The 288,358-nt window shown below is 41.9% G+C and overlaps 1 protein-coding gene and 2 long non-coding RNA genes across 4 annotated transcripts; 1 reads left to right on the top strand and 2 right to left on the bottom strand.

Annotated features, from left to right (window-relative positions):
- Positions 1 to 16,076: 16,076 nt before the first annotated feature.
- Positions 16,077 to 16,480, bottom strand: LOC105729724 (transcription initiation factor TFIID subunit 13-like). Its single transcript, XM_064375306.1, has one exon. The coding sequence runs from the start codon at positions 16,477 to 16,479 to the stop codon at positions 16,105 to 16,107; it is 375 nt and encodes a 124-aa protein (XP_064231376.1). The 5' UTR covers position 16,480; the 3' UTR covers positions 16,077 to 16,104.
- Positions 16,481 to 121,563: 105,083 nt separating this feature from the next.
- On the top strand, positions 121,564 to 241,345 carry LOC105729588 (uncharacterized). 2 transcript variants are annotated; one of them, XR_001110277.2, is made up of 5 exons: positions 121,564 to 121,770; positions 131,267 to 131,360; positions 132,470 to 132,658; positions 133,572 to 133,759; positions 241,094 to 241,345. It is a non-coding gene; the product is annotated as an uncharacterized LOC105729588 (long non-coding RNA). The 2 variants fall into 2 exon arrangements; XR_001110278.2 differs by lacking the exon at positions 131,267 to 131,360.
- Positions 202,764 to 285,665, bottom strand: LOC105729589 (uncharacterized). The gene is made up of 4 exons (XR_001110279.2): positions 285,613 to 285,665; positions 241,082 to 241,215; positions 206,893 to 207,056; positions 202,764 to 202,866 (listed from the first exon to the last, which is right to left on the bottom strand). It is a non-coding gene; the product is annotated as an uncharacterized LOC105729589 (long non-coding RNA).
- Positions 285,666 to 288,358: the final 2,693 nt, after the last annotated feature.

Raw genomic sequence — 288,358 nt, 5'->3', positions numbered from 1 at the left:
CTGATGCATAATAGATGTACATATTTTATTGGTACATAGGATATTTGGATACTTTCATATAATGTGTAAAGACTGAATCAGAGTTATTGGGATATCCAGGTGACTTATTTGTTATTGTCAAATAAATGACTTCCAAACTCAGTGGCTTAAAATAATAATTTATCATTATCTCTCAGGGCTCTCTAAGTTTTCTAGGTTGTTCTCACTCGGGGTGTCTCGTGTAGTTACAGTCAGATGGCAGGGAAGTGGAGTCATATGAAGCTCATTTGGATGGATGCCCAATGCGGCTTCTTACTCACCAGCCTGGTATTGTGCTCCTCCTTAGCCTTTCTCTCTCTCTATGTGGCTTGGTCTTCTCATAGCATGGTTGACTCGGGCTAATTGTACAAATCTTCAAAACTTTCATTAGTATCTCTCAGGGAAATTCAAGATAAAATTATATCCAGAGGAAAAAAAGGAATTGGGTGGTACAAGAAAGGAATGATTCAGAAATAGGAAGGAACTTTTGAAATTTAAAAAGTGAGCACTGAGATAAAAGAAATGGTAATAAAGGATTGGCTCAACTCTATTTAATTGTGTACACTAAAACTCAACAGAGATGGGTGGAAATAAGTCATTCGTTTTTTTCTTCTTGATAATTTTGTCTACTCTGGTGAGAAAGGAACAAATTTACATTTTGGTGTTTATGTTAGGAGGTTAGTGTGAAAATTCTGAGTTAAATGACCCTGCAGTTCCAATCTACTCGTCTTAGTGTTCAGGGACCTTATAGATTGGAGTTCTGAGCAGCTGGTAGCTTGGCTGGTCCAACCCTTACTGGATATTGCTTTCATTCCTTTCATTCCCAGAGCCTGTTGGATTAAGGAAGCCCAGTCAATAATCTTTTCACTGCCATACCCTCCCAAGATGTGTATCCCTATAAAATCATGTTAAAGTAATAGCAGTATCAAACAGGCCTGAGCAGACTAAAGTCATAGGATGATAGCAGGCAATCTTTGAAGTGTCAGGAAAAGGGTAGGGGCAGGCTAACATTATGACCCAGCTGGTAACAGGGAGGACAGCTATAGGCTGATTGTGAGACATGCACTTTTTGGTGCACATATTGGAGGTAACAGCAAATTTTCCCTGTTGACACTCCCCTAAATATTAATTGATTTTAGAGAGTACATTTGTTTCCTATAACTATGGTAGCAAATTATTATAAACTTTGTAGTTAAAACCAGAGAAATGTATTGTCTCATAATTCCAGAGGCCAGGAGACAGCAATCAAGTGTTGACAGGGCTGCACTCCCTTTGGAAGCATTAGGAGAAAATCCTTCCTTGTCTCTTCCAGTTTCTGGTGGTTGCTGGTATTCCTTGGCTTATGGCCACATCACTTCAATCTCTACATTCATCTTCACTCACCTTTTCCTCTTTTCTCTGTGTGATCTCTCCATCTTTCTTTTATAAGGACATCTGTCTTTGGAATTAGGACCCACTTAGATAATCCAGGATGATCTTTTCATCACAAGAATCTGCAAAGACCCTTATTTTCCAAGTAAGACAACAGTCAATCTTTTAATATGTAAGGTAATAAGGTAGGTTCCCGTAAGGACACAAACATATGTTTTAGGGCAGAGAAGGCTCTTGAAGCATAAAGACTGACATATTCATATGAGTTCCTTACCAATTTCTGCTGGTGTGTTCTCCTGGGTTAGTTTGACTGTAACTATTAGGCTTCTTGTGTGCAATCTTGTGCCTACATGTTTGATCTTTTCTTGAATTCCAGAGAACCAGGGAGGGCAACCTAATGAGGATTTTAGATATTTCTGATTAGGCCAGAAGGGCAAAATTTTGACATCACAAAATGAGCTATCCTCTCCAAAGGATGGTGTCTTCTCTTCATTCTGCCAGTACAAGATTGCTAAAGTTTGGTTCCCAAGGCTCTCCTTAGCAGGCTAAATCTGAGATGGGAATTACTCTGCTTAGCAAAGAAGATTAATGTTTCATAACAAAAGGTAATATATTCAATTGTATGCAAAAGAGGTAGTGGTAATGGCATGTATAAAGCATGCTTATTTTTGTCTATTGTATCATATGTTTAATTCCTATAAAAACACCAGCAGCTCTATTGAGTACCTTTTGGAGAACCTGACCACTTCCAGAATGAATTGGATTGTGTTAATTAAATACACTTGACTTTGATGAAACTGAAACCTGATAGGCTTTCAAGGAAATGAGGCTTAGCAAGCTTTAGTGAATTTTAATAGATAGTGGATAGGATTAAATACAAGATCAGGCAGCTCTGGTTTTCATCAATTGGAATGGTAAAAAGACACCAGTCACCCTTGCCCACCTGGCAGAGAGATTTACCTTTTAAGGGCTCATATGGCCAAGCAGAGAGTATGTCCACAGATCCCCAAAAGTTCTGTTTATTGTCCTGGCCGTGAAGAAAGCCCGATTGTCTCATGTTTAGAACTGATAACCAATATTACATAGAGATGAAAGAATCATTTTTAATTATCATAATAGAATGGGGCATGGGGTTAAGAAAATGAGATGAAACTGAACATGAAAAAATGTGAAGTCTTTCATTCAAATAGTTAATCATAAACTATAGAGTTGAGATATCTGACTTTGCAGTAATTCATGCAGAATTGGGAGATTTAGAATAATCACCATCTCAAATTACCCAAGAATAATGGAGCTGCCTAAAATACTGACCTTATTTTGGGTTGTAGAGATAGAAGAATTTGTGCCCAGAGTATGTCCAGGCACTGATAAATAAGACCAAGTTGGGAGCAACTTGCCTATTGGGTCCACATATTTCAGGAAAGTCACAGACAACTAGAGAACACTCCAGGTAAAGTGATGGGGATCTGGAAGCCATGGCCCATTAGGAATAGTTGAAAGAACTGGGCATTTTTCCTGGAAAAGAGTAGATGATGTCTAGGAAGGACATAACATCTACTTTCAAATACAGGTTGAATATTTCTTATGCAAAATGCTTGGAACAAGAAGTGTTACAGATTTTGATTTTTTTTTTTAATTTTGAAATATTTGCATTATACTTACTGGTTCAGCATTCCTAATCTAAAAGTCTGAAATCTGAAATGTCCAATAAGCATTTCCTTTGAGGGTCATATCAATGCTCAAATAGTTTTGGATTTTGGGACATTAGAATTTTGGATTTTCAAATTCAGGATACTTGAGCTGTATCTAAAGGAGTGCCATGTGAGCAAGAAATAAATGTATTCTCTCTTACTCCAGAGAACAGATACAAGAAAACACAGTGTCTTCCTCAGCTCTTCTTTTGAGGTAGATGAAAGAAAACCAGCTTGAGTGAGTTTTGGCATCCAGCACAAAAAGCTCTTTCCCTGAGGATATTGCTACCAGCAGTTTCCACACTCCCACTGTACTAGATTTACCACCATAGAGGAAGGAAGTCTTACCCTCAGCTCTTTTGTAAAAGCAAAATTCCGAAGGAAGAGTTCTTATTGGCCTGGCTCAGACCATGTGTCTGCCTCCTGATGAGTTGCAGTGGACAAGGGGCTAGCCCAGCAAGTTAGATAGGCCTAGTGTCCACTCTGTGGGCTCACGGAAGAACATGCCCACTCCCATTGGAGCTCTGGGTTGTAGGAGGATGGGGATGCCATGCAGTTGGCCAGAAGAAAGAAAGGTACCCTTTCTGGAACAGAGAGGTGCTGGGAGACAAAGCAATAATTCTCTCCTACACAAGTTGTTTTTTGTAAGACTGATTTGTATAAATGGATGACCATTTTAAGACTTTCTGAGTATTTATCTCAGGGTAACCCTTTAAGCAGCCATTTATGCACCTACAAAAGAGCACAGCAACAGAATGCCTGGAACCTTGGGGGAAGATGCCCTGCTATGCACCATCCACTGCCCTGCCCCTTAAGCATTACATCTTTCATCTCTCCCAGTTCTAACCCATGGTCTCCTGACTATGATTCTGCCTCCCTGTTCTGGTAGGATTCACAGATAGCCTTGTTTATTAGCCTTTCACACGAGACCCACTTGACAGCCCCTGTTCTCACCCCTCCTCAAACTCCTCACTACCCTGAAACTCTTCCAGCTCCATGAGTGGGTTCTTGGGTGGTTTCTTCACCTGGAGGTCCTGATCAGTGCTCAGCCGGGGACTCGACAAGGATGCTCTGCAGATCTCTGGAATGCTCCTTGTGCAGTCCCTCCTCTGTGGTACTCTGCCCTTCAACTCTCGCTGCCTTGACCTCCCCAAAGTCTAAACTTTGTCTTCTCCACTCAGAAAGTACTCTGGGCCCTGTCTGGGTTCCCCTTCCCTGTATGTGGAATTATCTCTCTCTTCAGGCAGTAATCTGGGGTAATTATAGAGCTCACTTTGTTTTCTTCCCATCTCTCAGGGATCACTGTCCTGATGTCTATTGCCCTAGAAACTGTTTCATTTTTGTTTTGTTTTTAACATTATTTTTTCAGGTGAAAGGGTAAATCAGTCTTTGTTACTCCATCTTGGCTGGAAATTCCATAACCAAAGGTTAACTGATTAACAAGAAACCTTAGAATGTTAGTGTGTTTTCCCTCAAGTCTCCTCCACTCCTAGATCTTGAGCTCTCTATTAAAAGCCAGAACAGGGCTGGGCACACTGGCTCATGCCTGTAATCCCAGCACTTTAGGAGGCTGATGTAGGAGGATAACCTGAGGCCAGGAGTTTGAGACCAGCCTGGGCAACATAGCGCACCCCATTTTTACAAAATATCTGAAAAACAATTATCTGGATATGGTGGTGCACCTGTAGTCCTAGCTACTCAGGAGGCTGAAACAAGAGGATTACTTGAGCCCGGAAGCTCTAGGTTACAGAGAGCGATGTTGCACCACAGCACTCCAGCCTGGGTGACAGAGCGAGACCCTGTCTTTAAAAAAGAAATTTTAAAAGCCAGAAGCAATTAGAAAAAAAATTATCTTTCATTGCCAGTTAGTTCAAGCCCTGAGATTGCATTTTCTTTAAATGGAAGCAAGTTTCGTTCCAACTGACCACTTCTTCATCTTTTCCTTGCTCTGACTTCCCTCATTCCAAATCAGTACTTTTAAATGAGCAGTGTTTGCATGTGTTCATTGCCTACTTTAATCATAACAACTCTCGCTCCAAAGATGAACTCTAGATTGTTTTCTTAAAAAAGACTAGAGTTACAAAAAATGTCAGCTTTCATCAGAATAAAAATAAAACATGTTATAGAGGCCCAAGCAGGAGGAAAATGGTCATTATTTGCTATGAAAATTGTACGTGTGAGGATCAGTGTTACTTTAATGGCAAAGAAAAAGTAACACTTGAAATGGGAGGGAGTGTGGAGGGAAAGGCTCTGTCCCTTCTTGAATTCTTCCTCCCTTTCTCCTTTCATATGTGCTTCAACAGAACTGGGCTAAAACTGTCTCTTAAACCAATGTTTGAATATGCAGTAAAACTATATTAAAAATTGGCGAGTACCTTAATTACTTATTTGTAATAAAATCCATTTCTTAAAAGCATCAACTAAACTAAAATTTTAAACAACTTTTAAATGTTCAATAATTTGAACTATGCTTTGAATTAAGGGCTTGCTTTCCTGTGTAGATAAGAATCGTTTGTAATTAGCACATCAATTATTTGTATGTAAGTGACTATTTCTAAAATAACAATGAATGGTTCATTAACTTAGTCTCCTCATAAATTTGTTTTAACCTCCCTGTTATTTATTTTTTTATAGCACTGATAAAAGTAAATTTCAGCTTAGGTCACTGATGAATTATCATAAACTCTAAGTGAGTAAGTTTCAAATTAATGAGGCTTTACTATAAATTCATCTAGGGGCATAGTGGGCTGACTGTCCCAAGAGAGAGCAGATGTGCGGTTGGCAGGAGGGCCCCTGAGACATCATATTTATTGAGGGTTTACATGTGCCAGGCACTTAGCTAAGTGCTTTACATGCATGATCTCATTTAAGGCTCCCAACAACACAGTGATTTAGGTGATGTTACCCATTTTAAACGATAACACAGAGTCTCAAAATGGTTTACTAATCCAACCAAGGCACAGTTATAAGGAGTAGCCATGCAGAGATTTCAGCCTGGGTCTGCCTGGTGACAAAGCTCCTGTTCTTCAGCATGGGGCACATGGCATGTCTGGCCCTCATGTGCTGCCCTTCCTGTCTCTCCCCGGGCAGTGCTTTCTGCTCTCTCTGCCTTCTCCCTCTTCTCAGCAGCCCTCCCAGACTCCCCATCTGCCCCTAGGCTTTTGGGCCTTAGTCTCTTGGGGCTCATTCAAGCCTATTGCCAAAATGGAGAGTCTAAATCAGCCAGGGTTATTGGCTGTCGAAGGCCACAGAAAGTGTTACGTCTTTTGTGAAAATGGCAGTTAAGTTTCTAAATAACAGCAATGGAGGATATTGGAGACGGTTTGAAAAGGAAATTTGTTGGCTGATTTACAACCAACTTTTGAAATGAAATTTAATAAATCTAGGAAGATGTATGAGCCTTTCAGTGCTTGTTATATGAATTGTTTGTAACTGATTTTTTTCCAAGAGTCTCATATCAATGTTTTCTATATATTTCGTGTATTCTTGGAAAATGAGCTCTAGGAGTGAGAGCTCCTGTCTAGCCTCCTTTGTCTGTCTTGTTTCTGGACAAATACAGATCATGTCATGTGAGACAGGATTTTCTGTTGTAAGGAAGGAGAGAGGGGCAATGGGGTTTGGAAGGCTGAGGCTCTAGTCTTTTCTGCTTTGATGTTTGACTGTGAGCACATCATGTACTTCTTTGAAATGCAATCATCATCTGTATCTGACACCTTCTTTTCCATCCCATACACCTCTGCCCCTTATCAACACACTTCAGCAGTAGCAAGGATGAACCTCTGGCTCAGCATAACCAACAACCTCTCATGGAATCTGTTCTGTTACTTATTCATTCACTCTTCAGATATTTATTAAGCGGCTTCTAAGTGCCAGACACTATCATAGATTCTGGAAATACAGTGGTGAATAAGGCAAAGCTGCTGACCTCATGAAGCTTTCACTGAAATGGGGTAAATAAACAGATAACTTACACATAAACAAATTAGTAAGATAATTTCAATTCATGACAGATGCCATGAAGAAAATAAAAGAAGAGAATGGAATGATTGGTTAAGTGGGTGGGCATGATTTTATACTTAATGGTCAGGAGAAACTTCTCTACCTTTCTGTTGGAAGAACCCTTGGGACCTAGGAAATAGCCAGTGCAAAGGTCCTGAAGTAGAACTAGAGATGGTACCCCCTCCCAAAAAAGGTAATCGAATTTAGAATATAGTAAAAAGTTGTCCACTTTATGTAAACTTTTGTAGGCCATTGTTGTTTTGAATTTTATTCTAAATGCAGTGGATATTTTAGATATTGATTTTAAAAAAATACTCTGCCTGCCTGGTGATGAATGGATGAAGTGTCAAAGTGGCTCTTGTTTTGCCTTACGTGAGAGAGGGCAGTGGCTGGGATTAAGGTAAACAGGGACCATGATGGTGATTGGGCAGAACAGAATCAGGGATTATTATTATTATTATTATTTTCTGAGACAGTGTTTCACTCTGTCACCCAGGTTGGAGTGCAGTGGCAAAATCTGGCTCACTACAACCTCTGCCTCTCAGCCTCAAGTGATACTCCCACCTCGGCCTCCTAAGTAGCTGGGATTACAGGAACATACCACTATGCTGAGCTAGTATTTTATTGTTTTTGTAGAGATGAAAACTCACTGTATTTCCCAGGCTGGTCTCCAACTCCTGGGATCAAGTGGTCCTGCTGCCTCGGGTCACCCAAGGTGTTGGAATTACAGACATGAGCCACTGCCCAGCCTGGAAATGTTTTCAAAGTATTGCTGATAGGTCTTACTGATGCATGAAGTATGGGGGAGTTGTGGAAAAGAGAAGAATCATCTGTGATTCCCCACTAAAATATACATGTATATGCCAGTCCAACCACCAAACAAGGCCCCCCAAAACACTAACCACACTCAGATGTTTTTTAGGCTATCCATCCCTTCCCCAAGCTAACTTTATCTTCACCTCTAGGGGAAGGTGATTCTGTGCCTATATCATAGCGATGGTTTTGAGAGACGTAAGTCAAGCAGTACATGGATTGACCTTGGTCAGAGGTGGGCCAGAGTGAAGCTCAGGGTTTTTGCCTAATGATTGTAGGAGGCGATGCTCTTTCTGTATGGATGCATAGGATTAGTATGCAGCTCTGGCTGACAGTCATCCTGGGGAGCCTGCCCAATGAAGAAACTGACATGTGAGGAGGGCGGAACAAGAGAATCACTGAGATCTGGAGCTGTGCTTTGTTCAAAATGTTCTGAACTGCTTTGTGACAGTCTAAGTTGGTTTAATATTGTTTACAACCCAAAGCATACCAAATATTACAAGCCGCTCACTGTTTTCATTGGGATGCAAGAACACAGTGTCCTTGAAATAGGACCAGAAAGCCATGGGGAAAGAACAAATTTAGGTGAGATGATTACATAAGGATATGTGCCAAAAAGAAAAATAGGCTGAGTTAAGGAAAGATTCCAAGGATACTAGAATTTCAATGGAAGAATTAAAATCACATTGGAAGCAATGAAGAACAGAATTGACTTTGTGGAAAATTAAAACAGCAATGCTCAGGGGGAAAAAAAAAACCTTTAAAATATCTTCTATTGCAGAGCAAGCTTAAAGAGAGTAATATGGATGTTGAAGACAGAGAGCAGAGCTCTGCCAGGGTCTTCAAGGTACAATCAACATCAAGTGTAACAGAAGCAATGCACAACATGGTATTGAACAAAACTTTCCAGCAATGAAGAACAAACTGAATATGCACATCCCAAGGTCTTAGTCTTTTCTAGGAAATGGAAAGTACATCATGCTATGGCCTTAGCAGCTTCCTGGGAAAGCAAAGCAAAATAAACCACTACCAACACCACCAATACCAACCACCACCACCACCACCACCAATGAAACAGGCTGCTGCCAAAGGAATGAAAATCCTGCTGACCTTTGATTTCTTCTCAGGAACACTAAATACTAAAATTTTCTAAATAGATTTCCCACAGAAAATGTTACTGACACAATAATATTTACCCCAGCCTGTTGTTGTGTATGTGTAAAGAAAATAGAAAATTCTTAGACATTCAAGGGCTTGTAAATTGCATAAACTGGGGGCATTGATAATAGCTACCTTACATAGAACTTCAATATCATGTAGTTATTTTGAATTTTAAAGGATATAATCACATAAAGCATTTAGAAGACTGTCATATATCTATAGGCTCTAAAAATGTTAGCTAATATTAATAATAATTTCTCCTTGGAAAAAATTACTTAAAGATGTACCTCATTTGATTAAAATGAAACAAAGTGCAATTTGGGAATATGGACTTTATTATACAAAAGAACTCTATAAATATCAAAACTATTTGAACGTGTAAATAAAGACTATATCCTAAGTAACTTGAATCCATGAGCAAATTTAAATAAGTAATTTAATATAATTAATAAATTGTTTATTATTAATTGATATATATTTAATTTGTTCTAGATTTAATTTGTTAAAAGCTTTTTATCATGAAGGGATGAAATAATTATAATTTACTGATTTTCATAATTATTTCAGAATAATATGGATACGTTTATTTTATTTTCCCCCCCGATTGGTTGAGATATAAATGACAAATAAATTATATATATTTAAAATATTAATCACCACAATCAAGTTAGTTGGCACATCTACTACCACCTCAGTTACCTCTTTCTTTTTTTTTTGTAGTGAGAACACTTAAGATCTATTCTCTTGGCAAATCTCAGATATTGTCACCATGCTACACATTAGATCCCCAGAACTTATTCATCTTATAACTGAAAGTTTGGGCCCTTTAACCAACATCTCTTCATTTCCCTCACTCCCAGTCCCTGGCAACCACCATCCTATTCTCTTTCTCTATGAGTTAAACGTTTTTTATATTTCCCATGTAAATAAGATTATACAGTATTTGTCTTTCTCTGTCTGGCTTATTTCATTAGCATAATACCTTCCAGACTTATCCATGTTGTTGCAAATGGCAGGATTTCATTCTTTTTAAAAACTGAAGAGTATTTCACTGTGTATGTGTGTGTATATACATAACACATCTTGATCCATTCATCCCTTCACAGACACATAGACTGTCTCCATGTCTTGGTTGTTGTGAATAATGCTGCAACAAACATGGGTGCAGATGTGTCTTCGACATAGTGATTTCATTTCCTTTGCATATATACCTAGAAGTGGGATTGCTGGATCACATGGTAGTGCTATTTTAATTTTTGAGGAACCACCATACTGTTTTTCACAATGAATGACTGTACTAATTTACATTCCCATGATGTACAAGGGCTCACTTTTTCCCAGTCTTCATCAACACTCTTAATCTCTTGCCTTTTTGATGATAGACATTGTAATTGGTGTAGGTAACATCTCCTTGTGGTTTTGATTTGCATTTCCCTGCTGATTAGTGATATTGAGTACTTTTAATGTATCTGTTGGTCATTTGTATGTCTTCTTTGGAAAAATACCCATTCAGGTTCTTTGCCCATTTTAAAAACAGAATCATTTTTGCTGTTGAGTTAAATGAGTTGTTAAATGAGTTTTTGTTTGTTTGTTCATTTTTAAGATGGAGTCACTCTGTCGCCAGGGCTGGAGTACAGTGGCGCGATCTCGGTTCACTGCAACCTCTGCCTCCGAGGTCCAAGCAATTCTCCTGCTTCCGCCTCCTGAATAGCTGGAATTACAGGTGCCTGCCACTACATCCACCTAATTTCTAAAATTTTTAGTAGAGACAGGGTTTCATCATGTTGGCCAGGCTGGTCTTGAACTCCTGACCTCATGATTCATCTACTTTGGCCTCCCAAAGTTCTGGGATTACAGGCATGAACCACTGTGCCTGGCCTAAATGAGTTTCTTATATATTTTGGCTATTAACTCCTGATCAGACATATGGTTTCCAAATATGTTCTCACATTCTATAGGTCGCCTTTTCATTTTGTTGTTTCCTAAGTTTTTAGTTTGATATGGTCAATTTGTTTGTTTTTGCTCCTGTTGCTTATAGTTTTGTTGCTTGTTGCCTGTAGCTTTTGTGTCATATCCAAAAAATTATTGCCAAAGCCAATATCATGGAGATTTTTCCTCTATGTTTTCTTTGAGAAGTTTAACAGTTTCAAGTATTATATTTAAATCTTTAATCCATTTTGAGTTAATTTTTGTGAGTGAAACAAGATAAGGATCTAATTATATTCTTTTGCATGTGGCTATCCAGTTCTCTCATTAATTTTTGTGAGCAATACAAGATAGGGGTCCAATTTTATTCTTTTGCATGTGGCTATCCAGTTTTCTTATCTTATTGAGAGACTGTCCTTTCCCCATTGTGTATTGTTAGTGCTCTTGTCAAATATTAATCGGCCATATATACATGGGTTTATTTCTGGGCTGTCTTGCCTATTTCATTGGCCCATATATGCCAGCATCATGCTGCTTTGATTACTATAGCTTTGTAATATAGTTTGAAGTGAGGAACTATGATGCCTCCAGCTTTGTTCTTCTTTTTCAAGATTGCTTTGGCTATTTGGAGTCTTTTGTTGTTTCATATGATTTTAGAATTATTTTTAATATTTCTTCTAAAAATGCCATTGAAGTTTTGATTGGGATTGCATTGAATCTATAGATCATTTTGGATACTGTAGATATTTTAACCATATTAACTTTTTCAACCCATGAACACAGAATATATTTCCATTCATTTGTCTCTTCTATTTATTTTACCAATGTTTCATAGTTTTCAGTGTACAGATTTTTCACATCCTTGATTAAATTTATTCATAAGTATTTTATTCCATTTGATGCTATTATAAATGAGATTATTTTCTTAATATTTTCTATGGCCAGTTCATTGTTAGTGTATAAAAACACAAATCATTTTTATATGTTGATTTTGTATCCAGCAACTAGACTGAATTTGTTTATTAGTTCTGACAGGTTTTCTTTTCTTTGTAGAGTCTTTAAGGTTTTCTATGTATAGGATCAAGTAATCTGCAAACAGAGGTAATTTTGCTTCTTTTTTTTCTAATATGGATACCTTTTGTTTCCTTTTCTTGCCTAACTGCTCTGTCTAAAAGTTCTAGCAGTATGTTGAATACAAGTAGTAACTTGGGCACCTTTGTCTTGTTCCTAATCTTAGATAAGAGATTTCAGCTTTTCATCACTGAGTGTAATGTTAGCTGTGGGGTACTTATATATAGACTTTATTTTGTTGAGATATCATCTTCTATATTTAATTTGCTAAAAGCTTTTATCATGAAGGGATGAATTTTGTCAAATGTTTTTTCTGCATCTACTGAGACAATTATATAATTTTTGTTTTTTATTTTGTTCATGCAGTGATTTACATATGTTGAATCATTCTTGCATTCCAGGGGTAAATCTCACTTGATCATGGTGAATTATCCTTTTAATGTGCTGTTGAATTTGTGGTTAGGTAATATTCTGTTGAGAATTTTTGCATCTGTGTTCATCAGGAATATTGGCCGATAATTTTCTTTATTTGCAGTGTTCTTATCTTTGTATCAGGGTAACACTAACTTTGTAAAATGATTTTAGAAGTATTCCCTCTACTTCAATTTTAAGAAGAGTTTGAGAAGAGTTGGTGTAGAATTAACTAGTGAAGTAATCTGGTCCTGGGCTTTTCTTTGTTGGGAATTTTTTGATTATTGATTCAGTCTTCTTACTTATTATTGATCTGTTCAGATTGCTCATTTCTTCATGATTCAGACTTGGTAGTTTGTATGTTTCTAAGAATTTATCTATTTCATCTAAGTTGTCCTGTTTGATGGCATATAAATTTTTCAAGTTGACCAGTTAGTTTTCTCAGAAATAAAGGTTGTTAAACTGGGGAGTACTTTCAACTTTCAAGAAATGCAGAATCTTTGTGCTATATAAACTGTCCCAAAACACCAAAATTGATCAATAGCTCTACCTGATTTGGTTTATGAGGCTATTGAGGGGCAACTGTACACTGACTGTGGCAGTGCCTTTAGGGTGTATGGATAGAAATTGAATTGCTGGACCAAATTTTTGTCATCTCAATTTTCTGCCAACCATTTACTTTTATCACCTCAAAACAACATAGCTATGACTAATGACTTATTTGATAATGATGTTTCTTTTTTAATTCTTAGATAATTGCTTTAGAATACCTGTAACACCTCACATTCATTCAATAGAAACTCAGAAACAGGTCTATATAAACTTTTGATAAGTTGGGGTCTTCATAGGGCACTTTCAATTATGACATATAAAAGAATAAATCAAACACATGAGATAAGAACATACGCCACATCTTACAGGAGAAAGTGGATGGAAATGGAAGGAGATTAAAGAAGCTACTGGAATATTCATGCTTACAAAAGGATGGGAGGTTGCAGTTTCCCCCTTCTGAGTCAAACCTAGCCTTAGTTGTTGTCCAATTTTACCAGTATGGTGAATGCCTCATGATCTATAACATTTGTAAAGATTCATAGAAATAGTTCTCCCCATTGTTATATTTTAGTGCAGCATTTCAAGGACTAATTCTACTAGAGGGATGGATCCTGGTTGCCATAACAGCCTAATAGTGGTGGAGTGAGTAGAGGAGGGAGTGACAGATGCTGGTTCTGAAGGATGACCCTGTAACAAGGAGGCTACAAGCTGTCTTGTATCCACACCTACTCAGAGCCTTATTTCTAGTTCCTTACTTTCTTTTAGCACAATAAACTGTAGTCATGGAGGCAGCCTAAATATCATGTTTTTGAAAACTGAAAGATCCTAAGAAATGCCAAATATTACTTTCTGTAAGTCGAATGCGTGCCTTATAGAAAAGTTTCATCAATAGCAGTGAAAATGCTATTGGAAAAAGATGATCTTGCACTCTCTTTGACATAAGATATTAACACTTAAACTAGTACAAGTCTATTAAACATTTTTAGTAGACTAGGCTTGGTATTTTGTTTTTGTTAACATGTTTAAAAAAAGGTTTTTTTCTAAACAGGGTCTTGTTCTGCTGCCCAGGCTGGAATGCAGTGGCATGTTCGTAGCTCACTGTAACCTTGAACTCCTGTACTCAAGTGCTCCTCCAATCTCAGCCTCCTGAGTAGCTAGGAATACTGGCACATGCTACCATGCCTGGCTAATTCTTTTTTTTTTTTTTTTAATTGTTCATACTTTATTCTTGTATCAGTAGGTTAAGAAAGCAAACTTTTCCCAAACACCGATTTATAGATCATGTTTATAAGCGGCACACAAAAGTAAGTTTCATAAACAATAACATTCAATGATCTACTTAAATGCAACTGTAATCCTTACTTTAAGCTAAGGGCAATAATTTAATACAATAGACTAAATACACACAGAACCTGTATATCCAGAACTACAAACATGGTTTCCATAGCCACATATGGTTTAGCCACAAAGGACACATTTCCACAATGAACAGGTACTTACAAATATGTAAATAAAACACTAACCCAAATGCTTATCCTGCCATCAGCTTTTTAAGCAATGCCATTCCTGCTACTGAAAGCATTTATTTCTAGAAGCTTGAATCTGATCTGGGAAAACGAGTTCTCCTAAAACTTAACAGGATGTTATAAGTCTGAAAAGATTTTAACTCAGAAAGCCTTCCAACACAGCATTATTTACGTGAAACTTAGTTTCTTAAATAAAAATAATAACATTATCTGAAGAAAATTAAATTATCTTTTAAGAGAGATAAACGGGGCCAGGCACGGTGGCTCACACCTATAATCCCAGCACTTTGGGAGGCCAAGGCGGGTGGATCACGAGGTCAAGAGATCAAGACCATCCTGGTCAACAAGGTGAAACCCTGTCTCTACTAAAAAATACAAAAATCAGCCAGGCATGGTGACGCATGCCTGTAGTCCCAGCTACTCGGGAGGCTGAGGCAGAAGAATTGCTTGAACCCAGGAGGCGGAGGTTGCAGCGAGCCGAGATCATCATGCCATTGCACTCCAGCCAGGGTAACAAGAACGAAACTCCATCTGAAAAAAAAAAAAAAAAAAAGAGAGAGAAAGATAAACATTCTTACAAAAAAACTGTATTTTGTCTATCATCTCTTTAAAAGAAATGCAAACCAGCGCATTATCTGTATTTATTTGTTTGAGACAGTCATTCACGTTCTATTGCCCAGGCTGAAGTGCAGTGACGTCATCTTAGCTCGCTGCAATCTCCACCTTCTGGGTTCAAGAAATTCTGCCTCAGCCTCCAAAATGGCTGGGATCACAGGTGTGCGCCACCATGTCCAGCTAATTTTTGAATTTTTAGTAGAGGCAGAGTTTTGCTGTATTGGCCAGGCTGGTCTAGAACTCCTGGCCTCAAGTGATCCACCTGCCTCGGCCTCTCAAAGTGCTGGGACTACAGGCGTGAGCCACCGTGGCCGGCCCAGTTCATTATCTTTAGTAATAATTATATTTAATAATGTTTAATAATAAACTAGACAGTAAACTAATTGTTGTCTAAAACTTCCAAATACATAAAGTACATGTCTGAGCTGTCAAGTCAAAAATGCCATTTAGATTTCGCATATTAAACAGCTACAGTATAGCTTACAAGGGCATAAACATACCTAACACATAAATACTGCTTTGTCCTTTAGATAGTCAAAAGTCAGAAGGAACTGCATGTTTTGCAAGGTACTGTGACTTATGAGTGGTCGTTAAAACCCAGTAAGTAATTCAAGTATGGTAATACAAAGGCAGGTAATTAAACGCACCAATATCACTCTAAAATCAAAGGCATAAAAATAAAGGCTGAGGCTGGGCTCAGTGGCTCATGCCTATAATCCCAGCACTTTGGGAGGCTGAGGTGGGTGGATCACCTGAGGTCAGGAGTTCGAGACCAGCCTGGCCAACATGGTGAAACCGGTCTCTAAAAAATAAAAATAAATAAAGGCTGAAAACTTTGTGTTTCTCCATCTTTCATTTACATGGCTAGATATCAGAATCTTACTTTAGAAGATATACAGTTATTATACATGATACCCCCAGATGGTAATTTTCAGAAACTACAAAAAGTGTCAAGATCCATAGTTTGCTTCATCAAATGCTTTTCTAGCTCGTTTCAATTCTTCATTCATAGTAAGCAAGTCTTTAACCCTGGCAAACTTCCTTGGGTCCTTTCGAATCAAGAAGACAATATCTTCAACTTGTATTCGACCTTGTCTTCCAATTGACATTGCCTTGTGAGCCATTTCAGTGATAAACTCTATGACAAGATCTTCAAGAATATCCACTGACTCAGTATAAGGATTCTGGTCATCCCCAAAGCCATACATCATACATCGCAATTTTTTAGAAAAAAGTCTCTTTCTTTTACCCTGTCCACCTTCTGCACCTCCTCCAATTTCTTCATTTTCTTCCTCAAAGGTAGGGTCCTCTTCCTCATCTGCCATCCCACTAGCCCGCCAACCCAATGCTGCCTGGCTAATTCTTTAAAAAAATTTTTGGAGAGGGGTCTTGCTATGTTGACCAGGCTGGTCATGAACTTCTGGCCTCAAAGGATCCTCCTACCTCAGTCTCCTAAAGCACTGGGGTCACAAGTGTGAGTTACTGTACCTGGCCTTATTTCCATGCTTTAAAAATATATTAAAAACAAATTTAATATTCAGAAAATAAGACTAACAACATCAGTGTGCCCACCATCCAGAGTTTAAAAATAATATATTCTTGTTTCAATTTTCTTTTCTTTTTTTTTTTTTTGAGACAAAGTCTCACTTTGTTGCCCAGGGTAGAGTGCCATGGCATGAGCTCACTGCAACGTCTGCCTCCCTGGTTCAAGCAATTCTCCTGCCTCAGCCTCTTGAGTAGCCAGATTACAGAGGCATGTTCCACCATGCCCGGCTAATTTTTACTTTCGAGACAGAGTCTTACTCTGTCGCCCATACTGGAGTGCAGTGGAATGATCTCAGCTCACCGCAACCTCTGCCTCCCAGGTTCAAGTGATTCTCCAGCCTCAGCCTCCATAGTAGCTGGTATTATAGGCACACACCACCATGCCTGGCTAATATTTGTGTTTTTAGCAGAGACAGGGTTTCACCATGTTGGCCAGGCTGGTCTTAAACTCCTGACCTAAACTGATCCACCCACCTCGGCACCCCAAAGTGTTGGGATTACAGACGTGAGCCACTGTGCCCAACAGTCTACCTCATTTTAAGTAAAAGAAATATAACAACACAGATACAACTAAAGTTTCCTTTTTTCCTCATTTTCGGTTCAATTCCTCACCCTCCTTTTCAGAGAAAACCTTTATTATGAAACTTCTCCATATTCTTCCATTTCTTGTTTTTACACCTTTCTACCTAAAATTATATTAATAGAAATGAATACAGTATTGTTTTGGGCTTCAAATATTTGTATAAATATTTTAACTTCATATCTGTTACACTTTTTATATTTTCATGTCAATACCTATAACAGATCTAGCTCATTCTCTTAATGATTATATTATATTCCATTGTGTGTGACTATGGAATATAATTTATTCACTACTCTTTTGATGAATATTTAGGTTTCTTCTCTAATTTTTTACTATACCAAGCACTGCTACAATGAACCTCCTTGTGTGTGGATATGTGTGATAGTCTTCAGAGTTTATGAGAGAAAATCAATTGCTGTACTATAAAGTATGTACTTTTCAGCTTTATTATACATGGCCAAATTGTTTTCCAAAGTGGTGGCATCAACAAACACTGTCACCATCAGTAATCTCGAGAGCTGTCCCCGCCTCTGCCTCCTCAGCTTCTCTGGCCTTTTTCCTCCTGGCTCTGCGTCTCTGTCTCCCATGGCTTCCATTAACCGGGGATTCTGCTATCTCATAGATTCTGATTATACTGCCTTTTTCCTGATTTCATCTTCAGTGCTGCTCTTTCAGAAAATTCTGAGTGATTAGGTCCATCTGCACTTTTTAATAATTCTTATCATAATTGTAATTCATAAATGATTGTATATTCATTTGATATTTGTCTTTCCTATTAGACTCTAAGCCCTACAAAAGGACTTTTCTGCCTGATTTCTCTATTCCAACACCTACTGTGGTACTTGATCAAGAGTTTCTAAAGAAATGAATGCATTTAAAACCCATAAGACAAACTCAAACTGTTGTGCCCAGTCAATATGAGGTGTTTCTGTTGGGCAGAGTGCAGTGAGAGACAGTACAGTGTAGTGATTATGAACAGGAGTTTGAGAGCCAGAGAGACTTGGGTTTGAGTCATGGATCTGCAACTAATTAAATATATGTAATGTTGGGAGAATTATTAAAACTTTCTAAGTCACAGTTTTAGTCTTGGAAGCAAGGGGGCTAATTGTATTACTTGAATCATAAGGTTGTTATGAGAATCGAATAATGTGGCACATACAAAGCACTTAATATGATACCAAACACATATTACACATGAAAAAAATGTTAGCATTAAAGATATAAACTGCCAATTTACAGAGAAAGAAACCCTAGAGGTTAATAAGCATATAAAGAGATGCAGAAATTAATTGGCGATCAAAGTAATGTAAATTAAAACAACAATGGCACATTATATTAAACGTATTAGACTGGCACAATTAGGATAATGCCAAGTGTTGGTGGGAAGGTGGGATGATTAGAGCCCTTGTGCATGGCTTCAGGGCCCTAGAACGGCACAGCCATTCTGGAAAACAGTGTGGACATCCTTGGACAAATTACATGAAAGCATACACTATGTCCAGCAACGCCACCTCTGGAAGATTTCCAAGACATATTCTCACACTGATCCATAAGAAGACAAGTGAAGATATCTAGTGCAATGCTCTTTGTGGTGGAGAGAGTTGTAGGAAATCAGGGTGTTTGTTGCTGGGAGTGTAGGCAGATACGATGGGGCAGATTCACACCACAGAATACCAGGCAGCATTTAAAACAGCAAGCTGGATAGATTCATGAAGAGATCTTAAAAAACTGCTAAGTGAAAAAAAGAAAAGGAAGTTAAGATGTAATGAAATACACATTTAAAATGACACAAAGAACAAAAAGTTACTCAGTAAACACAGGAATCTGGCTGCTTGTGAGGTTGGAACTAGAATGGAAGTGAGTAATTAAAAGGAGATTTTTTTAAAGGACACAATAGAGGGGTCTGCACAGATGATAGTATGATGATATGCCATACACTGAAGACTTAATCCTATCTACCCTAAGTATTAAAAAAAGATAGCAAGGGGATAGCCTAGCAATATCATGGGATAAAAGCAAGATGACCTATGTGGAATACAGGCTTCACTTCCAGCATGACAGTGTAAGAGATGCACTTACCCCACCCACCCCCTTAACAACTGGTGAAAATTATTTTATAAAGCAACCATGTAAAAATATCTGGAAATGGCCCTAATGGTGCAAAGCAAATGAAGAAATAGTGATTCAAGAAAATATATTAAAACTCAATGAGAAAAGTGAGAGTCTTGGTATTTGAACCAAAATCTACTTGCTCCCCCTGCCCAGCTCAGTGAAACAGAAACTTCACTCCAGATGGGTGCAGTAACAGAGGGCTCCCTCTCTCCAAAGCTCCCAGTGGAGGACTATTTCTTCTGAGGGTCTGAACGTCAACAGCTCTCACCTTGCTTCCAACTACCTGTTGCTAAACCTAAGTTCAGTCTACATGGTTCTTGGTTTAAAGAATAAAAGGAATAAGGAATATTCTTGGGGCCTCCATTCTCAGGTACTATTCTGGGTCCAAGGCATAAGTGGGAGGGTAGGAGGACAAAGTCCCTGCTTTTGTGGAACTTATAATTTCAATGGAGAAGTATACAATAAACAAGAAGTGAATATGTAAATAGTATAGTATTGTATTAGTCTGTCCTCACACTGCTAATAAAGACATACCCAAGACTAGGTAAATGATAAAGGAAAGAGCTCTAATTGACTCACAGTTCCACATGGCTGGGGAGGTTTCACAATCGTGGCAGAAGGTCCAGGAGGGGCACAGTCACATCTTACATGGCAGCAGGCAAGAGAGAGTTTGTGCAAGAGAACTCCTATTTATAAAACCATCAGATCTTGTGAGACTTATTCGCTACCATGAGAACAGTATGAGGGAAACCGCCCCCCATGGCTTAATGATCTCCACCTGGCCCAACTCTTGACACATGGAGATTATTACAGTTCAAGGTGAGATTTGGGTGGGGACAGAGCCAAACCGTATCAAGTATCAAGCAGTGGTAAATGTTATAAAGAAAAGTAAAACAGTGTAAGAGACATAAAATGATGGAGGAGAAGGGCTGCTAATTTGGATAGGATGGGCAGAGAAAGTCCCTCTCACAAGGTGCCTTTTAGCAGATACCTGATGAAATGAGGGAGGGAAACGTGAATAACTGAGAGAAGAGCATTTCAGACAACAAGAACCACACTCTCAGAGGATCCAAGGCAGGAGCATGCTCAGCGTGTTGGAGGGCCAGCAGGGAGGAGTGTGGCTGAGGCAGAGTGGGAGACTGGCCGACTGGTCACAGGTGTCATAGATGAGACCAGAGAGGTAGCTAAAAAAGATTCATTATGGAGCCCTTGCAGTTGTTTCAACAAGAGTTAATAATGGCTTGGACACTGATTGTAGCAGTGGAGGCAGGAAAGTAGTTTCTGGCCTCATTCTTAAGGTAGAGTTGATAGCATTTGCTGACAGTTTAGATGACAGTGGAGCTGGGTGAAGGGTGAGGGCAGGAAGGCAGGGGTCATCAACAAAAGAGTCAAGAATGAAAAAAGGGAGAGAGAAAAAGAAGTCAAAAATGACTCTAAGGGTTTTTGAACTGGGTATCTAGGTGAATGGAGGAAACATTTGCTAGGATGGTCCAACCTGGGAAAGAGTACTCAGTGTCAGTGTGTGCACATCCATCTGAGGCCAGTCTGATTTTTCCTGCTTGCATGAGTCTAGCATTTTCAGAAATTTGACTTTGGCTGTGTTGAGCTTGAAGTGCTTATTAGTCATCCGGTTGGAGATGCTGAATAGACAGTTGGGTATGCATTTGGAGTTCAGGGAAGAGGTCAGGCCTACAAATATGAAGTGAGGAGTGATCAGCATACAGATGACAATTAAAGCCACAAGACTGGATGAAATTAGAAGAGGTCTACAGCCTGAGTTCAAGGGCACACAATCACTTAAAGGTCAGGGAAATTAGGAAGAATCAGTACAGAGTGAGAAAGAGCAAACCTGTGAAGAAAAAAACCCAAAAAAGATTGTTGTCACAGAAACCAAATGAAGACAATTGCTGCATAGATATCAGGTGACGTGGAGTCTGAGAATTAGCTCTTGGATTTGGGAAGGCGAAGGTCATGGTGACTTTGATCAAAGTATTTTTTTGATGCTGCAGAGATGAAAGCCTGATGGAATTGTGTTCAAGAAATAATGGGAGAAGAGAAAATGGAGAGTTTGAGAACAGACACCTGTTAAGCAAGGGGGTTTGCTGTTAGGCAATAGAAAAAAATGTTATAGGAGTTAGAGAACAATGGAGTCTTGTGTTTCTGTCTTTTAAAATATGAGAGACAGTGAAGTATTTGTATATCATTTGGAGTGATCCTTTGGAACAAGAAATGATGGTGCAAGAGAGGGAGAACTAACTGCAGGAACAAAGCCCTTGAGTCGGCAAGAGAGGTAGGCTGCAGTGCACAGGTGAGGAAAAGAAATGGGTTAGTTCATCCACTGTCAAGAAAGTAATGGCAGAGGATGTACGCACAGATGAGGATAGTCTGATAGATTTGGTGGTGGGTGGATGTGGAAATTCTGTTTTGATAGCTTATTGTTCCTCAGTGAAATAAGATTATCTGTTGAGAGTAGGGATTAGGAAAGGGGTGTTGGAGATTTAAGGAAAGAGTATCTATTGATTAAGATATTATTCTTCTATGTGTAACAGACACTCAAAATATTAGTAGCTAAATAAGTCAGAAGTTTGGATGTAGGTTACCAAGAACTGGTGTGGGAGCCCTACTCCATGAAGTTCTTGGGAGTCAAGACTCTTAACAGCAACAAGAGAATGGAAAAAAGGAAGAGAGAAAGAGGAGTCAAGAATGACTCCAAGGGTTTCTGAACTTGACAGCTAGGTGAATGGAGGAACCATGTGTTAGGATAATCCTGCCTGGGGAAGAGTATACAATGTCAGTGTGGACATGTCCCTGTGAGGCCTCCGCTTCATCATTCCTGGGACATAGCCCTCATCTTCATGGTGCGAAATGAAGCTCCAGCTGTAAAGTATGTGTTCCAAGCAGCAGAATGAAGAAAAGAGAAGGGGAGAACTGCTTGTGTGTCCACAATCTTTTAAAGAAAGTTTCCAAAAGTTGCCACATAAAAATTTCATACAAACTTTATTGGCCAAAATTTGGCCACAGGCCCACACCTAGCTGCAAGGTAAGCTGGGAAATGTAGTCTTAATTCTGAGCAGCCATATGTCCAACTTAAAATTCTATTACTATGGAAGAAGTACAGATGTTGTGGGATGACTATCAGTCCATGCCATGGCATGAAATAGTTACCTTGTAGAATGGGGTAAGGAATTAAGAAAATGTAGTAAAAGTTGTAAGTAACCATGTCTTACTGCTTCAGTACAAGTGAGTAGAAAAAAAATGTTTTTTTTCCAGGTAAATTTAACAGAAAAAGAGAGCAAGGGAGCTGAGAGTGCATGCAAGGGAGAGATTATACTGATGACATTTGTAGTCTGAGCTGGGTAATAAAAAAGGAGAGGACAAGAAAAAGTGGAGAGAAGTTTTAGAGAGCAAGAAAATAAGAAGTCAAGCATAGAAGTTATTGATGGGGCTCAAATAAGCTTAGAGTGGTGGTGCTGGGGTAAGTGAGTGGAAAGATAGTAGTAGACAGCAGAAGAGTGAAAAAGTGATCTAGTTACTGGGAATGACCAAGTGTAGAGCATGGGTAAAATTGGAGGAAAACCCCTCAGTTTATTGAAAGTGAGGAGTTCAAGGATATGAAAGGGTTAGGTGTTATCTGTGTGAACAATGAGGTGACCAAGAACAATGACAGTAACAGTAAAGTAAAGAGAATAACTCCAGTGAGAAGACAGGATGGCTGATAGGTAACGGCATCAGGGAATAACAGAAAACACGTGGTTCAGAGAAGTGGGAGCTTTAGAGGAACGATGGAGGAGAAATGACCTGGAAGCATCAATGAAGAACAAGAAGGACACCTACCATACTACAGACTGTGAGTTGTGGAAGCACAAACAGCCACCCTTTGAAGAGGCTCCTAGGGAAGCAGTATCTCAGGGGAGAATCTGGATTCTGAGCAAGATAGTGATGGAGACTTTTAGTGAAGAGCTCATGCATCCTCTCTAGGGGATTTTGCATATGGTGGCATAAGGTCCAGAGGCTACAGGGGAAGGGTCCTGTGGCTATGGAGAGCTGGGAGATGGAGCTGCATTTGTACTGGAACATTTTCATGTGGGGATATGGGTAAGGTAGAAAGGGAGGGAAAAAGGGCTGTGGAGCCTGATGAGTTTAGTCCTGAAAGCCTTTAGGGGAAGATGTGTCAGGAGTTTTACATGCACAAAGTCCTTCCTTTGGGGATTAGCCTCCTAGGCATTGCCATCATGACAGTGGTGAGTGTCTTACCACGGACAGATGGAGCTGTAGGGGCTTCCCTTAACTCTTCACAGCCATTGGAGAGTTGTTCAACAGCGAGTAGACCTAGCTTCAGGGACCTGGAACTCAGAGGCACTCACTTCTTATAGAGTCCATGGGGTGGTCTCACAGCAGGGGTGAAGTCAAGCCTGAATGGTCTTTCTTGAGATCATCTCAGTAGATATTGAATAAAAACACATTTGACAAATTTCAGTACAAATTTCTGATTTAAATTCAGAATAGATGGCTGCTTCCTTCACATAAAATTAGAACCAACGTCATGTTTAAAATTTAAAAAAGCATTCTGGTTAAAGTCATGAATAAGATAAAGATGCCCACTATAACCACAATTATTCTACATCGTCTTGGAGACAATGATACACATATTGGAAAAGAGGCATACATGTTGGAAAGGAAGTTACAAAATAACTAGTTTTTATATACGAGTGCAAATCTGGAAAAACTAAGAGAAGCATTTAGAAACAACAACTAGAGAGGAATTTAACAAAATGATTGGCTAAAATATTTTAGTATATAAAAATCAGCAGTTATCTTCTATACGAAACTGGTTATTCACAAAAACAGCAGATGAAACAACCATGAGTAAATATGGCAAGAGATGCGGTAGGGTTTATTTGAACAAAACCCTGACATTGTAATGAAATTCATTAAGTGAAAGTTGGATAAGTAACAAGATATGCTGATCTTGAATAAGATGATTAAACTTTGTAATTATACCAATTTCCCAAATTTAGCCTATGAATTCACTATGATCCCACTCAAAACACAAACAAGATTTTTTAGGAAGGATTTGACAAAATAATGCTGAAGTTCCTCTAATGAACAAATCTTATGAAGCAGCTAGGAAAAATGTGAAAGGAAAAGAAGCATTATAAATAGGGAGTTGGATATTGAGATACTGTTAGAAATTAAAATGCTCTATGAAACCAAAGTAATTTAAACATGTTGGGACCAGAGTAGAAATAGGAAAATAGAGTCCAGACATAAACCCAAATAAATATGGGAGTTTGGAAAATGCTGAAGATGGCATTTCAATTAAGCATTTCAATTAAGCAGTGGTGAATTATTTAAAAACTAGGGTTCAGGACACTGGCTAGTCATTTTGGCCTTATGAAAACTTAGAATCTACCTGCTCAGTATGCATATTGGCTACAAACGGGTGGCCCGACCCAGTGCTGTTTAGCCTGATAATCTGACAGTAAAAGAGTTGGATTCATTTTTGACCTTTTGACAGTGGGAGATTTTGTATCAATGTCCATCTTTTATTTGGGTGCTCGGGAAGGCCTCTGTGGGAAAGGGAGTTTTGAGCTGCCATGCTGGGGAGTGGAGGTAGGACGCACAGGGAACTTGAGATGGGCACAGACTTGATGGCTGGAGGAGAAGAGGGCAGGTGGCAGGGTTGAAGCACGGGGGGTGAGCAGAAGAGGGACGTGAGGGTTTCTAGATCTTAGAGGCAGGTGGCTGCCAGATCACGTGGAGCCTGTAGGCCACAGCAAAGACTTCAGATTTTATTCTTAAGGGCAACAAGAAGACATTCGTGGGCATGAAGCTGCTGGTGGTGAGATGATATCTGATGTGTATTTTAAGAAAGATCACTGTGAAATGGTTAAGATGGTAAACTTTGTGTGTATTTTGCCATAATCTTTAAAAATGCTAATAATAAAAAATATCACTCTGCTTGTTATATAAACAAGTGCTTGAGCTGAATAATAATGACTCCTTTTAAGGGACCCATTTCTATTGTCCTCTGAACTCAACCCCACTTAGATATTTTTATTCATATATGCAGCAAGTCTGGCTCATGTCTGCAATCCGCTTGTGCATTTGCGTTTGCAATTCTTGTCTTATAACAAAATTTTAGAGGATAAAAGATTCAAACATAAAATTTACAGAAGAAAACATAGGTAATTGTTTTAATCTCAAAGTCAGAAAGGCCTTTCTAAGTTTGACAATGATCTGACAGCAGAAAACATTGTTTGCTATTACTATAGATGCTGTAAAAATCCTGTAAAGGGGGAATAAAGGAAAAGCTAGAGAAGATTTAATAGCAGATGGAAATTAGCTAGGATTTGAGTAAGACTAAAAATACCTGATGGCTATTATTTATTGAGCATGAACCATGCGCCGGCACTGTGAAAAGCACTTCGTATTTATTACTTAGTTTATTCTCACAACGGTGTACTTATTAGAAAAGTCTTCTTCCACTTTTTATTAAACAGATAAAGAATCTGGGGCTCAGAGTAGTCAAGTTACTTGTCCAAAGTCACACAGCTGGTAAACAGAATTGGGATTTGATCAAATGCTTTAAGCCTTTTGTGTGTTCACCCTTCCTTATCCTTTTACCCCAGAGAGGTGGAATTTACGAATTTCATCAGTGAACTCCCTTGCCTTGGCATCCTTTTGGATTTTGCCAATGGGAGGCACTGGAAGTGACTGGTGTAGAGTGAGGTTAGCATATTTATCTCCCCAACTCCCTTCCCACCGGTTGCCATGGGCTGGCTTTGTGCCTTTTCTGAAAGCCATAGTGCTTGTCTCTAGTTTGCCTTCTCTCATCCCTCCTGGCTTAGGAGTGGTGCTGATCTCTCCGCTGCTGCTGGCCTACTCTGCGCCATCCTGTCAGTTTCCTTAAGGCTGTCCACAGTCTTGTAAATAGTCCCTGTATTAAATTCTCTACCAGTTACCTGGTTTTCAGTGTGCCTTCCCTTCCCTGCTGTGCCCCAGCTGATCCAGATCTGATTCTAAGGCCTAGGCATGTTCTTAGCAGGGGCTACCACTTGAGCATGGGGGTGGGCATGAGTCCGAGGGCAGGGAGGGTCTGATGGAGGGGGAGCTTGTGTGGCAAATAAGAGGAGAGAGTCGTAGAGACATTTGGGGATCAGAGGAGGAGAGTGTCAGTTGTGAGGCTGAGCAGTTTCAACACTTTCCTGGCTTTCAGAGGGCCCAAACCAGCTATGTACTCATGAGCAACTGTGGCGGAACCCCAAGGGCCACACTGGCCTAGGTGAAATGGAGTCACCCTTGCCAGTGTGAAAATGTAGCATGTGTATGTTTTGGGATGGGGGATAGAGGGCTTTCCTGGGTTCAAGAGGATGAGAGTAGAAAAATGTTTCCAACAATTCCAGTTTTCCATGCACCCTATTTCTTCCTGTGCACTCCCTGGACAACTCAGCAAGGTCTCTCCCACCCCTGCCCCCTGGCCCCTGCAACCTTTCCTCTCTGGCTCTAGCATTCCAGAAAAGCTCAGCTCAAGATTGATGGCTTCATAACCAGCCCTGAGTCCTTGTGCTCCTGCCGCTGTGTCGTGAATCATCGGTGCTACATCACCCCACTCAGCAAAGAGGACCCCAAGGACGCTCCTGAGAGTGGGCGGGTGCTGGGACTGCTCCTGCTTGCTGGATACGGGGTCTGAGGCTATGAGGAAGCAGGGTCAGGGTATGAGGAGCTGCAGGCGGGTGAAACTGCTTTCTGGGTTGTGAGGACCAAACGTCTTTGAATCAGAGAGCTATGGCAAGGCCTCATTCAAGTGCTCCAGTGTGCCTGTCTTTTCTGCACACTTCTCTGGTATTAATTTAATCTTGTTGCAATCACAATAACAATAACAGTTTCAGATGATTGAATCAGATGCTTACGTTATATCAGGCTTTGCATACATCTTCTGGCTTAGTCGTCTTGGCAGAAATCCAAACTCAGTCTTCTATCCCCATTGTACAGTCGGGGAAACTGAAGCATAGTGACTAATGAACCAGAGATTCAAACACAGTTCTCATTCCAAAGCCTGAGCTCTTTCTAATGCACCTTGGTAGCCATGAAAGTGGACTTCAAGTTGTAGGGAAGTCTTTTTCCTGCCCAGCAGTGCTCTGTGGGCTTCTTGCTGAGATACTTGGGTCTTCTGTGAGGTCTCCAGCCACAGGAACGTGGGGGTGTAGGGAAGGGAGGGAAGGAGAGGATCTTTTTGGGAAGTGGGGATAGAAAATGCAGAAAAGAGAAGAAAAGCAGCAAATCCATTTGCCCTTTGCTGCCCTTGAGGATAGTTAGTGCGGTAAGAGGCTTTGGGGCCTCGCTAACTCCCCGGCATCTCCATTTTATGAAATGAGGGTTTGCAGCAGCAGTTCATCGAAGCACACAGATTACTATTAGAGATAGCACTTCACAAGCACTGTACCTATTGTCCCGGCTCACCGAGTGCCAGACAGCCCTCCCGCGGGGGAATCTCACAGCGAACAGGCCCAGCTCCACCAGCAGACTCAGTATCTCTTCCTGCCTGAGAACACGAGCCACTCAATATCCCGGAAGATAGAGATCAATCCCAGCGCACCAGAGAGGAAACCGATCAGTCGAGGAAGAGAGGGCCCCACTTAGAGATTAGCAGATCTAAGGGGAAAAAAAAATTAACAGCAGCTAATTCAGTCACACTTAATTTAAAGTCTTCCCAATAAGAGGTTTAATCTAGATTGAATAAAGCAGGATCTGTACACTTGCGGGTAACTGGAAAACTCTCGATGAAATTTTACAGGAGTTGTTGATCATCCAGTTTTCTTATTTCCTGCATATCTCTAGCCCTATTTGATGAATATTGCTGGAGTGCCAGAGTCTGTACAAGGTTTTGCATTCGATAACAACATCGATAAGACACGAAGCATCAAATTTGAATACAAATTACAGATTCAAGTATATATACTGCTTATTTACTCCTCATTCATTATTCATTTAACATACATTTCATAAGCAACTATTATGTGCCAGGCTTTGTGGTTGGCCAGTGTGGGGATCACAGTTATGAATACATTATATTCTTCTGCCCCTTCAGGGCCCTTGGTCTGGAAAATAGAACTATAAATGATGAAACCACCACTCAGAGTGATAAATGGTTACTCAAATAGCAGATACTTGAGTAACGTGTTTTGGAAAATGTAGAAGAGGGACAGTTAATTCAGGGACAGCACAAGATGCTGGTTGGGAAGGGAGTCACAGAGGAGGTGATATGTGAGCTAGGTTCTGAAGGATAAATAGAAATTTCCAGTAAGCCATCACTTGTTTTTGATCTCTTTGCAATGGAGGGGCAGCAATGCTGAGTGAGGTTTTCAAGGCTCCGGGTTGTAAATAGCAGAGCCATACTTGAACCCTGGGTGCCTGACTTTAGAGGCAAGATTCCCTTTATGATTTCATTCTTACCATTTCTAGTTCCCTTAGCCCTGAGATTAAGGACCCTTTACGTGGGAAGGCGGGAGCAGAAAGCAGGCTGAGGCCTGGTCCCAGAGCAGCTGCCGTGTTGAATGCCCTGTGGTGCCAGGAGAGGTTGCCGGCACAGGATGCTGGGCGGGCCACAGGCTCACCCCTACAGTCCCTCTGGGCATGTGGCAGTGATGAACAGCCATTCTCAGGCCCAGGCCCGGCTGCGTGGCTTCCTCTAACAACTGAACTGATTAGAAGGAGACTTCGACTTGATTAGTGATTATTGTCTCAGTGCAGCCGTGGCTCTAAGCCTGCTCATTCTGGGAAGGGGTGGGATGTTTTGAAAAAGCACCAGCAGGCATCTCAGTGTGGCTCATCACAGCCTCTCTCCACATCTGGTATTTCTCTGCTTTGCTTCCAAACTGGTGCTGGCCTTTCCTGGGAGAGGGCTGGGCAGGCAGGGCAGAACCCAACTCCGACCTTGTACCAGTCCTCCATGCAAAGAGGCTCTGAAGGCACGTGCATCCTGAGTCATGGAAAACCACTCTCTGTGCCCATCTACAGAATCCAGAATCACAGAAGCCAGGCGGCCCTCAGCCTGCACTAAACCCCCCTGCAAGAAATGTCTGCAGAGGTGATGTATGCTATGTCCAAGCCATCAGAATGTGGTTAGACGCACCTGTGTTGTTCAAGGTCCAAACCACTTACTATCCATGGGACCTTGGAAAAGTTGCCTTGGCTTCTCTGTGCCTCAGTTCTTTCATTTGCAAAATGAAAATAATCATGGTATCTACCTCATAAGGCTATCAAGAGACATGAATGAGATACCGTAGCACAGTACTTGGCACATAAATGGTGCTGTGTGTTCATAATTGTTAATTCTAGAAATCCCAGTGTAGCTATTGAGGATCTGTGTGGCCTTGGACAAAGCCCTCACACCTCTGGACCTCAGTTCCCTCGTGGGATTGGAGTAAAGATTAAACAAGCCAATGAGTATGAAATGTCTTGAACAGGCGGGATGCAGAGCAGTGCAGGGGCTCCATACACATTAGACGGATCTGTCTTCGAGTTGTGGTGGACGCGGTCACTCAGTCCACACCCAGGCATAGGCTCCCCAGGGCCAGGCTCCTGGGGTGGTGTTTACCGTGGAGGTCTCAGGAATGGGAGGTACAGTCTCTACCCTTGGGAAATTTGGACCAAAGGAACAGAAATACAGTACTTAAAGACTCAAGGGTGGCTAAACCCCAGTGCAGAAGGGAAGGCTGAGGCCAGTGCTCAAATGCTGGCAGGATGCAGAGTGCAGGCTTGAGCAGCATAAGGAAGGGTCCAACAGGGACTTAGCAGGGAGAAGTAAAAGGTGCCTGACTGGGCCTACCCCTGGGTGGTTGAGCGGGGAGAGAGTGAGCATTTGCAGAGTGCCTGTGAGGCAGATGAGTGCTGGGGGCTTCTCAACCATCACCTCATCACACCCCCAACAAGTCTTGAAAGGAACAGCACTAGCCCTGAGTGGTAGTTGCAGACCTTGGGCTAAGACAGGTTCCAGAACAGCTTCAGGTCATACTGTCCGGAGCATGGAGCTAGGATTCAGCCTGCCTCCCATGCCTGGGTCCATGCCATGGTGCTGGGCTGCAGTGTTTCATTTTGAGTATCATACATTGCTTATTGATCTGTTTTCTTTCAGGCCTTGGGTCTGTAAGCTGCTAATTTGAAATCCGGCTTCATCTTCATGTCTTATCATCATTGTTTGCACCAGCATTTTGTTCTTCTAGTACTCAGCCATGCCTGGCACTGAGTAGGTGCTCACTAAATACATATATGCTGCATGGGGACCACCACACACATGAGTTGCTGCTCTTTGTCGGCCCCCTCTGAGGAGAGGACATTTGTGGCATTTTTCAGAGCACATAGAGGTGATGTCTTTTCTCTCTGGCTCCACTGTGCATGTTCCAAGGATGGGCTGACCCTGGCCCAGCACCACTGTCATTCCTCAGGCTGCTGTGTACACCAGTCTACACTTCCTGCCCTCCTGGGCGCCTTTCTTCTTCTCTTGTTCTCTTGACTCTCATTTCTTGCCCCTTAATTTTTCCCTTTCTTCCAACTCTTTTGCTTTTTCCTCCAGCTCTTTTTGCTTTTTCCTCTTACCGCCTCTCTGCTGTGCCTGTCCCCAGCAGGTATGGTCGTTGCCCTGTGTCTTTGGACACTCACTGTTGTCCCAGGGCAGAAGCAGAGTGTAGGCTGGCCTGTCTCTGGTGCACCAGCCTGGCCTGCAGCCTGGGGAGGTGGAGACAGCAGCAGATGGGGTGCTCCTCCAGCCCAGCTGCATAACCACCTTATGATCTCAGGCAGGCATGTCAATCCTAAGTTTCATTTTCATTTTTTGTCCACCTTCCTCCCAGAGCTGTGGTGAGAGTCAAATAAGGCCAAACTAGATCCTGTGATGTGAATGACAGAGCTCCAGAGTCATGACCCTTGATTCAAGTTCTGCCTCTGCTGCATGACTTTGCCAAGTCATACTCCCCGAGACTTAGTTTCCCTATTTGCAAAAATAAGTATTAATATCTCACAGGGTTGTGATGAGCATTCCGAGTGTTGACAACGGAAAGTGTCTTAGAGATGCTAGAGCTCTGCTCTCAGCTACAATTTTGTGGACAGTGCCCCAAGGTGTCCTCTACCCATGTTCTCCCTCTTGGGAAGGGGCTGGCTGCTTTCCCAAGGCTGCCTGTGAAGGTGCCCTTTCTCTCTTACCCTCCCCAAGGGACTCTGCTCTGCCTTCTCCTGCCAGCCACCCTGTCTGCCAGCCTGGCTGTCTCACCCTGGGGGTGCCCCTGCTGAGCCGTCCCTATGGCCAGGAGGCCAGAGGCTGGCCATGTTGTATTTGTCCGCAAACTCCTGGCAGCCAGGCCACTGATTTATCTCCCGATGCACTCTTTGCCATCTGTTTTTATATTGCTTTCAGCACAAGATAAGTGGCTCCCATACAGCGCTGAGCTTCAGAGATTGCAAAGTTCATGAGTTTGCAGAATTTATGATAAGGCAGAGAATTGTCTTAGTGCATCATTCATGTGTGCAGGGTCCAGAACGAAATGCCACTGCTTCCAGATGTTTTCTTCCTTTCTCCTGTCCCCTCCTTGGGAGGTGGTGATGGCCAGTCAGCATCCTCCACTCTTGAGCCTGGACCTCGGGAGGGCCTCGGTTGCTTACTAGTTTCTGCAATGACACAGTAGGGAGCATCTCTGCACAGAAAGATGGAGGAGCAGGGGGCAGCAGGAGGTGGCTGACCATAGTACTTGTGTCTTCCAAGGGTGGGTGGCTGACCATTGCTTGGGCAGTTGGTCTATGAGCTGGGTGATAGCAAAAATCATTGTCCAGTATTTTCTTCCTCAAACTTGAGTTTTTACAAAATTATTTCACCATCTACCATGATGATATGTATCATAAATTATAAATATGCAATTAAAAGACTAAAAATGATTGATTAAAGAGTATGCTTCTCTATTCCACTACTCTCTACTTTCTAGAACTTGATTACAATTATATCATTTCCACTTTTTTATTCACTGCTCCTTGAATGGGATGACCAAGTGTCCAGACTTTGGAGTGAGATTGCTCCAAGTTGGAATCTCAGCCCCTTCACTTACCCATTCATTTGTTTTATTACGACAAGTTATTTAGTGCATATAAGCCTCAAGTTCTCCCCTTGAAAAACAGAGCTAATAATAGTGTCTCTCTCATAGGTTATTGAAGATTAAATTAGATAATATATGTAAAGGGCATAGAGTTTTCCCTGGAAACAGAGTAAGCACTTACTACACATTTACTCTTATTATTAATTATTGGTTTTCTGTGTAAGGCCCCTGGGTACAGAAATGAGAATGACATGGCCCTGTGCTCAAGGAGTTTTGGCTGGTGGTTATGGCACAGAGAACAGAAATATGGTTGAGGGATCCGTGAGGTGACTTAGGCTCTACAGAAGGGGAGTTTGCACTTCAGGCGGAGAGTTAGGGATGGCTTTGGAGGATATATATTTGGGGCTGATTTGCAGGTGGCCCAGGCTGCCCACCTGAGCTCCATCTCTGTCCTCTTCCAATGCCTCTCCCTTTCCCTCTTCTTCTTCAAATGTCCATTGTGCTTATTCAAGGTGCAAGATTATCTAAGCAATGAAGAAGACATTTATACACATGTTATTTTTAGCTAAATTGCCAAAGCAAACTCTAGGACTTCAAGAATCCTACTGATAAAGACAAACCACTGCATCATCATTACACCGCGAAAGTGGGAGCTAGCCAGGTAAATAGGGTGGGGATGAGTATCCTAAGGAGAGACAGCAGCAGAGTGTGTGGCGGACTCCAGAGTTCTGTGGTTGAGTATGGCTAGGGTTCCAGAGTCATGACCCTTGATTCCAGTTCTGGCTCTGCTGCATGACTTTGCCAAGTCACACTCCCTGAGACTCAATTTCCCTATTTGCAAAAATAAGTATTAACATCTCATAGGATTGTGATGAGCATTCAGTGTGGTGACAATGGAAAGTGTCTTAGAAGTGCTAGAGTTCTGCTCTCAGCTACAAGATAGCTTGCAGAAATGATGCAAAATGAGGCAGAGACGATGCAGAGACTGCTTGCACAGAGTTCATGTGCCAGGCTAGGGATTTTGCACTCACTCCATGGTGAGCCACTGGAGAAATCACTTCTTTATTTAAGATAAGCTACTATAGATTGAGGGCTTCCTATATGCTAGGTATTGAAATTTACTTTACATATATTATTCTCTCATTTATATGTCATAGCAACTCCATAAAATAGATCTTATTATGCCCATTTTACAGATAAGAATATTGATATCGGACCACTTGATTAAAATCCGACAAGTGGTAGAGCTGGAATTTCGATATAGATCTTTCTGATGCTAAAGCCCTTCACCACTATTTTATGTCAGCCCCTAGGTGTGTCAAGCTGCCCTTTGAGACAGTAAGCATCCTAATGTTACATCTTAAGATTAGGTGGGCATGGCTAATAAATTATAAGGAGACTGGTGAGGTCATGACCTGTGATGACCAGGATGGAAAAGCCACTGTGTCCAGGATGGCAGGCAGAGCATGCTAGTGTAGCAGGGCATAGCTCAGTAAGTAATTGACACTGATGGAGACAAGCCCAAGCCCAAGCTGAAATGTTAGGCATTTCAACATGCAGGTGGAGATATTTGCAAGGAATCTGAGGTGTTTGCAAGCCATGGAAACAAGCAAGGAGGCCTTAGGAGCTCCCGTGCCCAAGAACCTATGTGGGTGTTGAGGGAAAGGGTTGTTCTGGAACACACCTCATTTGCAGGCTTAGCCTCCTGGACAGCCCGACTCATTCATGGATTGTTTCCTTGTTTCTCGTGGCACCCCCGGACTTCAGCTCATGCTGTTCCTTATGCCATTAGGTCCTCAACTGGTCGTCTTGGCTCAAAGTTGTCAGCCCTTATTTTGAGGCTTTTCCTCTTGGCTATTAGTTTTCCCCTCTGTGGCACAAATGTATCCGTGGCCCCTTGGGTGGCATCTTGGCATGTATAACTGAGCCCCTGGGACTCTTCTACTTGTGTGCACCTCCTGGGGTGGCCCCTCACACAACTTGCCTTTGTCTTACAGGCCAAACAAGACAAAGTCAAGTGGCAGGCTGTGACAAAGCAGCTGCAACAAGTCATATAAAAAAGGGGAAAAGAGGCAAATAATAGAAGAGGCATTTATAGAGAGGGCCAGAGGCAAAGTCCACTTCCTACAACTGGGGCCTTACATCTGCATCTGATGGTAGCAGTCAAGGGCCCAGGGGCTTCTTCCCTTATGCAGGAACAAGAAGCTCCAGGCAGGGGTAGAGGAGAAGCACAGCAGCTGAGACCAAATTCCAAGGGAAAGTCCAAGTCAGAGTGGATGTGAAACTCCTCAGATCAGCATGAAGGATGGGAACAATACACTTTTTGGTGCATTTTTCAAATGCACATGAAGTTTTTTGTGCAAAACTTCATGAGGCACATTTTTGGGATCCCTCTCAGTGCCGCTGTGTTCTAGGAAGGTAGACACTCAATGAATCCCTGGGAGAAATAATCAGGCAGAGCTCCCCAAATGGTGATTCATCCAGCAAAAGCCTTCATAGTGTGTCTGTATAATAGGGAGGGGATAGGGAAAGAGATAGCTCTGGTGACACAGAAGTTGAGGGGAGCAGGAAGTGAACTGACCCCTGTGTTGACCCCTGCATGCCTCATCTCTCTCCATCCTGATAGAGTACTCCTTTCCCAGATGAGGAAACTGGCACAGCCATGGGAAAGGACGCAGCCAAGGTCCCATGAATGGGAAGAGGCAGAGCTGTGATTTGAACACAAGTGTGCCCAACTCTAAGATTCACACTTTTCACCCTGAATGTGGTTTCTGAATGCCCCAGCTGGTCTGAGTGGCAACATCAACCTCAGCATCAGCATTCATTGGTATTTCCTAGAGGTATTTACGTTTTAATAATGAGCTCTTGAAGAAAGAAAATTTATCATATCTCAAATGGCAGAAGTTTGGCTTCCTGACTGGATTTTCAGATAGGGTTTTTTCCTTAAACCTATTGGATCTATGCTCTAATGTGGTAGCTGCTAGCCACATATGGCTCTTGAATACTTGAAATGTAGGTAGCCTGACATGCCACTGGTGTAAAATGCAAGACAGATTCTGAAGACTTAGTGTAAAGAAATAGAGTAAAATATCTCATAATTTTTATAATGAGTACATGTTGAAATAATAAAATTTTGAATATATTAGGTTAAATAAAATATCTCATTAAAATTAATTGTATCTATTTGTTTCCTTATTACTGTGACTACTAGAGAAACTTAGATTATATATGTGGCTGGCATTTATGGCTTGTGTTATATTTCTATTGGAAATATTGCTCTTGATAACATTTCTATATTCCCTATTTTTTTCATTCAAAACATGTTTATTAATAGACACTATTTTTTATTGAGGATTTATTAGGTTTCAAGAATCTACAGAGCTAATATCTACATTTGTGCCTCACTTAACAATAGGAATACATTCTTAAAAATGTATTCTTAAGTGATTTCATCGCTGTGCAAACATCATAGAGTGCGCAAACCCAGATGGCCTAGCCTACCACACACCTAGGTCATATGGTAGAGCTTATTGCTCCTAGGCTACAAGCCTGAACAGCACTTACTGTACAGAATACTGTAGGCAATTGGAACACAATGGTAAGTATTTGTATATTTAAACACATGTAAATATAGAAAAGATGCAATAAAAATATAGTATAAAAGATAAAAAATTGTATAGATCTAGGCAACTTATATAGGCCACTTATGAATGGAGATTTCAGGACTGGAACTTGCTCTGGGAGAGGCAGTGAGTGAGTGCTGAGTGAATTGTGAAGGCCTAGGACATTATGGTACATCAGTGCAGACTTTGCCAACCCTGTACGGTGGAGCTGCACTACGTTTATACAAATGTAATTTTCTTTCTTCAAGAATAAATTATCCTCGGCCCACAGTAACTGTTTTACTTTATAAACATGTTAATGTTTTTTAAAAAACTTTTTGACTTTTTTGTAATAACAATTTAAAACATAAGCATATTGTACAGCTGTACAAAAAATATGTTTTCTTTTTGTTCTCATTCTATAAACTTTCTTCTATTTTTAAAACTTTTAATTAAAATAACTTTTTGTTGTTAAAAGCTAAGGCACAACCACACATGTTAGCCTAGGCCTACACAGGGTCAGGGTCATCAATACCTCCATCTTCCACCTCCACGTCTTGTCCCACTAGAAGGTCTTCAAGGGCAGTAACACACATGGAGCTGTTACCTTCTGTGATGACGGTGCCTTCTGGAATTCCTCTTGATGGGCCTGCCTGGGGCTGTTTTACAGTTAGCTCTTTTTTTTTTTTTTTTAATATGAGTAAGAGTACACTCTAAAATAACAATTAAAAAAGTATAGTATAGTAAATACACAAACCGATAACGTAATCATTTACTATCATTATCAAGTATTATGCCCTATCCATAATTTTATGTGCTATACTTTTATGTGACTGGCAGCCAGCATCCCCACAGACATGTGAATAAGGTGTTGCACCAGGATGTTATAATAGCTACAATGACATGATGACTACAGCACTAGGTGATAGGAAGTTTTTAGCTCCATCCATTACAGTCTTATGGGACCACCATTGTTTATACAGTCCGTTAGTGACTAAAATGTCATTATGCTCAAGACTGTAATTGATATATATGCATATGTAATATATAATTATCATGATCCCCACTATACAGATAAAGAAGGTAAAAATCAGGTGGATTAAATCCAAGCTCCACCAACATTGGGAAAGGAGAGTGCATGGTTACAAGCGTGGACTCTGAGCCAGCTGATTTGAGTTCAAATGCCACTTCTGCTACTTACTATTGGTGATCTGGGACAGGATACGTAACCTTTCTGGGTCTCAGTTTCCTGTTCTGCACTTGGAGACAAAAACAGAGCTTACCTAGACTAGTTAGGAGAATTTAGTAACTTCCTACGTATTAAGCATTTTCAACAGTGCCTGACACATGTGAGAATAAGTGACTAGCTATTATTGTCTTCAAGTGACAAGAGCTGGTATCTTAACCTGCTTTGCCTAACACTCTTTCCACAAGACTGCCTATTGACCACCTTTTATGTGCCGGGTGCCATGCTTACTGCTATGGGACATGTAACATGAATAAGATACAGGACTTGCCCTCAGGGGACTCGCAGTCTGTAGAGAAAATAAGACATGCATGTAGAAGCTACAGTACAGGGTAGAAAGAGGTAAATAATGACCCAAAAATGATAAGATGAGGGATGTAGAGATGAGATGCTGCAAGAGCTCAGATTGGGGTGAGGTCACTTTGATGTGAAGACAACCAGAGGTGAATTCTTGGAGGAGGTGGTAGTTGGGCAGGACCTTGAAACACACGGGATAAGGTTAGGGTGTTGTGGCTAAAGGGAACAGCAGGAACAAAAGTCTAAACGTGAGAAAGTCAAGGCAAGCCTGGGGAATGGTTAGGAATGCTCTTCTGCTGGGGTGTGGGTTGGCAGCAAGTGTCGTGTGAGACTAGGCTGAATGGTCATGTTGGAGCTGGCTCACCGAGGGCCAGGAATTCCAGGTGAAGGAGTTTGTTTATCAAAGGCTAGGCTTTCTGGCTGCTGCTTGAGGTGGGCAGATCGTACCCTGCACAAGGCTGCCTAGTCAGAGGAACAAGTGAAGGCTGAATCCATCCCGCTCTCCTTTCCATCCAGCCATGCATCCTCCACCCATAGGGGAGACACCTTTTACTAAGTTACATGCAGGCCACCTGAGTCCTGTCATCCTTGTCACCAGTTTGTCCCTTTATTGGGCTCACTGATCACTGGCACCTCATGGTGTTACCTTCTACATTATTGGGGTGATGGTTTATTTCCTTAACTCTTGAAGCAGTTAAAAGGCTTCTCCTATAAAAATATGTCCCATTCATGTACAGAGCCTCTTAAGGAACAGCATTCTCCCTCCCCTCCTATAGCCATAAATGACAGCTCTGTCCCCAGCTGCTTGTGATCATTTCCGTACAGGTTGGCATTGCTGATGAGCCCCAGTATGTCACAGTGTCACAGCAGGAGGAGCTGCAGGGTCACCTCCCAGAGGCCCTGGCTTATGTTCGTTTGTTCCCAATGCCAGTGTCTGCCATGACCCCAACACCAACCCTGCCCCCCGTGGGGCCAAACAGAAAAATACTGCCTTGGCTGTCATCTCCCGGGGAGCTTGACTCTCTGAAATTGAGTTACTCACTGCTCCTAACTTTGCCGTCATCATTTCCTTCTGCAGCCTATTAAAACTCTATCCCTGACTAATGTAGCTGAACACGCTGCTCCCACCCTGTTCTTCTGCCAGCAGCATCTGTACAAAAAAAAAATCAGCTTTGTCAGGCAGACTTCTAGCTCCCTCTCCCTCTCCTCTCCCCTCCAAGAGTCTACCCAGTAATCATCCTCCCCAAATATTCCAGAAAGCTCTCTGTGCCCTTGAGCTGTCCTCAACTTGGATTCCAGGACTCCAGGGCAGGCCGCTTGTCTCTTGGCCTGGCAGGTGGCAAGGTCCTCCCCTCACCCAGCTGCCATCTCCATCAGCCCATATGGGCAAACAATATGCTTTCTATAGAAGCCCTTGTAGGTTCCATCCAACACAGCACACCTGATTTTCAGCCCTGCCTGACAGTGTTTATGTGTAAGGTAGGAACAAATCAGACAGTTTGTTGACACGTTCAACACATGTGGTTTGGCACTGGTTTAGATCGAATGTATTTGTGTGTGTGTTAAACATGTTTTCAATTTGCAGCCTTGCCTTCATGCCTCTATATATATAGCATGCCTACACACACACACACACACACACACACACACAATATTGGAGGGCTGCATAGAAACACAGAGCCACAGCATTTCAAAGCCAGCCGTCAGTCGGCTTCTTTGTATATGCTGCTGCTTCTATCGCTTGCCTAGTTTTCTTTTATTTTCATGGAATTCTGTGCTAGTGAATTCTGGAGGTGTTGGCCACAGACCCTGGGAGGAAAGATAAGAGGCATGTCAAGTATGACCCAAGTTGGATGGGATGAAGGCATTTGCAAATGTTGGAGAGTAGAGAACATGAAAACATTGCTTGCTTCCTTCTGAAGAGTATTTTTTAAAAATATGTCTCCTCTAAAGATAGACACTGACTAATGTCCACAGCAGGAAATAAGAACAAGCAAATTTGTCAATTAGAATCCTGTTTTTGCTTCTGTTGCCCGGGTCAATCATTTCACTAATTAGTTAATTCATTCATTCACTGATTTATGCACTTATTCATTCATTCAACATCAAATTATTTTTTAAAAAGAACATTTTTTTCTGATTATGATAGTAATGCATATTCATTGCAGAAATTTGGAAAATCCATTAAAGTACAAAGAAGGAAATGAGAATCACCTTCTTTTCCCTCTACCCAAAGCTAACGATGGTCTACTATTTCGGTGCCTTTTCTTTCATCGTAATCTCCCAGATGTGGCTGGGCCCCTCACACAGCCTTGCTTTCTGCCCCTGATCAAGAGTCAGCCCTTGGTCATCTCCCTCAAAGCAAATCTACCTGCGCAAAGTAGAAGGGAAAAATGAAGCTTTTGTTGAAAGCTTCAGGGGGAGGCAAAGGAGAAAGATACAATACATACTACACAGCAAGACCGAATACAAAATCTCCATTAGACATCTGGGGTCTTTGCTGTGCCTCTAATTCCCATCAATGTCAACTGCCTTAACTCCCTGCCTATCATTAGACCTGCCACCCAGAGCCTGTCTTGTCCCAGCTCCAGCTTCCCTTCTCTCTGCACCCTCCCATGTCTCTCTCCATTGGGTGAACAAAGAATCCATCTTAGCATCCCCTACCTTAAAACCCAGGAGGAGCTTGCAAGGAACATACATTTTTTTTCTCTTTGTAACAGATAACTTTTTTCTGTCTCATTCAGATATGCATGTATGTACATATGTATGTATATTATATGTGCATGCATATTATGAACATATTTTATAAAAATGAGATTTCTATGTACCAGTTTTTTTTTTACCCTGTAACATTTTCTCCCATATAATTTATTTCCCTTACAATTTAGTGTTCTTTGAAAGCACAGCTTTTCATAGTTGTATGATATTTTATTATAATATACTATAACATATTTGACTAGCTTTAATTGTTAATAGTTTCTGATATATATAGGGCTGTGATAAACATATACATTTCCAATTATTTTCTTTGTGCACATCTCCAATTATTTTCTTAGGGTAAATCTTTAAACTTAGAATTCAGGGTCAACCTGAATGAGCATTTTGAAATTTGAAATAAATTGCCCTCCAGAAAAATGTTAGCATGAAGCAGTTATTGAGCACTTACTGGGTACCAGGCACTACAGTAGCTGCTGGGGATTTGAAAACACGTACGACACACGCTCTGTTATTGAGGAGCTTGTACTTGAGTATTTGCTTTAATTAAATGGTAGGCTCCTTCTCCTCCCTCTAAAACGTCTGTTTGAATTTGCACTTAATGATATGGTTGAGAAGCTGCTGGCTCTGACCCTAAATTTATTTTTTTTAAACTATGTCTATCACAGACAAAGAAAAGCTTTCTAATTCTTGAAGCCAACCAAAAACTTCTGTATGTATTTGCCAGCTTGAACAACATGTAGGCATATAAAATGCTTCTATTTTTGTCCAGAAATTACATATTTTGAAGAAAAAAACCAAATACTTCTTATTTATGGATTGAAATTTATATTAATTTGGTCTTGGAAGAAGAAAGGGCTGTTTTTCTCCTATGGATGTTATATACTGAAAACCTCAGGAAATCCTAAATTCGGACCCTGCAAAGCTAGTCTACCAATAGGACATGAAGTTTGTGTCTTTGCTTTGCTATTTTCCGCTGCCTTATTCCATCAGTAGCATCAGCTATCGTCTTATGTCTAGGTACATTTCCTATTTAGATCATATACAAGTGTTTCTTAGCATTCTTACAGCTATGAAATAGTGTAAACAACAAACTTGGATTATATAGGCTGTGGTAGATTATATTTTTATCACAAAATACTTGCAGGGATTTTAGACCCCTGATTCCATGATGCCAGTCTTGGCTATGTGATCCACTTTAGCCAATGAAACACTAATGACATTAGTTACCTCCAGGCATAAGCTTTAAGAGCCATCACTTGGTTCTATGCTTTCCTTCTCCCTTTCTGTCTCCAGACCACCATGTCGCTGATAGGAGCTGCTGCTTCAGCCTAGGTCAGGGAATAAAGATAAACTCAACACTCAGGTATATGTAAGTGAGACATAAACCTGCTGTGGAAACCACTAAGATTTTGGTCTCACTTGCTACCACAGCCTGAGATGACTATCATATATATGCCAACAAGAAAGTGTAGTGATGTGGCATGATCCTTGTTCTGTCCTTAATCCAATTCATTGAGTTACATCTGCAGCATATGACTTTCCATTCATAATATTGGCACATTGGACTAAGTGTAATTTTTGGGCACTCATTATGGAGGGTGAGGTAGAAGAAATGCATTTTACATAGCAGCAAATTAACTATCTACAAATACTGAGACTGTATTTTTATATTGGGACCTGAAATTTCCAGCTCTTGTCTCCAGCATCAGGTGATTACCTGAGTTAACTTGAAGCTAAAATGCAAACATAAATTTCAATTTAATCAGCCAAAAAATGTCTACAAAATCTGTATCTTATACTCTGCCCACTCCATCTATTTGTTAACTTTCTGTGAAGTCTTCCAACCCCTCTTCCCCTGCTAGGCTGGGTTTACCTCTGTCTGTATTTCTATACTATTTTTTACCATGCCTTTCACAGAAGAAATAGCTCTATTATAATTATGAGCACTGGGTGATTCATCCCTCGAGAGCAAGGGGACTGTGTCTTACCCAACATTTTATGCATATTATAAATGCATTCATTTTTCCAACCATTCATTCAATAAATATTTACTGAGGAATTCCTGTGTGCCACCTAATGTTTTTTGTGCTGGGAATCCAGTGGTGAACAAAACAGACACGGTCCCTCTCCTCATGGATGAGATCAGCAGTAAACAAGCAAGAAAAAAAAAATCCAGAAAATGGTTAAATGCTATGAAAGGTCCAGGGCAAAGTGATGACATAATGGTGGATTAGTGGATACAAACAAAGAAGTGTTAGGAAAGGCTTTTATTAGGAAGGCAAATTTAAGCTGAGGCCTAAAGTTCAAGAAGTAGCCAACCTTGAAAAAAGCATCATAGCCAGAAGAAGGGAGCACAGAGTCTCCAAGGCTAGAAAGAGCTTGGCTTGTTTCTTATTTGAGGATCTGAAAGAAATCTAGTCATTACAGATAGAACTGGGGAAGAGTACAAAGAATGTCAGAGCGACGCCAAAGGCTTATAGGACATGGTAAAAGCCGTGGAGACCACTGACAGGTTTAAACTACGAAAATAACATGATCCTGTTTATGTTTTTAAAGATTTTCCTTGTGTAGGGCACAGATGAATTTGGAGGGGAGTAAGCTACTCTAGTCATCCGCAGAAAACATGATTATAGCCTAGATCATAAGAGTGGCAATGAAAGTGGGGAGAAAATGATGGATTTTGAATGTATTTTAGAACAAGGAGTCATGAGCATTCCTAATAGGTGGAATTGCATGAGTGGGGGAGGAAACGGAATCAAGGTGATGTTTGTGGTTTTGGCTTAAATAATTGCATGGTTGGAGGTGCTATTGAGCAATATGGGTTCATTTGGGAAAGGAACGGTATTACGGTGGGGAGAAAGTAGGAGTCTTATTTTGTATATATTGAGTTAGGTATCTGGGAGATAGGTCAGAGGAGGAGCTGTTGAGTGTGCAACAGAATGTGCAAGTCTAGCTAGGGGGAGAGCTCCTAGCCTTGGACTGAGGTATCAATTTTGGAGTTGTCAGCATGTCAATGCTATTTAAAGTCATGAGAATAAATGCGATTACTTGGGGAGGATGGTCCCATACATGTTTACTGAATGCATCAGTAGATGCCAAGAGAGGGTTGAAGGGCTCATGACTCCCTAATGGAATGTGGTAATGCCAGAGAAGCACACTTAGCAGAGGGGGCAGAAGAGACAATGACATGGTTTAGATTTGTGAGTTGGAGGTGCCTGCTCCTTATTCAGTTAGAGTTTTCCAGGAGGGGCTGACAAATGGGAGTGAGAGCTTGGTGTAGAATTACCACTGAAGAGCAACATGTCTGTCTCATCAGACTCTTGGAAGGGGTTGAACTGTTGGAATGGATAAGATGGCTGGGAAGCCCGCATACAGAGAGAAGACAGGAGAGTTACTGATGGGAACGCAAAGTACACAATGTCCAAGGTGGGTGGGGAGAAGCATCCCAAGAACAGACTGAAAAGGGTTGGTCAGAGATGCTTAGAGAAGTGCGGATGACAGCATTGGGGAGACCCGGGGGGAGAGCATTTTTGGGAGGGGTCAGTGGTCAACAGTCAATTGCTACAGAAATGTGGGAAGTCATTGGATTTGGCAAATTAAAGTTGACTTTCCTGAGAGTAGTCTCAGAGTGGTGGTGGGAGCAGCTTGCTGAGAAGGGAGTAGGGGTGAGCAGGAGGAGAGGATGGCTTCTTCTCTCATGAGGCTTATAGAGATGGGAGAAAGAAAATGGGGGAAGGTGGTCTGAGAGAAGACTTTTTTAGTATGAAGAAGAGAGGCTCCTGACATTTATTAATTGAGGATATGTGTAGTTGGGAGACCATAACCATAATTGTTGCATTAACAGCTGGCACCAGAACTCCTCCCAGGGAGAGGACCAACTTTGTTCAGGAAAATGCTTTGACAGGGTGTTTTAAATATGAAAGATGAAGCCCCAAGCCTGATATGAGAAGACACAGCAAGATAAAGAAATAACCAAACTCCTCTTTATAAGAAATAAACAGGAATTTGGGGATTGAGATGGGCAGAAAGAGAGAAGAAGGACATGAAAGAGGAAGGGAAGGAGTGGGGAAGCAAGGTGGCAGGAGGCTGGAATGTGCAGAGAGAGACAGCGAGGAAGTCCTGTCCTTTAAATAAAGGACATTTAAAAGTGGAGAGAGATGTTACAATCAGTTGAGATTGTTGGCATACCACAATGCAAACTTTTTCTGTTCCCCCACATTTCAGCCTGCTGTACCCACAGTCTGATAGCAAGAATATTTTGGAGGAATAAAGGAATCAGAGTGGTGCCTAGTGTGAGTGTGTGGAGTAGAAAGGGGGTAATTATCTTTACTTAATAAAATAAATCCCAAACTGAACTAACTCAGAGGTAACCAGAAGCAGCATAAATGCCCCCTCCAAGAGCCTTGGAAGAGACTGGGTTTTCTCCTACACGTGGGGTTGAGGTGCGGGCCGATTTCATTTGAACATTTGAATCTCAGAGGACAGGCTGACTTCACGTGACATCAGAGTTTATGAGTACTCTGGGCAAGTCATAGCATGCTAAAGGCTTTAACAGTTGTCATCTTATTTATTTTTCAGAATAAAAGTAAAAAGTAAGTATTAGAGTATTTGCCTTTATTTTCATATGGCCCAAATGTGACTCAGAGAGGTTAAGTAACTTGTTCAACATTGAATAGCACGTATTAGGGAGAGAATAATTTAAACTCACATCTCTCTGACTCTGATGCTCTTTTTATTTCACCAGACTAGCCCTACTTATAGATTGGGCTCAGAGGAGAAAGTAGTAGTAGACAGACTTGAAACATTAACAGACTGAACAAAAGGAGCCAGGAGACACACACACACACACACACACACACACACACACACACAGAGAGAGAGAGAGAGAGAGAGGAGAGAGAGAGAGATACAGAGAGAGAGAGAAAGATACAGAGTGGGAGGAGGAATTTGATGAAGTGAAGTGATTTCCCTATCCCTTCTCTACCCCTACCTTCCTTCCATCTGCTTAGGAGATTCTGAGACTGGCACCACGCTGCTGGGCAAAAAAAAAATGAGAGCAATTAGCAGGCTCTCCCTCCCCTGTTTAATTTTGGATGCTTAGCCCCTTTATAGAGTAGTTGCTTTCTATTTGGCTCAGCAGATATGAGCAATGTTAATTCTATAATTGGGCCTACCACCCTCGGTGCTTGATAAGCATTAGGTGCCAAACAAAGTTGTTCCAACTAAAATAGCCTCTCCTTAAAGCTATCAGTGCCCATGTGCAGGCCCTTAGGCCTTTACATGCTTCAAATAGGCTTAAACTGCACACTTAGTATTTCACAGCAGGAACCCCGGCTCCCCGAGCATTTTGTTTTTGCCCAGGATTACTCTAGGTTATGCTCTGGCTTATTTATGCTAAATGATGATTCCCCCTTGCCTGGATGTGGAAACACGGCCTCGATTCATGAATCTGCTGCTTCTTGGTCTTCGCTACAGGTTTTAGGTCCTTAGTAGTCATTGATGTAATGCCTGGAAATGGTGCCATGGTGTGCCAGGCAGAACTTGGGCAAGTTGGAAAATTTGGCTCATTGTCCAAGTTTGCCACTGAAGAGCTGGCCGAGGCATTTCCTTCATCTGGGCCTCAGTTTCTCATATGTTGCAGCTAGATTCGGGACCGTAAATGTGCCCGCACTGAGCACAGGGCAGATATGACTGATTGATCTCCTGCCTTGGAAATTATTCCCACTGCAGTACTCTAGGCAGCCATTACTAGTAGACTGGATTTAACATTGTGAGATGTCATTGCTTTTTCCATTTAGAGAAAAAAATGACCCATCCTGTTGATTGGGGGTTATTCCTTGCTTCAAGGAAGGGCTACATCAAATCCATTCCAGACACACAGGAATGTGTTCAGATCCTAATTTCATCCAGGATTCTATCATCTCTTTCAATAGCCTTCAATGGTATCTTCCAGCCTTTCCGATTGGAAAACTTGGGGTGGGGGGTTAATCTTAAACTCTCTGTAAAGGTATTAACCTGTGTCTCTGTTTTCCTTCTTTAGTAGAATCGCATAGTAGAGCAGAATAAGGAGGATATTAGATTTTATAATTTAACATAGGGAATGATCTTGGAAATCACCAACTGATTGGTATTACCAATAGGCGACATTTACTGAGGGCTGACTCCATGCCAGTCACTGCACCACATGCCTCATGTGCACTGGCTCCTTTAATATGCACACAGACATGATGGTGGCTTGGTTCACCAGTTAAGGTTGAATTATGTGTGTGTGTGTGTGTGTGTGTGTGTGTGTGTGTATATATATATATATATATAGGGATTGATGTATCTCATGGACTCTATTTTATACTCCACTCTACTGGCAAACTCCTGCAATGAGTCTACTGTCTTTGCCTCTAGGCCTGAATTGTTGAGAATTCCAAGGTGCAGTCCTATAATCAGGTGGCAACCTTAGCTCGTAGTGCAGCTGGCCAGTTATTTTGTTATTGGGTAGCTCCCTTCTCTTCCCCCGCCCCACCTCTCATCCCTTTCTCTCTTCTCAAGCTTCCTTCCAATCTTCTTCCTTCACTACCTAAGCAGATGTTTTCATCCATTGTTTTATTTAAAAAAATAAAGAAGATTGAAGTGACCGAACCCTGTCTCCCAGATGCCCTCCCCTTTAGGACTTACGTACCTCTTCCCCGGTTCACGTATCAGAGGAAGGATCCCTCTTTTTGCTCAAGGCCCACTTCCCACCATGCTCTGTCCTCTTTCATCAGCCTAGGACCCCATTTCCTTGTTATTCTTTCTCCCACATTACCAACTTCTTTCTGCTTGTTTCTTCTCTTCATCTTTTAAAGAAGCTCAGATTTCTCCAATCCTAAACAACTCTCCCTTGATCCTGGGTCCCTTGTCTTTTTTCTTTCCTATCTAAACAAGTTGCTTGGAAGATTATTCTACTGTATCTGTTTCTATCCCTCTCATTCACTCCATTCACTGGGACCTGGCTTACTTCCTCTTCCATCCCCTACTCCATGACCTCACCGAATGGTTCTGTCACAGGCCACTGAAGGACTACATATTTTAAAACCCAGAGGACATTTTTCAGTCCTTTTTCTGGACTTCTCTGTATCATTAGATGTAATCATCACTCTCTCCCTGAAACTCTCTGCTGTCTTATCTTTCATGGCTCCATTTTTTTCTGGATTCTTCTCCTAACTCTTAGATATTTTTTTTCTTGGATCACTTTCTAACTTCTCTTTTTCTGCTTGCCCTTTAAATGTAGTTGTTTTCTAGGCCTTCTGTTCTTCCCGTACACCCTTCCTTCCCTAGTAATCTCATCAGCTTCCTTGGTTTAATTTTTTTGTTGTTATTTATATTTATTTATTTACTTTAATAGATTTAGAGGTACAAATGGATGAATTGCATAGTGAGGAAGTCTGGGCTTTTAATGTACTCATCACCCAAATAGTGTACATTCTACCCAATAGGCAACTTTTCATCACTCAGCTCCCTCCCACTCTTACCCCTTCTGAGTCTCCAATGTCAATTATACCACTTCTGTATGCCCCATGTCCCCATAGCTTAGTTCCTTCTTGTAAGTGAGAACATGCGATATTTGATTTCCCATTTCTGAGTTATTTCACTTAGAATAATGGACACCAGTTTTATTCAAGTTGCTGCAAAACACATTATTTCATTCTCTCTCTCTCTCTTTTTTTTTTTTTTTTTTTGGCTGAGCAGTATTCTGTGGTGTGTATATATTCTCTATATATACAATAGCTTCTTTTCCTTTGGGTAGATACCTGGTAGTGGGAATACACACACACACACACATTACATTTCCTTTTTTCACTCATCAGTTGATGGACACATAGGTTGATTTCATATATTTTCAATTATGAACTGAGCTGTGATAAATATAGGAGTACAGTTGTCTTTTTTAGACAGCAATTACTTTTCTTAGGGTAGATACCCAGTAGTGGGATTTGTGGGTTGAATGGTAGCTCTATTTACAATAGCTTTGAGAGAAATAAATAGCTAGTAATATACTTAACCAGGGAGTTGAAAGATCTCTGCAAGAAGAACTACAAAACACTGATGAAAGAAATCATAGATGACACAAACAAATGGAAAAACGTCCCATGCTCATGGATTGGAATAATCAAAATGGTGAAAATGACCATACTTACCAAAGCAATCTACAGATTCTGTGCAATTTTTATCAAAATACCAATGTTGTTTTTCACAAAATTAGAAAAGATAATTCTAAAATTCATAAGGAACAAAAAAAAGAGTCCAGATAGCCAAAACAATTCTAAACAAAAAGAACAAATCTAGAGGTATCACATTACCAGACTTCAAATTATACTACGTAGCTGTAGTAATCCAAACAGCATGGTACTGGTATAAAAGTAGATCCATGAACTGATGGAACAGAATAGGGAACCCAGAAGTAAAGGCAAATATGCACAGCTAAATGATCATTGATAAAGCAGACAAAAACATACACTGAGGAAAGAATATCCTATTCAATAAATGATGCTGGGGAAATTGGATAGCCACATGCAGAAGAATAAAAGTGAATCCCTATTTCTCACCATATAGGAAAAAATAACTTAAGGTGGATTAAAGGCTTAAATCTAAGACCTAAAACCATAACCATTCTAGAAGAAAACCTAGGAAAAACTCTTGTGGACATTGGCCTAAACAAAGAATTTATGACTAAGTCCCCCAAAACAAATGCAAGAAAAACAAAAATAAATAAATGCGACTTTATTAAACTAAAAAGCTTCTGCACAGTAAAAGAAATAATCAATAGTGTAAACAGACAACCTACAGAATGGGAGAAAATATTTGCAAAGCATGCTATGTATTTGATGAAAGGCTAATATTCAGAATCTGCAAGAACTCAAAGAAATAGGCAAGAAGAAAGTCCCAAATAATTCCATTAAGAAATGGGCAAATGCATCAATGATAGACTGGGTAAAGAAAATGTGGCATATATGCATTATGAAATACTATGTAGCCATAAAAAGAATGAGTTCCTATCCTTTGCAGGGACATGAATGAAGCTGGAAACCATCATTCTCAGCAAACTAACACAGGAACAGAAAACCAAACACCACATGTTCTCACTCATAAGTGTGAGTTGAACAATGAGAACACATGGACACAGGGAGGGGAACATCACACACCAGGGCCTGTCATTGGGTAGGGGGATTGGGGAGGATAGCATTAGGAGAAATACCTAATGTAGATGATAGGTTGATAGGCGCAGCAAACCACCATGGCATGTGTATACCTATGTAACAAACCTGCACGTTCTGCACATGTATCCCAGAACTTAAAAGTATAATTTTTAAAAAAGTAGGCAAATGACATAGATATTCTTCAAAAGAAGATATACAAATGGCCAATGAACATGTGAAAAAATGAGCAATCTCACTAATCTTCAGGGAAATGTAAACTGAACCCACAATGAGATATAACACCTTACCCCAGTCAGAATGGCTGTTATTCAAAAGTCAGAAAAGAACAGGTGCAGATGCAGTGCAAAGGGAAGGCTGTACACTGTTGATGGGAATGTAAATTAGAACAACCTCTATGGAAAACAGCACAGAGATTTCTTTCTTGGATTTAGCCACCAACTTCATGTGAGTAACATATTCAGCTCTGATCTGTTAGTTCAACTGCTGATTCACCCACAAGATTTCTACTCATCTGTGGATGTCCCACAGTACTTCGGCATCAGCAAGCCCAGAGTCGAGGGGATACCTTTCTCTCCATGTCTCCCTCACCTTCTGATCCACAGGTCTACCTTGTCTCCAGTGTTTTCCAGGTGGTTGATGGTGTTTCCAGCCATTCTGTCCATATGTCTGGGCATCATCTAGATCCTTCTCATCCGCCCCTCCCTTTCAAACAGTCATAGATACTCTTCAAGATTTTATCTCAAACATTTCTCAAATTAGACCCTTCCTTCTCATCTCAACCTCCAGCTCAGGCACTTATATTCTCTCACTTTGAACTCAAAACCCTTCTAATAAGTTAACTTGCCTTCACTGTTACCACTCTGCAGCCAGACTGGCCTTTAAAAGACAACTCTATGTTGTTTTTTTGCTTAAAATTCCTCACTACCTATAATTGTTTACAGTTTCAAGTACAAAAGTTGCCTTAGAGGGGCTGGCAGGAGAGTACAGACACTAAGAATATGAAGACTGGAGCCCAATTATCTTTTTGGGTTTAAATTTGAAGTTCATCACCTGTGACTTTGGGAAAATTCTTTAATCTCAGACCAGGCATGGTGGCTAATGCCTGTAATCCCAGCACTTTGGGAGGCCAAGGCAGGGAGATCACCTGAGGTCAGGAGTTCGAGACCAGCCAGACCAACATGGAGAAACCCCATTTCTACTAAAAATACGAAAAATTAGCCAGGCGTGGTGGCGCATGCCTGTAGTCCCAGCCACTTGGGAGGCTGAGCCAGGAGAATCACTTGAACCTGAGAGACAGAGGTTGTGATGAGCTGAGATAGCACCATTGTACTCTAGCCTGGGCGGCAAGAGCAAAACTCCATCTCAAAAAAAAAAAAAAATCCTTAATCTCAATGTGACTTAGTTACATTTTGTATGTAATAAAGATAATTTAGATTTGTTTTTAGCGTTAAGTGCAATAATCCACATAAAGCTCTTTTTTTTCTTTTTTTCCTCAACAAATTAGATGGAAGAAAGCTCTTAATACTATGCTAGATGTATATGGTAGTAGTGCCATTACTACTACTTCTACTATTGCTATTTTTATGCATTTGTTTACAGTTACTTCTCCAGGATGTCATGTACTGCTGCCATCCCCCAACACATCCTCTATTCCCGTTTCTTCCCACTCTCTCCACTGCCCCAAACCCACAATCAGCTCACTCAGAGCTTAGCCCTCACCAACCTCCAGAAGCCTGCCTTAGACCCTGAAACTAGCTATGCACCATCATAGCTCCACTGTCCCTAACTCCACTGTAGCATTGTCATTCAGTAATCAACTCTTCCGTTTATTTATGTCACCTGCCAAACTGTAAGTAACAAGAGGAAAAAGACAGTACTGTTCCTGGTGTAGCGACACTGCCAATAAGTGGTGTTAAATCAACAAATAAATGAATGCATTTCAAATGTGTCTGCACTTCCTCAACATTGAGAAAGCTTGTTTTTTTCCATGCATTTACTCCCTCTTGATGTGTTCTATCTCCATCACTGTCCTCCAGGCCTCAATGCTAGACAAACAATTGCCAATGGCATTTCTTTTGTACCAGCTGGAGAATGAGTGGCAGCCAAGAATACTATTCTTTTTCTAGTTTTCTGAGCTACCCTGTAGTCTCTTGGCTATGAGCTTGAGCAAACACAAACATTTTCCCATGAATGAGGAGTCCTATTAACTCTGAATACAAGCTGGATACTGATGGGTTAATTATTATTACAAAGGACAGATTCAGGGGTAGAGGTAAAAAAATATATATAAATGGCCATTTGGAAGGTTTTCTAATTTGCTACTAATCATTCAAAAATATTAACCTATTCTTGCCGCTAAAGCCAATCTGCTTCTCTCTTCATTAAATGTACAAGGCCAGCATCAAAATAAGAACTGGTCTTTGGTTTTACAAGAAAAAAGGCTAGATTCAGAGGCTGAGAGGAGCTAATCGTTTTCGATTAGTTAGTTTCAGACTTCACTGAGTTTTGTTTGGTCTAGATTATCTGAATCTGTATTAAGTGAACTGAAATTGGCAGTAACAACTACAGGAGCAGTAACATTTATGTAAGAATGCATTTACACAGCGGTAGCTCCACGCGCATGTTGACGAGTTCATGGATGCCTGTGCACATGTGTACTCTCTTGTGCCCCACAGGGGGAGATGAGGCGCAGGCATGTGAGTTGTGGGTATGTTGGTGAAAGAGAGATGAAGTTTTCTGAGGCACTGGCTTTCCCAGAAGACCTAGGGCAGCTTCTCGGGTGCTCTACTCTTCTTCTAGCCTGGCCCCTGTGAGGTTTGCCTGCCTGGAGGTAATTTTACTTAATCTTGGCAATCTTCCGGGATAGACTTAAGTAAACAAGGATCAAGCCACTCACAACCTTAATTAGGCTACACATAAATAATGGATTGCTGGATTAGCTGAGAACATACAGGAAGGAGGTGAGAGCAGTAACATCAACTTTCCTTAAGTGGTCCCTTCCTTAACTAGCTCTGGTTTCTCCAGGCACATATGTGTGTCAGGTGCCGTGGAGACGTTTCAGCAATCTGTTTCTCACTCATTTGTTTATTCATTCATCCCCTACATTCTTACTAAACCCGTCTGAGAACAAGATAGGATGCTAGATGTTGTGGGGGAAGGCAAAGGTGAAACCAACAAGAACTCTTTCTTAGTTGTTCACAGTTGGTAAGATGGCTTTTTAAACTGTCGCTGAAAATTGACAAAGGAGTTTCTTGGTAGAGCATTGTGGCAGATTGTCTTCTCCAAGGATGGTCACACAAAAGCCTCCCATTCCTCATGCTGTTCTTAGAATGTGACCTTAGCACTCCTCCCATCCAGTGATGGAGTCTACTGAACCTAAGCAGACCTTTATGACAGCCTTGGCCCACAGAGCACAGTAGAAGTAATGCTCTGTGCCTTCTGAAGCTACGTAAAAATGCCATGCATGTTGGTCCCTGAGATGCTAGCTCTTGTAGCCCAACCACTGTGCTGGGACGAAGCCCAAACCAGCCCAGGCCACGTGGCTCCAGTCCACAGCTCAGCTGAGGTCTGGGTTGACAGGAAGCACCAGCCACCAGACATAGGAGTGAAGGAGACTTCAGGTGGTCCTGCCCCAGTTGTGGAATCACTCCAGTCTTCGAACCTTCCCAACTGAAGCTCAGACATCAAGTAGCAGAGACAAGCCATCTCTGCTGTGCCCTTCTAGATTCCTAACTTACAGAATCTGTGAGTTTAATAAAATAGTTGTTTGAAATTGCCAAGTTTAGAGATCACTTGTTACACAGCAACAGTGAGTACAGCAAGCATATGGGAGAAAACGTCTCTGGGACTGTTATTGCTCCCACTGAATGACCAACACTGAGCAAGTTCAGTCAACTCTATATCGCAACCTCCCTTGTATCTATTCTCTTCCTATTACTGTTGTCCTCCTTAGCCAACGTCCTCCTTAGCCAACGTCCTCCTTAGCCAACCTTTTGCCTGGTCTTCCTGCCTTCAGCTTTATCCCCTTCCAGCCCATTCTTGCCACTGCTTCCTTTCTAGTGAGCATGGCACCCCTTGGCCCTCATATCTTGCCTCTCAACATGGAGCAGCAATACCCCAAGAGGGACCTGCCAGTGCATGGGGGTAGGAGAAACCACAGGTGATCACAGCAAGTCCTCCTGTTACTGGAGGAAGTGACTGCAAATGTTATTTTTACATTGGGAGAAACATGGATAAATTCTAGTACAAAATCAAAATTGGCAAGAATTTTAAAGACACAACCAAGACTTCTAGGACATTCTCTTGCAGAAGGTACTTCCTAAGACTGTTAACAGTATAGTTTCATTCATTTCTTTCTGCTGTTTGTGGTATGTCTGGGGAGAAGTTGGAGAGGAGCTGCCCTTAACTGTAGGATGGGATTGGCTTGAAATGAAGCTGAAACTCTCATCACAGCATATGAGGACTTCTGCATTCATCCCTATCCAATGACTGAAGTCTGCCTTCTTACTAGAATGCCTCTTACACAAGACCAACGGGGTGAATGGCAATGGTACCGGCACAGGTATCTGCCTGGAGAAGGAGAGGAACTTGGAAGGGGGCGCCCTTTGGGAAATCGCTCTAGTTTGGCAAATTATTTTTTGGTGGTCCCCCAATGTGCCGTTCTCTTTATGCCTCCGTGTGTTTTGTGCTTGCAGCTCTCTCTCCCGCTCAGCCGACCGCTCATTCCCTCCCTCTCCTTCATTCTTCAGTCTGCAGTTCAGATGCCTCTTTGTGGGCTTCTCTGGACATTTTGGTGGATTAATTGCTCTCCTTTCTGCCCTCCCACGGCACTCCCTTCACATAATTTTTAACATGTGGTATTATGGTATGCTGTGCATGTGGTGATCTTGGCCACTAGGCTTTGAGCTTTTTGCTTTTGAAAACTATCCTCTCCATCCCTTGCTTCCCACCTGACTTTCCACACAGTGTCTCTTAAACAGTTGGGTGTCAATTATTATTTGTTGAAGCAAATTACCCTATTAACTTTTGTTTATATTTATGCAAGTTAATACCCCCCAAGAGGTTAACCCTAAGACCAGGCCCCTCCTCTACCCTCTCCTTATCTAGATGGATCTGCAGATTCTTACCGAGAATCGAGGAAGAAACCTTCACTGGCACTAGGATACATTTTTTTCCTACTCAGGACATGCTCCAGGTATAACACAGGTCTTTCTCATTGCCATGTGAGAGATCTATAGCATAGTGTACAGCGAGACACTGTCTTTACTGAGTGAGAAGGGATTCTGTCTGTACCAAGTCCTGCAGGGGGGCCTCTACAAGGAGTAGATTGAGAAGATACCATCTGGGCAGTTCACTGCAGCCAGAGCTCTGTCCTAGTGCCTCTTCCAATGTCTGAAAGTCATTCCTTGACCTTTGAAGGTTTTCAACCTTTAGGAGTTTTCTATTGACTGGGTACCATAGCTCACACTTGTAATCCCAACACTTTGGGAGGCTGAGGTGGGCAGATCACCTGAGGTTAGCCTGGCCAACATGGTGAAACCCGGTACTACCAAAAATACAAAAAAAAAATTAGCCAGGTGTGGTGGCCCATGCCTGTAGTCCCAGCTACTCGAGAGGCTGAGGCAGGAGAATGCTTGAACCTGGGAGGCAGAGGTTGCAGTGAGCAGAGATCTCGCCACTGCACTCCAGCCTGGGTGACAGAGCAAGACTCCATCTCAAAAAAAAAAAAAAAAAAAAAAGAAAAGAAAAGAAAAAGAAAAAGAAAAAGAGTTCTCTGTTAAAATGCAGATTTTCCTGGGAGTAGGAAGAACTTGAGTCTTTTTTAAACTACCACCTCAGTGAAGATTCAGTGATAGCTGGGTTGAGAGCAGTGGCCCTTAAAGAAATGGGACAAAAGGTAAGAGCAATTCTGTTGAAAAGAAAGAGGAAAAAAAAATGAATGCCATGTTCACCAAATTGTATCAGTGCATCAAAAAGCCCTTTGCTTGCATTGTAAGTACTCCTGGCTGGCTGCTATGCAACATAATGGGGGTTAATTCCAGGGCTGAGAGCACTGCCTGAGAATTGGAAGCTTCTACTGGGAGGGAAATGGGGTGATGGTGGGTTTGATTCTCTCCTATAATCTTCTCTTTTTCCTGGAAGATGGAGGTTTCCCTCTCTCAGGATTCCAGACCTACAAAAACATGAAAAAGGGGTTAAAAGATGTCTTTTGTCTTTGAAGAAAATAAGATCTTCTTGTAAAATTTCAAAAATTGAAAAACACCAAATGAAATTTCAGTTTCTGGGCTCAGAGAGAAACAATTGGGGAAGGGAGCAGAGGGCTGCATTAATATGAGGTGATTTTCCACTCCAGTTGCTCACCTTATTAGTTTAAAGAATTGCTTTAATACCTATATGTTTAGTGAAGAGAAGCCTGAGACATTACTCTTAGAAACAGATGTTACCTTGGAGGTCAACCACTTTAACCCTCACCTCAGAGAAGTAAGTCCAGGTGTCCCCAGTCACACAGTGAATATGTGGCCCACACTGTCCCGGGTCACACAGCCAGCACGTGGCCCATGCTGGCTCAGATCACACGGCAAGTGCATGGCCCACGCTGTCTCTGATCACGCAGTGAGTGCGTGGCCCACACTATTCCCGATCACCCAGCGAGTGTGTGGCCCACACTGTCCCTGGTCACATAGCCAGTGCATGGCCCATGCTGTCCCCGGTCACACAGCAAATGCGTGGCCCACGCTGTCCTGGATCACATAGCTAGTGAGTGGCCCACGCTGTCCCCAGTCACACAGCCAGTGCATGGCCCACACTGTCCCCAGTCACACAGCCAGTGCGTGGCCCACACTGTCCCCAGTCACACAGCGAGTGCACCATCCATACTTTCCCCAGTCACACAGCTAGTACATGCCCACACTGTCCCTGATCACACAGCAAGTGCTTGGCCCACGCTGCCCCCGATCATACAGCCAGTATGCAGCCCACACTGTCCCCAATCACACAGCAAGTGCATGGCCCACATTGTCCCCAGTCACACAGCAAGTGCACCACCCATACTGTCCCCAGTCATACAGCGAGTGCATGCCCACACTGTCCCTGATCACACAGAGTGCATGGTCCACCCTGTCCCTGATCACACAGCGAGTGCGTGGCTCACGCTGGCACAAGCACCCACCCCCATCTCCCAAATAACCTCTTCTGGCTTTTAGTGAGGAGCCATGGTTCTTACTTTGGTCCTCTCTCTGTTGCGGCTGAGACACAGGTAGCTTCTCCTTTTCTCAATGGCTTTGATGCTATGGGAATGGTGGCCCCTCCCCTCAATAAGAGTCCTTGATGTGCTGAAATATGGGAGGGTCAGGTCAAGTCCCCAGGATAAATTGAGTGAGGCAGGTGCTCAGCAGCCATTTAATGGCTGCTTTTACATTACAGACCCAGGGAATTCAGGTCCTGACTAACCTCGACCTTTGTTTCTGATGTGTTAGCAAAGAGTCCCCCTTATAGGCACTTCCTAGGCTAGGGCTGGCAGAGCATGACCTGAGGATGCTGCGAGCCTCTGGGTCAGGGGTCCTGGGGGGAGGACCCGCCAACTGCCTAGGGCCAAGTCTACTGCTTTGTCCACAGAGGAGCTGGTGCCAAGCGCCTCCCTCCTCCATCCCTTCCTCTCTGTGATCCAGGGGCTGGGCTCAGTCACATATAATTCTTTTGGTAGTGGCAGTTCACCCTGGTTCAGCAGCCCGTGTGGTCACGATCGATCAATGGGTGTCCCTCTCCTAATGACGAGAGAGCTGTGAGAAGTTGAGCTGTTTACACAAGGTCACTTTATTAACAGGGAAATCACTCTTATGATAAATGAGCGTTCCAATGTTGCTGTCGCTGCTCTTCTCTCTCTCTCTCTCTTTTCTTTGTGCTCCAAGAGATTTGCGGAGCCACGGCTTCGTCATCCTCAGCTGCCAGAAGACTGCAGTGCCTCCAGTGAGTCTCAGCTTTCCCCTTTGAGCCTGAATCGGTTGAGGCCGATGTCCTGGGATAAGGAGGGTCATTGTGACCCTCTCCACACAGCTTCCTCCAGGCAAGCTCAGCAGAGGCTCTCAGAGAACCATGTTTTTTTTTTTGTTTTTGTTTTTGTTTTTTTTTGAGACGGAGTTTCGCTCTTGTTACCCAGGCTGGAGTGCAATGGCGCGATCTCGGCTCACCGCAACCTCCGCCTCCTGGGTTCAGGCAATTCTCCTGCCTCAGCCTCCTGAGTAGCTGGGATTACAGGCACGCGCCACCGTCCCCGGCTAATTTTTTGTATTTTTAGTACAGACAGGGTTTCACCATGTTGACCAGGATGGTCTCGATCTCTTGACCTCGTGATCCACCCACCTCGGCCTCCCAAGAGAACCATGTTCTTTTTAAGGACCAGTAGGCAGGATTTCAGGTCAATGATTGTCATTTCTTGAATGTGCATAGCACTTTACAGTTTACAATTATTTTTTTAATCCTTTATGGTAAACCTTTTTGTTGGCATTTTCTGAGCAAGGTGCTCAAGAGAGGGATTAATTGTTTTTGTTCCCGTTTTAGGAATGAGAAAACTGGAACTCAGACACAGGGTTGAAATGAAACATTGTTGAGTCTTTTGACTTAAAATATCAGAGCATGGGCTTTGCAACCAGAAAAGTCTTAGTTTAAAACTTGGTTGCCTACCTACTGGCCAAGTGGTTCTAGAAAATTATTCTGTCATTGTTGCTTCTTTTCTTTTTAGATGATAGACTTTCTCTTTTTTTAAGAGTTTGAGTTTACAGAAAAATTGAGCAGAAAGTACAGAGCTCACATACACCTCTATCCCTTGCCACAATGCACAGTTTCCCCTAATTTAGCATCTTGCATGAGTCATTTGGTACACTGGTTAGAACTGATGAACCCATATTGGCAGATTACTGTTAACTACAGTCCACAATTTACATTAGGGTTCATTCATTGTCTTGTACATTCTATGGGGTTTGACAGCCTATAATGCCATGTATTGTATCCACCATTACAGTACCATAAAGAATAGCTTCAATGCCCCCCAAATCCTCTGTGCCCCATCTATTCATCCTTCCCTCTCCCCCAACCCCACCCCATGGCAACCACACAGTATGTGGCCTTTTCAGACTACTTCTTTCACTTAGCAATACGCATTTAAGTTTCTACCATGTCTTTTTGTGGTTTGATAGCTTATTTATTTTCCTTTTCCTTCTTTCTCCCCTTCTCCCCTTCCTTTCCTTTTAACAGGTTACAAGATCTTTATTTAACTTTTTGAATCTCTCTTATTGCTAAAATAAAGAATAGATTTATTTTTTTTTTAGCAGTTTTGGATTCATAGTAAAAGTTAGCAGGATGTACAGAGAGTTCCTCTACACCCCTTTCCCCCACTACATGCACAGCGTTCCCCGCTATCAGCGTCCTGTGCCAGAGTGGTACAATCGTTATAACTGATGAACCTCCACTGATGCCTCATTATCACCCGAAGTCCACAGTTTGCATTAAGGCTCACTCTTGGGGTTGTACATTTTATGGTTTGGGCAAATGTATAATGACATGTATCCACAATGGCAGTGTCATACAGAATAGCTTCGCTGCTAAAAATCCTGTGCCCTGTGTAGGGTCCAGCCCTACAGGGTCCTGTGAGCCCCTCTCTACCAGTGTGGAGACGAGAAATTGTGGAAATAAAAGATATAAGACACTAAGATAGAGAAAACAGCCCCGAGTGCCTGGATGCTCTGACTTTTTTTGAGCACAATGCAGGGGGTAGGGTAGGTAGGGCGAGTCATTGGTGGTTAGTGATAGGGTCAGGTATATCACATGTCTTGGAGATAGGGGGCAGGACTTCCAAGTAGCCGAGACGAGGAGAAAACCTAATGCGTCAGCACTTTTTCCATACTTGTCAAGAAATAACAAGGACATTAAGATTTATGTTACTATTACTAATTTTTAACTTCTAAGAAAAAGAGGAACCAGGTGTAGAAGCGGAACATGAAAGTAGACATGGAACATCACCACTGAAACAGAGCACCACATAGAGACAATTAAGTCCCGGGATGCCTGCGGGCCTCCCTGACAGCTGTCAGGCCTGCCGCAAGAGCTTGGAGGAGCGGAGTTTTCTCCTAACTCCTCTGAGATAGGAGATGTCTTGGCCATTTTGGACGTCTCCTTCCCTAGCTGGCTAAACAGCGGGGGCTTTCCCAGCGCTGGTGCTGCCACACAGCCGAGGCGCCCTCCAGCAGCCCTTATGCGGGCGTGACAGAGGGCTTAGAGCATCTCGCCTTAGGATCACTTTGTTCACAATATCACCTTAGTTCCATGCTTCATTACCCAATAATCATTAGTAAAATTAATTATGTTAATTTTAAGGTTATGTTAAGTATATATATCTTTATGATTATGTGTGAATAACTGTGTGATTATATATGATTATATATAGGAATAACTATGTGCTTATATTTCTAATTCTTTTCTAATTCAATATTTATATAATAACAGGCTCAGGCTTCAGACCCTTGCCTCAGCACTTGTGAGGTTTCACCCTCCACATCCTGCTTATTCATCCCTCTCTCCCCACTAACTTCTGGTAGCCGTTGATCTTTTTATCGTTTCCATAGTTTTGCTTTTCCCAGAACGTCATATAGTCGGAATCACACAGTATGTAGCCTTTTCAGATTGGCTTCTTTCACTTAGCAATATACATTTAAAGTCCCTGTGTCTTTTCATGGCTTGATAGCTCATTTCTTTGTATCACTAAATAATATTCAGTACATCAGTGCTCCATAGGGAAGTTATTTTTTGAGTCTCTATACTTTTTTCCAATGGTAAAAATGGGGATAATAGGTTGTTATCGCCTCATAAGGTTGCTGTAGGAATTAAACAAACTGATACATATCAAGTATCAAACATGGGGCCTGACACAGAACAAACTCTCAATCCATGTCCTTTATTATCATTGTTGTTGTTATTACTCCTGCTACCATCGTTATTATTGCCTGTTGACTCCCAGGACTGTTAGTTGCTGTTGTAGAGAATTGTTCAGGGCTGGGATGGAGAGGTTTCATGGTACAGTGGAGAGAATGTGAGACCAGGATCTCTGAGCTCAGGGACTAACTGAGAGGCTAATACCAACTTGTGGATGCCTAGGTCACTTTAACCCTGCAGGTCACTTTAACTTTGCAGATTTTTAAGAGGAAAATGTAAACCTAGGTGATGTATGAGTGCCCCTCAAAAGACCTTTGGCAGAGATAGCGTGTCTGCCTGATGCCTCTACCACTGCTGGAGCCCCACAGTTTGGAGTGTTCCTGGGGCTCCTCTTCTTTTTTCTCTGGGCAGAGAAGGACTAGCTTTGTCTAACATCTAGTGAAGATCATTGGGTGGGGCAGAGGATAGGTCTCAATATTGTACCTTCCAGTACAAATGGAGTAAACCGGGGTCAGCTGAGTAGAAGGATGATTGGCAGAGAAAGGCAGATATTGACTTTAGCTGCTTGACCTGAAGGAGTCAAAGACTCCACAGACCCACAGAATGCCTGAACCAAAGGGCTATTGAAGTGAGTAAGGAAAGCCACAAGATCCAGGCAAGATGGTGGTATGGGCAGGTGGACCTGTTCTCTCAGAATAATTCTCCTGACTTGCTTTGATATACATCAAATACTTTGTAAACAGAAACTGAGCAAAGTATTTTTTTCTAAATATCTGACCATTTAAAGAAATTGTTACATGTCTCAAGCTGCATATTCATGTGTAAAACGAGGAGCACAACAGTACCAAGTTCATGGAGTTGCAGTCAGAGTTAATGAGCTAATTCAATCCATCTCAAGTGCTTGCCCAGTACCTGGCATTCGTGTATATATGTACATACATGTGATGCATATAGTAAGTTCATGGTAAATGCTCACCATGATTTATTACTTCCACCTAAGTGGAAACTCTCTAAATTCTGTTTGGCTGGCCATTATTATTATTATCCCCATATTATGGATGAGAAAAAACTGAGGATTGGAGAGATTTAAAAACTTGCTCAAGAGTACCCAGCTAGTAAGAGGAAGAGCTGGGATTTCAATACATGCTTTTGTCCTTCATCCCAAAACTTATGATTTTCACACCAAACCCCTGGCTATAAAGTGCTACATAAACACATAAGTTTGTTTTTCTATTGGAAAATTGCCATACAGCATGATTCCCACTGAGGTTAATTTAGTTCTCTCATCCTTAGAGGTGAAGAATAGTGAAGTTGTGCTAATAATGGCAAGAGAAATGGCTCCAGTCGAGCTGATTCCAGTTGGAGCTCCGCTTTTGTGCCTGGGAGAATGTGGATGTGCGTGCCACCAAGGGCCTCCATCTGTGTTAAGGAGAGAAAGTCACATTAGTTAGGAAAGGGAATGACTTAAGAGGAGTCGCCGAGACACTGGAACTCAACCTCGTGTTGATGTATGATAACCAGGGCACGTTACTGAAAGGCATAAAATAATACAAAAAGTTATTTTTCAGCCAATTTGCTGACACAGCACCATTTTGGGTCCCTCACTGAAAATGATATATGAATTATCTCAACCTAAAGTCAGAAGTATAAATTATAGAATATATCTTTTGCTGTTTTATTTGGGCTGTAAAGCGACACCTTATTATTTCTCCCTCCTGGGCTTCCTTTAATGAATCGGGACTTGAAAGTGAAATATTTATTATATTGCAGGGGAGAGATTACATAGTGTTTCAGGAAAGAGGAGAAAGGGTTATGGAAATCAGGCGGCATCTTGAAAATTGGTGTCTTTCTTGTTTATGAGAAATGGCTGATGCAGGTGTTTTTCCTGAGCTGTGAGAGACTTACTGAAGAGGAATCCCTCCAGTGTAGTGAACACAGGGGCATGGGTTGGTGAGTCAGGGATCCAGGCTCCCAGCCTGCTCTCACCCATAACCTCTACTCATAAGACTGGGAATGTCCGGTGGATGAGAGACACCTGATTTTGATATTTTTTGTATGTTGCATAAAGAGTTGGAGTGTCATGAGCCCTCTTATTAAATCTGGCAAGGGATGGAGGTAAGAGAGGGAGACAGGGAGGGAGGAAATGCTTCATTTTGATGGGTTATTTGATGTTGGGTAATGGCAATTGGTTATTCACATAGGGCAGTTACTGAGACTCAGCACTGGCTTAATGGATATATTTCTTCTTCTAGCTCTCATAATCAGTCCTGATGGATGATTATGGGAGTTTAGCATGTCATATAACTGCTCAGGGCCAGGCAACCAGATTGTCCTACTGCTGAGAATGAGAGCAGTTGTTCCTAGGGATGCTAGAGGATCCCCACTATACATGATGGGGGAAGAAATGGGTTAAAAGGTTGGCATCACAGACAGTGTTACTGAGCAGCTTTGCCATATCCCACACGACTGTGACCATAGCCCAGAGATGAGAATCCATTAAAAAGTTCAGTGTTTACTCCTCATTCATTCATTCACTTACTGATTCATTCATGTTTTTATTGATTCCATAAATAGTTTCCAGTGCTTCTGTATGCTATGCACTATGCTAAGTACTGTGGAAGGGAAAAAAATAACACACAGTCCCTGAGCTCAGTGCAGGATGGACCAGCAGGGAAGACAAACCACGAACAAAAATCAAAAATGTGTGAGTTATATCATAAGAACATGCAAGGATATAGTGATGGTACCAAAGGAGGTGATTGACTTTGCTTGAGGGGAGAAGGTACATGGAAGGTCTCAAGCCCTCCACAAGTTGATTCATAGGCAAATATATATTGAATGGATTCTTTCCTCATTAATGAGGCAAAAGTACTTAAACAGAAAGAGAAGGGCATTCTAGGGCACATGCAAAGGCAAAGAGCTGGGAGACGTGATGACTGGAACAGAGTGCTGCCAACAGGGTGTCAAAGCTCTCAGCGTGGGGAGTTTGTTATGGGCCTCCATTGTGAGTACGAATCATGTACTTCTATGATGAATTCTTTTTTTCCTACCATACTGATCTCCTCATTATGATTATTCTGAACTTTACATTGTCTCCATGACTCCAAAATAAAAATTTTCTCCTCGGTCTCTGCCATAGTCTGAATATGTCCCCACAAATTTATATGTTGACACGTAATCACCAATGCAATGGTATTAAGAGGTGGAGTCATTAAGAGTGGATCCCTCAGGGTAAGACTAGGGCCCTTATTAAAAGGCTTGAGGGAGGCACGGGCATGGTGGCTCACGCCTGTGATCCCAGCACTTTGGGAGGCTGAGGCGGGCAGACCACCTGAGGTCAGGAGTTCAAGACCAGCCTGGCCAACATGGAGAAATCCGGTCTCTACTAAAAATACAAAAATTAGCTGGCTGTGGTGGTGGCACCTGTAATCTCAGCTATTTGGGAAGATGAGGCAGGAGAATCATTTGAACCCAGGCAGCAGATGTTGCAGTGAGCTGAGATTTTACCACTGCACTCTAGCCTGGGTGACAGAGCAAGACTCTGTCTCAAAAAAAAAAAAAAGAGAAAAAGCTTAAAGGATTGGGTTTATTCCTTTACATCTCTTCCACCATGTGAGGACACAGTTTGTTTCCTCTCAAAAGGATGCAGCAAGAAGGCACCGTCTTGGAAGTGGAGAGCAGCCCTCAGCGGACACCAAACCTGCCAGGGCCTTTATCTTGGACTTCCCAGCTGCCAGAACTGTTCTTTATAAATTACTCAGTATTCTGTTACAGCAGCACAGAAATTCTAAATAAATTTCTGTTCTTTATAAATTACCCAGTATTCTGTTACAGCAGCACAAATGGACTAAGACAGTCCCCCAGCTTATACACGCCATACCCATTCAAGGGACTGCCAGTGACGGAGGGGGACACTTTCTTCACTAGCTCAAGAAATATGGTGAGAAGAACACTGCTTCCACCTCCACCTCTTTCTTGCCTCCAACACTCTTTCCCAGTCCATTCACCTTATGCTCTCTGATGGGGTGGCATCTATGGGTAGGTCAACACATAAACTGCTTCGGGGCCAGGGGCTGAGCACGTCTCTCCAGAAGACAAGACCATTAAGCCTTTTAGCCCAAATGGCCTGAGGCTGCTTTGTAAGCAGGACGTCTTTGAAATGAATTTGACCAGTGCTCTGAGCCTGGGAGGCTGGGGTTGTAGGGGAGGGGTGCTGAACTCCACTTGTCAGGGCAGCAGTTTTTTGTGTTGAATGCCATTAGCATCTAGGAAAGAGCACATGGTTTGGGAGGCTGGTGCACCAATAAAATGGCAGCAGTCCCTGTCCATGACTGATCGGGTCAGTAGTATAGAGGCCTCCAGTAGAGACTCTGCAGCAATTCAGAAGGGACTGGCAGTAACTTTGAGTTTTCCCCTGACAGCCAGCTCCTGGGAGCTATGAGTTAAGCAGAGGCACCTGCCAACTGTAACATTCCCTGTGTTCTCTGAACAATCCATGGTGGTGGCAGCAGCCTGGATGAGGAGACCAAGCCGTTTCTTTCTGACAGAAATGGTGTAACACAATGATTGTGATGCATCTCAGCTGCTTGTCGTGGCACTGCATGTACCTCATTCATAGAAATATAGAGCTGGGTGAAGACTCAGGCATCATCCAGTTCAGCCTCTTCCTTCTATGCATGCAGATATTGCTGAGTTGATGAAAGTTACAAAATGGCTAAGTTAGGACGTGAACCCAGATTTGCTAGCCTTCCTCTGTCCTCTCCCAATAGTTTTTCATGTTGGTGGGGGAGGAGAGGGTGGATAACGAGATAAATTAATTGGAACAGACAAACAAAAGAGTAACATAATCACAGTGCATCTTACATCTAGCAGTCATTTTTATACTTTTTTCTAAACTGATGTGTCTTCTGATTTTGCCGAGTTTTAAAAAGAGGATTCCTAGTTGTTTATTGTGTTTATCACTACAGTCTACTTGCAGTAAACTGTATTTTTCTTCCTTGCCTCAGCATATATGAATTTCTCTTGCAGCCAGTAAGATTCAAGAAAATCTCACCTAGATACTGGAACTCAATACCAGGAGTAGCAAAGGATGGATTGATGCTGGCTGGGGCTGAGTTTGGTGCAACCAGTCTGGAAGCAAGGAGAGGGATAAGGTGACAGCCACTAGAGGTCTCTTTAAGTCCTAGGATGAGATCATTTCAAGCATCTACAGACACCCACCCAGAGTTTGTTTAGGTGAAGATGTGTAGAAGACCAGAATTGTTGGGTCTTGGGGAAAAGCAGAAGTATTAAGGAAAACCTCCATATTTGAGTAGGAACACCCTACAATGAATGGACAAAAGAGTGAATGTTGCCATATTTGGGGAAGGGTGTGTGTGTATGTGTGTGTGTGTGTGTGTGCTCACACACATAAAAGAGGCTACATAACAGCAGCAGGGTGGTAAAGAAGGTGGCCTTTCCTCCTCACTGTCTCATCCCCATCCCCACCAACCTCCTTCCAATTTCAATCTCTTCTAGAAATAATTCAGGGACTCTCTGTCAGCCAAGTTCTGCCTCCTGAGCTTAGAAGTAGGCTCTATGGTAATGACATTCAATTTTTAAACACAAATGCACCAGAACTTTTACACACAAAAGGATGTGTCCCTGCTTCCCATAGTTATCTTGAGAGACTCTGTCTACCCTCCATGCAGTAAAGAGGGCTGCCTTTGCTCATGCCATCCTTGGAACTCTTCACTGTGTGTAAGGCTTTCTTGTGGCTTTAGGACCCAGTCAAGGTCGTGCACAACCAAGTCTGAGTTCAAGGAGGAAGGTCAGCCAGTGTGGCTCTACGATAATGAGAATGGCACTCTTGGAACCTTTACTTTGTTTTTGCCATCAGTAATGGAAAAGTTTATCTATACCGTCCCCAGTTGTATAATTTACAGCCATTGTTTAAACAAGATGACACAGTAATATAACCCTTGCAATGCTAACTCTTGGGTAGAGTAGACCGTCACTCCCTCATCCCCATTGTCTTCAATCTGTTAACATGGAAAGAGCCCCAAGGTTATTAGAAAGCCTGGGCTTGAATTCTAGTTCTGTTATTTACCAGCTGTGGGAACTTGAGCATGTACATGACCTTTGAATTTCAGTTTTTAAAACTATAGAAAGTAGATTAAATGTTTACTTTCAAAACTTGTGGTGAGGATTAAGTGAACTAATGTGAGAAAGTATCTGGTACAGAGTAGATGTTTAATGAATGTTTTTACATTATTTTAAATGTGTAGCAGCAAGAGATGGGAGAAGTCTGTCTCTTTCTATCCTGGCCTTCCGATCTTCCTTGATATTCATTGCCATGCCTTTTGATATCTCCCAGCATGTCGCATTCTCTTTTACCTACAAGCTATTGGGAGGGGGTGAAGGAAGGGTGCAGGTAATGAAAGGGAATGACTAAATAGAGTCAGGCATGGCTCCACACCCAGCTTAGGAATGATATGGACCTCAGACCACAGATCCCATTGAGGTGAAAATACCCTTCCCACCATCAGGCTCTATAAGGCTGTGCCTTATCCAGAAAATGGTTTCCCTTTAGGAAAGAAGAGTCTCTGGGAGAAGGCATGCTGGATGGGACCTGAGGTCCTCTCTCTGTGCTCCATGCTAAGCGCTGGGGGTGCAGTGGTGGTGAAGACCCAGTCTCTGCCCTTAGGAGATTTACTGTGTACTATTCTCTGGAAATTATTGTTGAAGAAAAAATGGGTACAATAGGAGCCTCTAAGATGGTTTTCAATAATCTTTGCTCCCAGATATGCACAAGTTTGTGTAAGTGCCTCTCCTTGACTGCAGGTTGGGCCTAGTGACTTCTTTCTAATGAGAGTATGCCAAAAGTGATGGGATGTCACTTCTGAAATTAGGTTACCAATAGACAGTGACTCTAAGGAAAGCCAGCTGGCCTGTTTTGAGCTGTTCCATGGAAGAGCCCATGTAGTAAGGAATCTACCTAGGGAAACCCCTTCCAACAGCGAGCAAAACACTGAGGTTGACAGCCCAGTTCAACAGCCCACAGAGAACTGGCTCTTGCCAAAAACCACGTGAGTGAATTTGGCAGTAGATCCTTCCCCAGTTGAACCTTGAGATGAGGCCGCATCTCCAGTCCACACTGTAACTGGAGCATTTGGAGAGACCATGAAGAGGGGGTATCCAGTTAAGCTGTGTCTGGATCCCTGACCTATAGAAACGGTCAGATAATAAACATTTGTTGCTTTAAGCCAGGAAGTTTTGGGGTAACTTGTTACACAGCAATAGGTAACTAATACAGAGCGGGGAAAGAAGGAATGACTTTTCTGACTTTCTTATGTTTATATTTTTATTTATTTTAATTTATTTTATTTTCTTTCCCTTTCCATATGTTTTTAAAAGCAGAATGTCTGGCTCCCTAAAAGGAAAGAGGAAGAGAAATCTCCTTTTGGAGGAGGTAGTGGGGCTGTTGTTTTTAACTTGAAGTCCCAGGCACTCCAGGTGGTGAAGGAACTGGATTGCAGGTTCTTGTAAATCCTCCCAGCTAGATTCTTCAGAAAAGGCACCTGCCTCTTCTCTCATCAGCCTTTTTCTCAAGTCCTCTTCTACTTATCCCACTTCCTACTTCTGAGTTCCTCTTGCTCCATCTGGATTTGCTCAGCCGCTATAGCTCCAGCTTGCAACTGAGGAAGAGGTGATTTGATCAGGGTCTCCTAGGGGTCGAGGGGTGGGGAGCCTCAGCAATCATAGAACATAGACTCTGAGGCCAGGATGCGTGGACCCCAGTTATAGCCTCAACATAATCAAATATTATGTGTGTCTCAAGAGACAGAGGGGCCCCACTGAGCGACATTCTCTCAGTTTGATTTATTGCTTTGTACCTGTTGCCTGGCAATGAGGTGTGAGCCTGCCAGATCACAGGGCCAGAGCCTGGAAGAGCTCCCTCATTGTTCCTGCCATTCTTCACTTGGGGACAGAAATCCAGAGTTTCAGAGCCTTCCACCTGGTGCCCCAGAGCTGGCTGCACTCCTATTCAGGAGGATCTTTCTTGGGTCACCACTGCCCCCGGAGCCAGTCAAGATAGCTGCCTGGTCCCCAACTCCTGGGGTCCCCTCACAAATCTCCCAAAGCACAGTGATTCTTATCATCTCAGCCTATCCCTCTCTCTGAAGCTTCCCCATGCTGGCCAATGCCTCCCCCTGCATACACACACACACACACACACACACACACACACACACACACTCACACACACTCCCTCTTCCCCATCCCTGCTTCTCGATATCAAGATTCTAAGTCTTCTTTGAAAATAAATCTATTATCCTCTCAAATAATCAGCCCACCCCAACCCCTCCCCTCAAGTTGATTAGCATCTGTGAGTGTTATTTAAAGTGCTGCATGGATCCTATTTTGAAAAGCTGTTTCCCCCCTCCCCTTTATGCTGAATCTCCAATGTAGACTGAAGGCAGGGAGCAGCTCGGCATGGCTCAGAGAGGTCGGCTCTCATTAATACAGATCCCATTTATTTAAAAATAGCAATATTATGCCACTTTCAAATAGCCCGAGTGAGCTAAACCATTAAAGGATTGTGCGTTGCTGACTTCGGACCTATTGTGAAGGCTTAATATTTCACAGCACAGCGACACATGGTACATAACCCATGGAGCAGCGCAATTGGTTTGGCTGTTCTGAAGCTAGGAGTAGGGAAATAATTGAAGAGAACATTTTATAGCCCAAAAGGAAGAGAGCTGGAGCTTGGAAAATACGGTGTGGGCCTCCTGAAGCTCAGGATAGGGACCAAGGCAGAGATAGGGTGGCTTTGTCAATGACACACAGATGGGAGATGGATGGATAACCCATCTCCTGGGTCTCATTCACATTGCTGTCACTTTCCAAAATTAATGCTCCCAATGTGGCTAGTGGACTAGTCTTTTGTATTTCTACCCAAAGCCCAGAAAATGGCCAAATTATAAGATGATTGGAATTAAGTCATATTTGGGAGATTTGTGGATGAATTTGGGGGTGGTGGGGTAATTGCTAAGAAACACCATTTATACTAGCTTTGATATTAGAGAGACATCAGTTCGGACCTTGGTTCCACCTCTTACTATTAGACCTAGAGTAAATAAATCAAGATCAAGATTCTTAGCTTGATCAGTTCCTTAGTCTCTAAAATGGGAATAATAAAAGCTGCATTCTGAGGCCATGATGAGGGTTGAACATATGAAACTCAGGAAGTGCTGGTTCTTCCTTCTTGCATCTCTATTTGCGTTCATTACCCCTCTCCTTCTTCCCTTTCCCTGCCTCCTCCTAACACACAGAACCCTCTCCTCCATTGCTGAGCCTCAGGCCTAGCCTGGGACTTGGTTTTCCACAAGCACACCTAACTCCAGTGGAAATTACCCAGTGTAATCACTTTCTCACCAGTCCTAACCATCATCCACAGCATTATGCTCTTTCTCCAGTCTTAGCCCTCCTAAGATTGCCTTATTTACATGAGCTCTCCCCAAAGAGATTAGGCAGTGAACCCTCAGGAAAGATTTGTGTGTTTCTAAGACTCAGGGGTTAGAGATACAGATCTTGGGGCTCTGGAAGAGCCTGGCTAGATGCTCCCTCGAATACCCCACATTGTTCCTCCTAAGGTCTGACTCCTATTGGGTGTGGCTGACACCTGGTCATCTTCCTCCAAGACCTGTTAGATTCTCCATCAATGAGAGCCTGAACGTGTGTGTGTGTGCATAGACTTTTGTGACATATTAATGAATTGTAGTCCTCCATCCACATCTTACACAATTCAGATCTGAATGCTGGGAAGATTTCTAGGCCCACTGGCCATGGAATCAGCCCCTTCTAGCCTTAGGAGTGAAACATTTTACAATAACAGGCATTAGAGACAGAATAAGAGTAAAATCCCTCGCCCACTGACACCCTCCTCTCCCACATCCTGTGCCATACTTGCCTTCTTATTTTCACATTCTCCTTCCTCCACTGACCTGGTGGTCTTTGCCTGTGAGTAACCACCAGCCTCTTCCTTCATTTTGTAGTTGTTTCTTAAAACAAAACTAAAAAAAATGTTTTCCCAAATCAAAGGTAGCACAAGCGGCATCTTCTGTTTTGTTGCTCTCTTGAAAAAAATATCCTTTGATTCTCCCTTCCTTTAACCAGTGGGGGCCTCTTGCCCTTCGCCAGAGGTTCTAAGCATGGAGAGTTCAATTGTGGCACCACAGACTTTAATTAGACTGTGTGTGTGTTGGTGGTGGGAAGGGGGTGAAGGGAAGGGAGAGTTACTGCGTTCCTCTCACCTTACTCCTGCAGCTACAGAGCAAAAGCTGTCTGTGCAGCTGAGGAAGCAGAGTGTGGAGAACCTGGAGGATGGTGAAGAAGTGCCAGGCTTTCTGTCTATGGTGGGGGAAAGGGGCATACAGAGTGAAGGTGGAGAGAGGGCTCCCATATGCTACTCCCTGCTTCTCCACGTCCTGCTGGAATAGTGCCTTCTTCAAGAAGATCTTCTCAAATCTTAGGGGTCTTCCAGAGATGAAATCATACTTGATGGAATTGTGGTAACCTTGAGAGGTCATCCAAACAGTCCCCACTTGGGGGAAGGGACAAGGTCCAGTCCTGACGTCAATGCTTAAGGTTGGAAGGCAGCAAAACTCCAGCTCATCTAGTGGCAGGTTTAGTTTAGTTGCCTTCTTTTTTAGTGACTATTCACAACTCAATAGATTCCTTTAACCTCTTCTTCTTTCTTTTCCTTCATGTTTCTTTCTTTCTTCTCTTTGAATTCCTTGCAAAGATCTAAAATAGCAGCCTTAACACGGAGGCTGCAAAATACGGAAGTATATTCAAAGTTATTGTATGAAAATGGTTTCTATCCTTTTTTCTCCTGACTTAAGCCCTGCTTCAGAGAATAGGCAGACCTACAAATGAGATGTAGCTCATTCGTGAATTGGTTGTGTATTACTTGGGAACTTATCTTCCCATAAAAGTAGATTGACAATTAGGTTGCTGTGCATGTCCACAGATGCCCAGTTAACCTAGCAGTGGCCTTGAAGCACGACTCTACTCAAATTTCCTGAGAATTCTGTGAGTGAAGAGTTCCCCACAGCCTAAATGTGACCCTCAAGCTAAATTTTTGAGCCTTTATAAACCTTAAATGCCTGACCCAGCCTAAAGCTTCCTGAGGTGGTACTGGGGGTGGAGGGGCAATTGTCATGGAATACTCGCATTAGCTTTGGAATTCAGATAGACTTCAGTTCTGATCTTGAGTCTGGAAACTCCAGAGAAGGAGTTGCTAGGGAGGAGGAGAAGACCTCAGCCACCTGCTTCCCTTGGAAGGTAGCATGACCCAGCACAAACCTGCATGAGGCTGGGTCTTGATACACATGGTAGTGAGCCTTAGCTTAACTATTTTTCACTTTTACAATATTGAGGGAGTCATTTAGCATCTCTGGGCCACATTTTTCTCAACAAGAATATAGACAAACATGAAGAAACACACATAAAGAAACATACATGTCTACCAGAAATAAATCTCTAAAAATAATTCAGATGAGAGTATGAGTGTTGGTAGAATGATTAATGTGATTAGAACTCAGTGGTGGTAGCCTGGAGAGACTCTGAAGAGGGAAAGGGGACACAATATTTATTAAACAATTATTATGAATCTTGTACTGCCTTAAATGATTTGCATAGATGGAGAAAGTTGGAAAAATATTATTTAAATATATCACACCAGCATTCCTCTGAGGGGGAAATGGTCTTTCTTTAGAAAAATACCTTTGATAAACCGCCGTGTATTGACAATGAAGTGTTGAGGGCATCTTTTGGAAAGAGGCACAGAAACAAAAAGAATGCCAAACTGTGCTTCATAAGAATTGCATAGTTTCTGGTTCAAAATGGCAGACTGAGGCTTATAAATCAATCTCCATTTTCTCTAGAGTACACATTAACCCGACAGTAAAGGAAGGCAAAGTGAATAAACCCGTAATAATAAAGAAAATGGGAAGCAGGTCAGAATCACCAGTGGTTGAGAGATTTTAGCAAAGCTTTGGAAAATGAAAACCAGTTGAAAGTGGGTTGGTAAATGAAATGGAGTAAAGCAGCTGAGACCCAGAGTATATTCAGGTGGTGGCTACAGAGGATGTAGAAGCCAACCTTCCTGCAAAACTCAAAGAGGCTCTGGATTCAGAGTCAACAGGTGAGGACAGGGAGGAGGAGGAGGAGTAAGGTAGACACAGAAGAACTCTTTTCACCATGCTCCCTTTTCAGTACAGTGCTGCTACCTTACAAATGCTAGACAATCTAAGATTCCTGGTGTGGACACAGGCTTCCTCATTCTAGTTCCAGCCTTACAGATGACTTTGCAACCTGCATCTTAAAGCAAGCCTGACACTGTAAAAATATGTCCTGTGGCATCCTTCTTACTCAGAGAAGCCCATTATGAAGAGACTCACATACAAAATAGCTACTTTGGGTAATCAACTGAGTCCTTATTTTTAAATCCTTATGTACAAACACAGATTGCTGAATATACTAGGAAAATCAACAGAGTGAAATATAAACAAGGTAAACAAACAGAACAACTGACTGGGAGGAAACACAGTTAACTCACAGAGCAGGAGAAAACTTTATAAACTCTAACAACCTCAGAGAATGTTGAGATAATATTGTGTCCATTGTCATGCTCGTCATCATCATCATCATCACTGTCATCACCGTCACTGATACTGCCTTAGTGCTTTTCTGGGACAGGAACTGTTTTAGGCACTTTCCATATATTAACTCATTTAATCCTCATAATACCATAGGAGGTACCTATCATAATCATCCCCATGTTGCAGGTGAGGAAACTGGTATGGAGAGGTTAAGTAACTTGCCCAAGTTCACACAACCAGTAAGTGGCAGAGTTGTGATTTGAATGCAGCCAGTTTGATTTCAAGGCTGTGCTTTTAAACACCACATTAAACTTTTTCTCATTAAAAATAAAATGAAATAATAAAAAATTTAAAAATTAAAAAGATAAAAAAGTCTATAAAATAGAAATAACCAGAGAACAAGGAAGTTCTTGTGAAGATTAAAAATATATGATTGCTGACATAAAAAATTTAGTAGAATAGCTGGAAGATAAGGTCAAAGATACCTCGCAGAGTGTAGAAGAGAGAGACTGAGGCGGTGGGGAAATGAGGAAAGGAAATTATCAATGAAGTTATCCAAAGGTATTCCCCAGAGCCAAAGAAAGCACAAGTTCTTAGGCTGGAAGAGTCTGCTGTGTGTCTAACACAAAGAATGACAATGATCCACATCTAGATGCAAACTGATGACGTTCAAGAACAACAACGATACAGGTGGCAAAAGCATGCCACCATACGTAGTGGCCTCACTTTACAACGATCACCAGACTCAAGCAGACCCGTGAGGTTACCCTGCAACTCCACTACCTTTTCCTAGTTCATTTACTCTGTCACTCATTCTCCTTCTTCAGTCCCTCACAAACTCCTCCCACACTCCCTCTTAGCTGACCAAATGGAAGCAATAAAAGACAATGTCCTCATGCACCCACCAGTGCATCTGCTCATCTATATGAGTCTGTGCCCAAACACTCTGCTTTCTATCACATAATTATATCAAATATAACCCTATCAGTGACAATGTTATAATTTTTGGTCTTGGCTATCAAATATATTTTTAAATACTGGAGAGGGGAAGAAAAGCCAATTGTATTTACCCAGATCATTACCATTTCTGCTGCTCTTCCTTCCTTTTTCTATTTATTTATTCTTGTGAGATGGAGTCTTACTCTGTTGCCCAGGCTCCAGTGCAGTGGCACAATCGACTCACTGCAACCTTTGCTCCCCAGGTTCAAGTGATCCTCCTGCCTCAGCCTCCTGAGTAGCTGGGATTACAGATGCCTACCACCACACCTGGCTAATTTTGTATTTTTTATAGAGACAGCGTTTCACCATGTTGGCCAGGCTGGTCTCGAACCCCTGACCTCAAGTGATCCACCCTCCTCGCCTCCCAAAGTGCTGCAATTACAGGCATGAGCCACCATGCCTGGCCGCTCTTCCTTTATTTCTGATGGTCTAGGTTTTCTTCTGGAATTACTTCCCCACAGTCTGAAGTCTTCATTTAGCAATTTTTTAGAACCTATTTGTTGGCAATGAATTCTTTTAGTTTTATTTTGTCTGTAAAACTATTTCACTTTCATTTCTAAAGGATATTTTTACTGGAAATGGAATTCTAGATTGACAGTTTTTTCTTCAGCACTTTAAAATGTTGTTCCTCTTTCTTCAAACTTCCATGTTAAAAATCTGCAGTCATTTGAATCATTATTCTTCTGTAAATAGTGCATCTTTGTTCCTGACTCTCTTGTTTTTGTTTGATTGCTTCTGTCTTTAGTTTTCAGCAGTTTGATTATGATGTCTATGAAAGTGGATATTCTTGGACCTATTCTGTTTGGGGTTTTCTGACCTTCCTAAGGCTATAGATTTATGTCATTTGCCCGTTTAGGAATTTTTGAGCAATTACTTCTTCAAATAATTTATTGAAACTGCAAACTTTTTCTCTTTTTCTCCTGGGATGTTGATGGCATGAATGTTAGAACTTTTGTTATTGTTCCACAGGTAACTCAGGCCCTGTTAATTGTTTCTTCAACTTTTTTCTTTCTGTTGTATAATTTGGATAATTTCTAATGATCAGTTATAAAGTTCACAGACCCTTCCCTCTTTCATCCTGATTCCACTATGGATTTCACCCAGTGGTTTAAAATTTTTCTTTATTTGTTCTTCAGTTCTCTTTTTTTTTTTTTTTTTTGAGACAGAGTCTCGCTCTGTTGCTAGGTGCCAGGCTGGAGTGCAGTGGCACAATCTCAGCTCACTGCAACCTCCACCTCCCGGGTTCAAGCAATTCTCCTGCCTCAGCCTCTTGAGTAGCTGGGACTACAGGCATGCACCACCATGTCCAGCTAATTTTTGTATTTTTAGTAGAGATGGGGTTTCACCATGTTGGCCAGGCTGGTCTTGATCTCTTGACCTCATGATCCACCTGCCTCCGCCTCCCAAAGTGCTGGGATTACAGGTGTCAGCCACCGTGCCCGGCCTCTTCAGTTCTAAAATTTCCACTTGATTCTTTGTATCATATTTCTTTGCTGATATGTTCTCTCCTTCAAGAGTGTTTTTCTTTACTTCCTATAGTTTTTTTTTTTTTAATAATAGCTACTTTAAAGTCTTTGCCAGATAATTCTAACATCTGTGTTTTCTTGGCATAGGCACCTGTTAATTGTCTTTCCCATGTGGGTTGAGATTTCCTTAATCTTTCATATGCTGAGTAATTTGGATTGTGTCCTAAACATTTTGAATATTATGTTTTGATCTTCTGGGTCTTGTTTCAATCCTATGGAAAATGTTGATATTTTTGTCTTATCAGGTAGCTAACCCAGTTGGGTTCAGGCTGCAAATCACAACTGACCTTCACTGGGTTGTGGTTTCCATGCCAGTTCAGTTGTCAATCTTTGCAGTGCCATTTGGATCTACTCCTATGTGCACCACCCAGTGGCCACAGTGGGGACCCAGGTGCTGGTGACATGCTTCTGTAATGCAGTTCTCAAAATTTTTGGTATGCTGTGTAAGAGTAGATCCATACCTACACAGCTCAAGGTGATCCCTGGAATTGATGTACAATGTTATGATATTGCTTTGTTGTATTGTTTTCTCAAGCCCTTCCTTTTGTATCATCTTCCTGGTACTTTCCGGTTCTCTTGGTCTTTCCTTTTCTTTTTTTTTGCTCCTCTGTCCAGAAAGCTGGGCTTTAGTTCTACACTTTGTCTTCTGCTGTCTGCAATTTGCAACTGTACTCCTTTCTGGAGTCAAGCTGTGGGAAGACAGAGAGAAAAAAAATCAGTGAGAGTTTGTCCTAACCTCTTGGTACCACAGCTTCTCTAATTGGAGAGGAAGGTTCTGGTTCCTCAGAGTTTTAACCACTTTGGACCCTCACTGCCACCACTGTTGTTGCTGTCATTGCTGATGTCACAGGGTTGCTGGGAACCTGAGTCACCAGTACACAGAAAAGAAAAAAAGGGAAATTTCTTCTCTCTCTCTCCTAATTGTTAGGACTCCCTTTTCCCATTTTTGACCCACAACTAGATGGCTTCTCCTGAAGCTCCCTCTGCCCTGACCTGGGGATAATGGAGGAAAAGTGGGAAACCCACTGCTGATTTGGTGGTATTTCTAATTCTGTTCTTCTTTCCCAAACTGCTGTTATCATTTACTTTTCAGCATCCTGAAAGTGCTTCTCCACTCATTGTCTATGGGTTTCATAGCTGCATTCAGTATGAGAGATGGGACAATGTGTACTGACTCTGTCAACGCAGATACAAAACTTGCCTTTAAATTTTGAAGGAAAAAACACATTTGAACATAGAGCCATTATTAATTAAGTGGAAGGGATAAATAAGGTTATTTTTAGAAATCCAAAGACTTAGAATGTTTGCCTTCTAGGCATCCTTCCTGAAAAATTTATTTGACGATGTATTCCAGCTAAAGAAAGAAGATAAAATAAAAAAAGAGGTATATATGGGGTTCTGGAAATTATAGAACTAACCTAGGAAAGAAGTGAATATCAACAATAATAGTTGTGTGGTAGGCCTGAAGGGAAACTGGCATAGGTTAGAGCAGTTAGTTTAAAACTTCTGGAATTATAGTTCCATGAAGAAAATGGGTTCTGTGTAATAAATAACTGTAGGCCTAATGCTTTAATGATACGCTAAAGGTACATTCTTCTTTTCTCAAAAGTGAAAAAAATTTTAGAAAATATAAAAATTCACATAAGAAATGAATTGTTCACAGTTGAAGACAAATAAAGTTTGTCATGTTTTAAGTATAGTTCTCAAATGTGAAAAAAAGGATACATCTGACCTAGATCATAGGAACATTGTCTATCATAATGTTGGCTTCACTGAGAAAGAAACATAATTCTAACTCATTTCTTGGCTATGTACTAAAAACTATTTCTATAAAAATGTTAATTTAAATACTGTATTAGTAACAATGGCCTAGGTTATGCAGAACTAACAGACCCAGCTCTCTTAATTGACTGAGCACATGAAAGCTTATTTCTCAGTCACCGCATATGGCCCAGGCAGGTCAGCATGAGACTTTGTCCCTCCCACTCCTGGTCACTTAGGAACCCATCACTTAGGTGATGAGACTGTGCCACTGTGGACCTGCACCATCTAGCACATTTGGCTTCCTAAGCTACAGCAGAAGGAAGAGAAACTTCCGTAAATCTCATTGGGCTCTAACTGTCTCAACCTGAAAATGACTCATAAGGTTTGTCATAGTTCACTGTCTAGGGTCAATCATAGTTCTCTGCCTGTCCAACAGTAAGGAAGATGGAGAATGCAAGAGAGCAAATGAAGTATGTGGTGAGTATCAATGGCCACCGGTTTGTTGGCATTCAACTTCAAGAAGAACTTACATGAGAAGCCACATACTGGTTACCTGGAGCAAATATAAACCGCAGATGAACCTGCCTGGAGTATACAAACTTTAAAAACTTGGATGTCTTTAAATAGGACACTTCATTTCTAGTTTATTACAGTCCTCAATACTCTCCCTGCCATGACTCATATATACTGCCAGTCTGGTCCCAGAAGGCACTTGTGACCCCTGCAGTACAAAGCAGGGAAGACCTAGAAATATACAGTGCAATGTGATGTTCCTCTGTATGATGAAAAGTAAAGGTATAGCTAGTTGACAGAGTGGAGTGTAGAAAAATACATGAAGAAATAGGAAGGAAATAGGTGTGCTCATATCTTCATTTTGTATTTGCTGCTTGATGTAGATTAAACAAAACATCTCTATTTTCAGGTATCATTTAAAATGATGGATGTAATTAATAGAATTAAAAAGTAGTAAGTATAAAAGTTGCGGGAAAAAATGACATTGCATGTGGTCTGAATATAAATCTTTATATTTTATGGTAGATAATCAATAGGTAATATCTGTGGCCAATAAATCAAGAAACGGAAGTATAAATATACCATTTAGAGTAAGGAGGAAACCACCAGAAGCCCTCAAAACAGAAATGGTTTTAAGCGGTTTCCTCTGGGGGGTGGGATTAGAGAAGAAGAGGAATAGGCAGAGGAGACTGTTGATTTAATTATAAGAATGTACTATTTGGTCTAAATAATATTCATGCATTGCTCTAATGAAAATATTTTAAAATTCTTTTAAAAGAGAAATGAACAGGGATTCAGTTATGGGGGAGCAGATATGACTTGAGAGAAGAGGAGGAGGGGAGAAAAGTACAGAGTGGGGACCCTGGAGTCCATGGAGAAATGAAAAAGGTGAGATGGTCTTTACTGAGTGGGCTAAGGTCTTTTAAGAATATAAGTCCTAATATTTAATTTTGGATTGTTTCTATATTTGGACTATAAGCCCTTGCCATTTATCCCAGACCTTGTTAGCTGTCTGCTATACACACACAATTGGCTTACATGTTTCCTTAGGAAGAACACTAGAGACAAGGACTGAGCCCCAAGTAGAGAGCACTGATAAGTAGAAGGAATGATGGTAAAATGAGGATGAGATCACATAGAAGCAAGAAGTCAGTGACTGAAACGATCATGAAGATCAGAGCTCTCTGATATTCATGGGAATCTCAGGAAGACCTTAACTTTCCAGTAGCATGTGAGATAGATTAATTGAGTCAATTTTCTTTAAAATCAGAGGCTAGATGCCCTTAGCTGTCTGTAGTGCTTAAGTTATCCTACTCAGTTCTCAAAGCAACCTTGTGAGGTATTTCTTCATTAATTCAACAAACATTTAAAAAATACTTGCATATGGTACTGTTCAATAAGTCTTTGTTATTATTCTCAAGGATGGTGAACATTTCTCATAGCTCCACTAGGCAGTGCCCTCTGTGTGGGAACTCCAACCTCACATTCTTCTCTGTGCTGCCCTAGTAGGGGTTCTCCATGAGAGCACTACCCCAGCATCAGGCTTTTGCCTGGACATTCAGGCTTTTCCATACATCCTCTGAAATCTAGGTGGAGACTCCCAAGCCTCAACTCTTACACTCTGTGCACCCACAGGCTCAATGCCACATAGAAGCCACCAAGGTTTATAGGTTTCATCCTCTGAAGTAGTGGCCTGAGTTGTACCTTCGCCCCTTTGAGCCATGACTGGAGTTGGAGCAGCTGAGATGCAGGGAGCAGTGTCCTGAGGCTGAGTGGGACCCTGGGCCTGGCCCACAAAACCGTTTAGTCTTCCTAGGCCTTCAGGTCTGTGATGGAAAGGGCTGCTGTGGAGGTCTCTGAAATGCCGTCAAGGCCTTTTCCCCATCGTCTTGGCTGTTAGCACTTGCCTTCTTTATAGTTATACAAATTTTCTCTAGCATGTGATTGCTCAGCAGCCCACTTGAATTCTTCTCCTGAAAATGGGCTTGTCTTCTCTACCACATGGCCAGGCTGCAATTTCTAAACTTTGATGCTCTTCTTCCCTTTTTAACATAAGTTCCAGTTTTAGGTCATTTCTTTGCTCATACATATGAGCATAAGTGGTCAGAAGCAGCCAAGCCACCTCTTAAACACTTTGCTGCTTAGAAGTTTCTTCTGTCAGATACCCTAAATAAATCACCACCCTCGAGTTCAAAGTTCTGCAGATCTCTAGAGCAGGGGCACAATCCAACCAAGTTCTTTACTGAGGCATAGCAAAAGTGCCCCTTGCTCCAGTTCCCAATAAGCTCCTCATTTTCATGTGAGGCCTCTTCAGCCTGGCCTTCACTGTCACATCACTATTAGCATTTTGATCGCAACCATTTAACCAGTCTCTAAGATGTTCCAAACTTTCCCTCGTCTTTCTGTCTTCTTCTGAGCCCTCTAAACTCTTCCAACCTCTGTGTGTTGCCCAGTTTCAAAGTCGCTCCCACATTTTTAGGTATCTTTATAGCAGTTCCTTATTTCTTGGTACCAATTTTCTGTATTAGTCCATTCACTCATTGCTATAAAGCAATATCTGAGACTGGATAATTGGTTTTTTAAAAAGAGATTTCTTTGGCTCATGGTTTTACAAGCTGTATGGGAAGCTTGAAGCTGGCATCTATTTGGTTTCTGGGGAAGCCTGAGGAAACTTATAATCATGATGGAAGGCAAAGGAGGAGTGAGGCTTCTCACATGGTGGAGCAGGAGAAGGAGAGAGAGTTCAGGGGATGTGGCATAAATTAAAAAAAAAAAACAGATCTTATGAGAACTCACTACCACAAAAACAGCACCAATGGGATGGTGCAAAACCATTCAAGAGCAACTGCCCCTATGATCCAATTGCTCCCACCACGCTACACTTCCAATGTTGGGAGTTGCAATTCAACATGAAATTTGGGTGGGGACCCATATCCAAACCATGCCGAATCCTGTGCCAGCAAATCTGTATTTCTTCAGCCTTCAGATAGAAGTACTTCAAGTAATAAAAACAAACCCACATCCAGAGTAGGTGTCAGTTATAGAAGGGGAAATCACTTCCCCTCTTAGGATAGAGAGGTTCAATGTAATGTACTTTCCACAAGTGGCTGATGTATCTCCATCAGTGTAGGATGCCACAATGGGATCTCAGCATTGGTTTCTGCTCCTGACATTCAGCAGTAACCACAGCTAGATCAGCCTTGGTGAGAGGGAGTCCATGCAGTGGGCCCATCCCAAACCTGTCACCAAGGCACTGGATAAGCCCCAGGACAGCAGGCAAAAGATGTACAGAAAGACAATGTCAGCATGAGGTGGAGCAAAGGCTGCACAGAACTGTCCACTGCAGCCAGGGCTGAAATCAGATGTGAGAGGGTTGGAGTCAGGCCACAGATGCACCCGATCCAATTGTCTCCTTTAAGGTAAAGAAATACAAAACATTTTAATTTCGAAAATTTTAAAAAAAGTCCATGTAAACATATTGCTAGATGTTATAAAAGCCCTTGCAAGGAAGAGGTGCTTATGAAATTGCTAAGATAGGCTCAGAATGCAGTTGTTGGAGGGCTGGTGAAGTTCTGGTTTCTGATTCTGGCTTGGGTGCTTATTGAGCATGAAAGATTCAAGCAGGGAAAGTCTTTGGAAGAAACTGTGGGAACCCAGCAAGATATTAATCTTGCTTGTTACTCTGAGTATTACTAAGGTTTTTTCCTTTTATTAGCATCAGAGACTATCAGAGGTAGGTAGAAACATTGGGACATCCTGGTCTCATCTCCATTTCACAGATGAGAAAATTGAGACCCGTAAGTTAAAAGGGCAGCCCAAGGTTACTCAGGCAGTTATTGGCACAGATGGACTAGAACACTATGGTTTAAGGTTAATATTGTAGCTCTTAAGCAAATTTATTGGTAGATCCACTTACATTTTATGTATTATTAGAATATAAGTAATTTCTTAGTAAAATCCTGCTCTGTGTTCTTGCCCCAGCATCAAGGAGGAACATAAAGAAATGCTTAGCTAGACTTCATACTGATGGGTACTGGCTTTCCCTCCCATTTCTCTATCAATGCCCTCAGGGAATCTTCTAAATAAATTGTACATTTGCTCTGCATCTGTTGCTTGCACTCCTCTCATAAAAACTGCTTGAGATGATTTTTGTTTTTGCTTAAAATAATTTTTTGGTTCTTTGCATGATATGAAGTTATAAAATCTTTTATCCTATCTTCTGCTTTCTCTTTTAAAATCCTAGGGGGAATTAATGTATCATTCATCAATCTAAGATAGATCTATTTGTCCATTTGTCTGTCATCCACCTTCTCATCTATCCATTCATCTATCTATCATATCAGTTAAATGTTTATAAAGGAAGGGGTGTGGCTTAAAGGGGGGACCCTTCAATGACCTGGAACAGGCGGATGTTTTTGAATGAGGATGCCCTGCTCAGAGGTGTATCCTGTTCTTTGTCTGTTGAAACAAGGCAAAGTATAAGGAATGAGACCGTTCTTAAACCACCACATATCTTGCTAGATGAGCCACTCCCTTTGTCTCTCTGGGAAACTCATTTCTCCCAGGTCTTTGTCATGAGCTGACCATAATCCAGCAGAGACCAATACATTGTTTTCTAATTTTGGCTAGTCCAAGTTGATGGAGCAGAAGCCAAGGACTCTAGAACTGAACGACACCAAAATAGCAGAAGCAGGAATCAATTTTTTGACAACAAGCAGAAAGCACAAGTGATAGGATGATAAAAATAGCATACAAGTGAATGGTCAGATCTGTTTCTACCGACACATCTGACTTGGTCTCAACTTTGACTAACCCATATAGGATCTCACTGCACCCTGCACATTTTTTTGGTAATCATTATGATTCTGGTAGTTATCTGTTCAAGGTCAGTGTAGCTTTAGCCTCATAGTAAGTGCTCAATATGCATTATGTCGACTGGCTGATTGAATGAATGAATGAACCTATTTTACTCAAGGGACAGATCATAGTCTAAGGTCCACCTTCTCTTCCTCTCTTCCCATCCTCACTCTCAGAAATCATGAAGAAACCATCTTTGGGAAAGTAGCTTCAGGAAGATGTAATTCAGCCAGAATTGGCAGCTTGTCATCTTTTCAGTTCTCCCCTTGCTCTCCAGGGCTTCCTGTCACTCTTGTTCCTTCCTGCATCCAGCCTGCTTTCTTCTTTCCCTCTCCTTCCATACCTACCTCCAGAGGCCCCAGACTCAAACTGCTGGGAAGTCTCTTCAAACAGGATTGAAATTGCTTTAAATATTAGAGGATTAGGGGAAGACAAACAGACCTGGGAAAGGTCTGTGTTTGGGGGATTAGGATTAGATCTCCTCTGCTGTCCAAGCATTAGCAGAGGCCCCACTGCCTACCTCTGGGCTCTGCCCTCTGAAGCCCCAGCAGCTAAGGGTTGGGCCTCCAGTGCAGACTACATGCTTGGGCAAATCTCACTGCAGTGCTCCATACTGAGAACTTTCTGCTGAAGATCTAGTCAGGCAACCTCTGCTACTTCTCATCCCTAGTACTACTCTCCAGGAAACTACCACCCACTGAGTTAGTTTGAAATAAACCCTATTTCCTACCACTCCCTGTAACCTTAGCCAGTGGCACCAATAGACCATGCAGAAGGCTAAGTATGCTTCTGTGAACTAGGTATGGGGATAAGAATGAAGGAGAAATTCTGGGGCCAGGCAACATGAGGTAAGATCCAGTGTGGGACACAAAGAGTGTGGGATATAGGCTTTTTTGTCTGTTTATGTTAATACGCATTCAAATGCATCGTGACTTATGTCATGGCTAAAGCTCCCTATTGGTTATAATTCAATATTTACCAAAGTAGATTTTATGACTAATTAGAGTCTTAAAGTCTTAATGTTTGAATAGACCATAGAGGTCCCACTGAAGGCAGACCTCCCCTACAGAATCTCTGGTGGGCTTACACACTCTCTTCTGAAACCTCCTGGGTGACAAGAAGCAAGATGGTTCATTGCACAGCTCTGAAATATTAGAAAATCTTCTCTGTATTGAAAATGTGCTCTTTGCAGCAGCAGATATGTTGGTCCTGATTCTACTTTTATAACTATACATATATATATATATATATATATATATATATATATATATATATATAATCAACTTGGAATTTGAAGTGAATAACGAAGAATATCTTAAACAGAGCACCAAATGAAAGACTCATAAATGAAAAGATTGATACACATGACAACATGAAAATTGTAATCTGTCCATCCAAAGACCCCATTAAAAATGTAGAATGCAAGCTATTTGCTAGGGTAAGATATTTAATGTACACATATCTGTCAAAGCCTTTAATTCCATAACATACCAGTAATTCCTTCAAACAATGAGAAGAAAGACAAATTGATGAAAATGTGGACAAAAGACTGGATGATACTTGTAAATGGCCAATAAATAAGTGAAAAAGTGCTCAACCTCACTAATAACTAGGTATATGCAAATTAAAACCACATTGGAATATTGCTACATACTCATCAAATTGGCAGAACACATAAAAGTCTGACAATAGAAAGTACGGAGAAAGATGAGATTCAAGTTAAGTTTTATCGCAGCTAGTAGAATAGTAAATTGGAGCAACTAGTTTGAAAAATAGTGTTTAGTGTCATCTGATGAAGCTGAAGTTGTGCAAACTCTATGACCCAGAAATGCTCCTCCTGGATATTTACCCCACGGGTGCTCATGCGTACCAGGAAACACAAGTGAGGTGCTTACAATAGCACTGTCAATTTAACGGCCTCACATTGGAAAAAGCCCAAGTGTTTACTAACATTAGGTTGGATTAATAAATTATAGTATGTTAATGCAGGGGAAATATTATACATTAACAAAAATGAACAAACCATAATTATAAGCAACAACATGGATAAATCTTAAAAACCCAGAATGTTGAGCAAAGGAAGTTAGTATAGGATACATCTCCATTTATATAATTCAAAAATGGGCAAAAAATATATTGTTTGGGTTGCACATTTAGATGATAATCTATTAGCAATGTTTTAAAAAGCTGATTGCCATAGAAGACAGAACTGTGAGGTTGTGATTACCACTGAGGGCCAAAATAGGATGCAGTAGAGAAGGCAAGGCATGGGCAAGGGTGGCAATGCTATGTATCTTCTCATAGGGGTGGGGTAGTTACATGAATTTTTTCTTTAATGATAAGGTATATACTTATTTCCATACTTTTCTACATGTGTATCATACTTTACAATTTCAAAAATAGTTTTAAGAATATAATTCTAATATGGAACCAAAAAGGAGCCTGAATAGCCAAGGCAATCCTAAACAAAAAGGACAAAGCTGGAGACATTACGTTACCTGACTTCAAACTATACTGCAGGGCTACAGTAACCAAAACAGCATGGTACTGGTACAAGAGCAGATACATAGACCAATGGAACAAAATAAAGATCTCAGAAATATGACTGCACACCTATAATTATCTGATCTTTGACAAAGCTGAAAAAAAGGAAGCAATGGGGAAAGGATTCCCTATTTAATAAATGGTGCTGGAATAAGTGGCTAGCCATATGCAGAAGATTGAAACTAGACCCCATCCTTACAACCATATACAAAAATCAGGTCAAGATGGATTAAAGACTTAAATGTAAAAGCCAAAATTTTAAAAACCCCGGAAGACAACCTACGTAATACTACTCTGAACATAGGAATGGGCAAAAATTTCATGATGAAGAGGCCAAAAGCAATCACAATGAAAACAAAAATTGACAAATTAAACTTAAGAGCCTCTGCATGGCAAAAGAAACTATCAACAGAGTAAACAGACAACCTATAAGGATCTTAAACAAATTTACAAGAACACCCCAAGCAACTCCATTAAAAAGTGGGCAAAGGACATGAACAGACACTTTCCAAAATAATTCATACTGGTAGCCAACAATCACATGAAAAAAGCTCAATATCACTGATTATCAGGGAAATGTAAATCGAAACTACAATGAGATACTGTCTCACATTAGTCAGAATGGCTATATTAAAAAGTCAAAAAAATAACAGATGCTGGATAGGTTCCTGAGAAAAGGGAACACTTACATACTGCTGATGGGAATGTAAATTAGTTCAACCATTGTGGAAAGCAGTGTGATGATTCCTCAAAGAGCTAAAAACAGAGACAGAACTAACAGTCAACTCAGCAATCCCATTACTGAGTTATACCTAGAGTAATATAAATCATTCTACCATAAAGACACATGCACACAAATATTCACTGCAGCACCATTCACAGTAGCAAAGACATGGAATCAACCTAAATGCTCATTAATGACAAATTAGACAATGCACCAAGGAATATTATGCAGCCATAAAAAAAACAAGATCATGTTTTTTTGAAGGGATATGGATGGAACTGAAGGCCATTATCCTTAGCAAACTAATGCAGGAACAGAAAACCAAATATTGCATGTTTTACTTATAAATGGGAGCTAAACAATGAGAACTCATGGACACAAAGGTGAGAACAACAGACACTGGGCCTTCTTGAGTGTGGAGGGTAAAAGGAGGGAGAGGAACAGAAAAAAATGACTGTTGAGTACCATGTTTAGAACCTGGGTGACAAAATATTCTGTAAAACAAACTCCCATGACACAAGTTTACCTATATAACAAACCTGCACATGTATCCCTGAACCTAAAATAAAAGTTGTAAAAAAACAGTAGAAACTTGATGAAAGAGAGAAGAAAAAAATAAAATAATGTAATTCTAATCTTGACAGCTATCATGTCCCACTTAAACTCTCTTTTCCAGGCTACACATCATGAGCTCCTTTAATAGACATAATTTCCAAAGCCGTTGCTAACCTGGAGACCTTATTATTTCTATCTATCTATCTACCTACCTACCTACCTACCTACCTACCTACCTACCTACCTACCTGTCTGTCTATCTATCTATCTATCTAAACAATGACTGTTACCATCATTAGGGGTGATTAAAAATCAAAGAAAGTAGAGGTAAGAAACTTCAAATAAGAGTAAGTACAAGTCCAATTTGTACTTTATATAGTTCACATGAGGACAGTTGTCATCAATAAAACAAACCATTAAGTACACAAACCATTAGATGAGAACAGAAGTGTCTACACATTCATAATTTCTTAATTTCTTATCCTTGATGATAATGGGTCCATTGACAGACATTAGCTGGTGAAAGCTACAAACAGATGCCAACGTAGGCAAAATCAACTGCAGAGTTTCAGGCTGTAGGAAGAGCCTACCTAGGACTAGAAGCAGGGCCCACCTCATCACCTTGCCAGATGTGGACAATGTGGACACCGTCTTCCTCAGAGGCTTCTACCTTGCAGCCTGGGTGATGAGATCTAGCTCCCTACTTCTCTCTGCTCAGAGGTACTGGCTGGGCCCTGGGGCAGACCTCTGGTCTCCACACAAAAGGCACCCCAGAGACTTCCCAGCCAGGCCTTATTTAGGGACAACAGATCATATCTTTTTTCCCCACTTCCAGTCAGATACCCCAGGGAAGGAATAAAGCTTGGGGAAAGGTGAGGTCTTGCATGGTCACTTGCAAATGCCAATTAACATGGACTGCTTGGCAGCCTTAAGTCCTTTCTGATTGCCTGGGTTGTGAGAGGAATGCAAAACACCCAGGTGAGGTGCAGCAGCAGACAGCCCCTGAGAATGGGGGCTAAAGTGTGATTCTCCCTTCACCCACCGTCTCTCATGCACTGGTGACAAAGACTCTTGTGTCTAGTCAATCAAAACATCTGTCTACCTGAAGCTTTACTCCAGGTCTTTAATAATGGTAAACATTATTACTATATCAGACTACCCAGTTTTCACATGCATGTAGCCCTCCTAGGGCCAGAGCTCCCAGCGATTGTGTCTGCAGCTAGATCAAGGAGAAAGTCTATTTGTCCTGCTCTCTGGGGGAAGCTAAGTCCCTTGACTTTAGCTGCATCAGGCCCTGCCAAAGCAATGCCTTCTGAATGACACTGACCAAAGTGTAAATGGACCTGGGCAGGTCAGGAAATTTAATTCTGCTTTTTAATGAAACACATAGGGCTTGTTGATGCATACTTTCAGTAGAGAAGGTGCATCTCAAATGGGAAAAATAATGTGTCTCCCAGGATTAAAGCACCTTCTGAAAAAATCTTGTAAAGCAGCTCAATCAGTACAGGCATAGATGTTCAAATCAAGGTCCTCCAAGCCTTGTCTAAGCAGTCTCCTTCCTCTAGGCAGCTCCCATCCTCTCTCTCTCCTTCTCCCTCTGCCCTTTTCCTATAGAGTGCTCGTGGAGATAGGCATATGCTAATGTGGGAGGTCTTGTGAGATAGGTGGATTGCTCCCAGGGTGGGGTGGGGTAGGCTACGGGCCTACCTGCCCGACTGGGGGATAAGAGTCTGCAATGCATGACAGAACTGGGCCCAACAAGCAAGAGACCCAGAAATTACCATTAGAGGCTGACTTTGCTCATTCGACCAAGATAGATTAAATATCTAACATAGATCAGGGGTTGCATCTGAATTCCGCAGACTTCATTCATTTTGCCATCTTCTAATAGTTTTCAGGTTTTCTTCTCATGTATTAAATAATTGTGGAGTTTTTAGAGTAGGAAAGGGCCTGAAATGCACCCATGCCTTTTATGACTATTAAGAGCCAGCAGGGAAAAGTGTTTTGCCTTAAATTACTACTAGGCTAGTACTTAACAAATTAGAACTTCAACTCAAATCTCTCTCTCTCTCTCTCTTTTTTTTTTTTTTTAACTGAGACCTGCTTGATTTATTCTGATTATTTAATACACAATAATGCAACTGTGATCCCAAAGTGTGCAAAGTTAAAGCCTTTAACTGCAGCTGAGGAGAGGGCAGGAATGGTACACCTGGGGACTAATGAGTCAGGAACCACTCGCAGGCAGCCATGACCAGGGCAGTCTCCTCCCCAGGGCCAGGGGTGGGAGAGTGGCCTGAGGAGCAGGGCCTAAGGATAGCCCAGGGCTGGAGAAGGGGAGAGAGACCTCCCACTGGCCTCTGTCAGGAGTCCAGGAGTGCCACATGACTGATGGGGCAGCGGCTTTGGTAGGATCAGAGGCAGGTCCAGGAGAGCACCATTTCCTGGAGGGTTGTGGCATAGGGAGATGCCCTACAGGAGAAGCCAGGAGGGGCTGCCTGTCCCAGGGGTGGGAGCCAGACTGAAGGGGGCTGCAACAATAAAGACCTGAGGCAGGTGCAGGGCCTGAGGGCCCAGGCTGGCTGGGCTCAGGGGGCTCCCAGGGCAGCTTGGCCCAGGGGGCAGTCCTGACTGCAGGGGATGGCCAGTGAGGATCTGCAGACCCCTCAGTACCTCCCCTCCCATCTTCCTCGAAAGGAGCTGGGGAACCAGTAGTGCAAATCTGTGGACCACTCAGTTATGGAGGGAGGCTATGCAAAGGGGGACCCTGGGGTGCACCCCCTCCACCACCTTGGCCTCCACTGCTGTCTTCAATGCAGCTGCTTCTCATGACTGTGGGGACAAACAAGATGGGGAGCAAGAGTGGGTGTGTGGACCCTGCTCCCTTCCCAAAGCCTTTTCCCCCAGAGCCCCCAGATGCAGGAGAGAGCAGAGAGCTGAGGAGCCCTGTTAACCCAGATCTCTTGACTCTACGTTTTGTATGTTTTCATTCTCACTCAGGTTTAACAGGCATCTCTGTGCAATTTTGGGAATGCACAATTACAAAATCTCAAACATTTGGCAGAAGGGGACACTGATTTAGGTAAAGTGACTTGCCCAAGGTCACTCAGCAGGCAGGACAGGAGAAGATCCGGAGTCTTGAATCAATGGACTTCAGGCCAACCCCATTTCCATTCAGCCTGTGGTTTTCTTGGGCTGGAATTTTCCTTTTCCTCCCTTTTTCATTGTCTCTTTTTTGGATTTTGCCATAACCTTCTCTTCTCACATGGAAGTCACCAAGCCACACAATGGAAATAACCACCTATGCAGCAGAAGGACACTCTCATCCTCCCATCCACCCACTGGGACTCCTGGCATGGTAGCCAGGACAAATGTCTCCTTTGGAGATGGGATCTGGAGATGAGGAATAATAATAAATTGAGAGTTGAACAGGATTGAGCATTGCACACACCTCCCCATCTGCTCTGGTACAGGCTGCTGGATTTGCCTTAGATTAGGTCTCTGTTTCTGATCTGACAACAGATGCCCGAGCCATAAATAACTGTGTGTTTTTCCCTTGAACTTTCACTGCCATCTCCCGATGTCTCATGTCACATTGCATTCTGGGGAGAGGTGCAGTGGAGCGTGCTGCCATCTCCTTGTCCTCCCTCTGTCCCTCTTCTCTGGGCAGCACCACCCCAGTGAGTCCTAAAGTGGGCATTACAAATGAAAGAGCTGCAGGCACTGGGGAGGGTTTCAATGGAAGCTGGTGATTAGGGACCCAGGATTCCTGGCCCACTACCCATTCACCCAGCTGAACCCTGGCTTCTCTCAGAGAGACTGAAATCGTTGTCTGTGTGGGCATAAATCACCTGCATGAGGTCGTGGTAAAATTACATCTCTGGCCTGGCATTTGGAAGAAACAAGAAAGGTAACAGGGAGACTTTGCAGGCAGCTAGGCCAGCTTGGGAACCTCCAGGGTAACTGATGTCCTAATGTGACACTGATCCCTCTACCCCCAAGGAGTGACACTAATACATAAGGAAGAATCTCCTTCAGCCCTGCAGGGAGTTACTACACAACTGAAGTTCTTATCCTTCATGATAGAGTATACATCTTCCCTGCCCCATCTCTCTTCCATTTCTCTCTTTTTCTAACTGTATTTGGCTCATTTAGAAATCCAGAGAAGTTACCCTTGTTACATATCAAAATGGAACATTGTATAATCAACAAAACCTAAAGCTTAGCTCTTTCAGCTTGTCTTAGTGACGGATGAAAAACTGATAGCAGAATAGCAAGTTCAGATGTTGGCAAAGGTTCAGAATTAGAACCTATTCCATTTTCTGCAGCTCTGTCTTTATGCTATATATCTTCTCTCTCCCTCTCTTTCTCCTTCCTCTCTCTCAGTCTCTTTTTTTCACACTGTCCTCTCAATCTCTGAAATCTCTCTAATTTTCTCTTCCAATCTCCCAATCATTCTTGTCACGTTTCCCTTCCTTATCAGACTCTCTGTCATCTCTCTATGTTCCCTCTTTTCTGTCTTGGCTTCTGTTTTTCCCTCTCTCTTGCTCTCAAGGTCTCTGTCTGTGGGCACCTGCCTCTGTTTCTCTCTTTCTCATTTCCCTTCATTTTCTGTCTGCAGAGGTTTCTGATAGGAGATGTTCATGATACACCCATGGCCATGCCACCTCAGTGCCTTACCACCTCTCCCAGCCCAGACCCACTACACTCCAGGTGAACAAGGCAGTTCAAGGCAATGGAAGTTGATGCACTGCTCTTCCAGCTGCTTGGCTTGGGGCATTTCTCCTGGTGGTGGTCTCAACAGAGGATCAGCAGATCTCCCTGGACTGACTAGACAGAGCCCTTTGCTCTGCCTTCAATTTTTGTAGCCATTGACTTTGTCCTCCTGTTCAAGGGCTCAACTTACTTGCCCTTCTCCTTCTGTTTCCCCCCTGGCCTCTGGTCTTTACCTTTCTCTCTGCCTCTTGACCTTATTCCAGCTCTTCCTTTGTTCATCTCCTTCTCCCCAGCACTTTTTTTCTCATCTACTTACTGTATTAGTCCATTTTCACACTGCCGATAAAGACATACCCAAGACTGGGCGATTCACAAAAGAAAGAGGTTTAATGGATGTGTAGTTCCACATGGCTGGGGAAGCCTCACAATAATGGTGGAAGGCAAGGAGGAGCAAGTTACATTTTACATGGATGGCAGCAGGCAAAAACAGAGCTTGTGCAGGGACACTCCTGTTTTTAAAACCATCAGATCTCATGGACTTACTGTCATGAGAACAGCACAGGAAAGACCCACTCCCATGATTCAATTATCTCCCACTGGGTTCCTCCCATGACACATGGAAATTGTGAGAGTTACAATTCAAGATGAGATTTGGGTGGGGACACAGCCAAGCCATGTCACTTTGTCTTGTCTCATGGTCTAACTCCAGCCCTGTTTCTTTCCTTTTGTTTTTCTTTCTCATGATTTTCCCTCATCCTGTCCATACCTTCCCCTCATGCACTCATATAGCCAAGTTTCTCTTTCCCCTGGGGGAGACTCCAGACCCTCTTCCTGCAGAATATGCAACACTTTTCTACCATCAGCAACTTTGTCTCTTCTCTTGGTCTTCCTACAGCCCCACATCTCTGCTCTAGGTGTGGCATCTACTTTCTGTTTTGCAGAAAAACTGGAGAGCTTTACCTGTTTCTGCAGGCCTGGGTGTTCCTGAGCAGATTGGGTTCAATGTGGTGTACCACTTAGTAAGCCAGTGAAAAACCAGAAACAACAATTTAGGGTAGATCAATGAAAAAATACTCCTGCAAAATATTTTGGGATTCATTGGCATCAAGGAGAGGAGACTAAGCGGGGACTGAGTAGAGTCTGTAAGTAGGTGAAGGGATGTGGTATAGGGTGAGGCATATACAGCTGTTTATCATGTTTACAAAAAAAATATGTAGCAAAAGTAAAGAGAGAAGGATTAGCTGAAGACTGGGGATCTGGCTAGGAGATTCATGAGCAGCTGGGAAACATTACCCAGAGAGGTTAGGATAGTTTTGGAAAAGGGTTAATTTATCTCGATAGAATGGTTTTGGTGCTGTCCTTCCTTGTGGCAGACGATGGAAAAGGTGACCTCCAGTTCCCTTTGTGTTTTTAGCTCCTTGCTTTCTCCTCAGCCACAACAGCATTCTGACTCTGTGAATTTGTGACTGCAGATGCCTCATTAGCCCCTGTAAATAGCGATGTAGCCTTGCTATGTGAGCCATCACAGGCATGATTCATCATTCCAGTGCACTGGCTTGACACAGCCCACTCCTGCTTTGATGCCATTTCTTCCTGAGAGGGCACCCCTCCTCCCTCTCTCAGGGTACCAGGCCTATCCTCATTACTGTATTCTTTCCCTGGGACCTGGCCAGATGACTTGGGAGCCCACAGGAACTTGGGGTTCTCAGGCCTAGGTCCCATTTGCTAGTCAGACAAATCAAACAAGTGGCCCAATTCTGCCTCCTCCTTGGACAGTTCCTACCTCTCTTTTTGGTCTCTCTCAGCATAATATGGGCAGTGAGCGTGATACAATGCAAGGCAGTGCAGCTGGCCGGCCAAGACCATTCTGTGTTCCCAAGCTTTGAGGCAGAGTCGTCAAGGTCTGAAGACCGCCAAAGGGCATCTTATTGAGTGAGACATGCATTTTTAATAAACTATATTTGACTCCCATGATGGGCAAGTTATTAAGTCGTTTGACAGCCAATGGCATGAGGAAATGAAAGAATACCTTAAAAGTAGACATTTCTTGGCAGATAAGGGAGAAATTCAGTGAGCTGGAGGCAATAGAAAAAGAAATGCAAATAAAGATATGATGCTTTTACCTATCTGCATATAGTGGAGAAGCCATTAATATAACAGTGAATAGTGGGATTTTTATCACTACTTGACTTGAATATCTTGAAAAACTAGCTCAGCCTTGAAAGGATCAGTCTTTGTAGCTCTGGACCAAGCCCCAGTCCTTTGTCTCTGTGTGGAGAAGATGAATTTGTTTTCTGATGTGTTTTTTCCTCCCCCTTTCTACATCTTTTGAAATGAGCTTTGGGTTGGTTTTCCATCACCTGATTTAGAATTATTAAGGATAATGATAAGGAATAAATGGTTCTTTCTCACCCAGAGGCTCACTGCTGAATTGATGGCTGCAGATCAAGGCAGGCAGCCTTCTAGCCACTGTTCCAGGTGATTGAGTGAATGCTCTCACTTTTGGAGACCTCCTTAAGACCCAGCTTCTCCATGGCCTTTACTGGCTACCCTATGACTGCAGTGAGCTTTCCATTTCTCTACCCCTACAGACTGATTGACCATTTGGCCTATCTGTTGGGCCCCATCTTTCACTGCTCGAAAATGGTAGTTTTCTTTGCAGTTGCTATAGATTGCAATTCTTTTGTTAGCTCTTCTAGATTTGTAGTTTTGTGTTTTCAACCTCTGTCCACAAGACTTGGGGTAGAACTTGGTCTACCCATAATCCCCTCCCTAGCTGGGGAAGGGGAGACCACCTACCTTGGGGCATTTAGGAAGACAGACTAGTGAGAACAGGGTATAGCCATTAATAACAGGGCCTTTATTATGAAGTGGGTTCTGACATGTATTCAATAAGCCCAGAACTTGTGTCCTAGAAGTCGATATTTGGAATTGTCCAGTGGCCTCATTCAGGGGCCTCTCCCTTGTGTTGTTCTATCATCACTCCCCCAGGAATTGTAGAGAAACTAGTGTTTGCAGACTCTAGACACATGCTGTGCTAGGGAGAGACTGCCTGGAGGTAAGAGGTGGGGTGGACAGATGACTCATCTTATTGCCTAAGACTCCTTCCTTATCCATGATGCATGAGGCTCATGGATTCTCTCATCACTTGCATTGCAAAGTCTTCCACTTAGCCCTGTGGAACTGTGGTCTATGACAAAATCTCCTGAATCCTCAATCTCTTGTTTTAACAGGTCTATTGCCATTTTGCTTTAACTAAACCGTGCTCTTCCCTGATGACTTTGTTTTCCACTAAAACCCATTCAAACATTGGCTTTTTTTGCTCCTACTCCCCCATACTACCAAGCTTGGGGCTGGAGTGTGTGCTTTCTTTTGTCCTTAGAGCTGTGTTTAGAGTTATTCATCTTCTCTCCTAAAAGTACCTAACTCTTTGAAGTCATCAGACCATATTTCCTTGACCTACTTAATGTCATCAACTGAATGTCTAATAAAAATCTCCTAAATCAAGCTTTGCTTTCATCAACTCCACACCCCAAACCTGCTTTTCCACTCAGTCTAAACTCATTAAATGATACTACCATTCACTCACTTGCTTTGTCTGAAAGTCATAGTCAACCTTAACTTTTATCTTTCTCAATGCTATGGTTTGAATGTGTCCCCCAAAGTTTATTTGTATTGGAAACTTAATTTCCAATGCTACAGTGCTGAAAGGTGGGAACTTCAAGAGGTGATTAGGTGTAAAGGCTCTGCACTCGTGAGTGATTAATGTCACTATTGTGGGAGTGGATTCTTGATAAAAGGCTAAGTCTAGCCCCGTTCCTCTCAACCTTTCTTACCCTCACAACTTCCACTGTGAGATGAGGCATCAAGAAGGTCCTCACAAGATGCCAACACCTTGATCTTGGACTTCCTAACCTCCAGAATTGTGAGAAATAATTTTTTTTTTTTTTTTGAGACAGAGTTTCTCTCTTGTTACCCAGGCTGGAGTGCAATGGCGCGATCTCGGCTCACCACAACCTCCGCCTCCTGGGTCCAGGCAATTCTCCTGCCTCAGCCTCCTGAGTAGCTGGGATTACAGGCACGCGCCACCATGCCCAGCTAATTTTTTGTATTTTTAGTAGAGACGGGGTTTCACCATGTTGACCAGGATGGTCTTGATCTCTTGACCTCATGATCCACCCGCCTCGGCCTCCCAAAGTGCTGGGATTACAGGTGTGAGCCACCGCACCTGGCTGAGAAATAATTTTTTTTTTAATAAATTACCCAGTCTGTGGTATTCTGCAGTAGCAACATAAAACAGACTATGATGCTTTTATTCTCTACATCCAATCCTTTAAATAAGTCTGAGTGGCTCTTCCATCAAAATATCTTCCATGACCACTTGTCAGCACCTTCCCTACTCTCTCTCAAGTTCAAGCCATCAGTAGTTCTTGCTCAATTTACTATACTAGCCCCTAATGAGTCTCCTCTCTTGTTCCCCTCCCATCTATTCTGAATAGAGCAGCCAGCATAAAACTGCAGGATACACATTATAGCATGTCCCTCCTCGACTTAAGATACTCCAAAGGTATCTCTCTTAAGTAGAACAGAATCCTAGATCTTTACACAGCTTACAAGGCCTTAAATTACCTTGTCCTGGTGATCTTATCGATGACCACTCTTCCTTTTACTCACTTCACTCCAGCCACACACTCCTCCTGTCTGTTCATCAGCTATACTAAGAATATTTCCATTTTTCATCTTTGTTTCCTGGAACACCTTCCAAGCAGCCATTAACCTTCCCCTCCCCTCTTACTTCATTCTCTTCTGTGCTCTAATGTTACCTCCTCAGAAAGACAATCATAGCCCCCTGCCCAACATTTTGGATATCATCCTTTTTGCTCTGTTTTCTTCATAAGAACTTAGTTATGACTGCCTGACAAAACGTTAATATAGTTACTTGTTTAATGATTTATGGTCTATCGCTTCTACGAGACTGTGAAGCTTATAAGGGCCAAGGACTTATCTTGTTTTTTCACTGTTGTACTCCTAGCTCCCAGACCAGGCATAAGGGTGGTGTTCAATAAATATTTGTTGGATGAACAAAAGAATAATGGGAAGTGATAGTTGCAGGCCACAAGGGAAGATGAAGAAATTTTATGTAGAATTTCTGGTACTTACACCGGAGGAAAAAAAAAGAGAGAAAGCCATCCATTTGGGGGCTCTTAGAGAAGGATAAATTCAAACAGCAACTTCCTTCCAAGCATAGAAAAGAGATACAATTATGCAAACCTCAGAGTAAAATAGAAAAGTAAGAATTTAGATGGCAAAAAGAGGAAGAGTCTTCCTGCCACTCAAAGAGGGCACACCTAATTGCTAAAAGTGAGTGAAGAATGGCTCTTCTCCCTCCAGAAATTGTAGTCACTGTCCTAGTCTTTTGCATTATAGATACATGGCAGGAGGAACCTTTTTAAAAAGTCTCCAGAGAAGAGAAAGCACTGCGTTCTTAACCCAAATATAACTTCCCCAACAGAAGGACAGTGAGTACATGCATATGGTGAGGGAGAGAGGTGCACAGCGAACCTAGAAACACTTCTCCATTATACAAACTCCTATTAATTACTAATTATTTCAAGAATCTCTTTAATTACCATTTCCTCTTCCTTACTGCCCCAAGCAGACTTATTTATCCTTTGTACACACCTTTGAATAGTACTTTTCTTATTGTATGACAATTTTCTGTCTACACATCGACTTCCCCAATTTGATTGTGAAGGCAATGGCCACATCTTACTCATTTTGCATGCTGCACGTGGTGATACTCAGTAAACACTGGCTGAATTAGAAGCCAGCTCTATCTAAGCCAGGGCAGGATTTAAAGGAAGGAGCTCCTGTAGATGTCTGTGCCCTTTAGTTCTGGCACAAAAAAGCTTTTGCTGCGAAAGAGCAGCTCCTTTCCTCTTGACGTCCACCGCTACCACCCCTATCTTCTGAGTACCTTCCTGTAACCCTCGTCTCTGTTCTTTGAATTCCTCTTTGTGTCCAAGCTAATCAGCCAGCATCAGTACCCTTTGTGATCTGTCCCAGACTGTTCCAAACAACCAGCTAAGGGAGCTAGAGAGAAAAAAAGAAAAGGTTTAGGCAATAATATATCCTGATTCTTTCTTACCCACAGAAGTAGGTGCTCAACACTAAGCTCTCTAAATAGACTTATTTAACAAGGTGCATTGATCAAAAAAAGGACAGTAAGGAAGAACTCCTCATTCCGTATAATTTTCTACTCTTGGTCTCAAGGCAGGATACTCTGTCTGGGTGTCCTTTCTTGGTACAGATGTGACTACAACAGATGTGACTGTTAAGGGAGAAGCAGAGAAGTGGCCTTCGCCCTGAGGCATCCTGTGACCAGGCAGGAGGCACGAAGGGTCATCCCTATGCTGTGATCAGTTTAGCCATATAATGTTTTTAATTTCTTCCTATATCCTCTAGAAACATGTTTCTCAGAGTTCATCTCCTCTCTGAGTAATAGCTCAAATTGGAGCTTACCTCTCATTACTCAGTCATGTAACACATTAGAAACAGGGCTGACTTATTGTTTAATGAAACTTATTTTAATAACACCAGAAGTTAAAATAATTTCTGGTCTGAAGACTGCAGTTGTCAAAGTCTTTATCCTGATTAAAATTTGACTTGTCTTCCTTTTCTCATTTCCCAAGGTTATACAATCACAAGCAGAATCTTGAGAAAAAAAAAATTTACATTTCCAGCCCCATATCCTGCTCTTCCCACTACCAGTACTCCCCTCCAGTTTGGCCAGTCTTTACAAAATGACCATGTTCGTTCTCAGAGGCAGTTAACTACACCCAGAGACCCTTCCTTCTTTCTCTCCACTCACGCAGCCTTCTCAAGTAGATTGTTCTGTGAATGTGGAGCCCATGCTACCTTCCCTCCACTTACAGTAACTGGTATTGTGCATTTGAGGGGTAATTGATGGTCAAAGAGGATTCCTCCTCACTTACTGGCCACATCCAGTAAGAGTAAAGACAGTGTCTTCTCATGATCTAAAGTCATGTATGTGTCACTTCTTTTTCTCACCAATTTTCTCTAGTAACAGACCATAGACTACAGAGTACAGACATACCTCCATTTTCTCTTTGGATCTTCCATAGCACATCTTATCCATAGCTCTAATATAAATGCCCCTTACATAATATTTGTTATAGTTAATAAGAATAATGAGACCGTACTGTGTGTAGGCATTGTACCAAGGATCTTACACATCTAATTTTATCTAATTCTCACAACAATCCTAGAAGGAAGGCATTACCACTATCCTCACTTTATATACAAGAAGGCTGATACTTAGGAAATTTAGATGATTTGACATCTCATGAGACCATAAAACCTCTGGGGAAGAGATCAGAATACTACAACTTTGCATCCTCTCTTGTACATACAGGCATTCAATCAGTTACAACAAAGAATCATGCAAACCAAACAGTCATTGGCTATAGTAGGAAAAGGCAGTGGAGTCCTGGAGAAAGAGGAGGGATGGTGGTGACAGGCAATAGTCATGGACAAACACAGTTGGGTTCATTTATTCAGAAAGCAGTGGTTAGCATTTCAATGAGTACTGTTCTCTGAGTGTGCTAAATCCAGGCCTGAATAGCAACCAGCAGTCTCTGGAACTTTGTAAGTGGCAGAATGTAGTCCCCCATTTTACAGATGAGGAATTTGACGCTCAGAGAGGCTGAAGACTGGTCACAGCTGGGGTGTGGCAGAATAGAGTCAGCACACTCATTTTCTAAAAACATGCTTCCTGCATACTTCCCTCTTACGGTGATCCTTCCTTGGCTGGCAGATTAAGTAGAGACCAGTAACCTGAGTCGAGGATGGCAGGCTCCAGAAGTTGCTGGGCTCACCTCATCCTTTCTTGTTCCATAGGGGCTGCTGTGCCCCAATCAGGCAGGAAGAACAGTTCTAAGTCTCTGACATGGCTTTTTCATGGCAGGTTGAGTTAACTGGGTCTTACTGAATTTGTTGGAGCCTAGGATCTTGTGCCTTCTGTATAAGTGTTGATATCTATTTGTGTGTGTGTCTCTTTTGAAGGCATTCTCACCAAGATGCAGGGTATACCATTAATAGCCTGGCTATATGTTTGCATGTATATATAACTAAAAAGTGTGTTCCTTGGTTTCCTTATCTATAAAATGGGGATAATAGGACCCACCCTAATTATTTTAGAGAATAGCAATGAGAATCCAATATAGTAGTAAATGGGAAAGCTCTGTGCAAATTTAAAGTGCCATGACAAACCATAGTTGATGGCACTAATGGTGTGAATTCATTGGACTTGGAGTAGTAATTTTATAGCTTGGGCTCAGTTTTCTTTCTGTATGACAAAAATAAAAATTACATTAAAATATGATCTCTCAGAGGCCTCACAAACCTTGTCACCTGCTTTTTCAGAATGGTGAGATAAAGAAAACTAAAGTACTTGGCCAAGCCTGGAGTGCTGAATCAGCTACTCACCACTTACTAGTTGTTGACAAGAGTGTGGGGGGGCAGTGGGAGTGAGGGGAGTCATTGATCTCAGAGTGTCTTGAGTGGATGAGGAGACTAGAGAAGGATATTAGTTGGTAGCTTTTGTCCATTGCCTTAGAGGAAGATTCAAAACTTTGTTTTCACATTGCCACCTCTTCCCTCAACAACCTCTCCCCAGTTACTGCTAGTAATAAAGTAAGTAGAATAATGCTTTTCTCTTTTCATAGTATAGCTTGTGTGTCACTTTTGATGAAGAGTCGGGTGATTCTTTCAGAGGCTGGCCGTGCTAAGATTGAGGTGTGCATTCCTTAGCCTACCATCTCCCTACCTAGACAGCGAACCTCTGGGTTTGAGCAAACCGGAGCCCTGATCACAGAGCCTGCTCCTGCTTCCCATAAGTGCTCACGCTCTGTCCATTGCTCTTGCTGTTCTGAGTACTTTTTGGAATGCGTGAGTTCTCTCTTCGCCATCTTCCCCTTCTCCAGAGAAGCCCTCCTCTCTCTCAGCCCTCCAGCCTGCATTTATCTCAATGTCATTTCTTCGAGATGTGAGCTGGAACAAATCTGGAGCAGCTGCTTCATTTCTAAGTGTCCTTTAGGGACCCCCTCGGCAGACACTTTGCAGAGTATAATGATGACATTCTAACGAGCATTAATGTACATGTTGTCATTTTTCTATATTTACTCTTCCCGCAGGAGGCATAGCTCTGAGAAGGGAACACAAAAAGCAGGGAGACAGGGAAAAAGTTTTGTGGGCAGCTCACTGCCAACCCACTGGCTGAGAAGACTCACTCCTGAGGAGAGAAAAAGGTGGGGGGGGTTGGGGGTGGAACATTCTGGAAGTCAAGAGGATGGGAAAGGGGAGCAAGAGTGAGAGAAGACTGGTGGAGATGTAGAAGGTGAGATTTGGGAGGAGGTAAAAATTTCAAAATGGATTTAGGACTCCAGATTCTAGTTTTCCAGGTCAAGAATATTGTGCATATTTTCTTCATTTCATGACCCTGACCATTGTGTATTGCACTAATTCACTCACTCATTCATTCATTCATCCATCCATTTAACAGGTAGTGATTGAATCCTTCCTGTGTGGCAGATCTTGTGCTAGGCACCAAGGGTACAAGTGTAAATAAGAGGAACCAGGACCTCTCCTAGAACCTTGACAGACCAATGATGAACGTGTGAGGTTACACTATCAACTCACAACAACAACCCCATGAGGTATGGGCTACTTGCTTCATTTTGTAGATGCAGGAAAAGGCCCAGGAAAAAAGTTCACATAGATTTCAGTGTGTGCACAGCCAACTCAAGATTTTAACCCTGTTCAGTGTTCAAAGACCTTTTTTTCTTCATTATTTCACAGGAATCATGGCAGGGGGTATAGGTTGATTACCAGTTCTGAGGGTCTTGGGAGCTCTGGGGGGATGCTGGGGATGTCTATCGGGAGCTTTCAGTCCCCCTTTACTGAGCAGCAGAGAGCAGGAGGACTCCTTTTGCTTGGGCTTGGCCTAGGGAATCTATCAGCTGAGATTGGCAATAGGTACTTAAGAAGCTCCATTGACTCCTCCCAGCCTGACTTCCATTTTCCCTTTGAGTGGGTTCTGCAAATATCTCATAATGTGTTTTCACTAATGAATGAATTGATTCATAATTAATTATACATTTATATATTTCACTGTTTGCAAAGCTTCCATATTCATTATCATCGTAATAACTCTGAGGTCAGCAGGGGAAGAATTATTATCCCCAGTGGACAGATCAGGAAGTAGGGTCTCAGAGATGTTAACTTGCAGAAAATCATTCATCCAGGAAGCAGCAAAGCCAGAATTCCAGCACCAGGTCTTCTGACCCAAGTCCTCTGTTCTTCTTAAAGCTGGATAAACTTGTAGAGATCCCCCTACTCATTTTATAGATGAGGACCCTGGAGAGGTTAAATTACTGGCCCGAGGTCAGCCAGCCTATAGCATATTTGTTCCCCACCATGGGGCTGCCCCATATTAAGCTTGGGTAGGCTTGTTCTAAAGGTCACCTCGTCTCTGTCTCTAAGAAGCCAATCCGAATATGCATGAAATTCTTGAAAATCATGTCAAGGTCAAACACAAGCATACATGTGTGGGTGGTGTAGACCGCAAGGGATAAAAACAAAGTCAAAGCAGTGTCTATGTGGGGTGACACTCCCCGGGCTCTAAGGGAAGCTGAGCCCTTACAAAGGCAGGAGAGAGGTGGATTTGTTCCTTGAACAAGCAAAAGGGAAGATCCCTTACTTTCCCTTAGATGAAGGATAAGGTCAAACTTTGTCCTCTCCTGCCGATAGATCTTATCTGGGTGGGATTGTATCAAATAAATAATGTATCAGAAGATTCCTCCCCTGTTACATTAGCCCCATCAGGAGCGAGAGCACAGCCCGGGTGTGTGATAAGTGGTAATAAATGGCAGTGCTTGTCGGTGGAAATTTTTCTGGCAAATTTCCGAGCCAGATTAAAAAGTAAATTAGATTTCTTCTGAAGAGTTATTTTCAAGGGTTTTTATCCACTGACGTGTGTATGCAAGATTGCAGCTTTGCCAAGGGGGAGAGAACAAAGCTGAAAAAAATAATAAAATGAAATAAAATAAAAATCAGCACACAATTATCTGTCTGAACAAGGCTATCGTTGGAAAGGCACCTAATCAGAGATGTCTCGAATTTGCTTAAAATACAATGTGCAATATAAAATGTATTTATAATGTGCCTCTTATGCTCTAATAAAATTGTTAGCAGGGCCAGACAATTGCAGGAGACAAGGGTTGTAAAATGGAATGGATCGAATCAAATCAGTTATTAATAATAGCTGCATAAAATACAGCTTTGGGGGCAAGGAGTTGTGTATTGTTTTGTTGGGTTTTAGTCTACTTGGCCAAGTATCTTAAGTCATGTGTGTCAAATGCCAGTGCCTCTTGCTGCATTCCTCCGTGTCTGCTTCTGCCCTTCGCAGGTTCTCATCCTCTCTCTCCTTGCACCTTTCCCACAGCCTCTTGACTGATCTTTCTGCTTCTGGTCTTATCAACCCCTTCCAGCCCACTTTGTATGCTGAGCTCAGAGTGACCTCCTAGTTAGCTAATCTGATGGTGCCATCTCCCTGAGACTCCTCATTGTCTATATCATGGCATCTGAACTCCTTAACCAGCCTCAGAAACAGCTTTGTTACATGCATCCAACTGGCTTTCCAGTCTCATTTCGTGACCTTGCACAACATGCTTTCAGAAAGACAAGGAATGCTACAAACCTTTCCCAGGTTTTCCACTGCTTCACATTCCCTCCAACTACTCAGTAAATAATCAACAAGTGGATAAATGAACAGAGGAGTGTAGGCTCTGGATGGTGCCACCAGGAAAGAGATGGAAATAAGGGCAGATTTAAGGAGAACTTTGGCATTTCAAGACTAAGGAGTTACTATGGCTACCTTACACATCACTGAGCAAAGCCAACATTTTCATTTAAAAGGATATTCCCTTTCTTAAAAGCTATCAGTAAACAGTCAGCCAACTAGGTTCATGCTATAGAGCTACTGAAATATGTAATGTATTAGTAAATTTTCCATTTTCATTAGAAGTCATGATTTTCTCTGGATTAGGAGTTATTCAAGACTCCCCCCGACCCCCTTCTTCATCACACCCAGTGATTGGCCATTTCAGTGCTTAGAAGTAGAGGATGAAGCTTTGGGCTCTGGACTAAAAAGAACCCTCTGGGTTTAAATTCTCCATTTCCCCTCACCAATAGGTCTCATTACTCCTGCTCAAAAAAAAAAAAAAAAAAAAGCCTCTGTTTGTGTTCCAGAAAGACTGAGAAATCTGCAGAACTTCTAAGATTTTGCCGCCCTCTTCACATATTTTTTTCACCTCCTCCTCTTTCTAGAACCTTTCCAGCCTGGATATGATGATTTCTGGGGAGTCGTTAAGGACAACTGCTTAAGGGGACTATCCTCCCTTCCCTAGCCCCCATGAATGCATATGTTTTCTCCATCTTAAAAAAAAAAAAAAAGAAAAAAAAAGAGGAACATTGGGGTCTGATAGTGTATGTATGAAGGTGAGGGCTGGCAAGAGAGAGGGCACCAGGGAGAAGATGTAAGACACTAGGATTGAATCATGCAAATTAAGTGGCCTTGGAATTAACTGAAGAGCCACTTATTTTAGTCCAAGCCCCCCAGAGCCTCCCTTGGGAAGTGGAGAGATGAAGGTGAGAGAATCTTTGTTCTTTCTTCACTAATGATATTTACTTTCATCTCAAGTGCTGTAGATCCATGTAATACCCGCACTCAGAGAAGCCAGCTCCTCATGCTCAGCATGGAGTAGACACTGCATAGGGAAGACACTCTAGCCCTCTTCAGAGAACAGAGAGAGTCCAGTGAGTACCTGCCCCTAGAGCACATGCTGGGCAACTCCTGTTGCAATGTACTCATGACCTTGCCTGGGGGCAGGCGTGCCTGGACTGCCAGATCAGTACAGCTGCACAATGTCTTGTTGAAATTGGGTGAGAGGCAGATGCTTTGGGAGAGCTAGTGGGGTGAGATCCAGGGAAGAGAAAAACTAGTTGGGTCCAGTTGAATCCAGCTTGGTCTTGAGTCTGCTCCACAAAGACTCCAGCCAGTAGTTTTCCAGTGGTATCTACCCAAGCAGATCTAGCTGGAGGAGATGATGACTGAGAAGAAGGAACAGGGCCATCTTTTATGTTATGACAACTGTCTATACAAATCAGCCTGCAATGGGACCTGAAGTGTTTGAGCTGTAAAGAAGCCATGCTTCCTCTGCACCATGGTGCCACACCAACCCACGGATGCACCAGATGTGGGCAGGCCCAGTGTGGACCTAACCCAATGCCTTGTGAGGAGCAAGATGGGAAGAAGCCTGTCCCAGGATCAAGGTGCTGGATGCTGAGAGAATTCCCAGAGATTATCTGAAACCCATTTCCTGTGTTGTCTGTCAGCCATCCACCTAGCTTTCTTTACCTACTCTCTCTTCCTTTTCATTCTTCAGGTCTTATGTTCTATCACTTTTTTTGTTTTGTTTTCTTCCTTCCTTCTCTGTTCACCCGTGACATCCTCTTCTTCTCTTATGCCTTCTATTCCCCTTTCTCTTTCTTCCCTCCTGGTCTCCATTTCCTTCTCATCTCCATTCTTTCTCCTCACTCCCTTACTCTTATCCTGCTGTCTTTCTATAAGGAATGATGGAATATCGCATGTCCAGGGCTACAGCTCAGGTGCAGAGATGAACAAAACCAGACCCCATGGCTGAGGAGCTCCGTCTCATACAGGAGACAGGAAAGGAAGCAAATCATCATGGCCAGTGTGGTTGAAGCACAGATATGTGGATATGGGACAAGAATTGATGCCACTTGATTCCGTAGGGCTTGCACCTGGGCAGAGGAGTTTGGCTTATCTCTTGCAGGTGATAGGGATTCTTGATAGGTTTTCAAAAAGGGAAAGGACACGACGGTCTTCTGCCTTCTTCCTATGCTCCTCTCATTCTTCTCTGTGTCATGCTCTTGTCATCCTCTTCTTCCTTCTCTTCTTTTCCTCCACATCTTTTCTCCAGAGTCTTCCCTCACCTCTACCATTGCCACTGCCAGCTATGCTCTGCTATGTGCATAGATCCAGTTTGGGAGGCAACGTCTTTGGCATACACAGCAGACACCTGCCTCTCTCTGCCTACAAATAGTCTCCTCTGGTCTTACTTGGCTTCTTTGTCTTGTCCTCCTTTCTTGTTCTCCCCAGTCCCTTTGTCAGTCTCTTCCTGCTCTGGGCTGAATAGAGGCCCATAGTCTCCTGTGAAGCCTTGGGGACACAGAAAAGTTGGGATAGCCTCCTCTGCATCTTGCAGACTTTTAGACCAGCTGCTTAGTAAAAACCAATCTCTCTGTCTAGTGATCTTCGTCTTAAAGATTGAAAGATATCTTAGAGATGACATTAATACTTAACACCCATACTCACACCAATGCCAGTACTGATACTGATACCAATACTTACAGTAAGAGTATAAACTTCATACCAAGAGTTTATCTACATATAGCATCTTTCAGGGTAAAACTATCTCATTCACTGGCAATACTTAATTAAAAACCCAAAACCATGTCAATAATGTTTGCAGAAAATCTGTTCTGTACCAAATATTGTGTGATGTGCTTCATATATATACTTACTCCTTTTTTTATTTTCATAGATTTAAGGGGTACAAGTGAATTTTTGTTACATGGATATGTTACATACTGGTGAAGTCTGGGCTCTTAGTTTAACCATCACCCAAAAAGTATACATTGCACCCACTAGGTCACTTTTCATTCCTTACCACCCCTTTGGAGTCTCCAATATCTGTTATTCCACTTTGTATGTCTGTGTGTACACATTGATAAGCTCTCACTTGCAAGTGTGAATGTGCGTTGTTTGACTTTCTGTTATGGAGTTATTTCACTTAAGATAATGGCTAGTTCCATCCATGTGGCTACAAAAGACAATTTTTTTTTTATGGCTGAGTAGTATTCCATAGTATATATGTAAACACCACATTCTCTTTTTCCAGTAACCCATTGATGGATACTTAAGTTGAGTCCATGACTTTGCTATTGTAAATAGTGGTGCAATAAACATACAAGTACGGGTGTCTTTTTACATAATGATCTGTTTTTCATTGGGTAGATACCTAGTGGTGGGGTTGCTGGCTTGAATGGTAGTTCTATTTTTAGTTCTTTGAGAAATATTCATAGTCTTTTTCATAGAGGTTGTACTAATTTACATTCCTACCAACAGTGTATAACAATTCCTTTTCCACCAACATCTGTTGTTTTTTGACTTTATAATAGCAGCCATTCTGACTGGGGTAAGATGGTATGTCACTGTGGCTTTGATTTGCATTTCCTAATGATTAGTGATGTTGAGCATTTTTTTTTTCATATGTCTGTTGGCCTCTTGTATATCTTCTTTCAAAAAATGTCGGATTATGTTTTTTGTCCATTTTTAAATGTCTTTTCTTGTTGAGTTGTTTGAGTTCCCTGTAGATTCTGGGTATTAGCCCTTTGTCGGATGCATAGTTTGCAAATATTTTCTCCATTCTGTAGGTTGTTTACTCTGTTGATTATTACTTTTGCTTTTCAGAAGCTTTTTAGTTTAATTAAGTTCCATATGTCTATTTTTGTTTTTGTCGCGTTTGCTTTTCAGGTCTTAGCCATAAATTCTTTGCCTAGGCCAATGTACAGAAGAGTTTTTTCTAGGTTTCCTTATCAGATTTTTATAGTTTCTGGTCTTACATTTAACTCTTTATTTCATCTTAAGTTTTGTGTATAGTGAGAGATATGGGTCCTGTTTCATTCTTCTGCCTGTGGCTATCCAGTTTCCCCAGTACTGTTTATCAAATAGGATAGCCTTTTCCCACTGTATATTTTGGTTGTCTTTAATGAAGATCAGTTGGTTGTAGGTATGTGGCTTCATGTCTAGGTTCTGTATTCTGCTTCATTGACCTAGTGTTGTGTCTATTTTTATGCCAGTATCATGCTGTTTTGATTATTATAGCCTTGTAGTATAATTTGAAATCAGGTAATTTGATGTCTCCACCTTTGTTCTTTTTGCTTAGGATTGCTTTGGCTATTCAGGCTCTTTTTTTTTTTCTTCTTTTTTTGGTTCCATATGAATTCTGGTTTGTTTTTTCTAATTCTGTGAAAACTAGCATTGCTAATTTGATAGAAAGTACAGTCTGTAAATTGGTTTGGGAAATATGATCATTTTAAGGATACTAATCCATGAGAATAAGATAGTTTTATATTTGTTAGTGTCATCTTCAGTTTCTTTTATTAGTGCTTTTTCATTCTCCTTGTAGAGATCTTTCACCTCCTTGGTTAAATCTATTCCTAGGTATTTTATTTTATTTTTTGTAACTATTGTAAATGAGATTGGATCCTTGATTTGGTTCTCAGTTTGATCATTATCAGTCTATAGAAATGCTACTGATTTTTGTATATCGATTTTGCATCCTGAAATTTTACTCATCATTTATCAAATGTAGGAGTCTTTAGGGTTTTCTAGATATAAGATTATATCATCCATGCTTGCTTCTTTAATGCTCATAAAACCTCGTGAGATATGCATTTATTATTTTCACTTCATACATGAGAAAAGTGAAGCTCGGAAAGGTCAAATAACAATCAAAGTTACACATCAAGTAGAGGAAGAGCTTGGTTTTAATTCAAGTCTTCTGACTGCAAGTTCAGGCCTCTCTTCAACATACCTACAATAGTGGGTTTTTTCACTCTCCACATTTTACAGATGATGGAAACTACATTTCCAGAGATTAAAAAACCCTAACTTTCTCATAATACAGGTAAATAAAGTGGATCTAAAGGGCTTCTCAGTGTGAGTCATAAACCTAATACCCAAATAACATCCCACAGCATCAGGCTTCTTCATTCTTACATCAGTTGGACTGTCTTCTAATCCTCCCTCAGACTGCCCTGCCACCCCAAATCAGTTTCAAGGGACAGGCAGACCTGGGGTTGGGTAGAGTCAAGGTCACTGGGACAGAGTAGTGGGGAAGGGGCCTTTGGGTCCTTGTGTTACTGTGATAGCCTCATCTGTCTATTAATCAAAAAGCTCTATCTCCCCAAAAGCAGCTCATTATTCCTCCTGATATCATTGCCTGAGGAGCCAGAGCCAGCCTCTCACCTGGTGGCGCAGGGGCATCCAAGTGCCCCTGGTTGGGAGCTCCCAACTTCCCAAGGCACCTTGCAGCTGGAGGAGGCAGAGGGTGTGGACTGGCCAGCCATTGTTCTGAGACAGAGACTGATCCATCCCTGTGTAGAAGGAGCTGGTGGGCTGCCTGCCTGGCCAGCACGTTGGTAGGACTTGCTCAGAAAGCTCAGCTTGTGTTTCTACGTACATGAGGCTAAAGATGGTTCCCCTGCTGGAAAGAACCAGCACAGTTCGAGTAAAGTTCTGGGCTTAGATCAAAACTGTGAGGTCCTGGCGGGGACGGTGGAAGGGATAGAGAGTGGTTTAAGACACAGACCCTGCCATCGAGGAGCTCACAGTTGACACAAGCAAGGAGGAGGGAGATGTGGGAGGACTAACAACATTCATTATTCACAGCTTTGTCTACATGGTGATTAAAAAGGATAAGGGGACCTTTGTTTAAGAAAAATCTAATGTTTTCATGACAGCATGGGATAACTGGATGAATATGGGAGGTTGTGTGTTATGGTTAAAAACACAGCTTCTGGCATTAGACCTGGTGGTATGTCCTTGGGCAAGTTCTGTAACCTTTCTGACCTTAATTTTCCTTATCTGTAGAGTGGGGATGATAATAACATCTCTCTCAAAAGGCCAGTGGGAGGGTGAAACAAGATAAAGCAAACCAAGCATCTAACCCCAGGCCTGGCACATTGCGAGGCTTAGGGAATGAGCAATAGCTACTATGGTGCTGGAATTAGAAAAGCCCGCATCACATCTCAGTTCTGTCCTTTTTCTAGCTGTCACCTTAGACAGGAATATGCTTTCTCTAATCTCATTTGTAAGATGGGATGATTGCATCTACTGTAGGAAATTATTGTAAGCATCACAGGAGATAAGCTATGTAGATTGCCTGGCACATAGTAGGAGCTCAATAAATGGTGGCCATTATTAGATGTCAACAGAGGTAAGAGTTAGTTTAACCTCAGTCCTTCCTGGCAGGAAATGAAATACTGTTAGATTTGAACGTCCTTCTAGAAATTAATTTCTTTGTACTTATCATGGCTATTACTTTAATAAAAATGAAATGTCTTACTTAAAGGCAAATGATTAGTTCTGCGAATATAAAGGTAAAAAGAATCTTAATCTATGAACCTTCTATTGTCCTTTCTGGCTAAAATATTGGTGGGGGTTTGCACATTGCTGGAAAGCTGAGCATGCTCCTCAGAAAATTCTCTTTTTACCTTCTCCTAACAGGTCTTCCATCTGCACAGCTCTGAGTTAGGAAGGAAAGGAATCTCTGTCCTGAATCGCTCCCTTAAACATGAGTAGCAGACAATCCTTTAATCTTGCCAGAGGTATTTGCAAATTTAAAACAGGACTTTATTATGCCCACTTTCACTCTCATCTCTTTTAATCCATTCTCCATAGTGCAGTCAAAGTGATCTTTTAGAAACACAAGACTCATCATTTCTCTCTCCTGCTTAAAACTCTTTAATGACTTTCCATTGCTCTTAGGATTATGTCAAAATTTCTTATCAAGGTTTACAAGGTCCTCAATTATGATGCCTGCCTAAGTCTGAAGCACCAACTCCTCCCCTTTGCTCCTAACTCCACCCCTCTCCCTTCTTACTCATTGCTTCTCTTTCTGGAATATCCTAGGATCTTTCCAACTTAGGAGTTTCCACATGCATTTCCCTTTAACCATATGCTTTCCCCTTAGCTAACCACTATTTATCCTTTGAATCTCAACTTTAAATGTCTTTCCTCAGAGAGATGTTCCCTACTTCCCTACACTGGTTTTTGCTCCTATAACATCAGCATGGGACAACTATTCTCCCATCTCTAAGAATATAAAAATGTGTAAATAGCATCTCTCTCAAGAAGCCTTACAGACCATGTGGTAGATTGAGAATATGATTACTTCAGTTCATTCCTTCCTGTATCCATGTCCTTTGCAATGTGTTATTGTAGTGACTCCCATCAAGAAATTGAATCTATTTTTCATCCCCTGATTTTGAGTTGGCCCTGTGTTGCTTTGGCTAATAGAATTCAGCAGAAATAATGTATCAGTTCTGAGCCTAGACTTCAGGGGAGTTTGAAAATTTCCATTAGTTCTCTAGGAACTCTGCCACATTGCCAACTGAACAAGCCTGGGCCAACCTTCCAGGTGAAAGACCATGTTGTCCAGTCACCCATTATGTCCTAGCCAACATCTTTCTAACCCCCAGAAGCAGAGCTGCCTAGCAGAATGGTATCTGACAGCAGATAAGTGAATGAATCCAACCAAGACCAGAAAACTAACCCAGCTGAGCCCAGCCCAAATTGCCAACTCACAGAATTAAGAACTAAATCAAGTTACTATTTTAAGTCAATGAGCTTTGTAGTTGTTTGCTAAACAGCCTAAACAAACTCGTATAGGCCTTCTGGAGGATAAAATAAATGTAAGAACAAGCACATAAGCAACAATACAAGGTAGTGTGTGCTGAGTCTGCCAAAAGTAGACAGACAGACAAAAGTACAAAGGAAGGAAAGATCACTGAGAACTCAAATTATTCACAGAGGAGGTAATTAATTCATGGGCATTGTTATTATTGCAAGTTTTCTGAGGACATGGATTGTGTCTCAAAATTATTTTGTATTATCTGCAATATCCAGCAGAGTGTAAGCCAAAGCATTCAACTCAAAAGTAGCCATTATGTGATTTTTAATAGGATAGAAACTGTATTTATCTTGCTCATGTTTATGTTCCTAGCATATGAACAGAGACTGGAATGTAAGAGGTGCTCAGTAATTACTTATGAATGAATAAATAAGTGCCTGGCTTCATGGATAAAAAAATGCATATGTATTCATGGGTGTCTTTCCAGGTGACCCAAGGCAGTGTTTATAGTTACAACAGGTACAGAAAAAAGGGGAGAAGCCTGGAGAGTGGTAGGGCCAACCATCTCACCTAAATCCATTCTGTCATTTGTAATTGCTCCAGAGCAGTTAGATATATGGATATATGGATTTATCTCTGGGTTCTCTATTCTGTTCCACTGATGTATGTGTCAGTTGCCAGTGCCATACCATTTTGGTTATTATAGTTATGTAGTATAATTTGAAGTCAGGTAATGTGATTCTTCAGTTTTGTTCTTTTTGCTCAGGATAGCTTTGGTTATTTTGGGTCTTTTGTGGTATCATAAATTTTAGGATTGTTTTTTCTATTTTTGTGGAGAATGTCATTGGTATTTTGATAAGCATTGCATTAAATCTGTAGATTATTTTGGGTAGTATAGACATTTTTAACAATACTGATTCTTCCAATTCATGAACATAGAATATCTTTCCATTTTTTGTCTCTTATTTAATTTCTTGCCTCCATGTTTTACAGTTTGCATTGTAGAGATCTGTCACTTATTTAGTTAATTCCTAGGTATTTTGTTTTATTTGTAGTTACTGTAAGTGGGATTACTTTCTTGATATCTTTTTCAGATTGTTTCCTGTTGGCAAATAGAAATGCTACTAATTTTTGTATGTTGATTTTGTATCCTAAAACTTAATTTATCAGTCCTAATAGATATTTGATGGAGTCTTTAGGTTTTTCCAAATATAAGATTGTATTATCTGCAAACAGGGATAGGTTGACTTCTTCCTCTCCAATTTGGATGCCTTTTTTTTCTCTCTCTTGTTTGACTGCTCTAGCTAGGACTTCCAGTACAATGTTGAATAACAGTGGTGAAAGTGGGTGGGCATCCTTGTCATCTTCCTGATCTTAGAGGAAATACTTTCGTTTTTCCCCATTCAGTATGATACTAGCTTTGGGTTTGCTGTATATGGCTTTTAGTATGTTGAAGAGTGTTTCCTCTGTAGTTTTTTTTAGAGTTGTTATCACTAAGGGTTGTTGAATTTTATCAAATGCTTTTTCAGAATCCATTGAAATATGACTTTTTTCCTTCTTTCTGTTGATATGGTGTATCACATTAATTGATTAGCATATGTTGAAGCATTCTTTATCTCTGTGATAAATTCCTCTTGGTCATGATGAATGATCTTTCTAATGTATTGTTAAATTTGGTTTGCTAGTACTTTATTGAGAATTTTTATATCAATATTCATCAGTAACATTGACCTGTCATTTTTGTTTTTGTTTTTTGATGTGTTTTTGCCTAGTTTTGGTATCAGGGTAATAATAGACTCATAGAATGAGTTTAGAAGTATTCCCTCCTCCTGTATTTTTTTTGGAATAATTAGAGTAGAATTGGTATTTGTTCTTCTTTAAATGTTTGGTAGAATTCAGCAGTGAAGCCATCAGGTATTGGGCTTTTCTTTGCTGATAATCTTTTTTATTACAGCTTCAATCTTGTTACTTGTTATTGGTCAGTTTAGGTTTTGGATTTCAAGGTTCAACCTTGGTAGGTTGTATGGTATCTAGGAATTTATTCATTTCTTCCACATTTTCCAGTTTACTGTCAAATAGTTCCTTACAGTAGCCACTAAGGATCCTGTGCATTTCTATGGTTTTGGTTGCAATGTCTCCTTTCTCATCTCTGACTTTATTTGCTTAGGCCTTCTCTCTCTCCTTTTTTTTTCCTCCCCTCTACTAATTTTGGGTTTGGTTTGACCTTGCTTTTCTAGTTCTTTGAGCTGCATCTTTAGGTTGTTTAATTTTAAGTTATTATTTTTATTTTTATTTTTTTAATGTAGGTACTTAACAGCTATAAACATCACTCTAGTACTGCATTTGCTGTATCCCGTAGGTTTTGGTATTTTGGTATGTTGTATAACCTTGATTATTTGTTTCACAAAATTTTTCAACTCCCTTCTCAGTTTCTTCATCGACCCACTGGTCATTCAGAAGCATATTGTTTAATTTCTATGTACTTGTATAGTTTCCAAAGTTCTTCTTGTTATTGATTTCTAGTTTTATTTCTTTTGTGACCAGAGAAGATGCTTGACATTATTTCAGTTTTTGGAATCTTTTAAGACTTGTTTTGTGACCTAACATATGGTCTATCCTTGAAAATGAACAATTATTTTATTGGTGCCTATTTTTCTCTTTAGCTCTAATAATATTTGCTTTATATCTCTGAGTGCTCCAGTGTTGGGTGCGTGTATATTTAAAATTGTTATATCCTCTTGTTGAACTGACCCCTTTATCATCATATACTGACCTTCTTTGTCTCCTCTTATAGTTTTTCTCTTGACATCTATTTTGTCTGATATAAGTACAGTGATGACTCCTGTTCTATTTTGGTTTTCGTTGACATAGAATATCTTTTTTCATTTCTTTATTTTCATTTTATATGTGTCTTTATAGATAAAGTGTGCTTCTTGTGTAAAGATCACTGGATCTTATTTTTTTTTTATCCATTCAGCCACTCTACGTCTTTTGATTGGAGAGTTTAATCCATTTACATTCAATGTTATTGTTGATAAGTAAGGACTTACTCCTGCCATTTTATTTGTTTTTGGTTGTTTTGTGGTCTTCTGCTATCCTTCCTTCCTGTCTTCCTTTTAGTGAAGGTGATTTCCTCTTGTGGTATGCTTTTCATTTTTTGTATATTAATTGTATTTTTTTTTTAAATAGGGACAGGGTTTCCCTATGTTGACCAGGCTTGAACTCCTGGGCTCAAGGTATCCACCTGCCTTGGCCTCCCAAACTGCTGAGATTACAGGCATGAGCCACCATACCTAGCCCTGGTGTATGGTTTTTGATTTAAGGGTACCATGAGGCTTGCAAGTACTCTCTTATAACCATTATTTTAAGCTGATAACAACTTAACACTGTTACATAAACAACAAAAAAAACAAGATAACCTCTACATCTTAACTTTGTCCCCCTGCTGTTGTATGATACGGTTATTATACTTACAATATCTTATTGTATGGCATGGTTTATGTATTGTATTGTATGTATGGTTTATATCTTGAAAAGTTGTTATTATTTTTGATTGGTTCATCATTTAGTCTTTCTGCTTAAGATAAGAGTAATTTATTTACCACAGTTACCATGTTATAATATTCTGTTTTTATGTGTATTTACTATAAGCAGTGAGTGTTATACCTTCAGATGATTTCTTATTGCTCATTAACATCCTTTTCTTTCTGATTGAAGTACTTCCTTCAGCGTTTCTTGTAGGACAGGTCTAGTGTTGATGAAAGCCCTCCGCTTTTGTTTGTCTGGGAAAATCTTTATCTCTCTTTCACGTTTGAAGGGTCTTTTTGCTGGATATACTGTTTTAAGGTAAAAATATTTTTCCTTCAACACTTCAAATATGTCAGGGCACTCACTCTTAGCCTGTAAGGTTTCCACTGAAAAGTCTGCTGTCAGATGTATCGAAGCTCCATGGGATATTATTTGTTTCTTTTCTTTTGCAGTGTTTAGGATCCTTTCTTTATCCTTGATCTTTGGCAGCTTGATTATTAAATGCCTTGAGGTAGTCTTTTTTGAGTTATGTCTACTTGGTGTTCTATAACCTTTTGTACTTGGATATTGATTTCATTCACTAGTTTTAGGAAGTTCTCTGTTATTATCCCTTTAAATAAACTTTCTACTCCTGTCTCTTTACCACCTCTTTAATGCCAATAACTCTTAGGTTTGTCTTTTTGAGGTGATTTTCCAGATATTGTAGGCATGCTTTATTCTTTTTCATCCTTTTTTCTTTTGTCTCCTCTGACTGTGTATTTACAAATAGCCTGTCTTCAAACTCACTAATTCTTTCTTCTACTTTATCAAGTCTGCTAATAATAAGTAGACTCTGATGCATTCTTCAGTATGTCAGTTGTATTTTTCAACTCCAGAATTTCTGCTTGATTCTTTTAAATTATTTCAATCTCTTTGTTAAATTTATCTGACAGAATTGTGAATTTTTTTCTCTGTGTTATCTTTGATTATTTTGAGTTTCCTCAACACAATTTTTTAAAATTTTCTATCTGAAAAGTCACATATCTTTGTTTCTCCAGGCTTTGTCCCCAGTGCCTTATTTAATTCATTTGGTGAGGTCGTGTGTTCCTGGATGATCCTCATGTTTATGGATGTTCTTCTGTGTCTGGGCATTGAATAGTTAGGTATTTATTATAGTCTTTGCAGTCTGGACTTGTTTTTACCCATCCTTCTTGGGAAAGCTTTCCAGGTATTCAAAAGGACTTGGTTGTTGTTATCTACACTGTATCTGCATTAGGGGTCATTCCTTTCCCAGTAATGGTGTGGTTCTTGCAGACTCATAGAGGTACTGCCTTGTTGGTCTTAGCTAAGATCCAGAAAAATTCTCTAGATTACCAAGCAGATACTTTTGTTTTCTTCCCTTACTTTCTCCCAAGCAAACAGAGTCTCTCTCTCTCGCTCTCTCTCTCTCTCTCTTTCCCTCTATCTTTCTTTCTTTCTCTCTTTCCCTCTCTCTCTCAGCTACCCGAGAGAGTTGGGTGACACAAGTGCCCCTGTGGCCACCACCACTGGGACTTGCTGGGTCAGACCTGAAGCCACCACAGCACTGTGTCTTGCCCAAGGCCCACTGAAACCACTGCCTGGCAACCTCCTGTGTTCACTTAAGGTCCTGGGGGCTCTGAAATCAGCAGATGCAAAGCCAGCCAGGCTTGTCTTCTTTGCTTTTGGATGGTAAGTTCTCCCAGGCCTCAGGCAGGTCTAGATGTTCCAGAAGCCAGATACTTGAGTGAAAAACCTTAGAGGTCTACCTGGTATTCTATTGTACTGCAGCTGAACTGACACTCAAATGATAATATACAGTCTTTTCCACTCTTCCTTCCTCTTTCATAGGCAGAGGAGCCTTACCCTGTGGTCACCACCCCCACAGGCCCACAGGGAGTACTGCCAGGCTACCTCCAATGTTTCTCTAAGGCCCAAGGGTTCTTAAGTCAGCTTGTAGTGAATGCTGCCTGACCTGGGATTCACCCTTCAGGACAGTGGGCTCCCCTTTGGCCCAGGGGAGGTCTCAAAAATGCTATCCAGGAGCCAAGGCTTGGAACCAGAGTCCCCACAAGCCTCCTTGGTGCTCTACCACCCTGTGGCCAAGCTGGAATGTTATAGCAGTGTAAGACAAAGTCTCCTTTACTTTCCCTCTACTTTACTCAAGCAGAAGAAATCCTCCTAGCCACCACATCTGGGAATGGGCTAGATCTTACCTGAAGCCAGCATGTCTCAGAGTCTCACCCAAGGCCCATGCACTGCCAATTATTCAGGGCCCAAGGACTCTTTCATCAGCAAGTGATGGGCCCTGCTTGGACTGCATCTTTCTGTTTAAGGCAGCAGGTTTCCTTCTGGCCCAGGGTGTGTCTAGCAATATCATCTGGGACCTGGAGCCTAGAAAGAGGGTCTCATGACTGATTAGTGCCCTATCTTACTGTGGCTGAGATGTATCCAAGATGCAAGACAATGTCTTCTTTATTCTTCCCTCTCCTCTTCTCTAGCAGAAGGAAGGAGTCTTGAGCTGTGCAGCCTGGATTTCGGGGAGGGTTGGCACAAGCACTCCCTTTGCCCACTCCATCTGATTTCTCAGTATGTTGTGTACTCCTCAAGTCCACCAGCACTGAGCCTAGTTCGCACTAGAATTCGCCTAGGAGTTGCAGTTCTTGTGGCCTAGACTTAATCTCACATTTATTTAGGGTCCCAGTGCACTTTAGCCCACGGTAATAAGGCTTATCAGAACTCAAATTTTGACTGCTGGGATGGGAAACTCCCCTCTAGCTAGGGCTGGTTTAAATCTCCCTCTGTGAGCAGGTTTCAGCTGAATTCAGCCTGGTTTTGCTTTCATGGCAGCACTAGGGTCAATGCAATGTTTCACGATTGCTGTGTTCACCCTCTCCCAAGTTCTCAGATTTCTCTCTGCACCATGCAGCCACTGCTAGGGGATGGGAGAGGAGTGGAATCAGGGATTCAAGCCTTTTTTCTACCCTCTTCAATGTCTCTTTTAGCCATATAAAGTTAAAACCAGGTTCTGTGTGTGGTCACCTAATTTTTGGTTCTTATAAAGGCTTTTGTTTTTTGTTTTTAGTATAGATAGTTGTTAAAGTGGTATCCCTGCAGTGGGGCATGGGGAAGATTGATGGAGCCTTCTATTTGGCTATTTTGCTCCACCCCTGGTGTCAAGGCGGTGACTTTTGAAGATAGCTGTCCTACTCAGCCCTCCAGCACAGGCCATTTACACATCTTCATAATTTGCATTTGTCCTCTCCAACTTGGCTCTGTTTCAGTTCTCTCCACTTAAGACCACTTCCTCTTATTAGATAAGTTTACCTCTGCTTCTTGAAACTGTCTTTGCTTTGTCTCCCCCCATAACTTCTAGTGCTAACTGTGTGTTACTCATTTGCTATTTGCTATACAATAAATAATTTCATGACATTTCTTATTTTAAGCATCACCATAATTAAGTTCCTAGAAGGAAAGCAAAATTCTTTTTCGCATCACTTACAGCAAAGATGGTCCTAGACACATCATAGGCAGTCAGAATCTGCTGAGTGAGTTTATGAGTGCATGACCCACTGGGAATGGCTAGTTTCCTTAGAAAGGCCTATACCATTAAAAAGAGTTACTTTTTAATAAGCACATACTATGTGCCAGATACAGAACTAAGCAATTTCCATGGGCTATATACTTTAATCAAAATGATAGCATTCTCAGGGGGATGCTATTATGACCTCCATAGCAAGTAAGTGAGGGTGCAGACATTCAATTCTAGCCAGTCAGGCTCTGAAGCAAGCAATCTTGAACCAGAAACTTGAATGTTATAGCAACAACTGAGCCACCTTAATTGAGGAAACAGCAAAAGATGTAGTATGCTTCCTTCATGAAAATTAAGGGGTCACAGTTCAAGGGAAAATGTTTTCCATCATGATGACTCTGGGCATATCAGGTAACCTGGTTACTGTCTGCAATTATTTCATGTGCATTAATTTTGTTCAGGCACAAAGACCGTAACAATTAGTATATAATAGTTACCACTTAATACCATGTGTCAGACACTGTGCTAAGTACTGTACATTCATTATTTCTCTCCTCTGCCCAACAGCTCTAAACATTGGTATTATTATTGTTGTTATTTCTAGTGTCCAGATGGGAAACTGAGGATCAGAGAGGTTAAGCAACTTCTCAGAGTCACGTAGTCAGAGGGTGTAAAGTTCTATCAAAATCCCAGTCTCTCCTACTAAAAAATGTGTGTGTCCTCTTAAATGCTAAACCATGGGCTTTCAAATTTCAGTGTGCACAAGGATCTCCTGGGGAGCTAGTTAAATGCAGATTCCCAGACCCTGCCCTCAGGGATTCTCTAGTACCTCAGGGATTCCACGTACCCTCTACCTTCAGGGATTCTCTGCCCTCAGGGATTCCATGTACAGACATGGTAGTGTCTAGAATCTATGCTTTTAACAGCCACCTAGGGTTATCTGCTGCAGATTGTCCATGAATTGCACTCTGCTATACTGACTTCCCTCCTCTCTGTAAGTAGCTTGAAGTAAAGTCTTCTATAGGCTGTTCCCAGATGTTGGGTTTCATCACGTAGCCAGTGCCCCAGAAGTAGTGATCAGGAGCTTGCCCTGTAGCCTGCCATTACGACGAGGATTTAACACCCATGGCTTTTTCTTAGTTAGGGATCCTCTTCTTAATGCTCCTTTGTTCTGTTTTGGATGGCCTGACTGGAAACCTTGCAGATCCTTTCATTTCTACCCCCTATATTAGGCCATTCTTGCCTTGATGTAAAGAAATACCTGAAACGGATGATTTATAAAGAAAAGAAGTTTAATTGGCTCATGGTTCTGTAGGCTGTACAGGAAGGAGAGCACCAGCATCTGCTTCTGGGGAAGCCTCAGGGAGCTTTTGCTCATGGCAGAAGGTGACATGGCAGCTTGTACATCACGTGGTGAGGAGAAAGAAAGAGAGAGTTGGGGGAAGGTGCCTCACTTCACAACAACCAGATCTCGGGAGAGAACTCACTCACTAACACAAGGACAGCATCAGACCATGAGTGGTCTTCCCCCATGACCTCAACACTTCCCACAAGCTGCATGTCCAACATGGGATCACATTTCAACATGAGATTTGGTGGAGACATACAGTCAAACCATGTCACCCTGTAAAGTGTAGCCTGATCTAAATATCCAGCATCATGCTTCTGTCTCCCTGGCTATCATCTTCTTGGACTCCCTAGCTTCTCTCTGAAGTGACCACCCAGGCAAAAAGCATTCCCAATGCTCAGAGCCATAGAGCAAGCATGTAGTTCTTCATAACATCTTAACTTCTTCCCTGAAACAATTACCCCTTGGTTCTGAGAAGGATACTAATGGGAAATTAACGGTGGCCCTATAATTTCCTTTTGTTCTTCACCAAAAAGTAGAAAAGTTATTTGCAAGATTTCTATGGAAAAATCTACCCTTTTGTTAATTCAGTGAATTTAAGCAAGAGTGTTGCTGCCTTTCTTGCCCCAAGGGACATTGTCATCGAATTTTGGAAAAATCCTGCCTGCTCCATTACAAGGCTACTTTTTCCATCCTTGCCTGTGTATCCTCCGGGGACCAGTGAAATGGGTGGTTCATTCCCTGAGGGGGATTTATGAATGTCTCTTTCGATATTAATGTGATGCCTGGCAGATGCAATGTTGAGCAGCACAGGTTTTTTTACACAGTGCAGAGTGGGGCATGACTTCCTGTGAATAACAGGTACGAAGTGCAATGTGAAGTCAGGCTGCCACTAAAGAAGGGGCACATGTTAACCAGAATAAGTGAGACTGCTGCCCCTCTGAACAGAGGGGTCTTAAAAGCAAATAATTCTACTGAAGCAGTGTGCAGTGCAATAGCTTTGGACACTTTTATAGAGAAAGTGAGACACGTTTGTACCATAGTGATGACTGCAAAATAGTTTTTTGGTGACTGGTTTAGTGTTATCTCAGGTAATTCAATTGCCTTAAATATGCCTATGCCACTGCAAAGTCCCATATTAGAATGCCAAGGGTGGAGAACTATTGGATTAGAATCATAGTTCTGTGAGCATTCATTTATCCATTCATTCAGAAATATTTATTTCACCTCTACCATGTAATCGTCAATGCTAAATACTAAGGCAAAGCATATGAGTCAACCAGAATTCCTACCCTTAAGGAACTTGCAGTCTGGTGAAGGGGAAGTTACAAGGCAATGTGCTAAATGCTTAAATGCTGGTTTTCAAACGTGCACAGTGTGCTACAGTAGCCTAGAGGAGAGGAGAGGTCTCAACCCAAATGGAAGGTGGGTGAAGGAGGGAAAAGGTCAGGGAAAGTTTTCTAAATAGGACACTGAAAAAGAGTATTCAGAGGCTAAGGGTATTTGGAGAGGAGGTAGGAAGATAAACCAGGAGGCAGAGAAAGGATTAATGGCTTCATCTTCTCCAGTTGTCAGTCAATCCTTGCCAGTTGTCCAGGTTTTACCACCTGTCAACTAAAACTTAATTGAGAGAAATCTCTCATCAAGAGGTTAATTGTGACACAGATTCTCATATCCAGGGGAAAAATCCATCACCCGTGCAGACTGCTTCTTTTTTGGCATCTGGAACAGTCCTGTCTGTTAGCAAAATGTAGATATTTGCAATCGAGTTATTTCCAGTCCTCAGGTTCTTCCTGAGCTTCTTATCTTTCCTTGAATAATCTCATTGTATATTTAAAGCCTCTTGGCATTCCTTTCCAAATGGACTGCTGTCTCCATCTCTCCTAGACCCCTTTTTTCCTGGCACTCCAATCTTGAATTGACGGTGTTTTCAAGGACAAGCACGGAGCAGAATTCCCAACCCGAAAACAGGAAATTCACCAGGCAAAATTCATGACCTCCTGCCTCCTGTGGCTGCAGCCTCCTATTATTTTTGCATTTCTCCGGTGCTAGAAGAACATCAAGGAACCTTCTTTCTCTTACTTTCACCACTCTGATCACTGTTCCAGCCGCTCCTTTGGGATTCCTCCAACTTGCAGCTTCATCCCATATGTTCTTCTCTTTCCTACCCAGCTTCTCTCCTCCTCCCCTCCCTCCTCCTGTTCCTTTTTGCTCTGCCCCTATTCTCAGATGATATGTGTGCATGTGTCCCTTCGCTTTTGCAGTTCCATAGGGAAGGGATCAGAGTTCTCGGTGCCTGAAGAAAGTGTGAGCAGAGTTAGTTTCTAGATGATTCCAAACTTAATATGAGTCTTATTTCCTTTTCAAAAAAAAAGTGGAAGTATAAATGAATTAATGAAGTGATCAGAAAGAAGTAGATATGTCAAGATACCAACAAATTATATGAAAAAACAAACTGAAGCCTGGAATCTTGTTAACACCATGCAGGTAAGACTGTCTATTTGATCTCTGGGAATAATAGCAGGAATGTTTGTCCTGGGTGTTTATTGCAGGCAGCTCTTGTCTTTGTCATTATTGTGTAAAATTGGCTAGAGTTTTAAAGAAATAAGGCCCAGAACCTAAAAGAAGTCCTCTGTGCAATCCTGCAGAGCAGCTGGGGGTAGCCCAGGCAACAATACTGTGGCTCACCTGTGAGTAGGGCTTTTAAGATAGAAGAGGGACCATATGCAGAGGTAGATGTCACTGGGAAAGAAAGTTAAGTCCAGTCTAGGTTATATGAGAGTTTAGGGCATCCCAGAAAATTAGGGGATATTTTCAGTGAGGCCACAAATAGGGTTGACAATCTCAAACTGTGGATGCTTATAAGTAGGACATCCTGGGGTAGCAAAGTTAGATTACTGTCTATGTAGGAACATGGGCTATAGAGTCAGGTAGACCAGTGTGCCGACCTAGTTCTGCACTTGCCAGCTGTGAAACCCCAGACTCGTTCCTTAGCTCCTCTGAACCCTCAGTTTTTTCAAACGAAGATGGGATCATAAAGCCTATCCTTCAGAGTTGTGATGTTGCAGGTGAAGTCCCAGGCACAATACCTGGATATACTGGCTATCCGAAAGCTCTTAGTCTAGCCTCACTGGCCATACTCTCAGAGTTGGTGGGGGACAAAGACATGGACACAGAGTGGCAGTGCAACGTGGCGAGTACCGTAAGAGAGGTGTCCACATGTTTGAGAGTGTGGAGACTGGAGAGGGGGTCAGGGAAAGCATCCTGGAGAAGGTGACAATGGAACTGGGCTGAAACCCCCGGGGAATAGCTGTGCATGAGCTGTCACTCTGGTGGTCTGCTGTGTGAATGTGGAACGCAAGGGAACAGAGCCAACAGTGGCAGGGTAGAGATGACCCAGCCTTATTGCTCCAGAGAAAAATGTCATGTCCCTTAAGGGACGCTCACACAATTAAGACCCCAGCTTGCAGCTACTTCATGCTTATCTTGTCTGTCATTGACAGCCCATTGGCAGGCCTTTTCATTGACATAAATACAGTGAGAGAGGGTAATTCTATTGACTAATTCCTCAGCCAAAGGAGCTCTTGAAGGCTCCAATTTCCCTATGGTCTTTTCATAAAGCAATCCAGGTTGCTTAAGAAGTGAAAATTAGAGGGCAATTGGAATCAAGGGAAGAAAATGGTGTGGAGCAGACTCAAATCTGGGAGGACACAGGAGTGTCATGTTCTAAACTCAGTCCAGTCTGAGCAGATAGTTCCCTTTCTTCTTCAACCCACTTCTACTAACTCATCTATTGACTAGCTTATGCAACAGCTTTAATACATTTTCTGGCTTAAATGTTAATGGGCACAAATGAGTCATCACTTCGGTTCTCCCAGGAAAATGTGACCTCGATCAGGTCATTTCTCATTCTCTGGGTCTCAGCTTCTCCATCTTTAAAATAGGGAATTAGTGTGACAACAGTCTCTGGATTTATCCAGCTCTAATGTCTAGGGCTTCATGGATCTGCATTTCTGAGAGGTCCCACAGGAAAACAGATACCATGGAGAGTGGAGACTGAAAGGAAGAGTCATTTTGGGGGAATTTGGCCAGTAGGGGAGCCACTGAGCAACACTGTGTCCGCTACAGATTGAGCTGCATACTCCTGTTTTCTATTTTGCACCAGGGCACCGTGTGGTTTAGCAGCAACCCTGGGGAGCGGTAGTGTTTTCTCAGGATTACATGTTGCTTCATCTGACACTCACCCTGTTCCTGTCCCTGACCCTTCTTACTCATATCTGTGTCCTAGCACCTGGCACTGTACTTGGCACTTAGGTCTTAACTCCATAAATGTCTATTCTGCTAGCTGAACTGAGCACCCAGCCCTCCCAGGGGACTAGGGAGAAAGACATTCAGTGAGGACAGAGGACAATCCAGTCCCTCCTGGATTTCTCTGTAATAACTAATCTTATCCATTATGGCTGATTCTTACTAGTTTTTCTCTCAGAGGTTAATTTTTTTTCCAGTCCAGCAGCCACCTCCCTTCCTCCCTCTTCTTGGCTTGGAGCAGAGGCCCAAGCCTCTTCATACCGCCCTCTGCCTTCTTTGCAACAATGGCAGGGTGGAAGAGGGGATTCTCAGTGAGTTAACTTGTTAATATTTGCCTTCAGCTATTTTCATGCTTCCTAAATTCGGGCAGGCCAGGTTCCAGAGCTGTGGAAGCTGTTGGGTGGTTGATAACTCTATATTAGAAGGTGAAATGCAAGAGTCAGCATGGATCTGTCTCTCCTGATTTTGACCATTTGCTTCCAGGAAGGAGACTTCTCTGTCTCCTGAGCTGGAAAATGGAGGGGTAAAAATCCTACCCCCTATACCAAGGAGAGAACACAGTTGGCCAAAGCTCTTCATTGTGATATTGGAATTCAGAAGGTCTTAACTGCCTCTAAGATGACAATCCTGTCCCAACTGCAGTGGTAACCAGAGGAGCCTCTCATTTGGAAAGTCCCTAACCTCTATTTCACTGGAGTACCTTTTGGTAAAATTTCACATAAAATATACATCTGACTATATTCTTGAAAGGCAGCCAAGTACAGTAAAAAGAGCATGGAATTTGAAGACATAAATTTAACTTCTGGCTCTGTTGCTTCTTAACTCTGAATCTCTTTCCTTGTCTGTCAAATCAAAATAGCTATTTTGAAGTTATTGTGAGGATTAAATGAGAGTATTCATTTATTATTTCAACAAACATTTAATATGCACTGCATGTATTAATCAGGATAAATAACTCTTACTGCCTCAGAAAGTAAAGTTCTCAATCTCAGCGGTGCAACATAACAAACTAAAAATTTTGATGCAGGTTGATCAGAGTCACCCTCCATCTAGTGACTCAGGGACCCAGGCTCCCTCTATGGTGTGATGGTCTGCTCTCATCACATACTTGCCAAAGCTGTTGTAACGAGGGAAGAGAGAGATCAGTGAGGTCCATGCTTTCATACCTTGGACCAGAAGTAATACATCACTTCTATTCATGTTTCCATTTGTGAAAACTTAGTCATATGCTTCCAATTTAGCTCCAGAGGAGCTCCAAGGCTGAGAAATGTTTCTATGTTTTATCCCAGGAAGAGGGAGCAGTGTGGAGAACAAATAGCATTGCCCCCACCACAAGCATCTCGTGTGTGTGTCAGGAACTGTCCTGGGCAATGGGAACACAGAGATGAACCAAACAAAGTCACTGTCTTCAGGGAGCATACAGTCCAGAGATGAATGTTTAAATGCAATTAGCTCTTAGGGTAATTCAAATCTCCTTTCAAATTCTCTAATTTTGCCACTGTTTCCTCTTACCAATCATTATTATAGTCTAAATATTCCATGTTCTTCAAAGCTTATTTCATGCCTATTGGTTTCATCTGACTTATCCCTGACTCCCTGAATAGAGGGCAAGTCCCTAGGGCAAAGTCTGCCTCTTGGTTACCTCTCCTCCCATGTCATCTAACGTGGAACCAGACACATAGCAGAGCTCTTTTGCCTGCAGATATTTGTTGCATGGGAAATTTGTGTTTGTATCTTTTTGTTTCCTTCCCTCAATCATATTTCTCATCTCTCTTTGCTCATGGCTTTGCCAAGTCCCCCCTCCCTAGACAGACTGTCACAGGCTAGAGACACCTACTTTCTCAACCCAGCCTCCCTTCTGACATGTGGGAACTTGCCATTATCCCCAGAAGAGAAACAAAACATGTCTATCCTTTCTCTCCCTGCCAGACTTTCTCCTGGGATTAAGCAGGAGCTGGCCCCTGGGAGAACTGCTTGGGTTCTTGGGAAAGGGTGGCTGTCTGCAGAGTTGACCGATAGGAACATGAGAAGCTGGAAGTAAACAAGTCAAAGGGTGAGAGACACAAACTAGACTGTGGTCACTCTAGGGAATTGTTTGAGGCCACTTTTCTGGGCTCCCTTCCTTGGAGGTCACCTCAGACACCCCTCCTGCTGCCCTCATGTCCCAGGGTGGAGGTGGCAGTGCCCCCCATGGCTCATCATGCTCCACTCCTCTCTGACGGAGCGAGCCTGGCTCCAGCCAGGGCTCAATGCTCTTATCACCCCAGCAGCCAGGTCCTGCCATGTTGGTGAACAATAACGGATTCAGCCTCCCGTGTCCATCATTACCCTGCACCTTTAATCAGGAGTGTTATCTGCAGCTCCTGCCCAGGCCTCATTTAGATTTCTTGTTTGTAGCAATAATACCCTTTTAATATGCTAAATGAGCAAGCAAATGAGCCTTCCTCCACTTGCGAGGTTTTTAAAAACATCCCTTCTTTAGTGGATGAAGGTCATTCTTTTGACAGATTAATACTTAACTAGGAGGCCCTGTTTATTGTCTGGGGTCACTTCAGCGGCTGTCACAGCATATTAAAGAGCGCAGGATTGCCCGTGACTGAACAATGTAGCTAGGTGGGAGATGCGGGCGGGGCGGCCTCTTGCCGGATTCCCTTCCCTGGCTCTCATTTAAACTCTGAGACCGTTATTAATACTTTAATTTGTAGTGCATTAATGAATTCTAATCCCCATTATGTGTTGAGCAAATGGGCCTTCAACAGGCTCTGTGCAACCCAAGTGAGTCCTGGCTGCAGGGTAGACAGATGCACTAATGGCATTAGCAGGGCAGGGACTGGGTGCTCTCTTGGAAGTGCACAGGGAGGCAGCAGGGACGCTGGGTCTCTGCTGCTCAGCAACAGGGAGAAAAAGCGGACAAGGTAAGAGAGAACCCCCTGATGGTGTTGTTTGAAACCTCTACCCCACTGGGCCATTTCTACCCTTAGACTTTCCAGATACAGGAACCAATTTTCCCCATTTCTGCTGAAAATTTGTCTTCATCTGTAAAATGGAGATAATGATAGCACCTACCCTGGTATGCATATTAAAACAGGTAATATAGAGCGATGGCTCAGGGCACATAGAAAACACTTAATAAGTGTAAGTTATCATTGCCATTCCCTGACCAAACTCTCAGCTGCTCCCTGCCCCGATGGGACAAGCTAGAGAGAGTGAAGAATCCCTCCTTTTTTCTCCAGAGGACATCATCAGTTTGTACTTACTCTGTGAGCGCTTCTGCACCTTGCAAGGCACTTGTTTATGAGTCTGACTTCTCTTTTCAAGCAGATGCCCCTGAGGACAGGGACTATGTCATTTTCATTTTTACACCCCGCCCTCACCCAGTGTTTAATGGTGGCGCTTGTCAAAAAGCACTATCTTCGTCAAAGACTTGCTGTACAAACAATTGGACAAATGAAGCAGGCCAGACGAGGTTCTGGTCTCCATGTTGCAGGACCACAGTCTTGCCACCTGTCCCTGCGAGGTGGTTGGCTGAGCTCTCTTCTCAGGTGTGTCTAGTTTCTACTCATCCTGAGTGCTTGGCTCAAGTCCTCCTGCTCCCTTCCCTCCTCTGAATTCTATTCTTGTTTCCTTAGCCACTCAGTGGTATCAGTTTGGTTGTGTCCTCCTCTTAAGTGACACTATAAGTCCAAAGGCAAGCAGTGGGTCTCATTTTCACACGTGAGGTGCCTTGTACAAAACGAATCGAAAGCCAGCTTATTTAAGCATAGCCTGGAAAGAGGTGTCTATACCCAGGAACCTGTGCTCATTTTGGTCTGCATGCAACATGAGGGCAGGGACTATATGTCATACTTCTTTTATATGTTTCCCATCCTAATCCTCTGCTTCGTTAATTCTGAAGGCATAACAATAACCACTATTTGTAAGGCTTAACAGTGCACTGTATTGGGCACTTTACTTATATTATCGCATCTCATCTTTACAATAAATTTAAGACATATAGGTCCTATTAGTCCCATTTTACAGATGGTAAAAATGTAGCTCCTAACTACTCTAACTTTACTTCATCACTCAGTAATGTGTCTCAGAACCTTAGAAGAAATCTTGCCATTGACTGAATGTTTGTGATCCCCCAACATCCATAGACTGAGATGCTAACCCCCAGTGTGATTATGTTAAAAGGTAGGACCTTTGGGCAGTGAGAGTGGAGTTCTCGTGAATGGAATTGGTGCTCTTATAAGAAGAGACACCAGAGAGCTTTCTCTTTCTCTGCTCTCCGCCGTGGAAGACACAGCAGGAAGGCAGCTATCCTCAAACCAGGAAGAAAGCTCTCACCAGGTAGAATCTGCTGGAGCTTTGAACTTGTGCTTCCCAGCCTTCGAAACTATGAGAAAAAAACAAATATTGGTTGTTTAAGCCCCTTAGTCAATGATATCTTTGTTATAGCAGTACCTCAAACTGACTAAGATAAAACTTAAATATCATTTAGAATATTTATGTGTTCAGTTGAGGCATCTCTGACTCAGAGAGGTTTGGGATTGTCCAAAGTCACTCAGCTAATCTGTGCAGCTGATCCTTAAAGTAATTCTCTTTCTTCCTGTCACCCAACCCTGAAGGGGTAGGTCATTTGACAGGGCAGGTCATTTGATGGGGCAGGCCATCCCGCTAAAGGAATGAATGGACCCAGTGGAGCCAGGAGTTGATGCTGGACCCCATAGGGATGAGTCAGGACTGCAAGGCCAACCCCTCCTGCCTCAGGGTCATGAGCAGTTGAGTCAGGCCCTGGTCAGGATTGCTCTGCCCTCTGGACTCCCTGGGAAGAGACCTCCTTTCTAACTTTGTGATGCCTTTATCAACTCAATGCAGCAAGTACCTATAGAGTTCCTGCTCTGAGGATTAAAGAAAAAAAAAAAACCCTTGCTAAAAAACAGAGACCCTGATAGAGAGACCCTGATTCTAGCCTCATCTTAGTGACCAGACATTTATGAGTTCCCACCTTGAATTCCTCACCTGTCCCATGAAGGGTTGGTCCTGTGGGGCCAGGTACTCTAAGTAGAGGCCCATGTGCCTTTTTGACTCCATTGCCTCCAGATCATCTGAACGACAGGCTACTCCCACTGCCAAGGCCACTCTGAGGGCCCCTCCCCTAAAACTCCAGCACACACTGCTCTCCCTCCTCTTCTTTGTGTCTTTCTGGGACCCATGGCCCAGATATTTGAAAAAGTGGCAAACACTTCTGATGCGTTCTTACTCCTGATGCATCATATGCTTACCCAAACCTCCAGCCTGTGGGAGAGAGTGGGACTCTTTCTTCCTTCAATGTGTGAATTTTGTTAGACTCAAACTTTGTTTTCAGTGGTACCTGACAAACAACTTTCTTGATTCTCTCTGCCACCCAACCCACACAGCCCAGCATGTCTCATTGTTTTTACTGGCACAGATATAATTGGGTCTGAAGTTCACTGAATCAGAAATCAAAAGACAAAAGAGAAGACAATGACAGATTGCGCTCTGTAGAGGAAATGGGCTCTCTGGCCAAGTTGCCACCTTGCTCTTCCCTAATGCACCCACCCGAGGTCACCCAGCCAGCCCTGATCTCTGCACTCTTAAGGTGCTCTCGGAGCCAAATGGTGGCCTTCCCTCTGGAGGAGGTGCCAGGTGTGTCTCCTGTGTTTGTGTTGGTGTGCAGTGGCATGGGTGTAAGAATATGTGGGTTGTATGTAGGGGGATGTTGGGAATCTGTATGATTGAGCCCATACGAATAATAAATGTGTAGGTGAAGAAACGTGTATGTGTATGTGTATGTATGGTTGGTTGCGTAAAGTTGGTTGTGTGTGTGTTTATTGGGGGGTGTAGAAAAAGTGCAGGCATTTGAATAGGTGCATGCAGAATGCACCTTGGGTGTTACATGAGTGCTTGAGTGTATTTGAATGATTTGATGTATGCATGGACATGTTTGAGAAATTTTGCTGTGTATGAGAAATTTTGCTGTGTATTTGCATGGGGTGTTGGTGTGTGTGTTTCAGTAAGTAAGGATTACATGGAACTCGTGTGTATGGATGGGAATGTAGTAACTGTGGTATTAATTTTGTTTATAAGTTTGAGGTTATATGAGTTTGAGGGTGTCTATGAATTGCGAGTTTGTGAATCTGTTTGTATAATGCAGCAATGTGTGGTTTATATCAAGGGTATACACAGAAGACTTGTGTGTAATGATGGACAGAGGCCAGGCACAGTGGATCATGACGAATCCCAATGCTGGAAGGCCAAGTGGGAGGATCACTTGAGTCTAGTGGTTTGAGACCAGCCTAGGCAACATAGGTAGACCCTGACTCTAAAAAAAAAATTTTTAAATTAAAAAAATAAAAATTAGCCAAGCACACACCTGTAGTCCTAGCTACTCAGGAGGCTGAGTGGGGAGTATTGCTTGAGCCCAGGAGTTAGAGACAGCAGTGAGCTGTGATCACACCACTGCACTCCACACTGGGGCAAACAGACTAAGACCCTGTCTCTAAAAAATAAAAAAAAGATAGACCAATACTATTAGTGTTGTGGTTATGTGCATGAGTGAAGATGTTAGCAGAGTGTATTTTCATGAATGGGGGCTCAGGGTCATTGGTGAATATGAGGGTGACTGGATGTATATGTAGAACATAACCCGAGGGTCTGGTATGCATATGAGTATAAAGGCATATGCAGTGGCATGCGGAGCTGGCTTCTCCTGGCTCATGAGAGCCGTTTGTTAAATTTAGGGATTTTGTAAACTGGTGATTAAACTTGGCCATTATTAAAAATTGTATATACTCACAATTATATAAAAATAAAGGTTATAAATAATTAAAATTCACCCCTTGCTAATTATTTTACATTTTTCTCTTATCCATGTCTTGAGGTTTTTTTACATCAATTGTATCTGTATGGTAGAAATACTATGCAATGATGCGTTACTGTGCATCTCTTCCCAACTGTACATTTACTGACATTGTATTAATAATTTGAAACTGGCCATCGTAGGAGTCTTTATGTTATGCAACTTAGCAAACTCTACAAATCAGGGTCTTTTATTCATGGAGAGCTGGTTGCTAAACATTTATCAGCACACAAGTGTTATATGAGTGTTTTGTGTGTTTATACTAGTGAGTATGTTGGTTGGGTATTTTTGAGGTGCAATTTAGAAAGTTGTGTGTGAATTGTTGGTGATACGTGTTAATGAATATAATGAATGAATGTGTATAGGATCTATAAGTACATATGCTAGGTAAATCAGGGTAATTGTTAACCTAAAATCCATGGATCTTTAAGGTGTCAGGGGATGGAATTCAGAGGGTCCATGAACTTGAATGAGGAAAAAAAATTACATCTTTATTTTCACTAACTTCTAACTAAAATGTGACATTTTTGCCAATATTAATATATCTGACAATACACAGTAGTATTAATAGTGTTTATGCTTTGATTAATAGAAATCACAGATATGTTCATATTATTTACAGTTCTTACAGATAGATCAAAATATCATTTATAGTCATGACAGTGTCAATAAGATCCATCATTGGCTATCATTTGAAGATTTGATAAAAAAGCATATGTATTTCCAAACTCCAAATTGGCTTAAAAACATTTTGAAAACTGAATTTTAATATAATTATTTTCTTTTGTAATCTTATGTATTTTATTTTAGGTATTTCAAAACAGTCTTCTGAGGGGATTTGTGGATTTCATCAGACTGCCAAAGGGGTCATAGCACCAAAAATACCATTACATGATTATTATGTGTAAGTGTAATTGACATGTCAATAAGTAGGGTGTGTGTGTGTGCATGTGTGTTTATGAGTTGGGATCTGAGAATATAAGTGACTTGTAGGCTGTTAGGCTATTGGGAGTGGTGAGAATAAAGTTATGTTTATCATCTAATCTCTAAAACCGGCTTCCTTTTTTTTCCCCTAGAGAGATCCAGGGAGGCCTGAAGGGCTGGGGAATATTTCATCAAGAGTGGGACATGAACTGAATTCTAAACATTTTCCTTCTAAGACAGACTTACTCCGAAGTCCTTCTTATACAATTCTTGTTAGCAGAAAATAAATTTACTTTCTGAATTCTGGCTGAGCATAGATGGGGCAACATTTCTCATCTATTTCAGGAAAGCTCTTGCCTTGTTGCTGCAGACAATTCCTGATCTCTGTGGACACAGGAACTCTGGCCTCACCACTGACCTGTTATTCTACTTGTTTTTCTGCAGACACACAAAAGCCCACCCTGACATATTGCAACTTACCCCTTTTTGGTGTAGCTAGATATATTTCACTTTCTACCATCAGGCCTTACACGCATTACCAGACTGTCCTAAAAATGGCATCACCTGTCTTTGATCTCTTCTACAGCTCTGCTTTCTGGCTGGGGTGTTTGCCAGCTTGGCTCAGCCAGAGGACACCTTCAGAACTCCAGGGAATAGCTTTGCCAGCAAAAGGTAGGAGAAAAAGAAGGTGATAAAGGAGGAGGAAAGTTTAGAATTGCATTCTGGCACTTTCCGCTGAAGGAGTCCAGGCCCAGAGTGAGGGATCTCGGAGTCAGAGCCCCCAGCTGGCTGCCCCTTCCTTGTCATCAGGGAAATTCAGCTCACAGAAATTTCTGACACTGATTGGGGTTTCATCCTGATATTTATCTATCACTGGTCTCCACATTTGATGGGCGGCCCAGAGCTTTCCTTGTCTGAACTTTCAATACAACCATTTGGTCCAGATAAAATGCTCTCAAAGTCTTCCAAAGGACGGTCAGTGAACATGCCTATAAGCCCTGGACAAGACGAAGCTCTTTACCGTTTTCAAATCAGGTCTCACAAGGCTTCCTCAAAAGCTGTTCTAACTTAAAATCCCTGCTGCTTCAGTTTAAGCCTCTTGATCAGCCCTTGGAGAAGATGGAACAAAGCTGTGTGCTCTTTGAGTTTTGGGAGACAGCTGTCAGTCTCTTTCGAAACAACCCAGGATGCTATACTGCTCGAGAGCAGCACTGGGGCGTGATCTTCAGAGGTCTCTAGAGCCTAAAGTGGTCTGTGTGCCCACCCGAATGGAGGGAGGTAAGTAATCTTTGAATGCACACACAATTTGACTACGTGCTGTTGCCCCTGTGCTTGTGCCCTTTGTAGGAATGGGCATTGGGTGACTCCTGGATTCTGGGCCAGTTTGGTGAGGATCACAGAGGCAGCCAAGCATATCACTTCAGACCTCTTGATGTAATCTTATATAAGATCAATAAGCAGAAATAATACCAAGAGTTACCTCATGCACTGATAATGAGGAACGAAGAGTCACACTATTCTCAACTGCATGCACAATTTCACTGGTTGGGGTGGTTGCTAGAATCATAAAAAGGGTCTTTCTTGGAGACAAGAACTGCAAGCTGGCCTTGTCCTCTAAGTCTGCTCAGGCAGCAGCCTGGGGAGAGTTCACTGGTCTGATTCACACAGACCTTCAGTCTTTGTTACCCACAAGAGACTGATAAACTATGAGTTTGGCACTTGAAACCGGGCCTATGTCCTGAATTTGTATATCTAATGCAGGAAGGAGCTGGAGAATGCGTGACTTCCAATGCCTGACCTCGTCAGGTGCTGCTAGTTAGAAAGTATTCTCCGTGCCCTTGTCAGAAAATTTTCATTTAGAAAACCTGGTGAATTTCTTGAACATTCTGACTCAGGATGGGGAGAACAAGTCTGGCTGAGTAGTATTCATTTGAAGTCTGACATTCAGTGAGAGAGGAGATAAGGCTCCTGTGTCTACTTTGAAGGATGGAAAACGGGAAGGTTGCTAGAGACGTTAGAGTGAGGGGATGGAGCTTAGCTACCTGGGGCTAAGGCAGAAGCATCTGGTGTTTGTGCTTTCCCCTAGAGGTGTGCTTGGATTTGTGCTCTCCATACTTACTAAGAAAAAAATGCAGCCTTGCATTTTGGATATGAGTGTCCCCAACCACTCATGCATTTCTATCCTTCTCAGGACTACGTAGCCTCCCAAACCTCTGCAAAATGAGCTTCAGGGGAAGATCGCTAGACGCATTTCTCAATTCAAAGAAGAAAAAAGCTAGGCAGAAGTTACCTGTGGAGGGCAAGACTCCTCCCACCATGGAATTTTTCAAGTCCTCATCACAATAGCTGGGCTGGAACCAAGTCAGTTCCTAGATCAAGGTAAGAGAATTTCATCTACGCCACATCCCACTTCCACCCTTGCATGTTCCCTTTCTTGTTTATGAAGTAGACTGGTCAATTAGTTAAGAACATAAGCTTATGGGCTTCAAATACCAAGATCACCTGATATGTGTATCACTTTGGCAATCCATCTACCTAAACTTTCTAAGCTTCAGCTTCCTCCCTTCTCTAATGGGGATAATGACAGTACTTTCCAGGTATAGTTGTTATGAAAATTGTGATAAGTCCTGTAAAACAATCAGCCTAAAGCCTATACATATTAATACTCTATTAACATTGTTAGTGGTGTCGCTGTTGTTGAAGAAAGGGGGTTTCCCCTTTCTCTTGGCCCTCAATCCTTTCTCCTCCTGACTGTAGGTTTCCTCTAGAATTTCACTGCTTCTCCTAACCCACATTCTTCAGGTGGAAATTTGTAGAGACAGAAGTAGCTAGGGAGAGCTTTCTGGCATTCTGTTGAAATGGGTTATGATGGACTTTGAGATATTTATCCCATCAGCACTTGGGGTGATCAGGAAGCTGAGCAGCTGGCCTCAGCTTTGAGTGGCTTCTTGGGAACTTCTCAAAATGCTGCTAGAGCAATGGCACCTGTGTGAAAAGGCTGGGAAGCATCAAATATAAGAATGCTGACCACAGAGATGTTCATACCAGGCAAAAAGTATGGTCCACGTAGATGGAGCAAAACTATAGGTGGGTGCAAAAGTAACTGCGGTTTTTGCCATTACTTTTAATGCCAAAAACCACAATCGCTTTTGCACCAATCAACCTAATAAATGTCTCAGGAGAGGAGCCTTTTGTGGTTTCCCAGAGGTGGGGGCTCATAGGTATGTTTGTAATGGTGGGAGGTGAGGGGATGGGCAGGGCAGGGCTGCTGAAAGGAATGCTTCCTATGTGAACTTGAAAATTGCAATTTTTATTGGCTAGAGTACTTTGATGTCAGGTATTTCTTTGCATAAATTCTTGCCTCGTCTCTGTTGAAGTTTTTTTTTTTTTTTTCACGCTCTTGTTCCACCAAAGCTACCAAAGATTTCTTACAGATAAATCATCCTTTCTTGGTTGTTGAAAACATGAGGAATCCTGATCCTAAGCAGTTTATTTCCTCTCAGATTACTTACCAACCCTTGTAGGTGGCCCTGGGTTGCTGAGAAACATCTCTTACTACAAGCCTCTTCAGGATCCTGTGAGAACATTATCAATGTCCACAACAACCCCTGCTGAGTGTTCTTGGCCTCGTCTGAATAGAGATGTCAAACAAACCTTCTTCTAGTCACACATAATTTGATAGGGGTGAAGAAATCCTAAACAGTCATCTCCCTCACTGACCTAGTGGCTGTCTCTCTTTTGGTGCAGCAAAGCTGGCCTGGGTGGGGTGTGGTTAGAGACCCCTGTGCCTTGCATCTCACTCCTCCTACATGGAGTGTCTCCAACAAATGTGTTCAGGGGCAAAGCTTTACGTGAAGGAAAGCAGGACCCCTAAGTTTCCATCTTATAGCCATTGGGAAAACAGGACCTTATAAGTTAAAAAAAAAAGCCCAAACCTAAAAACAAAGAGAAACTACTCAAAATGTAAGAACTAATCACCAAATTGGAGTGAGGGAGGAAGAGGCTGAAGACATTGAAGGAGTCATTTTATGTTCAAAGAAACAAGCAGTATTTTACACAGTGAGGGAGAATCTTCTGGAATGCCTTATCTCGTGGGTTGAATTTTACAAGGTCATCAAGCAGAGTTGTTTTAAAACCAGCATTTATTCAACATCTAATATGTACCAGGAACTGTACTAGAATATTATGTGATATTTTTGTTAGATTTTACTTTTGGAACAACTCTGTAAGTTAGGAGGTACTGCCACTCCCATTTTATAGATGAGGCTCATAGAGCTTAAGAAGCCATCTAACTGAGATGCAAATCTGGGAGTCAAACATATCTGTCCAACTCCAAAACCTGTGATTCTTCAACTATTTTACATTTTACATGTGTATTTTACATTTAATATTTTGCTAAGGCACACAGAATATACTGAGCAATTGCTTACCTCTGTAGCTTGATGTCAGCATAAAGGACAAGATTGCCATTCATTTATTCCTTTGCATTCCCGTGTCCATTCCTTTAGCAAGTATTTAGGGAAGGACTACCCAGGAGTACTAAGTATTTTGTCACAACCCATCTCTTGGGTGTGTGGTTTAAAATAGGCTACTAGATTAATGCCTAGCATAAGGAAATGCTTTGGTTCCACAGCTCATATTAAGGCAGTAGGAAGAGATTAATAGAGAGCCAGAAGGCTTTATATCCTAGACTTATTTCTGTCTCTGGATTTCAAATTGCATCATTGCTCTATTTTCTTTTTTCTTCTTTTTCTTTTTTTATTGTACTTTAGGTTCTGGGGTACATGTGCAGATCATGCAGGATTGTTAAGTACACACATGGCAATGTGGTTTGCTGCCTCCACCCCCCATCACCTACATCTGGCATTTCTCCCCATATTATCCCTCCCCAACCTCCCCACACTCTGGCTGTCCATCCCTTGCCCCTCCCCAACAGACCCCAGTGTGTGCTGCTCCCCTCCCTGTGTCCCTGTGTTCTCATTGTTCAATACCCACCTATGAGTGAGAACATGTGATGCCTGATTTTCTGTTCTTGTGTCAGTTTGCTGAGAATGATAGTTTCCAGATTCATCCATGTCTCTACAAAGGACATGAACTCATCATTTTTTATGGCTGCATAGTATTCCATGGTGTATATATGCCACATTTTCCTTGTCCAGTCTATTATTGATGGGCATTTGGGTTGGCTCCAGGACTTTGTTATTGTTAATAGTGCCACTATGAACATACATGTGCATGTGTCTTTATAATAGAATGATTTATAATCCTTTGGGTATATACCCAGAAATGGGATTGCTGGGTCAAATGGTATTTCTATTTCTAGGTCCTTGAGGAAGCGCCACACTGTCTTCCACAATAGCTGAACTAGTTTACACTTCTATCAACATTGTAAAAGTGTTCCTATTTCTCCACATCCTCTCCAGCATCTATTGTCTCCAGATTTTTTAATGATTACCATTCTAACTGGCATGAGGTGGTATCTTAATGTGGTTTTGATTTGCATTTCTCTAATGACCAGTGATAATGAGTGTTTTTTCATATGTTTGTTGGCTTCATATATGTCTTCTTTGAAAAGTGTCTGTTCATATCCTTTGCCTATTTTTAAATGGGTTTATTTGTGGTTTTTTTTTTCTTGTAAATCTGTTGTAGTTCTTTGACAAAGGGCTAATATCCAGAATCTACAGATGGGTAAATTGAAAAAATTTTTTCCCATTCTGTTGGCTGCCGGTTCACTCTAATGATTGTTTCTTTGGCTGTACAGAACGACTGGAGTCTAATTAGGTCCCATTTGTCTATTTTGGCTTTTGTTGCCAATGCTTTTGGTGTTTTAGTCATGAAGTCCTTGCCTATGCCTATGTCCTGAATGGTTTTGCCTAGGTTTTCTTCTAGGGTTTTTATGGTGTTAGGTCTTATGTTTAAGTCTTTAATTCATCTGGAGTTAATTTTAGTGTAAGGTGTGAGGAAGGAGTCCAGTTTCTGCTTTCTGCACATGGCTAGCCAGTTATCCCAACACCATTTATTAAACAGGGAATCCTTTCTCCATTGCTTGTTTTTGTGAGGTTTGTCAAAGATCAGATGGTTGTAGATGTGTGGCATTGCCTCCGAGGCCTCTGTTCTGTTCCATTGGTCTATATCTCTGTTTTAGTACCAGTACCATGCTGTTTTGATTACTGTAGCCTTGTAATTTTGATTACTGTAGCCTTGTAGTATAGTTTGAAATCAGGTAGTGTGATGCTTCCAGCTTTGTTCTTTTTGCTTAGGATTGTCTTGGCTATGCGGGCTCTCTTTTGGTTCCATATGAAGTTTAAGGTGGTTTTTTCCAGTTCTGTGAAGAAGGTCATTGGTAGCTTGATGGGGATAGCATTGAATCTATAAATTACTGTGGGCAGTATGGCAATTTTCATGATATTGATTCTTCCTAACCGTGAGCATGGAATGTTTTTCCATCTGTTTGTGTCCTCTCTTATTTCCTTGAGCAGTGGTTTGTAGTTCTCCTTGAAGAGGTCTTTTACATTCTTTGTTAGTTGTATTCCTAGGTATTTTATTCTCTTTGTAGCAATTGTGAATGGGAGTTTGCTCATGATTTGGCTCTCAGTCTGTTATTGGTGTATGGAAATGCTTGTGATTTCTGCACATTAATTTTGTATCCTGAGACTTTGCTGAAGTTGCTTATCAGTTTAAGGATATTTTGGACTGAAATGATAGGGTCTTCTAAATATACAATGATGTCGTCTGCAAATAGAGACAATTTGAATTCCTCCTTTCCTAATTGAATAACTTTTTTTTTTTTTTTTTTGGCCTAATTGCTTTGGCTAGAACTTCCACTACTATATTGAATAGGAGTGGTGACAGAGGGCCTCCTTGTCTAGTGCCGGATTTCAAAGGGAATGCTTCCAGTATTTGCCCATTCAGTATGATATTGGCTGTGGGTTTGTCATAAATAGCTTTTATTATTTTGAGATGTGTTCCTTCAATGCCTAGTTTATTGAGAGTTTTTAGCATAAAGTGCTGTTGAATTTTGTCAAAGGCCTTCTCTCCATCAATTGAGATAATCATGTGGTTTTTGTCTTTGGTTCTGTTTATGTGATGGATTACGTTTATAGACTTGAATATGTTGAACCAGTCTTGCATCCCTGGGATGAAGCCTACTTGATTGTGATGGATAAGCTTTCTGATGTGCTGTTGCAATCGGTTTGCCAGTATTTTATTGAAGATTTTTGCATCGATGTTCATCATGGATATTGGCCTGAAGTTTTCTTTTTTTATTGAGTCTCTGCTGGATTTTGGTATGAGGATGATGTTGGTCTCATAAAATGATTTGGGAAGGATTCCCTCTTTTTGTATTGTTTGGAATAGTTTTAGAAGGAATGGTACCAGTTCCTCTTTGTACATCTGGTAGAATTCAGCTGTGAAGGCATCTGGACCTGGACTTTCTTTGGTTGGTAGGCTATTAATTGCTGCCTCAACTTCAGCCCTTGTTATTGGTCTGTCCAAGGTTTCAACTTCTTCCTGGTTTAGGCTTAGGACTGTGCAAGTGTCCAGGAATTTATCCATTTCTTCCAGGTTTACAGGTTTTTGTGCATAGAGTTGTTTGTAGTAATCTCTGACAGTAGTTTGTATTTCTGTGGAATCAGTGGTGATATCTCCTTTTTCATTTTTTATTGCATCAATTTGACTCTTCTCCCTTTTCTTTTTTATTAATCTGGCTAGAAGTTTATTTTGTTGATCTTTTCAAAACACCAGCCCCTGGGTTTATTGACTTTTTGAAGGGTTTTTTGTGTCTCTGTCTCCTACAGTTCTGCTCTGATCTTAGTTATTTCTTGTCTTCTGCTAGCTTTTGAGTTTTTTTGATCTTGCTCCTCTAGCTCTTTCAATTTTGACGATAGAGTGTCGATTTTAAATCTTTCCTCACTTCTCTGATGGGCATTTATTGCTGTAAATTTCCCTCTAGACATTGTTTTAAATGTGTCCCAGAGATTCTGGTATGTGGTGTCTTTGTTCTCGTTGGTTTTGAAGAACATCTTTATTTCTGCCTTCATTTCATTGTTTATCCAGCTGACCTTCAGGAGCAGGTTGTTAAGTTTCCATGAAGTTGTGTGGTTCTGAGTTAGTTTCTTAATCCTGAGTTCTAATTTGATTGCCCTGTCGTCTGAGAGACTGTTTGTTATGATTTCCATTCTTTTGCATTTGCTGAGGAGTGATTTACTTCCAATTATGTGGTCAATTTTAGAGTAGGTGCAATGCGGTGCTGTGAAGAATATGTGTTCTGTGAATTTGGGGTGGAGAGTTAATAGATGTCTATTAGATCCACTTGGTCCAGATCTGAGTTCAAGTCCTGGATATCCTTGTTAATTTTCTGTCTCATTTATCTGTCTAATATTGACAGTGGAGTGTTAAAGTCTCCCACTATGATTGTCTGGGAGTCTAAGTCTCTTTGTAGGTCATTAAGAACTTGTTTTATGTACCTGGGTTCTCCTGTATTGGGTGTGTATATATTTAGGATTGTTAGCTCTTCTTGATGCATTGATCCTTTTACCGTTATGTAATGCCCTTCTTTGTCTCTTATAATCTTTGTTGGTTGAAAGTCCATTTTGTCAGAGACTAAGATTGCCACCCCTGCCTTTTTTTTTGCTCTCCATTTGCTTGATAAATCTTCCTCCATCCCTTTATTTTGAGCCTATATGTGTCCTTGCACATGAGCTGGGTGTCCTGGATACAGCACACCGATGGGTCTTGACTTTTTATCCAATTTGCCAGTCTGTGTCTGTTGATTGGGACATTTAGCCCATTTACATTTAAGGTTAATATTGTTATGTGTGAATTTGATCCTGCCATTTTGATGCTAGCTAGTTGTTTTGCCTGTTAGTTGATGCAGATTCTTAATTGTGTCAATGGTTTTTACCATTTGGTATGTTTTTGGACTGGCTGGTACTGGTTTTTCTTTTCTATGTTTAGTGCTTCTTTCAGGAGCTCTTGTAGGGCAGCTGTGGTGGTGATGAAATGTCTCAGCAATTGCTTGTTGGTAAAGGATTTTCTTTCTTCTTCACTTATGAAGCTTAGTTTGGCTGGATATGAAATTCTAGGTTGAAAGTTCTTTTCTTAAAGGATGTTGAATATTGGCCCCCACTCTCTTCTGGGTTGTAGGGTTTCTGCTGAGAGATCCGCTGTGAGCCTGATGAGCTTCCCTTTCTGGGTAACCCAACCTTTCTCTCTGGCTGCCCTTAGCAATTTTTCCTTCATTTCAGCCCTAGTGAATCTGACAATTATGTGCCTTGGGGTTGCTCTTCTTGAGGAATATCTTTGTGGTGTTCTCTGCATTTCCTGGACTTGAATGGTGGCCTGCCTTGCTAGGTTGGGGAAGTTCTCCTGGTTAATATCCTGAACAGTGTTTTCCAGCTTGGATTCATTCTCTCCATCACATTCAGGTATACCTATTAAACGTAGATTAGGTCTTTTCACATAATCCCATATTTCTTGGAGGCTTTGTTCATTTATTTTCACTCTTCTTTCTCTATTCTTGCCTTCTCGTTTTATTTCATGGAGTTGATCTTCAATCTCTGATATCCTTTCTTCTGGTTGGTCAGTTCAGCTATTGAAACTTGTATATGCTTCACATAGTTCTTGTGCTGTGTTTTTCAGCTCCATTAATCATTTATATTCTTCTCTAAGCTGTTTATTCTGATTAGCATCTCATCTAACCTTTTCTCTAGGTTATTTTCTTTGCATTGGGTTAGCACATGTTCTTTTAGCTCTGAGAAGTTTGTTATTACCCACTTTCTGAAGCTTGTTTCTGTCAGTTTCATCAGATTCATTCTCCATCCATCTTTGATCCCTAGCTGGTGAGGAGTTGTGATCCCTTGGAGGAGGCTAGGCATTCTGGTTTTGGTGTTTTCATCCTTTTTGTGCTGGTTTCTTCCCATCTTAGTGGCTTTATCTACCTGTGGTCTTTGTAATTGGTAACTTTTGGATGGGGTCTCTGAGTGGACGTCCTTTTTGTTGATGTTGAAGCTATTTATTTCTGTTTGTTAGCTTTCCTTCTAACAGTCAGGCCCCTCTGCTGCAGGACTGCTGGAGGTCCACTCCAGACCCTGCTTGCCTGGGGATCACCCATGGGGGCTGCAGAACAGTCAGGGTTGCTACCGGTTTCTTCTTCAGTTATATTCATCCCAGAAGTGTACCACCAGATGTCGGCCTCAGCTCTCCTTTTTGAGAAGTCTTTTTGGGTGTACTGGGGTCTGGGATCTGCTTGAGGAGACAGTCTGTCCCTTATAGGAGCTCAAGTACTGTTCTGGGAGCTCCATTGTTCCATGTAGAGCTGCTGGGCAGGTACCTTTAAGTCTGCTGCAGCTGAACTCATAACTGCCTCTTTTCCCAGGTGCTCTGACCTGAGAAGGTCGGCTTTATTATAAGTTCCTTACATGCTGCTGCCTTTTTTCTTAGATGCCCTGCCCCGCACGGAGTAGTCTAGCCACAGTCTGCCAGCAGAGGCGTTGCTGAGCTGCTGCAGGCTCTGCCCAGCTGCTGTGTGAACTGCCTCAGTATTGGCGGACTGCCTTGGTAGTGGCAGACTCCCTTCCCCCGACTGAGCTGGACTGTCTGAGGTCCAGCTGCACTTGCTGTGAAGATCTCAATCCAGAGCCTTTCACATTGCTTGTTTTCTGGGGGTGGTACTCTCTGAGCCAGGTCGCCTGGCTCCCTGTCTCAGCCCCCTCCCTTTCAGTTGAATGGGCAGCTCTGTCTCCCAGGCATTCCAGGCACCGGTTGAAACAGCCGCCCAGATTTGTGTGAGTTTCTGTGCACCAACCCACGATACCAGCTGTGCTGAAAACTCGTGGCTCTTTTTGGCCCAGGAACCTCCTGGTTTGTGGGCAGTGAAAACCTGTTTTCAAATGCAGTGAGCACTCACCCTCTGCATTGTTCTTGCTGGGAATTGCACTCCAGAGCTGTTCCTATTTGGCCATCTTGGATCCTCTCATAGCTATATTTTCTAATCAATGCTGCCCTCTCCCCTCCTCCATGGGATTCTAGTGGTGTGGTTTTTTAGTGGCTAAAAATTGCTTACAGTTATCTGTCCCAATGCCCTCTTGTGAGTAAAAAAATCATTTGTATATAAATGCATAAACTCTCCCCTTCGTATAGTAAGGAGCATGAACTACATATGACCCTAGAAAGGCCAATAGCTCCCTCCATGCCCTGGAACCCATCTCCTGGCTGATCATTTCTCCAGAAACTCCCTTCCTCACCTTCTTTCTCTTGAAGTATCATCTTTCTCCCCTCTTCTGGATCATTTGTCAGCATTCATATATGTCATAATTTTTCCAATATTAACAAAAAAACCTAGATTCCACTTCTCTGCAGTCCTCTTTATTTATCTCTTTCCCTTAAAGCAAAACTGCAAAGTCAACTATCCTCACTTTCTCCAATTTCTTTCCCCCATTCTCTGTTTAACCCACTCCAGTGAGGATATTTTTTTCTGCTACCACTCCACCAAACCTCTAATGATCGCCATAAACATAATGGCCATTTCTTGTCCCACCTACCGTTTGATCTACAAACCCCAACATTTGACCCAGTCAGTCACTCATTGAACACTTTCTTCACTAGGCTTCCAGGGTACCATCTTCACTAGCTTTCTTTAAACTTTAGGTGGCTTTGTCTAATGTCACTTTGGTTTATTCTTCATCTACCCAATCTCTAAATTTTGGAGTGCATTAGAGCTCGGTCTTTGGAGTTCTCTTTTCTACCTACACACACATAGCATGGAGGATTCCATCTAGTCTAGTGGCTTTCCATGCATCCCATACATTCTCTCTCTTCTGTTCCAGATCCACATATGCATCTATGCCTCCTCACCCTACTGGATCTATAACAGGCGTCACAGAGCCAACCTGTCCAAGCACAAGCTCCCGATCTTCCCTCCCAACCAGCCTCTCCTGCATGTCAATCGATGGCAACTCCATTCTCTCAGTTGTTCTGACTCAAAGACTTGGTGCTTTGACTCCCCACTTTCTCCCACTTACCATATCTCAGCTGCCAAAAAGGCCTCTAAGTCCTACTTTCAAAATATATCCAGAACTTAACCATTTTTCCCACCCCCATGTTCACTCCCTTGGTCCCAGCCCCCATTACCTCTCACCTGAATTACCGCAATAGCCTCCTCATTATTTTCCCTGACTCTGTTCTTGGTCCCTTATGCTCTGTTTTCAATATAGCTGTCAAAGCCATTCTGCTCAAAGCCCTCTGAGGCTTCTTAGGTCCCTCAAGGTGAAAGCCTCACATTGATCCACAGAGCTCAGCCAGGTCCAGCTGGTCTCCTTCTGCTCTCTGCTTATTAATTCTGCCCCAGCCACACTGATCTCCTTGCTGTTTCTTAAATATTCCAAGCACATTCCTGCTTCAGGGCCTTTGCACTTGCTTCTCTACATAGAATGTTCTCTGTCCAGGTAACCACATGGCCAGCTCCTTCACTTCCTTTTAGGCCTTCATTCAAATGTTGCTTTTTCAGTAAAGTTTTTTTTTTTTTCAGACCAAGATCTCAAATTTTATTTCCCACCTTCAAAGTTTTATAACCCCACTTCCTCCTTTATTTTTTCTAAATAACTTACCACCACCTAACATTATATATTTTAATCATTTGCCTTTTACTTATTTATCCTGTTTATTGTCAGTCTCCCCAATAGACTGCATACCAAATGAGGGCAAGGTGTTTGCATGTTTTTAGTTTTACTGTAATTTCAGCACTTAGAAGAGCACTTGGTGTATCACATATGGTCAAAAAGCTACTGGATGAATAAATTGGATTTTTTAGAAAAGGAATAAATGCCTAGACCAGAAAAACTGCCTACCTCACAAAAGTAATGTGAAAAAACAACACACCAAAATATATAGAAACCCACTTTTAAATCCTAACACGGGGATGTTACTAACGCTAGGTGCTATACATCTGAATTTTGTCTATAAGTGCTTAATAAAGTAAAATACTTGCTATTCTTTCTGGGGACTGGAGGGAAAAGTTGCAAATGTTGCAAAAGTATAAGGTAAAGGCCAATGATAAATTAACTAGAATATTGCTTATTGTGCTTTAATATCAGCAATAATAAAACACACTACATGCCTTGAATCAAGTGTCATTATGGGCTTTTTACCAACCCAAATTTTTTCTAGAGGCAGCTTAGTTGTGCTGCTTCTTCCATGAAACCCTGGGCAAGTATTCAGGTGCTAACACTTCCAGCTACTTACATGAAAAGCCTGTCTGTGGGACTGCATGTTGAAAGAAGGTGATAAAGCATGAGGTTGCACCCAGTATGGGAACTGATTTATCTTCTTGAGGATGAGTTCCACATCCAACAATAGGCCCATTTGCCAAGCAGATCTGAGAAATGGCTGCTAATTGTGAGAACTCACTAGATCAGCCGCAAGGGAAATCTTCTGTAAGGAGGTTGAGGTACAAGTGGTGCAGAAGAGAAAACTAAAAATGTACGTACATTGTTTCAAGGGTGCAGAAGGGCCCTAATATTTGGATTTTGCACTTTAAGCCATCCCTACCCAGCCCCACATTTTACAGCTGACAGTCAGCAGAGGCACAGCTTGTAGCACATCCCTCACAAGTCCGCAGCTCCCCAGTCTTGCGTCTGTTCACACAGGCTCTGGCCAGCTCCTGACTCTTAGCTTCAACCCACTTGCCCTGATTTCCCCGTTTCCACCCAGATGCTATATAGGGACTTGGGCTAGGCTCTTCCCCCTCCTCTCCCTGGACATAGCACAGCCCACCTGTCCCCAGCCCCAGAACCCAAGTCCCCATAAGCAAAAGAAATCCAGACCAGATGATTTTCTAGCGGGGCTCTGCATATGCACCTTTGGCAAGGAGAGTGTGTAACTCAGGCAGCCAGGGTCACCTCATCTTACCAGCATCTCCTTGTTCCGTGTCTAATTCAACAAACTCCATGGCAACGCGGGGCCTGCTCAGCTTACCTGACCTTCCCAACCTCCCTGTTAACAACTCTCTCACTTAGCTGAGTATGGTGTGAGTCTCCTTCCCTCCCAGTAGCTTCCTTTGATTTCTGCATCACAGTGCAATGAGTGGAGGCAGTCTCTCCTGGACAGGACAGCTGGGGAGGAAATTAGAGAGGAGAGATTCAATCCTGTGGCAGGTGGTGGGGGGTAGGGGATAGGGAACAAGTCCCTGCTCTTAGACTCTAGAAGTCTAGAATGGGGCTCCTGTTCTCATTACTTGTATTCAGTGAGAATCTCATATCATGCATGCATGTTTTCAGATTATTTTTTAAGTTATGAGACAACTAGCACAATGAGTTGATGTTCATGTCACTCAGGACACCTGACAGCTACGTGTGAGATACATCGTTTGCTCTTCCTGACCCACCACCGAAATGGTCATTTAATATATGGATTTCAGCTCTTCTTCTACAAAACTCAGGCTTCTCTGAACCTGACAAATACTCACAATATGCTGATTGAAAGATGGTAATCAGCCATGTCTTAGGCCCACTGATCTATGCTGAGCTTTTTATCATAATTCTTTTTTATAATGGTCTGTTATTGTTTTATTATTCCTTTTATTTTTATTTTATATTTGTAAGAGCATTAGACAATTTTGGAAGCATTTTCTCTGAAAGCATTTCCTCTGATTCACGGTAGTCTTGAAAGGAAGGCAGCGAAGGTATTAGTGGGGATGTGTTCTCCTGAAGATAGTTTCATCTGAATGCTGAGAGGATGGAGGAACTGGGTGGTTCCTGGAAGTGATCCAGGTCCTCTGGCTCCACCTCCAAGGCTTTCCCACCAGCCACGCTTTCTCCTTGTGGTGGCATGCCCTCATTGTATTCAGGAGGGGATTTGGCCTGCAGAACCTGTGAGTGTGTACAATAATGAGGTGCATGGTAACAGGGCTCTGTGGTGTTATGCATGCTGTTCAATTGATGTTAAGGAGTGTTGATATCACCCTGTCCCTACTCCTTTCTCTTGAACAACCTCTCCTAGACAGAATCAATCTCTCCTGCCTCTGTTCTCCTGTACCATGTAATTCAAAAGTGCTAGGAAAACACTTATAAGATTGTAGTACAGATTGGTGTAAAAGGATGGCTTGGCTAAGACTAGAAGATGACAACTTTGAGGTTAAGCAACACTCCCCTAGAGACCTTCTCTGTGCTCTGGGCAGAGAAAATCACTCTAACTGTCATGGAATGTTCGGGGACCCCATTACAGGTGTCGGGCCACATCCTATGATTTCCCTGGGGCCCAGGGGCTCCATGGGAAATAATCTGAACCTTTATTTGGAATTCAGAGCTTCATAGATATATCTGATGGACTGAATGGGGAGGGGGTCCCCACAGAAAGAAGAAACAATGGAAACTTATAGAAAGAAATCTCCATAAGTGAGTAATGAGTCTGCCAGGGTAAGCTAGGCTAAACCCCAGGGTCTGAAGAGTGGAGGAGACAGAGGACCCTGGTGCAGAGTGAGGCTGTACTGAAAGCCATCTGCATCTCCTCACCCTCCACCTCCTCTAGTGAAGCTGTACCTCCTGTGAGAGAAGGGAGGAGACAGGCATCCTGAGTGATTACGTGTCCCAGCTCCTCTGTTGTGGGTCTCCCCTGAAGGGGCCGGGCCCTAAAAGTCTCGATTTCCCCACACTTTTAGGGCCTAGCCAGAGCGCACAGACATTATAGAAACTCCCAACTGCACCACTGAAGAGAGTGCAACTGCCCTAGGGCCACCCAGCGCTGCGTGCATGCCGGCAATTCGCTCCATGGGCTTTACTGTCTAACACTGCTGGAGGCATCCAAATTCCAGAGATCTACCGAGCAGTAAGGGCAAGACCACACAGATCAACAGTGGCCAACATGGCTTGTGTGTGATGCGCCCAGCTCTTTGAGGGTACTTTTTAAAAAAGTTTCTTTTTGAGACAGTCTTACTCTGTCTCACCCAGGCTGGAGTACAGTGGCACAGTCTCGGCTCACTGCAGCCTCTGCCTCCCGGGTTCAAGCAGTTCTCCTCTCTCAGCCTCCCGAGTAGCTGGGACTACAGGTGTGTGCCACCATGCCTGGCTAATTATTTGTATTTTCAGTAGAGACAGGGTTTCACCATGTTGGCCAGGCTGGTCTCAATCTCCTGACCTCAGGTGGTCCACCCACCTCGGCCTCCCAAAGTGCTGGGATTACAGACGTGAGCCACTACACCCGTCCTGGGGCTACTTCTATAGAGACACCAGAAGTAAGGAAGACTGAGGCCTTGGTGGATACAAGTAAGACTCTTACAATGGTTGAATTGAGGACTTCCAAGTTGAAGTTACATTTTTTATGTGATTTTCCCCTCCTAAACTACCAAGCTTCCAAGAGAGGAAGTGGGCCTTATTTGTCTTTATAGGTGGAAGATGCTTAAGGATGATTACAGATATTTGTGTCCATAGGTGACAGCCTCTTCCTTTGATTCTATGTCCTTTTAAAATATTAATTTTTTAAATTGTGGTAAAATATATACATAATAAATTTACCATTTTAAGAACATACTTTGGTGGCATTAAGTACATTCATATTATTGTGCGACTATCATCATCATCCATCCTCAGAAATTTTTATCGTACCAAACTGAAGTTATATACCCATTAAACACTAACTCTTCATTCGCCCCTTTTCCCAGCTCCCAGCAACCACCACCCTACTTTCTATAAATTCCTACAAATTTGACTATTCTCATATAAGTGGAATCGTGGTATTTGCTCTTTTGTGTCTGATTTATTTCACCTAACACAGTGTCCTCAGGGTTAATTCCTATTGTAGCACATATCAGAACTTCCTTCCCTTTTAAGGCTAATTAATTTTGCATTATATTGCCGGGCATGGGGGCTCACGCCTGTACTCCCAGCACTTTGGGAGGCCGAGGTGGGTGGATCACCTGAGGTCAGGAGTTTGAGACCAGCCTGGCTAATATGGTGAAACCCCATCTCTACTAAAGATACAAAAACTAGCTGGGCATGGTGGCATGTGCCTGTAATCCCAGCTACTTGGGAAGCTGAGGCAGGAGATTCACTTGAACCTGAGAGGTGGACGTTGCAGTGAGCCAAGATTATGCCACTGCACACCAGCCTAGGTGACAGAGTGAGACTCTGTCTCAAAAAATAATAATATTCCACTATACCACATTTTCTTTATCCATTCATCTGTCAATGGAGATGGACTGCTTCTACTCTTTGGCTATTGCGAAAATGCTGCTGTGAATGTACGTGTCCACAAATTATCCTCTGTATTGTCTTGCACATTATTTCTTATGCCCTCGTCTCATCCCTCTCTTAGCTCTCTTCACCTGACTCTTAGCTATTCTTCTGATCTCATCTTAAAAGTCAGTGCCTCCGAGAAGCCCTCCATGACCCCAATTAGTTGCCTCTTCCAGGTGTTTCCATAGCTCACCACAACATAGTTCACTAATATTGTCTCTTTGTCTTTCCCACTAGCCTGTTTGCTTCCTATAAGAGGAGCACAACCTGTCCAGCTTTCCGTCATATCCCTAAGACCTAGCACTGTGCATGGACCATAGAAGCCCTAACAAAATAATTGAATATAAGCACATGTTCAGCAAGCCAGGCAGGGAGGAAGGAGGAAGGTGCAATGTGTGCCTCTGCAGGTGGCTTGAAGGCTCCCATTCTTACCTGGTACTTCTTCCCATTTGATCAGGTCCCTTCTCCAGGTATTTGCAGAATGCTTCTTGTGTGCCGTGCTAAGCCCTGACGACGTGCAAATGCTTTGCAAGTTGTGTTCCCTGGATTCCTGGGGCATCCGGGCCAGTTGAGGAGACAAGGGCTCAGTCTGGGGAACCACATTAGGCAGCATGTGATAAAGTAGCAACATGAGTCGCAGAAGCACACTGAGAAGAGGGAAAACGCAATAGTCACCTACGGCTGCTACAGCAAATGACCCTGGACCTAGTGGTGTAGAACAATTCACATCTCTTTCCTCACATTCTCAGAAGTCAGAAGTCTAAAATCAAGGTGTTGGTACAGCTGCATTTCTTCTGGAAGCTTCAGGGATGAATTTGTTTCCTTGGCTTCCCTAGTGTCTAGAGGCTGCCTGCATCCCTTAGCTTATGACCCCTTTCCCCAGCTTCAAACACATCATTCGACCTCTGGTTCTCTTGTCATATCTCATTGTTCCTTGTTTTTTTTAGAGAAAGAGTCTCACTCTGTCACCCAAGCCAGAATGCTGCTGGAGTGGTATGATCATGGCTCCTGGACTCAAGGCATTCTCCCACCTCAGCCTCCCACATAGCCATGACTCTCCAGGCACATACCACTATACCTGGCTATTTTTTAAAAATTTCTGTAGAGACAGGGCTCTCACTTTTTTGCCCAGGCTGGTATTGAACTCCTAAGCTTAAGTAATCCTCCTGCCTTGGCCTCCCAAAGCTCTGGGATTACAGGAGTGAGCCACCGTGCCCAGCCTCATCTCATTGCTCTGACTGACTCTCCTGCTGTCTTACCAGGATATTTGTGATTACATTGGACCCAGCCTGATAAACTGGAATGACCTCCATCTCAATGTCTTTATTAATCACCCACAAAGTCCCATTCACCAAGAAAGGTAACATATTTACAGGTAACAGAAAGCAGGGTGTGGACATCTCTGGACAGCCATAGTTCTGCCTACCACAGGAAGTTTTACGTGAGCTAAACTAGTGAGAGGCCTTGCTGAGGGCAGGGGTAGTATGCAGACCACAAGAATATTTGGGAGAGCTGTGGACACTTCAGCTGAAAAGGTGCAGGGTGGCGTGGGAGGTGGAATGTGGGGACCACAGCTGACTGGGAGAAAAAGGTTTTGGTAAAGGAGGTATCATAAGGCAGGGCGGGGGTGGGAAGGTGCTGAGGACATTCGTCCAGATTTCCAAGAGCCCTGACTGCTGGGCAGAGCCATCTGGCCTTGGTTGGATGGTCATAAATCCCCCCGGGCAGTTTTTGTGCCAGCATTCTGCACCCCGTTGGCTCAGTCGGCTCTGGATCACCTCCCAGCATCCTTTTTTACATGCTTTTTAACAAGCACTAAGATGGAAGTGGAATAAATCTCTTCAGATCCTTACGTGAGCACTTTAGTGGCCATTCTCCTGGCAGCTTAGGTAACAGTGAGTAAATAAAAGTGACACCCAGGAGCTGCAGGGCCTTGGTTCAGAGAGAAGTGCTCAGCAATGAAGTTTGGTAGCCAGCACGGGACCAGGGCCCGCAGGAAAACTGTACAGCCAGCTGCTTGTAGAGAGCTCAGGAGATGGCAGAAGGTGTCCTGTGTCCCCAAGGATGTACCTCTGCGTTTCTGCCTCCATCAGCAGGCTGGAGAACAAGACCTGGCTGAGGAGTGGGGTGGGGTCTTATTCTCACTATGATTTTCTTTTGTCTTGTCCTCAGCCTACGGATAGGGCCGGAGGGGAAACGGCAGCTGCTGGGGCCTCAGTGAAGGTCTCAGCACTTTTTGTTGCCAGAATCCAGCCCCTGTACCACCTGGTGAGGGGCTTTGGGGAGAGTGTGAGGTGGGACAGTGTGGACCCTGGGCTAAGCACTAGTGGTGCCCTCCAGCTTCCCTCCTCTTCCCTCCCGACCCATCTCCAGGCAGCAGCCAGATACCCAGAGCCTGCCCACGGGTCTGTCTGCTCCACTCCCACCGGTCTGTCTGGTGTGCTCCTGTGTATGTCACGCCTGGCCCGGATTTCCATAGTATTGCTGGGAAGTGAACATTGTTAGTCTCAGCCCTAACCTGCTTTCTAGCTAAGAGCCCGCCTAGTTCTTGCAGCTTAAAAATAGCCAGTCAACCGTATCCTGGACCTGACCACATTCCCTGTCTCTGCAGTTCCAGGCGTGACCACCCAAGTTGAAGCCATCAACATCTTTTTGGTCTAGGAATCACCTCCTAGCCACTCTCACTGCTTCCCCTCTAGAGCCTCTTCAATTAATTCTCATGTGGCAGAATTTAAACAAAGTAGATCACATCGTTCCCCTGCTTGGAGACTTCAGTAGCCTGTCCTCTCCCTCAGAATAGAATCCAGCTTCCTCTCATAGCAGGCTAGACCCTGCACCATCTGTCCCCTTAATCTCACTTCCTCCCACTCTCTCATTCTCCTTCCAGCCACCCTTCTGGTCCTGAGTAACATCAGGGCTACTCCCTGCACAGGATGGGACTTCATTCTTGCCTCCCCTTTGCCAGCAACGCCCTTCGTCCCATCTCAGAGCTGCTCGTTCCCACAAGTCACGCAGCCCTCTGCTTGAATGTGACCATCTCCTGGCCACTCACATCTGAAAAAGCGCTTCCTTCCTCCCATCCTGTACCATGCATCTTTGAGGCATTCCCTGACAGGTGACATTCATTATATAACAATGTATTTGTGCTCCTCTGCCTCCCCACTAGAAGATAAGCTCCATGGAGGCTGGTTTTTCTCTTTTACCTGTGTCCCCCATGGCCAGTACAGTGCCTGGCCCAGAGTAGATATTTAATATGTATTTGTTGAATGAATAGATGTGAAGAAATACTTTACTACTTAGGCACTGACTAAGGCCATTACTTGCCAGGGACTATGATGGGTGGACAATGTTTATTCCTTGTCCCTAGGAGTGCACAGCCTTCTGGGTAAAGATAAGGAGATTTTATATATGTGTCTGAGCAACATAGTGAGACCCTGTCTCTAAATGTATATATAAAGCATTATCACAATAAAGTATTTATCACAATTAAAATGCTGTATTTAAAGAATTTATCGCACTGTAAATATATAATGTTTATATGATATATAATTCTAATATATAATTATTAAAATATATAAAATGTATGCATAATACATAATTGTTATATATTTATGTATAGTATATAATTATGTATCATAATTATATATTTATGTATAATATATAATATATACATATAGTATTTACAAAGTGTGATAAATGCTTTAAATACAGTATGAACAAAGCAACATGAAAATCAAGTAAGATGACCATTTTTCTTCAAGGTCTAAGAAACTATTAGAGAAAGACTAATTTGAACTTGAGTTGAGCTGCCCACTCATCAGTGGAAGGTGGTTGCTGATAAGTCCTGAACATTAGCTGTAGCCATCATGGATAAATTTTCCCAGAGTACTCAAGGATGCCCACACTTCAAAAGGTGGATGGAAAGATACCAGAGTCTCATACAGACCTCCATTGCAAAGGGAGCTTCACCCTGTCAAAAGTGATGGCCTTCCCAGATCCTTATCAGGACTTAGGGTAGGTGGCAACTGTTCCTAGGACCTCACCAGAACAGAGAGCCTTCTCTGTGTGTTGCCAAGCCTTGGTGACTCACTGTGAGGGCTCCAGGTGCTCACCTTATGGTGGCCAATGCTGACCCAGAGAGCCTGGCCCTGTGATACAGATAACTGTCCCAGCTGTGTCATACTGGGTGCTGGAGGCTGGTGTACAGGAGGCTAGGGAAGCCTCTGTTGGCTGTGAGTGGCTCTGGGAGGCTTCTCCAAGCTGCCATGTGTCTCTTTCAAGAGTCACTAGGGACACTGTGGTGCAACTCCCAGAGGTAGCATCAGTTCCTCAATGCTAAAGAAGCTCCTACCTCTTAGCTCTGTGACAGCCACCTAGGAAGCAACAATGCAGCCAAGGAGGCCCCAGTGCTGAGGATGACTCATGGAACATGGAAGGAGAATAGAGAAAGAATCCCAGCCATCTCTGCCTAATCAGCAAGGCTGTCTCTATGTGGGCTCAGTTGCCCAGGATGAACTCTGAAAACAGAACCAGCTGTGAACATAGAAGGATGTATCCGTAATCACCCCATATATTTCTCAGAGGTTTTCACACATGTTTTATAATTTGGATCTCACAGCAGTATTAGGAGGTAGTCATGTGTTTTACCATGGTTTGTTGTGTTTTGTATTTTGAAGACAGGGTCTCGTTCTGTCCCCCAGGCTACAGTAAAGTGGTACAATCATAGCTCACTGCAACCTCAAACTCCTGGGCTGAACATCAGTCCACCCTTCCCTCTCTCAGCCTCCCGTGTAGCTGAGACTATAGGCATGCACCACTCTGGCCAGCTAATTTTTAAAATTTTTTTTTAAAGAGATATGGTCTTGCAGTGTTGCTCAGGCCTCAGGCTGGTCTTGAACTCCTGGCCTCAAGTGATGTTCTGCTTCAGCCTCCTGAGTAGCTGCGATTACAGGCACAAACCATGAGGCCTGGCTCTTACCATGTCCTAATTAGTATTTTTCCCATTGCAATTTATTACAGAAATCCTGGAATATATCAAAAGATATAATGAATAAGATAAAAATCACTTGTAATCCCATCATGCAAAGTGTCTATGTTAGTGTATCTCCCACCAGGCTTTTTTTCTAAGACATAAATGTATTAACAGATGTTAATTTATGGATCATTCTGTCCCCTCCAAAATCCAGCTAAGATTGTCTCAAATTCCCATATCGTGGCCTGTGGAAGTATGTCTGGAAATTCCTAGAGAGGCTCATGGTCTCCCTCTGTCCCATAAGGTTTCTAAGTTGCAAGCCACAGAGACAAACTCGGGCAAAAATGAAAGTTATCAAGAAGCATGGGATAGCTCACTGAACTGAGAAAATAACCTAAAAATACCACCTCAGAAAGGATGGAAACTACGTCTCAAAAAATAATGGATGATTTAGAGCCTATTACCACTATGATAAATGGCCTTGTGCCTTTTTCGGTCTTTCTTTCAATCCACCCAAGATTCAAATTCCAGGTACAGTATCTGATTGGCCTGGATTGTTTTATCTGCTCACAACTTAGCCAATGGCGAGGCAGGGCTCCTGGCTTGACAATCCCACCAATATTGCATTCAACTGCAGACACTGGCCAAATGGGATTGCTGTGTAACTAGTAAGTGGGACTACAGAAACTTGACTCCAGATTCACTTGTCTCAAAAATCTATCCTTTAACCACTGATCTATAGGGGGAAAGAAAGAATCTTTGTGTATATAACTTTCTTTCTGTGGAATAGCCTTTTAATCCCCTGAGCTCCCCTGCCTTGGCTAACTCCCACTCATCTTTTTCCACTCAAGCTTCAGTTGATATTTTTATGCTCTGAGACATATTTCATGACCTCAATCAAATATGAGGTAGGTTCTCTATTTTAAGTTTTTAGGGCATCACATGGATGTTCCTATATAAACTGTAAGTTTCTTGAGGACTTGAATACCATCAATCTACAGGAGCTAATATAGGAACTGGTATGTAGAAGGTTCACCCAAAATATTGAGGAATGACTTGTCTGACAAAAAAGAAACATCCTCAGAGGATTTGCCTAAAGAAGAGAAAAGGGAAGGAAAGGGAACTGGAATTGATCTCAGAGGGGAAAAGACACATGATTTAGGAGACAGGAGAACATGATCATTGAAATGAGATCTCCCACACAAGAGAAACACACACACCTATGCATACTCCCCCAAAAGCACAATGGACAAAGCCATGGAAGGGAATTCCATAGATAATTATAGCCTGAAGCAATTGATCCAACTGAATGTCCTGTGGGGTAGCCCTCCGAAAAAGTGTTGCAATATTTATCCAGGAGACTGGAAGGGGGTTTTGTCCTCATCTCCAGTCATCTGAAGAATGCAGGAATGTGGGACATGGAAATGACTGTGTGGGCTTTGGCAATGTCCAGTACCAAAAATAACAGAGGTGAATTTTGTGGGACTGTTTGGTTAAATGTGTTTCTCTATGCCTGTTGTGCTCACAAAATGCATATGAATGCATTATGCAAGCTAATATGATAGACCTCCTTAGGCAAAATAATAACTACTAACATTTATGGAGTGCTCATCAGATGCCAGGGACTGTGTCAAGGTACTTTTCATAAACAATTTCATTCCATCCTATGGTCATACTATGGTCTGGCTTGATCAGTGATCATTGTACCACTTCTGGAATTACTTCCAATACTATAGCAGCTGGCTGAAAACTATACTTCCCAGAATGCTTTACAGGGACGCTTCAGTCAAAGTGATTTTGGTTCATCCAATCAGGAGTTGAAACTTGAACTCCTTACTGATTTCAGTGGAGAGATAAACAGTGGTAAGCAAACCATCCATTTTTCTAATGGATAGATCCAGCTGGTCTAACAGTTGGACCCTGGAGTTGGCAGTTGTGGTGATGGCTTCCAGACCGCTGCATTTCAGGTGTTCTTGGAGCCAACAGTTCCAAGGAGTTGTCTTGATTCTTGGGTTACATCTAAGGCAATGAGATCCTGAATTCAAAAATTTGGACAGTGACCTTGAGTTTCCCCAGCTTTCTGACTGTCAGCTGGAAAAGTTATCTCAGTGGGTCAGTACAGTGGTGATATTTTAAAATTTGTTTGTAAAGGCTAGAGCCTGCTCTAGCCTTGTTTGTTTGAGCCTAGAGCCTGCTCCTCCTATTATTCCACAGTTCTGTAAGCACCTGATTCCCTGTGTTCAATCCTTTTCTGCTTAAAATACCTGGAATGTTTTATGTTTTCTGCAGCTGGACTTTTATGGAGCCATGTAGTGTTTCCCCCCATTTCACAAGTAAGAAAACTGAGGCAGAAAAGAAAAATGATACAGAACAAGTGTGGACCTTGGTTTTGAACTTGGGAAGTTTGTGTGAGTTTAGTATCTATTTACCACCATGCTATTCACTCAGTCTTTCATCCTGTAATCATTTACTGGACACCTTATATGTGCCATGCAATATGTTAACCTCTGGTACTATTATAGTAAAAAGAAAAAACAGTGGAAAATTCTTCATTTTCATTCTCTTGACCTGTAATGGAAAGTAAGTTATAAGTACATTTAAATAGTGAGATATTTTGCTACAGGCTTGCATTAGAAAGAGGCATGTAGCTTTCAAAAGCAGACAGTCTGTATCAAAAGTGGCTTGTAAAAGAGCTAGTTACTAAAGGGATTCAATTCAAATTTTAGTTTACACATAATTCAGTGAAAATATTGATAAGAATGAAAGAAGAACGTTAGGAAGAAAGGAAAGAAAGAGTGAGTTTGTAAATAGGTTGGCATCCTTTTACTTCAGGAAGCTCTTTGATCTGCCTCCTGCCCACCCCCGCACCCCCATCTCCAAACCAGTAGCATTAAGTGACTTGAGCACTTTCATTCCCATTTGGGATTCTGCCCTATGGATAAAGAAGAAGGTAAATTATGAGTAGGGGACTTGAAAGGAGATAGCTTTTCCCCCCTGGAAATTTCTTTCTAGTGCTGAGGCAGGAAGAACTTGGTAGTTAGGTCATGTGAGATGTCTGAGCACTGCTGACTGAAAGAAAACTCTTGAGAAGCAAAAGACTCTCCCAATAGAGGCTTAATCTGCTGTTGGCAGAAGAAAGACTCCGGGGACATTAATATCTGGTGCAGTCACAGAAGCACTGGAACCATAAATATGCCCCAGGAAGTAATTTTGACTCTAAGTTTCAAGACTGAGAGTGATTTGAAAGAAATCATTCAAGGTTAGGGAGAAAACCAGGGTGGGTTAATCGGTAAGAATGAATAATTAGTTACAGACTCAAAATTTCCTGGGGGATTAGGTTTTATTTTCTTTAAAAACTTGTGCCTTTGGACTATCAACATCTCCTTTGATATTTAGTTATTTAAAAAGTCATATTTTCAGGAGCAAGAAGCTATATCTACTGGGTGCCCAGATGCCCAGTCCACATGTTTATCCCTGAAATATCTAGAAGGCATTGTGCCCTAATTGCTGGCCAGAGCCCAGGAGGAAATAGAGTTGTGTGTGTGCTGGATTTGTGGATCTAAATGAAAAGATGGCAGCACCATCACAGACTTTGTAGAAAACAAAGTAAAAAATTACTCTAAAAGAAAATATTAAGGCAAATATGGACTTGGAAGATGTTCAAGTGAAGTATATGTGCCAGGTAGAGGGCTTCATTTGTTTTAAGGAAACAGGGCTCTATGATCTTTTGCTGTCAATTTATCAGTTGACAGTTTTAGACACTTGCTATATATCACCAAGGAATTTCTCCTTCAATCACTCAACTCAATTCAAAATGTAGAGACATGATGAACACCTACTATCCATCAATAAAATAGGTATTCACTTCCTACTATGTGCTAGGTTCTGAGGAATACAAAAGACATGTCAGTCATATAACTGACATTGGAAAATGAACATAAATGAAAGACTTATAACTGTTTCTTTCCCTCCCCTTCCTGAGGGAGAATTATTCTTTTCTTCCTCCATTGAAGTCAGACTCTGCCTTGTGACTTTGGCCAATGAAATGTAAGGGAAAGTGATGTGTGTCACTTCCAAGCAGAAATTCTCAGAGCCTGCGCTTGCTTTGCTGTAGTCTCTTTTCCCTTTGCTGTGATGACTGTCAGTGTTATAGTAAGAGCTCCTTCGTCAGCCTGGTTCCTGCAGTAGAGCAATGTGAAGTTGATTCCTAACCATGCTAGGAAAGACACGCCGTCAAAGTGAGAAAGAACCCTGTGCTTTTGTAAGATGTAATGTCTGAGGTTACTTGTTATCATAGCATAACTTAGCCTAATCTGACTTCTGCATGGTAGCTCTAGAAAGCTAACATTTATTGAGTGCTTACTGTATCCTGAGCATTGTGCTGTGGGCTTTATATGCATTATCTCATTGAACTCTCATAAAAGCACCATGAGGCATATATTATATGACTTCTGTTTTATAGGTGTTGAACTGAGTCCCGGAGCTAAGTTCAGATTGTAATTTAGTGTTGGAGTTGAGTTTCAGAATCTGGTTTGCTTGGATCCAGTGCTCATAAGCTTAACTACTATACCATACTGATGTATATAGTAGAATGAATATAATTGAAGATCACTTTTGGAATAGACTGTAAGTTTTCTGGGCAGTTTAGAAGGGGAGTGATCAGTGACCATTAAAGCTTCTTGGGAAGAGCTTTATGGAAGAAGTAAGAATTGAAAAATGTGTAGGTTGTAGATAGGAGAAAAGGGAACTGACCTTTTTGGAATGGGGAGAGAGAAGGAAAAGCCCTCATCTGTCTGGATGAAATAAGGCATTACAATGGATATGCCAAACCCCTGGAAATTAGTTTAGTCTACCCTTAAGAACTTCACAGTCAGAGAGTGGCGATAAGGTGTTTACCCAAATTACTATCATAATTCAGGCAAGCTCTTTTAGGAGGCATGCTGGAATTCTCTATAATGTGTGTTAAGATGTTTCAAACTAAGACTAAACAGAAATCTCTTCGCCAGTGCAGGATAGGGGTTTGGAAACAAATGGCTGCTGCAGAGACCTAGCAGTCTCCGTCCCAACTCTGGAAGGTTCTAAGTACAGAAAAAATTCAACTAGACCCATGAAAGATGCCAAGAGAAATACTTCTTATCGCTCATGACAATTTCCAGCTGCACTAGGCCAGAAGGGCTAGAGGGGCACCAAGTCTATTTCAGCACATCCTGCCTCTGTGGAGCTGGCTCAGGCATGATATGAAACTAAGCTTTCCTGGGAGCCTTGGTGGGGGATGCATATAGAGAAGTGCTTCTGGGTCTCTTGCCCATCAACTCCAGGGATTCTGATTTAGGAGGTCTGGAGTGGCACCCAGGAAGCTTCATTCTTTTGCCAAGCACTCATGTGATTCTACTGTTTATGGTATTGGAACTTCATTTTAAAAACATGTCACAATAACAACATCAAAAAAAAACCACACACCATTTTTCTGGAAGTTAAGATTAATTAAAATATAAAAAATAATGTGAGTTTCTTTAAAGACATACATAATGCTTTAAAGATTCAGTGAAAAAAATTAAATGGGCCAGGCATGGTGGCTCATGCCTGTAATCCCAGCACTTAGGGAAGCCAAGTCGGGTGGATCACCTGAGGTCAGAAATTTGAGACCAGCCTGGCCAACATGGAGGAACCCCATCTCTACTAAAAATACAAAAAATTAGTCAGGCGTGGTGGTGCACGCCTACAATCCCAGCTACTCGGGAGGCTAAGGCAGGAGAATCTCTTGAACCTAGGAAGCAGAGGTTACAGTGAACTGAGATCGCGCCACTGCACTCCAGCCTGGGTGGCAGAGCAATACTTTGTCTCAAAAAAACCTTAAGTGATCGGGCACAGTAATGCCAACTAAGGGAAGTGATAGTTGCAAAAGAGGAGGGCCAATTACATACTGCAGAGAGGTCAAAGAACCCTTTGAAGTTGTCAATTAAGAAAAGTTCAATTATGTAGGGAGTCATTTGAGTTAATTATTTGTAATGGGATCCAGAAAGAAAGATGTTCATGGCTGGCTGGGTGGTGATGAGAGGAAGTAGCACTTAGACTAACTGGGAATAAATGATGTAGTTAATAATTCGAGGAGGTAGCAGGGTTCAAGCAAAATGCTTTTGTTTGTTTTCACTTGTTAGCATATGGGAGACATGAGCATGTTAACAGTCTAAAGGGAAAGATGCAGAGGTGAGGAGTGTTTGACAATGTGAGGGAAAGTAGAAAGAACTGCTGGAATAAAATAGCTGGAGCCCAGGAGAAGGGCTTGCCTTGGACAGGTAGTAGAACATTCTGTACTCCAAGAGAGAAGAGAACGATAGAAGATGCATGAAGGTAGAGGGTTTGAGGCACAGAGAGTGGAGAGTGAGGCAGTCATTGCTGATAACTTCTCTTTGGAGTCAAAAACAGTAAGGGGACAGACAGTAGAGAGTGGCAATGGTTTGGAAGGACTGCTTTGGGGAGCCCAGAAGAGTGTCTGCAAAGTTAAGGTGATACACTTCGTAATTATAGTCTTTTCCACTCTAAGAAGTTAATATTGGATTTTTCCAAATTAAAAAAAGAAGATTCTTATTCTTGTAAAACTACCATCATTATTATTGTTAATATAACGCTAATAACTATGACAGCAGCCTGGTGTGTACCATTAGGACCTCTATGATTAATCTAGGAGATTAGTGAAAAAAAAATGTACTCTCACCCATCCTTCACCTCTGTTGGGCCTGTATCTGGTAACATTTTTTTCTTTTTTTTTATCAGAGGGGCCACTGAGGAGTAATTGTAACTTTTCCTTTGCAGAAAGAGTCTTGCAGCTGCTCAGCAGCTCTGCGGCCCCTGAATTTCTCAGCAATCTGTATGACAGAGCTGCCCCTTGGGTTTCTTATTGGGTAGCTTTATTGCAAGCTTATAGTAAATGTCTTATTAAGTCCAGATGAACAGAGAGGCTAGATTTGCCTCACTGGGACCAATTAAGTGGGGCTGGACAGACTTCCTACAACCCTTCCAGCTGTCAGAGTGTCGAACCAAAGAGGCTAAGTGACTTGTCCAAGGTCACATAGTAAGTAGCCGAGTTGGATCTTAATCCACATTTGCCAGGACCACTGCTCTTTCTTCTGCACCTTGAAGAAGAGCTCATACATAGAATGTCACCAGGAAGTGCCTTCCTATAAACAAATAAACCCTTTTGTTGTCTTTCTGAAACCACTAACTTCAGGTTTCCCTCTTCAGTGGAGGGTAAATGCTCAGAAACATATGGCACCCAGACATGGGCACAAAAATGTCTCTCGGTGTTTTTAATCATTTAATGTTTTCCTGTTGTGGAGAGTATTAGGTTTCTATTGCTGCTATAACAAATTACCACCAACTTAACAGCTTAATATAGCACAAATACCTTCTCTTAGAATTCTGGAGACCAGAACTCTGAAATATGATTCACTTGGCTAATGTCAAGGTGTCAGCAAGGTGGATTCTTATGGAGGTTCCAGGAGAAAACTTGACTTTCTTTGCCCTTCCCAGCTTCCACGGGCAGGCTACATCCCTTGGTGCATGACCCTCTTCCTCCATCTTCAAATCTCTTTCTGTCTGTTTCTCTGTTTCTATCATTTCTCTGACTCTGACTCTGACTCCTCCTGCTTTACTCTTATGAGAACCCTCGTGATTACCCGAGGCCCATCCAAGTAATCCAAGGTAATCTCCCCATCTCAAGGTCCTTAACTTCATCATATTGGCACAGTCCCTGTCACCATATAAAGCAACATCCACAGGTTCCAGGGATTAGGATATGGACATCTTGGGAGCCGTTATTCAAGCTGCACCACAGAGTAAGGAGAAAATACATACTGTTGTAGACACACATCAATAAATCAATTAGCAAGTATTTATTAAACATTTACTATTTGCCAAGCTGTAATAGAGAAAGTATAAGAAATATATATCAATATGAAACATGTTCTCTTCATTCAAGGACCTCACACTATTGTTAGAAAGAGGAAAAGAACACTTCTGAAATAAGACTCTAGGGTACTAACTATACATGCCGTAGGGCCACAGAAAACTCACTTGAGTTGTATATGTTGGAACGATCCATGAAATTTTCATGGGAAGAAAACAGAGACTTCAAATAGATCCGTAGAATATAGATGGGGTAGGAAGTGTGGGAGGGAGAGATGCAATTTTAAATGACCTGGGCTCTAAGAGCTGAAATGTGGCCACAAAAATTGAACAAGGCTGAGACACATAGAGGTTTCCCCAGATCTGGGATAAACAAACTAGGGGCCACAGGCCAAATACAGTCCTCTATCTATTTTATAAGTAAAGTTTTATTGAAACACAGATGTGTTCATTAGATCTTTGGCTGTTTTTGTGCTATAATGGTGAAGATAGATAGTTGCAATGAGGACCAAATAGCCCCTGTGATGGTAATTTTAGGTGTCACTTTGACTGGATTGAGAGATGCCTAGATGGCTGGTGAAAGCATTGTTTCTGGGTGTGTCTTTGAGGATGTTTCCAGAAGGAATTGGCATGTAAGTCAGTGAACTGAAAGAGTAAAACCTGCCCTCAGATGTGCGCAGGCATCACCCAAACAGCACTCGTTCTCTCTGTCTCTCTCTCTCTCTCTCTCTCTCCCCCCCATCTCCCCCTCCCTCCCTTCCTCCCTTCCTCCCTCCATGTCTCTCCCTCTCCCTCCTCCCTTTCCCTCCCTCTCCCTCTTCCTCTCCCTGTCTCTCCCTCCCTTTCCCCCTCTCTCCTTTTTCCTCTCTCTCTTTCTCCCTCCCTCTTTCCCTCTCCCTCTCTCTCCCCGTCTTCCTGATCAGGATGCCTTTTTTTCCTCCTGCCCTTGGACCTCAGATTTCAGGTTCTTCAGCTTTTGGACAAGGACTTGCACCAGTGTCTCCCAGGGGCCCTTGAGCCCTCGGCCTTGGACTGGGGCTACATCAGCTTTCCTCACTCTGAGGCTTCTGGTCTTGGACTGAGACAAACTACTGGTGTCTCTGGTTCTCTACCTTGACCATGAGCAATTGTGGGACTTCTCTGTCTCTGTGATCTTCTCCACCTCTGTGATCGATTGTGTGAGCAAATTTCCCTAATAAGCCCCCTCTCGTATATCCTGTTGGTTCTGCCTCTCTAAAGAACCCTGGCTAATAGTAACAGCAAAACCTAAAATATTTACTGTCTGGCCCTTTGTAGAAAAAGTTTGCCATCCCCTTCCCTAGATGAAGAATACTCCCTGAGGCCCTTGAGTAGGAAACGCACGAGAAAGGATTCCAAGCAGAGACACCCCAGTGAGGAGACCATGCCAGCTAAGGCCCCTCTTTAGTTCAGTTTAACACAATGGTTTCTGTTCTCAAAATTTCCACCTGGCACTATGTTTTCCAGACCCTCTCCTGAAGTTTGCACTGGATCCCCTGGCGTTAGTCATTAGCTAGTGAAGGCATGCTCAGGAGAGAGCCAGGTGGAGGCAGGGACAACACAGGGAAGCAACTTAGGAGGCTGGTTCTTTGGGTTTCTGGGCTTATCATTCTTGGCTTCTGTGTCTCTGATGGCCGATCCTGGGACTTCTTTGTCTTATGGAATATAAACCAGATCATCCAAGCTCTCATCTGCTAGTCTGATTCATGAAAAGATCTCATGGATGACAGATATCTCTGATACAATCCTTAGAAGAAATTAAATGTAACATATCCCAGGATGTATGTTCATAGTTGTTTCAAGGGGACAGGTGTGTTGGTGTATATTCAGAGTGTGAAAGTATGCTTCCTGGAAGGCTCAGGTAGAGGATTTAGTGTCCCTGTTAGTTTGCTGCATATCATTCTTCTAAATGCAGCTCTCGTACCAGTGACACATTTCATAAAGACCTCTTGTATATCAGAAAAGGGACTGGACAAGAGAAACAGCATGATTCTCTTAGCAGACACCTCCCCACTCCTAACAACTGAGTTTATTTGTGTTTTTAACAGATATTTATTTTGTACCTAGACTGTGGAGGAAACAAAAACAACAAAAAATAATCCCTGTCATCCCAGGAGCTCTGAATCTTATTAACTACAGAAAGATGAACACAAACACTCAAGGAACAGTTAAGTAAGAAGAGAAGGCAGAATGTGATAAAAGCGTCAAAGTGAGGGAGACAGATGGCAAGTGTGATAAGAGGAGTTTGCAGAATAAGGAGATGGATGTGGGATGGATGTGCACAGAACAGTTTGGGAAAGGCTTTCGGGAAAATGGAATTGGAACTAGTCTTGAAAAATCGGTCACATTCAGATTGGGAGAGTGGAAATGGAATGCATTCATTATGGAAGGAAAAGAATGATCAAAGCTCAGAATTGTAATTATCAATAAAATCTAGAAAACATACAAATGGCACCATTGGGATGTTAGGTTTACTAAATTGTACATCCAAGGTACAAAATATTGCAGAGAGATAGTTGTACCTACAACAGTCTTCCTATGGGTTTAAGGCCATTGGTCATCAGTCGAATAAATATGAGCTGAAAAACAATGATAGATGACAATGTATGGTAGTTGTCAAATGGCTGCTATGAGCAGTAACTACCATAACCAGGATATCCTGATGGAACATTATTTTTGAAAAGTCAGGAGTACTTTGTCCGGGCACTGCATGGTTTTTGCTGATTATTAATTTTACTTGCTACCACCTAAGGGTGAAAGGGGAGATGAATGTATTCAACTCTTACTGTTTACAGCCTTGGGACCAAAGACCTTGTTTCCCAATTCTTTCTAGAATTCCTTCTCAGTAGAGCTGTGTTGTCTAGACCACAACTTCTGGTCTAAGTTCACGAATAGGCTAGAATGATGCCTTGGACTCAATTCAAGGTTGTTTTTATTTGGATTGACAACAAAGTCGTGCAATGGATAAAAACAAGATAAGCAGAAAAGTGAATGTTTAAGGCTCTCCATTGTTACCTCTGATTGTCAATAACATGTACCCAAAGTACAGTTGACTCGGCAGTACACTGCAGCCAAACATGCTCCAAGTTGAAGGAGTCAGGGCTGTGGATTCACTGCCTTCTTTATCTACAGACAGAACATCACCCTCAAACAATGAATACCAAATATTTTGCTAAGAAAGCTGTGTCTCCTAGTCCTAATGACCATGATCTAGAACTTGATGCTCTTGTTTAAATAACACTGAAGCCAACCCTCTTATGTGCACCTGCACTATAGGATTTAAGAAATGTTCAATTATGTCCACTTTGGGCTTTCTGTGGAGATGCCTAGCCTTAGACTATCATATAAGATACCAGTAACCTCACACTTTTCCTACTCTTCAGAGTGCAAGAAATCATGCCACTGTGAAAATTCTCTATTATAGGCTGTATATGGAGAACAAGATCAAATATAATGAAGATGGATATAAGGTTATCATTTTGTCCTGCTTGGAAGATATCCTCCACAAAGATTTCCTCAGTTCTGGGTTATTTCTGCTTAATAATCTCATTGCACACTGATGACTTTTACTTTTCCAGACAATGCCAGATCACATTTTCCAAAGTTGACTGCAACAATAATTTCCCATCCCACATGCTCTTCTACAAGTTAACCTCACAGCATGCCCATCGTGAGGTAACCAAGAGAATGCGGTGGAAGTGATGCTTTCTAACTGTTGAGGTGAGGTCAGAAAAGGTCGTACAGCATCTACCTGACTCTCTTAGGAAGCTCACTTTTAAGACCTTCCCTCTTGAAACCCAAATGCCATTCTGTAATAAACCCAATAACTTGGAAAAGTCATGTGTAGATGTTTCAGTTGGCAGTGCTGGCTGAGTACCACCTTTAAGCCAGCCATGAATGTGTGAGTGATGAGGCCTCTGGATTCCTGTTCCTGGGAATTCTGGTCACTGCAGCATTAGAGTCCTCCAGCTGAGCATCAAGGCGTGGTAGAACAGAGACATCTCCATTGGCCCTGCCCAAATTCCTGACTCACAGAAGCTTAGCAGGAATAAAATGATACAATGTTGTTGTTTTACACCACTAAGTTTGGGGTGGTTTGTGGCACAAAGAGAATAACTGGAACATAGACTCAATCACAGATTTCAGCAAAAAACAAAATACCTATTCTGCTTCCTTTTACACATTTGTCCAAAGTCCAGTTTACTCTCAGTTTTTTCCAGCTCTTTTCTTGAATAGCTTAATGAATTATTTTTTCTTTATTAGCTCTTTCATTTCTACACTGGGGTTGTGTGTGTTTTTATTGTTAAGCTTCTTATTCTTTGATGAAGAAACAAGACAAAAACTATGTATTTTAAAAATGGTTTGGTATAATCCAATCTACTCTGTCCCTTCTAAAATTACTAGGAATGCTGTATATGCTTTTTGGATCGTGCTATAAAATTACATATAACTTGTGATGTGTTTAGCAGAGAGGAACTTTAAATGCAGTTACTGAATGAAAGAGTAAGGGTAGCTCTGGCTGGAGTAAAAAAAAATGATAAACTATTGAGGAGGTGGGGGTGGGGTAGTGAATTTGAAATCACTATTACTATTTTGTTGATGAGCATTATTTTGTTTGGGCTCTAAGGGCAAAACCAGAATCAGTGGATAGGATGACAGGCAGATTTTACATCAGTGTAAAGAATTTCCTACCCTAGAAATGACTAAAGATAAAATGGACAGTTGTAAGAAGCAGTGAATTTCCCATCACTGGAGATTTTAAAGCAATGACTGTTGTAGAGAAAAATCATGCATTGAACGGGAGGAAGCAGAGGGTGGGGAGCCACAGGAAGACATGGATCTTTCTGGTTCCGCCCAAGCCCAGGAGTCTATGAATGCTTTATGTTACTTTAGGTCCAATGGGAAAATGGCAGCATCTATTTACAGAGCTATTAATGTCAACAATGATTTCTGCCAGAGGTGTGAGTCTTTATAAACTGTTCAAGCTTTAGGGTGAATAAATGGACAATTCAATGGAGAGGACCCATTGATCAGAACGAAGACGAGCAGAAAGTAATTAAATGAGACATGTATCAGTAGGAGGGTTGCCAAGTGCAACTAAGTTAAACTTTGTGATTGGAAGGTGAGGAGAACATGACTGCCATGCTTTCCTCTGGGACTGTTTGAAATAAGGAAATAAGGAAATATGAAATAATGGGGAGGATGGGATGAGCGTCTGTGAGTCAACAAAACTCCTCTGCTCAGGAAGGAATATCAGAGCTTGATTGGAGTGACTGTGTCCTTACATTCATTAACAGAACAAAAAAAATCAAAAGTGATGCTGGTGCTGATTGAAATAAGCAGATGGTTAAGAACACCTATAGGAGAACCTACTTTTGCCAAGTAAAGAAGCACCCACCCAAGCAGAGCCTGAGAAACGGAGTAGGTTGGTGTATTAGTTTCCCAGGACTATTGTAATAAAGTACCACAAACTGCATGACTTACAATAACAGAAATTCATTATCTCACGGTTTGGGAGGCCAGAGGTCTGACATCAAGGTGTTGGCAGGGCCAGGCTCCCTCTGCAGGCTCCAGAAAAGAATCCATCCTTCTCTCTTTGGTGGCCACCAGCAATCCTGCTGTCCCTTAGCTGCATCACTCCAGCTTCCGCCTCCCTCTTCACATGGCCCTCTTGCCTGTGTGTCTGTTGCTTCACATCACTCCATGGAAGGAGCAGTGCCCACCCTCATGCAGTATGACCTCATTTTAATTACATCTCCAAAAACGCAGTTTTGAAGAAAGTCACGTTCTGAGGTTGTGTGTGAACATGCATTTTGGGAAAACACTGTTTAACCCAGTACAATTGGGGGCCCCAAATTTTGTGAAATAGCACCTGAAACCAGTTGAAAATAGAAAGGGGTACCTATCTGTGTCCACATATTATTCTTATTTTTAAAATTTTGACTTACCTTTTTCTTATTTTAGCAACAACTGTAGTTAATACTTACTGAATATTTCCTTTGTGCCTCATACAGTGCTAAGCTCTTCACATGGATTCTCTCACTTAGTCTTTACAAGATGGGTGCAATTACTAGCCCCATTTTATGGAAGAGCTCATGGAAGCTTAGAAGGGATAAGAAACCTGCTTAAATTCACTTCAGTGATAACCGCCACGAGGCCCCGAGTCAAAATCTGTGTGACTGGAAGTCTGATAGAGACATGTGCGTGATTACTGACTAATACATATTTATATTGTTATTTTTCTGAAGTCATGTTTATATTAACATCATAATTGGGTGGAATATCTGAATTAATCTCGATTCTCATTCATCTCTGCTTGAGAAGGAACTTATTCTTCTGAGCATTTGTTATCCATTCACCTCGTGGTGACTATGTTGGACTGGAAGCATATTGTCTGAGAGGGACCGGCCCTACTATAGTGTGAAAGGAGTATAAATTTGGCAAAATGAAAGCATTTTCAAAGCATCTATGTCTACACGCAGCATATGTAAGAAGCCCTGGTGCTCAATCAAAAGGGAAGTGCCATTAATAAGGGGGAGATTCCTTACACATGATTATTATTACTGTCATTAATTTTTAATCATAATTTTTAAGACACTGATTCTCAGCTAGGGGGATTTTGTCCCTCAGGGGACGCTTGGCAATGTCTGCAGACATTAGTTGTTGCAACTGGTGGAGGATGTTATTGCATCTAGTGGGGTAAAGGTCGGGGATGCTACTAAACATACTACAATGCACAGCACAGTCCCCTCAACAACATAGAATTATCAAGCCCTACATGTCAAGGGTGCTGAGGTTGAAAAACGCTATTTTAGCAGTTTGTGGTAAAAGAAGGTGCTCCCTAGGGGTCTCACTGCTAAATATAGGGTTTCACTGCTTCTCTCCAGGCCTCTGATATTTAGTAAAATTTTTCATGATCTCCAAACTAGTGAGTACTCTCTCAGTACTGACGATAATTGATAATGATGGTTGATAGTTTTTGAGTTCTTATCTCATGCTAGGCGTTGTTCTAAGCACCTTTTGTGTATTGACTCAATCCTCACTGTGACTCTTTTAGGACAGTGCCATTATTATTCTCATTGTACAAATGAGGAAACTAAGGCACAGTTTGAGAAACATGCCCAAGGCTACAAAACTAGTGTTGGGCAGAGGCAGGATGTTACCACTCTTTCTTTCCCTTCTTCTTCCTCCAGAAGTGGACCAGACTGATTACCTGGGCACTTATCCTGAGAAACAATGCAATAGGTGCGAGCCATACTCCCATTGAACAGATGGGGAATTGGAGGCACTAGTCAGAGAAGGAAACTGGCACACCGCCCATGGGTATCAGGCAAAACCACTTTCATGGAGTGCTCAGTCATGGTTGTTTCCAATTCATGTGTTGAACACAGATTTGTTTCCCAATAAGTCTTGTCTGAGAGGGTGATGTACCTAGTAGAGTTTGAATAACTCTAGTAGTGCCACATGAATATTGCTGGCTGTATAAAAGGATGCATACATGCATGCATAGATGGACAGATGGCTGATTACTGAGCCACTAGAAGCATTCAAGGAATGGCACATTGGTGCATTAGGGCAGAGGGGTTTTATTCCTAATCCTACAACTATGATCAACAATTCCATATTCTTAAATAAGGTGACAGCAAAGCTGGGAGTCTGCAGAGCTGGAAAAAGCCAGAGATCAGAGAAAGAAGCAAGACCTATGGTTTGCCTGAAGCCAAGTATCATAGAACATGTGGGCCCTTATTCTTCATCATAGCCTGGAAGTAACTCACCTTTAATATATTAGTTTGTATTTTGATTGTCCTTATAAACAGGAGTTCTCACCCTCAGCACTATTGACATTTATGATCTGAGAATTCTGTGTTTGGGGACCTTCCTGTGTATTTTAGAATGTTTGTCAGTCTCTCTGGCTTCTGCCCCCTGAATTCTCCCACCCGACTCCAAACCACAACAATCAAAAATGTCTCCAGACACTTTCAAATGTCTCCTAGAGGGCCAAAATTACCCACAATTGAGAAAACTGTTCTGTACCTAGTTCCTCCAGGGCAGGGTTTGGGTTTCTTTACCTTATTGTCTATTGTAGAGCTTGGCACAGTGATTGAAACTTCATAAATGTCTGTAAACCAATAGATTGCTTATCACCTTTGGCAGGGAAAAAGTCAAATTCCAGGGAGAAAATGCAGACAAAAATAAAGAAGGGAAAGAGAAAGGAAGGGAAGAAGAGAGGGAGGGAGGGAGAAGGAAGGCTGCTTGTAGATAACAGCAATACTCCACCCATGCCCCCTTCATATGGTGATGGCTCAGCAGCAGATATGAAGCAAGCTCTCCAGCTCAGCAAGGAGCTTCAGGTGACTTCACCTCTGTTTGAACCAGAAAAATCACACTGTTTTTGTATTCATGTTGTTTAGAGGAGACCAGGGTTGTCTTTTTGTGTGCATGGATGTGTGTGTGTGTGCGCGAAAATATAATTACCCATCACTGATTAATCTTCAGACTGAGTCAAGCATTCATTGCAAATCCTTGAAACAAACAAGTCTATTTATATTTTAATTATTTTTTTGGATTTCAAGTTGATTTGTCTTTCTTCTGCATATTTATGAAGCTGTTGATCCTATGGTAACCTTACCCTTACCTCTTGTGGAGCAGGAGGAAGAGAAAGAAAAAGACAGAGAAAGAAACACAGAGAACTGGCTTTACCCCTTTTATTACCTTCCCTTCCCTTCCCTTCCCCTCCCCAGAAGCCACAGCATTCCCACAGCTCTAGAGGACAGTGAGGACAGTACAAGAACAAAGACAGTTTTTTCAATTAAGGTGTAATTAATTAATTGGGACCCCCTGCCCATGGCTGTCATTCTTATTTAAGGTGACCTCAGCTCTTGCTGAAATCTGATTTTGGTCCTGACTCCTTCTGCCTCTTTGTTACCATTATCTTTAATCCTCCTGCGTCTTTATTGCAAGTATGTTTTCAAAAGAAATTAAATTTTTTCTTAAATCATACAGATTTTAAAATAAGATTTTGTCAATGAGTTTGAGTTATTGACAAAATTGTGCAGTTTTTTTTTTTCTGCCTGACAGTCCACAGTTCACAGATGTTGAAAAACACAAATGTGAGGCCAAGGGTGAGCTGTACCAAATTGGAAAGTAAATCTACAGTCCCACCTCCAGTGATGATCCACTAACATATGCCAAAATGGCAGCACATTTAAATAACTGGGACCAGTGGCTCAAGAGTATGCTAGGCACTACCTAGCTAGTGATTTGTCTTGTATAGTAGATTATTTTTCAGCAAATCCTCACTCCCATTGACTGACTTCCATGGAGGAATACATTTCCCAACCAATTGGGTGTTGGGCTTGGCCATTTGACTTGCTTTGGCTGCATGGTGAGAATAATATGCTTTCCAATTTCTTGCTATGGCCAAAGGGATGTTAACAGATGGTGATGCAAGCAGAGGTTTGGGTTCATGTGTTCCTGACTATCACTGTGAAGAGAGCATGTTTGGGGAAATTGCTGGTCCAAAAAGGATGAGAGAAACATCCTCATTGGACCAGATCTGCAACTTGCAGCAAAGCCCAACTGAACTGGTTCTAGATCAACTAAACTCCAGCTGACTGGCATACATGAGCAAGAAATTAATGCTTGTAGTTTTATGCCACTGGATTTAGGGTTCATGGTCTTATAGTTTCAAGATGCCTCAGCACACTCAGCTTTATCAAAAATGTCTTTTAGACATAGGACCTTCTGTTAGAGCCAGATCTCAAGGGACCATAGTTTTCCCTTTCACAGCACACAAATAGTGGCTTATCCAGGTCCATCACATTATTACAAAATTACTATTATCACTATTATGTAATAACTTTTTGCTTAAAACTATTTTGCTGTCAACGTATTTGAAACACTTTGCTGATCTAACACATCAAAGTTATAAAGTCATATTACTTTCCTCTCCATTTCACAAGAGAGAAGATAAGCTCAGAAGACTGGGCCTATGTTGAATGGTTTGGCTAAGATGACGGAGTCAGGATGGGGAAGGTCTTGGACCTTAGTCTGCACCTTTATCTCACTCTTGCATCACTCTGCGTTGTCAGTTGTACATACAAATTAAATTGAGTGGTGACAATTTGTTAGGAGACAAAGTAGGTCTTCAGTTTTCAATCTTGCCCCCTCTGCAGCCCCCTTCAGCCCTGTGGACATGGGGCAGACACACTGCATCTCATCCTCTCAGGATGTGTTCTCAGATGGAGAAGACAGAAATTTAACAGTTCACCCTCCGGCCGGGTATGGTGGCTCACGCCTGTGATCCCAGCACGTTGAGTGGCCAAGGTGGGTGGATTACTTGAGGTCAGGAGTTTGAGACCAGCCTGGCCAGCATGGTGATGAAACCCCATCTCTACCAAAAATACAAAAATTAGCCAGGCATGGTGGCACACACCTGTAATCCCGGCTACTCGGGATGCTAAGGCACAAGAATCGCTTGATCCCAGGAGGTCAAGGTTGCTGTGAGCTGCGATCGTGCCACTGCACTCCAGCCTGGGTGACAGAGCAAGACTCTGTCTCAAAAAGGAAAAAAAACAGTTCACCCTTTTTCATCCCTCCTTCCTAGCCCTACCCCACTGTCTACACCCCTGAGAGAGACTACGTGTCTCAGAACATCATGCAGTTCTATTCTGAAAAGTCAGTCCCACTGAGGGTGTCCTAACATCATGTTATCACAAGAGATGGTAAGATAGGTCAGCAAACTTTTTCTGTGAAAGGCCACATGTAGATTTTTGGGCTTGGGGAAGCCATATAGTCCGTGCAGATGTAGATGTGACAGCAGCTATAGATAATACGTAAACCTATAGGCCAAATAAACACCTTTATTTACCAAAACGGGGTGGGCGGTACTTAGTCCACTGACTGTCAGTTTGCCCACCCTGGTTTATAGACTTACATAGAAGAGAACTGAGCACAAATTATAACATCAACCCTTGCCCCTGCTTTGCAGTTATACCTTCTAGTAAGGCAATAAGAATGTTTTTCCTTTCTTCCTCTTCCTTCTTTCCTTTCTTCCTTTTCCTTCTTTCCTTTCTTCCTTTCTCTTTCTCTCTTTTTTCCTTTCAAGTCTTTATTCCTTCTTTGTTATTTTCCTTTTTCTTCTTTTTTTTAACCTCGAGTCTTTCTTACTTTCTCCATCTCTTTTTTTCCATCATACTAGCAAATATTTACTGAGCACCTACTTTACAGCCTCTGCCCTGAGCTCTGCTGACTCCTCCTCTCTGTAAGCGCTAAGCACTTTGTTTCTAGGGGTACCCTGGGGAGCAAAGAGGGAAGGGATAGGTTAGGGGAGGTAAAAAAGGGAGGACAATTCACAAAAAAGGGAGGTTGCTGTAGGATCCTCGACCCCAGCAGGAGGCATAAAGGTACAGGCGTCTATTCCCGAGTCTCCATTTCAGCATTCCTTTCATCTAGAGTAAGACTCTTTAATTTGTAAACATTAATAACCATTATTATTAGTAAAAAGGAAAGAAAGTGAGTAGCCCTGTAACTAATTACTTTAAGTGTTCTCAACAAGGCACAGTTCAACTCCTTTATAAAACCTCCTGCTGTGAAGACCAGATTGTCATTATGATCAGATCCTTCCTTAGACCTATTAATTTTACCCAGAATAACAGCAGAACAGATGCAAGAAGAAGGGTAGTCTGATTAACATAATTCTTTTCAAAGACCATTTCCTCCCTAAGGGCCACCGTACTGAGTCTTCTATCTTGTCTCAGATCTAATTACATTCAGGAGAATTCAGACACTGACGGGCGATCTCAGCAGATGTCACTTCTCAGATTTGAAGCACACTTCAGGATATGAAACCTTATCAGAAAATCAATTGAAATTAACAATTCCCTCTCTCTTTCTTTCCATCTCTTTCCTCGGCCAGCGCTCCCTCTCCCTTTGTCTTTTCCTGTCTCTTTCTCTTTTCTTTAGCCAGATTAAAGTTGTTTCCAAACACTAACCCTTCTCAGGAGGAGAGACAGTATTTCTGGGAATTCAATAAACCTGAAACTCAAGCCTTTGCTTACCTTTTGAAGTGTTTTCTCGGCTTCTCCCTGTTTTAGCATAATGAGGGTGTGTGTGTGTGTATTATGAGCAGCAGTTCTTGAGGGTCTCTATAGGGTACAAAAGTAAGGTAAAAACAGGAGAAACAGAAGGGCTTTCTGCAGCACATTGAAAAGATACACACCACAAGCTATCTCTTCAGTATCTGATCTCTGATTGAAACCAGAACCGATTTGGATCCCAGTGTCTGATCTTTGATGGGCAAGAGCCACAGGTTTACAATAGAGTCTCTTGCTGCTTTTAATGAAGTATTTGACTTTTTGCCTGCTGCTTTCAATTGAGCTCTGGGAGCTTTGGATAGAAGTCTTAGGGGAGCAGCAAAGGAGTGGAGGCTGGGGTTTTGGTGCCTACTGCCTAGGTCAAGGTATGGCAGACCCAAAGTTCTAGCAGCACCAGAACCTCCTCTCTTTACTCAGCCTCACCGTTACCTCTAGTGCCTTTTGTTCAGGGATGTGAGAGTACAGAAAATGGGGCCTGAAGAGCCAATTACTTGAAAACCAACCACGCTTTTTCTTGCTACCATGCTTAAGCTCCATTGTAGTTTGCATTTCTTTGATTCTCCAAAGATGCCGGGGTATAAGAAAACACCATAGACAGGAGTATTTAAGGACATGACTGTAGGAAGAAACCATGGCCAAGCTATCTATTTTATATTTCCTGGGAGAACAATGAAGAAAGAGATAGAAAGTGGAGCATGCACTTCTGCATTATGCATTGGCTTTTTGCGGTTTGCAGATGCTGTTCAGTGCCTTGCTAAAACAGAGCGCTAGGCGACCTCCACTCCCCAAAGTCCCATTGCAACAGCTGCTGTTGCTTGGCTGGGCCTGACTCAGCGTCTCTGTGGTGGTGTTCCTCGGGGTGGCCAGCTGGGTGTTCTCTCCAGACAGCCTGCGGCTTTGGCACAGGCCCTCTGGGAAGCTGCCAAAACAAGAGCACTGAAGCAGGATGGGCACTAGGCATTGCTTTGCAGGAACACTGAAAAATCTCCCAATCTATACACTGGTGGGGTTTCAGCTGGAGAGGGAAACTCTAAGAGAGGTGAAGAGAGTTATGGAAACCTGAGCATTTTTGTCATTTTCTGGTTTGCATTGTATACCTTGCTTTCAACCCCATCGAGAATCTAGGAGAATCTGACTTTTAAATACCTGTCTTATGTTATATGGCCTTTCCATAGTCCAGCCCTGAGAGTGACACAGCATATGCATAATTGATGAGCGAGGAGCCTGCTGGCTCCAGAGAGATTGCTCTGTCTCAGGCTTTACACTCTGAAGATTTCTAAGAAGGTTTAGACTTATGCAGTAGTTACAACAATAACACAAGAGGAAACCAACCCCTATGCTCTTCCAGGGTTTGCTGAGTAAAATGTCATCATTACACAGTCTGCTCTTGAGGGAGAGTGAGGAAGCTCATTATGGTAGAAGTGAGACCCATGGTATGTCTGGGGGTCCATAGCAGTGAGGGGTTTCTCTTACCATCTGTGCTGTTGCAAAGCTGTAGGCAAGCTAGTGCATTAAGGTTTGTGTCACTGAAGGCTGCCTGGGCTGGTTAGGTGTTCCTGCAATGCTCAGTTTGTTCCTGCCTTTGGGAAAAAAGAGCCCATCTAGGACTCAAGTGAAAGGGATGTTAGTGAGTCTCCAAAGTTCAGCCTCCACCTTGGCTTCTCTGGGTTTAACGTGAAAAAGTAGGTTCTGCCTGGTATAGCTTCAGGTAGTCTGAATGGAAAAACCTGTTGGTTTGTGATTGCAACATCCTATGGGCAGTTGAATACATAATTCAATGAAAAAATAGTTATGGAGTATCTTTAATCTGTAAAAAGCTTTCATTTACTCAGCATTTATTAAGCATCTACCATGGACTGCAATGTGGCAGATACTAGGGAAAAGTGGTAAATAAATCAGACATGGTCTCTGACACCAAAATAATCTACAGTATGGTGGATACACATAAACAAATAAAAATAATATACAGAAGTGGAAACAGATGGGAATGTTAATATAAAGATGATCAGTTTCAAGTTTTCAAAAGGAATTATAGTTTTTGTAGTATACAGTGGCTGCCTCTATCTTAAAACAACATTTTTTTCCTTACAAACAAATAAAATATATGCTTAAAAGTCAAAATGTGGAAAAACAGAAAATTTCCCCTAATCTCATCACCCAGAAATAATCACTATTAACAGAGATACTTGGATATCTCATATGAATCTTAAGCATTACAAGCTTATAACTGAATTTTATTTCTACACATAACACTTACACAAGTGTGCACACACACAACCCTGAATCAAACCCACACCATCTGCTCTATCATGGTGGCCTCTCAATGGCACCATCATTCAGATGGTTGTTTAAGGCAGAAACTTGGAGTCATTGTGACATTGTGAATGACTCCATCTCCTTGTCTAACATCCAATTATCCCCAAGTCCTTTTTTTTTTTTTTTTTTTTTTTTTTTGAGATGGAGTCTCACTCTGTCACCAGGCTGGAGTGGTGCAGTGGCATGATCTGAGTTCACTGCAACCTCTGCCTCCTGGATTCAAGTGATTCTCCTGCCTCAGCCTCCCATGTAGTTGGGACTACAGGCATGTGTCACCACACCCAGCTAATTTTTTTGTATTTTTATTAGAGATAGGGTTTCACCATCTTGGCTAGGATGATCTCACTCTCCTGAGCTCGTGATCTGCCCACCTTGGCCTCCCAAAGAGGTGGGATTACAGGCCTGAGCCACCATGTCCGGCAAGTCCTTTCTATTCTAACCTACAAAGTGTAACTAAATCTACCGATTTTGCTCCCTCTTCACTGTCACAACTTAGCTCAAACAAACCTTACCTAGATTACTCAATAGTCTTTCATAAAGCCTACTGATTTCACTCTTGCCTCTTCCACTCCATTCTCCATATCATAGAGTAATTTTTTAAAAGTAAATTGGATCAAATCATTCTGTGTAATACCTTCAGTGGTTTCCAATTGCACTTAGAATCAATTTCTTTTTCTGAGGATAAGGCAGGGCTACATTATTTGAACAACTCTCATGTTGAAAACAACTAATTATGATAAATAACTTTTTAAAAAGATTTTTAAAGGTATCAAAGGGCCAATCTTATGGTAAATAATTACTAGTCAAAATCTATTGGAAATTAATAACCCTGAGAGTCAAATGGCGTATGTGGTATTTGCTAAACTGGGTTTGAACTGATTATAACCTCATCAAACAATGACAATAATCAAAGCCCTAAGCCTTTCTAAAGTGGGGGCATGAAATAGGATACCTCCCCACAAAAAGCTGGGACACCAAAAGGCAAATGTAGTCACCCCACCTCAGGAATTTAAGGCAAGATTTTCCCAGCCCTGAGCAGATCAGCAAGAGAAAAAATAATCTCTCCCCTAGAAGTAAGTACGAAGTGGTCTGCTAGTAAATTTGTAGGCTAAATTCTCATGAACTGAAAGGGATATTAAAAAGCTGGGAACATGGTTTGCTATGGCCAAACTCTAGAAGTACACATAGGCATAAACAAAGCCTACATAAATTATCTTTGAAGGAAGTTATTCTATGCTTCAACAATGTCTCGGAAATAACTTTCCAAATATAATGAATAGAACGCAGTAGAAAATACCAAGATACAAAGCATAAAGCATCATGAGGAAGAATCAGCATAAACAACAGACAGCAAAAACAGTCCAACAGAAATTTTATATTGAATTAACAGAAGTATTTTATAATATTTATTTAGAGAAAAGCAATATATTTAAAAATATCTTCATGAAACAGAAAACTATAAAAAGCAATCTAGAACATTTGAAATAAAAGCAAATAGAATTTCCAGAAATGAAAAACACAGTAATAGAGTGGGTTTAACAGCTGACATGCTAATAAAAATGGGTTTAACAGCTGATATGCTAATAAATAAGAATTAGTGAACTAGAAGATAACTCAGATATTACCTAACAGGCAGCAGAGAAAATACAAAATAAAAATATGAAAGAGACTAGGAAGATAGAATGAGACCTGATATTTGTTTATCTCAAGTTCTAGATGGAGAGGAGTGACAGAGTGAGGCAGAAGTGATATTTGAAGAGAAAATGACTAAGAATTTTATTGAAACTGTTTAAAGACAGATTTAAGAGTTCTTACAAATCCAAACAATACAAACAAAAAGAAATTCGCTCTTAGATACATCATAGTGAATTTTAGGATACCACAGATGGTGAGAAGCTCTTAAAATCAGCCAGAGGAAAAAGTATGCAGTTATAATGACAGCTGAACTCTCAAAAACACTGCATTTATAACAAAATCTTAATTCCTTGTTTTAGCTCTAAGCTCCTGTATAAGCTGTGTCTGACCTCCCTTTTCCATCTTCATTTGTGCTGTTCTCTCCCTTGGTCTTCATTCACCGGACTTCTCTCATTACCATGAACACAGTACACTTTTTCCCATCTTTGCAGACACTGCTCCACCTGCCTGGAATGTTCATCTACCTCTTTCCATGTGACTGGCTCCTTACCCTTCATGTCCTGGGACTATTTAGGCTAACCTAAATGTCACCTCCTCAATGAAGCTTCTCTAACCACCCAGTCTGGAGTAATTCTTAAAATTCTTTCTCATATAATTTTATTTTTTTCTCTCTTCTTTCTGCATGTCTTCCACTGAGCTATGCTCCATGAATACAGGAACTATAACTATTTTGTTCAGACCTCTATGCCTAGCAGCCTGAAGAATTTCTCATACACAGTAAGAACTCAGTGAATAATTGTAAGAAGAATATTTTTTATAGACATGTCTTGTCTTTTCCTAGGTACATTTACTTACATGGTTATATATCATTTTTACTTTTCTATTTTTATGAATATGACAACATTCTATTTTCTAGTCTATGTTTTAAATTTGTTAGTATACCACAAACTGTTTTCCATGTGTATAAACATTCTTCTACAACTTGATTTCTGATGGCTGCATGTTAGTCCATCATAAAGATATCATTATTTATTTGATAACTAGCCTATTACTATTACTGTTGAGTGTTTAGATTGCTCCTCTAAATCATGATGTGAATAGATCATTTTCCTTATTTTTTCTTATTTCCCTAGCAATAGCACCTAAGCCAAAACAGAAAAGGGCTGCTTTTTCTCTCTCCCTCCCTCCCTTTCTCTCTCTCTATGTATACATATATATAATATACATATACATTACATATATAATATGAATACATATAAAATCTCACAAAAATCTCTCCATATAAAAATAAAAGAATTAGGAACTAGAAAATTACTCAGATGTTACCCAAAAAGCAGCACAGAGAGAATAAAAAATATGAAAGTGATTAAGAGAATAAGATGAGACCTGATATTTGTTTAATTCAAGCATATGTGTGTGTATATATATACGATATATAGGAGAAAATATATATGTGCTGAAAAATCTCTGTCACATTACTATATCCCAGCCACTCAGTTTCCCTACCTAGGAACAACCACTGTTACTTTGTTTGATGTACATTATCATTTTAACCTATAAAAGTGGCAATTTCACCAAATTTTCCTTTCCCTTTCTACAAGTTGTACCTTAATAAACCCAGTTTATATTCCACGTTGGTTTTTTTTTGTTGTTGTTATTCGCTTTCTTAATGGCATATCTTGGGTATTGTTTTATATCAGTACATAAACATTTATCACATTCTTTTTAGGTGGTGTTTAATACTGTACTGTATGTTGTGTGTACATTATAACATAATGTATTTAACCTATCATTGGGTACATCTAGTATAAACTCCTAGATGTAAAATTGCATGCTTAATTAAATTTTTATTGATTTTGTTAAATAGATCTCCTTAGAAATTGTACCGCAATGCATGCCTTCTAGCAGCATACAACACTATACGTTTCCTTAAACTCTCAACACCAATATCCTCTTGAACGTTCAGATGTTTATCCATCTGATATCTGAAAATGTTATCTTGTAGTTTTATTTTGCATTTATTTTATTAGTAACAAGACTGGCTGATAACCTTTTCCATTCATCTGAAAGCCATTGTTTTTCCTTTTCTGTGAACTGTTTATATCATTGCCCATTTTCTAATGGATTTTTTTTATTGATTTGTAGTTACTCTTTACAGATACCATTCTCTTATTCATAATACTCTGAGAACTGAAAGCATTTTCACAAATTCATTGCTAAAACTCATTTGGTGTAAAACTTTTGACTTGGACTAATGTGTGGTTTTATCAATCTCACTTGCTGTGAGTATTTGTATGCGGCAGAAATAACAATGTATTTGGTTATAGAAAGTTCCCCTGATGCTGCTTGAAGTTTCAAAATATACAGAATATTTACAGTATTACCCTCCCCCAAAAATTTAAAACCCGGTGGTTTTAGATAAGAAACTGTAGAAAGTATTGAGAAAAATTGTGGGTTTTTCTTTTCCCCAGATGACTTCTTCTCTTCACTGCCCCCTACATATTCAGAGGCAGAAAAACCAAGATATAGGCAAAGTAGAAATTTCTCTGACTCCAGTGTCAAATACAGATTTACACCATTGGATCATAATCCTCCCATGTTACGGCCATGTTTCTCTGTGGAAGGCACTTCCAAATGCATGATGGAATCAAAGCAGCTCATTGAAACTTCTTTACTTGCAAATCCAAAGTTGGCAGATGAATCTGTTTACAGAAATATTAGTCATAGTTATCACAAACATGGGCCGTATTTCATACAATAATATTTTTATTGTCTTGTATCACCTAATCATATATTTATAGAAACAAGTTTTATGGCATCTTAGTGCAAAAATCTTGCTCACCGAGATTACTAATGATTGTTCCCATGTTTTCTCATAGTACTTAATGGATTCCTCTTTCACATTTGTATATTTGATCCACCTGAAATTTGTTTTGGCACATAAAGTGAGCTAGAAACTCAACTTAATATTTTATCAGATGGCTACCCAGTTGTCCCAACTACATTCGCTGCTAATTCATCTTTACCCCATTAATTTGAAATGTTATCTTCATCATACACCAAATTATTATATGTATTTGAGTCTATTTCTAGATTTTCTTGTTTGTTCCATTAGTAGGTCAATTTAGTACAAAGGGTGGGCTATTGATTCATTTTGTTATACTGTTCACTAGAGAGGTGCTATCAGTTTATACTCACATTAACAGTGTATGAGTATCTTGCCCCTCCACATCCTTGGCAACGCTTACCCCATCACATCTTAAATATTTTATCATTTTGGAAAGTGAAAAGCATAATTTAATTGTTTTTTGTTCGCAATTTTATTACTATCAAGGCTTAAGTTCATTTTGTGTGTGTTTGGTTTATGAACACTTATGTCTCTTCTTTGTAAATTCAATGTTTGTATCTTTTGCCCATATTTCTAAGGAGACATTTAACTTTTTCTTGATGCTAAGGGCATTCTTTAATTTTTCCTGGAGGTTCAGTTGATGTCAAGAACAACATTAGAAAAGCAGGCTGGATGGAGGAGACCATTCTAAAATGTATTTTCAATAGTGGGTCTAAAAGCAGAGAGCCTCTTAGATAAGGAGGGGAAGTAGATTGGTAATGACAATACCTACTATGGACTGAATGTCTGTGTCCTCCCAGAATTCACGTTGCTGTCTAATCCCCAGTGTGATAGTAGTGTGAGGTGGGGGCCTTTTGGAAGTGACTATCATGAGGAATTAGTGCTCTTATAAGAACAGACACTAGAGAGCTTGCTTCCTCTCTTTCATCTCCCCCGCATGAAAACACAGCAAGAAGAATGTCCCCTGCAAACCAGAAAGTAGGCCCTCACCAGAAGCTGACCATGCTGGCACCCTGATCTGGGACTTCCCAGCCTCCAGCACTATGAGAAAAAATGTCTGTTGTTTAAACCACCCAGTCAATGGTATTCTGTTTTAGCTGACAGAACTAAGACAATATCTAATTTTGCAAACCACTTATATGCCAGGACTTTTCAAGTTTCTGTTCATTGTTTCCTCAGAATCAACTTACAAGGTAGGGATTAACATTATCACTGTTTCTTAGATAAAGGAACTATGGCTTGATGATTAAATAACAAACTCAAAGTCACATAGCTAGGACATTACAGAATCACAATTAAAATCCAGTTCTCTGACACTAAAGTGAGTGCTCTTAATGTCTCTGTGTACTAAAATCCTGTTCTCCACTTGTTCCAGACTAGTGAAAAAGTCAGATCTATCCATATACAAAACAGTGAGGTAAAGTTTGTCTTCAGTGAACTGGTTTCTGTGTCTATCACACAGATGGACGGGTATCCTATGGACTGCACCTGCCCATCCCATCAGCACCCACTGTCCTGCTGCTGCCTCCAGGTGATCAGAGCCCTTGACCACAGTGCCCAATGGGTCTGACCCCCACTGCCAGTGCCCTCAACTGTGGACATGTCCCTGAACCGTCCCCCTTTTTTTCCTCAAAATGCCCTGGCCTTCGAACTCAATGCCATAGTTTCTGCTAATTTGCTCAACCAAATTGAACAGAGTTTTTAATGAATGTTAATGAATTAATATATTATTCACATAGAAGCCAGGAGGACAGAGGTGAAGAAAAAACTGAGCAAATTTACCAAGTGACAAATATAAATTTGGATTTCTGGGTAGTGTAGGTTCTCTTTCTCTAGGGATCCCTCTGAGAAGAAAAGTAAGCATTGGCCCAAGGCTAATCTGGAGAAGGGAAGACGATCTAGCTGCTAGCTGTACTATGCCTCCCCGGCGTGGCTCCAGCACAGACCTTGGTCCCTTAGAGTTAGTGCCCACCTGGTCTCATCATCTCTTTCACCCCAAGGGACCTGCCCAACTAGTAAATACTGGTGATGGGCAGTGTGAAAGAGCAGTGTGAAGGAAGCCTCATTGGAGAGCTGGGGCTTTCGGGTGGGTAATTCTCCAAGAAGCAGATCAGAGATCATTCAGCTCACACCTAGGGAAAGACTCCTCTAGCCCCTCAAACTTTCCATGAATTGATCCAGTGCTATATATATAGTAAGAAAAGAATAGCTCCATATTCATACTCAAATCTCAAAACCTTTTACATTTAAAGACAGTTCCCTTCCTTGGAAGATCTACCCAATCTACCAATTTGCCTCCTGAAGGATTAGCTTTGCCATGAAGAGAAAGGAAAGGGGGCTGGACACAGAATAAAAGAGCACCCTCATGTTTCCCACATCTGACTGTACAAATAGCTCAACAGGGGGTAGGCAAATGGGAGGTAATCTATATATTTTGCAATTAACAAGGATAGTAAAATATTTTCAGAAACATCTGCTTGAGACTCCAGGTTTTCTCTCTGGACTTGTTTTTTTCCCTTTGATAATGAGAGATACTTCTGAGGGATGTATGATACAAAGACCTGAACCCATCACCATGTAATTTAACCTGGAAATGAGGGTCTGAATGAGATGAGCTCTCATGTCCTCTCCAGCCGGATGCTTCTGGGATTGTGTCTGACTTTACCCGAAGTGACAAACTGCTTTCAGAATCGAGAATGAGAAATGATTAATTATAGCCAACTGAATGAAAACATTATTAAGAATAACCCTTTCAATTTTTCTTATTACTGTGCCTTTTTACCCTCTTTAGGCACTAGGGTATTTCAAAGCTATCATGAGGTTAAAATAACCTCACCATGAGTGCTTTGAAATAGGTAAGATGTGTATTATCCTCCCATTCTCATGGTAGAGGAAACTGAGGCCTGAGGGGGAGGTCCAGGGGCTTGCCCAAATCCCAGCGGGAGTCCAGTTCCCTCTCTGACAGTCCGAGCTGTTTCCACTGGTGTGCTGCCTTTCCCCATAAGATTTTATCTGCTGATTAGAGTGGGTTTTCCCCCCAAGCTCCACTGCATTGGACAGACGCATTAAAAGCTCCCCCGAGTAGAGAAATCCTGAGACCAACAGGTAACTTTTCATTAATAAAGCAAAAATACAAATTAAGCTGTCCTCTTGGTGATTCTAGAACAGGACTCTCTCCCTCCTCACCTGCCCCCCAGGAATCCACAAACACATTTTTAAATAACAAAAGAAAATTGAGTACCTGATGCAGTTAGCAGTGGCCTCATGGGGACTGGGGAGACCAGAAAAAGAGTCTATTATTTTGCACCTGTCCTGCCCAATAGCTCATTGTGCAGCAGTATTTACTTAAAAAGCAGAGGAGGAAATCATTATTTGCTCTTAGTCCTGTGATTCCCGTGACTATGCTCTTTGGAGGAAGTGTTTTATTTCTTTTTTCCCCTTCTCCCATGCTTGAGTGGCAAGAGGTAAATGTGGAAGTGCCTGGTACATACGATAGGGAGAATCAGCACAGAGGCCAGGATGGGAGCTTAGCACATGCCTGCTCGGTTTTCTGCTTCCTTTTATTTCTGAACAGCGATGAAGTGCCATGAGCTCAAAGGAAGAGTTCTCTCTCTCTCTTTCTGTCTCTCTCTCTCTCTCTCTCTCTCTGTCTGTCTCTCTCTGTCTCTCTGTCTCTCTCTCTCTCTGTGTGTGTGTCTCTCTCTCTGTCTCTCTCTCTGTCTCTCTCTCCCCCATGCATTATATATGTATATTATATATGTATGCATACGTTAAATACATAAACACAGTTATATACATATATGTGGGTATATTACACATATATTATCTAAACATTTTTATTATGTGTGTGTATTAAACACACACACATATATTCCACTTCTCTCTTCCCAAACAGCAGTGCTAGCAAACACTGAAAATAATAAAAAATACGCAACCTGAAGAAAAAAAGGAAAAAGCAAAGCCCCGTTTTAAATGTTGTAAGTATCTTCTAGTTACTAATGTCTCCCTCTCTAAATGGCTGTGTTTCTCCAGCTGGAAATTGGCAGCAATCAGCTTTACGAGTGTTGGGGAAAGATTTACTTGGACAGATGAAAGAAAATCATTTCCTCCTAAATGCTGGTGCCCACTGCAGATAATGTGGCACTCCCCTGCTTGGCAGAGGGCAGTGCATTTTAAAGGAGCTTGTTTTCTTAGAAAATATAGTCATTGGACAGGGAAGACAAAAATATGACCAGGCTGGTAACAATGTTATTGTTAGAGGTAACAAAGTGTTAAGGGCAGTGCTTTAAAAGTGGAGAGCTGGCCAGGCGCAGTGGCTCATGCCTGCAATCCCAGCACTTTGGGAGGCAAAGGTGGGCAGATCACGAGGTCAGGAGTTTGAGACCAACCTGGCCAATATGGTGAAACCCTGTCTCGACTAAAAATACAAAAACTAGCTGAGCATGGTGGTGTGTGCCTGTAGTCCCAGCTACTCAGGAGACTGAGGCAAGAAAATCGCTTGAACCCAGGAGGCGGAGGTTGCAGTGAGCCGAGATTGCACCACTGCACCCCAGCCTGGGCAACAGAGTGAGACTCTGCCTCAAAAAAAAAGAGGGTGGAGAGTAGGGTGGGCAGAGCGGTAAGTGGCAGTGGGAAAGAGAGACCTGCTGGATTGGCTGACCTTATCTTTAGTCATTTTTATGTCCTCTGCATTCCCACAGAATATTAGTGCAGAAAGGGGCTGGTAAAATGATCTTGTGCCCCCGCCATCTCTTATGTTCATAGAGGAGAGAAAGCAGCTTGCTCACATCTCAAAGTCGTTGGAGGTGGACCTGGGGCTGGCAATCTCCAGACTCCCAGATGCATGCAGTTTGGTTAATAGACTGACCGCATGCGGTCCAGCATTCTTTACGCTACGCAAACAGTTTTCAATCTTCCTGTGTTTGAGGAACTTTCCAAGGATGGAAGGAAAGCTAGTAGCTACTTGTTATGTTTAGGGCCCAAACCTACTTCAATGAGAGCAGCTCGACTTGTTATTTGTTTTGGTTATTAGCCTTGTAGAAGCTATTTGGAGGAAGAGGTCCTGTGGCTAGAAGGAGCATGAAAACCGGTGCTTCTTTTGGACAACAGCTCCTTTAGGTACTATATCCTCCCTCAGGCTTCACCCTATTTGCTGCTCATGGTCCCAGATCTAAACCACTCTCCTTGATATATTTTTTGTACCAGATTGCTCATTTATCAGATTTTGACCTTTCCACGAATTCTTGCTTTCCTGCCCTAACCCTCCATCTCTCCTTTGCCCTTTGGATGTCATATTCAACACTGTGTCCCTCTTGGTGATGTAAATTTCTCTGCACTATTATTCTACTTCTCTTCCCCACTGACTGCCTAAGCCATCACAGGCTGCTTTGGGTGCCTGTCTCATATATTTGACTCATACAAGCTCCTCTTATCATCTACCTGCTACTGATTCCCACATGTATTATTTCTTTAGTCAGCATCACTGGCCCAGGTTTCATCCTGGATATGTTCATGGAAACGTCTCATGTTAGAACCTTTCTTCTCAAACTCACTCCTACTGTCGTTTTGCTTTTCACTTGGCAGGACCAGCACCTAAACCAGAGATACACCTTACTCTTACACCAATCAATTGCCAATTTTATCCTTCTCTCAGTTCTCCCATTTCCTCTCTATTTCCATTACCACCACTCTGTCCTGGGCTCTCATTGTCTCATCCCTGGCCTTCCCCAAAAACTTCCTCAAGTGATGGTCTTGGCTTTGCTCTGTCTTTCCCATGTGTGATCTCTGGACAAATGCAAGAATGAACTACTTGAAAAGCAGATCAAGCTGTGCCTGGGACCATTTCCAGTCAAAGCCCCCTGCCATGGTCAGACTGATCAGCTCTCTGTGATCCAGCCCCTGCCTACTTCTCCAGCCTTGTCTTCCGCCCCTCCCCGGCTTGCACTTTTCACTCCAGCAAACCAAGCTATGTGAAGTTTCATGTGCCATGGTATTTCTTTCCTCCTTGTCTTTGCTGTTCCTTCTGCTTGTCATGGCTTCCCTACCATCTTCTCTTCTCATAGCCAATTTGAACTCTTACGTCTCAGGTGTTTCCTCTACCTTTCCTATCCCCTTCCCTTCCACACAAAGTGGCTTAGATGCCCCTTTCCACTGCTCTCTTGACACCTTGGCCCTGCCTGTCTCTATCCCTTCATTATTCATTCATTCCACCAAGATACACTGATTGCCTACAACATGCCAGACATGGTGCTGGAAACAGCAGTGACTACAACAAAGAAAAACTGTTTCCTCTTGGGTATTAAACTCTACTGTGACTATTGGGTCACAGTAGATTTGGGTAAGAAATAAGATACATAAGTAACATTTAGTATGTTAGCCAGTGCTAAGAGCTAAAGAGAAAAATAGGGCAAAAAAAAAGAGGAAAAAGCAGTGTAGTCAGTTGGGCTGCAATTTAGACAAAGTGGTCAAGGAAAGCCTTATGAAGATAGTGACATTTAAGGAAGATTTGGGGCCTGCGAGGGAGTGAGCCATGCAGATATCCAGGTGAAGGGCATTTCAGGCAGAGGAAATGACAGCCTCTGAAATGGGAATATGCCTGCCATGTTTGAAAAATAACAGAATGCCAATGATGGGAGAATGAAGGGGAAATGATGTTATAGAGGGAATGGAGGTAGCAGGGCACATAATGTCCAGCCCTGTCTGTCACTGTGGGCTACTGCAAAAACCATGGCTTTTACTGTGAGTGAGATAGACATCCTGAGGGTTTAAGCAGAGAAGTGGCATTAAATTTAAGTCTTACCCAGACCTCTCAGACTGTGGTGTTGAAAACAGACCACAGTGAATTAGGGACAGAAGCAAGGAGACAGATTAGGAGGGAATAGCAATAATCTAGGCAAGAGCCTCCCACCTAGCCCCTGGAGTCCTTTTTACCTCCAGCCCATGCTTAACCCAGGTGCCAAGATCATCTTCTTCAATCACAGAGCAGATTGCATGAGTTCTGCATGTTCCACTGGAGGACACACAAGGCCTCCCTTCCAAGCTCACCTCTAGTCACTCCTTAGAGTGCATCCTGCCTGGTACCTCCTACATACCTACGGACATCCCATGCTCTTTCCTCCTCTCTGCCTTTTCCACAGACCCTTCCCTTTGATTGGAAAGCATTCCATCCTTTCTCCACCAGATGAACCTCACTCATCTACCAAGTCCCTGTGAAGCCTTCCCAATTCCCTAGACTAAATGTGTTACTTCCCTGGCAATATCTGTGCCATGTTGATATAGTAGCCACTAACCACGTGACTCTTATGTACTTGAAATATGTCTGATGCCATACGTTAAAATGATAACATTTTGGATTTATTGAATTAAATAAAATTTATTTTTTTACCTGTTTCTTTTATGCCTTTTCAAAAACTAGCTACTAGAAAATTTTAAATTACTTTTGTGACTCACATATTTCCCAACAGCAGTGGCAATAGTATTTTTTATTCTTTAGTGTAGCTATTGAAGGCATATCTATCTCCTGCACCAGTGTGAACTCCTCCACTGTAGGGGACATTCTTACTCCTCTTTGTCTTCAAAGGCCTTTGACCGGGGTCTTGTCCAAGAGAGAATCCACCGAAAAGTGTGCTAAATAAATGAATGAGTGCTATACGAGAAACACAGAGTTACCTGTGGACAGGGAAGATTTTGACTAATGGAAAAAGAATACACAAGAAAGTAGGATCACAGGAAAAGAAGTGTGAATAACCTAGGAATTTCTAAAAGCACGGGAAATCAGTAGAGAATGTGAATTAAATGATTTGTCTGGAATGCAGGGACTATGGAAAAGAAAAACAAAAATGCCAGTGATGGGCAGATTGTGAGAACCTCCAATGCCAGAATGAAGGGACAGACTTCCTTCTGCAAGCAGTGGGGATAGATTGAAGATTTGTGAGCAGGAACTAGCAGCCATCACCATGTAGAATGCAACAGTCACAAACAGCTGTGACTTGTAGTTTTATAGGCACCCAATTTATCAGTGTGAATTATTTGCATTTACGCATTTGTCAGCTTGATCTGAATGTTTGGGGTTTATAGCCCCAATTTCAGAATCCCCAAGGTAACCCTGGCTTGTAATACCATTCTCCATCTCAAATCCTCTAGGCCTAGACCTTTTGCAGGGAAGGGAGAAAGCCTAATTTCCCTGAGGATCTTGCCTGCTGAAGTTTACTTTTTGCTCCCTAGGAGGTAGCTGGAAGAGCCCTAGACAATCAGGCTGGAGGTTTCCAGAGGTTTTCCAGGATGTGGACTCAGAGCTTTTGTTCTTCTGAACACAACTGCTATGGAAACAAGCGAGGAGTTGGCCACAACACCCAGCTCCAAGCTTTGATCTGGGGTTGCTGGGCCCTTTGATGCCTGTGTACCAGAGCCAGCCTTGGGGGATAATTAAGGCATTTTTCATAACGAGGTCCAATTTGCTCTTTAATTATAATTTTTCCCAGCTTATTTTTTTTTGGAAAGTGAACCACCTAGGTTGGTTGATCGAAACTTGTGTCACATGTGATGGAAGAAGGAAAGAATAAGATTTAAATCTGAGCTCTCGTTCTTTATTAGTAGCTGAAAGCAGAAGCCCAGGTAGCGAGGCTAAATCCAGAGATGGGATCAGGGCAGCAGCTCTTGACAGCCGACTGCAACAGCTAATAAGCAAGCCTCCTTGAGGACACATGGGAGCCTTGGATCAGAACATCAAATCCCAGGAATTCAGCACGGGAAGAGGTTTGAGATATTTTGGTCCCACATTGTTATTCTATAGATGTCATTCCAAATCCAGAGAGGAGAAGTGACTTGTCCAGGACCATACTTGCCATTCAATCAGGCCATGCGTGTCCTAAGACTCTTTCCAAAGTGGACATAACAGTATGTCCCTTTACATGTTGTTCTATGCCCTAAACAGCTCTTTCCTCACCTTTCTCTCATCGATCCTCATGACAATCTGTGAGCTAAGTCTAGTGGTATTAAGTGTCACCTTCTTTTAAGAATCTGGATTTCCAAGTGGCTCAGTATTTGCCTGTAGTCACACAGTACATGGAAGGGCTGGGACACATTTGCAAGGCACAATCTTTCCATTTCACTGTGCAGCCCTCCTGTGCTCTCATTACAGATTCAGTCATTCATCAAACACTAGCTGAAAGCCCAGGCGCAGACCCTGTGCTAGTGGGGCTCTTCTACATCCCCAGCCTCTTTCCCCCAAGTCTGATCTGCCTTCATGGGGGTGATCAAGTTTTTAGCCATAGGAAGAACATGATCTGACTTGAGTTGTAGGAAAATGTCTTTGGTCGAATTTGAAAGGCGGCTTGGAGAGGGTAGAGCCTGAAGGCAGAGAGACAAGCAGGCTAGGAGAGGAATGGGGAAGCCTGGAATGCAGAACTGGCAGTGGGAACCGAGAGATGGAAGGGTGGCTTCCAGAGACCTTTCAATGTAGAATGAGGCTGCTGGGGAAAACAGAGCAATTTAAAGAAGTCCGAGATTTTATAGTTTAGTTAGTAAGTTTTAACAGTGTTAACTACTAGGAGATTAAAGAAAGAGCTTCAGGTGCCTGTGAGTCATTCAGGTTGAAATGTTTTGCAGTTAATTAAATGCACCTGTGAGTCTAGAATTGCGAGGAGAAGGGAGACCTGGAGTTGTCAGAGTGTTGGTGACGGCAGTCCCCAGGGAACGTAGGAAATGTAAGAAGAGCGCTTGGGGTGGCTGTCGGGGTTCATCACTTCATGCCTCAAAGGAAACACTAAAATTTGTGTTGGAAAGCCCTGGACTTGGATTCTGATCTAAGTTCTGCTTCTAACAGACTCGTCTAGGTAAGTCATTAACCCCAGGGTCCTCATCTGTAAAAGCTGGAGGAAAGGATCTGCACATTGCCTTCTAGCACTGACATCCAGGAGCCTGTGATTCCATCTACATAAGCAGATGAGAGTGTTGCAAAAATGCAGAGTCTAGCCAGTCTCCCAGTGGGCAAGATCTCCCAGCTGGTATGAAGGAGGCCTTGGTGGCCCCGGGAAGCCACACTGCCTGGGGCTCTTCTCCTGTGGCTTCTCTTGCACCTGCATGTGGCGCGCTGCTCAGGAAAGGCTTTCCTGTGGCTCCCCAGCCTCCACTTCTCTGCTCCATTCTGTCCTCCACCCCAGGTTTTATTACTCAGTGAGTGATGTTTGCCTGGAAACACTTTCTTTATGATTTATTAATAAAAAGCGAAAAGGGAGAAATGGAAGAAACACAAGGTAAAAGACCAGGATTGTATCTAAGTAAAACACTTTTCAAAGTGTCAAAAGGTCTTCGGGGAAATAGGAAAAATAAATGAGTCAAAGTGTGAAGTGAGTGAGAGGCAGGAAATTTTGGCTTCAGGAAATAAGTCCCCAGCAACAGCAATTTGAACAAACAAAGCAAAATCTGACAAAATGAAAACTAACAATAATCATCGTCATATTCCTCATCGTTGTCACTCTTACCGTAACAGCCTGTGCTGACATATTATTCTGAGGCTAGATTGATCTGAAAATGACCAAGTCATAAGAATAATGGGACAAGGTCAATGAAGGGGGCAGGAGGGTCCAGGCAGAGTAGCGTGGTTAGGGCTGGCTCTGCTTGTCCCTGGGCCCCAGAAAATCGTGGCCCTGAGTCCCATGGGGCTGGGAGACATCTCCAGGGATGGAGGCAATATCCTAGATCAGGCTTTCTTACAGAATCCAGGGTCTTCACGGTCTCCAAACCTTTCCTAAAATTGTCTACTTTTTATTGAAAAGGAGGAGGTAGCCACCAAGATTGCAAATCCATATGCCCTGTGGGTGAGGTAGGAGACAGATGCGGCAGAGGATACTGCACACTTTGCACATCTTTGAGATTTTTTGTGAGGTATGAAAAGCAAGGGGTGTCCTCCTAGAGGCCTTCCAAAGAGCACTGCACATTACTGGTGACTCTTAGGGCTGAAACTTCGGAGAAGGTTTTAGTGAGAAGAAAACAATGCTGCTCTTTTATTCTCTACCCACCTCCCCCCACCCCAACTTTCTGAAGGTCTTCAATTTCAGGAGGTTTCCCATTTTGTCCCATTACCCGACTACCCTGGCATTCAGAACATTGGCCAGCCTGGAGGGTATTTCTTCCAGTTAGTTGGTTTTGCCAATGCCCACTCCAGTGGTTTTGTCCATGTTGATTCCTCTACCCGGAGCCCCTCTCCACTTTTGGCCCTAGCTCTGCCTTCTCAAAATGCTACCCTTCTCCAAGTAGTGGCATTCAATGTCTCCAAGTGGAATTTTTCCTGCTTTGCTCTACTTTCATTGTGCATATAACGTTCATGAATGTTTTATGAATATTTGTACACATGCAGAACTTATCCTCCCTATTAGACCACAAATTCCTTGAGAGATGGAACTTTGTCTTATTTATTTGAATTCTTGGAACAGGGAGCCTAGGAAATTTTCCAGCTATAGGGGTAGCAAGTGAAAATGCAGAAAGCTATACGCATTTCTAGCATGAAGAAGCAAAACAGCAAACTGAACTAGGTGGCCTAAAAAGCTCGCTCATCCTTCAAGGCTCGAGTCAAATGCTACCGTGTTCTTAAATTCTTACCAGACATCTTCATTTGGAAATGGACTTTTCTTCGCAGATTTTCTGTGAAGAGCATGAATGCTGATAAGCAAATATTTCCAGTGCTCCTTCTGGACACGTGGTCAGATTGTACTTCCCTGGCCCCTTTGAAGTGCTGTGTGGTCATGGGACTTGCTTTGGACAATAAAATAAGGGCAGAAATTGTTTGTGTCACTTCAGAGTAGAAGCTTGAAGAGCCAGTACAAGATTTATTGTGTCCTCTTTCTCCTACATCGGCAATCATGGAAACACAGAGATGGGGCCTTCCTGGGGCTGGAGTTCTTAAATGAGAACGCCATAGAGCAGAATATTTCTGCTGGCCCATATAATGGGAACAAGAAATAAACCTTTGGTGTTTATATGCCACTGAGATTTGGGAGCTGCTTATTACTGCAGCATAATATAACCTATCCTGTCTGATACATCATAATACTTCCTGATATTATATTATTTGTGGAAACGTCATTGCCTTAGTTGAACATTTCTTCCTCTGTTCATTCATTCAGTCTTTTACTTATCCCCAACTATTACAGTTATCCCTTGGTACCCACTGGGGATTGGTCCCAAGACCACTCCTCATATCCCACAAATACTAAAATCTGCAGATGCTCAAATTCCTGATTTAAAATCACAAATTATTTGCATGTAACCTATACACATCCTCCCATATACTTTAAATAATTTTAGATTAATGTAAATGATATATAAATAGTTGTTAAACTGTATTTTTATTGCTTTACCATTATTGTTTTCTTTTGAATATTTTTGATTCAGCTGGTTGAATCTATGGCTGTGAGAGCTGCAGATACGGGGGCCGACTGTATTTATAGAGCCCCATCATATGTCAGGCATTGTGCTAGTTGCCTGAGATTGTACAATAAGGAAAGTGTGGTATCTGTCCTCTACTGGCTTTTGATCTGGACAGGAGGATGGATAGGTTATCAGGCCGTGTCCGTGAGGTACTACGCATGTCATTGGGGAAATTCAGAATGTTACAAGAGCACATGGGTAGGGCCCCTGCCCTTAGAAGTTTGGAAACATTGGGAAGATGCTGGAGAAATTTCCATCTAGGTGAAGACTTGAGATGAGTAGGAGTGATCTAGGTGAAAGAACAAAGAGAAGAGGAAAGAGGAGTCATCCAGGCAATAGGAACAGCATGTGTGAAGGCAACATGAGCAAGAAAGGACAGGGAAGATCCAGAGCACTGCAAATGAGGCAGTGTAGCTGGAGCATGGGGTCTGAGATGGGATGAAGGCTGAGGAAGGCAAAGCTGGCTGGGGAATCTCGCTCAGACCTAAGAGAGGCCGTGCATGCTGAGTAAAAGACTTTGGACTTTATGATAAAGGCAACAGGGAGCCATTGATGGGTTTAAAAGTGAGTAACACAATCATATTTGTGTTTTAGATTTTAAAAGTCATTCTGGCTACAAGATGGGGAAGGGATTGGAGAGGTAGCAACGATCCCCTGAAGATACAGTCTGTTTTGTATTCACCTTTATGGCCCGTCCCCTTCCTCTCATGCCAAGCCCCTACTACTGCAGAAGCAGTCTAGAAATGCTAATTGATGAAGAGATGATGATAAAAGCATGCCAGTCCTCAACCCTGCTGAGTCTCTTCTCAGGCTCTTGAGCAGTCACTCACCTCCCAACGGCAGCCACTTGGAGTTTGGAGATGCAAAGGTTTTTAATGCCAGGATTCTGCCATGAGCAAACCTGAGCAAACCCCAGCCTCCCAATAATAGCAAGCATGTGTTGGGAAGCGTGGGCCTGCCCTCTTCCGAAGAAGGCAGGGAGCGTCTAGGTACTTCCAGAAAGAAGCCAGCAAAGTAACCGACCGCTCCCTGGGGTGTTGCAGGTGCACCTTACTGGGCTTTGCCACGCCCCACCTCAGTCCAGCTGCAGGCTCTGCTGAGTCTGTGCTCCTCTCGGACCCCCAAACTTTGAAGGCAGGTGGGGCAAATGGAGGCTTCTAGGGTCACAACAGAGAGTAAGGTTTTGTAATCCTTGCCAGGCCAGGGTTGGGGCGGGAAGGGACAACGCGCTGCCACAGCAGGCAGAAGAGTTGTGCTTTTCCCTGGGAGCTGGGCTGTGAGCCCAGCCAGGTGCTGCCGAGCAGGAGGGCTGCTCATACTCCAAGAGCCAGGCCGGCAATTCCAGAAGGCAAAACTTCAGTGTATTCCAATTTTCCAAAATAGAAAGAATAAAACAAATCAGAGCAGATGTTCCAACATGTAATTATCAACTAATCAGTTTGGACTTTTTTTAAAAAAGGGAAATTTCAAAATAGCTCCCAGATTTCATCAACTGGAGCCCTGGTGGAGGCTGGTCAGGTTGGAAAGGGGTTACTGAAGAGGCCTGCAGGTGCCCAGGTGGTGGAGGAGGGGTGGGGTTTGGGGTGGGGAGGCACAGGTGCTTCTAATGTTGGGACTGCTGCTGCTGCTGCTGGGTTCAGCAAGGCAGGAGCAGCTCCAGGCTGCAGGTGCCAGGTTGAGGCATCTGGGCCTCAAGACAAGCAGCCTCCCTCCTAGAAACACCGTGAGCTGGGATGAGTCAGCTCCCAGCCTCATTCTGCCCCAGAGCTTGTCTCTGGCAGATACGCGAAATGGCTCACATGAAAGAACATACTTTGACCACTTCAAACTCAAGTCTGAGGCCTTGGCCACTCCTCAACACCTTCTCTTTCCTTTTAAGCCAATAAGATGCAGAAAAGAAACAGGACATGGTCTTGGATGGTCAGCAGGTCCTTGAGCTGTGGGAATCCTGGGCCCCTGAGTTTAGTTCTGGAGAGAGTTCTGAAATCTAGAGATGCGAATTTTCTGTGTAAATGCTGTTGGGACTTTGGAGTGATTCTCTAACAGCTCATAGGCAGCAGAAGAAAGAAGAGAAAAGAGAGGAGAGAGAGAGAGTGGAGAGGGGGAAAGGAGAAAGACCGAGAGGCTCTGTAGGATTGAGACCCCATGGTGAAATTTGTATATTAGGTATTCACAATAGAGTGCGAAGATACTAGACATTGTTTAGAAATGAACATAGCCTTTCTGCTGATCAACACTTATGTATGTGTAACTAGAGCTCTACAGATTATCTGCACCTTAAGCATGTTTGGTTTGCTGGAATGAGCAGTCTATAGTCCCTAGAAACCTTTAGGAACAAAGTGTTATTAACACACATACAGACTTTACAGCTTCCTGCAGAAGGTGCAGAATCCCAGGTTTCCCAACCCAGTGGGGAGCCCATGGCCCCTTCGTCATTGCTGTAATTTAGTTTCAATCGCATTCCCAGGTGAGGACTGAACAGAACAGCTCTCCTAAGTGCGTGCCCTCCAAGAGCCAGTTTCCAAAGACCACACAGGTGGCAAAATGACACAGTGGTCTCAAGTGTGGGCTCTGTTGTCAGGTTGCCTGGGGTTGAGCCCCAGCCTCATCCCTTACTGGCAATATGTCTGCCATAAGCTGTTTAACCTTTCTGGCTTCCATCTTCTTGTATGTAAAATGAAGATAATGACTGTACTTATTGCATAGGGTGGCTGTGAGGTTTGCAGGAGGTAATGCACATGCAGGGTTTGACATACACTTGATAAAATACTGGCCTTCCTGAGCACAGCATGCCTCCCAATGGCCTGTTTGTGCAGGGCTGGAACCGAAAGGTCATCTTCCTGGGAGGAAGTGGAAAATGCACTGTGGTTCTGGGTGTCCCCTTCCAGGGAAGTTCCACCCATCCTTGGAAGCCCTTTGAGATCCTCCTACAGATGCTCCTACACTTAGAATGGAGTTACATCCCAATAAGCCCATTGTAAAGTGAAACTATTCTTAAGTCAAAAATGCATTTAGTGCACCTAACCTATTGAAAATCATAGTTTAGCCTAGCCTACCTTAAACATGACACTTACACGTTCGGCAGCCTACAGTTTGGCAGAATCTTCTAACACAAAGCTTATTTTATAAAAATAAAATTTTGTAATAAATATAAAAGATAAATATTCCAAACTTAAAATATGATTTCTACTGAATGCATCGCACTTTCACACCATCTAAGGATGAAAAGTTATTAAGTCAGATCATTGTAAGTTGGGGACTGTCCACTCAGTTTTTTTAAATGTTGAGCCTTTGTATAAGCATTCCTCCTACTGAGAATGCCATTTTATCTCCTTCCCACCTTTGCACAGCCAAATTCTGTTGACTCCTTGAGAACCAAGTTGATGCTCAGCTCCTGTATGAAGTCCTCCCAGTTGCCCCATCCCAGAGCCTCCTAGCACTCGGTCAGGATATTTCTTGGTGTTACTTATGACTCTCTAGTTTGTGGGACAGTTATTTGTGCAAATGTATTAGCTCCCCTAAGAGACTAAGAGGTTGTTAAGGAAAGGCTCTTTGCTAGGTCAACTTGATGAGGACCCCGTCCCTTGTGCCTGCCACAAATAGGGCCTGCCCCAGCGTAGATGCTCAGTCCATGCTCTTCAGTGAGTTCATGAAGGCAGCTCATACTCCGGATGAAGGCTGGCTCAACAGTGCTATTGAGAGGCAAGCACATGGACCAGCCTCACGACTGAACATTAGTGAGGACCTATCATCTCAGGGGAGGCACATGAACACGGAGACATCAGGGGAGCCATGAGAAATTCTCTTTGTCTTCATAGTTAAGAGGTTTTGGCATTCTGGAAAGAGAATGGTCTATCCTCTGCCTTCTGATGAGAATAATTACACGGGCTTTGTTTACCAACGTTACCTTATTATTGAGAGTTGGTTTAGCAAAGTGGGTAAAAATAAACACTTGAATCAGATTGCTTTGGTTTTGATCCCAGTTCCTTTTTACCTACTTTGCCGCCTTATGCAATCTACTAGACTTCTCTGTGCCTTTTCCTCAACTCTGAAATGTGGAAAATAGTACCACATATCTCTTAAGTTGTTGTGAAGATTAAATGAGGTAATGTGAAGTTTTAGGCAGTACTTGGCACATGGTAAGCACTCGGTGGTAGTTATGATGACACATCCACCAGACCAAACCACAGAAATTACTGTGCTAGGCTCCCGGGGCTGAGAAATCCAGGTTCAAATCCTAACCTTTGCCTCCAAGTTCTGTGACTGCAAGACAGGTTCTTAGCTTCCCTGAGCATCAGTGCCTCAGGGTTTGCATCTGTAAAATGAAGGTTGAATTTGTGATTCCTAAAGGCTTTTTTCAAACTCTATTTTAATAAGTCTGTGGATATTTAGGAGACCAGGTACAAGAAGCAAATGTTATCTCTGCTCAAATGCTGCCTTTGTGTGCCGCTTTCCCACTGTCTATATCTTAGTCCTTATCTCTATTTCCCCTTCTCTCCACTCTTCCTTATATAATCTCTCATCTGCGATCTCTGTCACACACATGCACATACCGAGGCACTCACATGCACACACACACACTGCTTCTTTTCTTCTTATCACCTCATTTGATTTCTCTCCTTTCAGGCTGTGCCTCTGATGCATCTCTCAGTTTCTTAGGAAAGCTCAGGGTTAAGGGGCCTGGGCAGGGTGGAGGCAGGAAGGACCGCACCCCTGCTCCATTGGTTACCTGCAAAGCTGAGGAAGCTGCGGAGGCTTAGGTTTTATTAGATCTATATATGCCCTGGCTTTCCATGGGCAGAGCTTCCCTGATGCAGCAAGAGCCATGTGGGCTTCACAAGTAGTCAGGGCACTGGAGAAAAAATGAAAAAGGATTTTTTTTTTACCTTTTTAATAAATGATAAAGAAGGAAGAGAATATTAATAAACTCCAGACCCCTCCTCTTCTCATTTCTCGCCTGGTACAGAGCCTGTGCCCCACGTGAAGGGGCCGCCCCACACATGTGGCCTCCCTGCGTGGTCTAGCCAGCAACCTGACCCATAGCAGAAGCTTCGAGAAGCTGCCTGGGAACGGTGTGAGGCTTGTTCCTTCTGCAGAAGATCTCTTGCTGTCTTTCTTGTGCTGCTGTGTCTCTCTCTAGCTCTTTCTCTGTTTCTGACTCTCTCCGTCTCCCTCTCCCTCTCTCCACCGCCCTTCTCTCTCATCGCTTTCCCAACCTTCACGGAGAGGCTCCAATTAAAGCAGAAATGGCAGTTTGGCTCCTGAGCTGACATCTCCGTTGCTGCAGCAGCTTTCTCAATTGACAGAAATCTTTGGCTTTCTTACCTCTTTATGTGCTGTGTGTGTGTGTTGAGGCGGGAGGATATCCCACAGCCCCACTAAACCCTTCCTGCTCTCCTCCCTCTCCCTCTCCTTCCCCAGCCCCTGTTCACCCAGGGCAGCGGGGTGCCTGGATGGGAGGGTGTTTGCACTCCCCCTCGGCTCCTCCACAGCATCCTGCTCCTGCCTGGGTGGGAGCGCCTTCCGCATCTCATTTCAATTAGGTTCTGAAGGAAGCGGCAGAGGTGCCCAGTCTGATCCTGGAAGCCCCATTCGCCTGCCTGCCTACTATTCAGAAATGTCAGGTTTTGTAGTTTGGTGTTTTCCAACACTGTTCACTAACGATTACATTTTGTGAACATTAGCCTGAAAGACTGCAGCCGAACAGCCCTCAGTTTGCCGGCTTCCCCTTCGAGCCCCGACACCCTTCACTGCACCCCTTCCTGGAGATGTAGTACTAGACAAGGGGCCACATTTCACTGCTCTCTGCAGCTCTTCTGACCCCGTTTCTCCCCCGGAGCCTTGGTTTCCAGCTGCCTGCCATGCAATACTCCAAGGACTGCTCATCCCTCACCCCAAAGCGTCCAAGAGCGAGCTCATTACCAGTTCCCCAGCAGCACATTCAAACTTTCCCCCATCAACCTGCTGTTCCTCCGATGTGACAATATTGCTATCCTCTTGGTCTCCAAGGTTAGATCCCAGTCATTTTCAGACTCGCCATCCCCACTTGCCTCCTGGAGTCAGCAGTCACCTTCAAGTCCACCTCCCTCCTTTCCACTTTCACACTGTCTGTCCTGTCACTGCTGCTGTGGCCTCTGCCTGGTCTCCTTGCCTCAGATCCCATGCCACCTTAATCCATGAATCCCTCTACTCCTGGGGTTGTTATTCTGAAACCTAGGCTGTTTTTTGTCTATCCCATCCTCAAGAACCTGCAATGGCTCCCTATTGCTTATGGATTACAGTCCAAATCCCTTTCAGTCTTATGTGTCACTATGACACGCCCCCACCCTAACTGCCTTCCACCATCCCCCAAAGTGTCCATGTTCTTTAATAGCTTGCCATCTGTCTCCCTGCTGTCTTCTCAGCCTGGAATTTCCTCTCTCTCAGCCTGTCATTGTGTCTTGTCTGGCAATTTATGCTAATAGGATATCTTGCCTGTGAAAGAAACATGATAAATATGTATAGATTGATAGACTCAAATTTAAACATCTAAAAGTTATTAATGTATTTAATAAATATGCATTGCATGCCTATGGTGGGTCTGGCACTGTGCTAGATGCTGAGGATACACAAGCCAATAAGAATAAACCAAGGTTCCCACTCTTGGTATCCATACAATCCAGAGGAATGGCAGAAATGGAAAGAAAGGAATTACAGGGCAACATTCATTTGATAAATCATCTTTTAGTAAATGTCTAGTCTATGTCAGGAACTGTGAGAGATACTGAAAATAGGGAAATGAGTAAGGCATAGTCTTGACCATTGAGGAGTTTCAATTCTAGTAGAAGAGACTGACAAGGAAAAGGGAAATGCAGCCGGGCACGGTGGTTCATGTCTGTCATCCCAGCACTTTGGGAGGCTGAAGCAGTTGGATGGCTTGAGCCCAGGAATTCAAGACCAGCCTAGGAAACATAGTAAGACCTTGTTTCTATTGTTTTTTAATTAAAATTAGCTGGGTGTGGTGGCGCACACCTGTAGGTCCAGCTGCTAGGAAAGCTGAAGCAGGAGGATGGTTGGAGTCCTGGAGGTCGAGGCCGCAGTGAACTACGATCATACTGCTGCACTCCAGCCTGGGCAACAGAGCAAGACCCCGTCTCAAAAAAAGGAAAGAAAAAGAACAAGGGAAATAGAAGTCCATATGTGCTCTGGGATGTGTAGCAGGGAGACTTGATACAGCCTTGGGGATTGAGGAAGGAACATCTAAGCTCAGTTATGGGAGGTGAGCAGGACATGGCCAGACATGGGAGTAGGATGGGAATAGGATAGGAAGAGGGAAGCAGTAGAGAGCATAGCAGATGAGCAAAGCCCAAGGAGAGAGAGCAGCTCTGAGAAAGGTAATTAACAGGCACAGTTCTGGAGCTGGGGAGCTGGGGAGCCGGGGTGTGAGCACAGAGAGGTTACTAGTGAGAGGGGAAGCTTAAGAACTGAGAAAAGCCCAGAGCAAGAAGGCCTCAGTTACAGAGTTTGGGTTTTATCCTGAGCATTGAGGAGTTTCAGCAGAACAGACGTGCTCAGGTTTGCCCTTTAGAACTTCCACTTTACTGCTGCCCTTCGTTCCTCATTCATTCACTCATTCAACATATGTTGAACACCTACTGCATGCCAAGCATGTGCTAGGCATTGTGGGGATGGTGAGATTGGAACTTGGGATTCAGTTTGGAAGCTGCAGCAGAATTCAAGAGAGAGAAGACAGAGGCCTGCAGTAAAGTGATGGAAGTGAGGATGGAGCATTTGGGGCCACGTGAGAGTGTTTCCAACAGAAGAAACTATAGGGCTTGATGATAGGTTAGAGGGGGCTGTGTAGGGATAAAAGCTGATAATAATAATTACATTTATTGGGACTTTCCTATGTGCCAGGCATGATTCCAACATCTTGATATGCATTAACGTTTTAAATTCTCACAACAACCTTATGAGTTCAGTTCTATTATTATCCTCATTTTTTACATAAGGAAACAGAGGCACAGAGAGGTTGAGTGACTTGCCCAAAGTCACACAGCTAGTAAGAAGCAAAGCCAGGACTTAAACATGAACAGGAGGAAAAGAGACACATTCCTAATGTGGAAACAGCCTGGGTAGAAGGGGTGGGTAGGGGTGGACATGTCAGGTGGAAAGGAGCAGAAAGCATATATTTAATCCATTTTGACAATTTTAGATAAATCAAAAGTCAAATGAGGTATTGCAGAGCCTTCAGGGCTTGGAATGAAGCCATGGAGGCCACTTCCTCAAATCAACATTTTCAACAATTTCAGGACAGCCGACTTAACCTGTGAAAATAGGGGCAGATTTTGGAAGCAGCTTGCTTAGAGGTCCCAATAGTTCTCTGGATCCAGGAAAACCTGGAGTAGAAGGACGCCTATTCTTTGTTGAGTTGGAACATGCTGAGAAATGTTGTTTGGAATTCTCTTTGAGTTCTGTCATTCATTGCCTTCCTCTTCTGATCAATTCCAGGAAAACTCTCCTTACCGTTGTATTCCATCAACATTCTGGCGTGTCCGTGGGCCATGCTGACAAGTCAGTTGCATGTATGTTCTTAGAAGGTTTTGTGCATATATATATATATATCTCCAGGATATAGATATATCCAGGACTGGCTACATAATTTGCAGGTCCCAGTGCAAAATTAAAGTGAGGGGTCCTTTTCTCAAAAGTTTCAAGAAAAAATTCAAGTCAGTAACAGCAGAGCCTTAAACTGAGGACTGAGCTCTTGTGAGTGCAGGACACTGAGTGGTGACACACCCATGAAGCTGGCCCTGCACATATCACTCACCCATTTGCATCATAGCTGTCTTTAGGGTAAGGTCCATGTCTGCTGTCCCAAAATTAGTTAGGAGTACAAAAGGACCCATCAAATTTTGGGCAAACAATACGGGAGAAGGGAAGTGAGCTTACATTAGTAAGTGCTTACATTAATAAGTACATACATGTCTAGTCTGCAGTAGGTGTGATCTGTAGACAAGTAAATGAAGGCTAAGTGATTTGCCTAAGGTTAATTGCTGCTAATAATGGATGGAGCCTGGATGGGCATGCATATTTTTCTGCTCCAAAGTCCATACACTTTGCAATATACCCTTCAGTAGAGGGATGACTCGTATGGAGGGGACCTAAGCTAGACCCACCCCACAACATTTTTACCCCCTTAATCAAACCATTAAGACCACTGAAATGCTCAGAAGGTCAAGGAGCTTGGGGCATAATTTTGTTCTTGCTGAACCCCACTTGATCTTACCTGGGTGGCTTCCAGTGTTTACAAGAATCAGAAAAACTAAAGTTAGACATGACCTAGGGATCTAAGAAGGGCAGAGGCTCAGGGAGGGAACATGTCAACAAGTCCTGACGTATCTCCTATGTACCTGGCCCTGTGCAGTGAGCTGCACATGGAGAGAGGTACAGTCAAAGATAGAGTGAGACTCAGGAACAGGGTAAGGATCTCTTCCCACATTTTATTTGTTAACTGTGCAAGCTGCACAGTTTGATCTTTATATTAAGTTTCTGAAATGTGTACAGCATAAAAATAGCCCCATCATAATGGCTTCATGTGGATTTTTGCTTAGTAAAGCAGTGGTTCCTAATGTTTTTCTTCTTTCTAATGCTAAAAATACTTTGAAATCTCCCATGTCAAAGTAGTTTTTCTTTAAGTATGGGTTTATCAAGAAACGATGTAATGACAAAAAGCTATGCTTTAAAATGTGTTTTATTCATTGCAGCATTTGTAGCATTTGACAGATAACTGTACATAGTATGTGTGAGATATATTATCAGTAGAGCCCAGACACTGTGCTAGGTGCACCTGAAGATGCACTCACCCAAACATGTTCCATCCCACATGCATGCATGCACATAAATGTACATGCACAGACGAGGAAGCCACTGAGCCAGTACAAGGAAGCCCAGAGTATGGAGCCTTGGCTTGAGCTGCAGCTTGCAGATGCCATCAGATTATGAGCCTGTTCCAAGGGGCGTGTTTGGAGATTCCCAAGCTTCTGTTTGCAAACCAGCCTGGCCTGCTGTGGACATGGTAGAGAGATGAACAGTCTGAATTACAAGGAGGAAGCTAGGAGCAGCTACCTGAAGAGCAACCCAGACAAACAGATCTTAGAATGAGGGAGATGCCAGAGACAGGCTCTCCTGGCAGCTCCTGGGAGGAACCTGTGATTACACCTTTTTGATTATAACCACTGGGTGGACACAGCAGCTTTGTCTAGTGAAGTTATTCTTCCTGCAGCATGCTTTCCTGTGATTTGTGCAGCAATTACAGTTGATCGGGGCATAAATAGCTATCAAGGTGCTCTGTTGTCCTGGGAGTTGGCATTAATAAGGATGAGTCGAGGGAGGGTGGCCCTGACCCCCAGAGCCCCAGCAGGGCACCTCTCTGCTGGCCCCTCTCCCCAGGGTGCAGCCATAAGCCCAGGAGCTTGGCTATTTATAGTCAGACTCTGATATCCCCGATGATTACCTTTCAGATCTCAAGTGTGAGGTATACTTTATGGAAATAGCATGGTACAAACTAATTGCAGGCTTCAAAGTGCATCTATTTTTTTCCCACTTCCTCTTCTCTTGCCGCCTTCTGCCCCACCCTCACCCTCACTCCATCCTAGCACCACCACTGTCTCTCTCTCTCTCTTTTTTTTTTTTTTACAAAGATCAGAAGCAGCACAATGTGATTGGGAAGCTGACAGCCCTGCAGAAGGGCTTCCATTTCTATTAACCCCTGAAAAATGTGACTCTTTTGAGGGTTCCAAAACCTACCAGACCAGGTTTAAGCCCTGAAACTTCGCTGGCAATTTCTTAGGTTTTTGCTCAAAAGCTGGCATGATTCCAACAGAACACGGTACCTTAGCATCTCTACCTTCCACAGCACCTTGGAGGTCAACTAGCGCCACATCTAAGTCAGATTTCTCCTGTTAGAACTTCCACATATCCGTCCTTACTGGAACATTTCTGGAAAACTGAGCTTGCTCCTTTCCAGTGCCACCTGCTTTACATTTGAAATAATTCTACCCAGCAATCCCATTACTGGGTATATACCCAAAGGATTATAAATCATTCTATTATAAAGACCCATGCACACACATGTTCATTGCAGCACTGTTTACAATAGCAAAGTCTTGGAACCAACCCAAATGCCCCTCAATGATATACTGGATAAAGAAAATGTGGCACATATACACCATGGAGTACTATGCAGCCATAAAAAACGATGAGTTTGTGTCCTTTGTAGGGACATGGATGAATCCGGAAGCCATCTTTCTCAGCAAAGTGACACAAGAACAGAAAACCAAACACTGCATGTTTTCACTCATAAGTGAGTGTTGAACAATGAGAACACATGGACACAGGGAGGGGAGCATCACACATCGGAGCCTGTCAGGGGGTGGGGGGATTGAGGGGAGATAGTGTTAGGAGAAACACCTAATGCAGATGACAGGGTGATGGATGCAGCAAACCACCATGGCATGTGTATACCTATGTAACAATCCTGCACAATCTGCACATGTACCCCAGAACTTGAAGTATCCTAAAAAAAAATTCTAATGATTAGAAAGTTATTTTAAACTCTAATTTGTCTCTTTAGATATGCTCTTAGACAAAAGTGAGAACAAATGACATCCCTTTTCCAGATGCTATCCTATAACCCACCCAAAGATGGCTAAGCTAGTGTCAGGCCCTGCCTAGCTCTCAGCCTTTGCTAGCCTTCTTTGTTCTCAGCTGGGGCCACTTGATCACCTCTGGACTCAGCTCTGCTCCCAGGTGCTAAGACTAATCTTGGCCTGGGGCAGGAGGAATTTAAAGAGCTCAAACTCAACTGTGTGTGATTAAAAATCAATTTGCTCTCAAAGTTAATCTGGATAATATGGTTCTTTTGTTGTGTCCTTTTTCTGATTAAACTGGCTTCAACTGATTTGTGTGATCATAATAGCTATCATTTTTGGAGTGTTTGCTATGTGCCAGACACTGTGCTAAACATGTGGTCCTTTATTCTCCCAGCAGTTCTCTAAAGTACACATTACTATCCTCAGTTCACAGATGAGAAAACTGAAGCCTAGAGAAGTACAGTGGCTTTCCCAAGGTCACGGAGGTAATAAGTAACACAGCTTAGAATGCAACCCATGCTAACGTTATTCTCTGGCCTTATGATTGGCCACCACAATGCAATGCCATCTAGCCCAGCCCTTCCTTGTGCCCTCAGTGTGGGTGCCTGGATCCTGTCCTTGATGATACCCTTGTGTCCCTCTCAGCACCCTTGAGTACAGGGTTTGCCCTTGTAAGTCCCCAGTGCAGAGGCTGGAGTCCTACCTGAATCCCAGCCCATGGGTAAGGCCCAGCCATCTGCCTGGAGACTTCCTGGCCCAGCCTGGCTGCTTGCCTCATTCCATCTGTCTTGCATGTTTGGATTTTTCTCATCTTTCCTTTCCCCTTTCCTGATTGTGATGTTTGGTATCTGCATATTTTCCCCTCTTCTTGATCACAGTGATAAGGCTATTGGAGAGGAGACCCTCTCCCTACCTTTTTTTATTTAAACATATATATTTTATTGCATTTAGGTTTTGGGGTACATGTGAAGAACATGCAAGATTGCTGCATAGGTACATACATAGCAATGTGGTTTGCTGCCTTCCTCCCCATCACCTATGTCTGACATTTCTTCCCATGTTATCCCTCCCCAACTCCCCACCTCCCACTGACCCTCCCCTAGTTTCCCCCACAGACCCCAGTGTGTGATGCTCCCGTCCCTGTGTCCATGTGTTCTCATTGTTCAACACCCGCCTATGAGTGAGAACATGCGGTGTTTTTCTGTTCTTGTGTCAGTTTGCTGAGAATGATGGTTTCTAGGTTCATCCTTGTCCCTGCAAAGGACACGAACTCATCATTTTTGATGGCTGCATAGTATTCCATGCTGTATCTGTGCCACATTTTCCCTGTCCAGTCTATCATTGATGGGCATTTAGGTTGGTCCCAAGTCTTTGCTATTGTGAACAGTGCTGCAATGAATATTCGTGTGCATGTGTCCTTATAATAGAATGATTTAGAATCCTTTGGATGTATACCCAGTAATGGGATTGCTGGGTCAAATGAAATTTCTATTTCTAGGTCCTTGAGGAATCACCACACTGTCTTCCACAATGATTGAACTAATTTACATTCCCACCAACAGTGTAAAAGTGTTCCTATTTCTCCACATCCTCTCCAGCATCTGCTGTCTCCAGATTTTTTAATGATCACCATTCTAACTGGCGTGAGATGGTATCTCAATGTAGTTTTGATTTGCATTTCTCTAATGACCAGTGATGATGAGCATTTTTTCATATGTTTGTTGGCCTCATATATGTCTTCTTTTGAAAAGTGTCTGTTCATATCCTTCACCCACTTTTGAATGGGCTTTTTTTTTTTTTTGTGGAAATTTGTTTTAGTTCTTTGTAGATTCTGGATATTAGCCCTTTGTCAGATGGGTAGATTGCAAAAATTTTTTCCCATTCTGTTGGTTGCCAGTTCACTCTACTGATTGTTTCTTTTGCTGTACAGAAGCTCTGGAGTTTAATTAGGTCTCATTTATCTATTTTGGCTTTTGTTGCCGATGCTTTTGGTGTTTTAGTCATGAAGTCCTTGCCTATACCTATGTCCTGAATGGTTTTGCCTAGGTTTTCTTCTAGGGTTTTTATGGTGTTAGGTCTTATGTTTAAATCTTTCATCCATCTGGAGTTAATTTTAGTGTAAGGTGTGAGGAAGAGGTCGAATTTCTGCTTTCTGCACATGGCTAGCCAGTTTTCCCAACACCATATATTAATTCTTGGTGGTCCCAAAAAGTAACCCAAGGTTATTTGTTTAGCCTGTGGGAGAGATCCTGGAAATCACTGAGAAAGCCACATTTTGTCTCATAGCTAAGGAGTGAGCTCTGATTGATTGTACCTAATCTGACTACCTCCTTAGCAGCTATGAGAGAGAAATGTTCCTTGGACCACCACTCCAAAGAAGAAGATAAACATATACTCTAAATAGAAAACATCCCCTGGGAGTTTCATAAGGGAAATTACATTTTCAAATGGCTTCAGCATCCATGCATCGAATCCACTGGATCTGGATAGTAGTCTACAGAGTGTGGAGTTTGCCAAGATCTATGGTTCTTTTCATCTGAAGCCTTTATTCAGGAAGCCCTGGTCTTCCTCTTCCAGCTACATCCCAGGTCTAGAGCATTTTCCTACAAGGACACAACAATATTCAGCTTCATTAAGGAAGGAAGAAGAGCCACAAAGCAACTCATTCAGTAATTTTCTTGCTGACCTCAATCTAAGCTGTTTTTTATTCCTTATCTTGATTCTACAATGTAGACAAAAATGAAGATTTCTTTCTAAGACCAATTATTTTAACAGACAAATAAAAGGTGACAACGCAAATTCAGTCACTAAAAACAAAGGAAGGAACACCCAAACCCAAAATGAACAGAAACCAAAAACCAGCCTCTGCACTCATAAAACGTGATTGCTTTATGGTGAACAGACAGTCCACAATGAATGGCAAGTTGTCTATTGATGTTGTCCTCTTCAGCCTCTTGATCATCTCATGTTCTTTTAAGATAAGACTGCAGACCATGGAATCTTACTGGAGATGATAACATGCTTTCCTGAGTGAAGGCAATAAAGGGACAAAACCATAGACCTTGGCAAATTCCAGAGCAAACCTCTTAACCTTGAGGACACACTCTCCAGTACAGACTATGGGAATAGGGAGAAGAGGGAAATGGATTGGTCAGAAATCTTCCCTGATACTTAATGAGCTTCCCCTGTGAAAGTTAAAAGGGAGTACCTTTAAACAACAACCTGAGTGAGCAGTCTTAGAGTTTGCAGACTGCAGTCAGGTGCATTGCAGGCAAAGCCTGTTGAATACCTCTGAAATTGCCCTTTTGTAGAGTAGCTATAAAGGAGGACTGCTATGGTCTGAATGGTTTGTTCCCCCATAATTCATATGTTGAAACCTAGTTTTAAAGGGAGGGCCTTTGGGAGGTGACCAGATCATGAGGATTGAGCCCTCCATAAATGAGAGGAATGCCCTTAAAAAAGAGACCTGAGGGAGTTTGTTTGCCTTTTCTGCCTTTTAATGACCCAGCTATAAAGGCACCATCTATGAGGAAAAGAACCCTCACCAGATACCACTGGTGCCTTGATCGTGGGCTTCTCAGCCTCCAGAACTGTGACAAATAAATTTCTGCTGTTTGTAAGTTACCCAGTCTAAGGCATTTTGTTATAGCAACCAGAACAGACTAATACAGGGACTGAAGCGTGCATCTTAAATTGGCCAACTCACTATTATGAAATGTGCTATTCACATCCTCATCCTTTAGTAAGTTTGGGTTGTCAGTTTTTCTTAGTTCCCTGAAGTGCATAGGTTTAGAAATAAATTATTTCATTATTTTTTCTGCACAGGAGAAAAAAAATGGGAACAGACCCAGGCCAGAATCAAAAAGGCAATTACTGAGTGTACAGAACAATTGACAAAGGCCATGTGGCCCCTGCCTCTGGCCTTGGCTGAGCCTATTAGAGGCAGGAGAGCTCTGAGTAGACAGGGTGGTTGTGAAGTAGTCCTCTGATCTTCCTTGAGAGATACTGATCTGCAAGGAAGACCCTGGGGACCTGCAGGCCCTGCATTACCATGGCCTCTCTGTAAACACATCACCCCTGGAATCAGATGGTTCTGTGCCTGCAGAAGGTTCCTAATTCTCTGGGTTTTTTTTAATTGCCTCTTTTTTTTTTTTTTTCCAATGACTCATTTTACTTTCCAGTATAATTGTTGAGTACATCAATCTCAGCTTTAGATAAGAGAAAGTGTATTTATTTAAACTTGATTAAAGATATCAAATGAGGAAGAACTAAAACCCAAGCCATCACGTCATGTCACACTGTATCTGGAGATACAGACAGATACATCACGTTGACAATTAGGAATTAGACTCAAATTTCAAAAGGCTGCCTATCACAGGTGTTGATATGCATGAACAAAAAAATAATTATTAAAAAAAATAATAAGAGACTGGGCTCAGTAACACTATCAGCAACTGCAAATGTGCTACTTTCCTCTTAATAAGAAAGTCCATGCTAGACCCCAGGAAGCACAGAACCAGGCAGGGCCAATCAATTGTGTTACTGTGTTCTCCTGGCCTGTGATTGGTTCAAGGATGGGCTTGTGACCCAAACTCGGATGAATCAGTGATCTTCCATAGGATATTTCACACTTAAGTTGGGAGGAAGACTCTTTTTCCAAGATGAAATTCAGAGCTGCCTGTGGCTATGTTTCCTTCAAATAGAAAAATTCTGTAATGAAGACTACAGATGGAATTAGACTGAGTTGAAAGATTGAGGGGGAGAGAGAGAGAGAACCCAGAGTGGCAAAGAAAGACGGCAGCACTCCAGTGGCACTGTGGACCTTGAATGTTGTTGTTGTCCCTGAGGTCAGACCCACTCTTATCAAAACTGAGTGTTTATTGGGCTAATGAATTGCCTTTTATCCCAGGATCATCCTCTTCTAAACGACTCCTAAATCTTGGCATCCCCAAGGTTCAGTCCTAAACCATTTTCTTGTCTTTATTCACTCTCTTGGTGATCTCATCTAGTCTCATGGCTTTAAATGTAATTTATGCTGATGGCTTGTAAATTTATAAATGTAGCCCTAACCTCTATACCCATAGATCTGGCTGCCTGATCAGCAATGCCTCTCCACTGTCTGGTAGTCATTTTGCTCTGACTTGTCTAACACAACACTCATCCCTCTCCTCTCCACCCACACCCCCTACCTGGTCTTTCCCATCTCAGTAAATAGTACCACTAATTGCATTTTTCAGTGCTTCAGTCCAGAAACCTGAGCGTCATCCTTGACTCCTCCCTATTTTGCACCTCCAACATCCAATTTATCACCAAATCCTGCTGATTCTACCTCTAAAATAATCTCCCATCTGTCTACTTCTTTTCTTCTCCTTTTTTCACATCCTGGTCTATCACAACAGCTTCTTAACTGGTCTCCTTGCTTTCACTCTTGACAACCTATAACATATTCTCCAACTCCACACAGCACATAGGGCACTCTTTTTAGAATCTGAATGAGATAATGCCATTTCTGTGCTTAACTTTCTACAATTACTTCTACAATAATTAATAAAATCCAGGCTTCTTATCATGGTTTACAAGACTCTGTGATCTGGCCCCTGTCCATCTCTCCAACCCATCTTCTTCCTTAATTAAGTCTTCTTTCCTTGAAACTGTCAAATTTGCTCTCTGCCTTAAGGCCTTTGCATTTGCTCATCTCTGCCCAGAATGTGTGCATGACTGGTTTCTTTTCATCATTCCAATGCCTCAGAGAAGACTTCTCTGTCCCCTAAATCTAAGTTATCTCTGATTCCTTAGTAACACTCTATATACTAGGTTAAGTATCTTATCACAATCTGATATTCTTTTTTTTTTCTTTATATTTTGTCTCTTTCTAACTAGAATGTAAGTACCATATAACAAGGGACTTTGTGTTTTTACTATTATTAACCTCAGCACCTAGAATAGCTTCTGGCAAAGAGAAGTGCTCAGTGTTTGTTGAATGAAAAAAAGTCATTTAGCTGTTTTTCTCTCATTTGCAAATAAAGGAGATCCCAAGAGATACAAAATAGTTTCTTATAATTTCACATACAAATCAGTAAGTTTCACAGTTTAGAACTTAATAGGTTATAAAGCTGTATTGAATGCTGTAACAGCAGCAACAATGATACTTATTTATTGAGCATTTACTATATTTTAGACACAGGATTTTGCATTAGTCAAATTTAACCTCCACAGAAATCTTGTGAGGTAGGTATCTTAATCTTCTTTTTAACAGTGTTATAAACTGAGACCCAGAGAGATTACATGTTTGTCCAAGATTACACAGCAAGAAAAATTGATGGGCTTTGAACTTGAACTTAGGAGTTCTGATTCCAATGTTGGTATTTATTCATGACATCACATTATCTCTGTAAAGTAAATATAGTGATGAAATATGAAAGATAAATATTTAACAAATTCAACCCCCTACTTCTTACTAGGTATGAGGTTTGCCAATATCTTGCTAGATGAAAACTTCACTGCTAAAAACAACAGCATAAAATAGGACTCAAGGGCCATCCAAGATGGCCAAATAGGAACAGCTCTGGAGCGCAGTTCCCAGCGAGAACAGCACAGAGGGTGAGTGCTCACCACATTTCCAAACAAGTTTTCACTGATCACAGACCAGGAGATTCCCAGGCCAAAAAGCGCCATGAGTTTCCAATGCGGCAGTTTCAGCTGGTGCCAGGTCGGTGCACAGAAACTCACACAAGTCTGGGTGGCCATTTCAACTGGGGCTTGGAACTAATGCCTGGGAGACAGAGTCACCCATTCAACTGAAAGAGAGGGGGCTAAGACAGGGAGCCAGGTGATCTGGCTTGGCGGGTACCACCCCCACAAAACAAACAATCTGAAATGCTCTAGATTGAGCATTTCACAGCAAGAACAACTGGACTCAGGACGGTCCAGTTCAGTGAGGGGAAAGGCATCCCCCACTACCGAGGCAGTTCACACAGCAACTGGGCAGAGCCTGCAGCAGCTCAGCAATTCCTCTGCTTGCAGACTGTGACTAGACTACTCCGTGCAGGGCAGGGCATGTATGAAAAAAGGCAGCAAGCACATTAGGAACTTATAAATAAAGCCAACTTTCCAGGTCAAAGCACCTGGGAGAAGAGGTGGTTATGAGTTCTGCTGCAGCAGACGTAAAGGTACCTGCCCAGCAGCTTTGCATAGAACAACAGAGCTCCCAGAACAGCACTTGAGCTCCTAAAAGGGACAGACTGTCTCCTCAAGCAACTCCCTGACCCCAAAGAGACACCTCATAAAGGAGAGCTCAGGCCGACATCTGGCAGGTACCCTTCTGGGACAAGGATAGCAGAGGAAGAAACCGGCGGCAACCATTGCTGTTCTGCAGCCCCCGTGAGTGATCCCCCAGGTGAGCGGGGTCTGGATTGGACCTCCAGTGGTCCTGCAGCAGAGGGGCCTGTTAGAAGGAAAACTAAGAAGCAGAAAGAAATAGCTTCAACATCAACAAAAAGGACATCCACTCAGAGACCCCATCTGAAAGTCACCAACTACAAAGACCACAGGTAGATAAAGCCACTAAGATGGGAAGAAACCAGCACAAAAAGGATGAAAACACTAAACACTAGAACACCTGTCCTTCCTCCAAGGGATCACAACTCCTCACCAGCTAGGGATCAAAGATGGATGGAGAATGAATCTGATGAAATTGACAGAAACAGCCTTCAGAAGGTAGGTAATAACAAACTTCTCAGAGCTAAAAGAACATGTGCTAACCCAATGCAAAGAAACTAAGAACCTAGAGAAAAGGTTAGATGAGATGCTAATTAGAATAAACAGTTTAGAGAAGAATATAAACGACTGATGGAGCAAAAAAAAAAAAAAACAAACAAACAACAACAAAAAAAAAAACACGGCATGAGGAAAATTTTGCCAAAGGCTCATGTAGGAATCAGCAAACATTTTTTGTAAATAATCAGATTGTGGGTCTCTCCAAGATGGCCGAATAGACACAACTCCAGCACACAACACCCAGCGAGAGAGAGGCAGAAATCCAGAGATCTCCTAGCTCCAAACGAGGTACCAGGGGCATTTCAACAGGTCTGGTCCTACAGTGAGCAAAGCCCAGGCAAGGCAGAGCAAGGCAGGGAGGAGTGCTGCTTCACCCAGAAAGTGCATCTGACTTGTGAGTCAGAGGCTCCCCCTCGGGCACTCTGGTCCAGATTCAGCGCTTCCCCCGCAAGCCTCAGCAATACACAGAACAGGGGATCTTTGCCAGTCAAGCATCGGAAATTATAAGCACGGAGTTGAATAATAATCCAGGACAGTGTCCTGGATTGGTGCACAGATCTAAAGGACACATAAGCCCAAAAGCCAGCCGGGAGAGCCTGTGGACCAAGCTATCACCCCCTCCCCTCGCCTGGAGAGACAGGGAGCTGTAAGCAGGAGGATGGACAGAGCAGCATGGTGGGCCCCTACCCCATGACTGGAGAGAGAGGAAGCTGAAAGGGGGAGATGGTGGGTACAGCTGGGTGGATCCCTACCCTCCACCATAAACTCCAGAGGGCTGAAGCTCTGACTCTAGCCAGTTGCGCAGCCAGTGCCACAGTCTGAGCTGAAACTCAAATGATCCAGCACAGTGGAGGAAGGGCACAACCCACCATTGGATGGGACTGGGCTACATGTTTTAACAAAAAATACAGGAAGCCTACCTAGCAATGGGACAGCATTCTTGACCAACCAACAGCACCTACAGGTCAGCAGAAGAGGTGGGCCTAATCACTCAGTATAAACAAAAAAGACAGACACAGGAAGCTTCCCTAGTAACCTGAAGGAGTCCTTAGAAACCCAGTAGTGCCTCAACTGGCAGACAAGTGATCTCATCAAGCAGCTCCCTGACAACACAGCCAGGTAAACCCACAAAGATGGGAAAAAACCAGCACAAAAAAGATGAAACCATCAAAGACCAGAACACCTCTTCTCCTTCAAGTGTTCAAAACTCCTCAACAACACATGAACACAACGTGACCGAGAAAGAGTGCGACGAATTGACAGAAACAGGCTTCAGAAGGTGGATAATAACAAACTTTTCTGAGCTAAAGGAACACATTCTAACTGAATGCAAAGAAACCAAAAACCTTGAAAAAAGGTTAGACAAAATGCTAACTAGAATAACCAGCTTAGAGAAGAACATAAACAACTTGATGGAGTTGAAAAACACAACACAAGAACTACGTGAAGCAAACACAAGTTTTAATAGCCAAATTGATCAAGCAGAAGAAAGGATATCAGAGATTGAATATCAACTCAATGAAATAGAAGGCAAGACAAGAGAAAAAAGAGTGAAAAAAAGTGAACAAAGCCTCCAAGAAATATGGGACTACGTGAAAAGACCTAATCTATGCTTGATCAGTGTACCTGAGTATAATGGGGAGAATGAATCCAAGCTGGAAAACACACTCCAGAATATTATCCAGGAGAACTTCCCAAGCCTAGCAAGGCAGGCCAACATTCAAATTCAAGAAATACAGAGAACTCCACAAAAATATTCCTCAAGAAGAGCAACCCCAAGGCACATAATCGCCAGATTCACCAGGGTTAAAAGGAAGGAAAAAATACTAGGGGCAGCCAGAGAGAAAGGTCAGGTTACCCACAGAGGGAAGCAAATCAGACTCACAGTGGATCTCTTGGCAGAAACCCTACAAGCCAGAAAAGAGTGGGGGCCAATATTCAACATACTAAAAGAAAAGAACTTTCAACCCAGAATTTCATATCCAGCCAAACTAAGCTTCATAAGTGAAGGAGAAATAAAATCCTTTATGGTCAAGCAATTACTGAGATTTCATCACCACCAGACCTGCCCTACAAGAGCTCCTGAAAGAAACACTAAGCACAGAAAGGAACAAGTAGCAGACACTGCAAAAACAAACCAGTTGGCAAAGACCAAAAATGCAATGAAGAAAATGAGTCAACTAATGGCAAAGAAAACCAGCCAGTAACAAAATGGCAGATCAAATTCACACATAACAATATTAATATTGAATGAATGTAAATGGCTTAAATGTCCCAATTAAAAGACACAGACTGGCAAACTGGATAAAAAGTCAGAACCCATTGGTGTGTTGTATTCAGGAAACCCATCTCACATACAAAGACACACATAGACTCAAAATAAAGTGATGGAAGAAGATTTACCAAGCAAATGGAGAACAAAAAAAAAAAGGAGGGATTGCAATCCTAATGTCTGACAAAATGGACTTCAAACCAACAAAGATGAAAATAGACAAAGAAGGAAACAACATAATGGTAAAAGGATCAATCCAACAAGAAAAGCTAACTATCCTAAATATAGGTGCACCCAACACAGGAGCACCCAGATATATAAAGCAAGTTCTTAATGGCCTAAAATGAGATTTAGATTCCCACACAATAATAGTGGGAGACTTCAACACTCCACTGTCAATATTAGACAGATCAACGAGACAGAAAATTAACAAGGACATCCAGGACTTGAATGTAGAGCTGGACCAAGCAGACCTAATAGACATGTACAGAACGCTTCACCCCAAATCCACAGATTATACATTTTTCTGAGCACCACATTGCACTTACTCTAAAATTGACTACATCATTGGAAGCAAATCACTCCTCAGAAAATGCAAAAGAATGGAAATCATAGCAGTCTATCAGATCACAGCACAATTAGACTAGAACTCAGGATTAAGAAACACACCCAAACCCGCACAAACACTTGGAAACTGAACAACTTGCTTCTGAGTGTCAACTGGATAAACAATGAAATGAAGACAGAAATAAAGATGTTCTTCAAAACCAATAAGAATGAAGATACAACTTGCCAGAATCTCTGGGACACCGTTAAAGCAGTGTTGAGAGGGAAATTTAGAGCAATAAATGCCCATGTGAGAAACAAGGAAAGATCTAAAATTGACACCCTATCATCAAAATTGAAAGAGCTAGAGGAGGAAGATCAAAATAACTCAAAAGCTAGCAGAAGATAAGAAACTAAGATCAGAGCAGAACTGAAGGAGATAGAGACAAAAATCAATAAATCCAGGAGCTGGTTTTTTGAAAAGATCAACAAAATAGACCACTAGCCAGACTAATAGAAAAGAGAGAAGAATCAAATAGATGCAATAAAAAAGATAAAGGGGACATCATCACTGATCCCACAGAAATACAAACTACCATCAGAGATTACTACAAACAGCTCTTATGCACATAAATCAGTAAACCTGGAAGATCCCACAGAAATATAAACTACCATCAGAGATTACTACAAACAGCTCTTATGCACATAAATCAGTAAACCTGGAAGAAATGGATAAATTCCTGGACACTTGTACTCTACCAAGACTAAACAGGAGGAAGTTGAAACCATGAATAGACCAATAACAAGGGCTGAAGTAGAGGCAGCAATCAATAGCCTGCCAACCAAAAAAAGTCCAGGTCCAGACGGGTTCACAGCCAAATTCTACCAGACGTACAAAGAGGAGCTGGTTCCATTCCTTCGAAAACAGTACCAAACAATACAAAAGGAGCGAATCCTCCCTAACTCATTTTATGAGACCAGCATCATCCTGATACCAAAACCCGGCAGAGACTCAACTAAAAAAGAAAACTTCAGGCCAATATCCATGATGAATATCAATGCAAAAATCTCCAATAAAATTCTGGCAAGCTGATTGCAACAGCACATCAAAAAGCTTATCCATCACGATCAAGTAGGCTTCATCCCAGGGATGCAAGGCTGGTTCAAAATACACAAATCCATAAATGTAATCCATCTCATAAACAGAACCAAAGACAAAAACCACATGATTATCTCAATATATGCAGAGAAGGCCTTTGAAAAATTCAATAGCACTTCATGCTAAAAACTCTCAATAAACTAGGTATTGATGGAACATATCATAAAATGATAAAAGCAATTTATGACAAAACTACAGCCAATATCATACAGAATGGGAAAAAACTGGCAGAATTCCCTTTGAAATCAGGCACTAGACAAGGATGCCCTCTGTCACCACTCCTATTCAATATAGTATTGGAAGTTCTAGCCAGAGAAGTCAGGCAAGAAAAAGAAATAAAGGGTATTCAAATAGGAAAGGAGGAAGTCAAACTGTCTCTATTTGCAAACAACATGATTGAATATCTAGAAGACCCCATCGTCTCAGCCCAAAATCTTCTCAAATTGATAAGCAACTTCAGCAAAGTCTCAGGATACAAAATCAATGTGCAGAAATCACAAGCATTCCTATATACCAATAACAGAGAGCCAATTCACGAGTGAACTCCCATTCACAATTGCTACAAAGAGAATAAAATACCTAGGAATACAACTAACAAAGGATGTAAAGGACCTCTTCAAGGAGAACTACAAACCACTGCTCAAGGAAATAAGAGAGGATACAAATAGATGGAAAAACATTCCAAGCTCATGGTTAGGAAGAATTAGTATCATGAAAATGGCCATACTGCCCAAAGTAATCTATAGATTCAATGCTATCCCCATCAAGCTACCAATGACCTTTTTCACAGAACTGAAAAAAAAACACTTTAAACTTCATATGGAATCACAAGAGATCCTGCATAGCCAAGACAATCCTAAGTAAAAAAAAAAAAAAAACGAAGCCAGAGGCATTGCACTGCTGGACTTCAAACTATACTACAAGGCTACAGTAATCAAAACAACATGGTACTAGTACCAAAACAGAGACATAGACCAATGGAACAGAACAGAGGCCCTAGAAGCAACACTACACATCTACAACCATCTGATCTTTGACAAACCTCACAAAAACAAGCAATGGAGAAAGGACTCCATGTTTAATAAATGGTGTTGGGAAAACTGGCTAGCAATGTGCAGAAAGCAGAAACTGGACCCCTTCCTCACACCTTACACTAAAATTAACTCCAGATGGATTCAAGATTTAAACATAAAACCTAACACCCTAAAAACCCTAGAAGAAAACGTAGGCAAAACCATCCAGGACATAGGGATAGGCAAGGACTTCATGACTAAAACACCAAAAGCAATGGCAACAAAAGCCAAGATAGATAAATGGGATCTAATTATACTCCAGAGCTTCTGCACAGCAAAAGAAAACATCACTAGAGCAAACCGGCAACCAATAGAATGGGGAGAAATTTTTGAATCTACCCATCTGACAAAGGGCTAACATCCAGAATCTACAAAGAACTAAAACAAATATACAAGATAAAACAAACAACCCCATTCAAAAGTGGGCAAAGGATATGAACAGACACTTTTCAAAACAAGACATATATGAGGCCAACAAACATATGAAAAAATGCTCATCATCACTGGTCATTAGAGAAATGCAAATCAAAACTACATTGAGATACCATCTCACACCAGTTAGAATGGTGATCATTAAAAAATCTGGAGACAACAGATGATGGAGAGGATGTGGAGAATTAGGATCACTCTCACATAGCTGGTGGGAGTGTAAATTAGTTCAACTATTGTGGAAGGCAGTGTGGTGAATTCGCAAGGATCTAGAAATAGAAATTTCATTTGACCCAGCAATCCCATTACTGGGTATATACCCTAAGAACCATAAATCATTCTACTATAAAGACACATGCACACGTATGTTCACTGCAGCCCTATGTACAATAGCAAAGAACTGGAACCAACCCAAATGCCCATCAATGTTTCACTGGACAAAGAAAATGTGGTATATATACACCATGGAATACTACACAACCATAAAAAAATGATGACTTCATGTCCTTTGTAGGGACTTGGATGAATCTGGAAGCCATCATTCTCAGCACACTGACACAAGAACAAAAAACAAAACACCACATGTTCTCACTCATAGGTGGGTGCTGAACAATGAGAACATGTAGACTCAGAGAAAGGAGCATCACACACTGGGGTCAGTTGGAGGGGTTAGGGGAGGGACAGCGGGGGTGGGGATGGATAACATGGGGAGAAATGCTGGATATGGTATACACCTAAAGTAAAATAAAAATAATTTTTAAAAAAACAGCACGAGAACTTCACAAAGCATACACAAGTTTCAACAGCTGAATCGACCAAGCAGAAGAAAGGATATCACAGATTGAAAATCAACTCAATGAAATAAAAAGAGAAGGCAAGAATAGAGAAAAGAGTGAAAAGGAAAGAACAAAGCCTCGAAGAAATACGGGATTATGTGGAAAGATCTAATCTACATTTGATAGGTGTACCTGAATGTGACGGAGAGAACGAATCCAAGCTGGAAAACACTCTTCAGGATATTATCCAGGAGAACTTCCCCAACCTAGCAAAGCAGGCCACCATTCAAGTCCAGGATATACAGAAAACACCACAAAGATATTCCTCGAGAAGAGCAACCCCAAGGCACATAATCGTCAGATTCACCAGGGTTGAAATGAAGGAAAAAATGCTAAGGGAAGCCAGAGAGAAAGGTTGAGTTACCCACAAAGGGAAGCCCATCAGACTCACAGTGGATTTCTCCACAGAAACCCTACAAGCCAGAAGAGAGTGGGGACCAATATTCAACATCCTAAAAGAAAAGAACTTTCAACCTAGAATTTCATATCCAGCCAAACTAAACTTCATAAGCGAAGGAGAAAGAAAATCCTTTATAGACAAACAATTGCTGAGAGATTTTGTCACCACGAGTCTTGCCTTATAAAAGCTCCTGAAAGAAGCACTAAACAAGAAAAGGAACAACCAGTACCAGTCAGTCACTCCAAAAATGTACCAAATGGTAAAGACCATCGACACAATGAAGAAAATGTGTCAACTAATGGGCAAAACATCCAGCTAGCATCAAAATGGCAGGATCAAATTCACACATAACAATATTAACCTTAAATGTAAATAAATGGGCTAAATGCCCCAATCAAAAGACACAGACTGGCAAATTGGATAAAAAGTCAAAACCCATCAGTGTGCTGTATTCAGGAAACCCATCTCATGTGCAAGGACATACATAGGCTCAAAATAAAGGGAGGGAGGAAGATTTATCAAGCAAATGGAGAGCAAAAAAATGGAGGAGTTGCAATCCTAGTCTCTGATAAAATGGAATTTAAACCAACAAAGATCAAAAGAGACAAAGAAGGGCATTACACAATGGTAAAAGGATCAATGCATCAAGAAGAACTAACGACCCTAAATATATATCCACCCAATACAGGAGCAGCCAGGTACATAAAGCAAGTTCTTAATGACCTACAAAGAGACTTAGACTCCCACACAATAATAGTGGGAGACTTTAACACTCCACTGTCAATATTAGACAGATCAACAAGACAGAAAATCAACAAGGAAATCCAGGACTTGAACACAGAGCTGAACCAAGTGGACCTAATAGACATCTACAGAAATCTCTACACCAAATCCACAGAATACACAATCTTCTCAGCACTGCATGGCACCTACTCTAAAATTGACCAAACTATTGGCAGTAAGTCAATCCTCATCAAATGCAAAAGAATGGAAATCATAACAAATAGACTCTCAGACCACAGGGCAAGCAAATTAGAACTCAGAATTAAGAAACTAACTCAGAAGCCCACAGCTTCATGGAAACTGAACGACTGGCTCCTGAATGTCGACTGGATAAACAATGAAAAGAAGGCAGAAATAAAGATGTTCTTCAAAACCAATGAGAACGAATACCCAATGTACCAGAATCTCTGGGACACATTTAAAGCAGTGTCTAGAAGGAAATTTATAGCAATAAATGCCCACATGTGAAGCAAGGAAAGGTCTAAAATCGACAGCCTATCATCAAAATTGAAAGAACTAAAGGAGTGAGATCAAAAAACTCAAAAGCTAGCAGAAGACAAGAAATAACTAAGATCAGAGCAGAAATGAACAGAGAGCAGAAAACCCTTCAAAAAATCAAAATCCAGGGGCTGGTTTTTTGAAAAGATCAACAAAATAGAAAGACCACTAGCCAGATTAATAAAAAAGAAAAGGGAGAAGAATCAAATAGATGTAATAAAAAACGAAAAAGGGGATATCACCACCGATTCTACAGAAATAAAAACTACCATCAGAGATTACTACAAATAACTCTATGCACATAAACCAGTAAACCTGGAAGAAATGGATAAATTCCTAGACACTTGCATCCTCCCAAGCCTAAACCAGGAAAAAGTTGAAACTTTGAACAGACCAATATCAAGGGCTGAAGTTGAGGCCGCAATTAACTATCTACCAACCAAAAAAAGTCCAGGTCCAGACAGGTTCACAGCTGAATTCTACCAGATGTACAAAGAGGAGCTGGTACCACTCCTTCTGAAACTATTCCAAACAATACAAAAAGAGGGATTCCTTCCCAAATCATTTCATGCGACCAACAGAATCTGATACCAAAACTCGGCAGAGACTCAACAGAAAAAGAAAACTTTAGGCCAATATCCATGATGAACATCAATGCAAAAATCTTCAATAAAATTCTGGCAAACTAATTGCAACAGCACATCAAAAAGCTTATCCATCATGATCAAGTGGGCTTCATTCCAGGGATGCAAGGCTGGTTCAACATACGCAAGTCTATAAATGTAATCCACCACATAAACAGAATGAAAGACAAAAACCACATGATTATCTCAATAGATGCAGAGAAGTCCTTCAACAAAATTCAACAGCCCTTTATGCTAAAAACTCTCAAACTAGGTATCGAAGGAACATATCTCAAAATAATAAAAGGTATTTACAACAAACCCACAGCCAATATCATACTGAATGGGCAAATACTGGAAGCATTCCCTTTGAAATCCGGCACTAGACAAGGATGCCCTCTGTCACCACTCCTATTCAATACAGTATTGGAAGTTCGAGCCAGAGCAGTCAGGCAAGAAAAAGAAATAAAGGGTATTCAAATAGGAAAGGAGGAAGTCAAACTGTCTCTATTTGCAGACAACATGATTGAATATCTAGAAGACTCCATCGTCTCAGCCCAAAATCTTCTCAAACTGATAAGCGATTTCAGCAAAGTCTCAGGATACAAAATCAGTGTGCAGAAGTCACAAATCACAAGCATTTCTATACACCAATAAGACTAACAGAGAGCCAATTCACGAGTGAACTCCCATTCACAATTGCTACAAAGAGAATAAAATACCTAGGAATACAACTAACAAAGGATGTAAAGGACCTCTTCAAGGAGAACTACAAACCATTGCTCAACAAATTAAGAGAGGACACAAACAAATGGAGAAACATTCCATGCTCGTGGTTAGGAAGAATTGATATCATGAAAACGGCCATACTGCCCAAAGTAATTTATGGATTAAACACTATCCCCATCAAGCTACCAATGACCTTCTTCACAGAACTGGAAAAACCCCACCTTAAACTTCATATGGCACCAAAAGAGAGCCCACATAGCCAAGACAATCCTAAGCAAAAAGAATGAAGCTGGAGCATCACACTACCTGTTTTCAAACTATACTACAAGGCTACAGTAATCAAAACAGCATGGTACTGGCACCAAAACAGAGATATAGACCAATGGAACAGAACAGAAGCATGGGAGGCAATGCCAGATATCTACAACCATCTGATCTTTGACAAATCTGACAAAAACAAGCAATGGGGAAACGATTCCCTGTTTAATAAATGGTGTTGTGAAAACTGGCTAGCCATGTGCTGAAAGCAGAAACTGGACCCCTTCCTCACACCTTACACTAAAATTAACTCCAGATGGATTAAAGACCTAAACATAAGACCTAACACCATAAAAACCTGAGAAGAAAAACTAGGCAAAACCATTCAGGACATAAGCATATGCAAGGACTTTATGACTAAAATACCAAAAGCAATGGCAGCAAAAGCCAAAATAGACAAATGGGACCCAATTAAACTCCAGAGCTTCTGTACAGCAAAAGAAACAATCATTAGAGTGAACTGGCAACCAACAGAATGGGAAAAAATTTTTGCAATCTACCCATCTGACAAAGGGCTAATATCCAGAATCTACAAAAAAGTAAAACAGATTTACAAGAAACAAACAAACCCATCCAAAAATGGGCAAAGGATATGAACAGACACTTTTCAAAAGAAGACATATATGAGGCCAAGAAACATGATAACAAGCTCATTATCACTGATGATTAGAAAAATGCAAATCAAAACCACACTGAGATACCACTTTATGCCAGTTAGAATGGCAATCATTAAATCTGGAGACAACAGATGCTGGAGAGGATGTGGAGAAATAGGAACACTTTTACACTGTTGGTGGGAGTGTAAATTAGTTCAACATTGTGGAAGACAGTGTGGTGCTTCCTCAAGGACCTAGAAATAGAAATACCATTTGGCCCAGCAATCCTATTACTGGATATATACCCAAAGGATTATAAATCATTCTGTTATAAAGACACATGCACACGTATGTTCATAGCGGCACTGTCTGCAATAGCAAAGACCTGGAACCAACCCAAATACCCATCGACGATAGACTGGACAAGGAAAATGTGGCATATATACACCATGGAATACTACGCAGCCATAAAAAATGATGAGTTTGTGTCCTTTGTGGGGACATGGATGAATCTGGAAACCATCATTCTCAGCAAACTGACACAAGAACAGAAAATCAAACACCACATGTTGTCACTCAAAGGCGGGTGTTCAACAATGAGAACACATGGACACAGGGAGGGGAACATCACATACTGGGGTCTTTTTTGGGGCCAAGGGAGGGACAGTGGTGGGGGGGGTGGGGAGGTCAGGGAGGGATAACATGGGGAGAAATGCCAGATGTACATGGCAGGTGGATGGAGGCAGCAAACCACATTGCCATGTATGTACCTATGCAACAATCCTGAATGATCTGCACATGTACCCCAGAACCTAAAGTACAATTAGAAAAAAAAAAATAGGACTCAAAAGGCACTTTACAGGAGAAGACAAAAAAATCGGTTTAACAAACAGTTTGAATAATCAAAGAATGTCGAAGTCTAACCTTTACTGTCTACCTCACATTTTATTATAGTGTAGCTTTAGAAGAAATAAAAATATCTGCCCAAGCATCTCACGGTGATGTTGAGACATTGTGAAGGCATTTTGAGTAAGAAAAATTATATCATGAGCATGTAAGGTTTAATTATTTTTAGGTTGATTAACCCCTTATTCCCAGAGACAAATGTCAGCTCATCCAAGAAGCTTGCAATTTTGGGGGTAAAGATGCCATTTATCCTGTACTGCCGTGAGCTAACAAAAATTATTCTTATAAGTAGGACTAACAAAAATAATTTCATGGTAAGAAACAGAAGGATCTAGGCACAATTGCATTGGATCCAAATAGCCAAAAGTCACAGACCAAGAAGCTTGTGTTATATTTCCTTAGAAACACTACCTAGAAAGAGAGAAGGAGAGGGAGGGGAGAGGGAGAAAGAGGAAGAAGAAAAGGGATGAAGTCAGGAGGGAGGGAGTGCAGAGAGAAGGAAAGATAGAAGAAAGGGAGAGAGGGAGGGAGAGAGGGTGAGATGGTGGGAGAAAGAAAGGAGGGAGGGAAAGGGGAGCTGTCAATGTCGTCTGCCAGGAGATGAACTCTTTGGGCTTGTCATTCCAGATCCCTTTGTCCTTTCCATGTGTATAGATGTTCCCTCTGGCTGCAGATTCCTCTGCTGAAGCTCAGGGACTGAGCCTTGCCTCACGCTGCCTCCTTGTTGCTGTTTACATGAGTGCAGCCTCTGCTGTCCCCCTTCTGCCTCAGAGGCCTGGAAGAATGATTGTAAGCAGTGCACAGAACACATTGGCGAGTCTCCTTCCCACCCAGGGGGTCTCCTTGTCAGGCTGACTGCTGCTTTGTCTTGATTTGGAATCTGTGTTTCCTCCTTGGCTCCCTCTCCACTCAAAGTGTCCACTGGTTTATAATGGTCACACTTCATCACCATCTCATTTATCTGTAGGCCTGCCTCCTCAGGACCACTCCATTCTCTGATATATTTGATGAAACTCTTATTTTCCTTAACTCTTCTCCAAACGATAACTCAGCCAGCATTTTTGCCAACCTTATCTTTTCCCAACAGTCTTAACTGATGCCGCCAATTTTTTCTTTGTTTTTTTTTTTTTTTTTTTTTTTGCTTCATTCCCTCTCATCTTCTCATCTTCTCTATTTGTAGGACAGATGTTTCCTTCTCTTCTTATTAATTATCACAAATACCCAAATAAAAACCTAAATATAGACTAACTTATTTTCTCTTCTCTGTTAATAGGAATTAAAGAACTATTATCTGTTCCTTCCTGTTACTAAGGAAATCCTTGGGTAGAAAAATAAAAACACTGAAATTACCCATTTATTTAATTACAAGGCACTTGCTTTCATAAGCCGCATTTTCACTGCTGAGAACATTCTGATTTGGCAACAAAAGGCAAAAGCCACTTGTAATGAGAGCCGCAAGGGGTCCACGTCTGTGTCGTGATGATGTGGAGAAGGCGCATGGGGCAGCTTTTGTGGCTCTCTACCTTTGAAGTAGGGGCAGCCAGGAGGTGCAGACCTCCTGGCCTGGGAAGGTACAAATTTAGAGAGATGGACACAGGCCTGGGAAGGTACAGATTTAGAGAGAGGAAACACTCAAGACAGGATGATCAAGGGACTAGATGAAATGTTTGCATTTCATCTAGAGCAACACACACTCACACACGGAGACGGGGCAAACTGGAGAACCACGAAAGAGATAGAGTTTCTTATCTATGAAAAGTAGTGAAAGGCAGAAAAGAAAGAAGCCCAAAGGGAGAAAGAGATGACGATGACAAGGCAAGTCATTAAAAGTTGGTCTGATTTTCCTGGGGACAGTGGCTGCAATTCAGGTAACTGTCACCTGTTTGTGACAGAAATTTTAGGGTTTTTGTGCTGCCATTTATCATTAAAAATCTCAGAGCCAAATATACAAGATTCAAATATTGCTTGACATTTTCCTAGTGTAATAGGTTTTTATTAAAACACAAATGTCTCTTAGAGCAGTATTCTCTTTTAGACATAAATAAATAAGGGAACTATGAACAGAAGCAAGACTTAAAGAAATGGAAGGGTCTAGGCACAATTGCAGTCTGATAGACAATTTAACTTCAGTTTTGATTGTTTCTCAGTTTAACCATGGTTTCTACACAGACAGACAAAATATTGACTGTTTCAGACATCAAAGAGGAGATTTGGGACTTGGCCCAGAAGCAATTACTTTAAGTGACTTGTCTAGTTCTGACACTAGCTGCTCAAGGCTGTGGGCCTCAGAACTTCACATAAAGATTGTTTTAGTATGAAAATCTTTAACCACAGCATTATAATATGAGCATGGCATTATTCATCCCAAAGTTCACGGACACCATCTAATAAAGTTGCTGCAATGAAATGTCTTCCCTGTCTCATGGCTCACTTGAAAGGTTCATGGAATTCATTTCACTCTAGCACAACAAATAGATTTCATCTCAAGAGCAAACTCTGGTTAATAGATGGTAGCTGCCAGGGAAGCTCTGCTGAGACAAGATATGTTGAGAATGAGTGTGTGCTTGGAGGGAAAGGGTGCTGAGCCTGAGGAGCTCCACATGCCATAAACACAGAAGGGAGTGGTGCCAAAATGCCTGCTATGACCTGGCGGAAGCTACCTTACTAACCCTTATTTAAGCATCTCCTTGAGAAGTCTGAGGCTGTTCTCCTGGGCTGTGGGCCCAGAAGGAGAGAAAATAGAAAAGGTGGGCTGTCAGCTAAAAGAGACAAGGTAGGCCACCTCCTGGTTTACACTGAACTCCCATGTCACCTTTGTAATTTCATGTCAGTTTATTTCAAGAGCGGTTTCAGGAAGTTAAGAGGAGGGACACTGTCTGCTGTATTCTAGGCACTTGGGATATAGTGATTAATGTGACATTATCAAGCTCCCGTGGAACCCATAGCCTAGTTGGGTAAGGAGGGAGATCAGTCACATCAAGATTTATTTTAATACAGCATGAGTCATGCGATACTGAATACCAGTCTCCTACATAAAACCTTTCCGTGACCCATTGCTTCCTGCCTAAAGGCCAAGTTTCTTATTGTGGCACACGGATCCCTATTAACACAGATTCCATTTACCTCTCCAGCTTTCTGTGCTTCATCTATACTGAACTTTTTTAAATTTCCCAAACAAATCATATTTCAGTCCCCTCCAGACTCACCATCCTATTCCATCTGACTGGAAAACTTTAACTCCTTTCCTGCCAGCTCTTACTTAGCCTTCCTCCAACAAGTTCCAATGGTACACCTCTCACATAGCACTTTGCTCATCTGAGTGCTCATCACTCTAGGTCAGGATTGGCTTGTTACATGTCTGTTTCTGCCTATAGACTGTTTGCTCTGTGAAGGCAGAGACCAGAATATGTTCATCTTTGTATTCCCAGAAAGCAGCAGAAAGCCTGACACTCATTAGGTTCTTATGGGATATTTGCTAGATAAGTAAATCAACAGAAATTGTATTCAAGTGGGTGATTCGCTATGCCTTTGGTTTACTGTTGTTACATATTGGACACAGAAAGGGGGTTGCAAGAGAGTTTTTTGAATTTCAGAGGAAAGAGTTAACTACTTTATCTCAATAGCTTCTGAATGTGTCTAAGGCTATCACTCTAGGTCTTTCTCTGATACTTACTTTCAGCTTCTAAGCTCCAAGGTTTAAGATATAATAATACACATAAAAGTTGACTCCTCCCATGGATATTTGACATTAAAACTTGGTTTTGGAAGATAAAAAGTCTTCAAGGACTGAATAAAGAGCAACAACAATTAATATGTGAACAGAGCTGTAAGATTTACACTAGAAGCCCAAATCCCACCATTATGTAATATATCAGTATAACAAATCTCTACATGTACACCCTGAATCTAAAATAAAATAAAAATTTTTTAAATGCAAAAAGCTTTTATGTTCTTTTTATTTGCTTCCTACAATAAACTGGGGTTCAGAAAGCTTGAGGATCTGCCCAGCAGACAGATTGGACAGAACAAGGAATCAAAGACGGTATATCTTTTAAATTCAAATCCTGTGTCCTTTCTCCAACACCACCGTTTCCCATGGCTAATGGAGGAATTCTAGGTCCTGAATAGGAGTGTGAGAGAGCTGTTTTAGATAGGGTGGCTCTACCTGGTATCAGGAAAATCATACCTTATAAGCAACTTCCTCCTCTGCCCACGGTGAAGCTATCCCTAGGGAGAAGATATGGCCCTGGCCCCTTTTGAAAACTGATTAGTGAACTCCAGGGTTTGGTCCTAAGCTTGCTGAGCAGATTTAGGTGCTGTCATTGCAGTCTTATGCCCTAAGGTATATGGCATACACAGGCACATGGCGGCCAAAAATAGAACAATTTACCAGCCAGGGCACCATCCTAACTGAAAAAGAGTGGTTTCTCTTGGGTGTTGTGTTGAATGCCAGCTAATAAGTGGACATGAACTCATGTCCTGGCAGGATGGAGTCTCTTCAGGATGTGAATGCTATTATCAGCATACCAAAGCAAGGATGGGCAACAGAGGCTAAAGAGATGGAGAGAGATGAATAAAGAGTAAATCCAAAGTTGGAAACTGGGTATCATGCATTCAAGGACCAAATGAAGTTGCATAGGCAGGAACCTATTGTGTTAGGATTCTTTCAGAAAGTGGAAACCCCATAACCCTGAAAGAGGTTGCTTTGAGCCAAGCCTTGGACAGCTGACTGGGAAACCAGTTGAGGAAGAGGGAAGCTGAATACAGGAGAGTAGCCAATCCCCACTGATAAATGAATCCCATCTCTGAAATTCCTAGAGTCTTTCCCTGTGTTCAACTGCAAAGTCTAGATCCAGCCTTCCTTCACTTCCCTTCTCCATCCATTTGCAAACTGGGAAGCCTTTCTCTTGCTTTCTTCAGCTCTCAGGATTGTCAACATACAGAAGTGAGCTATTTTTCTCTGTCACTCAGCCTTCTCCTACCTTAGGGCAAAAACTGCCATTGATTACAGACCTACCCAATTAAAGCTTCAAAACACTTAAGTGAGCAATTATTATCAGCCACAAAATGCTGAAAATTGTTTTTTCAGCATCATCTTGTTGTTTACTCTGACAGGTTCCCATTGAGCTTTCTCTGACATACTCTGAGTTGGAAGGATAAGTTCCAAAGCAGTTAATTTGCTTCCTGATCTTCCATAGTTCACAGCTGAGAATGAGTTACTCCTCAGCATCCAGGGGGGGTCAATTCATCCATCCCCCTGCCCGAAGGAAGACTTTAATTACGTAAACTAAGAAGGAAGAAGACTTGGGAAGAATAGAACACAAAGATCCCCTAACTTAAAGATTCCCCATGAATGGGAATTTCCTCTTCTACGGTAGGAACATTTGGAGGTCAAATTTCTCCCTGCAGTAGTACCCGCACACAGAACAGACAGATTGCACCTACAGCACAGCCTTTACTGCAGTCCCTACAGCCAAACTTAGATGTTTATTTGATGCTTGTTTATTTTTCAAGCTTGGTTCTCTAGCTTGGATTCTGCAAGTCTCTGATAGCTTTGCAATAAAGATAAGATAGTCTAGTTGGTTTCTATTACTTCTTGCCTGGTGTGGTAGGTACACATTCACTCCCAGTATACTGAGCACTCAGGGCATGCCACAAAATGATCTGGAAGTGAAGGGGCACCTAATTCATTGTGTGGGGGGGCAATTAAATGTCCCCAGAGGCTATACTAAGCTGAATTTTGAAAAATACTATTGCAATATGAGTAAGTGTGGACGTGGGGGGGCAGGAAGAGTGCTTCATGTAGAATGAGAGCCAAGAAGTGAAAGAGAATATGGTCTGATGAAGCAAATGAAACTTTTTGGTTACTGCTGAGCATAGGGTTCATAGGAGGAGAGCCTGGAAATGAGGTTGGGGAAGTGGACAGAAAGCATGAACTTTGTCCTGAAGATGATGGAGAGCCGATGGGAGGACTGAGCAGGAAGTGCTAAATTAAATTTGTGCTGTGTCTGGCACATGTGTCGGGGGAGCACAGGAAGGAGCTGAAGCAGGAGGCAGGCAGGTATCTCACAGCAATAATCCCGGGAGGAAATGATGAGACTATGTGTAGGACTATGGCACTTTCCAGGTAAAGTGGGATTCAGGTAAAGTTAAAGCCAAAAAAACTGACTCTGATTGAAATAGACAGTAAATTGGAATGGTGATAGAAATTAGCATAGGTGCCCTGCAGAGAAATATTGGGTCTGCAAAGGTGAGATATATGAAAGGCTAGGCTGAACGAAATGCTCTTAAAATAACATCCTTCTCTTTCAGTGATTCTGTGTTCACATATGTAGATATCCTTCAGCTCTATCTTCAAAATTTTCCCATCTCCATGCTCATCTCCATCTGGCCTTTCACTCTTTCTCCTCCTCATTTTCCCAACCTCACTATAAAAAGCAATTCTGTGCTTTACCTTCAACATGCAACCTGCAATTTATCCCTGCAGTTTGCTACCCAATCCTCTCTGCTCTGCTCTTCCCAAAGCTTCCCACCACAGAAGCCCAGGTTAAGCCGCAAGTCTTGCACAAAGCCTTCCCTGATGGCTGCAGACAACCCTCCCTCTCACTGGGTTTTCTATCATATCTACAGTCAATTCCGTACAATAAATAGCTTACTAAATATACTGCTGTATTGTTTCTTACCCAAGCAAATGACAAATTTTTAACTTCTGGGCGAGGACCTTGTCTTATATGTCTTTTGTTTAGTCTGTGAAATTTAGCATGGGAGAGAAAAAAAGTGGTAGTAACACAGAAAATAGAGAATATATAATTTGCATTTACAATACAATGATTGGGGTCCTATCCAAGGTACCACAACTGAAGGAAAATTGAAGCAATCAGCTATCGTCTGAAGCAGACATAGGAGGAAAAATTGAACTTGGAGATGTTTTGAAAATTTCAAGAGAAACAGCAGGATGTGGTATTTAGAGAACTATCATGTGATGGAGGGATGTAGACCTGTTCCGTATCACCAGTGTGTCAAACCAGGGCAATGGGTAAAAATTAGAAGAAGAAGGTCTTTGGCTCAACATAAAAAGGTGCTTTTTAAAGTCACAGCTGTCCAAAGGTGGAGCAGGATATGCTAAGAGGTTGTAAGTTCCTTTCTACTGCAGACATCCAAGCAGAAGCTTTAGAACCAATAGTAAGTGGTGTCAATGCAGGGTAGTGGTTAGAGCAGACTTTCCTAAACCATAAAATGAGGATAACAGTATCTGCCTTACAGAACTGATGTCAGGATTAAATGATTTAACATATGTAAAGGGTTTAGCAGAGTCAATTAATGGGAACTCTTATTATTTTGAAGTAATTGATATATTAAGAAGATTTGCACACCAAATGGGGGAAGCATCAAGTTAGGTATTTTTGAAGTCTCTCCCAATTCCAAATGTCTATAACTGTAGGATAATGAGTACTTACTGGCAAACTTGGATTTATAGAAATGGTGTATCATCTGTGGATGGCTGGTATCACATGGCTTCTACTTCCCTTGGGAATTACAATGATCATTCTGGCCCCGGAGCAGTAGTAAGGGAAGCATCACCAGAAAGATACTAGATCTAGAAGAGCTGATTTGTAGCTGGGAGCAGAGAGTTATTAAAAGATAAATACAGGCAAGAAATTAGAAATTAAAGTTACCAAGTCAAAAATGTAAAGTCAGGAATAGATGGGGGAGTCAGAGTCCAGACTGGTAAGACACAGTTTAAAGGGCATATAGAGGCATATACATTGCAGGAGGCCAAATGTAAAAACCAGGCAGACAGGTCTGGTGGAGACATCAGCAATCATTATGATAAAAATTTTAATACAGGGCAAGAACTGCTTCACCAAGGGCTGAATGACACACTCCCTGGTGGAACGGAGCCCTGAGTACCCCTTTTTAAATCTGCCAAAGGCACACCTATGGGGAGGGGACTCATGGAACTTTACAAAGGCCATTATATCTTAATACAGTACCTGCATATGGAGCTGCTGAGCACGTATCTTAGTTATTCCACCTTTACGTATTCATCCTTGGCTGCTGACACCAAGTGTGAATTTCTTCTCCCACCAGTGTTTCTCCAGTTCACCCTTGGTGGCAACTCATCTGCTGTTCCTGTCTGTTTCAGTTTTACTTTCACCCTACCTTATCCATTCTTTCACTCCTACTAGCTTTGGTAATATGCTTCATCTTCCCAGGGTCTGACCTTGACTCAACCTCTGCTTTTGTTTCTCCATTGCCATATCAGCACTGATATCTTGAAAGGGCGTGACCTGCTATTCTGCCTGAATTATAACTACCAGTCCAGAGCCACAGAGATCTCTGTGCCCACCCTGTGACTAGGTAATGGGCAGCACCAACTGGGAGCCAGAAGATAGCTGTAGTGAAGCACCACTTCTACTGGCTTTCCATAACTCCTGGGTGTCCCAGCTTCCTCATGGCAGCTTCCCCAGAGGGCTCTCCTTTCAACTAGAAGAATAGTTTGGGCATATATAGAACATGGGCCTTTCTCTTCCACAACCATAAACAGCAAAGCATTTTAAAGAGTCCATAAGAACACATGGGAACCCTGCTAATAGCCCAAGGTTCAATTCTCCCCTTCTCTCACCTTTTTTTTTAAACGAAATCATTCTGTTGTCAAGGTTGGTGAGAGTTAGCTGTGTTCGACTGAAGCAGTAATTTGACAAGAGGTGTCTTCACTGTCACTCAAATTGTGGAATAGAGCTCTTAGCATATGCAGGGTTTGTTCGCTCTGCCACCTCCATCTCCTCTTTGTGAAACTCTGCCTTCCCCTTGGAGATACGCCTCCTTAAAGATTAAGAAGAAAAAACACCCAATCCTAGAGGTCAGGAGGGCATGTGCTTAAATCTACAATGAGTTGGTGAGCGTCTAAGATTCAAGATGAGTTTTAATCCCAGAGGGGGACTCTTCAGGGACAGGGAGGGGCAAGATATCATGACATAGGAAGCAGCATGGGCTCTGTTGGCAAAGGCTCCTGCCTTTTTTCATAAATCAACCCCAATGATTTAATTCCTCATAGAGGATGATGAATGAAAGGCTTTGAGACCTGGCATGAGACTGGGCTTGGTGCGGGATCAAGATTGCTAAAATGTCCTCCCGACTTGTCCCCGTGGTTGAGGAACAGGGTATCAAAACCAGGGAGGACTCCTGGGTGCACTTCTGGTCCTGACTGCTGCTCAGGCCACCAGAGACTATGGACAAACATGTCCAACTCCAGACATTCTGGTACACTGGGGCTAGCCAAACTCTGGATTTTGTGCTGCTAAAGCTTCATGATTGGGAGTGTGAGTTTTAGAATCAGAGGCACCTGGAATTCTAGCTTGTAACCTTGAGCAAGGTGTATAACCTCTCCTTCTATAAAATGGGAATGAAATACCTATCTTAGGGTGCTAATAGCAGCTGTTGTTATGAGTATAGTGTGCATCTTCCGAAATGCACCTCTGGTTGCTTACAGAAAGACAACTGTAGGGTCTGACATTAGGGTTTATTTAAGAACTGTGCTAGCCAGAGAGAGAAACAGGAAATGGAAAGAGAATGTGTCTATTGACCCTTCTTTGGAACTGTAATCCTTTCTGGGGTCTTATCCTCCTTATTGCTTGGCTCAGCCCCATTAGGGCCCATACTCCTGAGTCAAGATGAGCTTTAATGCCAGAGGGGGCTCTTCAGGGACAAGTAGGGTCAAGATATCATGACACAGGGAGCAGCAGGGCTGACTGTAAGTGCCTAAGTCCCCTGGTGGGGAAGCTGAAGAGCTTGTGCATATCTGACTCAGAGAAGTCCTTGAGTTCATTGTAGGGATTTCCCTGCATGATCTCTGAATTTGTCCATCAGCAAACATTTGAGTACAGCAGCGTGCCTGCCAGGTGGCTCTGGGCAGAGGAATACAAAGATGAACAAGATGCGACCCCTGCTTTTGAGAGCTTGACCCAGAGGGGAGGATGGAAACAGATGAGTAAATTAATAGCAAGGATGTCATGTGAGGAGTGCTATAGTGGAGATAAGGGGAGTGAGTGTGTCATGGGAAAAAGGACAGGGATGCCTGGCTCTACCAAGGCTGCCTCAAGATGCCGGCCCTTCAGGGCTCACTGAAGCCCCCCAGCTGTGAAGACTTCCTGAGCCAACTCTCTCTTTTCCCATCCCACGGTCCCCTTGTACCACCCATCTCAGCATTTAAATATTTTGTTTCTCTGATGTTTATTTTTTTCTCCTGGACCAGTAAATGAGGATTAAACGGAATGAGATGACGTTTATAAAGCACATGGCACAAAGCTGTGTTCAATAAACGCTAGTTTTCTTTTATTCCTTTACTTTATGAGGGTCGTGTCTATGCCAGAGAGTGGGTTGAATCATAGGAAATTATCATTTTTGTAGGTGTAAAGTGGTTGAATATTACTAATTTCATATGGTCTGAGTTAGTATTTTTATATATGTGCTTTACATATCTTTTTAATGGACAAATAAAAAGTTATATATAGTTATGGTATAAACATGATGTTTCAATATATGTATACCAAGGGAGTACTAAATGGAATGGCTAAACCAAGCTAATTAACATGTGCATTATCTCACATAGTTATTTTTGGTGGTAAGAAAACTTAAAATCTACTCCCTTAGCAATCTTCAGGTACGCAATGTATTGTCATTAATTATAGTCACCATGATGTACAACAGATCTTTTGAACTTATTTTTCCTGTCTGTCAAGCTAATATTTTGTTCATTGACCCAGAGTTGATTAATGGATTAATTGATTTAGTATAGAAGAAAACATTTCTTACTGGCAAAGACTGAGGGAAAATGAGAGGCAATGCTCTGTCTATCTGGCATGATTGTGAACACCACCTACTTGCTAGGCACTCTACAAGGAACTAGTGGTGTAAAACTAGAAGGTCCTTGCTCTCAAGGAGATGACAATCCAAGGAAGAGACAGACAAGAAAAGTTCTCATTTAATATGATGATTCGTGGTGCAGAAATCCACACGATGTACTGTGGAAATACAGGAAGGGGTGATAAAGAGCTCAGGAAGGGGTGATAAAGAGCTCACTCTCAAGAAGGCTGAACAAGGGCCAGGCATGGTGGCTCATGCCTGTAATCTCAACACTCTGGGAGGCCAAGCAGCAGGCAGATCATGAGATTAGGAAATTGAGACCATCCTGGCCAACATGATGAAACCCTGTCTATACTAAAATACAAAAATATTAACCGGGCATGGTGGAGTGCCTGTAATCCCAACTACTCAGGAGGCTGAGGCAGGAGAATCGCTTGAACCCGGGAGGCGGAGGTGGCAGTGAACCGAGATTGCACCACTGCACCCCAGCCTGGGTGACAGAGCAAGATTCTGTCTCAAAATAAAGGTCCGGCAAAGCTTCACAGACATTGGACCTGAACCAGAAGCCTACAGAGGCATCTTTCCCAAAGCCAGGCATTCCAGGCAAAAGGAAGAACAAAGTCAGAGAGACGTGAGAGTGGCACACGGCAGTTTCCAGGGACCAGTGGGCCAGTGTCTCCAAAACAAATTCGAAGTTGGGAATGCAAGTATCCTCATCTATGTCTTTAGAAAGAAACCTGTGCCTCTAACTGGACAGATACTGGTGGTCCTTCTTGCTAGGAATATGAACAGGATTTGCTCTAGGGGTCCTTCTCCCCAGAGATGATGTTCAGCTGCTCCATTGGGCCCTAGGCATGTGCCCTTCCTCCAGCAGTGTCTGCAGTGGTCCCTGGCCCATGTCTAGCCTGAGGCTCCACTTGGCTCCTCTGACCACGGCCCTGCTTGTCAGTGACTGGAATTTCTCAGCCTTCCATAGGATTGGTCCTCTCCTCTACCCTCCCATTAACTACAAGCAATAAGTTCAGCTCTGCCAGGAAAGAGGCTGTTTCTTTGTCCTTCTTCTCATGGCCACGTTGAACGGCTGATGCTGGGGGCAGCAGCTTTATCGATGTTATTGATGCTTCTATAGGCGGGGGAGGTAAGGGTCTAATGCCGTTCTGTCCAACACGTGTGCAGGATAAATTGCTCGATACTCCAGTTCACCTCCCACTTCCAAGGCCTTTATTATTATACAAGAGCCTAGCCCCTTACTCTGAATGTCCTGGGGTTGTACCACGTTTCCCCAGACTGGACTGAAGCTGCAGATCCTCCAGGGGGTGACAGGAGAGTCACTGATGTGGGAGGAAATGCAGAAATTAGGAAGGAGCCAAGTCCCAAGGAAAAGAGGTCCTAGGCTACCAATGAAAAATGTTCAGTAGTTGAATAGGGGGTTGGGCATTAGCAGATGTGAAAAGAATGCATGGGGGTTGAGTAGAGTTGAGGAGAGGATTGATAAAGGAGGCAGGTCTTCTATTTTGCTGACTCTTGGAATTTTTATAAAGACTAGGATCCAGATAGATAAGTAAGTAGGTAGGTAGATAGATAGATAGATAGATAGACAGACAGACAGACAGAAAGATAATAGTAGCATCTGCATTTCCCTAATTAAACTTATTTGTCAAAGGATTTGTAGAAAGAACTTGGTCAGTCTAATGCTTCTCAGCCCCTCCCCTCTCCAACTCCCCAACCCAGATTAATATTTCATCAGGGTGCCTGCACTCTCAGTAAATATACTGGGATCAATTGTTTGCTATAGCCCCTGCTCAAATCCGTCTTAGACGGTAATATTTTAAAGATGATTGGATCTTAGAATTGTAAGAGGTCCCTGGTGTCATGACTTTGCTGGCATTATCAGCTCAGCCATTGTCTTACCAAGCAATCTCCTACTGAAATGTGATGCTCCCCCGTTCCCATCCCACACTACAGAGGAGGGAGCTGCGCAGGCACCCACGGAGGAGGCTCACTTAAGAATCAAGGGATGGGGAAGAATGAGAATGCCTCTCCCAGCCTGCTCACATGACCTTGGGAGCGTGGGAAGGTGTCCTTGCAGCACCAAGGGAGCCTCCCGAGCTTTTTTCCCCACTTTCCCTGTCTTTTCACTTTTGTTTGTATGTATGCCCGTTGACAGTGTCATCTCTCAACTTGATAAACTTGTCAGAGGGAGCTCCGGGAAAGTGTGACACAGAGGTTGGAGTGATTGCTGAGTATGCAGGGAGAAGAGGCTGGGGAGTTGCTGGTGGCAGTGGGACGTTAGCCTGGGGGCAGGCAGATGTTCTGGGGTGTTTGTGACTCTCGTGCACCACTCCCACAGTGCAGTCTTAGCAGACCAGGTCCCTGGAGGAGGGAAGCTTCATGAACCAGAGTGCAATGTGGGTGGATGGTACCAGCCAAGCAGTGTGTGTGTACCAGTGTACACACGGGTACTGTTTGCATGGGGGCTTGTCCCGAGACAGGCCACCTGTGACTGACTGTCTGGAGCAGCAGGATGTGAGGGGTAGGTGAGGGTTGAAGGGCGGAGTGCATTCTCCCTCTCAGGATGAGACAGACTGAAAAGTATGATGTGGGTGTTTCTTCCGAACCCTTCTACCACCTTCCTCCTGAAAGATATTTTTTGGATGGGCACCTGGAATCCATAATCATCTCTAATCATGGAAATTTAAAAATTATCCAAAAAGTATCCTTTCCGCTTAGAGGCTAATGTAGCAATCCCTGTATTCCTCAGTGTGACACAGTGCATTATATGTCACTGGCATTCTATTGGTATTAATCAAACAAATGTCAAGTCAGTGAGTGAAACTCAGAACCTCATTTTGGCCTGACCTAATTTGCTGGGGTATAGGAATAATCCATATTAAGTAATGTGGGGTGAAGGGGGTAGAAAGATCTGAATTTAAATACCAGCTCTGTCCAAATTACTTCTGTTCTCTAATCCTCAGTTTCCTCATCTGTACAATGAGAGACTCAAAAATGCATTACTGAGGACATCATCCAATAATCTAACTTCCAGATAAAAATCCAGACTGCTGCTGTGGGGATCAGTACCGCTATGCTGGGAAAGGGTATTTGAAGATTGCAAAGCTCACTACAAATTCAGGAGGACTATCCTGGGTTTCCCAACTAGCATAGGTTCCATTATTACAGGCCTCCAGCACCACAACATACACTCACAACCAGGCCCACCTTCATTATTCTCTCTGGAGGGAGGACTTGGCACTCTGCCGGTGGAACAAGTGTCTTCTTTGTTCTATACTATCTAATAGTATAATAATCTTCTGTCCCAGTGTCTCTGAGTGATTAGAACGTATCTCAGGTGCTGCCTTGAAGAGTGGAGGCCAAGAAATTCACCTCACCTGGGAAGTGCAATAATTGCTTTATGGTGCCCTGCCTAGAGTGAGATATTTATATTATAAAATACAATTTAGGTCTAAAAATAAGGGAAGTTGTCACAGCTCAGGATTATTGATACAAATGTTAATGACAATACTGACAACTTAATGTGAAGAGCTCTGGTTGTGTCCAGGTTTCTAAACTAGCAGGGAGGTAAAATTAATAAATTAGGTCAGTGACAATACCCAGAGAGGGAGGGAATGATCCTCCCAGTTCATTGGATCACCTTTTTCGGCCTTCACAGAAAGAGCAGCATGTTGGAAGCACAGTGTCGCTAAAGACACACACCCCACACAGAGGAATGAAACTGCTAAGAGAATTAATATATTAATTAACTGAGCCATGGATGAGCTCTACTCCATCAAATAATATGGCAAATAAAAGTAACCCTATTATTAGTAACCACAGATTGCTCATGTTCAAATAACGATAACAACTGAGTTTGGGTCGTTAGCATGGTGTCAAAAAAAGATCGGGTAGAATCTAGAATCTTCGAGTTCTGTTCCCAGTTTTACATTGGCCAGCCTCATGACCTCTGGGCCTCAGTTTCCTCAACAGCAAAATGAGGGGGTTGGACCAGAAGACTTCTAAGGTCCCATCCGGGTTTGACATTCTGAAGTTCAGCATTGAGTGTAATTTCATTGGCCTTTGTTGATGCAGAAGCCACTTCAGGACCCTACGGTGCCTGTGTCGCCATTTTGAACATCAATGGCCTTTGTCTGGGAGAGTGTAAGCTACGGAGAGGCCTGATTAATAGAATACGAGATCACAGGGCAGACCGTTGTCGCTTTCTTCTTTTCTGCAGCACTTCTCTCCTTGGGGAGCTAAATAAGACTGGTCAGTTTTGCTTCCTTTTTTTATTTTCTGGTTTTTATCTACACCTCCAGCAGAGATTTTGGTTTTTCATTTACTTTCACTGCAGGTTTCAATCTTCCCCACCCCCAAAACAATATCCTCTACCCTGTTGCATGAAATAAAAGAAAAGCTTCAAATTGGCTCTGCCTCCTTAAGCTTTTGGAAACTTTTTAATGTGCAGGTCTACAAAACCTAAATTTGGGGCCTGCACTATTCGGCGGTATCTCTTTGCCTCAGAGGAATCTTCTGGCTTTTCTCCATTTCAAAGCACCTAGGTCCACACAAATGCTCTCGAAGAGAGAGCTTTTTTTCCCCCCTTAGCAAAAATTCAGGTCTGTCACCAGGAAAGAAGAGGTTTTTCTGTGGAAATCTTCCTCATGCTGGTTATAAAGCCACTCACATCTCAGTATGAACTCTGCTAGCTTGCTCCGTTGTCTTTGTGAGTGAGAAGCGAAATCCACACAAAGGTATAAAGAGCTGATCCATATAAAGATTGCTCCCTGGATTTCCATTGGGCAGCAGCTTTCTGATGACTGCATCTTTGCCGTAGACAGCTGTGCAATTGAGACAACAGCAGGACTCCAGATGTGCTGGGACTTGCTAGGCAACAGACTTAGAAGTTTGGCCAAATCAGCCCCAGATAATCACCAGGAAAGAAAAAAAAATGCAGGGCTGGTCCAGAGTCTTTGTGTTATTTAGGAGCTGGGGGATTAGCCCAGGACAGAGATGGAGCAAGTTGCAATGGAAGGTCTACTTCTCATAGATTGTGTGAGGTCTTTTCTTTGGCTACAAGAAACTTGTGGGACATTGGAGTTGAAAGAATCTATTTACAGAGGCAGCGTAGCATAGTAGTTAGAAAGCTGGGCTCATGAGTCTAACCAATCTGTTTGAATCTTGGCCCTGCCTCTGACTAGCTGTGTGACCTTGAGGCTACTTTGTAGGGTTTATGCTTACAAAGCAATTAGAACATGCCTGACACACTTAATCATAGCTGCCCTCCCTTTTACAAGGAGGCATTTAACAACTAGCAAGGCACTGAAACTAGATAAAGATCAAATAGTTAGTAGGTAATAAAGGTTAGTCTACAACTCAGTTCTCCTATCTCCCAGCCGAGTATTCTTTTCACTACACCAGCATCTCCAAATTCACTTGATGATAAGAATCACTTGGTTGAGCGACTCTTGAATGGAGTCAGGAATCTGAATACGAATCAAACACTCCACATGAGTCTTAAAATGCAAAAGACGAATTTGAGAAAGACTGTCACTACACCACAGTGGCTAAGATGAAATTTCTCACAGAAAGACGCTCATAAATTCATTATGCATCTCTTCTATACATACAGAAGATGGAAAAACCAACCATGAATCTCAAGGAGTAAAAAGGACCCCAGAAAGACAATCTAAACAGTCCTTGGTAATTGTCTTTGAGCACACAAAGTAACCAACTTTTCACAGAACTTCCAGAGTGGGAAAACATGTGTTCGACTCACTGTGTGAGTTGAGAAGGCTTGTGGTGGCTCTCTCCATCATATTTTAGTGTGATCGGTCGGCTCTGGGGTGATCTGGCTTTTCCCGGGACTTTGCTAGAAATTAGGGAGCTACCTGGGGCTCATACATGTCAGGCATTCAAAGGAGAACACAGAAAAAGTGCCCCTCAGGTGAGAACAGTAGAGAAGCAGATGGTAAAAAATGTTCTTGGTGTCTCTTGAACATTAACGCCCTGGAAACTTTGTTTTAACTTTGGGTTTTTATGGTTACTTTGGGCAACCACAAAGGATAACAGAACTGTGGTAGCAGCTATGCTGGGAGAGAAGCACGCGTCCTAAAGCATTTTAGGTACAAAGGCAGGTGGCTTCAGCTCGACTGCAGGTTATGAAATGGAAAAGCCCATTGTCGTTTTGGACTTTGCAGGGAGCCGGGAGTAAATAATACTTCTCATATAGCTTTAGCCCTGTGCTATCTTAATTGCAATCTCTGGTGAGATTTGGAGTTATGCGTTTTTAACAAGCAAACCATAAAATAAGGTTTAATCTCCCCAGAGCCCTGGAGTTAATTTATCTGTCCACAGGCTAAGATCGTTTTAAAGGTTAGGAATGCTTGGGTTTTCTTTCTAGGTCTCTGGGTTGGCTGGAACGCCTACAGGTATCTCCTATGGCTGGCGGCTGGAATCTGACTTTCATCAGTGCTAAAGACCCAGCCCTTAGGAACCTCTGCAATAAGAATCAGGTGTTGGATTCAAGAACCATACCCTGTCCTGATGGAAGGAAATTTGTCTTCTTTAGGACCCTGTCTGTGGCAGAAAATACACATGATTTATCCTCAGAAGAAAAGGAGACTGAGTCTTTGCTCTACAACTAGGAACTGTGGGATTTGGGGGAAACTATTTATCTGAGCTTCAGTTTCCTTGTCTGTAAAATGGGCATCATAAAACTCTCCTGGAGTCTTCATAGTGTTCTGTGAACATTAAATGGTATGTGGATGGCTTTTATAAAAGGGTAAGGCACAAAAGAGTTGTTAAGTAAGTTACTTACTTACCTGTTCTTCCAGATGGAGTGTGTTGCCTTTTCAAAGAAGATTTTCCAATGAAGCAGTGCCATGGAGAATGTTACCAGGTATTCAGAGCACATCGAAAACCCAATCCTGCCTCTCAGCTGGGCAGCACAGATTCACTGCCAAGATAGAAAGAGCACAGGTTATCACTCAGGCCTTGGGCCTAGTTGCCTTGCAGAATAGATATACAGCCAGCCCTCCGTGGAGTCGACCAACTGCGGATCAAAAATATTCAAAAAAGTGTTTATATTGAACATGTACAGACTTTTTCTTGCCATTATTCCTGAAACATTAGGGGATAACAGCTATTTACCTAGCATTTACGTTGTATTAGGTGTTATAAGTAATCTAGAGATGATTTAAAGTGTGCAAGGACAATATGAACATCCATGGATTTTGGTATCTGCGGGAGGTCCTGGAACCAATCCACCACGGATACCAAGGGACGACTGCACACACATGATTTCCACTGTTCAGTTCAGCAGGGCCACTTGCCCTTGTCACAGCACCTTTCCTGCCCTTGCTAATTTCAGGAGGATTTGATGACTATTCCAGATTAACCGGTTGAGGGTCTACTCTCATCCATCCTGCATTGCTGTACCCCATGGGAACAAAATAAAGGGAGTCTGCTTGTACTCTTGGTGGAGGTGAAGGAGGAAGGGCTCCAAACAATGGGTTGACATGGCCCATTATTTACAGACCACCCTACAGACTTCCACCACCTGGAATTCATAGCCCCCCTTGACTGGCATTTCCACCTCAAAGTCCTGTTACAACCCTCCCACCTCGCCTTCCTCCCTAACACACTGTGCCCTTACCCCTGGTCATATTTGCTATCCTCTGCTTTGATGACTCTTCTTGCTGGATGCCTTTCCCTTTTATCTCCCGCCAACTCATTTTACCTGTGAGATCTCAAACATAAGGCCACCTCTTTCAGAAAGCCTTCCCAGATTAACCCCATCCCTAACTCCCATCACCCTTTCCTGTAAATCCCTTGGAATTTGTATATTTCATTATCATAATAATCTCTCATCAAAGTCAGCATGGCCAAGGATGAGGATGGTGCTTACTTAACCAGTGGTCCTTGGGAAAAGCAATTCTGTCTTCTGTGCCCTGCTCCCTTGGAGCCTGGCTAAACTTACCCATAGGGAAGCTGCAGATGGATAGAGACCAGGTTCAGGAGGTAGGGGAAGCTAGTGCCGTGGCTCGGCAGTTCTCCCAAGCCCCACATTAAAGTGTGTTTACATGTTCCTAGCCTTCTCAGTGGCAAGCCACGTGCCAGGGATAAAGGATTAGGGAGTATGTGTCAAAAGGGAACAGAATTGTTTCTCTAAAATATAGTATTAATCCCATCACTCCACACCTCATAAGTCTTTCCTGGTTTCCCATGATACAAAAAAGAAAAGCCACATTCCTCAGCCTGGTAGACAAGCCTCACGCTGCTGCACTCCCTCACTGCAATGCCTCACCCCTCATCACTCTCCTCCCCAACCCCATTCCCTGGATCCCCCTTAGGCTCAAACAATACCTTCCTAGTTAAAGTACCCAAACACACTAGTACTGCCACTCCTCAGCACCTTTCTTCCGTGGCTCCTTCCATCTGGAACTTCTTTTGCCATCTTTCCACCTGCCCAAATGTAATCCAGGCAGCTGAAATCATACCTCCAAGAGGGTTTTATCAGATCTCCCTGAGTCAGAATCAAGTTTGCCTTCCTGAGCCTCCCGGAGTGCGTTGTTTTTTGTCCACTTATATTTACAGGATGCAACCACCTTCTACTAGAGGTACCCGTGAGGAGGGCCACTTCCCTGCTGGGCTGGGACTCTGCCTTCATCCTGCCACCTAGTTTAACACCTGGCATTCGGGAGTCACTCAACCAACACGAAGCAGAATTAAGTTACTAATTCTGCACGGGCAGCCGAGGCCTCCTGTTGGGGACCTGCTCCTGCCTCCTCGGCCCAAGACAGGAGGCCGGCAGCTGCCAAAGCTGGGCCCATGGAAGGGGAACCTGTGGTCCGTCTCTACCTGCCTCATGTGCCTCTGGAAGAGAGACTCAGCCTCTCCCATTTGCTTTTGTCTGTGGCTTTGAAGCTATTTGGGAGACACCTTGAGACAGCTGGGGAAACAGCAATAATCCAGTTGAAGCATCTGACACTCTGGACTGGTGGCATCTTGGCGGGGAGGCAGTGGACACGCGGGGGCTGTTGCTGGTTTCGTCTGTGATATGTGTTTTACTGGCTGTCGATATCTACAGGGAAAACACTCGCAGTGAGATTCGCAGATAAAAACCAGTGGCCTCTGCTTCCTCCCTGGGGTGTTTTCATGAGAAATTGGTTTCTGGGCAGGGAGGGGACAAGACTCCTTTTTTCACTCACCTTGAGAGCATTTGGAGGGGTATGAGAGACAGGAAAAGGCGAAGGGGGGAAAGTAAATCGAAGGAACCACCAAGTTGTGAAAAGTCACAAGTATCTCCCTGGCTGAGAGCCCTTTCAGGGTGAGGGACTGAGCCCTCCTTCCCGTGTTGAATTTTCTCTCCTGCTCTTACCCTCAGTCCATTTCCTCACTTTCTCTCTTTACTCTGTAGGTCATTGTCACTATCCCATCTCTGGGCATCTCAAGGGGTTCTCTGAGCCCAAACAAAGCCAGAAACTGTCCCTTGGAAATTAGAGCAGAAGCCTCCACAACATCAAAGCTCACAGCAAGAACTTGCAAACAGAGCTGAGCTGGCACCTGAGGGTGGGATGCTGCTGCTCTTCCCATCTCCCCACTCCAAGTGGCTCCCAGCATCCCGCCCCCAATTCCCATTTCAGCCTCCCTTGCCCACCTCCCAGCCACCCCCTTCCCGAGTGCACCTGAGTCATAGCATCAGCTCAAGCCCCCCACACCGCCCCAGGCCAGGGCCCCAGCAGGCTTTCCCCACACCCCGCTCCAGGCTGACTTGGCTGTGTGATAGCTGGGAAAAGTTAAATGCTCTTCCCTTCATTATCAGAAAGAGTTTTATTCTGACTGAAGTGAACAATATGAAGAGACACTACAGAGCTCTGGCGAAGGATGAAAAGTTTCTTATATCCACAGAGCTGAACTTCAAAGTGTCCTGTGAAAAGGTTCCACTTTAATTAGGGGGAGGAAATTGCCATGTAACTTAATTAATATCAAAAACATTTTTTTTTCCTTCAATACAAGAAAGAAAGATGGCTACAGAGAGACGGAGAAAGGAACTGACAGTGAATGTGGACAGGCCTGCTCGTGGCCAGCATAATGATAAACTTTGTTTCTAATTACTCCAAATATGTCCTAGGTTCAATTAAGAACTCTAAAGCCACAGAGGGTTCTTTGCCACAATGGAGGTCTTCCTCCTTCATCCCTGATGCACTGGCCTTTATACAATATAAAGTGAAAACCTGAGATGGTTTTATTTCAAAAGGAGACACAGAAACCCTGTTTAATTTCAATTATCTAGGAAGTATTTGCAGGAAGTGGTATGGGAGAGCAGGATCATCAGCTCCAAGTGCCTTTGATGGACACGCTCCTTCAAAGCCACCCCGTCCCTGTCATACGCTCACCTTCCTCTCTCCCAGCTGCTCTGGGGGAGACTCCTGGGCATTTGCCTGGTTTCCCTTGTCTCGTCACTATCAAGCCATCAGATCTCTCCTACCTCCAAACTATCTCTCAAGTCTGTCCTCTTCTCTACTGCCACCATTCAGAGTCACTTCTCATCTACCCCAAAGGATTTACAAATAAGCTCCTAACTGGTCTTTTCATTTTTTCCTTCTTGCCCACTGGAACCTAGTCTTCAGCCAGGAGCCAAAATGACCTTTTACAAGACATAACATCATGCCATTCCTTTGCTCAGAAACCTCTGATGCTGTCTGGTTGTTCTTGAGAAAAAAATTTAAGATTCCTTAGCAAGGACTACCAAGACCCTGTTTGATTTTGCCCCCATCTGATGCTCTCATTCTTGTTCTTGACCACTAGCCTGAGAGTCAGTCTTTGTCATGTTCCTTCTGTTTAGGACACTCTTCCAGACCTGCTTCACCCACTAGATCTCAGCCTAAATTACCCTGATTTATCTTTTTTGAGTCCTGACTTAAATATTATTTACTCTGGGAAGGATTATGAGATACCATTTCCCCTGCCCCCATCTAAGTTAAATCCTTATGTTACATACTCCCGTAGGATACTACACTTCTTAACACACATCAGAATTGTAATCAATTAACTATGTGGCCGAATACTGGTTTGATATTTGTCTCTGGACTTTTAGCAGGTAGAAGTAGAGACCATGTCTATTTTGTCATAGTTATTTGCCCAGTGGCCTACTCAGAATCATGGCAAACAGTGTTCTAATCTCCATTAGATCATATCAATCGCATAACAAGCCAATGAGGTGTACTATATTATAAAACCCATTTCACAGATGTAGAATTTGAAGCACAGAGGTCAAATACTCTCAAAGTCATGCAAGTAGAAGATGGCAGTCTTGCTCCTGAGTCCTGCTTTTCATCACTGTGCTATGCTCACACGGGAAGAACCACAATATACAGTTGCTGAAGAAGGAAGGAAGCCAGGAAAATCGATCTCGAATCGTTGGAGGAGACTGATCAGAAGATACTAGGCGTGACTCTACGGACCCAGCCCTCCAACCCATGGAAATGTCCCACCCTGCCCAATACAATCGGTCTTCAACACTCCCGGGAAAGGCTCCAGCTTCATGACTCTTACTAGGAAGGAGCATAACCTGAGAAAGTGTCCTAAGAATGTTAAGACATGGGTTAAACTCAGCAATTTTTATCTCCTCATTCTTCGCTCCCAACCAGGCTTCTAGTTCACCCCATTTCCCTGAACATGAGAATATAGAATAAATGCATAGAGTAGGGCCACAGGTATCCTGGGTCACTAAGAGGGACACAAAGATACTCAACTTCTACTAAACATTGAACAAATTACTAACTCAAGGGAGTTTACAGTTTCAACATTAAATCTCACAATTTCTCTTCTGTTAGGTCATATCTTTTTGAAGGTGGGGTTTCTGTGCTTGCTGTGATACAAAGCAAGTCCTGCACAAAAGTCATTGCGAAACAGAAAGTGTTGGTGTCCAAGATTTGAGAGGTTGTGCAGTGCCTAGCAGGTGCACACAGCCCCATTCATACGTAATTATTGTTTAGGGATGGAATAAAAATGCTTTTTCTTTCAGTTCATATTCTTTTCAAATGGCTACTAAGTTATTAGGACACTAATACTTACAAAGTTGTTTGACGCAAGCTATTTGAAAAAATGCAGCTGTTCTTTTGTCCTATGACAAAAGAAGCTACTGAAAAACTACGGTAAAACTACAGCAGTTTTACCATGAAAACTACTAACAGACTAACAATGCTGCGAAGCAAACAAGTGTCGGAACCTCTGGGGTAGGGTGTCAAAGCTATGCGTAATTGGGGCAGATATACTAATATGATAGATATATTAGATAGACTCCCCATTAAACAGGATCACCTTGATAGGATGTAATTTTCCCCTAAGGTGATGTCGTCTTGACAGATTACTTTACAGTGAGTTAAGGGAAAAGGGAAGACCCAGGCCCACCCAGAGCCACGCCCCACTGGGCTCCCAGCACGAAGGCTTCTCCCAGACGTGCGCACACATCCAGCTGCAGACAGCCCATCACAGCTCAGCCCCAAGGCTCGAAGGACAGGCTTGTAATTGACAGTATCTCCACTGCCCTCGGAGAGCACTGCCTCGAGCCAGAGGTCTCTCCACAACAGCAAAGAAAAGCTTCTTAACTTCCTGCGCTTCACGCAAGGCAAGGCCGTCTGTTATCAGCCGCAGATGGGAGCCTCAGCAGCCGCCCACTCTGGAGAGCTCCGTGGAAACAGGCTTGGCAGGTGGACAAAACGGACAAGATGACAAGTGCTGTTAAATAGCAACCTGCAGGTTGTTGTAACACATGCTTGGGACCTTGCTCCTCTTGGGCTCTTCCGTGCCGGCGCATGGAGGCCGTGGGATCAGAGGATGCAGCCCTCCCCATAATCCCTGAGGCTGCTGTGCAGCCACCCTCATCCTCCCCAGGCCTCTGTGCACATAGGAGCACTTCCGGCCCTCCCAAGCTGTCTCCTAGCAGATCCTCCCTTTCAAAGCCCAGGTCCTCCTGTAGAGAGAGAGAAAGATCCACAGGAGAGGAGTTTGGGTCAGAGCAGTGGATGCCTCGTGAGTGGCACTGTGCCGCCCTTGCAGTAATGAGTTGCATTCTCACTGTGGCTGGACTGGATTAGTTCTCACAGGAATGGATTCATTCCCCTGAGAGTGGTTGTTTTCTTTAAAAACCAGAAGGCTTCTGGAGTTTTAACTCTTAGCAAGTATCTACCACCCTCTGACTTTCTCTGCCATGTTATGAGGCAGTGCAAAAGTCCTGGCCAGAAGGCAGGGGTATGTCCTTGAACTTCAGAGCCCAGCACTAAATAAGCCTTTTTAGCTTTATAAATTAAAGGGGAGAAACATCCGCGGGAAGGGAGGCCTTCAGTTTGTTTCAGATGCTTGCATGCACTCACTCATTCCCATGTGGGGGACACCTACATGCCAGGCACTATTCACCTTTCTCATATCCTTTTTCTCAAGAACTCAGTGGCATGTGCTCTCTGTGCCCGGCACACCCTGAAAGGTAATAAATGCGATGAAATGAGTGGTCAGGAGCCCTTTGGAGATGCAAGCTCCTCCTTCTCACCACCCTACGGGCTGAGTTGAGGTTTCTAATTTCTAGAAATGGTGCTGTCCTCTTGCCCCTCTAACAACGGTCTCCTTTCTCCAATCCAGGAGAGCTTAACAAAATCTGTTCAGGGCCTTATTTTATTCTCTCTTCCTCCCACCTTGAAGGCCCTGGGGTCTGTCTAGCAGAGGTAGGCAAACCCAGCCCTGCGTCTCACCCAATGCTGCCTAAAAGCCTGCAGCCTAGATCTGCCTCCTGCCTGAAGGCGGACCTGGAGGAAGGAAGCAAGCGACAAGAGCTGCAGGCAGCTTCTCATTAGGTGGACCCAGCGTCCTGTGTTTTGGGAGGCTTGCAGCTTGGCAGGCCTCCAGGACAGACCCACTGCCAGAAGTCTGTCGCTAGCTTCTTTCATCCGAGCCAGAGATGTCTGTCATGTCGTCATCTCCCCAGCTGTAGGACTTACTATAATTTCATACAGTTCTGTAGACAGATATTGAAAAGGCATCTGGAAAAATTGATAGCATATCAAGGCAAAGATTTCAGAAAAGCCATTTTTTAAATGTCCAGCCATAGGTACCAGCGCACAGTCTTCATAGACACACAGTCAAGGTCCCTGAAGGCCTGTTTCCTGATCTCAGAGCGCCCCCTTTGGAGATGATGCTCCTACTGCAACTGGCAGCGCAGGCTTCTCTCCACACCTTGGAGGAGCCAGGCTTAAGTCAGGGAGCAGGGGAAAAGCAAGAGATGGGGAAGGGAAAAGGGGAAGGGAGAAAGGGGGAGGGAGATGCGGCTGACCTCCAGGGAGCATCTTTCAGTGGGACAAGAACCACGCTACAACACTCGTCATACACAATCTCATTACACCCTCACACACAAAGTGAGCCTCCAGCCTGCTCACTCTATTTATGAATGAAGACGTGGAGAACGTAAGGAGCCCTCCTCTGTAGGATGCACAGGAGCGGCTGCCAGCGTTAGGGTCCCGTTGGATAACCAAATGTGCCGCATGCAGTTTGGTTCAGGAAAACCATCACTAGCAGCTGCCTCCTTCACATCTTGCTTCACAAAGGCCTTTTTCTTTCATTGTGAGTTCTCCATGAATCACAATGAAAAGAAACAACTGTGTCTGAAGGACTAACACAAGAAGTTTCCCGGGGTGTTAGATGGAAGTGAGAGAACCCCTGGGGTAACAACAGTCAAGGGCAAGTTTTACAAATGTTCTTTCTCTCTGCATTTGCATGTTGTGCCTTCTCTCTGCCCTTAGTGATAGTGAACAGGTGGCAGCTGCCACGGTGTGAAAACAGCCACAAACTCAAACTCAGAAACGTGGAACACGCTCTGTCTGGCACAGTGGAGCTGGGGTTCTGCAGGATTTGGTCAGTAAGGAGAGAAACTGCTGAGCTTCATGTTTTGATCAGTTTCCAGGAGGCAGTTTCAAGGGCAGGAGAGGCATTACCTGCCTCACTTTGCTAGACAGACACAGAGCCATATAGAGAGAGGCGGGGTTGGAGGGAGGATTTAGCTCTCATGATTATGGAGGCCGAAAAGTCTTACAATCTGCCATCTTAAGCTGGAGACCCAGGAGAGCTGATGATGTAGTCCAGATGAAACCCAAAGGCCTGAGAAGCAGGAGAGTGAATGGTGTGAGTTTCAGTCTGAGGACAGGAGCAGATGAGAGATTTCTAAACTGAATCAGGCAGAGAGAGCAAATTCTCCCTTCTTCCACCTTTTGTTCTATTTCGGACCTCAACAGACTGGATAACGCCCACTTCCATTGGGGAGAGCAGTCTACTTTACACAGTCCCCTGATTTAAATGCTAATCTTATCTGTAAACGCTCCCACAGACACACCCAGAAATAAGGTTTAGTCAAATGTCTGGGCACCCTGTGTCCTAGTCAAGCTGACAAATAAAATTAACCATCATACCAGGGAATTACATGAAGAGGAACAGAGAACTAGTCCAAAGTACAGAGAGAAATCCAGGATCCCTGGGGTGGGAAGACTAGTCAAGAGGTGGGGGGCAAGTGTCACAGACAGGAACACAGGAAAAGAAAGAATGCCATTTTTCAGAAGGATCTCGAATGCCAACTTTGCTGAGTCAAGGGCAAAGGGGCCGGGGGGAGAGTCTTATCTGGAAGCATCTTAAAGACACAGCTGTTTGAGTTGGTCTGCCAATGCAGAGACCCAGAAGAAGGGCTGTGAGTGCTCAGAACGGGGTGGGGTGGGAGTGGGTTGTATAGGGCATGGGCTTGCCCCTGACTGAACCCAAGGCTCTGTCTTGGAGTCTATTGAAGGAGCCTAGGATGAGAACAGAGGAAGGTGCACACTAGAGACTCCTCTCTGGTAGGACCGTGCTTCCCTGTGGGCCTGTGCTTTAGTGGAAGCCTGGATCCTCTTATTGCTTCTTGGAAAGGAGAAAACCTCAGGGTTAGTGCATGAGATCATCTCACCTGTTCCTCTGCTTCCTCCATACCCCGCTGCCTTCAAATCCTCTCAACCACACAAGGTATATTCCACTTCGAATAGTGGAGAAGGCTAAAAACAGTATCTCGATCTCCAAAAATAAGATCCTGGGATGCCAAGAGAAAAGGGAAAAAAAAATAAGGTCTGGTTCAATAATGCTCTGATGAAGAGAGACAGACTATGCTGAGATGATCTCCAGGAGGTGAGCCTGAAGCCTGCCTCTGTCCTCAGAGGGCTGCACCCCCCTTTCTGTCTGATGACTGTCTTCATGAGCCAAGCACATCAGTGGGGCAGGGTAGAGAAGGTGGGCCTGTTTTTAGAGGGACAAAGTGTAGGGATACTTCTTCCGAAAGACCTTGCCGGGGAGCCAGATGTGGTGCTGGTGTCCGTAGTGTTTCCCTCTTCTCTGCTTGACTCAGTGAGCTGGGTTGGCCTGAATAGTGTTCTGATAAAGCTGAGATCACTGTTTGAGTCCTACATGGGCAAATTAACCCTCCAGAGAAGCAAGCACTGTTCCAAAACCCTAGACACCCAGAACCTCACATATTACATGTAAGATATTGAATATCGAGTAATATTATTGAAAACTTTGCCTATCATCCAATGTCTCTTAAATGAAATGCCACATGAGAAGTTCCTTTCAGAATTTAGAATCAGAACTTTTTCTAATTCTCCAAGAATAGGGGATAGTTGGGGAAAGTACATTCCCCCTTTTAAATGATAAAAACTATGGTAACATGCCATGTTTCCTTTTTTGCCTTAGCTACTAGGAAGCTCCAATCAGAGTTTGTACTAATTACAACAAATATGTTAATTAATCTTTTGGATTAATATATTTGTTAACTCCCTTTTTCGCCACTCTCAACTTCCCCTTTTGTTTTCTACTTAATTATCTCAGATATCCTTTGTTTAACCTGTTCAAGCTATCTTTGGAAAGAGAAATATTTCTGCAAGGGACAAGAGACTACTTAACGGACATTCATGACCACAGCTGGAAAAGCCACACAAAGGGTTCATTTTCCTGGCAGGAGCCCCCATTATATCAACACTGTCTTTGAAGATAAAGGACAGTCTTCTGTGTTTCTGTCTCTTCCCCTGCCACCACCCTCACAAGGACAAAGTGTCGAGGGCATTCTTTAATCTCCTCTATTTTAATTGGTGAGAGAAAGTGGTGCCACTCATCAGTGCTTTAAGTTGGAGGGATTTAATTAGATCTAATGACCAGATAAATGGAGAACTCTGAAAAAGGACCTTTGGGGACTGAATGGTGTGAAGAGGATTATGTTGTTATACTTCCCTGCGTTCGTTGCCATGGCTAAGGCCACAGTGGAAAGAGAAGCAGAGCGCTAACAAGAGTCAGATATGGATGCCATTGAGAGGGATCTAGGAGAGGACAGGGGGTCATCCTTGGGGCCATGGTGGAGAAGGCACTCAGAACAAAGGGTGAGGCCCATGCAAAGGATGCAGTGAGAGTGAGCACTCAGGAGGACTGAGAGAACTAGGTCCACTGCCCAAGTATCCTTCCCTTTAGCTTATCCTCCAACCCAGTTGACCTGTGTCCAAGACATTCTGTCTCTCTGTGACCCTGGCATCTTTCTCACCTTTAAGGACGGCCACAGGACTGGTCCTAGAATGAGTAGAGCTATTCGCTTGTCAGACTTCCCCTGAGCTAATGCTGAAACAACCTGTCCCCTTTGACAAGTCGCCTTTATCTAGTATAAGCAGGATCACTTTGAATATCCTTGTGCTGTCACTTAGGACCTGGAGTGTCAGACATTTCTCTCCCCTCAAAGATCATCTGTCAGAGTTAGTATGGTATTCTGGTTCCAAGAGCCCTGAGGGAGTTTCTGGGAGTGGAGGGGGAGAGGGAATATAGGGAATGAAGTCAGTCTGCAAATACTCCACATCTGACCCATTCCCAAAGGCAGGTAGGTGAATTTTCCCCTGGAGAAACATCAGTCAGTGCTGCAAGTCTTGAGAGAAGAGAACATTTATTGAGTATCCACCAGATGTCCTGCATTTGGTCAAATGATCATCTATAGTATCACCTAATTTTTACAACATCAGAGTCTGGTGCATAATATGTCTGCAGTAAACATATGTAAAATGGATGAATAATGAAATTGCCCTGAGAGGTATCATGGACCCTATTGTACGGAAGAGAAAATAAAGCATGTCCAAGTTCACACACCCAGAGTTACAATTTGAACCTAAGTCATTTTTTCTCATGCCAAAGATCAGTCTCTCTCCAAATCAACATTAAGTGCAAGACACTGGCCACAGCCCTTTCTAGCTTTCCCCCAATCCCCGCTCAAAACTAGATTTGTGTGTAGTTTGGCCTCCTTAGAGCTCAGTTTGCTCACCTGTAACATGGACTGGTTGGGGCAGCGCTTTGAGGTGAAGGAAGCAGACACTGTCATTTGCCAGAGTTCTGGTAAAGCTGAGATAATTTGTATGGAGATGTGACTCATCTTTCCCCTAAATTCAAAGCTCTGCATTTAGTGATAAACAGCATTAATGTGATGTTAACTCTATTTATACGGCTTTCTGCCCCAGGAGATGAATTTACATATGTGCTAAATATGCTTCAGCAGTACCCAACAGTGATGCTTTATTTTATGACCTCTGGACACCTGGTAGCAGCTCAGTCAGTTAAGGAAGGAAGCATCATGCACACTCATGCACTCATGTGTGTACGTGTGTACACACACACACACACACACAGACACACACAATGCGCTGCATCCACTCTGGAAACATGGTGCATCAGGAGACAGATGGGGAGGGGGTAGGAAGGCCCCCTTTTACAAAGACCAATGGCAACTAACCCCTTGTTCCAACTCTCTGTAAGGTTCTAAGAGGACCACCAGCATGACCTTACCCTACCATTTCTCAGAATTATTCAGAGGAAAGTAGAGTTTAGGGATGACATGGCCTGTATCACTGTCTGCATCTTCTACTTTAGTTTGGCCAAAAAAAGATCTTTGCAGGTTTGAAGCTGAAAACATGCTACACAGTCAGCATGTTTAGCCCACGTAAGTCCTGAAATACCTTGATCACCTTTCCCTAGAAAAGCAGTTATTCGCTTTCAAAGAACAAATTATTATGTTCCAGGTTCTTTTTCTTTTTATATTATACTTTAAGTTCTGGAATACATGTGTAGAACGTGCAGGTTTGTTACACAGGTATACACATGCCATGATGGTTTGCTTCACCCATCTATCTGTCACCTACATTAGGTATTTCTCTTAATGCTATCCTTCCACTAGCTCCCCATCCCCTGACAGACCCTGGTGTGTGATGTTCCCCTCCATGTGTTCTCATTGTTCAACTCCTACTTATGAGTGAGAACATGCAGTGTTTGGTTTTCTGTTCCTGTGGTAGTTTTCTAAGAATGATGGTTTCCAGCTTCATCTGTGTCCCTGCAAAGGACATGAACTCATCCTTTTTTATGGCTGCATAGCATTCCATGGTGTATATGTGCCACATTTTCTTTATCCAGTCTATCATTGATGGGCATTTGGGTTGCTTCCAAGTCTTTGGTATTGTGAACAGTGCTGCAATAAACATACATATACATGTGTCTTTATAGTAGAAGGTTGTATAATCCTTTGGGTATATACCTAGTAATAGGATTGCTGGGTCAAATGGTATTTCTGACTCCAGATCCTTGAGGAATCGCCACACTGTCTTCCACAATGGTTGAACTAATTTACACTCTCACCAACAGTGTAAAAGTGTTCCTATTTTTCCACATCCTCTCCAGCATCTGTTGTCTCCAGATTTTTTAATAATCACCACTCTAACTGGCATGAGATGGTATCTCATTGTGGTTTTCATTTACATTTCTCTAATGACCAGTAGTGATGAGATTTTTTTTCATATGTTTGTTGGCTGCATAAATGTCTTCTTTTGAGAATTAGCTGTTCATATCCTTCACACAGTTTTTGATGGAGTTGTTTTTTTCTTGTAAATTTGTTTAAGTTCCTTGTAGATTCTGGATATTAGCCCTTTGTCAGATGGGTAGATTGCAAAATTTTTCTCTGATGATAGTTTCACTCTGATGATAGTTTCTTTTGCTGTGCAGAAGCTCTTTAGTTTAATTAGATCCAATTTGTCAATTTTGGCTTTTGTTGACATTGCTTTTGGTGTTTTAGTCATGAAGTCTTTGCCCATGTCTATATCCTGAATGGTATTGCCTAGGTTTTCTTCTAGAGTTTTTATGGTTTTAGATTGTATTTTTAGAAAAAACCATCGTCTCAGCCAAAAATCTCCTTAAGCTGATAGGCAACTTCAGCAAAATCTCAGGATACAAAATTAATGTAAAACAATCACAAACATTTCTATACACCAATAACAGACAGAGAGCCGAATCATGAGTGAACTTGCATTCACAATTGCTACAAAGAGAATAAAATACCTGGGAATACAACTTACAAGACAAGTGAAGGACCTCTTCAAGGAGAACTACACACCACTGCTCAAGGAAATAAGAGAGGACACAAACAAATGGAAAACATTCCATGCTCATGTGTAGCAAGAATCAATATTGTGAAAATGGCCACACTGCCCAAAGCAATTTATGGATTCAATGCTATCTCCATCAAGCTACAACTGACTTTCTTCACAGAATTAGAAAAAAAAAAAACTACTTTAAATTTCATATGGAATCAAAAAAGAGCTTGTATAGCCAAGACAATCCTAAGCAAAAAGAACGAAGCTGGAGGCATCACTCTACCTGACTTCAAACTGTACTACAAGGCTACAGTAACCCAAACAGCATGGTACTGGTGCCAAAACAGAGATACAGACCAATGGAACAGAACAGAGGCTTCAGAAATAATGCCACACATCTACAACCATCTGATCTTTGACAAACCTGACAAAAATAAGCAATAGGGAAAGAATTCCCTGTTTAACAAATGGTGTTGGGAAAACTGGCTAGCCATATGCAGAAAACTGAAATTGGACCCCTTCCTTATACCTTATACAAAAATTAACTCAAGATGGATTAAAGACTTAAATGTTCCAGGTTCTTTGCTAAGGAGTTCAAATAAATTATGACATTGAATTCTCACCACTCTGATTTTTTTACTATTATTATGTCCATTTTACAGATGATAACATTGAGGCTTAGGAGATTATTACTATGTTCACAGCCAGTCAGCTAGCTAATAATCAGCAGAAGAAAAATGTGAACCTAAGTCTGTCTAAGCTATAACCACTACACTAAATCACAGACATGAGTGGAATGTGTGTTTTTTAGGACATTGGTGAAGGGGATAGGTAAGGAGATTTAAGAGAAAGGAATTTTTAGATTTTCTTTTTTTTTTTATTGCATTTTAGGTTTTGGGGTACATGTGAAAAACATGCAAGGTTGTTGCATAGGTGCAAGATTTTCTTACAATCATATACAATGTACCATGGAGAGCACACCATCTGTGTGGAGTCTGTGCTAAGTTCTCTATGAGGCGGACAGCACAAGTCATGATACTCTCCCATTCATTTATTTACTGACGTCTTAATTCAGACATTCACTAAATATGTCATTTGCTATTCATTGGAAATAAAAAATAAAATCTGGTCTCTACTCTCAGTAAGCTCACAGTTTTGCTATTGAATAGACATATTTGTAATTTAAAGATTACACTGCCATGTAATAAATTATTTGTTAATAGAAACTGCATGCCCTGGGGAAGGGCATCTGGATCAGAATGGACTTAAAGCGATGGAAGGAACAAAGGGCTTTGAATCAATTTAACAACAACAAAACTCAGTTGAGTTCCTATTTGTATGATCTTGAGCCAATAGAAGTTCTTTGAGCTCTACTGTTAGTTTTGCAGGATAACAATAATACCAATTTAATGATATTACCAGACCTAAAAGAATTGTGCAGGGGACTAAATGAGTTAATGTAAATGAGAGCTCTATTATTCATAAAGTGCTATCATTTATAAAGTGAAAAGGCAAAGATGGAAATCATGGGAACAGCAAGTATGAAAAGGCATAAAAACAATGTAACGATTTCTATAGTAGAGGATAAGTTAACTGTGTCATAATATAGATGCAGATGTTCCAAGGGAATGAGTTGGCCTGGGACTTTAATCACCGGCTGCACTTTCTAGGACCAAATTTCTCTATGTGGAATTAAGGAGAAAAAGTATATTTTCAGAAATTTGAAGGTGTAATCCTTTCTAGGGTAAGAGAATAAATAACACAACTAATACTTTTTGTTAGATCTCAGAGAAATCAATTCATCAACTCATAAGTTTCTGCTGACCAGTCATGTGCCCAGCACTGTAGTAGTTTCTATGTAGCACTTCAAAGAGATCATGAGTTAATTGGAAAGAAAAGAATAACATATATTAAATAATTCACTACCAGACTGTTCAAAACTAACTCTGGTCACAGTGAGAAGGAAAAATTCAGCATAAGCCTGAACAGTGAAAGATGCCTTCATGGAGAAGGTAGGAACTGAATAAGGTCTTAAAGGCTAAAGAAATGCAGAAAAAAAAAAAAAAGGAATGGAGGATGAGAAGAAGAATGAAGGGGAAAGAAGGAACAGAGAAGAAAGGGGAAAAAAAATCTTGGGGAAAAGTAATGAAGGAAAAAGGGGAAGGGTGGGAATAAAGCAAAGGGGGAAGTAAAGAGGAAGGGAAAAACCAAAATAGAAGAATTAGAGCATTTCTAGAGCAAGAGGCTGGAATTAAGCTAGGAGGGCTTAGCTAGAAGGCTGTGCATGCAGAGTCAGTGAGTAGTTGGATGAAGACAAATTATATTCAAAGCTGGGGAGTCTAGCTATGATGCTTCTGTCAGCTGGTTCCTAACAGGGAATTGTCATGAAAGAAGTTTTGATTTACAGTAGTTTGAAGGGCAGCTTGGAGGGAACCAAGAACAGGAAGTACAAAGCCTGGGTCAAAGCTCTCTGTGATCTGAGCTATGTTCTTAGCAGCCTACATTGCAAGGTAAACAAGGAGAGGGTTCATTTGAGGGAAAATTATAGAAACTTAGAATATTGGAAATCAAAATGAGGAATGAAGAAGAAGAAAATATCAAAGAATTCTATAAGATTCTATCACGCTAGGAAACTGGAAGAAAAATGGTAGCTTGAGGGAGGAAGATGAAGTGTCTGGAAAGGGGAAGTGTAATGATTTTAAGTTCAAATGGGTTCATTGGAAGTGATGGCAAGTCACTCAAATAGGAAAATCATATAAGCAGTGGTGATGACGAGGTTGAAATAGCAAGGGCAAGGCCAGGGCTGGAGAGATGTGCTGGAGGTGACAGTCAACAGGCTCTCAGAAGAATTGGTCAAAGAGGCACAGGGAGAAGCGCTAAAGAAAAGTCCTTGGGGAATCCTCACAAGTAGGAAAGCAGGAGAGAAATGAAGCATAAAGGAAGACAGATAAAGCGTAATCTCAGAGGAGAGGAGGAGAACTCCCCCAAATTGGGTATACACAGATGAAAGTAGGAAAGAATATCAAGAATGAGGTAATGATAATAGTGCCATACTGCAGAGATCAAGGATAATGGAGTGGAGAGCTAAAATAGCTACAGGCATACCTCAGAAATATTGTGTATTTCATTCCAGGCCATCCCAATAAAGCAAAAAAAAAATCACAATAAAGCAACTTACATAATTTTTTTGGTTTCCCAGTATATACAAAAGTTATGTTTATACTATACATATTTATATCAAACGCATCATGTGATCCTTGTTAGATCATAAATGGGGGTTGGGGAGAGCTAGATGTAAATTTAAGGACAATTGGGAACATTTTAGGTCTATTAAGTGTGCAATAGCATTATGTCTAAGAAATATACATACCTTAGTTGAAAAATATTGCTGAAAAATATCAACACAGAGACTTGGAGTGAGCACATGCTGTTGGAAAAATGGCACCTGTAGACTTGCTACATGCAGTGTTGCCACAAACTTTTATTTTGTAAAAAACGCAATATCTCCAAAGAGCAATGAAGTGAAGTGCCATAAAACAAGGTATGCCTGTATTTGTTGAGAACAAATGTCAGCTTCTATGAAAACCAAGATTGGGATGTCAGAAGTTAAGACATTAGCAAAGGCCATCAGCTTAAAGGGTTCACCAGGAAAAAGGAAGAGAGGAAATTAGAAGTTATAATAGGATCAAAGATAAGACTTTCTGAGATACAGAGACTGGAGCACATGGAGAGGAGGAGGCTGACGCTGTAAGAGATGGAGGAACGAGGTACACCTTGTGGAAGCAAAATCCCAGAAGGAGCAGGGGTCCAGAGTTCACATGAAGCACTTATCTTTAAATGAGAGAAAAGAAACCTCTTTCTTTGAAAGTAATGGGAAAAAGTCCACTTCAGAGAGAAGGCTTTCATGAGGTGAGAATGAGGGTACATGAGATGTTCACAAAGATGGCTTTAATCTCCCACCTATCTGAAATGGCCACATAGCAAGAGTGAGAAAGAAACTTTTGATGGCTTATGTTCCTGAGATTTTCAGATTGTTATTGCATCATAACTTGGCCCATTTTGACTGAATACAAGGAGAAAATTACCCACTGAGATTAGTACAGCAGGGAGGGATTGGGGTTTTAAGGAAAGAAGAGGTATAATATAAAAACTGAGTGACATCTAAGTGATTCAAAAAATACTTTTCTCAACATATGTTCTGAAAACTTTCAAACCTATAGAGAAGTGTAGAAACTAGTGTAATGACCTCCTATAGACTGCTCACCCAGATTCACCAGTTGCTAACATTTTGCCACACTTGCTTTATCTTTCTTTACGTAATGTATGTAGACATGCATACACAGAACCCTCTTTTTTTTAAAGAAAACTATTTGAAAGTAAGTAACAGACATCATGTCAATTCAGAGAATCTCAGCACTTATCTTTAGGAACAAAGACTCTTTCCTAAAGAACTTTAATACCACTATCATGCCCAAGGAATTTAATGCTAACACAATAACTTTATCTAGCATACAGTTCTATATTAAAATGTTCCCAATTGTCCTTAAATTTACATCTAGCTATCCCCAAACCCCCATTTATGATCTCAACAAGGATCACATGATACACCTGATACATACATGTAAAGAAGGCAAGCAGTAAGGTAGGTTGGGAAGAGTTTGAGTAGCCTGACTCTAATGAGCTAGATTTGTACTATGAGGAAATAGGAGTTACCAGGTGTAAAGTGACCTGCTTGCTTGGAGAACAGGGACCTTTACCTGAGATTACTGGGAAATATGACATGGTGATGATGGTGATGATGATGTTGATGATTCAAAGCAAGATGAATGGTGCGTAGCATCAAAGGAAAAATGACACTTTTCAGATATTAATGGACCAATAAAGAAAAGAAAAATTTGAAATATGATTTGGCAATGTAAAAATTAATACTAATTAGACTCTTCATACCCTACCAAAAATGTTTAATTACCATGCATCAAATAATCAATCATTAAATCTATGTGAAATTAATTTGTTCTAAGTTCTCTACACATACATGCTCAATTTGCAAGTAGCATGGTCTACTCCTCCCAACTTTAATTAATTAGAACTGGCATTGGTGATGGAATATTTATTTATGCACCAGGTGCAATTAAAGAGGAATGGGCTAGGTTCACTCTGGAAATGCTAAGAGGAATTTAAGATATGAGTGCTTGAGACACCTAGAATCTCAGAGCCAGATGTAACTTTAGTGGTCATTTATTTCAGTTGATCCCTTTATATCATGGGGATCTGTGACAGTTATAATGTGAGGCTATTCTCACAGAAATGTAGATTTATTCATGATAAGCCTGCATAGGCTAGATAAAACATCAGGGTGTTTTGTTTTGCTTTTAGCTGGAATTATATTAACTCTTTATGATAACAGCCGTTGTCTTCTTACCAAATACTCCAATTAGCAGTTAAAATGTGTCTTCTATTAAAAAAAGAACAACAAATTAATTTTACTTTAATCAATGAGTTTGTTAGAAGAGGGATTTTTTTCAAAACAAAGGGAAAGGACAGGATGCTTAGGGAAACAACAGAAGTCTTTCTCGTAAAATATAGAAAAGGACTATTCTTACCCCATACCCTCATTTTATAGATTAGAAGATTGCCTATATGACACAGCCAAGCTTTTGCAGCTACTTAATAGGAGCAATGAATAGCAATCCTAGAATATCAAAGGTTAGTTGAGGAAAAAATGTAGTGAACTGAAAGCAGAATGTCCCCAGTGACAACAAATTTGAAGCAGGAAAGCCGGTCAGGAGGCTGGCATGCCATCCCAGAGCCATGACGTGCCATCCCAGAGCCATGACGTCATCCTGATTTCAAGCGTAGACGTTGGAGTCACAATCAATAGGCTCAGTGACTGACGGACACTAGCTTGGGGCTGTGAGAATGGAGGGGAAGGGAAGGAAGCACCTCAAATGACAGTCAGGTTTCTGAATGGTAGCTTTTGAATGTGCCATTTGTTGAGGCAGAGGAGAAATATCACAGAAAACAAATATTGGGAAATGACCTCAGAAGGCCTGAGAAGGCTTAGATTCAAAGACTGGCTTCAGTTTCAAAGGTGTCTAGGGAGTCTTCCCAGCCTCCTCTCTAGTTGTGTGCCAGCAGGGAGAAGCCTCTGCTGAAGGCAGACGCCAGGGGTCAGTGCAAGCCCAACTTCCCCATCTGGAGTGCTGAAGTCCCTTTCCTTCAGTGTCTGTTCATTACCAAGAGAATTTAAGAGAGCTCTAAACAGCAGATTCGTTTATGATAGCAGCATTTACAAGCAGTTGTAATTATGGTGTATGGAAAACAATTATTCTCTACTAAAATTGCTCTTTTAATTTTCTCTTATTTGTCCCACAGTGAATGTTAAATAAGCCTCATTGCCTCACAAACTGCCTCCGATATGGGCATGGATGTTTCTAAATATCAGACTGTGAAAGACACACCGTGCTCTAACCTGAGCATACACACTCCCACACTCCCACACACACACTCGCATCACACATTACACTGACAAGCTCTGGGACAAGCATGCATAGGTACCCCATGCCACTTCTCAACCCAGACTCATCCCATGCAACCTCCTCCCCATCCACCTGGAAAGCACCTGCTCATCTTCCTCAAGAGTCACCTCCTTTATGAGCCCTTTCCCTCCAGAGCCCCCAAACAGACCTGGCTACTCCATCCTTTATGCTACCATGTCCCCTGAGCAGGTATTTTTCCCCTCTGAAATGTCTATTTACTTCTTAGTTTACACATCAGTCTTGACACATGAGACTTTAAGTACCTCGAAGGCAAGGACCTTATCTTATGTGTTATCATTCCCCAAAGCTCAGCACATGTAAAAACTTAATAAATCAGTTTTCGGTTAAATAAGTGAATGGTTTAGCATGAAGAAGATTGACTAGGGACAATGAAAAGGGCAAGGATAAAAAAACAAATGAAGACATTTGGCGTGTTGGAAAATCACAAGCAGGACCTGCCTCTGACTTACTCAAGGTTGCCTAGTGAAGTCGTGGGTGTGACTCTTGGAAGCCTGCATCAGACTGAATCGTGGGGTGCCCCAGATTTCAGGCTCAGTGGACAAATAATAAAAGACCATCGTAGATTCTTGTTCTGGTAGTTATGAAAATAACTGATTTCTGCTTTCTCCCTCAGTTCATAGCTGAATACACTGCTCTCCTAATAAAGGCCACACAATTGCCTGCTTTCCCAAAATGTTGGTTTGCGAACAGCTTAGTTTTCATATTTTCAACCTCTACCTAGAAAGGCAGGAAAGACAGAAGGTGTCAGGAGCTGAATCTGCCTGCTTTCTGAAGACTTCTAAGACAACAAAGCACATTTGCAGAAGTGCATTCCATTTCAAAGTATCTGGGATCTTAGTGTGGATGCAAACACACAATGCAAGGTAGGAGTCTCTAACTGTACTTGACAAGAAAACAGTGTCCAGAATCAGACTCACGGACAGATGGGTGGGGACGAGAAACAAAACACGTCTTCACAATCTGGAGCAATGACATTTAATAAAGTGATTAGGCAGTGACATTAAATAAGTTCTCAGGCCATCTTGGAATGATTAATGTGGGTGGATGGAGGCCAGGATCTATTAGAGGAGGGATGTGGAAAGCTGTTCTTTTCATTAAAATGTGTTTGGGGGGTTGAAATTTCAGGGAAGTGTTGTTATTAATTGATTGTTCTTGGCCTTAAAATGAACTTGATTATTAAACAGCTCTCTTTTCACATTGGGAGAAAGAGTGGGAAAAGTCTCTTTTCATATATGCGGGACAGGAGGAAGGTGCTGGTGCTAAGAGTTCTTTGCTGGAACTAAACACCTTGCTGTTCACAGGCTCTTTGGACTCTTCTCTATCCACAGACCTGTGCTTTGTCTTGGTTAAATGCTTAAGGAGCTTCTGAATTCCTTTGTCTGCCCACCTAACACCAGTGGATAGAACAGTGCTGAAAATCCGGGAAGCTTCATATTTAAGTTTTTTGTTTTCTACCTGTGACCCTATGTTTTAGTCCATTCAGATGGCTATAACAAAATATCATAGACTAGATGGTTTACAAACAACAAAAATTAATTTCTCCCCAGTCTGGAAGCTGGGAAGTCCAAGACTGGGGCAGCAGCATATTCATGTCTGATGAAGGCCTGTTCCTCATAGACAGTGGTGACTTTTTGCTGTGTCATCACGTGGTGAAAGGGGCCAGCAAGGTCTCTGGGGTCTCTTTTATAAGGGCACTAATTCCATTTATGAGGGCTCTGCCCTCATGACCGAATCACCTCCAAACATTGCAACCTCCTAAGACCATCACATTGATGATTAGGTTTCAACACATGAATTTTGGGGGAGACACAAACATCCAGACCGTAGTACCCAGTGCTAATGAGAATGGAGAAAAAAGGCCTGAGTTTTCTTTCTCCAGCTGCCTTTAGAAGCTCCATGAAAAAAATCAAGGGTGTTAAAGGAAGATGGGTGCAAGGTTTTGTTAAGCATAGACCTTGAACCCCAAGTACCTTGTTGAAGCAGTGACCCTTAGAAAAATACTTTTGTACATAGAACCTGAGAATTGAAAGGAGAATTAAAATCTTCTGGACCAGTGATTCCTAGGATTTTGGATTTCATGGACTAATAAAAAAAAAATTTAAGGTAAGATCTTTTATGTACATTGGCAAATAAAGCAATTAAAGATAAACTACTATCTACCACAAACAAAAGTATACAAAATATAAAAAAATAGAACATAATCTCTAAAGAACTAAAGGATTTTAAAATGTAATGCAGTTTACTCTATGAAAAAATTATTCTATATCCTAATTTTTCTCATTTTATAGTTTATAATTTAATTAAACAAATACTATGTAACTGGGAGAAGGTTTCAGGTAAATGCAATCTCCGACACTCCAGCAGGAACTGACACAATAAGGAGAATAATAATAGCTAACACTCAATAAGCATTTACAGGGTGTTAGTTAAAAGGATGTAATAAAGCTTACCATAATTTATTTTATGTGTATTTTATGTGCTAATTCATTTCATCTTCACAACACCTCTAGAGGTGAATACTATTATTATCCCCATTTTACAGAAAGAGACTGAGGTACAGAGATAGGAAACAATTTGCCCAAGGGCTCACAGTAGAAGGTGGTGGAGACTGATTTCAAACCCAGATGGTCTGTGTCTGGAGTCTGTGCTCCTGGGCCCTAAAGGAGGCCCCGAGGACCCCTGTGGGTTTACTGGCTGAAGTGGAAACAGCCCAAGACTTCTGTGTGGCAGAAATCAAGCAATCAGCTTGAATCCTAGCTGGGAATTAAAAAGGAGAGAGGGAGAGAGAGACAGAGGGTATGTGCACGCATGCATGTGTGTGCGCGTGCATGTGTGCATGTGTGCATGCATGTGTGTGCACATGTGTGTGTGCATGTGTGCATGTGTGTGTGTGTGCTGTGAAATGTGGGTGTATAGGATGTGAACACATGCACATGTTTCTTTGGATAATTAAAACAGAAACTTTACATCTTCATAGCAATAAACATTACCTCATTCAATTCTTCAAGAACCCTCTTAGTACGACAGTATATTGTGCTTTATTATGTTCATTTTAAGATGGTGTCTGCAGGAAAATAGGACATTGTTATGAATAACAATTCTAATAACATATGTATTAACACTTTTACCTACAACAGTATATTTAACCTTCACAATAACCTCAGTAGTTATATAGAATTATTATGCTATTTAATCAGTTATTGCTGTTTTACAGATTAAACTGGAACTCAGAGAGGTGAAGAGAGTTGCCTCAGATCACAGAGTTAATGAATGGTGCTAGGATTCCAACAAGGGATGGATATGGGTTTCTTGGGGCCTGGATGTTTTGCCTTTAGAAGGAAAAAGAATAAAAAACTAAAAACACAAAAATAGATGCAAATGTGAAGATTTACTTAGAATGAGAAGAGAAATCATAACAAATTACACATTTTTAAAAGCTTACAGGTACCGAACATTACAAAATCCAGAAAAATGATGTTTTTATTAACTGCCTGACACATCACTTTTTTTGATTACTTACTCTTTGATTGCCTGTTCATATAAAATTGGGGTAGAAAGAGCCCTCAGTCTTCCTGATTGCAGTTTTTATATGTACACATATAGTAACAATATATAAATTTATATAAATTTATATTTTAAAAATATATTAAATATGTTATATATTTGTTTATGTATATATAAATATGCACAAATATAAAATATTAATTATATATAATATAAATATGTATATAAATATAAATATATATTTTATTAAACTATATGATTATGTACACACATTGCTAGGGTCCATCCCTCCAAGAGCCTTAGAAGGAGTCTATAGAAGTGAAGGGCACTGAATTAACTTTTCTCCTCTGATTCTCCTCTGTTTCTAGCCTGGGTCTCCAAAGTCCAGCTTTTGACCACTCATCAGTGAGAGAATCAAGACTAGAACTTAGGTGTGACAAGTGCTCTCTGCTCTTTGTGAAAAATAGCCACATATCCCAGTCTTCTCCTGTGATCAAACTAGTCTATCAACATATCTTAATGAGTTCACTCATATTTGTCAAAAAATGTGTCCTGCTTTTTGTTCAAGAAAAAGGTAAACATTCAAACTTCTCAGTCCCAATGTTAAAGGAGAAGCGAATGAACCTTTGAAGGGAAGCTGAGCTGCGAATCCTGCTTTAGGTAGGAAGTTGGATCAGATAATACCATATTACCAGTGTATCCCAAGATGGCTAAATAAGAGGCAGCTCCAGAAAGCAGCTCCCAGCGAGAGATGCAGAAGCCGAGTGGTCTCCACAATTCCAAACAAGGTACCAGGTTCATTTTGTGGGTCTGGTTGGACAGTGGATATAAACCAAATAGGGCAAGTTGCGGCAAAGCAGGGCACTGCTCCACCCAGGAGGAGCATGCAACCAACTGGGGACCGGGGGATCTCCCGCTCTGAGACTTCGGTTCGGATACAGCACTCTACCCAAGCCCTCTACAGCACAGAGAACAGGGCAGCTTCACCAGGCTGAAAAGCCTCAGCGAGCTACCTGAACAGGGCAGAACAGCAGCTTCAACTGGCACTGGGGCTGTCAGCATAGATCTAGGAGGAAGTACTGGCCAACATTAAAAAAGCCAAAAAGTCGGTGGGATGGAGCTACCTGCCCCCTAGTAAGAAGGGGAATGGAATGCAAGGAAACAGTCCAAATGGCAGGATGGGTGCCCCTGCTGCACAAAGCTCAGCAGGCCAAAAAATCTCACTCCAGAGTTAGGCACCCAGAAAGTCAGAGAGGGATTAGAAACTATCCAGCTTGGCGGGCGGAAGGGAAGTCGGCCTAATTTTCCTGAGTAAATAAAAGACCCAGCAGCTCCACCGAATCTGTGGCAGCCCAGCAGTGCCTCTGCAGGCAGACAAAGGAAAGGCCACCTCCCCAAGCAGCTACCTGAGAATGAAACTATATAAATCCAAGAGATGGGGAGAAACCAGTGCAAGAAGAATGAAACCATCAAAAACCAGAACGCCTCTCCCTGACCACGAGATCATGACTCCTCACCAGCAAGGGAACAAAGCAGGACGGAGAATGAATTTGACAAAATGACACAAGTGGGCTTCAGAAGGTGGGTAATAACAAACTTCTCTGAGTCAAAGGAACATGTTCCATCCCAATGCAAAGAAACTAAAAACCTTGAAAAAAAAAGATGAAATGCTAACTAGAAGAACCAGCTTAGAGAAGAACATAAACAACTTGATGGAGCTGAAAAACACAGCACAAGAACTTTATGAAGCATACACAAGTTTCAATAGCCAAATAGATCAAGCAGAGGAAAGGATATCAGAGATTGAAGATCAAATCAATGAAATAAAACAAGAAGACAAGAAAAGAGAACAAAGAGTGAAAAATAAATGAACAAAGCCTTCAAGAAATATGGGATTACATGAAAAGACCTAATCTACACCTGATCAGTGTATTGGAATATGACAGGGAGAATGAATCCAAGCTGGAAAACACTCTTTAGGACCAAACTAGCAAGCCAGGCCAACATTCAAATACAGGAAATACAGAGAACACCACAACGATACTCCTCTACAAGAGCAATCCCAAGGCACATAATCATTAGATTCACCAGGGTGGAAATGAAGGACAAAATACTAAGGGCAGCCAGAAAGAAAGGACAGGTCACCCACAAAGGGAAACACATCAGACTTACAGCAGATCTCTCAGCAGAAACCCAACAAGCCAGAAGAGAATGGGGGCCAATATTCAACATTCTTAAAGAAAAGAACTTTCAACCTAGAATTTCATATCCAGCCAAACTAAGTTTCATAAGTGAAGGAGAAATAAAATCCTTTATGGACAAGCAATTGCTGAGAGATTTTGTCACTACCAGAACTGCCCTGCAAGAGCTCCTGAAGGAAGCACTAAACACAGAAAGGAAAAACCAGTACCAGCCACTGCAAAAAAGAACCAAATGGTAAAGACCAATGATGCAATGAAGAAATTACGCCAACCAAAGGGCAAAACAACCAACCAGTAATAAAATGGCAGGATCAAATTCACACATAATATTAACATTAAATATAAATGGACTAAATGCCCCTATCAAAAGACACAGACTGGCAAATTGGATAAAAAGCGAAGAACCATCAGTGTGCTGTATTCAGGGGACCCATCTCATGTGTAAAGACACACATAGACTCAAAATAAAGGGATAGAAGAAGATTTACCAAGCAAATGGAGAGCAAAAAAAAGGACAAGTGGCAATCCCAGTCTCTGACAAAACCGATTTTAACCAACAAAAATCAAAAGAGACAAAGAAGAGCATCACATAATGGTAAAAGGATCAATACAACAAGAGCTAACTATCCTATATATAAACGCACCCAATACAGGAGTACTTAGATACATAATGCAAGTCCTTAATGACCTACAAAGAGACTTAGACTCCTGCACAATAATAGTGAGAGACTTTAACACTCCACTGTCAATATTAGATCAATGAGACAGAAAATCAACAAGGAAATCCAGGACTTGAATGCAGATCTGGACCAAGCAAACTTAATAGACATCTACAGAACTCTCAACCCCAAATCCACAGAATATACATTCTTCTCGGCACCACACTGCACTTACTCTAAAATTGACCACATAATTGGAAGTAAATCACTCCTCAGCAAATGCAAAAGAATGGAAATCATAACAAACAGTCTCTCAGACCACAGGGCAATCAAATTAGAACTCAGGATTAAGAAACTAACTCAAAACCGCACAACTTCATGGAAAATGAACAACTGGCTCCTGACTGTAGACTGGATAAATAATGAAACGAAGGTAGAAATAAAGATGTTCTTTGAAACCAATGAGAATGAAGACACAATATACCAGAATCTCCGGGACACATTTAAAGTAATGTCTAGAGGGAAATTCATAGCAAGAAATGCCCACATGAGGAGAAAGGAAAGGTCTAAAATTGACACCCTATCATCAAAATTGAAAGAGTTAGAAGAGCAAGATCAAAAAAACTCAAAAGCTAGCAGAAGACAAGAAATAACTTAAGATCAGAGCAGAACTGAAGGAGATAGAAACACAAAAAACCCTTCAAAAACTCAACAAATCCAGGAGCTGGTTTTTTGAAAAGATCAACAAAATAGATAGACAGCTAGCCAGACTAATAAAAAAGAAAACAGAGAAGAATCAAACAGATGCAATAAAAAACGATAAAGGGGACATCACCACTGATTCCACAGAAATAAAAACTACCATTAGAGATTACTACAAACAACTCTATGCACACAAACCAGTAAACCTAGAAGAAATGGATAAATTCCTGGACACTTGCACTCTCCCAAGACTAAACCAGGAAGAAGTTGAATCACTGAATAGACCAATAACAAGGGCTGAAGTTGAGACAGCAATTAATAGCCTACCAGCTAAAAAAGCCCAGGTCCAGATGGGTTTACAGCCAAATTCTACCAGACGTACAAAGAGGAGCTGGTACCATTCCTTCTGAAATTATTCCAAACAATACAAAAAGAGGGAATCCTCCCCAACTCATTTTATGAGACCAAAAAATACCAAAATCGTGCAGAGACACAACTAAAAAAGAAAACTTTAGGCCAATATCCATGATGAACATCAACACAAAAATCTTCAATAAAATACTGGCAAACATAATGCAACAGCAAATCAAAAAGCTTATTCATCAGGATCAAGTAGGCTTCATCCCAGGGATGCAAGGCTGGTTCAACATAAGCAACTTTATAAATGTAATTCACCACATAAACAGAACCAAAGACAAAAACCACATGATAATCTCAACAGATGCAGAGAAGGCCTTCAAAAAAATTCAACATCCCTTTATGCTAAAAACCCTCAATAAACTAGGTATTGATGGTACGTATCACAAAACAAAAGCTATTTATGACAAACCACAGCCAATATCATACTGAACGGACAAAAACTGGAAGCATTCCTTTGAAATCTGGCACAAGACAAGGATGCCCTCTCTCATCACTCTTATTCATTATATTATTGGAAGCTTGAGCCAGAGCAAGCAGGCAAGAAAAAGAAATAAAGGGCATTCAATTAGGAAAGGAGGAAGTCAAATTGTCTCTATTTGCAGATGACATGATTGTATATTTAGAAGACCCCAGTGTCTCAGCCCAAAATCTCCTGAAACTGATAAGCAACTTCAGCAAAGTCTCAGGATACAAAATCAATGTGCAGAAATCACAAGCACTTCTATACACCAATAACAGACAAACAGAGCCAAATCATGAGCAAACTCCCATTCACGATTGCTACAAAGAGAATAAAATACCTAGGAATACAACTAACAAAGGATGTAAAGTACCTCTTCAAGAAGAACTACAAACCACTGCTCAAGGAAATAAGAGAAGACACAAACAGATGGAAAAACATCCCATGTCCATGGTTGGGAAGAATCAACATCATGAACATGGCCATACTGCCCAAAGTAATTTATAGATTCAACACTATCCCCATCAAGCTACCAATGACCTTCTTCACAGAACTGGAAAAAACCACTTCAAACTTCATATGGAACCAAAAGAGAGCCCACATAGCCAAAACAATACTAAGCAAAAAGAACAAAGCTGGAGGCATCACACTGCCTGATTTCAAACTATACTACAAGGCCACATTAATCAAAACAGCATGGTACTGGTACCAAAACAGAGACATAGACCAATGGAACAGGACAGATGCCTCAGAAACAACACCATACATCTACAATCATCTGATCTTTGACAAACCTGAGAAAAACAAGCAATGGGGAAAGGATTCCCTGTTTAATAAATGGTGTTGGGAAAACTGGCTAGTCATGCGCAGAAAGCAGAAACTGGATCCCTTCCTGACACCTTACAGAAAATTAACTCCAGATGGATTAAAGATCTAAACATAAGAACTAACACCATAAAAACCTTAGAAGAAAACCTAGGCAAAACCATTCAGGACATAGGCATAGGCAAGGACTTCATGGCTAAAACACCAAAAGCAATGGCAGCAAAAGTCAAAATAGACAAATGGGATCTAATTAAACTCCAGAGCTTCTATACAGCAAAGGAAACAATCATTAGAATGAACTGGCAACCAACAGAATGGGAAAAAATTTTTGCAATCTACCCATCTGACAAAGGGCTAATATCCAGAATCTACAAAGAACTTAAACAGATTTACGAGAAAAAATCAAACAAACCCATTCAAAAGTGGGCAAAGGACATGAACAGACCCTTTACAAAGGAAGACATCGATGAGGCCAACAAACATGAAAAAAGGCTCATCATCACTGGTCGTTAGAGAAATGCAAATCAAAACCACATTGAGATACCATCTCACACCAGTTATAATGGCGATCATTAAAAAATCTGGAGACAACAGATGCTGGAGAGGATGTGGAGAAATAGGAACAGTTTTACACTGTTGGTGGGAGTGTAAATTAGTTCAACCACTGTGGAAGACAGTGTGGGGATTCCTCAAGGGCTTAGAAATAGAAATACCATTTGACCCAGCAATCCCATTACTGGGTATATACCCAAAGAATTATAAATTTTCTATAATAAAGACACATGCACACGTATGTTCATTGCAGCACTGTTTACAATAGCAAAGACCTGGAACCAACCCAAATGCCCATTGATGATAGACTGGACAAAGAAAATGTGGCACATATACACCATGGAATACTACACAGCCATAAAAAACGATGAGTTCATGTCCTTCATAGGGCCATGGATGAATCTGGAAACCATAATTCTGAGCAAACTGACACAAGAACAGACAACCAAACACCGTATGTTCTCACTTTTAGGTGGATGTTGAACAATTAAAACATGTGGACACAGGGAGGGGAGCATCACACACTGCAGTCAGTAGGGGAGGCTAGGGGAGAGATAGCAGGGGTGGAGATGGTGGGGAGTGATAAGGAGTGGAAAAATACCAGATATAGCTGGTGGGGGGTTGAAGGCAGCAAACCACCTTGCCATGTATGTACCTATGCAACAATCCTGCATGATGTGCATATGTACCCCAGAACCTAAAGTAGAATTTTAAAAAAATACCATATTACTATCTAAAAGGGTCATTTGACTCCATTGTACCTCCATTCCATGCTATCTAGGGGCAACACACTTCTAATGTGAAGAAACAATACTCTTGGGTCAGTGAATGGGACAGGTTAGTGGATGGAGAAGAAGTCAAAGTGTCTGTGAACAACTCCAGCACCAGTCCAGAATCTGCTCACAAATATTTCCATTTCTCCATAGAATTTACCCTTCCTACTCCTGTGGGAGCTGGAGGAAAAGGCTTTTAAAATACTCAATGCCACTTAATGCCAAAGACAATCAAATAAAACCTCCCATGAAATTTTTACTACCATTACTTGCTATTTTTAATCAAGAAAAGCAGCCCTATATTTCTTCCCCAGTGAATCCTGGCCTTCATCCACCCACATTAATCACTTAAAAATGGCCTGAGAACTCATTTAATGTCACTGCTTAATCACTTTATTAAATGCCACTGCTCCTGAATGTGAATATTTGTTTTTATCTCATCTCTGACACCTTCCATAGCATTCTAGTCTAAGAACACCAACTATTTTTCAAGATAAAATGAGTATCCCACTTGCCACTCTTCCTCATGAAGACCAAATAATACAATTGGAGATGCAACAGAAAAGCAGCTCTTTCCTGCATATTTCTCATTTGGTCTTACTCACTGAAATCCTATCACAGAAAGTTATTGATACAGATCAGGGCTGACCTTTCCAAATCTCTCACTCATGGGGGTAACAATATTTTATCCTGTATATTTTTATTTTTAATTATTCCTTATTCTGAGGAGAGAAAGGAGTATAAAAGTGCTGAAAACTGCAGAAATGAGAGGCCACTGAGAAAAAAAGAGGTAAGAAACAGGGAGAAAGAGTTTCCGTCACCAATAGAAATATCACCAAAACAGAGTTTTTGCTCCTCTCACTAAAACCAAAATGTTGTCACATGATTAGGGTAAAGAATGTGTTGCCCACTCTCAATGGAGAAAGTTGTAAGTATGAAGGGATGGACAAATACATAATTAGTGCAGGAAGAATCTGCTCTGGAGGGAGCTAGTTTTCACTTTGTTGATATAGTCTTGGAATATAAAAGAAAACTAAATTCTACTGAGTGCTTCTTGTATGTCCGTGAGAATACATTCTCTGTAACACATATTTTTATTCCGAGAATAGAAAATTGATTTCTATTTGCATACCAACACCAATTGATTGGTAATGGGTGGCTTACCGCAGTACAGTGTTGAGAAGAATGCTGAGACTTTATCAAGTACAGATGGAAAGAGACCTGTGATAAGTTATCAAGGACTATTGTGGGCAGAAGAGAGAAACATCATGACTGCCAAGTCTACTAATCCCGCATTGACATATTGGTTAATCCACCCAATGCTGCCATGAAGACAAGAGGAAGGCAGGCGCTGAACATCCACCAAGGCCCCAGCTTCATGTCATCAACCATCGAATCTCCTTCCTCACAGAAATCTGAAACCGATATTATTGGTTGCATATGTTTAAAAAGGACCTTAGAGATCCTCTGCACCTAACCCCTTACTTTATGAATGCAGAAACTAGAAATAAAACAAGTAATCTATCTATTATTACTTTAAGGTATAGGTTTTTTTAATGTACATTTTTGCAGATAGGTTATCTCCCTGTCTAAAACTGAATTCTGAGAGAGCCACTACAAAATAAACATTTCAGAATTTATACCTTTCTAGTCACATCAATTATATTAATAAAGTTTTCTTTATGGAGAAAAATTAGTGGCCATTGAGGGAATTATACCTATGCTTAAGGATTTAGAAATATAGGAAGAAATCACATTTTAGGAGGTCAAGATCAAGTATGATACTCATAATAAAGTAGAAATATTTTATTGTAGAATGAAAACAGTGACTTTTAAAAAGCTAGTAATTTTACTTTTCTTCATTTGATCTTCACAATAACCTTAATAAAATGTGTACAATTTTGTCCCTAATTTTCAGGGAACATGTCTCACAGAGCTAATCAGTGGCAAGGCTGGGACCTGTGACCAGACCTGGCGTATACAATAGTTTTGGCTCTTAATCTCTGTGTTCTATTGTCTCCTTCTCTGGCCTTTGGAAAAGAAGCAGTATCTCATTCTCCATGGAATAACAAAGTGAATTCAAAGACATAACAAAGTAGAAGAAAACCACTTCATGGGCCCAGGAAGAAAGAGGTAACTATCATCTGAAAAAATGAAATGTTATACAGTGGATGTGAGCTATCAAGAGGGGCCTGTCTCTGATATGCTGGAATCTGGAATGTGATGGACACTAAGAAGACTTGTCACTCTTCCAATCCCCACCTCTTCAACTCATTCCTGAAGGAGTAGGGGAGTGGGGTGTGGGGAATGGAGAAGTACTCTGGAGAAGAATATCTTGTCATAAAACTATGAAACTTGAGGTTCAGGTAGGTAATATTCTACATTTCAACTAAGGTTGGGATTCGAGGAGAGAAATCTAATCCAGTCAACCAGAGTGGCTTAATCTCTTTCTAGAACAAGATAGATAAGATAGGAGAGAGAAAGAGAGAGAGACAGATGGATGAAGAAATAGACAGAGAGACAGAATAGATAGATGGATAAACAGACAAACAGATAGATGGATTGATAGATAGACAGATAGATGATAAACATTATGGATGGATAGACAGATTAATACATGGGTAGATAAAGAGATAGGTAGGTAGGTAGATGGATAAATAGATACATGGATAGATAAAGCAAGCAAGCTGTCTGCAAAACTAGTACTACAGAATGGCATTTGATTTTCCCAGCTATGGTTTAAGATACCAATGTGTTGGTCTCCTGGCAGAGAAAAGAGCACACATCCAGGATATGCAGGCTACATGGATGCTTATTGATTTATCAAGCAGACTCTACACTAAAAATAGAGGCAGAAAAAGAAAAACATCCAGAAATGAATTGGGATAGCATCTATAGCAAGAGAAGAAAAAATGTCAGTGGAAGGGATGTCTGGTAGTTCATAGAGGAAGTAGCTCATAGGGGAAATGGAAGAAAACCTGCAAATAATAAGAGTAGCTTTAGTTCATCCCACATGAAGGCGTCATATTTCCACAGGAGCTTTCTCATCAACATACAAACATGCTATTAATTCTCCTATTTTAAGAAAATCTTTTGATCCTCCAATCTCCAACCCCATTTTTCTGCTCCTCTTTATAGCAAAACACCTTGATAGAGTTACCAATTATCATTGCATTTTCCCCTGAAACCTTCAGTCAGGCTCGTACCTTTATCAGCTCACTGAAACATCAATGACCTACACATTGCAAAATCTCATAGTCAGATTGCAGCTTACTTAAACTAACAGCAGAGCAAATACCAAGCCATATGCACTGCTGCAGTCATACTGGTGTTTAATATTAAAATATTTTCACATCATTGATAAATAGACACATTTCCAAACCTCTGAGTGCCCCCACCAACCACTGTTATTCCCTGGAACCCATTTCTTACTACCTCAGAATCCAGAAATCAAAGTGTTAATCTAGGTGTTGCAGGAGGCCCCCAGGTCCTAGCTCCAACACTAAGACCAGTTTCTATTCCCATCGGTCAATAGCATATGTGCCAGCTATACCCCCTGGAGCTCTCACTACCTGCCATTGCCATACCCACCACCAGCCCAAGGCCTGCCCATCCTCTACACACAGCCCTGAGGACCTCTGAGTGGGACCTTCTCTGACACAAGCCTTCTGGAAAGCTTCTCTGATGTCCACTGTGCTCCTGGAATGTCAGCCAGTCCACCATGGTTCCCATGACCCAACCTTAGATCCTGGCTCTAGTGGGCTCAGACATTTGTAGAAAGTGCCCCTGATGACACTGGTAATCAAATGAGCAGATGTCTAGGGCTCATTTAGCCTCTGAAACTGTGACCTGGTGCTTCTGGTACCCATATGATGTCACTTTTACATGGCTACCTAGTACTGTAGCCTCCACGGGACTTTACCTCTGAGAGGGTCTGGGAGAGGCAGGGAACACAGATGGTCAGGAAAAAAAGGATGGGACCTTGGGGGCAGTTTGAGGTCAGGGATGCCCAGAGTGTGGGTCACTGTTTAATTTTACCTCCGTTTAGCTGCACAGGCTCACTCAAACCCATCAAACATTTGCCCATCACAAGAATTAGCAACAATAATTTCATTAATAGAAATGAGAACAATCATTATAGTATTTTCTCTATTCAGTAAATATTAACTTGAGTATCATAATCATCATTATCATTCCAATTTCTACAGATAAGACAACTGAGGCACAAAGCAGTGATTTAAAACTTAAATGGCAGAATTAAGATTCAAATCCAGTCAATCTGGTACGTGGACAAATGCCCTTCACTACCACACTACATCTCATCTTGTTTGGCTCAAAGGATTATTAAGTATGACGTTCCAAAATGATTTTCTTGATTTAGTTGATAATCAGGGTACTTTAATATACAAAATTTCAGTAACATCTGGCCTAAAAGATTTGGTGAGAATAGAATGTTTTTAATGTGAGTGTTTTTCAATAGAAGCTGAAAGAATTTGGCACCATGATCAATACTATTGATGTTAATTTGACAATGACTACTAACAGGGAACTTTTTCTGCTTTTGAGTTTGTTCTCTTTATCTAGGCATGGCTCAGACAGCAGCATCTTTTATCTAGTGAGAGCCTCCTCAAATAAACAATTTCTAAAAATTAATGATTTGGAATTTATTACAATGATTTGATGAATAATTTATACTACAACTATGTCACCTGACAGAATTATAACATATTCAGCCTAACTTTTTTAAAGGATAAAAGGGAATTTCTTTCAGGCTGTTATATATACACTTTTGCATTAATATTTTATTGTGCTGATAAATATTTTGAGTATAACTTCATTTTTTATTTCTGAGACAGGGTCTTGCTCTGTCATCCAGGCTGGAGTGCAGTGGAGCGATCACGGCTCACTGCAGCTTAGACTTCCTAGGCTCAAGGGATCCTCTCTGCCCAGCCTTCCATGTAACTGGGTCTACAGGTGCATGCCACCACGCCCAGCTAACTTTTTCCATTTTTGGTAGAGATGGAGTTTTTCCATGTTGCCTAGGCTGGTCTCAACCTCATAGACTTATGGGCCTCTGAAAGTGCAGGGACTACAGGTGCTAGCCACTGCACCCAGCCCACTAGCATTTGACACTCCTTCCTCCTTAAAACACATATTCAACTGGCTTTTATGCAACATACTCTTGTTCTCTTTGTTGGTCACCATTGCAAATTCTCAGTTTCCTTTGCTAATTATTCCTCATTTCCCTGATCTCCAAATCTTAGTGTGTTCAAGGCTCAGTCTTGTGACCTCTTCTCCTATCGTTTTTACCTTCCTTGGTCATCTTATCTAGTATCATGGCTTTAAATACCCTGGACACTCATAAATGTGTACCTCCAGGCTTACATCTTTCTTGTACACCAGACTAGTATATCCAATTGGTTACTAGACATCTCTACTTGGGTGTCTAAAAGACATCTTAAATTTAATATATCTAAACCTCCCAAAGTTTTCCAAACTCCCACAGTCCTTCCTGTCTTGGTAAATGGCAGCTCTGTCCATCTAGTTGTTCTAGCTCCAAACCTCAGTCATTCTTGATTCACATCTCATGCTCAATCCATCATTGAATCTCCTTTCAGAATAGATCCTGAGCCTGACTGCCTTTCACCACCTCCCCTTTTATCACCCTGGACCGTGGTATCATCATTTTTCACATGGATTATTTATATTTGCTCAATGATCTCCCTGATTCCACCCTTACTCTCTTATCTCTGTTATTAATAGTGATAAAGGAATCACTACGTAGTGATTACTTTTAAATATAAGGCAATTTATGTGGTTTTGCAATTTAAACTTCTCCAATGGCTTCTGTGTAATTCAAAATAAAAACAAAATCATTGCAGTGACCTGCAAACAGCTACATGAACTGACAGTGCATTGCCTCTAGCTCATCTCCCAGAAGCCTCTTTCTCCCTCATTTGGCTTCAGCCATACTGGCTTCCTTTCTGTTCCTTGTATGTGATAGACACACTCCTGTCTCAGGGGCTTCATACTTGTCCTATCTGCCCAGGAAGTTCTTCCCTGAAATATCCATATGGTTCTTTTCCTGACTTCCCTCAGAGCTTCCTTCAATGCTATTGTTGGTGTAACAAATTAACACAAATATAGTGTCTTAAAACAGCACAAATTTATTATCTTACAGTTCTGTAGGCCAGAAGTCTGGAAGTCAAAATATCAGCAGGGATATTGCCTTGTGTTTTCCATATTCTAGAGGCTGCCATATTTCTTGGCTCCAGGTCCCATTCTCCATCTTCAAAGCCATCATCATAGCATCTTTGAATCTCTTTCTCTGCATTCATCACCACATTGCCTTCTCTGACTCTAATCCCCCTGCCGTCTTGTAAAGACCCTCATGATTACTTTGGGCCCACCTGGATAATTTAGGATGATCTCCCCATCTCATGATCAAGTGACCAAGCTTTGGTCACTGATTCAAAGTCCCCCTTTGCCATGTACGGTCACATATTTGCAGGTTCCAGGGATTAGGACATAGATATTTTGGGGGCCATAATTCAGTTTACCACAATGACTGCTGTAGTAGGCTTTCCCAACTGAAATATTTAGGCTTTTAAATTTCATCCCCCGACCAGAAAGCTTTAAACTGTTTTTCTGCTTTAATTTTCCCTCATGGCACATAGTGGCTAAAAATTTGTCTGTCCAGTCCATTAAAAATGAGGGTAGTCAGGTTTTGTCACTTTTGTATTACTGATATATCACTGAACTTATATATCTGTGTATAGATATATCCAGTGTCTAAAAGAGTACTAGGATACAATAGGAACTCAGAAATGTCTGTTGAATTAGTGTAAAAGATATATCATAAATAATAACAAGGTGGAATGAGACTCACCACTGGAATCAACCAACGAATTGCATATGTAGAAGATAGTAGTACCATTTGCCAGTATCTTGTTCTCTCCTTTTTGGCACATAGAAGGCTGCACTTTCTGCTCCTTTGCAGTTGGCTGGGACCACATAACTAATTCTGGCCACTGAAATGTGACCATAAGTGATGTATATCAAGTTTGATATGAAGCAATAAAAAGCCCATGCATGCTTCTTCATCCTCTATTCCCTGCTGAAGCAACTAGGGAGTGGTCATTTCAGATAGTGTAGATACAGAATGGCAGGACCTTTGACAGCCTGAGTCCCTGAGTGACTATACAAAGCAGGACCTTCAATCCACCACCCCAACCAGAATAGGACATAAAATGCCATCAAGAAATCAACTTTTGTTGTATTAAGGCACCAAAACATTAAACCATTTGTTATCAGAACATAACTAGTCTACTCTGATTAATACAGACTTCCATACTCAAAGTTGGGAGCCCTTGTAAAAAGCAACTCAAATATGTGACACTGACTTCACAGTTAGATGGCCATTGGCAAGACAACTAATATCAGAGGCCCCAAAGTTGTGATTCATGTTTTATGGTGACCAAATATTTAGTAAAACTGTCACCCATGTAACTTGGGAAGTAGATCATATTTAAGTGAACCTGGCGCTCAAGGGTAAAACATAAAGTTGGGGTGTTTGTTTAGTGATATTGTTGTGTTTGGCTAGATACTGTAAGAAATAAGCCTAGGGAAGAATTTCCCAGTTTGAAAGCAGAAATGAAAGGAAATGGGGAAATTTAAGAATTGGAACTTTGCAGGATTGAAAAACCAATTGCTTCTAGACGCCAAATAGTAAAACTTAAGAGTCAAAAAGCAATTTTAGGATAGATGCCAATAAAATCTTTCAACAAATTATATTACCTAAAGACAAGGATCAAATTAAGGATATATTGCTCAGTAAATCTTTTTCAATTGTATAAAATTACTCATGGCAGATATTAAGGGTAAAACTTGTCCACAGACATGTGATAGCCTGGAGGAAGAGAACTAGGGGAGCAAAAATGGAAAGAAACATAGCAGATATGATAAATTTGTCTCAAAAGAAACTGAGATCTTTCACTTCTCTTTCCTTGCCTTATTGAAGAGTTTGATTTTAATGCCTTTAGGTAGGCAGAGCAAGACGGACCTCTGTACCTGATGTGGAGCTGAGGGGAGCCTCAGTAGTGCAGTAGAGGGCATTGAACTCTGAGCTGAGCTAAGAGAGCACCTGCCTAGGTGGGCCACCTGGGTCTGAGCCCAGGTGGAGAAGAGTATGCTTTTGGAGGAGGGTAGGGAGCATCCTGGTGAGTGCTGTCAGAGCCTGAGGAGGAAGAGGAGAGAGTCTACATGGAGAGTGGCCAGGTGTGGGTATCAGAAGACATTCATGTGGGAGACACAGATGGAGTGGGTAGGGAATTGGGCATATGGTGGCAAAGCCTGAGCAGGGTGAAGAAGACATCCACCTGGAAGGATGTTTACAGTGAGCTTCAAACCTGAGCAGAGTGGAAAGGGCATTCCCACAGAGGTGATGACCAGTGTGAGTGTTAGACACAAAGAGGGTGTGCACATGAAGAAGGGGTGATAGCAATGAATGGTTGGTCATGTACTGGGGACTGATGAAATAAGGATGATGAGAGAGAGTTTTCTCATTGTCAGAGAAGGGCGTGACAAATATGAAAGGGGAGAATACCAGAATGAGCCCTCTGGTGCATCTCTGTGAACTTTTGGAGATTATATAGATATAGTTGGCCCTCCCTTCCTGTGGGTTTCACATTAGCAGGTGGATACAGGAAGCCAATTGTACAAATTTTCCATCCACAGTTGCTTGAATCTGCAGGAATGAAAGCTGCAGATACAGAGTGCTGACCCCATTTTATATAAGGTATTTGAGCATCTATGGATTTTGGTATCTGTGGTGGGTCCTGGAATCAGTTCCCTGCTGATACAGAGGGCTGACTGTATATATTATATACATGTATGTAAATATATGTGTGTGCATGTATATATGCATACTGGATTATATATGTGAATGAATTTACATGTAAACATATGCATATGTATATTCATACATATATATATTCCTAACTCTCCCCTGATAGCACCTAGGAACAGCAACACAAATAGCAATGCACATACCAAGTGTCTAGATCATGGCTTCTAAATACGTATGCTCTACTAAAAAGGAATCAGGACTCTTTGGAGAAATGGTAGATTCCAGTGCTGAGGCAGAAAAAGTACAAGATGAATTTGGAATAACTTGTCCTAGAAAAGGAATAGCTCAAAGAATGATAAAGACGTGTCAAATGGACATAGATGCCTAGCTGAAGAGACACTCACTGTTCAAATCCAGTACAATTTTATTATGAAAATAAACAATGGTGGCAACAAATTATAATCCATTGAATAAAATGGAAAATATATACATTCCTGATACAAATTAATCAATCAATAAATTGAAAGTTTGATAATGGATATATACATAGTTCCAAAGTACCTTCCCACGATACTTATTAAATACAAACGGAAAAAGAATGACTTAGTGGTGGAGAAGCATGGCACATATCATCTCATTCAAGTAACCAAAGTGAAGAAATCAGAATCTGTGTCATCTAATGGCATGTGACAAGAACACAAGATTGCTTATGTGATACTCCTGCCAAAATGTACAACTTGAATCTAATAAAGGGGAAACATGAAACAAATGCAAATTGAAAAACGCAGTAAAAAGTAACTGGTCTGTAATCTTCAAAAGTGTCAAGGTAATGAAAGTCAGGGAAAGCCTGAGAATTGGGCCAGAGTGAGGGACTCTGGGAAGACAAGACAGTGAAAAGCAACTCATGATTCCAAATTGGATTCTTTTGCTGTAAACAACATTGAGATATCTGGCAAAATTTGAGTATGTCTGAAGATTAAGTGATAGTAACGTATCAGTGTTAATTTCCTGATTTTGCAGGTGGTGTTTTGGTTTATAAGAGAAAGTTCTTATTAGTAGAAAATGCACATTTTAGGGGACAAAGGAGTAACACATAGACAACTTACTCCCAAACATCTCAGGAAAAAGAAACGGCTTTGTACCATACCTGCAACTTTTCTGTAAGTTTAAATTGTTTCAAAACAAAATATTAATAAAGAAAGAAAATTTAAAAAAAACACTTGTGAGTATTGTAACGTTTAAATGAAGCAAGCGAGGTTCGAATGAGGCAACTGAGGCCAGTTATTAAAATAAAGAAATTTAATCGGCTCCTGGGTGAGGTTCTGCGGTCCGACAGGAAGGGCCGGAGAAGTCGTGCTTGACTCCTCTGGGGCATGGGGTTTTATAGGGAGTGGAGGCGTTTTGATTGGTTGTGGGGAAGCAGGACGTGGACGGGGGCAAGCTGCCATTGGCAGGTAGGCGGGATTTCTGGTGAGCAGGCCGCCCAGGGGGAGTGGGACCTGGACGGGGCAAAATGCTATTGGGCAGGTTCTGGTGGGGCTTCTTTTAAATTTTGGCGGGGTTCTTCAACAGTTGGCTAGGTGCTGAGTGCAGAGGCTAGTGTTGAGTGCAGATTTGCGTGCTGAGTGCAGAAGTGGGCGTGGGGGAGTTTAACGGTAGGCTAGGTGCTGAATGCAGAGCTACAGATTTGCGTGCTGAGTGCAGAAGTGGGCATGGAGTGGTGACATGGTTACTAGGCAGGGAGGGGTGTGGGCGTGTCTGAGCGCCTGGCGAGGCAACTGGCCTTACAAGTATGGCACATAAAGATGAGTGGATCAAAACGAAAGATGTTTAGTGAAATAAGCCAGGCACAGAAAGACAAATACCACATGACCTCACTGATATGTGGCATCTAAAAATGGTGATCTCATCAAAGTAGAGAGTAGAATGATGGTGACCAAGGCCTGGGGAGAATTGGGGCAATGTTGGTCAAAGGCCGCAAAATGCCAGTTAAATAGGAGGAATACAGTCAAATGACCTATTGTAGAGCATGGCAACTGTACTTAATAATACATCATATTCTTGAAACATGCTAATAGAGTGGATATAAATTCTTCTCACCACAAAATGATGAGTATGTGAGGTGATAGGGTTTGGCTCTGTGTCCTCACCCAAATCTCATCTCAAATTGTCATCTCCATGTGTTGAGGGAGGGACCTGGTGGGAGGTGGTTGGATCATGGGGGTGGTTTCTTCACATGGTTCTCATGATAGTGAGTGAGTTTTCACAGGATCTAATGGTTTTAAAGTATTTGGCAGTTCCCCCCTTGCCCTCTCTCTCCTGCCCCTATGTAAGACGTGTCTTGCTTCCCCTTCACTTTCAGCTATGATTGTAAGTTTCCTGAGGCCTCCCCAGCCATGTGGAACTGTGAGTCCATTAAACCTCTTTTCTTTATAAATCACCCAGCCTCAGATGGTTCTTTATAGCAGTGTGAAAATGAATTAATATACGAGGTAATGCATATGTGAGTTATGTAATCAAGTGACATGTATCTCTTCTGTGCAGGCAGTGAAAAGTCCAAATACTATTCCCCAGTATCTGTTTTCCTGCTGTGGTGATTGAAGAAGTCATGTATTCCAGGTGCTATAGCTATAAGATGGCAGGTTTTCTATCAGCCTGGGTCCTGAGTGTTACCACAGAGGCAGACACCTAATAGAACATAAAAACTAAGTAAGCAGATTTTTAAAAACCACTTTTTAAAATTAAACCACTAAGTTTTAAGCAAATTTACAAGAAAAAAAAAAACATCAAAAAGTGGGCAAAGGATATGAACAGATGCTTTTCAAAAGAAGACCTTTATACAGCCAAAAAACATGAAAAAAAGCTCATCGTAACTGATCATTAGAGAAATGCAAATCAAAATCACATTGAGATACCATTTCATGCCAGTTAGAATGGCGATCATTAAAAAATCAGGAGACAACAGATGCTGGAGAGGATATGGAGAAATAGAAACACTTTTACACTGTTGGTGGGAGTGTAAATTAGTTCAACCATTGTAAAAGACAGTGTGGCAATTCCTCAAGGATCTAGAAATAGAAATACCATTTGACCCAGCAATCCCATTACTGGGTATATACCCAAAAGATTATAAATCATTCTATTACAAAGACACATGCACACGTGTGTATATTGCGGTACTGTTCACAATAGCAAAGACTTGGAACCAACCCAAATGCCCATCAATGATATTGGATAAAGAAAATGTGGCACATAAATACCATGGAATACTATGCAGCCACAAAAAAAAGGATGAGTTCATGCCCTTTGCAGGAACATGGATGAATCTGGAAACCATCATTCTCAGTAAACTGACACAAGAACAGAAAACCAAACACCACATGTTCTCACTCATAAGTGGGTGTTGAACAATGAGAACACATGGACATAGGGAGGGGAACATCACACATCAGAGCCTGTCAGGGGGTGGGGGGCTAAGGGAGGAATAGCAGGGACTGGGGAGATTGGGGGGAGATAGCATTAGGAGAAATACCTAATGCAGATGACGGGATGATGGATGCAGCAAACCACCATGGCATGTGTATACCTATGTAACAAAGTTCTGCACATGTACCCCAGAACTTAAAGTACAATAAATGAACTTTAAAAATAAATAAACCACTAAGTTTATGGATCGTTCATTACTGCAGTATAATCTATCCTATAGAGACACTCAATTCAAAGAAAGAAATCTGGATAGAGTGAAGGTATAAGACATGAGTATCTGATTCGAGATAAAAGAAGAGACATAACAGTGACATTTTGTGAGACACTACTATAAGGCCGTTTGCCTCGCCAGGAGCTTGGACACACACCCCCTCCCTCTCCGGGAGCTCGGACACACCCCCTTCCCTCACCGGGATCTCGGACACACACCCCTCTCCCTGGCCGGGAGCTTGAACACACCCCCCCCCCAGCTCTGGGAGCTCAGACACGCCCACCCCCCTCTGCATCTAAAAACTACATCACAACTCTATGCCTGGCACCAAGCTCTGCACTCAACACCTAGCTCGCCGTTAAAGAACCCTGCCAAAATGAAAAGAAGCCCCGCCAGGACCTGCCCAATAGCATTTTGTCCTGTCCAGGCCCCACTCCCTCTGGGCAGCCTGCTCACCGGAAATCCTGCCTACCTGCCAATGGCAGCTGGCCTCGTCCACGTCCGCTTTCCCCACAGCCAATCGGAATGCCTCCACTCCGTATAAAATCCCACGTCTGAGAGGAGTCCGTGCGACTTCTCTGGCCCCTCCTGTTGGACTGCAGAACCTCACCCGGGAGCCGATTAAATTTCTTCATTCCAATAACTGGCCTCCATTGCCTCTCATTTAAACCTTACAACTACTACAAATTAGCCAAAGAGATGGGGGGCATGGATTTCTCCTGTCAATAACATACTAACATGGCAACAAGGCATAGAAATTTGCTTTCTTTAGGATTAGGGCCATATAAAAGGAAGGTATTCTCTTTTGATTCCCAGTCCTTTAAATGCTTGAATTCTTAGCTCCTGAAGTGGATCTCCTACTAATTCTTAGCCCTTTGGATTTATGTTTTCTCACCCACCTCTGGTTTTGTAACAATCCTCAAATGATTTCTCTCTCTGTATTGGACATACTGGGTTTCTTATATCTGACTCCTATGAGGTGTTTTCAGTGTATACGATATCCTTGACAGAAATCCTGGCTCAGCTGATGGAAATAAAGATAGTACCATGATACCCATCACCATAATTAGCTACCCTGATGCCCCTTGATGAGGGTCATCACCTCATTACTGAGAGTACAACATGACTGCCAAAATTATGAGACAGTTTGTACCAGAAGTTCACCAAAGATAGATTCTGCTTAAACACCCACTGCCCAAGTGTTAAAGTCAACATTCAACTAAAGCCAAGCCAAAGCTAAAAATAACTATCATAAAAGGAAGTTCTGAGTCATAAAATATATACTATTTTATAGATATATGAAATTCATATTTATACAAAATGTATTGTTATAGTATATCTAAATATGAGTATAATTTTATCACTAAACTTTTATAAATAAAATTGTAAACTTAATTAGAATGTAGGCAGAATACATGTTTAGCAGGGTCAGCTATCTGTTCCATGGTCCCTACACAGCACATTTGTAAGATTATATAACATTAAAATTGGTAAAAGAATAAGAAATTTGGAGACATCTAATTTTTCTCTTGTTTTCTTCTTATCTTCTACTCTAGTACACTTTTTCATATCTAGTTTTTCTGCATTATTTTGGAGTTTTCCCTTCTCATGGAACTTAGAAGTCACAGTTGACATTCTTAATTCACACTTAGAAGAGGTAAAAAATTCCCCATAGAAAAATTTATTGAAAGAATCATAGCTTACCTGGAATTATATTCAGTATAAAATTTAAATATCACTCTTGCTCTGGTTTAAATATGTAGTTTGTTTGGCTGTGTCAAGACTCGTGTTGAAATTTGATCCCCAGTATTGGAAGTGGGCCTGGTAGGAGGTGTTTGGATCATGAGGGCAGATTTCTCATGAATGGCTTGATACATTCTTGCAGCAGCAAATAAGTCTCTCAGTTCCTGTAAGAACTCTGTTGAAAACGAGCCTGGCACCTCCGCTGCTTTCTTGCTTTTCAATCTGGCCATGTGATCTGCATAAGCCAGCTCCCTCTTGCCTTCCACCACAAGTGGAAGCGGTCTGAGACCCTCCCCAAAAATAGACACTGGTGCCAGGCTTCTTGCACAGCCTGCAGAACTGTGAGCCAAATAAACGTCATTTCTTTATAAATTACCCAGCCTCAGGCATTCCTTTATAGCAACACAAACAGACTAAGACAGATCTTAAAGCTTATTTTCTCTAATATACATCAAATAATTTAACACATATTAGAACTATGACATGTTTTATTATTCTGTTTTGCATTTTTTTAAGTCTCATGAATATTTATTTGCTGAGAAATAATAACTTCCTGAAGTTATCCAGCTTACACAGTTTCTTTTAATTTTAATATTAACTGCTAATTTATATTCTTATTTATTAACTATTTTAAAATTCTTATTTTGTACACAAATCGAACAGCTTTCATAATTGTTCTATTTTATAATTGTAATAATAAATATGCCTTTGTACTTTTAATACTATGAGAATTGTTTTTCTTTCTTTTTTCTGAGACAGGATCTCACTTTGTCACCCAAACTGGAGTGCAGTGGTACAAACACTGCAGCCTGACTCTCTTGGGCTCAAGCTATCTTCCCACATCAGGCTCCTGAGTAGCAGGGACTACAGGTGCATGCTAATATGCCTGGCTAATTTTTGTATTTTTTGTAAAGACTGGATTTTACCATGCTGCCCAGGCTGGTCTCAAACTCCTGAGCTCCAGAAATCTATGTGCCACACCCTCCCAAAGTACTGGAATTAAAGGCATGAGCCATCACGCCTAGCCAAGAATATTCATGTATAAAATACATAAAGAGATTTTTCACTCTAAGTAACATCTAGAATGCTCACTTATTTTTAAAAATATCAACAATAAATCTGAATAGTATGTAATGTTTGTATTTTTTATGTTGTTAAACTGGTTAGACATAAACCATAGGATGATGTTACTGACCATGCACAAGTTCAAAGGTATCACAAGTTATGTTTAAACATATATCTATGCTATTCTGACCTTCAAAGGCTAAAACTGAAAAATCCACACGAATAACAGACTTTTTGGCCAAATTCTCAGGATGGAGCCAAACTTTGGTGTATCTCTAACTTGTATAAAAGACACTTTGAAAAAAAATGGTCTCTGAAATCTGGAATTGAGAAGAAAGTGAATACCAAGGACCACATTCACAATTTAATAAGGAAAGCCATCCTATTCTCTTGAGTAAATCAGCTCGTGTATATGGGATTGAGCTGGGTTAAGAAAGGATGCCAAGAGCAATAAGAGAGCAGAATCCATAGACACAAAAAAAAAGAATAGAGAAACACACCTTTTCCTAACTTTATACACATTTATATATATTTATATATGCACACATATATGTATATATACATACATCTATATATACACACATACTTATATATATACATGTGTGTACACACACACACAGACACATACACACAAAAGAAAGTTTATCTAAAACATTTAATGATAAAACTGAAAAGAAATGAGTGGAAAATAGATAAAGAGGTAAAGGATGGGAATGTCTTCCCATTTCTGCTATTTATTGACTATTCCACCTTAACCAAGACACACAATCCATATAAGTCTGAGTTTTCTCATCTATAAAAGGTAGATAATAGTATCTACATTATTAAACTCAAAAAGTACATGAAAGTTTTGTAAATTCTAAAGCTGTACATAAAATAGATTTTGAACCTTTTTCTACAGTAAATTTATTTTTAAAACCTTATTCTATTCTGACCACTTTCTTACCTCTCCAGTTGGCTTGATAGTACTTTGCTCATGCTTATGTGTCATATTATAAAAACCAATATTAATAAGTACTATCATAATTTCCATTTTACATTTAAATAAACTGAGACACAGAGCTAAGATTACATGCAACATAACATGCATAATTTACTGAGAACTTACCAAGCTGAATCTAGGCCTTTGTGCACAATTACTTTGCTAAGTTAATGTCTCTGGTGCAAAAACATCAATCCTTGCCTGATAATTCCCTGAACTCAATGTTGAATCTTTTCATTCTATTAATATAAATTGCCAAGATTTAAAAGACAGTTTGGTTAAATAGTAGAAAATGAAGTCTGTTGCCTAAAATATTATTTAAGTTGCTTGAATATGTATTGCAAAACCAGTGCTACCTCTAAGACAAAACAGATAACCCATTTGCATGCTTCAAAAGGTGCCAAAGCTCAGTCTTAAGAACCCCAAATAAAAGCAGCCACATTGGGTTCAGCCAGCACCAACGTGAACTGACTTACTAGAGACAACAAAAGAAGCGTGGTGGAATTGGTCAAACCCACATAAACATCAGAGATAACACTCACTACCACAGAGCTATGCTTGGGACCAACTGGGAGGATGGTTATATTCAAGAATTCACTGCAGAGTGACATTAGCAAGATGGCAGAATAAGAGCTTTCTACCATCACCCCCCTACAGAAG

The sequence above is a fragment of the Aotus nancymaae genome, unplaced genomic scaffold, assembly GCF_030222135.1.
Source record: "Aotus nancymaae isolate 86718 unplaced genomic scaffold, 86718_ANA_hifiasm-v0.15.2.pri h1tg000012l, whole genome shotgun sequence".
NCBI classification, from domain to species: Eukaryota; Metazoa; Chordata; class Mammalia; order Primates; family Aotidae; genus Aotus; species Aotus nancymaae.
This window is presented reverse-complemented; position numbering and strand designations above follow the sequence as displayed.

What these genes read in the sequence shown, in the direction of transcription:
- LOC105729724 (XM_064375306.1), bottom strand. Translation starts at nt 16,479, where the DNA reads ATGGCAGATGAGGAAGAGGACCCTACCTTTGAGGAAGAAAATGAAGAA.